At 43.4% G+C, this 274292-nt stretch overlaps 9 protein-coding genes, 1 long non-coding RNA gene and 4 pseudogenes across 17 annotated transcripts; 5 read left to right on the forward strand and 9 right to left on the reverse strand.

Annotated features, from left to right (window-relative positions):
• Positions 1-984: 984 nt before the first annotated feature.
• Positions 985-34642, reverse strand: DUOX1 (dual oxidase 1). Its single transcript, XM_053889101.1, has 35 exons — positions 34553-34642; positions 32952-33108; positions 32579-32687; positions 30626-30709; positions 30286-30450; positions 28803-28990; positions 28418-28619; positions 28121-28287; positions 27668-27728; positions 27452-27548; positions 26510-26600; positions 25443-25545; positions 25017-25189; positions 22660-22835; positions 22351-22469; positions 21604-21741; positions 20846-20959; positions 19917-20116; positions 19107-19292; positions 16796-17021; positions 16441-16534; positions 15979-16154; positions 13719-13788; positions 13181-13306; positions 12414-12592; positions 12038-12268; positions 11374-11473; positions 11057-11106; positions 9526-9653; positions 5256-5409; positions 4588-4820; positions 4202-4360; positions 2789-2944; positions 2417-2545; positions 985-1762 (listed from the first exon to the last, which is right to left on the reverse strand). Exons 3-35 carry the CDS (start codon positions 32634-32636, stop codon positions 1640-1642), a joined length of 4656 nt encoding a protein of 1551 aa, XP_053745076.1. The 5' UTR covers positions 32637-32687; positions 32952-33108; positions 34553-34642; the 3' UTR covers positions 985-1639.
• A 314-nt stretch (positions 34643-34956) lies between these two features.
• On the forward strand, positions 34957-43674 carry DUOXA1 (dual oxidase maturation factor 1). Its single transcript, XM_019442255.2, has 8 exons — positions 34957-35171; positions 35501-35579; positions 40586-40762; positions 41090-41147; positions 41482-41616; positions 41823-42036; positions 42280-42497; positions 43194-43674. Exons 3-8 carry the CDS (start codon positions 40616-40618, stop codon positions 43448-43450), a joined length of 1029 nt encoding a protein of 342 aa, XP_019297800.2. The 5' UTR covers positions 34957-35171; positions 35501-35579; positions 40586-40615; the 3' UTR covers positions 43451-43674.
• Positions 43675-44145: 471 nt separating this feature from the next.
• DUOXA2 (dual oxidase maturation factor 2) lies at positions 44146-48234 on the reverse strand. 2 transcript variants are annotated; one of them, XM_019442257.2, is made up of 6 exons: positions 47798-48232; positions 46622-46679; positions 46207-46341; positions 45740-45953; positions 45220-45434; positions 44146-44862 (listed from the first exon to the last, which is right to left on the reverse strand). In XM_019442257.2, the coding sequence occupies exons 1-6, from the start codon at positions 47942-47944 to the stop codon at positions 44669-44671; spliced, it is 963 nt and encodes a 320-aa protein (XP_019297802.1). In that variant the 5' UTR covers positions 47945-48232; the 3' UTR covers positions 44146-44668. The 2 variants fall into 2 exon arrangements, with proteins under 2 accessions (XP_019297802.1, XP_019297803.1); XM_019442258.2 differs by lacking the exon at positions 46207-46341 and having other exon boundaries at positions 47798-48234.
• A 159-nt stretch (positions 48235-48393) lies between these two features.
• On the forward strand, positions 48394-68886 carry DUOX2 (dual oxidase 2). The gene is made up of 34 exons (XM_053889102.1): positions 48394-48478; positions 49103-49186; positions 49440-49529; positions 49786-49950; positions 50488-50675; positions 50858-51059; positions 51190-51356; positions 51749-51809; positions 51960-52056; positions 52485-52575; positions 53102-53204; positions 53761-53924; positions 54523-54698; positions 54916-55034; positions 55376-55513; positions 55732-55845; positions 56038-56240; positions 56551-56736; positions 57641-57866; positions 57946-58039; positions 59692-59879; positions 60657-60726; positions 61144-61227; positions 61776-61954; positions 62097-62327; positions 62506-62605; positions 63297-63346; positions 63613-63740; positions 63973-64126; positions 65523-65755; positions 65979-66137; positions 66458-66613; positions 66722-66850; positions 67165-68886. Exons 2-34 carry the CDS (start codon positions 49117-49119, stop codon positions 67285-67287), a joined length of 4638 nt encoding a protein of 1545 aa, XP_053745077.1. The 5' UTR covers positions 48394-48478; positions 49103-49116; the 3' UTR covers positions 67288-68886.
• On the reverse strand, positions 60205-78406 carry LOC128772960 (uncharacterized). The gene is made up of 4 exons (XR_008417096.1): positions 78293-78406; positions 62268-62377; positions 60996-61100; positions 60205-60771 (listed from the first exon to the last, which is right to left on the reverse strand). It is a non-coding gene; the product is annotated as an uncharacterized LOC128772960 (long non-coding RNA).
• An 11031-nt stretch (positions 78407-89437) lies between these two features.
• On the reverse strand, positions 89438-124633 carry SORD (sorbitol dehydrogenase). Its single transcript, XM_019442259.2, has 9 exons — positions 124418-124633; positions 110702-110735; positions 107968-108132; positions 103661-103820; positions 99571-99689; positions 96197-96262; positions 95005-95180; positions 91755-91876; positions 89438-90855 (listed from the first exon to the last, which is right to left on the reverse strand). The coding sequence occupies exons 1-9, from the start codon at positions 124478-124480 to the stop codon at positions 90690-90692; spliced, it is 1071 nt and encodes a 356-aa protein (XP_019297804.1). The 5' UTR covers positions 124481-124633; the 3' UTR covers positions 89438-90689.
• A 1279-nt stretch (positions 124634-125912) lies between these two features.
• Positions 125913-127085, forward strand: LOC109263052 (heterogeneous nuclear ribonucleoprotein A3-like; annotated as a pseudogene).
• A 20848-nt stretch (positions 127086-147933) lies between these two features.
• TERB2 (telomere repeat binding bouquet formation protein 2) lies at positions 147934-183109 on the reverse strand. Of its 2 annotated transcripts, none has more exons than XM_019442261.2 (7): positions 182854-183109; positions 182658-182739; positions 181766-181905; positions 179365-179426; positions 175498-175583; positions 167834-167922; positions 147934-148366 (listed from the first exon to the last, which is right to left on the reverse strand). In XM_019442261.2, exons 1-7 carry the CDS (start codon positions 182915-182917, stop codon positions 148311-148313), a joined length of 579 nt encoding a protein of 192 aa, XP_019297806.2. In that variant the 5' UTR covers positions 182918-183109; the 3' UTR covers positions 147934-148310. The 2 variants fall into 2 exon arrangements, with proteins under 2 accessions (XP_019297806.2, XP_019297805.2); XM_019442260.2 differs by lacking the exon at positions 147934-148366 and adding an exon at positions 158577-159201.
• A 7824-nt stretch (positions 183110-190933) lies between these two features.
• Positions 190934-228578, reverse strand: TRIM69 (tripartite motif containing 69). 6 transcript variants are annotated; one of them, XM_019442267.2, is made up of 7 exons: positions 228351-228578; positions 203308-203677; positions 202270-202365; positions 198945-199186; positions 198166-198188; positions 197959-198083; positions 190934-191530 (listed from the first exon to the last, which is right to left on the reverse strand). In XM_019442267.2, exons 1-7 carry the CDS (start codon positions 228354-228356, stop codon positions 190989-190991), a joined length of 1404 nt encoding a protein of 467 aa, XP_019297812.2. In that variant the 5' UTR covers positions 228357-228578; the 3' UTR covers positions 190934-190988. The 6 variants fall into 6 exon arrangements, with proteins under 6 accessions (XP_019297812.2, XP_019297808.2, XP_019297807.2 ...); XM_019442263.2 differs by having other exon boundaries at positions 198945-199121; positions 202270-202431; positions 203201-203677; XM_019442262.2 differs by having other exon boundaries at positions 198945-199178; positions 202270-202431; positions 203201-203677; positions 228351-228577.
• On the reverse strand, positions 213863-215154 carry LOC109262560 (cell division control protein 42 homolog; annotated as a pseudogene).
• LOC109262561 (G2/mitotic-specific cyclin-B1-like) lies at positions 218696-221365 on the forward strand (annotated as a pseudogene).
• A 7059-nt stretch (positions 228579-235637) lies between the features above and the next one.
• LOC109263056 (E3 ubiquitin-protein ligase RNF4-like) lies at positions 235638-239797 on the reverse strand. Its single transcript, XM_053889103.1, has 2 exons — positions 239549-239797; positions 235638-237117 (listed from the first exon to the last, which is right to left on the reverse strand). The coding sequence occupies exon 2, from the start codon at positions 236857-236859 to the stop codon at positions 236290-236292; it is 570 nt and encodes a 189-aa protein (XP_053745078.1). The 5' UTR covers positions 236860-237117; positions 239549-239797; the 3' UTR covers positions 235638-236289.
• Positions 239798-244234: 4437 nt separating this feature from the next.
• LOC109262625 (dihydrofolate reductase-like) lies at positions 244235-244956 on the forward strand (annotated as a pseudogene).
• A 7408-nt stretch (positions 244957-252364) lies between these two features.
• B2M (beta-2-microglobulin) lies at positions 252365-258046 on the reverse strand. Its single transcript, XM_019442269.2, has 4 exons — positions 257919-258046; positions 254687-254962; positions 254122-254149; positions 252365-252887 (listed from the first exon to the last, which is right to left on the reverse strand). The coding sequence occupies exons 1-3, from the start codon at positions 257983-257985 to the stop codon at positions 254136-254138; spliced, it is 357 nt and encodes a 118-aa protein (XP_019297814.1). The 5' UTR covers positions 257986-258046; the 3' UTR covers positions 252365-252887; positions 254122-254135.
• Between the last annotated feature and the right edge of the window lie 16246 nt (positions 258047-274292).

Genomic DNA, 274292 nt, shown 5'->3' on the forward strand with positions numbered 1-274292 from the left:
GCCCCCTGCTGGCTGTGCCGCGTGCCGTGGGCGCCAGGCCACACCCGCCCACGCCCTGGCGACGCCCCAGCCCCTGCCCGTAGCTAGAATGGCCAAGGCCCGTGGGCCCAGACCCCCGAGAATACCCACTGGGCCGCGGGTCGAAGCTGAGGTCAGCCCACCCCAGGCCCGCCCTCCTGCTTCCAAGGTCGAGATGAACAGAAGCTGCCCTATGGGGCTTAACAAACATCCGCTGCTGTGGGAGCGCACTATGAGAGCCTCTCCTTTCAGAACCTAAACCTTCCAAATGAAGTAAGAGTCATGGGATTTCGGCTTTCCTAATCCCATGGCCATTTTATCGAAATCGAGGGTATGTGACCTGACAAATGTTAAGAATTCTGGGGAGACAATTGAAAGGCTTACTTGAAGTTGGGCACTGCTTTAGAAATTCCATCATAGAGGGCTGCCCTATCTTTACACTTGGAGGGTATTCAGTCACTTTGCAGATGAGAAAACAGGCTCAGAGACTTCGGGTGATGTACTCAGCATCCATCTTGCTTTCATCTCTTTACCTGGAAGACCCACGTAGGCACAGGTGCTCAACTCCTGTTGTTCAGAGAAGGGCTGGGAGTAGCAGAGGTCCTGGAGCAAGCCAGGCAAACTCTGGCTCCCTGTAGGTTCCTGCTCTGTCCTGCCACACATATCCCTACTTCGTGCCCCACACACCTTCTCCAGAACTCCTACCCCTTCTCTCTCTGCCCTTCCTGATCAGGCTTCAGAAATCTCACACTAGCCACCCTAAGAGGCCCTTTGTCAGGAAGGGTGCCCCTGAGCTGGGAAAGGAATCTCCATCTAGAGCACTTGGCCTTGGGCCGGTTCCTTTATTCAGCAGATACTGGCAAGTTCAGAGGACTGTCTGCACCAGCCTAGGTTACCTGGCTGGTTGAGTAGCTGCTTCTGCCAGTGCCTACCCCAATCTGGGGCAGAATACTGAAACCCAGAGGACAGAAATGTTGTTTATTTGTAAAGGAGACTACTTCAGTAGGAAGAAGACAGAAGGACTGAGGAGCACTACAAAGATAGTGGACTGGGTTCTGACTACAATACATGTTTAAAAACTGGGGAGAGCAGCTCAATTGTGCTGTTAGACTAGGATGCTAAAGGGGTTCCTGTAAATTTCTCTTTGCAGCTCCAGACTCTATACCCTCCAAGGCATTTGCCAGCCCTTATGACAGTGGGAAGCCCCAGAGGAGGAGGAGGTTTTGGGGAAGGAGTTCCAAGATGCCAGCATCTGTGCTCTTACTTCATCCTTAGGCTCACAGCCCCCTTATACGCATATACACTGCTTGTCAGCTCCAGTCTTTTGATGTTTTTTCTTAGTTTGGAAGAAGAGGGGTCACTTTGCCCCAAAGCAATAATAGCTCTCCTACCTCCCAACCTCCGTTTCCCAGACAGTGCCTCCTACTTCTCCAGGCTGAGACATTCTGGACTCATATGGTCTGAATCCATATGGTGTGATTGACCATGACCACCTGGACTGAGGTGGAAGGCAGGAATGGGGGGAGAAGGCTGGGCAAGCCAGAAACAGGAAGTATAGAGTGAGGTGCGGGCCCAAATCTCTGCTCAGCTGTGCAGTGGGCAGAGCTCCTGGGCAGGAGACCTAAAAGTTCTCATAATGATGGGAGAAATGAGTCCGGTCCTGCCTGTTGATGAGCTGACAGGCCTTTTCCACATTCTTGGTCATGCCAGGGGGGCCACAGCTAAACACCCCAATCTTCCGGACCTGTTGGGGGAGGAAAACATGAAGGCTAACTCAGTGTCCAGAGGGAGGGCTGGCTCAGTGTTCATGTTGAAGACCAGCAAGAGTCCTTGGTGATGGCTCCTTCCATGTTTCTCATAAAGGTTTGCTTTGTACCATGTGTGGTGAGGGCTGGCTCAGTGTTTTTAAGTCTAGCTCAGTTTTGGTAGACTTGCTTCCTGTGGGTCCAACCTCTACCCCCTCCAAGGCATTTGTCAGCTTCAGGTGCAAGATAAGGGGCTGGGTTAATCAATGTTCAAATTAAAGGAGAGCTTAGTGTCTCACTGAGTGCTAATCCAATGTTCACGGTAAAGGTTAGCTCAGTGTCCAGGGTGAGGGTTGGCTCAGTATTAGTGGTAAGAGTAGCTCTGAGTTTATGGTAAGGACCAGCTCAGTCACTGAGCTGTTCCTTGTGGATAGGCATCATGGCTTCAGAAGTGGTAAGTCCCTGTCACCTGCCTCCTCCCTTAGCCCCCCAAGTAACCCCTACTTTTTTTCTGTTCAATTACCCCCACTTATCTCCCAGGTGATCACTTCTCACCAGAAGTCAATTCCTTCCCTCATGGAGCTGGTTTGGAAGGTTTGCTCAGACCTCAGATGATAAAGGCCAGGAGAACCTTGATATGGGGTGGGACTGACCTGTGGGTGGACCTCCTGCAGGGACTTGAAGAAGGGCTCGAAGGGGGGGCGGCCAAAGTGGGTGATGGAGCGCAGGCCCGTGAACAGACTCCGGTTCAGCACCTTCTGGAAGTGCCGCTCACAGATGTACTGGGGGCACAGGGGCAGATCAGGCCAAGGAAAATCAGGGTCACTGCCTAGCTCAAGTCAGCCTGCAGCCCAGGAGACAGGGAGTGGGTTGGGGAGGGATCTGGAGTCTGAGGATCAGGACCAGCATCTCTGTGCTTCCTGCCATCTGAGCCTGAGCTGTCCACCCACCTGCTTTGGCCATGTGCCTCACCCTGCCAACCCACATACCCACCTAGCTGCCCTGCCTGGCCGGCCCTGACATACCAGCATGGTGGTCCTGAGGTCAAACTTCTCAGCCAGCTGGGTGATGTAGATGTGCACGGACACCAGGTCCTGGCAGTCATTCTCCTCCACCTCCCGGATGATGTCAGCCAGCCACTCAAACTGCCGCTGGGTCCGTGTCACCCAGATGAAGTAGATCTGGGGATACATGGCTAGAGCTTAGGACTTGGCTCATCTCAGGCTCCCTATTTCCCGGGGATCCCCATAGCAATAGAACCCTCTGGTCTCAGTCAGCTTGTGCCTTTCACCAGACAGCCTGGGGAGATGGAGTGTTGTGGGGCCAAATGATCAGGCTCTGGAGTGGGAGATGGAGTTACCCCAGGTCATGGAGAGGTAGAAGGGAATAATAATCTGGGGTGATGGAAAAGGACACTTGTCAAGTGAGCTGAAGGTCTAATGGGGTGGGAAGCCGCTTTTTCACACTGAGCTGGACCTGCCACTCCCTCCAATGGGCCCTCTTCAGGCTGCTGGGCTCCCAACCAAACCTAGCCCAGAGGGATATGGTCCCACTGAGGGGCATGTCACAGAAGAGCCTTACAGAAGACGCTGCTGCCTGGAGCAGATGGGAGTGGGCTCAAAGAGAGACTAGGGGGATGGAAGCTGTCATGGAGGGACCCATCTCCAACTTCTGAAGAGGATGAAGTGAGACTGCGTTGGGCTAAGAAGCAGAGGCAGAGGGATGCCTGGGTGGCTCAGTCAGTTAAGCGTCTTGACTTCAGCTTGGGTCATGATCTCACGGTTTGTGAGTTCAAGCCCTGCACCGGGCTCTTTGCTGTCTGGATCTCTCTGCCCGCCCCCCACCCCTCTCTCAAAAATGAATAAACATTAAACAAACAAACAAAAAAAGAGCCAGAGCTGGCACAATAGAGGAGCAGAGAAGCTGCGTATCACCCTCTAAATGCTGACAGCATATGGGCTAGGCCCCTGCCCGCTGCGTTCCTGTGCCCCTGACTCACCTGCCAGGCCCAGAGAAACAAGCAGGAGCCTGCTACCAGGTCCAGGCTGGGGTGAAGGGACCCGGTATAGAGGGGGCCTAAGGGCCTGGGCTGTGTTCCTGGAGCCAACCCAGCCCATCAGCCCAGCCTTGCCACCTCCCCTCCTTTTCCTCTTGAAAGCAGAGCCAGTTTCACTTTTGCCCCACCCTAAGTGTGCCCTTCCTTTTCCTCACCCAACAATGCTTCCTTCAAGTGCTGGCTTCCTCTGTAAGAGGGAATGGGTTTCTTTAACCCTCTCCAACTCTGTTCTTTAGGGTCTGGGGATATTCTGATCCCTGTGAAGCGAGTCAACTTGGCCTTGCCCAGATCAGGCCAAAAACAGAGGCATGAGAGACAGGCAGAGATGGATCCAGTGATTGGGATCAGGGGCCATGGGTTGGCAGGAGGAGGGGGCACTCACCTTCTTACAGAACACTTGGCAGCTGACTGATGACTTGAAGACCAGGTCTTTGAGGATGGAGGCAAAGGGGGTGACCCCAATGCCCCCTCCCACCAGCACGGACACCTCAAACTTATGCCACTCCTGGTGGCCCTCTCCAAATGGTCCATCGAGGTACAGCTGCAAGAGGAGGAGTGGGTTTGAGTTAAGCTCCACCACCACCATAGCTCTGAAGCTGGAAATGGGAGGCAGGAGTGAAGGGAAAGCGGCTACTGTGGCATTACCTGGAACAACCAGTCTCTGGATTGGGGGAGGGGAGGAACACAGTGGGGAGCCTGGGGTTGCAGGGCCATGGCCTGCTAAGGGGATGTGGGGGCATGTAGCACATCTGGCCTGGGCCTGGTCACCTTCGGGTATTTGGCACAGCCATCTCCCGTTGGAGGTGAATAGATCTCCCTGAGGCGAGTGGTCCAGGGCCCTGCTGCCCGGATGTGCAGGCTGAGCGTGTCCTCATGGGGTGCAGAAGTCAGTGTGAAGGGGTGGTATTCTGTGGTCCCCAGAGCCAAGCAGGCAATCCGCACCCACTGTCCTGACTTGTATTCAAAGCCTTGGGGCCGCTGGAACTGCAGGTGGGTCACTCCTGAGGAAAAGAAGTGGCTAGGAGGCTGCTGTCCAGGGCCCAGCAACACTGTGGCCTCCAGAGAGTTCCCCACCTGAAGCCTCACCTCTGCTTCTGGAATATGACAAGGAAGGCCTCCCCCACACCGGAAGGCATTACTCCCCTTGAGCCATGTCCACCCTGAGGAGGAGCTATGCAGCACTGGTGCTGGTGGTCAGCAGGGAAAGGAGCCACCTGGCCTGGGCTCCTCTACTCTCTGCTGCGAGAGAGGCTCAGGTCCTCTGGCAAAGAGCTTCTCTTGCCAGCTCCCTCATCACTTCTGGCTCAAGGGCCCTGCCAACTCCACTGGCCAGGTCAGGAGATTGCAAGGTCCGGGCTCTGCCACCCCCACCCCCACCCCCCACTGGCTTCCTCAGTACCACCCAGCTGGCCCCTTGACAGCCTAAAGGCTGGTACCTGAAGGCAGCAGCTCTGCCTTCACCACGCTGATCTCCACCTTCTTCCGGCTCAGGCTCACCAGTTTGTCCCCCATATAGATTAGTGCCGGGACCAGGAAGAAGATGTGGAAACGGGGCAGCTGGATCAGGCCAAAGCTGCCATGGATGATGAGCTGGAGAGAGTGAAGAATACAGCTCAGACCAAGCCATACCCACAACAGTGTCTCTGGCTAGCTTGGCCCTTAGCCCCTTGCATTCTCCACCCAACCCACACTCCCCAGGGCTCATTCCATCCCCACCTCTCCAAGTACTAGGCTCCCTTCAGGTTCCCAAATCTAACCACTCCCAACCCCAGCCCCATCCTGCAGAGCGTCCATGATGAATGAGACTACTTGCACCTTCCTGGAACTTTGTTTTTTTGTTTTTTTTTTTAAACATTTACTTATTTTTGAGACAGAGAGAGACAGAGCATGAACGGGGGAGGGTCAGAGAGAGAGGGAGACACAGAATCGGAAGCAGGCTCCAGGCTCTGAGCCATCAGCCCAGAGCCCGATGCAGGGCTCGAACTCACGGACCGTGAGATCGTGACCTGAGCCGAAGTCGGCCGCTCAACCGACTGACCCACCCAGGTGCCCCTGGAACTTTGACTCTCACCCGCTCTCCTGCAGTAGCCTCTTAACTGGTCTTCTACTAGGGTGCCCTACCATGACGCAGTCCTTTCAAGGCAGCCAGTGTGACATTTTAAAGTTCATTTTATCATTCCATCCCAGCTTAAAAAGCCTTAGTGGACTTCCCATTACACCACAGAACCTCGAGACACTCCGGGCCTCTGCCTGCCAACATTTCCTCCTCCCTGTTCTTTAAACATGGCAAATCCTTTTGGCTTCAGGACCTTTGCACCTGCTGTTCCCTCTCCCATGGCTCCTATGATTCTTCTCATGGCTGCCTCCATTTCATTCAGGCCTCAGCAGAAACGCTACCTCCTTGGGCCTTCCCTCAGTCCTCTCTATCTTATCTCCCAGTCAACTCCCTTCAGGGCACTCATCATCATCCACACTAATTTTCTTCCCCCCGCCCCACACCTCCTGCCCGTTCACTCCCTGGACTGTAGAGGAAGGAGGTGTCCTTTTTTTTTTTTTTTTCCCATCATACTCTCAGCTGTTGGCAGTTTCTGGCACAGAGTAGACACTTAATAACTGCTGATTCAGTAAAAGGAGTTCCTCTAAATTATCCTCTCCCTTTAACAATAATTTTTTTTAATGTTTGCTTTTGAGAGAGAGAGAGAAAGCATGACAGGGGAGGGGCAGAAAGAGAGGGAGACACAGAACTCAAAGCGGGCTCCAGGCTCCACACTGTCAGCACAGAGCCTGACACAGGGCTCGAACTCACGAACTGTGAGATCATGACCTAAGCTGAAGTCAGACGCTTAACCAACTGAGCCACCCAGGCACCCCTGTCCTCTCCCTTTAGAGACTAAGAACATCTAACCAGTCCTCCCTTTTCCATGAAATAACTGACAGGTATTGTCCAGCTCTGGTCCTTTCCCCAACAAGCTAGTCTGACAAGGTCAGACACTACTTGCCCCCATTCTTCCCATCTGCTTGCTCCTAAGTCTGGTCAGTTTGGCTCCTGCCTCCACCTCTTCTCAGGCCCTGCTCAATGAGGGCTCACCGGCCCCATGAATGGCCAGACCCCAAGGTCTCCTTTCATCTGCTCCCACCACTGGCAGTCTGTGGCACTAGCCACTACCCCTTCCGTTCCACTTCTGCAACAACGCTGTGCTAGCCCTCTCAGGCCACTCACTTTCCATCTCCTCCACCGGCCCTCTGTTCCTTCTCCCACCCCTGATCCTGCATGCTGCCCAAACCTGGCTTTCTCACTCTGCTCTCCTCTGTGCTCTCCCATGAGGCATGGCCAGTCAGCTGAGCCACAGCCCCTCAGCGGTAAGTGCAGCCCGCAAAGGTCCACCATGTCCTGCTACTGCCTAATTCCCTGGGGCCATCCACAGCCAGTGCTGTCCTCTCTATGCCCTGAATATTCCATCATCATTTCCACCTCTGCACCAGCGCTTGTGCCCTTTCTTCTACTTGGAATGCTTTTCGGATTCCGCTCTGCCCTGTCAAATCTCAGCTTACCTCTCCTCAAGGCTTGGCCCAAGACCCATCTTCTCCCCAAAGTCTTCACTAACCAATTTGGTCCAAATGAAACTCCCTTCAGTGAGCTACTGTAACTCACTGAAACACTCAGCTCAGCAATTAATCCTATATTGTCTGCTCATTTTGATCATTTCAAGCGCATGGCACTTATCTCTGCAGCAAATCCTAAGTTCCCAAGGGGTCCACTGGGCCTAGCACCAAACTAGCGCATACTAGACCTCCGACAGACAGATAACTGTTAAACTGAACTCTGGTCCCTCATCCAGCTCTCTCTCTTTCCCCAGCTCAGCATTCCTGAATTCCTGGGCCTTCTCCCACAGGACTAACTTAAACCTCTGTGGGCTCTTCTCTGAACTGGCTCTGGTTTCCCCAAGTTCTTCTTTCATTATGGAGACCATGCCCACCCTCAAGGCTTTCTAAGCATCCAGCCAGGCTGAGAACAATGTGAGGGTGACCTCATACTCCTCTGTTTATACACCCCATTTGGTGTTGGCTCTACTTTTAAACCACAAAGCTGCTGCAGACTCATGGTTGGCTGATGAACCAGGAGAGCTGCCGCCAGCTCAGCTTCTGCTGTGCTAGCCGTGCCCTCTTTAGCCTGGAGCAGGAGCCTGGGCATCCTTCTGCAGGGTCTACTCCACACTGGGGCCCTTTACTTGTGACTTCTCTTTCTGCCTGAAGTCAAAATGGTAACATAAGGGATAAATGGGAAGGAAGAAGTTTTGGCCCAGATATCCCCCCAGGTGAGATTCTCCTTAGAGGCCAGGGCTAGGATTGCCCAGCAGAGGGTCCTGCACGTTTCTGAGCTGCTGACTTCCCTGCTGGCAGGAAGGGTGGCTCTAAACCCCAGTGAGCCCCCAAACCCAGGAGTAAGTCAGAAAGGGGTCTTGGTCTCAGGGAGCCCCATCTGGCCTGGCCACTCCTCTGGGTCTCCCATCTAGTTCAAAGAAGCTCCTGCTTCACCAGAAACAAGAACGTCATCTCCATCCCTCATAGAAACAATAACCCCAGATGCTAGGGCTCCACCCTAGCAAAGGTGGGGAAGAAGGGATAAATTAGCCTCAGCTTCCAAAGAGGGCAGAGATTTCTTTGGAAATAAACATCATCAGTTCTAGGAAACAACCTAAGCCAAGACTGGGTAGTCATCTTCACAACCATGAAGTGTTGAGCCTTAGGCAACATGGAAACAGACCTTTCCAATCAGTGAGGACAGGAGGAGGGAGGGCAGCCCACAGACGCCAGCCTGATCCAGGCAATAATGGACTCTCCCTGTGTCTCAGGACAAGGGAGACCCCTGTGTGAAGTTCTGCCTTGAGCCAGGTGACAGATGGCAGCCAGGTGGGCTCTGTGCTTCTTGAATGCTGGCAGCCAAGCTATCATTAGTGGGGACACTGGGGCCTTGGACCTTAGTTTAGCTTCTCAGAGAGACCCTCAGGGTGCCCTTTAGGGAACTGCCCGTGTCCATGAGAAAGGCAGACCAAGCAGAGCTATGACACAGTCACAGATCACAGTCAGCTCTGGAACTAACCAGCTGACGCAATTGATGACAAACCAGGGAAGGTAAAGAGAACAGGACAAGAGAAGAGAGGGAATGTGGAGGAAGGGAGGCAAGAGCCCATGTTAAGGAGAAGGAAAGGGAACAGACAGACTCTTTAAAACCCATTGTATCAACAGCCCAAGTGAAGACATTTGGAGCAAGCTCATTAACTTTACAGGTGGCACTTAGCTGGGTGGGGTGCTAATACTCTGGAAAACAAGATCAGAACAAAAGTGGCAAAACTAAATTCAGATAAGTTTCTCTTAAAAAGGGTGATGCTCCCTCGAGAGTAGGAAGTCCTCCCAGGAGCCCAAACCAGCCACTGGAACTGGGGAATGAGTGGCTGGGCAGAAATGACGTCTGCAAGAAATGTCGACCAGCCTAGTAGGGCTGCTACTGCAAAACCCATGTCAGGGCACCCATCTTCCAAGTGCTGTATATTGGGGTCAGTCTGCTTGACAGCCCCATACTATAACCTCCAGCTTTGAAGTGAGAAGCCAAGAGGAGTCTTGAAATAACTAAGGGGATAGAAAACTGATGTCTCGGTCCTCACTGCCTCCCTGGGATCCTCCTGTCAAAACCCTGCTAGCCCTCACCAGCACATAGAGCAGGATGTAGAGGTGGTGGGTCAGCCAGAAGCCCCGGAAGCTGTGGCGGCGGAAGTGGTGGGAGGCAAAGACGTACATGATGGCCAGGACCAGGAGCAGCACGACCCCCGTGAAGCCTGCAAAATGAACATGGGGTGAAGGGCAGAGGAGCAGGGCCATTCTGAGGCTGCCATGGATCAGGGTCCCCTTTCCACTCCACTGCTCTGGGTAAGGGCACAGAAGCCCAGGCTTCTCTGTTCTTCTCTCCCCACACTGCTGATCACAGGTGCCTTCTACTTCAACAGACTCTACCCTTCCCTCATAGACCTTGTCACGACTGTTATTTTTCAAGTAACTGTGCCATTTATGTCTGTCACCTCCCTGACTTTCAGGCCTACAAGAACAGGGACCAGACTGCTAGTTCACCACTGAATCCTAGTGCCTACTGTAGGGCTTGGCACCCTGTGGGGCTTTTATAAATGTGTGCTGAATGAATGAATGAATCCATGGGGCATCTACTTTGGCCTCTAGGTCAGACTTTGGACATTGCAGGCCCTGCCCCCATGGAGTCAAGGCTTGGCCTACGTCCCTGTAGCATCACACTTGGCTGACACAGCATAAGCAATGGCACCATTGGTGAGTAAGTGTGACCACCAGAGTCCCCTGGGTTCATCCCAGAGTTGGTGGGAGGCACCCCCTTTACAGGGGATCCCTTTACAGGGGATCCCCTTTACACGAGAGGGCAATACAAGATTCAGGATGGAAGTGTGGGGCCAGAGAATGGACCCTCAAGTGATTAAGGAGGAGAGAGGCAGAAATTAGGAAGATTAGAGCCCTGCAGTATGGAAAAGCAGAGGTTAAGAAGAGATCTAACCAAAGCCTGTAAAGACCTGAACGTAGAGAAGAGCATAAACACAGCCTTATCCACTAAATCCCACTGTGCAGGAATTAGCAAGCACTCTGAAGTTCAAAGCAGATCGTTTTAGGATTAAAAAAAAAAAATGCTGTGTTTCACAGAGGGGAGTGAATATAGAAAATGTGTTACCCCAAAGAGGAAATAGACTGAAAATATAAACAGGTTCAAGAAGCTTTTGAATAGATTCACAGATAATAGTTCTAAAATGGGTGATTATGAAGAGTTAGGAATATTCCCCTAAACAGCCCTTGTCAAGAAGACTACAAGGGATGGGGGGTTCTGCCTAGTTTGACAATGAGCCCGGTCTCTCTGCCATACAGCTGGGCACAGCACTCGAAGTTACTGTCATGGTAGGTTGTGTATGCTGGGGTGGGAGGTGAGGGAGTCCACTCCCATTCTACAGAGGGAGGAACTGCAGAGTGGGGCAGTAGCCCAGCCAAGCTCCCAAGAGAAGGACTGGATAGCAGAGGCTCCTACTGCCCAGGAGAGTCCTTAGGACCAGAGGGCAGAGCCTGGCTCACCGTGAGAGCCAAGTGAGTGCTACTAGGCTGCCTCATGGCAGACAGAACCCAGAGCCCGCACCTCAGAGCCAGACCAGAAATTCAGAACAGGAAGGGCTCTCACCTGGCACAGTCTGGAAGAACCACCAGTAATACTTCTGGGGAAACTCAGACCTGTCAAGAACGGAAAGCAAGGAAGGATGCTGAGAGGAGATGTCTGGGACTTCCAGAAAGAATCCTCCAGAGGAAACACCCCAACCCAGCCACTAGTGTCCCTTTCTGCCCATTTGGGACCAAGGCTCAGGTTGGTCATTGTCTGTCTCTATAATCTGGAAGGTGACACTCTGCTCTCAGCCAAGAGAATTTGCTTCTTTCCATCCATAAAGAATACCCCTACCTTGAGACACACACACACGCACACACACGCACATACTCACTCACCTGTCATCATGGAAGAGGCCAGGGAAGAGGCAGGAGAGGACACTGAGTGGGCTGATGGAGAACAGGTACACATTCACCACATGGCCCGCACTGTGTAAGACTAAGGAAGACCAGGAAGCGGGGGAGTGAGCCTGGGGGCAGCCCGGTGGGGGTGTTCAACCCATTCAGCCCAAGATGAAGGACTCCAGCCACCCAGAATTGGGAGCCTGAAGAAGGACCCTAGGGATCTGTACCTCTGATCTCTAATCAACCTCCTGTTCCTCCCCCCAACCCCTGCTCCATATATACCATCCATGAACACAGCCACAAGAATCTGAAATGATACCATTAGAAATTCTATCTTTTGGTTTCTCTCATAGTGTGTTTTACAACATAAAAACTGGAAGAGATCACACACATGTGCACTTGTTCTGGGGTGTTGGTAACTTGTCAGCTGGAGGCTGATGAGGTGGCTCTGGAAGCATGGGAAGGGGCAGTGAGTGGCCCCTGGGCTTATTTCACACCACTGTGGGGCCAGCTCCACCCTCCTGAGGACTTCCAAGATTTATACTCAAGTCAAGCCCAGAGAGAGAGGAGGTGCTCTCAGAGGAGGGGAAGCCAGCAGGGGGGGGCGGAGGGGGGCGGGAGGACAGAGACAAGAATCCCTGGGACCCCCAGGTCCTGCCTGTGAGGATGATGGCAGTGGAGGCAATGAGACGATGGAAGTCCACGGCGGCGTCGAAGGGTATGTAGCGGTTGAGGAAGGTCTCGCGCAGGAAGGTGATGAGGTTGCGGCACATGGTCAGCAGGATGTAGGAGAACATGAAGGAGATGCTGGCGGCCGTGCCCCGGGACAGGATGATGCCCACGCGGGTGGTGTCTGTGATGCCCATGTGGTGAGCCCTGAAGGCGTAGTCTGTGGAGGGGCCCGGGTGAATAAGGGGGTCGCAGTGCAGAGGAAAGAGTGCCGCCTGCAGGTGGAGCCTCCCCCACAGCAGCCTTCCTTCAAGCAGGCCGGGCACACTGGCAGGAGCCACACCCCTGGGGCTGCCCGCACTCACAGTAGGCCCGCTCCAGGAAAAGGCCCCCGGTGATGGCATAGAACACGGCCACACAGCCGATGTGGCGCCGATAGTTCTCCACAAAACGCTTGAACTGCTGCAAGGTCTGGTGGCGACGGCTGCGCTGAAACTTCTCCCGGTGAGCCTCCGTGAACAGCAGGGGCTGGAAAGACGTTACCCTGGGAGACACGAAGACTTGGCTCTGGCTGTGGACCTGCCATTAGTGCAGCCTGCCTCCCCAGCAGAGAAAGGGCATCGAGTTGCTCAAACCAAGCAGGGTTCAGACCCCACAGGCTATATACCACACTCTTCAAGCCAACTGTCAGAGTAGGGGCAGCCTTGCAAGAGATCACTTGGTCAGTTCACCCCAGGAGATACACTCCCTCTACCCCAGTTCCCACTCACTCAGTCCTCTCCCCTCCCAGTCTGTAGCTCCTCACTCTTACCTGCTCTGTTCTCATTTTTTACTGGAAGCTTAGAAGATACACCCTCCAGGAAGCCTTCCTTGACTTCCCAGGTAGAGGTGAGCACTTCCTTGAGCTCTGAAGCCCCTTGCTCTTACCACTCTTACAACATTCTTCAGTGGGACCTTGTAACTGTCAGTGTACCAGACCATCTTGTCAGACTGGGATCTTCTTGGGCATGGACTGTTCATCCTGCCAGCACCCCTGGGCTCAGGACCATGCCTGGCACCCAGTAATCACTGTATCCATGCTGAAGGGATGGATGAACTGCCTGGGCTTAATTAACAGGAGGAGCAGGCGTACTTCTTGCCAAACCTCCGTCGAATCTCCTGGGGAGGGTCTGTGTCCATGGGGCACTGCAGTCTCTGTGGTGTCCACTCCACCTCAGCGTTGCTGCGAGGACAGCGAGCATTCACTCTGGGGGAGGGACTAGGACAGAAATGAGAGAGATAGGACCTTGGCCGCCTGAGCCACTTGGTCCTCTGCTGCCCCTGTCTGCCTTCAGACCAACTCTGTTGGGGAAGCGTCAGAACTGTCAGACAGGGGACAGCAAGATTCCCACAGAGACCTAGAGAGAGAATGAGTCAGATCCTGGGGGTCCCAGCCAAGGGTACACATACAAGGGCATCTGACCCTGGCAGCAGGTGAGTGCTGAAATCCACCAGGCTCTCTGCTCTTCCTGGTGCAGGGCTGCGTCCGCCTAGAGTAAGGAGTGTTTTTTTCTAATATGCATGAATACACTACATAGGCTAGTGGGGCCCCTGATACCAGGCATTCTGGGGAGAGAAAAGGCAACTCCCCAACCCCAGCCTCCCTCCAACATTCCCAGATGAGGGCTCACCAGATCTTTTCCTGGCTGACGTAGGAGGCTCGCCGGCACAGGTCCTTGATGACCTCAGGCACCTCTACCCCTGCAACACAAAGATGGACTAGGCGACGGTTCAGGGCCCAGAGCCCAGGAAGACCTGGTAGCTACCCCACATCCATACTGTAGAGGGCCTCTGGCCAGTACCCTTGCCTTTGGGTGCCGTAGTCTCAGCCTGTGTTCTCTGTGGAAACTAGACCCAGCCATGAGTGGGCAGACAGAAGGCCTGAAACAAAGTTGGCCAGGCAGTGTCCCCTGGACATGTGTCCACCTTTGGCCCCACTCCTAGGACCGTTATCAGGCTGATGGGGTAGAGTTCAGGAACTGTATGCAACTTGCCTGCTAGACCATTCTGCCACTAAAACCCTGCTCAACCCTCCAGCCTAAAATCTCCTGAGAGTTAAGTGTAGATCTAGGTGGTGCACATATGGAGATCACCATAAAATTCTTTCCACTTTTCTGTGTTTAAAAATGCTCATAGGGGCACCTGGGTGGCTCAGTCAGTTAAGCATCCAATTCTTGATTTTGACTCAGGTCATGATCTCACAGGTGATGAGTTTGAGCCCCATGTCGGACTCTGCACTGACAGCACAGAGCCTGCTTGGGATTCTCTCTCTCCCTCTCTCTGTGCGTCCCCTCCTCAAATTCTCTCTCTCAAAATAAATAAATAAATTTTAAAAATGTTCATAATAAAATGTTGGGAGAAAAACACTCTCCCACAAGCCACGCATTCCTCTCTGAGCTGCACAGGAGGGGCAGGACAGGAGTGAGCTGCAAATCCAAATCCTGGGAATATCCAAGTCACTTCTAAATGCTAAACCAATCTTGAAGATTACCCTGGTCCTACAGCCCAGAGGGCAAACGTGATTAATCTGAATTTAATGAAATCAGAGTGTTTAAAACAAAGTATAGATGTTTATCCCTCAAATTTCAGCAAATGGCAAATATGGCAAAGTGATAACTAAAGGCAAATCTAGGTGAATGGTAAAGGGATGCTCCTTGTGCTATTCTTGTACCTTTTCTGTAGGTACATTTAAAATGTTTCAAAGTAAAATTTGAAGGAAACAGCAAGGCACAACAACAATTAAAAGCAAAACAAAACAGTACTCAGCATTACTCTTCTACATAACCCTCACTCTCCCAGCCAGGTCGTCTCCTCCACCCCAGGGGCTGGATGTTCCTGGGACTCTGGCCTGGGCTCACTTCCAGACACCTGCCCCTGCTCTGCCCTCAGGCCTACATGCCTACTTCCCTGGCTGCCTGGGAAAGGTGAAAAGATGATGAATCAGGGGAGCTGGGTGTGCACTCCACCAACTCTCCTCCCACCTCAGGCAGGTGAAGCCTTGACCAGAGTCCCAGCTGTGCCCTGCCTAATTCGCCCCCCTCCCACATGGATCTAGAATTGGGCTGCTCAGCTCCCCCAAGTTCTCATAATCCTGGGAGGGACTGGGTTTGGTCTCAATATGACCCAGTGAGAAACTGTGAAGGTACCATAAGGTCAGAGTAGACCAGAGAGTCCTGCTACCTGCCCCCTGCTCTCTCTGGCTGTAGCCCCCACCCACCTGAGTCAGACACAGGTGGGACAGGAAGTAGGGGAAGGACAACAGAGGTGGGTCTCCATGCACTCAAGCAAACATTTCCTGAGCACGCAGACAAGGCATATAAAGGCAAACAAAACCAGAGCGCCCCCCCTGCCACCATGAATATGGCCAGGGTAGGGCTTTTACAAGGAGATTCTACAGTTCCCTGTCCTGGGCACCAAGAACAGGGGCGTTTGACAGACAGCTGGGAGAATCAGAATTCTATCTGCTGTCCCTCGCCCCATCCTGACCCTGCCCACCCCAGAAGCAAAGCTGCATTATGACTCTTGTGGGCTGTAGGCACTATTGCGTTCCTAGGCCCCTTCCTCCATTAAACAAAGAAAAAAATATATTTATATACATGTATATATACATATGTGTATATATGTATATATATATGTATATATATGTGTGTATATATATGTATATACACATATACTTATAAAATATAAATATTTTTTATATTCATGTTGATACAAAGAAGAATATAATCCAGGCTGGATGTATTATCACATACTTATTATTATTATTATATTCATTCTTCTGATTTTAAAAGAAATTAAAACATTTCTGTGGGCTCCTAAAAGTATGTGGGCCCTGGGCACTGTGCTTGCTGTGTCTAATGGATAGGTCAGCCCTAAGGCAGGCCGCCCCACCTTTGACACAGAGCTGTGTGAAACGGAGCTCGCTATCATGGTCCCGCAGCATGAAGTGGAAATCCTCCCACGTCAGCTCCTCCTTATCCTGGAAGCCCGACTCCCGGAACATGGACTCCACCACCTCAGTCAGCTGGGCCTTGGACAGGCAGTTGTTGGAGATCTCGATGAAGGACCTGGGGTTGGGGGAGGGAAGCCATCAGGGCCTGAAAAGAGGCCTAAGGCCTAGACATGAGGGCCCAATGGTCAACCCACCAGGCCTTCAGAGCCCACATGGAAGGGCCCCAACTGACCACATTCCAAGACCCTTCCTAGTTATAACAGTCTTTGGCTCTACGGAGGAGGAGGAAGAGGGGGAGGAAGCCCCTGTTCTTGACCCTTTGGCTCCCACCTTTATATCCCACTTTTCCCCCCAGCAGTCCTTGCCCTAGCCCACTCTTCTGGCTATCCCACATGACCAACCTCAGCATCCTGATGAACTCGTCCTTGGAAATGAGACCATTCCCATCAAAGTCATACATGCGGAACATAAGACGAGACTTCTCCTCAGGAGAGCCTGGGAGAAGGAGGACCCTGTGAGAGCCCCAACCTACCTGCCTAAGCCCCAGGCATCCCAGAAGGGGACTCACATGAGTGTGACCCACTGCTGGGCACAACAAGGTGTTATTCTGCTTCCTGACATCTACCCAGATGTCTGCCATGGCTGGAGACCTGGTCCCAGCACTTCCCCATCTCTAACAGGTAAGCTACCTTCCAGCCTCAGTTTCCAGCCCCTTCCATCTTCTCCTACCTGGACAATCACTCCCTTTTCCTTTACCTTTCATGAAGACCACCAGGATGTCCAGAAACTCCCGGAAGGACAGGTAGCCATTGCCATCTTTATCAGCAAGAGAGAACATGGACTCTACAAACATGTCCTGGGGCTTGAGGCCCAGGGACTCGGCAAATTCAGCTCTGCTCAGCTCACAAGTCAGGGCCTCCTGTACCTTCTGTGAGGAATCCAGGGGCAGGGTCCCTGCATCTGCCTGGTCGATGTCCAGCACCTGCACTCAGGCAGTAGCAGAGGGAGAGAGAAGGAGACAAGACTTCCTTGATTTGTAGTTGAGGCTTATAGGAGCCACCTTTTCCAGGCATCTGCCCAGCACCCTGTCCCCTCAGCACTACCCCATGCCCTGCAGGTGGTTCCTGGGGCCATTTGTCCTATGGAACCCTGACTCTTTATGTTAGCTGACTAGACCAGGGATGCAACTTGATCCAAGCAGACAATCTAGGATTGGGACTGAGATGTCTCAGGTCTGTCTTGACCTGAGCACAGGAAAACTTGGAAGTTGTAGACCACCCTGTTCTTCCAAGTGCTCAGAGACACAGACAGAGGGAAGTAAACACACAGAGAAAATGGAGCAGCCTAAGAGAGAGGAGTGACCTTGTTTGCTGGCAGCTTTCCCTTTCCTAGCCCCTTCCAGGCCAGGTCATAGTCCTCCCTTTAGAATTCCTGAGACATCATCATATCCTCAGAGTCAACGGACCCATTGTCAGTCCTAGCTTACACTGAGTTTTCACTGAGAAAAAGCCTCAGCTAAGTTGAGAAAAAGCTGGGCTTGGGAAAGGAGAATTCCCACCACGGGCTACCTGCAGCCCACCCAGGGGCTGCCCCAGCATCAGAAGAGACGGTGAGGGTAGTAAGCAGGCCACGGGCCACAGCACCTATTTTTCCTGACATCAACTGGGGTCCCCTGGCCCAAGCCTGGCTATGGTTTCATGAGGCAAACCTTGTTGCTTCAAACAACGAGCTTTAGTGAAAAGAGACTGGGGCTGGTGACAAAAGACCTGGGTTCCTGTCCCAGCTCTACCACCCACTTACTGTGTGACCTCAGGCAAGTCTCTTCACTTGTCTGGCATTCATTTTCCTACTTATCTCACAGGGCTATTGTGAGAATCAACACCAGCCATTGTATGGAAAGTGTTTTGAAACCTGAGAACACTGTGCAGGTAGAAAGGGGTGGCAGCTGCCCCCAGGACACAGTAGCACTCTCTGTCACCCCCCCACATAGGAGGTCCTGTGGCCCTGATGGGTCCTGACCTGAGTGGAGGTGCCCAGGTCCTGCCTGGGCCCTGGCAATGTATCACTCCACCTAGAGGTTCTTCCAATCTAGTGCATACTCAAGTTCAACTAGTTTGAGGGGTAAATGACAAACGTCATGTGCCTGGCACATAGTAAACGACCATTAAATGCTAATTTCCCTCATGAATCCTCTCCCCAGCCAGCCAACCCTGCTCCTTCTCCTCAAATATTAATTTTTTTGCCATTTTTCTGGGCACCTCTGCACAGTCCTTCTTGCTCCTTTCCTCTGAGCCCAAAATTTTCCGCCTCTTTTTAAGTCCTCACCAAATTTGACCTGAACCATGACCCTCCACTGGCCTGAAGACTTTATACCTTTTCGGACCTCCTAGACTGCTTATCTCCTGGATCAGTTTTGTATCCAGGATTCTTTACCACTTAACCTTCCTTTCTGGGCATGTCCCATCTTCCCAGAGGGATGACAAACTCCTTTAGTGGGAGGGGGATGGGCATGCTCTATAAGCTCTATTTATCTTATCTCTACCAAGCTTCTCTCTCCACCATTCTCCACCCAGGCTGCTTTATTTCTGTGCCCGATACGGATGCCAAGTCTTTGCATTTCTCTTCCTGACTTGTTTCCCCACAGCCTCTCAGTAGTTCTTGGAAATCTGCAAGGGAAGCACTCGCGCCCTATGGTGGCCTCTGGCAGCTGCACTCTTCCAAAGAGGGGGGACCAAGGGCTTTCAGTGTCCCCACACTGCCTGTCTAGCCCTAGATTTCTGCAGCCTTTTGGTCAGGATGAGTCAAGTAAGGGCAGAAAGCTTGGATAGCCCTGAGGAGAGAGCTGAGTGACACATGCAGAAAAGCTCCTGACATGGCCTCCCTAGAATGGCACGGGTGGACACGGGAGCCTCTCCTTACAGAAAGGCTAGGTGATTGGGCCAAAAACGCAGTAGAACTGATTGTTAGTGTCAGGGCTCCTGACTTTCCCTGGAATCACCCCATGGCCTGGGCAGGTAAGGGAACTACAGGCAGACATGCAAGGAGAGATCTGACCCTACATACACACCTGGGAGAAAAGGTGCCTGAAAAAGGTCTCCAGGAGGTGGCTCCTTTGTTCTCGTGTCACAGCTGCCCTCATGAGCTCCTGCTCCCGCAGTTCCCACTCCTGGAACCTCAGCCCGCTCTCCTTCAGGGCCCCCCGAAGGTTTTCCACCAGCACCTGCCGCTCTTCCTCCACATTAAACAGCAGCACCTACAGAAGCAGCAACAGGCGGAGCAAGCATTTGTCAGGGCCTTTTGAGGCCAGGACCTGTACATAAGCTCTGTCAGGGGCCACTGGAAAGAGTGGCCTCAGAAAAGAGATATACTGTTATCTCCTAGACTCCATATGCTCTGTGGGCTCCATGGCTTGCTTATAGGCACAAAGCTAGCATTCAAAGATGCATGTCTGAAGCCACTCTTCCTTCTCTATTCAGCCCTGAAGAGAGGGGAAGGCAGGGGGACAGATGATGGAGGGGACAGAGGACAGACAGAGCTGAAAATCAGCCTGTGACTGAGTTCCCCTCCAAAATTTCTAACAAGTCACTAGATCCTAAAAACCAGGCAACAGGGAAGAGGGCCTGGATTCTTCTAAGGACTCCCAGCTAAGACCTATTGGGGTACCCTTAGAAAGGGAGGGGGAAGACTGTGCAAGAAGAAGGGACTGTGGAGATCATGTCATCCAGCAGGCCCAGAGCAGGATGAATGTGTTCAAGTTTATCTCTCTATCAGGTACTACAGCCAGGGACTAGAAACCCAGCCTGATTCTGTGCTCCTTCCCCTCCCCTGGCTGCCTCCCTGGATGTGGACAAGGAACCAGGGACCAGCTGGGCCATACCAGGTCATATTCCTTGGGGATCTTAAGCAGCAGGGTGCGGCGTCCTCGGTTGTTGGACACGATGAGGTTGACTTGCTGGGAAGGGCGCAGCTGGATGGTGCGGAGCACAGAGAGCCTGCCATCCACCACACAGATCTGCCCAGGCTGCAGGTGCACCAGCACAGGCCGGCAGGGCTCCTTGTGGCCCTGCCATTCCAAAGCTGGGGAGAGACAGGGCTAGGTCAGCTGGGGCCAGGAGGAAGGAGGCCAGCTTAGGGCTGGAGTTAGGTCCAGGCCTCCACAGCTCCTTGCTCCTTCTTAGGTACTGAGAGTCAGCCCCTCCCAACAACCCCTTGTACCTCTAGCATATGTAAAGAATAATAAGTACCATTTCCTATGTGTTTACTATGTGTGCAATGCTGTACCAAGTGCTTTGCGTGAACTAGTTAATTTAATCTTCATATATCTGTGAGGTAAGTGCTATTATTGGTTCTGTTTTACACGTAACAAAAAATAAGTTTAGAGAGATTAAAAAATCTGCCTAAGACCCAAAAGCTCAAAGTTGTGGACCAAGATTCCAATCCTCAACGTGATTCTAGACCTTCATTAATTACTTCTCTATTGCCGGAAATTCCAGTGTAAGATGCCACAAAGCATCACTTCCCCAGGACTCTAGAGAATCATAGTATGCCTATGAAATGTATGAATGTGACTTCTTCCCATGAGTCTATTACATCTCCTTTATTTGGGACCATTAGGAGAATCTATGGAGGGTGGAGGACTCCAGGTCCAATGTCCACCTAATGCCTCCATGGCTCTTCCCACCTGGCCTGGCTTGCTTAGAGGCCTAGAAAAGGGAGGCCTTTTCCTTAGGCTGCTGAGGTGGGGGAGGGGACTGCAGCCCTGAATCATATCTTCTCCACCACCACCCTGGCCAGCTCCAGGCCTACCTTCCATGCCCCCCACGAGCTTCTCAGACATGACGCTCTGGCGGTCCTGGCCCTGGAGCCTCTTGAAATTTCTCCTCCGGAGCCGGGCAACAATCCAGGCACTGAGCAGGCTCACTGAGAGGGCAGAAGCAGTAGGATGCTCAAAGGAAGGTGGGGGTCTGGGAGAACAACTGCCCTTTCCTTGGCAAGACCCCCTGCTTTCCCCACCTCCTAGGTCAGCCCATTCAATTGTCTCAAATTGAATTGATGAGGGGTGGGTGGGGAGGGAGCTTTGGGTATCACTTAAGATGCCTGCACAGCTTCTCCTGCTTCCACTGCACAGGTCCCTTCCCAGGCAGAGACTAGGTCCAGAGTCCTTGTGCCAAAACCTGGACCCACTCTGCCACTCTGCCAGTGGACCCACACACAGCCATGCCAAAGACTACCTGTCAAGCCTTTGTCCCAGCTAGTTCTCAACTGGTTCTCATGCAGGGGTTGCCTCTGACAATTTCCCAGTCCCAAGCTCCTAGAAATAACTGTAAATTGTGGCTCCTAACCAATCTGGGCCCTGAAGGGACCCCAGGAGAACAGGAAGGCAATTTTTCCTGGAGCTGACTTATCTGTGGGTCAGATACTTCTCATGTTCCTTCCTGTTGTGATGTTGTCCTCATGTGCCCAGAGGAATAGTACTCTGCATGATCTGTTGTAGATGAAACCACCCCACTCCCACCTCTCAACTTACAAATTTCCCCCAACCCCACCCTGCCCATCACTTTTACCCAGAGGGAAGCAGCAGAGAGCTCCAATGGTGACCCCAAAGCCAAATCCACTGCCTTCAAAATAGTCCCGCATGATGGAGGGAACACAGGCTGGCAGGCCCTCAGTGCTGAGCTGTCTTGGCTGTGGGCAGGGGTCTCCTGGGGAGACAGAGGAAGCTAGAGTATTGGGGGGGGTTAGTGCTGGGCCAGAGGCTCTGGCACAGAATTACTGAGGAGTTAGGGTGACAGAAAGGGTAGGGTGGGGGACTTTTGAGTCTCAGAGGGCTGGGAGCTGCTTACCCCTGTCATTATACCAGGAATGTGGTGTTTGCCTACTTGGGTAACAAATGGGGTCAAAAATGCACCTCAGCCTCTGTCTCTCACACGTACACATATGTATACACACACATACACACATACACAGAGTTCACTTGTCACTGCTGTGGGATTAGGATATCCTCATGGCACTGGGCCCTTCTGATGCCACACCCACCCCAGGCTCAGCCCAGCCAGATGGAAGTCTCCTCTCTAGGTCTCTCTGAGTCTCAGTCTTGCACTCACTTGTGTACCTCCTGGGGTTGTGCAGAAGGGGATCTACACAGCCACATGTGGCCATGTTTTTGCCCAGAGCCAAAGTTCCCAAGGGCAGAAACATTGCTCACTGCCTCCTTGGGGTCTACTGCTCAGCCACATCTGAACCAGGCCCACAGCTGTGGAGAGATGAGGCACCAGACCCCAAATCCCTCCAATCACCTCCTGGTCTCTCACCTGCATGCCAGAAGAAGACATTGGGCTGCAGGGCGCTGGGGCTCGTGTTGGTGACAGCCACTAGAACATCCCGCAGGGAAGTGTTTCTGATCTCCGCAATCTCTTCCTCAGAGAACAGCCTGGGGGTGGGAGAGGTGAGGAGCTACTGCAGTGGTAGAGGGAGAGGCCTGAGGAAAGAGGCCTAGAGGGGCTGAGGACTCGGTGGGGTCAGTTGAGAATCCAGGGCCCATGGGGTTGCTTACTTTACACACTGAGGGCCTGGGGCCCAGGCCAATGGGGGGTTGGAGGAAGGGTCCAGGAAGGCCTTACCCATTCCTAGTGTTCTCAAACCAGTAGCGGTCACCATCCCGCAACCGCACAAACTGGTTGAGGACGATGGCACTGAAGAGAGGCCCAGGGTCCCCATGGCTCTCCAGAAGCCCCCCAGGGAGCAGCTCCAGTCGGGACAGGTCCTGGTTATACAGGGCAGCTGTGGCCTCCAGCACCTGAGGCCAAGAAAGGACAGGAGTGAGTGCAAAGACCTGGCACCCACCCTGGGGCAAAGAGGTAGTTCCCAGGTATCAGCCTCAAGGATGATAATAATAAATGACAGTGACATTCACTCACTTATTATGCCCCAGGCACTGCTCTGAGTGCTTTACATAAGTTAACTCATTTATGGGAACTCACAGATTCAGCTGCCTATTTTATAAAGTTGGAATAAAACAGGCAGCCAGTTCCCTATGTAGCTTGCTCTTAAAAAGGTATAAAAGTTGCAATCCCTATCAAAATAACACCAGCATTCTTCACAGAGCTATAACAAACAATCCTCAAATTTGTATGGAACCAGAAAAGACCCCAAATAGCCTAAGCAATCTTGAAAAAGAAAACCAAAGCTGGAGGCATCACAATTCCAGACTTCAAGATGTATTACAAAGCTGTAATCATCAAGACAGTATGGTACTAACACAAAAACAAACACTCAGATCAGTGGAATAGAATACAGAACCCAGGGGGCACCTGGGTGGTTCAGTTGGTTAGATGTCTGACCTCAGCTCAGGTCATGATGTCACAGTTTTCTCTCTGCCCCTCCTCCACTTGCACTCTGTCTCTATCTTAAAAAAATAAATAAATACATTAAAAATTTTTAAAAAAGAATAGAGAACCCAGGGGGGAAAAAAAAAGAATAGAGAACCCAGAAATGGACCCACAAACGTATGGCCAACTAATCTTTGACAAAGCAGGAAAGAATATCCCATGGAATAAAGACAGTCTCTTCAGCAGATGGTGTTGGGAAAACTGGACAGCGACATGCAGAAGACTGGACCTGGACCACTTTCTTACACCATACACAAAAATAAACTCAAAATGGATGAAAGACCTAAATGTAAGACAGGAAGTCATCAAAATCCTCAAGGAGAAAGTAGGCTAAACCCTCTTTGACCTTGGCCATGGCAATTTACTCAACACGTCTCCAGAAGGGAAACAAAAGCAAAAATGAACTATTTGGGCCTCATCAAAATAAAAGCTTTCTCCACAGTGAAGGAAACAATCAGCAAAATTAAAAGACAAATGATGGAATGGGAGAAGAAATTTGCAAATGGCATATCAGGTAAAGGGTTAGTATCCAAAATCTATAAAGATCTTATCAAACTCAATACCCAAAAAAACAAATCATCCAGTGAAGAAATGGGCAGAAGACACGAATAGATACTTTTCCAAAGAAGACATCCAGATGGCCAACTGACACATGAAAAAATGCTCAACATCACTCATCATCAGAGAAATACAAATCAAAATCACAACAAAATACCACCTTACACCTGTCAGAATGGCTAACATTAACAACTCAGGCAACAACAGATGTTGGTAAGGATGCAGAGAAAGAGGATCTCTTTTACACTGCTGATGGGAACGCAAGCTGGTGCAGCCACTCTGGAAAACAGTATGGAGGTTCCTCAAAAAATTAAAAATAAACTACCCTACCACCCAGCAATTGCACTACTAGGTATCTATCCAAGGGATACAGGTGTGCTGTTTTGAAGGGGCACACTCACTCCGATGTTTATAGCAGCGCTATTGACAACAAAGTATGGACAGAGCCCAAATGTCCATCAATGGATGAACGGATAAAGAAAATGTGGTATATATATACAGTGGAGTATTATTCAGCAATCAAAAAGAATGAAATCTTGCCATTTGCAACTACTTGGATGAAACTATAGGATCTTATGCTAAGCAAAATTAGTCAGAGAAAGACAAATTATCCTATGACTTCACTCATATGAGGAATTTAGATACAAAACAGATGAACATAACGGAAGGGAAGCAAAAATAATACAAAAACAGGGAGGGGGACAAAACATAGGAGACTTTTAAATATGGAGAACAAACAGAAGATTACTGGAGGGGTTGTGGGAGGGGGTATGGGCTAAATGGGTAAGAGGCATTAAGGAATCTACTCCTGAAATCATTGTTGCACCATGTGCTAACTAACTTGGATATAAATTAAAAAAATAAATTATGTAAAAAAAAAAAAGGTATGAAAGTTGAGGGTCAAAATCAGTCCTGTCCCTCTCATCAGAGACTTGTCTCTAGTGTTGGTGTCTCATTGCCTGCTTTCTGTGTCTTGGGCCAATGTGCCCTGGCCCTCCCACCCTGTCCCCTGGGTCCCCACCCCTCCTTACAGCGTGGTTGGTCTGGGAGAGTGCAGGGTTGATGTCCTGCCATCTGGTAATGGGAGGCAGACCCAGTGCTGTCCTGGCCTTTGTATAAGAGGGCAGGCCCAGATCACGGCCCCTCTGCAGACAGCTGGCCAGGTAGTCTGTGCGGGAAAACTTCAGAGACCCGGGCCAGAAATCTGGGGATGAAATACCAGAGAGTCTGAGAGAGCTCAGGGCCACCACAGCTCCACTAGCCCAGGACTCAGGCTCCAACCAGCCCCAAGGGGACCAGAATCACACAGAGGGAACGATGGTCAACAGGTCTCTCAGCAGTGAAAGAGTGCAGGATCCCAGCCCCAGGCACTCCTCCCAGCCTGGCTCTGGAGCTCCAGCAGAATCCCCACCCAGGGGCCAGGGGTGTACCACCTTCAGGGACAGCCTCAGGCTCACCTAGCACATCCTCAACCACCACATGGTCCTCTTGCTCAGCGATCTGGGAGGCCATGCCCAGCAGCAGTGCATCCACATCTTCAGCTTTTTGTAGGTTTGGATGCTTTGGGAACGAGGAGAGAATATGGGGCTGAAGGTTGAACACCAAGGCTCTCTCCACCCCATAGTCCAAGTCCTGGGCCCAGTGAGTGCTGACATTTGCTCTAAAACCAGCAGGCCATTCCCCCTCCATAGGTTGATTCCCCACTCAAGGTGAGTGACGTCCCCATCCAAAGCTCATGCTGCTGGAAGACAGGCCTCCACAAACGCAAAGGATCTAAAACTTTACTTCTATTTTAGGAGACTTGACAGTATGGTTGACAAAGGCACTAGAACATCTACGTCTTGGTCCTTGCTCTTGTTAGTGAGTAGCTGTGGGCAAGTCACAGGACCTCTCTGAACTCAGTGTCCTTCCCTTAATAAAAAGAGCATTAGGGATACAATACAATACAATACAATAAAAGCAATTAGGAGGACACAGGTCTCTTTCAACTCAGCTCCATGATTCTGAATTCTGTGCTTTTCTCTCTTTTCCTCTTACCTCTTTTCTCCTCTTATGAACACTCTACACAGAATATCAGATTTTGCTTTAAATTATTCATCAATGATCTTCACCCACTCAGGCCTGGTTTGGATGGACAGATTATCCCTGATATCTCTCAGAACCCTTCCTCCTCTTTGCTCTCCTCTCAACATGCCCTGGGTGTGTCTAATTGGGACATTTCCTTGGAGGGTGGGATGGCTGGGGTACTCCATGGCCTACAAGGGACCAGAGCTGTCAAGACAGAAGAAAAACCTATGGGGAAGCAATGAATGTAGAGCCACACCTGCACAGGCCTCACTGTCCCTCACACAGCCCTGAGGTGGGGGTGGAGGACTGACTTTTGACCATGTACAGCTGACTGCTGTGGCTCTACTGTCCACTTTCACCACACACCCCCAGACACAAATACACCCACACACCCACACACACACCCTACACACACTACACACATACACCCACCCACATATGTGCCCCCAGTCCTGACCTCTCGGCTCCAGTAGCTGTTGCAGACCCGAAGAGCTCTGGAGATGCTTGAGTTCCTATTGATGACCTCTTGGAAATGACAACTGGCATTTCTGAAATGCAAGGAGCAGGGGAGTGATGACTGAGGCTATGGGGTCCTAAAGTCAGGCATCAGCTCTGGTCTCCAAGGCTATATACAGCCAGGGGCCCAGGTCATTGTAAACCCCCAGAAATGTACCCAAAGCATGTGCATGCCTCCCCTTTCCCCCATCTCTTCCTTTCTCCATCCCTCTCTGTCTATATATATATTACTAAACAGCATGGGGCTCTATTTAGAGTACCTTTCTCTCCCAATTCCCAAAGAAAGAGTTTACATATTATCATGTAATATGTAAACATGGCTATTGTCACACATGTCCAAAAATTGTTCCAGAGTAGGAAAATGTAACCTATGAATTATTTAAATTATAATCAACTGTAAAAAATAAACTGCCATGCTTTGTTCCATATACATTAAATATATATATATTTAGTTTAAAGTTTCCTTTTTATTATTTTGGAATCAAAGTTTTTCTTCAGCTCTCACAAATTTTTTTATAATTCCCTCAAAAGGCTTGCACAACCCAGGTCCTGTGCTTATAGCTAAAAATGCCCCCAATGTGGTGTCAAGACCTAAGGTTTAGACCAGCAGGCTTTGTGACTCACCCTCTGAACCTCAATTAGCCCGTGTTTAATTGGGGAGGTTAATATACACACCAGCTGTAGGAAAACGGATAAAGTGCTTAAAAACCACAATGACGTGTTTTTAAACGATTGTTCATCTTCCCTCTCCAAATTCACTGTTCCCTTGGGGAAATGAGCACACTTCAGACTGATAATCCTGTCCTGAGGGCTCCTGAGAGCAGATTTTTCTGAAATGACACCACCACCCCTTCCAACACAGACATTTATGCTGGGCCCTCACCTCATGTAGACGCCAGGAGGCACCATGGTGGAGAAGAACTGCTCAGAGGCCGCCAGGAACTCTGGGGAGATGTTGGGGTCCAGGAAAGGGCTGTATCCTGGGGAAAGAGGATACCAAAATTTAACCCTTAAACCACCCAGCCTCCCTCCCCATGGCTCCTGTCCCCCTCGAAAAAACTCCTGCCGGCTCTCCCATTCTTCCTCCCCATCCGTTCACCTGCATACTTCGGGGGTGTTGTCTGCAGGAAGCTGGGCAGCCACTCATACAGAGCGATGTTCTGAGAGACAAGAGAAGGCAAAAGGGAGGCAAGCGCTGGAGCAGCCGCCCTGGGAGGGATCCGAGCCCAAGGAAGGCTTCGGTGGGAGATGAGGGTCAGGCAGGGGCAGTCACGAGGGAGGCAACTCAAACAGGACAGGTGCGGAGGCCCGGCCCCCACAAGGAACCTGGGATGGCAGAGGAGGGCGGCTACATAAGAACCACAGCAAAGGCTCGAGGATCACAGCGCTTTGCCTCCTCATCGTCTCCACGTCCACTCCGAGACGAGACGCTAGCCCCAGTTCTGGGGAGCAGCGTCCTCCTGCAAAAGGGCGTTTCCGGGGGCTGCCCGTCGGAGGATGGAGGGCCCTGCGCAGCAGGCAGGGGCGGGGCGGGGAGGGGGTGCGGACTGACCTGGTAGGTGGCGATGACCCTCTTGCGCGCGTGCTGAAACAGCTCCTCGTCCCCCCACCGCGGGTGCTCGCGGGCCAGCCGCTGCGCCCACACGTTGTGGTAGCGGAACCACAGCAGGCCCAGCGCCTGCAGGAAGGGGTCGCGGTTCCCTCGCTCCGCCCCGAAGGCTGCACGCGACGCCGTGGGGCCGCAGGGGAAGAGACGCGCGGCGGTGTGACCACGGGGAGCGCAACCTCGGCGCCCCCCAGCCCGCCCCGCCGCGCGCCCCGGCCGCCGCAGCCCACCCCGCGGCCTCACCATACAGCCCCCGGGGCCCGCGCTGTCCGGTGGCGGGGTCGGGCGGCGTCCACATGAGCAGGGGGCTTTGCGCGTTGCGGGGGAAGGCGGGGTCGGGCCCCGACGCCAGCTGCCCCCCGGAGAAGCTCCGCAGCGCGTCGCTCCAGGAGTGCGAGGAGCCATAGATGGCGCTGCCGTCCAGCCAGCCCGTCACCTCGTTGGTCTGCGGGGGCACCGGGAGGGTGAGCCCAGGGTGAGCCGCGGGCGGAGTAGCTGAGACGGGTAAGGGGGCGCCAGGGCCAGCCCAGCGTCGGTGGGGTGGGGGTGGGGGGTGGGGGGGGGCGGAGCCTCTCCCGGCCCGGCCCTGCCAGGCCCCGCCCCCGCGACCCCGCCTGCCCCCTCTCACCAGGTCCCGGGGGTTACTGGGGCTCTGTCCGGTCTCGGGGTCCCAGCGGCTCCTCTGGAAGGGTAGGACCACGTCCCCGCGCTGGTCGGGGTCGAACACCGGGTCCCCGGGCGGGATGTGGATGTTGAGGAACTCGGCTGGGCAGCCAGGTGTCTCCACGCTCACCAGGTCGGACAGCACGTGGTAGCCTGTCCGCAATGGGGGCGTGCTAGGGCCAGCTGAGGGCCTGGCACTCTCGTTTCTGTATCAGGTATCCAGCCCTCCCCTACTCCCCTTGAAGCATCAAAAGACTCCTCAGATTTTTGGGGCAAGTCCAAGTCTTGACCTCCTCCACCCTTCCCAATCCTTTGTTACACCTTGGTCCAGACTGTTTTCATTGCCAGTTTGGTCTTCTCCTTGGTAACTGGGAGGTGCCCGGTGAGTGTGCCTAGGCAATTGGGCTGGGAACACCTGCTGCAACATGCGGCTGGGAGCAGCCTGCCCAGAGGGCCTGCCAGTCTCACTGTGAGGCTAGATACGGGGAATCAAATGTAGCGCCCCCCTTCCCACCCCCTGGAGGGCTAGCAGGAGCCAGGCATTCCTGCTTGGTACCAACAACCCACAGACACGGGTCAGGCCACCTATCCTAGCGCCCCATTTTGACATCCACCCCCCCCCCCCCCACCAGACCTTTGGCCAAAGGCAAAAGACTGAGACTGCCCTGACACTGTCCTAGGAGTCACAGGGGCAAAGAGTGAGAACAGGGTCCCACCACGAGTCCCTACCAGATTATTTTCGTGCTCCTGCCTCCATCTGTACTCCCAACAACAGCTCAACGTGGGGCAAATTTATACCTCCACCAACCAGACTTTCTCCCTCTAGTTTTTCTTCCCCAGAAAAAGAAATACAAGACATAGCTTTCTCCACTTAAGAAAAATCATTTTAGGCCCTAGACATCTTGTGATTTACAACTACTTGCCCAAAGCATATTCTTGACTTATCTTTGCAGGATTTAAACCCCTTGGAGCACTCAGATACCAGAACAATTTAAAGGCAGAGAACTGATGTCAACCTTTGCGGCCCTTTTGTTTTTCATCAATTAAGACCTGAACTCTGTCTCCCTGAGATGACTTTTGCCTAAATTCTAGGCTGAATTCCCCACTGTACAAGTGCCTTTGTGAATCTGTATGTACCTTTAGCTTAAAACTTCCCAGTTTTGTTGTTTGGGAAGACATTGCTTTGGGAAATAACCCCTACGTTCTCCTTTACTTTTTCCAAGTAAAACTCTTCCCTTTCCTATTGTTGGCTTGGTTGTGTCTTTTGGCTCAAAACCCACCAAAGGCCAAATTCAGTTTCACATAACGTCACCTCCCCCCTCCATCTCTCACCCCCATCTCTGAGACCCTCCATCACTTCTCTCTCTCACTCCCTGACTCCCCGCTCAGACATAGACGTGTCCAGCTGACCCTATTGGCCTCCCTCCCCCAGAAGTTGAGGCCCTCACCAAAGAAGACTCCCAGCACTGTTCGGTTTCGCAGGGAGGCCTGCCCTGCAGGGCCCCTCATGGTAGTGTTGCTAAGGTCTCTGGGGTTGGGCAGGTGGGGTTCTCTCAAGGGCTGGTACACACCATCTGCATAGCTGGCTGGGACTAGGCGCTGCAGCCGAGAGCCTGCAGTAGGAGAGGTAGAGACAAGGATAAATCCTCACTGCGGCTTGCTTACCTCCTCTCTCCCAGGATTCCCTCCATACCACAGGGAACCCATGAGCCTTTGCTGGTACCTGCCATCCCTTGCCCCTTAGTACCACCCTGACCCTAGGGCTGTCTCCACTTGGCCCTCACCTACCTTTGCTGCCCCATCTGTGCTCCATGAGGTTGTTGTACCACCCATCAAATCGCTGCACCTCCCAGGAAATGGGGTTCTGGGCTCCTGTGTGAGAACAGAGGGAAGGGGCAGCTGGGTAAGTCTGTGCATGGGAGGACAGGCAGGCATGCAGGACATGGGTCTTGGGAGGCTGGCAAGGGGAGCAGCAGAAGTTGGACCCCCAGCACAGTGTAGAAGGTAGGGTGCAGAGGAAAGAACCCAGGACAGAGTGCTATCCAAACTCAAGTTCAGTCTTTAAGCTGCTCCGTGGGGGAAACATGGCAGGGAGCACCTAAGGCAGTATAGCCGGGGGCAGTGTGTGCTGACAACCTCAGAGAGCAAGATGAAGCTGGAGAACAGTGGCAATGTGGAAGGGGATGCAGGAGCTTTCTACTGCTCTCACACCTCAGCTCCCAGAGGGACACTGCAGGACAGAAACCATTCCCAGCCCTAAGATATCATATGGAGCAAGAGCCAGTCACACCCTAAAAGCCAACCACTCTTCCATCCAGGGAAGGAGAAGTCATTCTATGACCAAGCCCTGGGTAGGGGCAATGTGGAGAGGGGCTTGGCCCTCTCCTGCTGAGCAGAGCCCAGGGCAAGGGTGCGGGCCCTGGGGCTGTGGCTCTGGGACCTGTTGCTACTCTGGTCTCTTTCCCAGTTTCTGGGTGGGATCAGGAACTGCCTGGTCATGGGATAACCTTGCCTCTTCTGAGGCAACATGTTCCTCATATAATTCCTCTTATTGACCCTATTGTACTTTCCAAAAACTAGGATCTGGGACGGGGCACTCAGTTGTTGAGGGAAGAGTTCAAACAGTGGGGACAGAGGGAAGGGTCTAGAATTAGAGGTGGACCTAGAGGTCCTTCTGGTCAGTGGATCAGATAACCAGATTCCTTTCCCCAAACTAGGAGGCTACAGGGCTAAGTTTCCCTCTCTGCTCACTTCAGAGAACAGAACAGAGAAAGAGAACAAAGAGAAAGAGAAACAGAAGAAAAGGACCCTCATCAGCCATCAAGGGACCCATTCCTCTGACTGTCCTTCCACTCACACCAAGGATAAGATCTCAGAGCTATGCCTCACACTCCTGTGTGCATGTGCATGCCCACGCATGCACACTCAGTCACCAGGAGGTCAGAGAGGCAAAATGACTCAGACCCTGATGTTTGAGCAAAGAATCCAAGTAAGGATCCAGGACTTGGGGCAGGAACTAGGGGAGCCACATACACATGATCTCTAAAATAAGATGAACTGGTAGCAGAACAAGAAGAGGGTCTTTGGGGGAAGGGTGTAAAGGAGAATGCCTCCCGGGAATAAGTGGCAATAGCTGGGTAGAAAAGGAAAATCCAAGGTCAAGGCAAAGAGAGGCCAGGAAGGAATGGGAATGTGAGCAGCTCCTTCATGGGAGAAGCTGCAGGGGTCTACCACCTCCAGTCAGAGTAGATCATTCCACAGATTTTCTGTGCTTCCTTTTCTTGTCCCTTTTCTTATCCTGCCACACCTGATAGGGCTGATAAGGGGCTTGCTCTTTTTAACTTAACTGGTAGCACCTTCAGCCCGCTTCCCTTCTCAGAGACCCAGACTTCACAAAATGGCCTCAGAGTCTAGCAAGAGACTGTCCAAAACTGATGGTAACAAGATGAAATCTAATGGACCACACAGAGGCAATAGTTGTTTGTTGTTGTTTTCATATTGTTTTAAAACACTGGTGACTCTCCTTCAGCTTTGGGTCCAATCTGACCACAAAATCCTTTATTGTCTTATGTGCCTAATCAGTCTTTTCCCATTTGGGATCAGGGGTCCTTACTTTATGAAGAAAGAGAGAAGAGAGAGGAGAGAGAAAGGGCCATCAGACTGTAAGGAATGAAATAGGAAATGCTGACACAGCAGGGTTCCTCTGTTCCTAGCTACACTTCTCCTCCAATCTATACTCACCCACGGATGTCCATGACCCAATCAGGAGTGTCCATGCCAGAGCCAGGCAGAGGCCCATGACGAAAGTGATAATAGCGCTTAGGTGTTAGGACACCCTAAAATGGAGACCCTAGGAAAAGAGAACAGGGAGAATGGGTCCCAGAAATTCAGGAGAGTCAGGCCAGGGCCTCTGCAGGCCTCTGTGAATCTAAGTGTGAACTGGGCCAACACCACAGTGGGGACAAAGAGCAAGAGACTCACTCGCCCCCAAGAGTCTTTCATTCATTCAACAAACACTTGACACGCATCCACTATTTTTTAGGCATTTAGATCTAGGAACTGGAAATTAAGTGATGAACAAAGCAGACAGAAATCTCTGCCTCCTTGGACTTACCTTCTAAGATTAACTGAAAACCTGGTTTTGGCCCAGCTTCCCAGTGTGTGTGTTCCTTGGACAGAGCCTTGCTTGAGGGCCAGGACACTGAGCTGCTGCTACAGTGTGGTTTTACGCAGGTCACTTCTCTGGTCTGGACCTTGGTTTCCTCTTCCAGCTATGGGAATAAACATGCCTGAACTGTCTACCTCCTAGCATGGTTGCCAGAATCAGACATGAGATTGAGGTTGAATTCAAAGCAAGAAAAGCGACAGGTGTTATGTAAATGTGATATAGAGAGAGGGTGGGCTGGAGCTTGGCTCTTCTAGGCAGACTCAAAGAATGCAGCACCAGGTGCTCCTGTGTTTGGTGCCAGCTTTCCTCTCTCTCTCCCTCTCTCCAGGCTAACAACTCAATCACCCAGGGACAATAGGGAAATGGAGGCAGCAGGAGATTCAGACTGGGACTCCTGAGTGGCACAGGGAGTGCCTAAGGTGAGTGCAGACCTTCTAAGGCAGCATATAGACACTGGGGGTGGGTTGGGGCTGGGGAACTATCTAATGGAAGAAAGTGAGAGTTCAGAGAAAGCCTTATCTCAGACTAAACTCTCAGGACTCCTGAACATGTTGTCTAGTCAAATAGGAGGAGCCCTGGAGGGTGATCTCATCCCAACTTGCTAACTCCCATGAAACAAATGAAAAACCCTAGGCCCTGTCATAACTCAAAAGCTCAGCATTCCACCCACTCCATCTGAGACTTCCCAGATGGTGGTCTTTGAGAGTTTGTGAAGAGCAGGGCCCTGAATGGTTGAAGCCGTAAGGATGTTGGAGTGGCCACAGTGGTCCTTCCCTGATCTAGGATGCCCTGCCCCTTCACCCCTACCACTTTGTCTTGTCTTTAGGATCCGGGGCCCCAGACACCAATGTACCACTCAACCCATAAAAGCATGCAGTGAGCTTTCAGGCCAGGCTGTGGGGATAACCTGAAGAGGAATGTGGGCATGCTTAACAATCACTCCTTGTGGGTGGGTAGCCCGTGATTTATATAGCAATATTGGTTCAGTAACTTCCTAACAACCTTGAGTGGAAGGCATAACCTTATGGCAGAGCAGTGAAGCCCCAGGCAGTGGCAGAACCAGGGAGAGAACACAGGCCTACCTTGTTCTTAACCCACATGGCTACTTTTCCAGTCTGAAATCCTAGAATGGGGACCCTGGGGTGGGGGAAATAGGAGCCAAGGCCATAGGGATTCCAATCTGGTCCCAAGGGAGGGCTGAAGGGGAAGCCTGGACTCTAAAAGCCCAAAGCTCCCTCCCTGGCGTAATGTGCTGGTGCCGGGAGAGTTCCAGAGAGATCCCCTAGGCCCAAGCAAATTAGGCCACCCAACATTCAAGGTTCTCTAAGAATCAAAAACTTGGGGTGGGGTGTGTGAGGATAGGCCCGAACGGGTTCCCTTTCAGCCTCAGGCTAATAACGCAGGCGCAGGGGGGCCAGGGCTAGAATTCCCCTTCCCTCCAAAAGCGTAGCGGAGCTGGGGCACACTCCGCTGCAGCCACGCCGGTGGCTCTCCCTCCCTCCCGAGCGTCTGGGCCCGCGGGCCTGAGAAACCCTCCTCGGTCTGACCTGTGGCCGCGGCGTCCCTCGACCCCAAAGTGAGGACTGGCTCGCTCCTGGCTCGCCGCGAGGCCCGCGACGCCCGCTCCCGGCCGGCTCCCTCCGCAGCTCTGCGCGGGGAGGGCGGGCGGGGCCGGGGGTGAGGGGCAGGCGCGGCCCAGTTCTAAGGCGGGGCGGGGCGAAGTGGGGCGGGAGGCCAGCCAGCGCGCCCGCGACCCGCAGAAGTGCTCCGAGAGGCCCGAAGCGCGCCAGGTGAGACGGCGCGGGCTCGCGGGGCTCAGGTGGGGGAGCTGTCCCGTCCGTGGCGAGAGCTCGGCTAGTGCGGCTACGGGGACAGAGAAAGGGGCAAGTCTGCTGGGGCTGGGGGGTGGGGAGAAGACCTTGGGGGGGGGGGGGGGGAGGCAGTGGAGGCGCTCCCCGAAACTCTCCATATCGTCGGATCTGGGCTCCAAGACCAAGAGGATCGGCGAACGCCCGCAGAGCAGGCCAGGCGTCCGAGCAAGGCATTCGTCCTAAGACCCTGAGAGTGTCTGTGGCAACCATCCCCTGGGGTTCCTCGTGAGCTCTCGGGGTCTCAGGCCCTCCAGCCTCGCCCGCGCCCCCACCGGTCTCCAGACTGCATCTCTAGGTTTGTGCCGGAGCTGCCCGGGAGTTCTGGGCAGGGGGCAGGAGGAGGAAGGGCCGGAGGGGTGGCTGCGCAGGGGACGGCTCTTGTGCACGGTCCCTCCTCTGTCCCAGACCGAGGGCGGGGGGCAGCGCCTCTGATCCTCGGGTGCGGTCTGAGAAGGTTGAGAGCGACTTGGAGTGGCGGGCGGGGAAGCACCCCAAACCCGGTTTGTCCGGTCATAGCCTGGTCCTTAAGTGAATTAGGAGAAGAGGAAGGTTGGAAGCGAGCCCCGCCAAGAGAAAGGGAGCGCATTCGGTGATAGAACGTCTGGACCTCGTTCCCGCCCCCAGGAGCGCTGCTTGTGAGGTTCCACAGGGAGAAAGCGAGCGGCGCGGGCTGCCACGCACGCACTGTGTGGAAGGGGCGAAGGTAGGAAGACAGTGGTCCGGGTGTGAATGGCGGGGATGATGAAGCTGCTGGGGTCGGTGTGGTCGGGATGGGTTTTGAAGGGGGCCTTGGAGTGCTGCCCCCATCCAGGCCCCTAGGGGCGCACTTCCAGTGCCCCCCTCCCCCCGCAAGTTCAGATCAAGTGGGAGTTACTCAAAGAGAAAGCTTGGTAAGAAGTTAAGAGGAGAAAAGAAAAACCTCGGAAGACCACATATGCCACAAGGTTTACAGACATGGAATCCTTATTTCGGCCTGCCTGGAGCCTAGATAGTTTATTTGCATGATTCAGCATCCCTGGGCTCCCTACTTACTTCAGCCCTCAACCCACTTCTCAGATCTTCTGTTTCTCCACTTAATTCTTTCCTTAGTGCAACAACATACACATGCCCACACACCTTCCTGAAGAGAAGAGGCTGGGACAGGAGTTTCTGACAGTTCTCACCAGCCAGAGCTGTCAACTTTAACGGGATCAACCCCAACCAAAGAAACAAAATAATCACATTCTAATAGCTGTGTATCACCAGTCAGCGCTCTTGGCAACTCCAGCCATGTCACCCATTCCTTCCTGGAGAATTATAGTATTTCTGAGTTCCAGAAGATGTGGGATGTGGGGAGAGGGAGACTCTAAGAGAGGCCACAGAGCACTAAGAAAGTATGTAAGAACTTTGAATGCTGAAGACCAGCTGTATCAGGCTGGATTTTCTTAAAGATTTGTAACTTTATTTCTTATCCACCCCTTTTAACACACACAGGAACCCCACTTCAACCTGGGATTGGTAAAGATTGGGTAACGTCTGAAATACAACTGAGCATTAGAAATGCTTCAGTAATTTAAGGGAGTTCAGAAAGGGGGAAAAAGTGTCCCTCACTTCTCTAGGCTGGGTGAGAAAGGAGGACCCCAGAGTGTGGGGATTGGCCCACCCCATTGAGAAAGCACCTGTTTTGTCACAGGGGCCTCTGACTGAGGGTTTATGTACCTAGTTCTCTATGTTACTAAGCAGTACTTTCTTCTTGTGTCTATATTTCTGTTTACATGAAATTGTAGGTGTATGTCTGACTGTATCTTGCACTTATTTGTATTAAGGTACATTGTGTATATATACGAGTCATGGTAGTGAGCTAGGGGAAAGGGAGTGAAGACTGAAAAGAGATTTTTCTCAGATTGGAAGAAATTCTACTGTCAGACCCTTCTTGGCTTGCCAAGGAGGAAGATGTTCCAGAGGCAAATTATAAGCTTTGTAGGAAAAGCAGGATTGCTGGGTATAGGGACATTTCATTTAGTCCCACCACTTCATGCAGGAGGCTTGTTAGCTTAATTATTAAAACCAATTTTGGATCAGGGTCATCCAAAATTAGCTTTAGATTAGGCAATGGAGATTAAGGAAAACCTAATTCCTTAAATTAAACAAAAAGAATTTTATTCACTGTCTTTTTGCTTTAGTCATCTTTGATAAATATTTTGGTGAATTGGAAATAAGTTAACATTGTCCTTCTGTACTTAAGATACAGAGAGACTTTTGTTAGTGTTTCTTTGAAGCATCACGTTAATGGAGGTGAGCCATTCTTGTAAAGTATTTTATAAACTCCCACTAAAATATATGCAGGAATAATGCTGATATGTAACGCTAACCAAAGTACATTACACTATTATTATTTGCTTATATTGCAGCTCTTTCTTTTTGAAATTTCAGCATATAACATGTATTCATAGTATTAGCAAACTTGCTTTATCTTCCCACCTTACTAACCAAGATATTCTACATTTTACAGCCTTTTTAAAAACATAAAGCCTTCCATCACAATTGTAATGGCTTTAGTCTAGGTGTCATAAAGAATAAATTCTTAGACCAATAAGTAAAATAAATATCACTATCACATATTCACAATTCGTAGTTACTTAGCTTTAGCTAGAGTTGAAACATATGTTTCAGATTCAGTTAAACATGAACATTCATGCTTTGGACTCCAACTACTAGAAGAGGCTTTCTGAAAATTTTGTGAAAGCACTACAGATTGACAGGGTTGGTCAAATCCCTTCCTGCCCAATCCTTAGGCCTATATTGGTGACACTCAATTAACATTGAATGAGAATAGAATACTCTATAGGGCACAGAGGGATCATAGCTCCCTCTTGTGTGTGAAATAGAGGATGCCACCTACAGAGAGGAAGTCACTCATTCACATATATTCATTCATTCAACCCACAAGCTGATTAGTATATGCTACATGCAGGGGATGCAAAGATGGAGATTAGAAGCTAATAGGGAGACTGATGTTCAAACAATTACAATCCAATGTGATTATTGTGATCGTGGAGGTATATTCAAAATGCAGTCAGAACATCAGAGGTAGGAACATCTACACTGGCCCAATGGTGTCAAAAAAAACTTCACAGAGGAGGTAACATGAGCTGAGACTTGAAGGGTGAAAAGGAGTTTGCTAAGGGGTAAGAGCATTCCAGGCAGAGGAAATAGCATATACAAAGGCATGAAGAGTTAAAAGAGTATGTCAGATTCAGGGAGAGGCCAATAGTTCAGTATGGCTAGAGGTTAGGCTGGGCCAAAGATGGAGGTGCAACGGTAGATGAGATCCGATCATAAAGGACTTTGTATGTGATTGTGAGATTAGGTTTTACCTAGAGCAAAGAAATAAAATGATTATATTTCCTTGTTAGAAAACAATGTTCTGGCACCAGGCAAGATAGAATGAGACTGAACCAGGGCAGTAGGGAAGGAAATTCATGGATGGTTTCAAGAAATGTTTAGGAGATAAGATGGTCCATCTTTCCGGCTTATTTTATTGATACACTGGTGATGTCACCAAAGAGACAAAGAAAACAGAATAAAAAGCAGAGCAGAGACAGTGAATTCAGTTTGGGACCTGTTAAATCTGAGGTATCCATGGGGAAGCCAAGTGAAAATGTCAATGGGACAATTGGCCCAGATAAGAGGTCTGTCTAGAGACATAGATTTGAGAAGCATCAGCCATGGGAATAGATGAGTTTGCCTACGGAATCATGAAGAGTACTAGAAGAAAAGAGCCAAGGCAGAATCCTGGGAAGCAGAAACATTTCAGAGAGAGGAAGTACTAGCAAAGGAGCCACAAAAGTCATGGCCAAAGGCAGGAGACCCAGGAGAACATGCCATCATGGAGATTCAAGGAGGACACGTTTGAAGAAAGGGGAAAGAGTCCACAATGCCAAATACCACAGAGAGGTTAAGAAGGATGAGACGTGAAAACTTCCCTTTGGATTTAGCATGTGATAACCTAATGGAGAAGATGGGAATGGAGAGAAGCCAGATTGCAATGGGTTGAGGAAATAAAGCAGTGGAGACACCAGCATAGACTATTCTTCCCAAAAGCCTGGCTATGAAAGGGGGAGAGTGAGATAAGACAGTAGCTGGAGGGGACTGAGAAGTTCAAGGGAGAGGGTCCTTTCTCTTTGTGTTCTTAAGATGGGAGAAATTTAAGCATATCTTTGAGAGAAGGAGCCAGCAGAGAAAGAGAAGCTGACAAGTTGTGTAGAAAATGGGGGATGACTAGGGAAAGGTGGTTGTGAAGGCAGGCAAGGATTGGAGTGAGAGCCCAGGAGAAAAGGAGATACCCATTCCCCTGCAATGGAAGAATTGAAGAGTTAAGAAAAAAGCAAAACTTCATGGGAAAACCGAGGCTCAGAGCTTACGTGACTTGTCCAAAAGACAGGATTAAAACTGTCTCTCTGTCTTTTTGCCTGACACTATGCTACCCCCCCCCCCCCCCCCAGAGATAGCATAGGAGGTGGCCAGCCTAGAAAGAGAGTGAAAGGTTGGGAGCCACAGGGTATTATAGAAGAATCACAGAATTTAGAACTAGAGGGGACATGAAGATCATCATATCCAATTGCAGATGAGGAAACCAAGGACCAACGAGGTTGTCATTTGCCTGCCTAATGTTTTAAAATAAGTGAAGAACTGGTTCCAGCCCAGGGTTCTCTCCAACAAGGATTGGATAAGGAGATAAATGGAGTAGTCAGATGTCCTCTCTTGCCCAATCTTGTAGCTTCTATCTATTCATGTCACTCTGTTTCAGGTATTATTCTTAGCACTTTACACATGCAATCTTGTCTCACACTCACAATGACCCTGTGAAGTAAACACTGTCATCCTTACTTTTAATAAAACCAAGTATCTGTAGGGGTCAAGTAACTTGCAAGAGGCAGATACAGAATTCAAACACAGAGCTGCTTAACTTCAAACTTATTCTTTCACTATATCACTTAATAAGACACTACCTAGCCAGACTATAAACGATGGAGCCTCCTGGGCAAACCAAGGCCCCAGTACAGATCACACACAGGGAAATGAGCAGAGGTGGGATCATTGATTGTAAAATAAGGTGAGCTAAGTTGATTTCAATTATTTTAGAGTTTCCAGAGGAGGAGTCAGGGTGCTTGAGAAAGCTAGACAGACCAGTGTGGGCAGTGCCAGGACCAGGAATTAGCCCTCTGATGATATCGTTGGATTATATATTTAGCAAAGCTGTCTGGCCTTTGTTCCTTTGGATACTGAGAAGGAAAGCCAATCTTTTTGTAATCTGTACCAACTTTCACCCTTATGCCTTCGCTTGATAGCTATATAGTAAATATAGTTCTTTTTATGTCCTGTGATCTGTCTGATTAGGCTGGAGGCCTGAGAGAGATAAAAAAGAATTATATTTCTTAAGACAGTCCCAGCGGAAGCAGAGAAGCCTCGAGGGTGGTTGTGGCACTGATTTAGGGGACCTAAGGGTTAGGAAAGAAGCATGGGGCAACAGAGATGGATTGCCAAGACCCTCATTCCCTCACAGCCAAAACACAGGGAGATGGATGGCAGAGGAGCAATGGAAAGACAGTAGCAGTAGAATCTGGTGAGCTCCAGAGATGAGGGAACTGGTCTGGTTTATTCTTAGCTGTATCTTCAGCACCAAGAATAGTACCTAGCTCATAGACATAAACATCTATTGTCCTACAGCATACGCCTCCCTGTCACAGCCCCATCAAAATGGCTGCTTTTGGACACACATTCCCCTTCTATACTGGCCTCAAGCCAATCTTCCCAATGGACACCACCTTGGCCGTCATCATTGCCATCTTTCTGACTGCACTGGTCACCTTCATCATCATCCTACCTGGCATTCGGGGCAAGATGGTGAGAAACAAACCCAGCCCTGGAGACCCCAGCCCCAGAGAGACCTTGGCCTCAAGGTGAGGGGGCCAGACTCTCTGACTACAACCAGACTCAGGAAAGAGACTCCAGTCCTGAAAAAGTGTCACCCCTCCCCCAGGAAGGAGCTCCCTACTCATTGATTCAACACATAATTTATTGAGAACCTATTATGTGGCAGACACTCTGATCTCAATTGACCAAATGACCTCAGTTTTAGAACCCCTGCCCCACACACCCAAGTCTGGAAAGAGGAAGGGTGGATTTGGAAGGAGGGTGTTCCTTCCTAAACCCACCCACCCTGTGACTCAGAGGGTGTTCTGGCTGCTGCGGGTGGTGACCAGCTTATTCATCGGGGCCGTGATCCTAGGTGAGTATAATTCTGGGCAACTGCCTCTGTGCCATCTAGTTTGCCCCACAGTCAACCTCCCCTCTCCTTGTTGCCTTACAGCAACTTCTGATTCCGGGGGGGTGGGAGGGGCATAAGCAGAGTGTGATCAAGGAAGTCTTGGATTCTGACCCCTTTATTCATCTTGGGCAAACATATTATTGTCAAGCTAACCATGAGCTAGACCCTGAGCTAGTTAATAGATAAACAATTATGCGCAAAAGAGACCTAGACCCCTTGGAGCTCTCCTTCTGACTCTAACCCAGTAATGCCCAGATTTTCCTGAGTTCCTGTATGTCCAACTCCCCAACTCCAGCTGTGAATTTCAGTTCTGAGTGGTTCGTGGGCCAGGTGAGCACCAACACATCATACAAGGCCTTCAGTTCCAAATGGATCAGTGCTGACGTTGGGCTGCAGGTTGGGCTGGGAGGAGTCAACATTACACTTACAGGTAAGTGATGGTTCTTACCTGTGAGGGAGAAGATTCTGCTGTGTTTTTGGAATCTAATTTGGTGTGGTCTAAAGTTCTACGGGATGGAGGGATGGTAGGAAGGGAAATTTCCAGAGATTAATAGCAGCTTCTGTACACCTGCCCAATGTGATGAGCCCCTACCCAGGCTTGAGTTCCTCCTAAGCACACCTGCCCCGCTCCCCCAGGGATCCCAGTGCAGCAGTTGAATGAGACCATCAATTACAATGAGGAGTTCACATGGCGCCTGGGTGAAAACTATGCTGAGGAATATGCAAAGGCACTGGAGAAGGGGCTGCCGGACCCTGTGCTCTACCTGGCTGAGAAGTTCACCCCGAACAGCCCATGTGGACTGCATGGCCAGTACCGCCTGGCAGGACACTACACCTCAGCCACGCTCTGGTGAGTGTGGGATAGAGGCCAGCCTAGACCCAGGGATGGTGTTTCTATCCATCTTTCCTCCACTTATGTGGAAATCCCTAGTGGGACAGGCTGGCACCAACCCCACAGTGCTTGGTTGGGAAACCTATAGGCAGAAAACTGTGTCTCACATCTCTGGGGTATTCTTGGCTGCCTGAGCCTCCATGTGGGCCCTTCCAAATAGAAGTGTCTAGGCCAACCTTCACTAGGTCCTTGGCTCTCCAGGGTGGCATTCCTCTGCTGGCTGCTGGCCAATGTGATGCTGTCCATGCCCGTGCTGGTCTACGGTGGCCACATGCTGCTAGCCACAGGCATCTTCCAGCTGTTGGGACTGCTCTTCTTCTCCACGGCCACATCACTCACACCACCCTGTCCCCTGCGCCTGGGCACTGCTACGCTGCACACTCACCACGGGCCTGCCTTCTGGATCACATTGACCACAGGTGAAGTCCAGCCCTGAAGACAGACACAGGGCTTAGGGCCAGGGAGGGAGGGCCAGGGACCACAATATTGGTGGGGGTTGAGGGTCTGCCTCTGGGGGCCAAGATGCCTTTCCTCCCTTTAAAGCCCCATCCCTCTTACATCACTCATCAGGGCTTTTTCTCCCCAGTTCCACTACCCACCCCCATAGATGCCTACTCCCTGTGTCTTCTGTCTCTGTCATGTTCCTCATCTCCTAACTCTCCCTTCACCCAACTCTTTCCCAAATCTTCCAATCTTCTGTCCATGCCTGCTTCCCCCAAACACTCTTCTCTATGTCCCCCATTCCTAGAACCCTTCTCTTTCCTGCTTCACATGGCTTTAAATTGTCTTACAGGTCTTTCTCCTCTCCTGTTCTCTCATGCCCCTTCTCATGCCTTCTCCTCTGTGCCCTGCCCTTCCCCCAGAGTTCTCTATTTTCAGAGTTCTCTCTCTCTTTCTTCTGACATGTAATTCAAAGAGCACTGGACTTAGAGTCAAAGCTCAGAAAAATAGAGCCACACCAGCCGTATGACCCTAAGCTAGTCACTTCTCTGAATCCCAGTTGCTCTGAAACAGGGATGCCAGCATTCTCTGAGAGTTGTTCTGATGCTCTTGCAAGAGTTCCTTGGGAGGGTATTACTATCACCAAGGCAGGACACCTATTGTCTCATCCCCAGGACTGCTTTGTGTGCTGCTGGGCCTGGCCATGGCAGTGGCCCACAGGATGCATCCCCAAAGGCTGAAGGCTTTCTTCACCCAGAGTTCAGGAGAGGATCCTGCGCTGGAACGGAATCCTGAAGAAGGGGGACTCCTGAGCCCTCGCTACCGGTCCACAGCCGAGAGTCCCAAGCCCCAGGACATTCCCCTGTCAGAGGCTTCCTCTGAGGCATGCTGTAAGAAAGAGCATCCCAGAGAGCCTGACTGTACCCTATAAGGCTCTTCTCCCTGGTGGCCACCCGGACTTCCAGTCTGGCTCCAGATCTCATTGGAGCCTCATAAACCACCAGAAATGACTGCAGGTTGGGTTGTTTCAGCCCCCCAGCCCCAATCTATAGGTGGAGAAGGAAAAAGAGGCTTTTCCTTTTAAAAAACAAAACAAAAAGCCCTAATATGCTAAACAGAAATTGGAGCCACCCATAAACCCTGTCTCCATGGTAAGACCAAGCAAGTGCTGCCTGTCTGTGCACAGCAACCCTGCCTTCCCTTGATGCCTTGCCTCTTTGAGGTGCCATTTATTGAAACTCAGCTTCATTTACATAATGTGTGTGTGTGTGTGTGTGTGTGTGTTGGGGAGGTTATAGTGTGATACCTGTATGGCCCCTCTTATCCCTCTTGTTTCCCTTTTTCTGGGTCCCTTTTGTTCTTCTTTTACTTCCCCAACTTGTGTGATCTCTTGGTACAATGAAAGTCCTGGGCCAGAGAAGAAACCAAACTTCTTGTCCCAGGATATCAACCACATGTGCTACATTATCTTTAAGCTTCACTTCTCAAATCTGCCAAATAAGATTGTAGGTCTTGCCAAGGACCTGAAAAATAATCCCAGGATTTATTTTTATGCCTTGCCAACATCTACTTTAGTTAGCCCTCAGATACCACCTCTTAGTGAATAAACTGGAGTTAGTAAATTACCTCAAAAATGCCATTCCCTCCAGGTCCACTCACCTGGGCCAGTGAAGGGGAAACCCACTGGGCCAATGGGATAGTGACCTGCCTGGTCACTCCTACCGACCATCCACCTGGGGCAGTTCAGGAAGATACTGGTTCTGGTGAGTTCCCCTTTGGGCTCACTAGAGGGCGCCTCTCTCCCAGAGCCTCGTGGCAAGGCAGAGAGAATGGACTTGGCTGCTTCCAGCCCAAGAAGTCCGCTGAGGACTCATATTCCCTAAGTCTGGGAAAGCCATGAAATGTAATGGAAACAATTTAAAAAAAAAAAAAGGAAAAATATTTATTTACAGGTCACTCTGGGAGACTTTTCCCTGAGTGCAGGAGTTGCAGCCTGTCTGAGGCCGCCTGCTTTTCCCCAGTGGCTCCCCCACCCCACCCCTTCCCGCGCAGTGACTTTCTTTGGGCTATCCCGGCCCAGCCCCAGCCGGCATTGCTACCTGGCTTGCTGGGGACCGAGGTGGGGTAACAGTCTGAGGATGAGTCCCCCTCAGAGGTTAGTATTGGTCGTTAAGTCCAGGGCTCCAAACTGCTTATGCAGTGGGTTGTTCAGGATGAGAGGCGAGCTCCCTTTCGCCTGGCTACCATAGTCCTTGCCGCTTCGGTCCAGGAAGGTGCGAAGCGCGCTGGGCCAAGAGTAGTGGAGACTCACCACCGCCACTCCCAGCAGGAGGCACAGGATGCCTGCGGCAGCGCAGAAGGAAGGAAACAGGGTAGTCAGGGCTCCAGGCCAGAGTCTGGCCTGCCCCCTCCATCTCCTGGGGGCTACCTCTTGCATTTCCTCCCCAACACACAGGGCAGGAACACCTCTGATATGGATTACACTATACACAGTTTCATGTGCTAACTGGAGCAAGATACTGAACCCCTCAGAACCCTCTCCCCTCATGTGCAAAACGGGCATAACCACACCTGCCTCTAGGAACTCTTAAGAGGAGATTAGATAATATGTGTGAACTCGTTTTGTCCATTGTAAAGCACACAGCAGTATAAATCCAGTCCCCACCCCAGCCTCCCGGAATCCGCCTCCTCAGTCCTCACCGGTGGCCAGGGTGACCCAAAAGGCGGCGCCATAGTGAGTGGTGAGAGTGGCGGAGCCGAGACGGAGCGGGCAGAGCTGCACGCTGGAGATGGAGGCGAAGGCGAAGATAGAGAAGAGCGTGAAGGCACCGGTGGTCAGGAGCGCCAGGCCCCCGTAGAGCGGAACCGGCATGGAGAGCAGCCCGTTGGAGAGGAGCCAGAAGCAGAAAGCCACCCTGCGGAGGGGACCCACTGCGCTGTGAGCGGGGTTACCCCAGCCTCGCTCCCCCTCCGTCCCCACCCCAGAAGGAAAGCCGGGACTGTGATGGCGTAGGCACAGGGGAACCATACAGGGGAGGGGCCGGCTCGCAGCCTCTGCCTGGTCTCTCTGGGTTCCCAGGTCTGTGCGGAGGACCCCGTGACTTTCTTTCTGACCCGAGAGGTGGAAACTCGCACCTCCAGCAGCTATGTGGGGCTGGCTCACACGCCCCCACCGCGACAGTCCCTCCCTCAGTCACGCGTGCTTCCCTCCAGCGCTCACCACAGCGTGGCCGAAGCATAGTGCCCCGCCAGGCGGTACTGGCGGTAGAGCCCGCAGGGGCTGCTCGGGGTGAACTTCTCGGCCAAGTAGAGAACTGGATCTGGCAGCCCCTTCTCAAGCGCCTCCGAGTACTCCTCGGCATAGTTCTCGCCCAGACGCCAGTTGAAGCGCTCGTTGTAGTCTATAGTTTCGTTCAGCTGCTGCACTGGGGTCCCTGCAGAGGGCGGGCGGGCGGTGGAGTCACGGAGCCGCACGCTGCAGGGGACCCCGCAACTAAGCAAACACGGAGAGGAAAGTGGAGGTGTGAGAAAAAGCGGTTTGGCAGCGGTTGGGGAAAGCACGGCTCCAAAAGGAATAAACACTATTTGAGCCTGTGGGGTCCGAGATTTCCTCCAGCTGTCCCTGCCACACTCCCCCAACCATGGAGTCCGACAACCCAGGAATTCACTTTGCCCCAGCCCCCTCACCTGTGAGTGTAATATTAATTCCCTCCAGGCCGACGTGCAGACCAACATGGGCTCTGACTCGTGCTGCGCTGAAGGCCTTGTAGGATGTGTTGGTGTTCACCCCACCCACTGACCACTGTGCGCTGAAGTGCACGGCTGTGGGGAGAGGCACAGTGTGTGGGGAGGGGTACAGAGAGAATTGGGGAGATGGCATGGGGAGGGTGATGATGGCAGGTAGGGTGCAGTGCAGAGAGATGGGGGGGTCTAGGGGTCCAATGTGGTATACATGGTAAAGGTGTAAGAGTGGGCACTAGAAAGCTGAAGAATGGGAAGAGGGAGCAGGACACGACCCCAAATCTCGATTTTCCCAGGTGCCCTCTGCCCACCTCCATCCTCACCCCAGGTCCTCTTCCCACCTGCTGCACCACACACTCACCCACAATTTCTGCGCCTATGAAGAGACTGAGAAGAACTCTCACCAGCCAAAACCAGCGCTGCAGGAATAGGTACCTGGGTCAGGCTTGGTAACTGCCCGGCTAGAGTCCCCAAGACCTCCCTTGACCCCATGCCACCTAGATCTTTAGTGCCTCTGAAACTGTCCCCTCTTGCACCACACCCTTTTCCCAGTTCCATTCCTGATGCTTTGAAGCTGAAGTCAGTCTTGTTTTTTTGTACAGTTTCCTCTGAAGTTTTCTAGCCATGCACTTCTGCTGCCCCAGTCCCATTTCCCAGTGCACCCTGCAACATGGCTTTCTGTCTGGTGCAGGCCCACCACCTTCACCCACCAGCTATCTGGCTTCTGGCTACTTGAATCACTACTATGGTGAGGCTCAGTGAGTCCAGAAGTGGTAGGCAGGCAGGGATCATCTACTCTAGGAGAGGGTGGCCCCAGGGTCCTGTCACCAAGTAGACGAGGTGGGAATGCAGCCTCTCAGATATTCCTAGGTGCACCAGTTTCCCAAGGAAACCAACACAGATCAAGACTCAGGGAAGCTAGGAACCCATAGACTTGAAAAACAACTTAGATTCTAGGAGAAGTGAGGGGGGAGGAGTCCAAGGAAAAGTACCCAGTCTGTTATAACTTCGAATCCTGGGTGGGAGTGTCTGAGCCCTTAGGATGGGAGCACTCATATGTATGCAACTCTACGCAGCAGAAACACAGCAGTCTCAGCTGCTGAGACTTTCACACCAGTGAAACACAGCAGTCTCAGCTGCTGGTTTCTGTCCTCTTGGTCTGCCAGTCATTAAGTCATCACCTTAAGGCTGAGACTGGAGTGCAGCCACAGTCTGAGGGAAGGAGACTCCAGCAGCATGTGAATACTAGAATCAGCCCCAGGATTACTGGACTGGGCACTCACTGTCTGCATCAGCTTCCTGAATGATCTAAGTGGGGTCGGTTTCCAGGTTGTTTTGTACAGGGCCTCAACCTCCCCCGGTTCTTGGAAAGGCGTGCCTGCTGCCCCAGACTTCTGTCTGCTCCACCTATGCTCCTCTGGTTCAGTGTTTCAGTCTGACTATCCATGGAGGCACTTGGAACCACATTACCTGTCCTAGGTCTTCCAGAGACCAGCTGCCCAAGGCCCCCAGGCCCTAGCATCTAGCACCCCCTTACCGAGTGGCCACGAATCCCAGGCAAGATGAGCAGGAAGCTGGCAGCCAAGGCCAGGAACACCAGAATGACGATGAGCAGTGGGACGCTGATGCCAGGGGCATGCCGGGGCTGGGGGTAGAAAGGCAGCTCACCATTCCACAGAGTCATGCTGCAACCCGGCCAAGCTGGGTCTGCTGGAGTGGGAATAGCAGGTACCTGGCAGCCGAGCCTGGGTCCCACTTATCTTTATCCGGTCCCCTGCGTTCTTGGACAGGACTCAATGGGATGGTCAAGCCTGAGCTCCTGACTTTCCCTAAGGAAGTGCAGTGGCCGCCGGTTGCCTTCAAGTGCTCAGGATTGGCTGGGGCAGGGTTGGGTAGGTGGGAGAGAGGAATTATTTCTCACTGGTTGTAACCAGTTACGTTCAAGGCTCTGCGGGTTTGCTCTGTGTTTGGAAGTGGTGTGGAATCTGGACCCCTTTTATAGCAGCCTGAGCAGCTTGCTGGGCGGATGTCAGGGCTTGGCAGCTTGGTGTGATTGGGAAGAGAACTTGCAAATAAGGGGCGGAGGTTGCTATGCAAATCAGAAGAGCCCTGACTCCACAGCAAGAAGGCCAGCCTCCCGCCCAGATGCACACTCTTGGCTCTAGTCTGACCTGAGTGGACACCAGGGCAGCTGGCCTTCAAGGATCCAGAGAAGAGGGTGAGAGTGCCATCCAGAGAAGAGGGTGAGAGTGCCATCGGGGAGGCTGGGATCTTCAGAACTGGGAGGGGAGGGGTGCTGTGTTGGGAAGGTGGAGACAGGGAGGAGAGCAAAGAAGCAAAGATTCCAAGGGAAAAGACTTCTGCCCCAAATGGGGGCCCTAAACCAGAAGTTGGACTGGGGTTTAGGGCATGATCTTCCTATCCCTCCTGTCCTTGCACAGGCACTCACTGCAGAGTATCAACGGCTGCAGGTCAGGGATTCCCAGCAGTTACTGAGCAGTTGGGGATGAGGATTTGAAGCTGGGCGCTGGGCTGGGGGGTAGGGGGGGAGCCCTGGAAGGCTGGAGGTGAAGTTCTGCCTGGGACTGACAAACCCCAGAGGACTAGTGCCCTGTGTGTTCCTTTGGTTGGGGTTAGTTCTTCCACCAGGTGGAAAGTGGGGACTGGCATCAGTGCCTACTAGATGTCCTGAAAAGAGAGAGGTGGGATGTGGGTCCTTGGTGATGCTCCTTAAAACTTTGCTCCAGAAGTGAAAATAGCTGGCACCTCCTCACACTGTGTGGGCTGTAGACATGAGGGACACTAACTCCTTGTCCCTCACATATCACCTCCCACTTCCCAGGCGGCAGGGTCAGCATGCTCTGGGCAAAGCCAAAGGCGGTGGTGCTCCTGGGAGCTCTACTGACTGCATCCCTGGATCCAGCGGGTAAGTATCCGGTGCCCCTAGCTTAGCGAAGTCACCCAGTACCTCTTGCGGGTGGAGTACCTCTGCAAGATCGGTCAAATCGCAGCGCAGGTCAGCAGGATGGGAAACTTCCTGGCGCAGCTTCAACGCCGTGCAGTGTCGCCTCTTGGGTAGGATTGGGGGCACTCAGGGAGCGGGAGAAGCAGGGACAGAGGCCCTGGGTCCTCGAGTGGTCGCAGGAAGGCTAGCGCTGAGGAACCACTCTGCCTCACAGGCGGCCAGGACTCACCTGCACTGTCCTGGGAAGTGCAGCGCTATGACGGCTGGTTCAACAACCTGAGGCATCACGAGCTCGGCGCAGCTGGTACGTCCTGTGGTCCGGGTAGGGATGAGGGGGAGGATGGCTAGTGGAGGGCCGGCCCCGGGAGATGAGACCCGGACAAGAGGAGAGAGCGCGCCGCCAGCCACCCGGCTGTCTGCCCAGAGAACTCCTATGCACTCCTGGGCCCAGGAAACCCTGGCGGAAAGGGGTCTAGTCAGTGAGGTAGGCGTAGGGAGAGGTTTATGTCCTTGTTGGGGACGGAGTGCCCTGACAAAGCCCCGCTCCCTGCTTCCCACAGGCTTCAGACTGCAGCGTCTGGTACCAGCCAATTACGCGGATGGTGTTTATCAGGCTCTGGGGGAGCCGCTGCTGCCCAACCCGCGCCGACTCAGCGACGCCGCCATGCGGGGCACAGCCGGGCAGGCCTCCCGCCGCAACCGCACGGTGCTGGGGGTCTTCTTTGGTGAGAGCAAAGTGGGCGAACACCGGGGTTGACCAGTCACTTGGAGGCTGACCCAACTCCCACCCATCTCCTCCTCCTCACTAAGCAACAGTTCCAGGCGTTCTTTATCTTGGGGGCTTTGGGAGTGTCGATTTAGGGATATCTGCTTCCCTCATCATTCTCTTACCCCTTACTCCAAATCCAGGAGGATCACTGGACCTCCATTAAAGCCCTTAGGAGCTAGTCCCCTGCCACCGCTCTCCTACTCATATGATTGTATCCTCTTTCCTCCAAAAGAGAAAGGGGAAAGCAGGATCTGGTGGGAGATGGGAGTTGGTTTGGGGGAGCCCTTATCTTAATTATTATTTGGATTCTCACGCCAATGTTATGAGGTGCGTGGAGAGTGTATTATGTCCCCGCTTGAAAATTAGAAGAAAGACCCGGAGCTGGTGGCAGAGCTTAAACTACAACATGTCTTTTGACTCTTGAGAAACCAAGAGAAACTCCCTGCCCATGGGGAGTGGCGATTCTCAACAGTTTGGCCCCCATTGCGGACAGGCTACCACGTGCTGTCCGACCTGGTGAGCGTGGAGACACCTGGCTGCCCAGCCGAGTTCCTCAACATCCACATCCCGCCCGGGGACCCGGTGTTCGACCCCGACCAGCGCGGGGACGTGGTCCTACCCTTCCAGAGGAGCCGCTGGGACCCCGAGACCGGACAGAGCCCCAGTAACCCCCGGGACCTGGTGAGAGGGGGCAGGCGGGGTCGCGGGGGCGGGGCCTGGCAGGGCCGGGCCGGGAGAGGCTCCGCCCCCCCCACCCCCCACCCCCACCCCACCGACGCTGGGCTGGCCCTGGCGCCCCCTTACCCGTCTCAGCTACTCCGCCCGCGGCTCACCCTGGGCTCACCCTCCCGGTGCCCCCGCAGACCAACGAGGTGACGGGCTGGCTGGACGGCAGCGCCATCTATGGCTCCTCGCACTCCTGGAGCGACGCGCTGCGGAGCTTCTCCGGGGGGCAGCTGGCGTCGGGGCCCGACCCCGCCTTCCCCCGCAACGCGCAAAGCCCCCTGCTCATGTGGACGCCGCCCGACCCCGCCACCGGACAGCGCGGGCCCCGGGGGCTGTATGGTGAGGCCGCGGGGTGGGCTGCGGCGGCCGGGGCGCGCGGCGGGGCGGGCTGGGGGGCGCCGAGGTTGCGCTCCCCGTGGTCACACCGCCGCGCGTCTCTTCCCCTGCGGCCCCACGGCGTCGCGTGCAGCCTTCGGGGCGGAGCGAGGGAACCGCGACCCCTTCCTGCAGGCGCTGGGCCTGCTGTGGTTCCGCTACCACAACGTGTGGGCGCAGCGGCTGGCCCGCGAGCACCCGCGGTGGGGGGACGAGGAGCTGTTTCAGCACGCGCGCAAGAGGGTCATCGCCACCTACCAGGTCAGTCCGCACCCCCTCCCCGCCCCGCCCCTGCCTGCTGCGCAGGGCCCTCCATCCTCCGACGGGCAGCCCCCGGAAACGCCCTTTTGCAGGAGGACGCTGCTCCCCAGAACTGGGGCTAGCGTCTCGTCTCGGAGTGGACGTGGAGACGATGAGGAGGCAAAGCGCTGTGATCCTCGAGCCTTTGCTGTGGTTCTTATGTAGCCGCCCTCCTCTGCCATCCCAGGTTCCTTGTGGGGGCCGGGCCTCCGCACCTGTCCTGTTTGAGTTGCCTCCCTCGTGACTGCCCCTGCCTGACCCTCATCTCCCACCGAAGCCTTCCTTGGGCTCGGATCCCTCCCAGGGCGGCTGCTCCAGCGCTTGCCTCCCTTTTGCCTTCTCTTGTCTCTCAGAACATCGCTCTGTATGAGTGGCTGCCCAGCTTCCTGCAGACAACACCCCCAGAATATACAGGTACAGGAGTTGGGGGGGGGGACACTTGGACTGCGGGGGTGGGGGTGGAGAAGGGAGGGTCAGGATCCGTGGGAGAAAGAAGACAGGTAGGGGCATGTGATGGAAGGATGTGATAAGGAGCCTGTTTCTCTTATTACCCCTGTTGGGCAGGGTACCGTTCTTTCTTGGACCCCAGCATCTCCCCAGAGTTCCTGGCAGCCTCTGAGCAGTTCTTCTCCACCATGGTGCCTCCTGGCGTCTACATGAGGTGAGGGAGGGGCTGGCAGTGGAGGAGGCATAGCACACTGGTAGAGATGAAGAATCAACAGCCTTGGGGGCCTGGGGCCTTTTATACAACTCCACAGTAATGGGGGAAGAGAAGCAGAGTTTGGAACCCTGAAATAGGACCCTGGGATAGGAGTTTCAAACTTAACAACTCCTCCTAATGGCTGAACTTTAGCTGCTGAGAGCAGGACTTGTCCAGCAGTCGGGTTATTCTCTTCACTCCTTTCCTTACCACTCTATGTGGACAAAGAGCAACTGATACCTTCAATCCACACACATTGCCAAATCTCTGCTGTGTTCAAAGAAGTTCAGCCCTCCGTCCTGGCCAGACCCCTCTGAGTCCCTCAGCCCACTCAACCCCATGTCAGCTTTTCCCTGAGCTCTCATCCCATCCTTGATGCCCCATTTCAGAAATGCCAGCTGTCATTTCCAGATGGTCCTGAACCAGGGTCTTGGCAGCTCCCCAGCTCTCAGAGTCTGCAACAGCTACTGGATTCGGGAGGTCAGCCTGGGGTCTGGGTCAGGGGAAGGTGGGTCAGCGTCAGTCGTGACACACAGGCTGGGAAAAGCAACCGTTCCAGTTGCTTTTTTAGGTGTTGCCTCTACAGGTAGTAGGAGATGAAGGGGAGAATGATCAGAAAATTATCTGGTGGGGCACCTGGGGGGCTCAGTTGATTAAGTGTCCTACTGTTGATTTCAGCTCAGTTCATGATCTCAGGATTCGTGAGTTGAGGCCATTAGGCTCTGTGCTGACAGTGTGGAGCCTGCTTGGGATTCTCTTTCTCCTCCATCCCTCCTTCTCTCTCTGCCCTTCTCTCTCTCTTTCTCTAAGTAAATAACTTTGAAAAAAATACTTATAGCTTTGAAAAAAAACACTTAAGAAAATTATCTGGAGACAATAGCTCAGGAGTCTAGGACTGGCCAAGGGCCCTTAGTCCTGAGGTGCTGCAGTGGTTCAGGGTGACAGGGACCAGGCTTTGGGGAGAGGCCCAAGAGCCTACTTTAAATGTGTTGTTGTCTATTTCCAGAACACCAATCTGAACAGTGCCCAGGCGGTGAATCACCTGCTGCTGGGAATGGCCTCCCAGATTTCAGAGATGGAAGACAGGATAGTGGTTGAAGATCTGAGGGGTAAGCTTGGGAGCTAGATGGGATAAGGGTCCAGAAGCCTGAGAGCCTGGGGACCCCTCTGGGTTAATCAACAGTTAGACCTTAGGGTACCTACAATGCAGGAACACAGATACACATGCTGTAAATAGCCACTAGAAGAAAAAAGCTTTTAACTTTTTTTTTTTTTTTTTTGCTTCATTTAGGTTTAATGTTGCATTTACTCTAAATTACCTATGTCTGAGTATGTAGGGGGAGAGGTGACACCACAATCTCTTGGTATTTAGGTTTCCAAAAGTTTTCTCCAGTCCTGTCTTGAGGCCAAGGAGGTAAAGGACAGGGACTTTACTATTTGGTGACTAGAACAGTCTTGAGTCTCAGGGGAAGATTCTTGCCAGAAAAATTTCCCCTGATCGTACATGGTCACATTGACCCTACGTGGAAGCAAGGTTGATATAGACACATGGTCGCAATGTTGGGAGTTCTGGGGGTGAGTAGTGCCAACAACCTAATTCAAGACTACTGAGCAAAGAAGCGTCAGGAGGATTCAGCCTATAGCCTGGTTCTCTCTCCTTCTCAGATTATTGGCCTGGCCCTGGCAAGTTCTCCCGCACAGACTACGTGGCCAGCAGCATCCAACGTGGCCGAGATATGGGGTTGCCCAGCTATACCCAAGCCCTGAAGGCTTTGGGGTTGGAAACCCCAAAGAACTGGAGTGACATCAATCCCAATGTGGACCCCCAGGTGAGAAACAGTAATGATGGCAATAGCAGCTAAAACTTTCGTGTTTTAAGATCTGTGCACATGTAACTCATTTAATCTACATCAAGAATGTTATAGGGTAGATACTATCATTGTCCTTATTTTACCAATGACATGGTTGGTAAGTCAGTCATAGAGATGGGATTTAAACTCAGTCATCTGATTCCAGAGTATGTTTCTCACCACTACATTGTACCATTCCTACAGGGTGGCCTCAGGGTGATCTCTGTATTGGGTGCCATTGTCCTATTCCTGCAGGATCCTTCCTTATGAAATGGGTGACCTTAAAACTGCTAATTATTAGGGCCAGATAGCCTGGGTGGTGGTGGTCACAGGATATGGCCCACAGGCACCTAGCAGTGGTTTCACCATCGGCAGGGACACGTGGGTCCTCCCACCTGTCTTGCCACCACCTGAGGGGGATGGCCTAGGAAAAGTAGGCTCCTTCAGGCCTGAGCAGCAAGCCAGGCAGCTGATGGAGTCCTGTGTTTAAGAATGGAGCCACAGTGGCTGCCCTCCCCAACACACATGTGCACACACACGTGCACACACATATTCCTCACCTCCTGTGGTGCCCCAGGTGCTGGAGGCCACAGCTGCCCTGTACAACCAGGACCTTTCCCTGCTGGAGCTGCTCCCTGGGGGGTTCTTGGAGAGCCACGGGGACCCAGGGACCCTCTTCAATGCCATCGTCCTCGACCAGTTTGTGCGGCTGCGGGATGGTGACCGCTACTGGTTTGAGAACACCAGGAATGGGTAAGGCCTGCATGAACTTCCGCCTCAGATGCCACTTTGGCTTGGAGCCCCAGGGCCTCTGCCTGTAAGCAGCCCCATGGGCCCTGGATTCCCAGCTGGCCTCACCTCCTCTTTAACCCCTCTGTGTCTCTTTCCTCATCTGACTTCCTGGGCCCAATATTGCTGGAGGCTGGCAGCCCTTTCTCATCCCAACCATTCGTGGCTTTCTCCAACTTAGGCTGTTCTCCAGAGAGGAAATTGCAGAAATCAGAAACACCACTCTTTGGGACGTCCTAGTGGCTGTTACCAATGTGGACGCCAGTGCCCTGCAGCCCAATGTCTTTATCTGGCATGACGGTGAGTGGCAATCAGAGAAAGGACCAAGGATGGGGCGAGTCACTTGGTGCTGTCCAGGGAACCAGGTGCCAGGCAGCATTTTCTGTGTGCTGCTGGGAAGCCTGCTTTAGGCTGCCTCCCCCAGTAGGTACTGGACTGGTTTGCAGGCTGCACTCTGTGATCAAACTGGGGTAGGTACTGAGAACAGGATATGGAAAGGGACTTTTTGAGGGGAACCAACTCCAGAGAGGTAGGCCTAGTAAGGAGAAGGGTACCTTGTCCTTTACAGGAGAGAGGGGAAGGGTGCCTGGCCAACTAGTGAGATCCTCAGACTTTAAGGTCTTTTGTGTCCTCTCCCTCAGGTGCACCCTGCCCTCAGCCTCGGCAGCTCACAACTGAAGGCTTGCCCCGCTGTGTGCCCCTGACGGTGATTGACTACTTCGAGGGCAGTGGTCCTGGTTTTGGCATCACCATTGTGGCTCTCTGCTGTCTTCCGTTAGGTGAACTCTTCACACCCTCACCCACTGCTTTCCTCCTGGCTGCCCCCCTGCCCACAGACTGTCCTTGCCCCTCATGACCTGCTGGTCTGTGGGACTAGCTCTTTGCTACAGTCAAAGCCAGGCTCAGGGGACCTTGTGAAGGGAGGAACAACAGGACCCTCAGTGAAGCTGCAGACAAGAGGCTCCCCTCCCCACTGGCTCTTTCTGATCCTTTTCAGTGAGTCTGCTTATCTCTGGGGTCGTGGCCCATTTCCGGGGCCGAGAGCGCAAGAGACTACAGAAGAAAGGCAAAGAGAGTGTGAAGAGAGAAGCAGCCAAAGATGGGGTGTCAGGTGAGATGGGGCTGAAGGGAGAGAGGGAAATGGGGCCCAGATAGGGGTCCCTGGGAGAAAAAGCAGGTTGCAGATGTGGGGAGAAAGCCAGGCTTTGGGTGTGTCTGCTCAGACTGGTAGAGTGGAATTGGTTTGAGGTCAGGGGCCTGGGTACCTGTGCTGAACGTCTCTGACCAATTGTCCCTTCCCCAGCAAATGAGTGGCCAGGCCCCAGGGAGAAGAGCTATCCCATCACCATCCAGCTGCTCCCAGACCGACGTCTACAGGTCCTAGACAGGCGGCTGTCTGTGCTCCGCACTGTCCAGCTGCAGCCCACACAGAAGGTCAACCTCATCCTGTCCAGCAACCGCGGGCGCCACACCCTTCTGCTCAAGATCCCCAAGGAGTATGACCTGGTATGGCCAGCCTGCCTCCCCTACCTGGAATGCTCCTATATCTCCCTTCTCAGAGAGAGGCCTATTAGTTCACACTCTCCTCAGCTACAGAGCTCCCCTGTGAAGATGATGCTGGGGAGAGGCTCTCCTTTCAGCTCTTCTCCACACTCCATGTGACCCTCCCTTTGACCTGCTCGAGCCATTCACTTGGTTCCAGCCTGGATGCATTGGGAGGCAGCTTTTCTCATCTTCCCTCAACTCAAGGTCCTATGAGTGGGGGCTGAATCAGACCTGGAGCTCCAAGCACTGACATGGGCTTCCTCCCACCCAGGTGCTGCTGTTTAACTCTGAGGAGGACCGGGGCACCTTTGTTCAGCATCTGCAGGGCTTCTGTGTGCAGTGGACTCTGGGCCTTGACGTGACTGAGTTGGAAGAGAATGAGCTGTTCAGAAGGGCTGTGACCAAGCAGCAGCGGGCCCGTATCCTGGAGATCTTCTTCAGGAACCTCTTTGCCCAGGTGCCATAAGTGTGTCTTTTGGAGACAGGACCTGGCCCAGGGTTGGAGGGAAGCTGGGCTGGACAGGATCCTGCATGGGGTAAACTAAGTTTCTGGTCTGTATGCTGGAGAGAGACAGCGTTGATTGAATCCTAGCATTGCCACTCACTAGCTGTGTGACTTTAGGCCAGTCACATCATCTCTGCTCTGTATCTCCACTTCCTCATCTATAAAACAGTGATTAAAATAGGATCCACTGGCATTCCCAGGTATCCCCCATATGGAATATAGAATAAAATAAAATAAAAGTAATAGGATCCATCACCTTGGGTTGTTGTGAGGATTCAGTGAGATAGTCTACATCAGTGGTTCTCAAAGTGTGGCCTCTGGACCAGCAGCCGCCACCTAACCTGGGAATTTGTTAAAAATATAAATCCCCAGCAGTCTCCACCAAATCCAGCTAATCATAAGATTGTTTATCTGGCCAGGCCCCTGCCTCCAGGAGACCAAATCAGGCACATGGTAGCCCTGTCTAAATTGACAAGAGAATAAATATATCCCTAGCCTTTTCCTGCCTGTCCACCACTGTCTACTTCATTTCTGTCCCCAGTATAGGGCCTCTCATTTCGCATTTTGAATCCCAAACTTTGTTCCCTCCCATTTCCACCCCCCACCTATAGACCTAGCACTATTCCTAACATATAAAGCTCCTGGATCTTGAGTCCAGGGAAAAAATGGGCTGGCTGCTAGAGATCTGAGTCACTGCCTCAGAGGCCCAGGTCAGAAGTATATCTAAGGATCAAGAGAGCTACAAGGGCTCACTATTTCTGAATTGGACTTTTGGGAGATGTGAAGGGTCACTGAACTGCATTCAGCCCAGGCCTCACCTTTTTCTCTCCTTCCCTCTGCTACTGCCCGAGTGCAGGTGCTGGACATCGACAAGGCAGATGCAGGCACCCTGCCCCTGGACTCATCACAGAAGGTGCGGGAGGCCCTGACTTGTGAGCTGAGCAGAGCTGAGTTTGCCGAGTCCCTGGGCCTCAAACCCCAGGACATGTTTGTAGAGTACATGTTCTCTCTTGCTGACAAAGATGGCAATGGCTACCTGTCCTTCCGGGAGTTTCTGGACATCCTGGTGGTCTTCATGAAAGGTAGGGGCAGAGTGGACCACTTCAGGAACCAGCAGTCTTTCAGCACAGAGGTGACCTGAATCCCTCTTTTTCTTCTCAGGCTCCCCAGAGGACAAGTCCCACCTGATGTTCACCATGTATGACCTTGATGCAAATGGCTTCCTCTCCAAGGATGAATTCTTCACCATGATGCGGTATGGAGTGGGCCCTTCCAGTTCTGAGACTCCCTGATGTTTGAAACAAAGTCAAATCAGCGGAGGGTAGGTGAGGAGGTTATGTGGCCATCTATCTTGAAAGCCTGGATACTGCATTCTAGATTCTCAGAGCATCCAGCTTCATAAGTTTATCTGGCTAGGCCCCTGCCTCCAGGAGGGTCTATTATCTGCACTGTCTACACGAGCTAGAAAATTCTCCCTCTCTAGTTAAAAACAAACAAACAAACAAACAAACAAACAAACAAACAACCACCAAGCCAGTATGACCAATAGCAAAAGTCTAGTATCCCTTTTGGATGCCTTTGGATCTTTGTAAACTCTTCTACACCATACCTAACACTGGTGCTTTGCGCCGTGCATTAATGGATGAAAGATTAATGACCTTGGTCACTTTTCCTGTATTAATCACTAGGAAATGCAGGAGAAGAAACATGGAAAGTTCCTCTGTATTCCAACCCTTCTTTCTTCTTGCTTCTCAAGTTATTTTTGGTTGTGGTGTGCTGACAAAGACCAGCTTTGAGTGCATAGACTTCTTATTCCTAAAGACACTGTTCTGGTAACAGTGAAAGTCCCCTTCAGCTCCATAAGGACAGGGTTCTTACTTCTCTTTTGTTTCTCACTGAATCCACCTCTTCTGCACTGTGATTGGCACATAGCAGGTATTCAATACATACTTAACTGAATCAGATGGAATAAATGAGCAAATGAATAAACCAAATGCATAAAAGAGTGCAGAGTCTTTTACCTTTTCTACCTTAAGCCTTTCCATTTCTTTCTGCATTCCCTCTAACTTCCACATCCCTCTTCCATCCCAGACACCACAACTGGACATGGGCTTCTAAAAGGCTGTGGTGAAGCTGATTGCAGTCCATCACTCACTGGGTGTGCTATTGCAGGCCCAGACCTGGGTGAGGCTCTAGGGATCTCGGAGAGGGTCCCTGTCCACCAGGGCCAAGTATCCACTTTCTCTTCCTATGTTCAGTTGTAGATCTTGCCCAGTCTCACTTGGATGATGTGTTTTTTAATGGGCTTGCTGTGCCAGGCACACACAGGTCTTTTTTTCTGTTGGATTCACACAAACATGCATGGTTGGCTTGTTTTTGTCCCAAAGGACAACCTAAGAAGAGTATGGCCACTCTGGGTGCTATGAGATCGGGTGTGAAGACAATCCTGCCTGTGCCCTGGGGTGTTGGCACAAGGAAGCAGCAGCCATTGTAGCTACATCTCCTCCCCCGGCATCCAGGCTTCTGTGCCCCCACTGGACTGTGAAAGGGGGAGGCCAGTGGCAGCATGGGATGCATTAACACAAGAGAGTGGCCAGAGACCCTGCCACACAAGAAGCCCATGGTCATCTGGACATGTCCCTACACTAAATGGACATTGATCCCACCTTTCAATGCCCCCTTGTTTGAGGGCTGCTTTCTCTAATTGGTCAAGGTCACTTTCAATTTCAAACCTGTGGCCACCCCACCCAGCTTAATGTCAACTACAGGCTGGATGAACACCTTCTCAATGCCATTTCCCGGGTCACTGGTAACCACATTAGATAATCTGGGGCCCGCCCCACCGTGCACCTGCCTGAACCTGACCTTGCCAGATGACAGACTGGTGTATCTCTCCTCCTCCCCCAGGTCCTTCATCGAGATCTCCAACAACTGCCTGTCCAAGGCCCAGCTGACTGAGGTGGTAGAGTCCATGTACCGGGAGTCGGGCTTCCAGGATAAGGAGGAGCTGACGTGGGAGGATTTCCACTTCATGCTGCGGGACCATGACAGCGAGCTCCAACGCACTCAGCTCTGTGTCAGAGGTGGAGGTGAAAGTACGTGAGTATGTAAGAAATGGTAGGGGGCACCTGGGTGGCTCAGTCAGTTGACTTTCACTCAGGTTATGATCTCACAGTTCATGAGTTCAAGCCCCACGTCTGGCTCTGTGCTGACAGCTCAGAGCCTGGAGCCTGCTTTGGATTCTGTGTCTCCCTCTCTCTCTACTCCTCCCCATTCATTCTCTCTCTCTCTCTCTCTCTCTCTCTCTCTCTCTCTCTCTCTTTCTCTCTCTCAATAATAAATAAACATTAAAAAATTAAAAAAAAAAAAAGAAATGGTAGGAGTCAGGGAGGGACGTGTCTTCAAAATGAGAGCTACCGGTGGATAGGAGTCAGGTTTTATTTCTCTTCAAGTCTTTTGTGCCTAGTATAGAGCCAGGCACGTGTAGTCAAGGGTGTCACATACATGTGCACTGGACAAACGTGCCTACTGAGATGTCAAGGGTGGTCTGAAATCCAGCCTACATGCCACTTACTAAGCTCATGCACATTGGTCTGGGGTGTAGCTAGTCAGAGGAAGAGGCGTTATTTTCTTTATACAAAGGATGCAGGATTGCATCTGCCTGCAGTTTTCTAATTATACCAAGTTACCCCCTTGTTTGCAATGGGTGCCCATTGTGGGCAGTGAGGGGAACAAGGCTGGAACAAGAGATGAGAACATGGCAAAGTCCCTGGCAAGTGCTGTGGCAGCCTTCCTGGAGAAGAGAGGGGGGCAGTCTACCATTCTTCTACCCTTGTGGGGAAGCCTGTCCAGACTCTTGTTCTTCTCTCCAGGTGTTGGAGACATCTTTAAACCAAACATCAGCTGTCGAGTCTCATTCATCACTCGGACTCCTGGGGAACGGTGAGCAGGAATGGGGGCATTGGCAGGTCCCCTTGTCCAGGTCCCCTGAAGAGAAATGAAGGAAGTAGGGCTGGCTGAATCAGTTCCTGGGACCAGATATTTTTCCTCTGAAAGTAGCTCTTAGTGCATAATTGATCCTGGCCCAAATTCCATCTGCTTCCCTCATGCCATGTGGCTCAGGATCCTAGCTCTCTCCCTGACACTTCAAGACAGAATCCTTCTGTAAGACAGATGACCGCATCATATTCATTCTGCCTTGCCTCTCCTACCTGGCTTCTCTCTGACCAGTTTTATGGGCAGGTTCTGTGGGCAGGGGTGGGTTCCAGGATTCATCCCCATCCTCTGAAGTTCTGACCTGGTGATTCTTCTCCTGGCTGCAAAGACAAGGGGAGAATGAGCCCATTTTTCCTTTCTCAGATCCTGCTCTCAGGAACTAGGACTCCCTGCCTCAGAAGCCCCAGAGCTGGGAGGTCCGGTGCTGAAGAAGAGGTTTGGCAAAAAGTAAGTACTTTCTAGACCCCTGGGCCCAAGGAAACATGGGGAGAAGTCTTGGAGTCTCTGGGCCCTGCCCACCCTTCCTGGACACACAAGGGACCATCCTGTGTCTCGTTCTATGTGTCTCTAACCTGATTGGTGGGCCATAAGGTCAAATAATTCTTCAACATCTTCCAACCTCTGCACCCTAACCTTCAGGCAAGGGGCCTAGCACTCAGATGCAATACCAAGATGGCAGTAAGGGCTCTCCTGGCTCCTGCCTGCTTTGGCACATCAGTGAGGCCCGTTCAGGGAGCACCAAGAGGGAAGGACAGAACACACAGGAGGAAGATGAGGTGGAGTAGGGGGAAGACAGAAGAGCGGGTGGATGGAGCAAATAAAGATGAGTGCTGAAAGTTGGGGGCGGGTAGGAGTCTACTCCCCAAATGCTGTTTCCTTCATCTGTTCTGGCCCATCCTGACCCCTGCCAGGTTATCAGGTCTCCTTCATGGGGTGGCATTTAGGGGAGGTCAGGGTGCCCTGGTCTCACGGCCAGCTGCCTCCCGTTGCTGCAGGACAGTGGTGCCCTCTCCCCGGCTGTACACGGAGGCACTGAAGGAGAAGATGCAGCGGGGCCCCCTGGCCCAGAAGCTGCGACAGTACAAGCGCTTTGTGGAGAACTACCTGCGGCACATCATGTGCGTGGCGGTCTTCTCTGCCATCTGTGCTGGCCTGTTTGCAGAGCGTGCCTACTGTAAGAGTTCCAGCTTGTGGGCGGTGGGAAGGGGCATGTAGAGAGCCTTCTGGCTGCTCTTCCCACTGGAGCCCAGGCGTTCTGACCCAGGCCAGGACCCCAGCCTCTGTGCCATGCTGATCCACCCACACCCCCTCTCCAGATTATGCCTTTGCCTCACCACCCTCGGGCATCGCACAGACCACCTTTGTGGGCATCATCCTGTCCCGGGGCACGGCCGCCAGCATCTCCTTCATGTTCTCCTACATCCTGCTCACCATGTGCCGCAACCTCATCACCTTCCTGCGCGAGACCTTCCTCAACCGCTACATACCCTTTGACGCCGCCGTGGACTTCCATCGCTGGATCGCCATGGCTGCCGTTGTCCTAGCCAGTCAGTGCCTCCTGGGCATCCTCCCCATTGTTGCATTCCCCTGGCTCTAGCTGTGGGGGGAAGAGTGAGGAGATTGGAGCTACGTAGACTCCCGTCTCTCCTCCCTGTGCCTCCTCTGTTCCTCAGGGTGGGAGGTAGAGTCGGCCCTGGGTGGCATCTCTAACAGAGTCTCTTTCAGTTTTGCACAGTGCTGGCCATGCAGTCAATGTCTTCATCTTCTCAGTCAGCCCCCTCAGCCTGCTGGCCTGTGTCTTTCCCAACGTCTTTGTGAATGATGGGTCAGTTCTGGGGAGGGTTCCCCCATGGGACATTTGGAGCAGGCCAAAGGGTATAATGGAAAAGACATAGATGGCCCTCAATACTCCACTCTCACTGAATGAGAGTGAAGAGCCTGCTGGGGATGCTGAGAGGTGTCTTCCTTGCCCTGGAAGGAAGTGGCCATGATTAGCCAGGCAAGATGTTTGGGAGATGAATTAGAGACTGTTTCCCACATGTACCTAACACAGAACTTGGAATCTTAGCCTACCATTCATTCACTGGGCAAACATTCATGGAGTACATCATACATGACCATCCAGGTGCCAGAGAATAGGCATACTAGATTCATGCAGTCATTCAGCAAATACTTGTTGAGTATTTACTACAAGCCTAGCATTGTTTGAGCATAGGGATTAGAGCAATGAGCAGAACCACACCCTTGCCCACATGGAGCTTACAGAATGTGAACCGAGCACCCAAGGAAGCAAATAGCAGTAAGAGAGTTCAAGATAATGCAGAAGGAAGAATTGCCAAGAAAGCAGAGGGTGGAACTGTGGGTGGCTGGGTGCCATGTTCCTTGGATGATCCCTGGGCATCTGAGTGGAGGCCCAGTAACCTCAGCAGTCAGGGCCAGCAGAAGCAGAATCACATTGTGACAGTGGGGAAGCCAATCCTGCCCCAGCTAGAAGCTCATATACCTTTGCCCTACAGGTCCCAGCTTCCCCAAAAGTTCTACTGGTGGTTCTTCGAGACAGTCCCAGGTAGGGAGTAGGGGTGTATGTGGGGCCTGGGGTTCCTATCTGAGGACCTCTGTTTGTCTTCATCCTCCCATGAATACATACTTGTCTAGTGGTCGTGGTTCCCTTTCTAGTCTCCAGGACAAGCCTCAGCTGCAGCCCCGGCAGACAAGCTGTTCTGGGGGCCAGGGAGATCAGAGAAGGAGGGTAGACTGGGGGATCACTGTCATATTCTCAGCCCATGCTGAGGTCCCAAAAGTATTCTCTGACCCTGTCCCCGCTGCCCCCAGGCATGACAGGGGTGCTCCTGCTCGTGGTCCTGGCCATCATGTATGTGTTCGCCTCCCACCACTTCCGGCGCCGTAGCTTCCGGGGCTTCTGGCTGACCCACCACCTCTACATCCTGCTCTATGTGTTGGTGAGGGATTCTCTGGGCAGGGCCAGTCCACGGGGGCAGGGATGAGCACTCATAATGGGGGTAGGGAGCAGGCTTAATTGGACCTGAGAGCAGAGACCCCAGCCTCTGAAGTCTATGGTGGCTTTATCTACCCAGCCCAGGCCCAGGGTCCGGGCAAGAAGTGTCTGGGCAAGGGAGGGTGCAGGGAGGGGCCCGGCTGGGCCTGAGCTGTACTAACTGGCCACGTCTCCAGCTCATCATCCACGGCAGCTTCGGCCTGATCCAGCTGCCCCGTTTCCACATCTACTTCCTGGTCCCAGCACTAATCTATGGGGGGGACAAGCTGGTGAGCCTGAGCCGGAAGAAGGTGGAGATCAGCGTGGTGAAGGCGGAGCTGCTGCCTTCAGGTACCAGGCCCAACATGACCCCAGGTGGGGGGCATTGGAAGTCGGCTCATGGGACATGTGGAGATAGCTCCACAGGCCTCCAGACCCCCATCAGGCCTTTTAATAATCTGTCAGGGACCCCTGCAGCTTTCCTGATACAAATGGAGCCCCAGAAAGGGCTGTGTTGCCCCCAGGAGGACTTGCAAACAATGAGAAGTGACCATGAGAAGAGGCAGCTGAAAGGCATTTAAGGACAACACAGACCCCCTTGTGTGTGGTCTGGGTGCTCCCCAGGGAACCATCTATACCCCTCCCACCCCCTCCTCCTAGAATAACCCCCCTTCAGAGATGGGCAATTGGCCCAGATTTCAAGAGTCTATTATTTTTTAGTTGTTTTTTGTTTTTTGTGTTTTTTTTAGAGTTTATTTATTTAGAGAGAGAGAAAGCATGAGCAGGGGAGGGGCAGAGAGAAAGGGAGAGAGAGAGAATCCCAAGCAGGCTCCTCACTGACAGTGCAGGGCTTGAACCCACGAACCACGAGATCATGACATAAACTGAAATCAAGAGTCAGACACCTAACCAACTGAGCTATCCAGTTGCCCCTGAGAGTCAATTTTTGAGAGTTTATGTTGGCTAAAGTGAGGATTCACACCACTGTAGAGGCTGGCAGAAGATGGTTTTAGGTGTTGTGGGACCATCTAATCTTCAGGATTAACATAGTAAGAAAATTAATCTCATTTCAACTTTATGTCCATTGAGATTACTTAAGGACAAAAACCTCAGCATGTTATTAGTATGCTTTTTGCACTTTCCAGTACTTGCAAATCAACTTTTTTTTTTTTTTTAACGAAGAAAGAACAGGCCTGAGGCTCAGCTGTGGTCTGGCACACCACACAGTATCCAGCTAAAATTTGATAAAATACGGTGCCTTCTATTTACAATACATGACACTGGTTTTCCACCTGTCTGAGTGATCTGAAGTTTGTCAAGGTAAATCATATTGAAAAATTAAGTCAATATGAAGAAAAACATTAGATAAACAGTAGTGCAGAGATGCGCAGAAATGGCCCATCCAAAGGTAATTCTCAAATGGTGGAGGTTTGGTAAACTGTGAGATGGTCCCTGGGGAAATAGGTCCTCTGACCTGTAGGCTGATATTCAGGATAGTAGCATAGGGGCCTGGATGTTTCACGGGAATAAGGAGTGGAGAGGAGAGTAGCTGGAACAAGGAGCAGAGAAATCTAATTCTTGGGTTACCCAGGAAAGAGAGAAGGGGACCCTCTGACTCCTACTTCCAGGAGCTCCACTTGTTCAGACCATATGTGTGGAGTAGACAAGGTATCTGGGGTATCTGCCAGTCCTCGGGTACTGGAAGCAAGCCTTCTGATCCCTGCCCTTGCCTGCCCATGACTCCCAGGAGTGACTCACCTGCAATTCCAACGGCCCCAAGGCTTTGAGTACAAGTCAGGACAGTGGGTGCGGATTGCCTGTCTGACTCTGGGGACCAACGAGTACCACCCATTTACACTGACTTCTGCGCCCCATGAGGACACGCTCAGCCTTCACATCCGGGCAGCAGGGCCCTGGACCACTCGCCTCAGGGAGATCTACTCACCTCCAATGGGCGACGGCTGTTCCAGATACCCAAAGGTGCCTGCCACCAGGAACCACTTTTTGGTCTCCAGCATTGGCAAAGGGTCCCCACTCTCCCCTACCCTGAGACTAGAAGCTCCAGCCAGCACAAGGCCAGGCTGGGGTGCCTGAGAAGAGGCTCTGTTGTTCCTGTGGCCCTCTTCTCCCTGTCCTATACCCATTTCTAACCTCAGATCTGGGGCCAGACCAAGCTCATCTCTTCTCCCTCTTTGGTTGGCAGCTGTACCTCGATGGGCCATTTGGAGAGGGCCACCAGGAGTGGCATAAATTTGAGGTGTCCGTGCTGGTGGGAGGGGGCATTGGGGTCACCCCCTTTGCCTCAATCCTCAAAGATCTGGTCTTCAAGTCATCGTTGGGCAGCCAAATGCTCTGTAAAAAGGTGAGTGGACTGCCTGATTGTGTCCCCACATCACAGCAGAGCAATATGAGTAAAAGCCCCTGGCCCCTAGGCACTGAGTCTGCAGGGGCTATTCATACACAGCTGTCCACATGCCCAACATTTGAGGGAGGGTAGGATGTATAGACAGAAGGACCTCTGCTGGGGTCTGCTGGTTAAAAGACTTAGATCAGGCTTGTGGGGCTGCCAGAGATTCGGAGTCTGTGGGTGGTCTGAGGCTTTCCAGCCTCTCAGGTGAAGGCATCTGGGGTGGATGAAACTTGAGCTGAGCTGAGTCTTGAGCTCCAGCAATGTGTCCCCAGATCTACTTCATCTGGGTGACACGGACCCAGCGGCAGTTTGAGTGGCTGGCTGACATCATCCGGGAGGTGGAGGAGAATGACTGCCAGGACCTGGTGTCCGTGCACATCTACATCACCCAGCTGGCTGAGAAGTTTGACCTCAGGACCACCATGCTGGTATGTCAGGGCCGGTCAGGCAGGGTAGGTATCTGGGCCACCATCTAGACTAAGAGCTGACCCTGGCCCTGTCTGACTGTGACATTCCTCTTCTACTCCCTCTCCCAGTACATCTGTGAGCGACACTTCCAGAAGGTGCTGAACCGGAGTCTGTTCACAGGCCTGCGTTCCATCACACACTTTGGCCGCCCCCCCTTCGAGCTCTTCTTCAAATCCCTGCAGGAGGTCCACCCACAGGTCAGCCCCACCCCCACCTGTCCTGAAACCCTGGCCTTCCCCTGCCAGGATATCCTGGACTTTAAGCACCCTACAGCTATAATCTGAGTGGAGAACCATCCCATGCTAGCTCCAGGATGGGGTCAGGTGTTGGAGGAAGGCCTCAAACCCTCCCTACCCCCGACTGCCCCTAGCTCAAGCCTCCTCCTCAGAGCCAGAGGTCAATGCTTTAGTCATTCCAGCAGGCTTGAGAAGCAGCTTCCTCCCAAGGGGTGATAATCTTAAGCCTGCAGGCCTCTCCTCTATGCAATCACTCCCTGCAACACACTTGACAGGTACGGAAGATTGGAGTGTTCAGCTGTGGCCCTCCAGGAATGACCAAGAATGTAGAGAAGGCCTGTCAGCTCATCAACAGGCAGGACCAGGCCCACTTCATGCATCACTATGAGAACTTCTGAGGACCTCTTAGAACTTCCTGGTTCCTGTTTCCCCCTCTGTGGACCAGCCCTGCCAGCAGTTTCTCTGTTAGAATCCACTTCGGGCCTCAGCTAGAAAGCTGGAAGAGTTCCTCCTCCATGTCCCCATCTGTCCTATTCTCTGACAAGGTAGAGAAGACCCCTCCAGCTCAAGCAACAGCAGGTTATGGCAAACAAAGGAGAGTGGGGACAGCCTCTGCCCTGTGACATCTGTAGAGGTGAAGAGATACAATAGCATTTGCCTCTGATAGGTCCCATGTCCCTATTTTCCTTGCACAAAATCAATGTACTGCTTTGGTATTTTCTTGGCGTAGGCATTTGAGGGATGATGGAGTGGGGATAACTAAGGTGAAGAGAGGGCTAAGTGAAAATCTCCTCAGAGCCCAGTTCATAGAAGCCACGATGCTTAGAATCTGGATAATCAAACTGTCTCTATTCAGTCTCTGGGGTCTTGCTCCTCCAGTTCCACCCCCGACCCCTTCTTGCTCCTAAAGGGTCAGGAACACTGAATAATAACCAGGGAACAAAGATGCCTCCCTAGTCCTGATGTTCCTGCTGTCAACCAGCAATGCCTGCTGCTATGACTTTTCCATGGCCCTTCTCTGAGCCTGTGGAGCAGCACCTGGGCTCTGAGACCAAGGGAATCCAACCTGTCTGCCAGACATCCAGAGCTCCCACCCAGTTCCCCACTTCCACAAGAGTGGGGTGACCAGCTGTCATGGTTTGCCCAGGACTCTCCCAGTTTTACCAGTGATAGCCTCTTGTCACAGGAAAGCCCTCAATCCCAGGTAAATCAGACAAAGCTGGTCACCTTACATAGGAGGCAACCTGGGATGTCACCTCCATACTAGGCTCTATAAGACACTTCCTTTTCCTCCTGCAACTGACTGTTTCCTAAAAAGCTGAGCTTAAATTATTTTTTAAAATTTAAGTATAATTTTCAGGGGTGCCTGGGTGGCTCAGTCGGTTAAGCGTCTGACTTCAGCTCAGGTTATGATCTCACAGTCCGTGAGTTCGAGCCCTGCATGGGGCTCTGTGCTGACAGCTCAGAGCCTGGAGCCTGTTTTGGATTCTGTGTCTCCCTCTCTCCCTGCCCCTCCCCTGCTCATGCTCTGTCTCTCTCTGTCTCAAAAATAAATAAAAACATTTTAAAAATTAAAATAAAATAAAATAAAATTTAAGTATAATTTTCATATGGCAAGGTGTATAAATCTTCAAGTTATACATACATGTGTTAACACTAACCAAGTCAAGATAGAGAACATTTCAACCACCTCAGAAACTTCCTTTGTACCCCTTCCAGTCAGTCTCCCCCAACCAGTAGAAGCAATCACTGGTGTGATTTCTGTTACTCCAGATTAGTTTTGGTCATACTGAAGGTACCCTTTGGAAACTGGCTTCTTTCAGCACAATGTCATTGTGATTCGTCCATGTTGTTGTATGTATCAGTAGTTTATTCATTTTTATTGCTGAGTTGTATTTCACTGTAGAGATGTCCCAAATGTTTATCCATTCTCCTATTGATGCACATTGGGTTGTTTCTAGTTTTTGATAATTCTGAATAAATCTTCAATGAACATTCTTGCACTTGTCTTTGTTCATGCACTTTGTAATGCCCTCATTCCTTTTGGGTATATATCTGGACATAATGTACTCATTCCTCTTGGGTATATATTTAGGGTGGAATTGCTGAATCACAGAGTTCTCTAGCCAATAAGACCTGTGGCAGGGAGAGTTTCTGCCCATCTCCACATCCCTGCCCCAGGCTCATCTTCTCATTGGTCCTACCCAACCTCTTCTGACAAGCCAAATGCCTTTGGCTCCCAACCCTCTATATTGAAGGAATCTCTGACAGAACTGGAAGAATGCTGGATCAGAGACCCAGATTCTGGTGCCAACTTTACTCCTAAGTAGTTACAGAGGAAAATCCCTTAACTTCTCTGAGCCTACTTCCTCATGTATACCACCCTCTATATGGGTATTAGGAAGTCAGATAGCAATAATAGCCCAGAAAGTGATACAGATGAGAAAATGTATGTGTTGTGTGCCAGTCTCAGCCTACTGATAATCAGTGCTGTAGCTGGACCAGCCCTTGTGGGTTTTTCTTATGATTGTAAGACACCCTCAGCAATCCATCAGGAGACTTTGAAAGATATGAGGTTTATTACTTATAAGTGGTGGAAATTATATGGTGTACCTGGGGCCACACAATGAGGTCATGGCTCAGGCTTAGGCTTCTGCTTCTATTGAGGTAGAGGATGGGTGCTTAGGGTTTTGCAGGCTCACTCTTTATTGGTGAGTTTAAAATATAAGAGTGGAGAGGGTGCCTGCCTGGGTGGGTTGGTGGGTGGAGTATGTGACCCTTGATCTCAGGGTTGTGAGTTTGAGACCCATGTTAGGTATAGAGATTACTTACAAATAAAATATTTAAAAAAAACCATAAGAGTGGGAATTGAGAATACAGGAAGACAGGAAACAAGCAGCTCAAATGGTTAGTTACCAAACAAAATCAACCAAGATTTCTAAAACCATGGAGCCTAGAGTGGTGAGGGGATGGGGTGCAGTGCAGCCCTAGATAAAGACTGACTCTTTATCTAGTCATGTGTCTGGCAACGTGTTTATTCCAGATAGCCATTTTTAAGTAAGTGCCTCTTTTTTCCCCCTTATTTATTGAGAAATAATTAGCACATATTACTGTATAAGTTTAAGGAGTATAGCATAATGGTTTGATTTACATATATTGTGAAGCAATTACCACAATAGCTTCAGCCTAACATTCAGCACCTCGTATGACTATGATAAAAAGAAAAGAAGAAAAGAAAAAATAATTTTTTTTCTTCTGGTGATGCAAACTGTTAGGATTTACTCTCTTCACATCTTTCCTATAGATCATTCATCAGTGTTAGCTACAGTCATGTTGTACCTTATATCCCTAGTACTGACTCATCTTATAACTGGAAGTTTGTACCTTTTGACCACCTTCCTCCAATTCTCCCTCCCCACCCCCACCTCTTTTAATCACATGTCTGATCTCTTTTTCTATGAGTTTGCTTTTTTTGGTATTCCATATGTAGGTGAAATCATACAGTACTTTTCTTTCTCTGTGCGACTTACTTCACTTGGCATAATGCCTTCAAGATCCATTCATGTTATTATCACAAATGGTAGGATTTCCTCATTTTTTATGACTGCATAATATTATATATATATATATATATATATATATATACATATATATATATATATATATATATATATATACACACACACATAGCACAACTTCTTTATCCACTTATCCATTGATAGACACTTGTGTTGTTTTTATGTCTTGGCTAATGTAAATAATGCTTCTATGAACATGAAAGTGCAGATGCTATATATATATATATATATTTAATTTTTTTTAACATTTTTTTTTTTTGAGATAGAGCACAAGCCAGGGAGGGGCAGAGAGAGACACAGAATCCCAAGCAGGCTCCAGGCTTGGAGCTGCCAGTACAGAGTCTAACATGGGGCTCGAACCCACAAACTATGAGATCATGACCTGAGCCGAAGTCGGATGCTTAACCCACTGAGCCACCCAGGCACCCAACAGATACGTTTTCATGTTAGTGTTTTTGTTTCCTTTAGATATATTCCCAGAAGTGGAATAGCTGGATCATATGGTAGTTCTGTGTTTAATTTTTTGAGGATCTTCCATACTGTTTTCCACAGTAGCTGCACCAAATTACAATCCCACCAACGGTGCACAAGGGCTCCCTTTCTCCACAGTCATGCCAGCATTTACTATCTCTTATCTTTTTGATGATGGTCATTCTAACAGGCGTGAGGTTTTAGTTTGCTTTTCCTTAATGACTAGTGATATTGAGCAGCTTTTCATGTACCTATTGATCTTCTATAGGTCTTCTTTGGTCCTTTGACCATTTTTTAATGCCTGAGCAATCAAAAGTTAAGTCAGGAACCTGTATTAAAAAGAAAAAAAAGAAAAGGAAGAAAGGAGGAAGGAAGGAAGGAAGGTGGGAGGGAAGGAAGGAAAGTAGATCAGGGATTGCACTATAATATGAGAAAATATATTTGCAATAGGTGGTGATTATTAATCTACCTATTTATTTATTATTTATTTTTTTAATGTTTATTTATTTTTGAGACAGAGAGAGACAGAGCATGAGCAGGGAAGGGGCAGAGAGAGAGGAAGACACAGAATGTGAAGCAGGCTCCAGGCTCTGAGCTGTCAGCACAGAGCCCGCCGCAGGGCTCGAACTCATGAACTGTGAGATCATGACCTGAGCTGAAGTCAGACGCTTAACCGACTGAGCCACCCAGGTGCCCCTAATCTACCTATTTATTAACAGCATCATGCTAATTGGGCCTCCAGCCCTCCTGCTCCTCACCAGGTGCACAACCAGTTATTAATCCTAAACTCTAGTCCCTTAAGTCTCGACCTTAGCTTATTCCCAAATTTGGCCCATCAGTGCCTGACTTATTCCTTTTTAAAGACTGCTCAAAGTATTTATCTGCCTCATCTTAACTCATCTCTCCTTTCCAAACTAGAGAATGTTGTTGATATGGCTGTCATGATTATCCATAACACTCTCTATTCAGTCCTACCCTACCTGCAATGCTAGGGTCTGAGGATCTCCTGAAGACTCCATGATCACTCTTGCCCAGACACCAGACCATGCCAAATACATGTCCAGCTGGACAGAGGGATGTGCCTTCATGATCTTGAATAGCCTCAGGTGACACAGCCTGACTCCGGGCTCCAGCCAGGTTCTAGATATTAACCCTATGCATAGATTCATGTGATTTGGCTACTCACCTTGCCCAGATTCCCAGAAAGCCATTTGTTGCTGGGATAAGCGTAGGGGCTCCTGGGATAGATAAGCCAGGAACAGGCAGCCACCAGGCAATGTGCCTTTGGGTTGAGAAAAATGAGGTCACTGACTACATAAGTGGGTGTAGGGGAGAGGATAGACTCTGGAAAGTTGTGTAAATGAGAGAGGCCACAAAAATGTCTCAGAAAAAGAGGACTGAGGAAAGGTTACTTAGACGAAATTTGTGGAAACATTAGCACTAACAGTGTGAAAGAGAACAAACCTTCTCTATGTCAGGTCACAGATGATGATCTCAGGCTGTGGGACAAAGCCCAACCCAGATTCTGCCTTGAAGGGAGAGAGGTGAGGATGAAAATGGAACAGGGATAGAGAAGGAATCAGGTAGGTTGGATGGCAATGGGATTGGGGATGGAGAAGATGAGGGTGAGGATGAGATTGGATGGAAGAGATTTGGGGTCAGGTGGGAAGGGAGTGGACAAGATGAGGAGGCGCTGAGGCTGAGCTCTGTAGGAAAGGAATGAAGGCTAGCTCTTTGCCTCTTTTGCCAACTTTCCAGACTGAGCTTCTGCTCCAATTGAGAGAGGAGAAAGTTGACAAGATGTGGAAAACTTCCTACTCATTTGCTAAGGATTTTCAAGTAAGTGGAGCCAACCTAGCAAAGTAGTTAAAAGTAAGGGCTCTTGAGTCAAATTGGGTTTAAGACCCAGCTGGGTGACCTTGAGGGGTGCCTGAATGGCTTGGTCATTTAAATGTCTGATTTTTGGTTTCAGCTCAGGTCATGATCTCACGGTTTGTGGGTTTGAGCCCTGCATTGGGTTCTGCACTGACAGCATGGAGCTGCTTGGGATTCTCTCTCTCCTATTCTCTTTGCTTGTCCCCTGCTAGTGCACACACATGCATTCATTCTCTCTCTCTCTGTCTGTCTCTCTGTCTCTCTCTCTCTCTCAAAATAAAAACTTAAAAAAAAAAAAAGACCCAGCTGGGTGACCTTAAACAAACAAAGGAAACTTTCAGTGCCTCATTTTGTAGGTTACACGTGTTCAGGCAAAAATAATGTGTGGAAAGCCCTTAACTGTGCCTGACACCTAGTAATATTGCTCCAATTATTACTTTAATTAAGAGAAGTTGAGGATCCAGAAGGCAGAGCTCCATATTTGAGGAGTTTGAGTGTTTAGGTCTTGAGTGATGTCAAGTGCCTTGTTTGTAGTCCAAGCCTTTCCTGTGTGACTGCTCCCCCAACTTTGCATCTCCCCAAGAACAAAGAGGAGGAGGCTTGCCCTACCCTCTAGGGATACCAAGCCCCCAGATCGTCTGGAAGTCACCCCATCCTGGCCTTGTCTGAAATGGAACGTGACAAAGTGAGCTGACTACTTCCTTGCTGCCCAGTCTTCAGAATTCTATAAAGGGTGTGAGAATCTGCAACAAGTTTCACGGGAATTCTCCGCCCTGGAAAATGACCTCAGATAAACTGTAACATGAAGGCACTCCCTTTTCTGAGAGTGAGAGATTGGCAGTGAGAGTCTAGGAGAGACTGCCCAAAACATTAGATGCTGGAATCAGACCTGGGTTCTATTTCCAGCTGTCCTACTAAAACCACTGTGTGTCCTTAGGGAAGTTACTGAGTTCTCTGGGCCTCAGTTTCTTCACCAAGTAAATAAAGGGGTTAGGCTAAGACCCCTTCCAGACCTAAAATTTCACTATTCCCTTCTACACTCCTCATCCCAAGTGAATGGAAGCCCCTTATTAGGAAAAAGACTTCCTTGGCTTGTCATCCAAAGTTCAATTGGCTAGGGAAAGGGAACTGACTTTTAAGGGTTTATATGTGTTAGATCCTATGTCACATTTACATAAATTTCTTCATTTAATCCTTATAATAGCTTTTTGGATGAGATATTATTGCCCCCATTGTACAGAGGAGGTACCTGAGGCCAGAGAACAAAATTGTCCACAGGTATTCAGTAACAGGCAATAACAGGATTTGAACCCAGGTCCCACGAAATCTTGGAATCTTTGCTCTGGCCACCCTGGTGCCTCTAAATGTCTAAAACCAGAAGGCAATCAAGAAGCGATCAAACTATAGCATGGTGCTGTCTATAGTTAATGATACCATATTACATATTTGAAACTTGCTGAGAGTGGATCTTAAAAGTAGCCATCACAAGAAAAAAAATTGTATGAACTATGTATGGTGATGGATGTTAACTACACTAGCTGTGGTGATCATTTCAGAATATACACCATATCAAATCATTAGATTGCACACCTGAATCTAACATACTACTATATGTTATATGTCAATTGTAACTCAATAAAAAAGGGGCAATCAACATTTTTATAATTTGTGTCTCATCATTAATTGTTCAAAAGGTATTCATTGAGCAACTGCTGTGAGCACAGAGCATATTAGATCACACAGGGACTAAAAGGAATTCAAGACACACTCCTAGCCCCCCAGGAGTGGAAAATCAGCCCAGCTCTTGGGAGGAAAAGCAATACCTCTTGCAAGCACAGTACTTGTGCAATGTCCCTCTTTTCTGTTATGCCGTAAGCAACCAGAGGGTAAGACCTGTGCCTTTGCTGTTCACTGTCATTTCCTCACTGCCTAGCACAGTGCTGGGCACAGAGCAGATTCTCAGAGGGTATTTATTTGGTGAATAAATAACATTGCACAATAAGTGACTGATTAAATGCCCAGATGAGTGGGAGAGCTGTGAGGGCTGGGGGAGTTCAGAAAAGGTCTCTGGAGGAGGCAGACTGTGAGCTGAACTTTGAAGGATAGAAAAGGTCAATTGTACTCATCTCTGGGCCGGAGTCCACTTCTACTGGTCCAGTCTTGAGCTGTTTCCCCTCCACAGCCAGACCTTCCTCAGAAGAAGAGAACATCTCTGAATTTCTATTCCCTTTGGATCTGCTGACACCAGTGTGGTATGGCCACTTTGTCAGTGTCAGTGACTTCTGAAAAAGGGTTGTCATCTTATGGGAAACAAGAGTCTCACCTGGTCTGGGTTCAGGAGAGGCTGACATCTTTGGAAGGCACAGACTTTGGGGGATAAGCTGGAGAGGCCCCCAGATGGGACGGAAGGCAGTTAGGGCTGAGTTTTCTGGGAGACAGGAATGCCAATACCTGGAGTGGTGGAAGTAACAGATAGGCAAAGTAAAGGGGTTGCCCTCCAAGTCAAGCCCAGGGCTGGGTTCCCTATGCTCTCTTCATTTAATTTTCTCTGCCACCCTGTGAGGCAGCCATAGCACCCAACTGCAAGAGAATAGTTAATTAAGTAAGCTACAGAACCAAACAGAATATTACGTAACCATTTACAATGAAATTTTTTAGATGAATAATCTCATACTCAGGATATTTGGAAAATTATCTCCAGAGTCCTTAGTCTTTTGTCTAATTGTTCAAAAATACAAAATATTTCTAATAAGATGAAAAGAGAAACATTAAAAATGGATTCCAGGGGCGCCTGGGTGGCTCAGTCGGTTAAGCGTCCGACTTCAGCTCAGGTCACGATCTCACGGTCCATGAGTTCGAGCCCCGCGTCAGGCTCTGGGCTGATGGCTCAGAGCCTGGAGCCTGCTTCCGATTTGGTGTCTCCCTCTCTCTCTGCCCCTCCCCAGTTCATGCTCTGTCTCTCTCTGTCCCAAAAATAAATAAACATTAAAAAAAAAATTTTTTTTAAAAATGGATTCCAGTACAAACAAAAGTATTTTTGGAAAACTGTAATTACAAAGATTTTTGTAAGCATATAAAAATGGTTAAGGTTTATTACTATGTGAAAATAAATCATATCTGTGTTTTGATGGTGACTATGAAAATATTTATTTATAAATCGTTATCAGTGCTGTTCTCTGGGGGTGGAGTACGACTGAGAATGACTTTCATTTTCTATTTACATATTTCTGTGTTTTTTAAAATACAAAATATGTATTATTTTCATAATCACAAAAATAGAGGTATTTTCAAATTTTAACTACATATAAGCAAGAACTGGCAGCACAGAAAAATTCAAAGCTGATGTGTTACAGTGACGACTGTTGTCAAGTCAAAATTTGTATTAGAGCTGATTGTGCCAAAAGAAAAATTTTTTCAAAATCAGGGTTTCTGTTTTAACCCATTAAGTGTGTGTTAGTCTTTTTGTGCCGCAATAGAAAACTATAACATCCTCTAACACATCATCCTGTTTATTTCACTTTCTATAACGTCTCAATCTGCAAGGGTCATACTTATCATCTCTTTCCTTCCAGTCACCACCTTCAATTAAACGTCAACTCCATATCTGTCTTAGCCACTTCTATGAAAGGACTGACATAGACTAAATGCTTGGAAAATTGAAGAAAAAAAAAATCAGTGTTTCACCACCAAAAAAGAAAAGGTGGTTAAAAGGAAACTAAGAAGGAAAAAACAGTGGGATAAACGCTGAAGAATTACAAATATCCAATTGATTAGCATTTATTCTGAAAGAAAGAAAAGAGGAAAATATTTTTGCCTCCCAAAGGGAGCATATGGGTGATCCTTGAAAATTGCTTTAATATCCTTCAGCATAGAAATCCTACTTCTAAAAATCCTACAGAAATATTTTATGTATTTATACAGAAGGATATATGTACCATAAAATTCACTGTATTTATAAGGGCAACATATTGTAGAAACTTACACACCCACCTACAGGATAATGATAAAAGATACATGATGATATATGGTACATCCATACAATGGAATAATATTAGCATTAAAAAGAATGAATATGGTCTACACGTACTGTCATAGAAATACATGTAACCAGGATATGATCCCATTTTTGTACAATTACATCTATGTAGATATAAATACTTAGATAGAATGTATGTCCAGTGTTTGGGGTATATCTGTGAGGACACACGCCAAATTATTAACAATATAGGGTTCTATGAAAATGGGGATTGAGGTAAGGTAGGGACATTTTGTTTTTCAGCTGAGTTAAATCTCCATTATAGAGGAGAGCAAATAATCAGCAATGCCAAGAATACTAGCATAGAAAGCCTAAATAGAGCCAAATTAAACAATGAGTTGATCATAATGCAAACAACCCCTGCCCCCCCCCCCCCACTACTAGCTAAACAGAGACAATAACAAGGTACAAGGGCAACTCTGTGATCAAAAATATCACAAAGAAAATGCAGCATCACTGTGGTTGAGGGAATGGTCACTGGAGCTCAAAGCCCCATGTGCCAATTATCTCCATTCATGTTCCATCACTACACTGAGCCTCAATTTCCTGCTGAATGAGGAAGATGAGCAAGATGAGACAATGTGTGTAAAGCTCAGAGAGCCACTCAATCCTCCATAACATTTCCCTGCATGACTACTTGCCAACTCTGTAAATTCTACGATGAGATCAGGTAGAATCTCTGTACTTGGTGCAGTACTTGGTGAATGGTTAGGGGGGTTCTGGGAAGAGGTGTTTTAAGATGCTGGAGTAAGATTTTTTTGAGCCTTACTTTTCAAGCCTGGGAAGAAAAGCCTGGAAGACTGAAAGAAAAGCCCCACAACATGAAGGAAAAGGAACTAGCAACGTAAGATAAAGATCCCAGGAGATTTTGTCACTTGAGGAGCATATTTCAAGGAATGGAAACCCTGAAAGAATTCACCAACACAGGCCACGGGCTATAGAAGTAATTGATAATGACTGTGGGGACATGAACACAGAAGTGATTTAAAACACCAAGGTCTAATTAAATGGTGCATCAGCTTTGATATCCTGAGAACGAGTAGGCAAGGGAATAGTGAGGTTCACAGGGTTTTCTAGACAACCATATGATATCAAAGGGTTAGTAAAGCTGGGGAGGAAACTTAAACTCACATTTCTCTAAAGCAAGATTAAAATATGAAATTGGTAGTAGAAAGGATAAAAATATTCCACTAAAGCTTCTTATGCTAAAAACCAGTTTAAAAAAACTAGAAAGATGAGATGATGTTCTCCTCTGACCTAATTTTCAAGGACCTAGAAAACACAAAGTCCTCCACAGAAATAGCATACAGGGAAAAGGAAGCAAATGAAGAAAGCAACCAAAGCGGGCTGGAACACACCATAATCACAGCCATAATGAGTACCCGCTGAGTTCCTTTGATAGAGGAAGGGAAGGGTTATTGACGATTCAAAAACAAAACTCACAGGGAGCCTGGGTGGCTCAGTTGGTTAAGCGTCGGCCTTTGGCTCAGGGCATGATCTCACGGTTCTGGGGGTTCGAGCCCCATCGAGCTCTGTGCTGACAGCTCAGAACCTGGAGCCTGCTTCATTCTGAGCCTGCTTCAGATGCTATGTCGCCCTCTCTCTCTGCCCCTCCCCCAGTCCCTCCTCCACTTGCGCGCACGCGCGCTCTCTCGAAACGCATTAAAAAAATGTATAAAATAAAAAAACATAAAATTCAGTGCAGTCAAGTCCCAAAACACGTGGCTAAGACCAAAAGTTGCGAGATGCAGATAGGCACCAAGGACTGGCCCGCTGTTGATAGGCACTCAGCTGGTCATCAGACAAAGAAAACGACTGATTAAAAAGACCAAAAAGTAGCACAAGAGTGCAGCCTCATGGCTGAAACACGCAAACAGCTGACTGCTCAGACCTAGTGGATCCACCCTACAGTCCTTGAGGCCCCTTGAATGACCCTGGGGTGTATGATGTAACAGACCACCTTGCCTAGGCCAGCCCAGGGGTCTTCTGGGGGTCAGGGGTCTTCTGGGGGTCAGGGGTGGGGTTGTAACTGTTTGAGATGGGTGGCCCCCTCCTTCTCCCTGCTTCTGGCAACTGGCATAATCAAAGGCCTTCTGGGAGCAGAGAGTGTCTCCTGACTCAGGAGCACATGCCACACTGCTTATGCTCTTCTGCAGTTAAACCTGAAAGCCAGTGAGTAGTGATTCCCTTATTCATTCTCTTAAATCCCAAAAGTGGTACATGATCCTACTTTAAAAAAAAAAAAAAAAAAAATCAATCAATAAAGAAATGTATATGGTTTTATTTATTTATTTATTTTTGAAATGTATATGGTTTTAAAAAAGAAATTCCTCATGTTATCTTCCCTTCAAATAATACAAAAAAACCTCAAGAGTTAGGTGCCATTAACAGTTTGGTATCCATCTTTATAGATATTTTTCCCACACATATTCAAACATACGTATGCATGTGGTGGGGGTGAATGGTGCAAATTATTTAACTTCTGTACCTCAGTTTTCTCAGCTTTAAAATGGGTAGAACTGTGCCTGTGTGGCTCAGTCCTTTGGGCGTCAGTGCAGGTCATGATCTCAGTTTGAGGGTTTGAGCCCCACATCAGACTCTGTGCTGACAGCTCGGAGCCTGGAGCCTGCTTCGGATTCTGTGTCTCCCTCTGTCTCTGTCCCTTCCCCGTTCACACTGTCTCTCTCTCTCAAAAATAAATAAACATTAAAAAAATATTTTAATGGGGGGAATGATACTAATCCATAGGATTATTTGAGGGTGATATGAGTTAAGACATCTGGCATTCTCAGAAGTGTCTGACCCATAGTAAACCCTTGGGCATTAGCTGTTAGAATGTTCCCTCATTCTTTTTCACAGCAGCTTAGTGTTCTACTGTACAATGATAATGCTCCTGAGAGGGGTTTTACTGACCCTGCTACAGATGCCCAAGAACACATGCAAATTAAATAGCTCTCCTAAAATTAGTTGGGGTGGAGGGGATGTGCTGGTCCCAGAACCAAGGACTCTGCCTTGGATTCAGTGTTGTTCTTTTTTTTTTTTTTTTTAATGTTTATCTCTTTATTTTTGAGAGAGAGACAGAGCACAAACAGGGGAGGGGCAGAGAGAGCAGGAAACCCAGAATCCGAAGCAGGCTCCAGGTTCTGAGCTGTTAGCACAGAGCCAACCCAGGGCTTAAACTCATAAACAGTGAGATCATGGCCTGAGCCACATTAGACGCTTAACTGACTGAGCTACCTGAGCCCCCCGGATTCAGTGTTGTTCTTACCACACCACAGGGATGCCCACAATCCCTCTTAAAGTCAAAAAGTCTGGCCTGAGCAGCTGGTCCCCATCTTAATTTGGACTCCAGTCTATCTCATGGGTCTTCAGGGCTGGGAGCTCAAGGCTCGGGTGAGCCTTCCTCTTGCTGCAGTCTCCAGACATGCCCCTCCTGGGTCCTTGGGGCTTGATTTCCCCTTCTATGCAGTGAGCCATGCTGAGGACTCCTGGCCACTCTGGTGTCAGCTCAGGCTGATGGGCACGATGTCAGTGGCTGGGACCAGAGAGTGAGAGGTCTAGCTGCTTATCAGGCTACGGACATTTCCAGAGCTCCTTCTGAGTGTGCCAGATGCTAGCCAGTGAGGGATACCTCCATGCCTCCTGGAGTCCCTGTCCCACTGGATGGATTGCTCAGGGCTTCTGGGCTCAGGGCCCCCTCTGGGTGGTCTCAGGAGCAGAGCAGGGCAGGCAGGTAAGAGGCAGCTCCTGAGTGTAGTTACCTGGTTCCCGATCCTGCACTCTGTTGAGCCTCCAGGTCTACTTCTAGTGCCCTTGCCCTGGCAGGTTTATGGAAGAGCTGAGGGTGCTGGGTCACGCCAGGCTGAGGCCTTTTCTGCCACCCTGGGAACTTCTCACAATACTTCCAAGCACCTTTGCAGACTCTAGGCTCAGACCTGGAAAAGTCTTGGGGTCAGCCACCCTGCTCATTTACCACATGAAGAGATAAGGTTTGGTGAGGGAGGAGCAGGGGCACAAGCACTTATTAAGCACAATCATGGTGTCATTCACCAAGTTAAAGATTTCAAAATCGAAGCTCTGTCCGGCGGTTTAGATCCACTTTCATCAGTCCTTACGGTTGCTTATCAGACCCCAGCCACCAAAATGGTGAAGCAGATTGAGAGGAGGTATGCTTTTCAGGAAGCCTCGAACAGTGCAGGAGATAAACTTGTAGTAATTGACTTCTCAGCCACATGGTGTGGACCTTGCAAAATGATCAAGCGTTTCTTTCATTACCGTTATGAGAAATATTCCAACGTGGTTTCCTTAATGTTAACATGTATGACAGAATGTTGCTTCAGAGCATGAAGCCAAATGTATGACAGCCTTCCAGTTTATTTTTAATGCTTATTTATTTTGAGAGAGAGAGAGCTCAAGCGCGAGTAGGGGAGGGTCAGAGAGATGGAGAGAGAGAGAGAGAGAGAGAGGGAGAGAATCACAAGCAGGCTCCACACTGCCAGTGCAGAGCCCAACTAGGGGCTTGAACTCAAACCATGAGATAATGACCTGAGCTGAAATCAAAAGTTGGTCCCTTAACCCACTGAGCCATCCAGGCACCCCTTCTAGTTTTTTTTAAGAAGGGACAAAAGGTGAGTAAATCATCTGGAGCTGATAAAGAAAAACTTGAAGGCACCATTAGTGAATTAATCTAATTATGTTTTCTGAAAACATAACCAGTCATTGGCTGTTTAAAACTTGTAATTTTTTTATGTACAAAAAGACTATATATCCCAACTATCATCTGATTATAAGTGACAATAAAATATTAATTCTACCCTTAAAAAAAGACTTAGAAATCACTTCATTCTGTTTCTATGACAACCTTGAGCTAGATATTATTTTTCTTGCTTAAAGGATGAAGAACCCGAGGCTTGAAGAATTTTAAGTGAGTTGCTCAAGGTCATAAGGAAATGGAGTAGCCTAACATGTACCTACCTACATCTGTCTTACTGTAGGGAGGTCACGACATCTAAACACCCCACTACCTTTACCACACTTCCTTTAACACCTCTTCCAAATGCTTGAGAGATTTTCTCCAGGCAGGCCCATAACCAGACATATACTGGATGACAGAAACACCTCCCCAGCCAACCACCCCAACAATGTCTATCTTTCCCTTGGAAACATCATTCCCTTTGGAACCCTATTCTGAGAGAAGGCAGCATGGCTTCAGGGAACCAATGAACAGGGCAACAGTGTTCCTTGGGTTCTAGTTCTGCTGGGTGTGTAGTGAGATGTGGGAATTTCATACGTGGCACCAGGAGAAGCCAAGTCGGTTTGACTCCGGGAAGCTCTGGTTGGAGCCTGTCTGTCTCCGTGCTGTGCCAAAACCCCAGCTGTTCCTCAGAATCAGCAGCCCCGACCTCCAAAAGCCATAGCTGAGTCACTGTCTTCACCCTGCCCTGGATTACTAAATCCTTTGCCTCTTAGCTTTTTCCTCATCCACTCTTTCATAGGTCATGTGTTGTCCTCTTTCTGTTTATTGCTAGCAATTTTTTCAGAAATTCCTTAGAATCTTAATCCTTGATAATATCAATGATGTCAGTCCCTTATCATCCCACCCCACAAAGTGGGTGACTCATTTCAGTGTTCTTGAAAGCACACAGCACAAATATATAAGCACCCTTGAAAATCTGTATTGTTAAGGTGTATAAGCACAACATTATATACATATTTGATAAGAGATTAAAATAGTAATATGATGATTTTTAAATCCCTCACTCAGCAGACAAGAGTCCTTAAGAGTCCTACAAATTGTCAATTTCTTGGGGGGGTCTGAGAATCCAAAATTTGCATGTTAATAACTATTCCAGTTTATTCTACACCATGTGGACTTGCATCGACTTAAGAGAGGCCAGAGCCAAAAAGGAACATTCTACACATACCACATATCACTTTCTCTTGGTGACTTAGTAAAGTTTGGTGACTAATACCCAGAGTCCTCTGGCATTGAGGTTTGGCATGGTGGGAACAGAGTCTTCCACTGTTCCATAGTGACCCAGCCACAGTTCCCTATGAATTCCATGCCAGCCCTTTACAAGAGCTGTTTGTTGTCATCCTTGCAGTAGTCCCAGAGCTAGAAGGGACCACTGACTATTCTTAAAAAAGAAAGTGAGCCATTTGCAACTACGTGGATGGAACTAGAGGGTGTTACACTAAGTGAAATTAGACAATCAGAGAAGACAAATATCGTATGACTTCACTCATATGAGGACTTTAAGACACAGAACAGATGAACATAAGGGACAGGAAGCAAAAATAATATAAAAACAGGGAAGGGGATAAAACATAAGAGACTCTTAAATATGGAGAACAAGCAGAGGGTTACTGAAGGGGGTGTAGGAGGGGGGATGAGCTAAATGGGTAAGGGGAACTAAGGAATCTATTCCTGAAATCATTGTTGCACTATATGCTAACTAATTTGGATGTAAGTTAAAAATATTTAAAAATTAAAAAAAAAAAAAAGGAAACTGAGGCACAAAGAGGTGGAGACTCATCCAAATTTACAGATGGTGAGGTCCAAGCCTCCTCCCAAGACTGGCCTAAAGCCAGAGAGCCAGTGGCTTCATGGCCCCATCCTCAACAGTTCCTGAAAGCTTCCCTAGACTCCAGAGTTCTCCCACATTGTACATGGCCTGGGGCACCCCAATCTCAGATTCTGTTAGGTAGTTTCAACAGTATTTTGTTTTCCAGTCTAACCATGTCATCTTTAAAATGTGTATGCCCTTGGGGCGCCTGGGTGGCTCAGTTGGTTAAGCGTCCAACTTCAGCTCAGGTCATGATCTCATGGTTCGTGAGTCTGAGCCCCACATCAGGCTCTATGTGGACAGCTCAGAGCCTGGAGCCTGCTTCGGATTCTGTGTCTCCTTCTCTCTCTGCCCCTCCCCTGCTCATGCTCTCTCTGTCCGTCTCTCTTAAAAATAAACACTAGGGGCGCCTGGGTGGCTCAGTCAGTTGAGCGTCCGACTTCAGCTCAGGTCATGATCTAACGGCTCGGGAGTTTGAGCCCCGCCTCGGGCTTTGTGCTGACAGCCTGGAGCCTGCTTCTGCTTCTGTGTCTCCCTCTCTGCCCCTAACCCACTCACATTCTGTCTCTGTCTCTCTCAAAAATAAATAAACATTTAAAATAAATAAATAAATAAATAAATAAATAAATAAACAAACAAACAAACACTAAAAAAAAAAAAAATGTGTAGACCCTTTAACCCAGCTATTTTCATTTTAAAACATAACTCTAGAAAGCAACGTATGCACAACATAATCATTGCAACTTTATTGTAAGCCCCAAGCCCTGTAGACTATACAAGTACCCAAAATACTGTGATTTGCTTTGAGTTACAGTACATCCATGCAATGGAATATGGTGATTAAAAATAATGATGTGTTTAATTATTGACATAAAAAGGAATTTAACAATCTGTCAAATGAACATACTTTATTAAATGAAAACAAATGTTCAAACAGTATGTAGAGGACAAATGACCCAGTTTCTTGAACATAATAGTGACATTTAGGGGCACCTGGGTGGCTCAGTTGGTTAAGTGTCTGACTCTTGATTTTTGTTCAGGTAATGATCTCATGAACCATGAGATGGAGCCCTGCATGGGGCTCTGCGCTGACAGTATGGAGCCTCCTTGGGATTCTCTCTCTCCCTCTTTCTCTACCCCTCCTCTGCTTGTGTGCACATGCATACACACACATACACACACACTCTCTCTCTCTCTCTCTCTGTCTCTCTCTGTCTCTCTCTCAAAATAAATAAATAAACATTTAAAAAGTGACATTTAAACAAAATGGAGGGGACCTATAATAGATTAAAAGAAACTTAAGGGGGCACTTGGGTGGCTCAGTCAGTTGGGTAACCAACTTTGGCTCAGGTCATGATCTTACAGTGGGTTTGTGAGTTCAAGTGCCACTTTGGGCTCACTGCTGTCAGCCTGATCCACTTCGGATCCTCTGTCCCTCCCTCTCTACCCCTCCCCCACTTGCACGCTCCGAAAAATACATAAATACTTAAAAAAAATTAAGAGACATTAGCCACATGCGTTTGGATCCTAGTTCAAGAAAATGACGTGAAAAAAAGTCATTTTTCTTTTAGATAATTAGGGAAAGTTGCTCTTGGATTGATGGAGTGTTGGATGGTATAAAGCAATTACTGTTAATTCATGAATTACTGTTACTCATCAATGAGAATTGTGGTTGTTTTTGTTTTGTTGTTTTTCCATTTCATTAGATTTATTTGTTCATTTTGTATTTATTTTTTTCAAATTTTTTTAATATTCTAGTTAGCATACAGTGCAATATTGGTTTCAGGAGTAAAATTCAGTGATTCATCACTTACATGTAACACCCAGTGCTCATCCTAAGTGCCCTCCTTAGTACCTATCACCCATATAGTCCATGCCCTGCCCACCTCCCTCCATTAACCCTGTTTTTTTGTTGTTGTTAAGAGGGAGTTATGGGCGTGCCTGGGTGGCTCAGTCGGTTAAGCGCCCGACTTCGGCTCAGGGCATGATGTTGTGGTTCGTGGGTTTGAGCCCCACGTCGGGTTCTGTGCTGACAGCTCAGAGCCTGGAGCCTGCTTAGGATTCTGTGTCTCCCTCTCTCTCTGTCCTTACCCTGCTTACACTCTCTCTGTCTCTCAAAAATGAATAAATGTTAAAAAAAAAAAAAAAAAGAGGGAATTGTGATTGTTAAATAAAGTGCTAATCTGTTATGGGGGAAAATGGGGGAGGAAAGTAGGTAAAGAACATTCCCATTTCTGATTATAAATGCATGTGCATGCTTTATATGTATAGAGCCACACAGAGGAAAGCTGAAAGGAAGTTCTCCAACTTATTAGTATCCTTGGAGAACAGATTATGCTGATTTTCTCTTCTTTTTACTTATTTGCTTTTACTTTCTTAACAGTGCAAACCTGTGTGATAAGGAAAAGTACAGATACCATTATCTCCTGGTGACAAGGGCCATGCCAAGCAACTGAACAGTTGAGCCACTTGGGATGCCTGCAGGGAGGAGGTGCTGAGGCAGGTCTGTGGGAGAGGCCTCCAGGACCAGGGAGCTGGTGGCCGGTACACAGAGAGCCTGTGAGGTCTGGGCAGGGCACATGCGGCTTTAGCACCACCCTCCTGAAGGCTGGAGCTGGTCCCAAGAGAGCTGCATCCTGACTGTGCCTCCGTGGTGCTGTGCCCAGAATAGGCCCACTTTTGGCCCAGGCCCACCTTCTTCCCACAGCTCCCTCCTTACTCTGGGTGGATTCCTGGGGTCCCCCATCCATCTATCCCCCACTGCTAGGCTGTGTTTCTGCCTCCAGTCCTATGCAGAGCACAGAAAGGCCAATCATTGACCACCAGCAGGGAAGTCGGTGATGGAGCCAGACCTCCCAGGGCCCAACTCTGCTACACAGTCCCCTTCAGGACTATACATGGGAGCCTGAGGCCAAGCAACAGAACAAAGTGATGGCCAGGATGTAGGTGTTTCCACAGGCAGCTTCCTCACCCCCAGCTTCCTCTCACCTCCCTCCCTCAGGTGACTTCTTCACATGCACAGATGCATACACAGGACTGGCACTGAAACCCAAGAAGGCCCCTCACACCTCCACCTCAAGGACCAACCCCCTAGGGGTCCTCTTTCCTCAGGGCCTTGGGATGATGGGAACCCTGTATAATATCATAACTAAACTGATAGGAGTTCACTCCTTGATAAGTCGTAGATAGAAATGCCAGGTGAATTGTTGCACAATGTAATATTTATTTGCAGCAAATAAGGAACTTAAGGGGAATAACTTCCAAAGCCGTAACTGCCCAAGCAAGGGTGGATGAATTCCTTTTATTTATGGTTAGGATGAATATTTAAAAAGGGGTCTTTGTCCATCATACGTAGAGACAGGCATAAGGTTGTACATGTGCCTTAAGAAACATGCCTATACACATATTGTATGTTATGTAAAGGAGAAGTGAGGTAAAGGTGATTGCTAGTCATTCCAGAGGTCACTTCATGGTTCATTTGTGCAGGCTCGAGTGGGGGCTTTAGCTGAAACTGGTCTATGTGGTCTGGGCTGGCTGGGTCTTATCAGGGCAGTCTTTATTGCTTGAGTAGTTTTGGCTTCCGTTATAGGATGCTACGGTCTTTTGGCTAAGTTGAGAGATAAACTGGAAAGAAGAGCTTAAGGGAAAATGTAGGACAAAGGTCAGTGAGTACAAGCAGATGGGCCGTAAAGATTAGGTCTATGGTGACAATATCAGTGATGATAGAGGCCTTGAGGTCGTCTGGCCACTCCTCTATTAAAAAGGGAGGAAACCAAGACTTGGATTAGGGAACTGACTGGGAAAATTGCAGTGAGTTTGTGATGGGCTCAGGATTAGAAAGTGTTGTAGTGTTCCCACACCTAGTGTTGCATGGGAAGTGTTGAATCACGATATTGTACACCTGAAGTTACTATTACACTGTATGCTAAGTAACTGTAATTTAAATAAAAACTAAAAATTAAAAAAAAAAAAAGAAAAGAGAAAGAACCCAGGAATCCTGGCATCAAACCCTTTATGAAGTGCTGTCTCTTGTAGGCTTGATGGGTCCAAGACCCTGAAGACAGAGGCTACTCCCCAATCCCACCACCCCCACTGACGATTAAGATCCACCAAGCAATCTCTTGGGAGGAACACCATCAGGCACCTGGAGAAGGAGCTCAGTGCCTGACTCCACCAGGGTTTTACAAGAGGGGTGCTGAGAGTGGGGGTCAGAGACAGTTGGAGCACAGCTTGCAGCTGCGACAAGGCAGCCACTGCACCAGAGAACACATGCTGCTGTCTTGAAGGTACTTCCTGCAGATGAGCTCCAAGCCAAGCCACTTCCCTGCCACCCTTTCCTCATGCTGCTCCTCTCTGAACTCTCTGGGATTTGGCTATGTGAGTTGGGGTAGGGGCGGTAGAGATTTGCCTGCTACCCGGGGATGTGAGTCCCTTAGTGGGCCTTCTGTATTCCAAGCCTAGGCTGAGATCATGGACAGAGGACAGTTCTGGGAAAACAAATACCCAATAAATCCTATTTGCCTCCAACACTTTGAATTTCTGGTCCAAGCAATTTCCCCACATGCCCCCACTGCTCTCCTAAAGGGAGAAAAATAGGAGCCAAGAAGGAAGAGGCAGGACTGTGTACAGAGAAGTGAGCCTGGGGTGGCTTGAGAACCAGGGATTGGCGGTCCAGAAGTGACTCCACATCAACATACAGTGACTTCACTGTAGCCAAAGGTGGATGTCAAGAGAAGTTGCTGGAGCTGTGTCCACTTTTCTCCTTTAGGGCCCATGGGCTAGCCTCCCCCTTCCACCCTCCAGCCTGCCTTCAGGGTCCTTCTTCACAGCTCTCCACCCACACACCCCACCCTAGTGTTGGGAGTGCCAGCTGGGTGGGGTCCTCTGTTGATTGAAAGCCAACAAGGTGCCAGGCACTAGTGAGCACAGAGGCCGACAGGGCCATATTCCTGGTTCCGGGACTGATTCACTGAGTTAATCAATATTTATTGAGCACTAAGTGGAGACGGCTGAAGAATCAATGCCTGGGCTTCCTGCAATTCCTTCCAAATGGCAGTGGGGAACATTTCAACAAGGCCGCAGAGGTGAGGGAGCCAGGCACAGCTCAGTAATACCAGCTTGGGCCCTCTCACCACCCAGAGGACTCACTGAGTGGGCAGCCCACCCACAGCCCCTCCTCTCCTATCACCCTCGCTGCCCCTGCTTGGGAGCTGTGAAACTGTCTAGTGGCTTAAGAGCAGTGAGGGGATTTGGCAATGGGAAGTATTGTCTGAACGGCCACTTTCCATCAGGTCATTCACTTCATCACTGCCCTGGTGGCAGCAGCACGAAGTCCAGGCAACACACCAAGCAACGTTGGACTTAGAAGATCCAGCCCAATCACAATTGTGAGATAGGTCACCCATGCCTTTGTCCTTGGTAGCCCCACCTTCCCAGGGTCCCCTCTGTAGCTCCTAAGTCCTTCTCAGGTTCAGGGGTCTTTTCCCTCCAATAAACCACAATCAAAGGAAAAGTGGCTACTTGTGAATTTAGCAGTGAATCCACCTCCCTCAGGAACATTTCTGTTGGAAGCCTTCCATCTAGAAGGGGAAGGCCTTCTCATTCCTCATTCAAGGAACTCTGGGCACCAGAGCTAGAAGGAGTTAAGAGGAGGCAGCTGGCAAGTCTGCCCCTGGAGCTAAGCGGAACACCGAGAAGAAAGTACAAGTGGGTTCTGTGGCTGCTGAGTGTGCACAGAAGTCTCAAGACTCGCCCCCTTCCTCCAGAGAGAACATGAGAGAGGAAAAGCAGTGGGTGACCTTGAGCAAATTCCTTGATGTCTCTATTTCCTTAGCTGTAAAATAATCTGACGTATCTGGCTTGCTGTGAGGATTAGAGATCATGAAGATAAATTTCTAAGTTAATGAAATTATATTTGATGCAGAAAATGTGTCGCTTTCAAAAATCCTGGGTCCTTCCCTTTGTTAAATGGGTAGCCAGAGTCCATTCCTCCCTACAAAGGGGCACAAACGGGTGGGAGCAGTCAGGTACCACGAGCACAATTTATTACCCAAAGCAGTTTGAGGAATTCCAAGCAGCGATCATGGCCTGCCCCAGTCACAAGAAAGCCAGCACCTCTTCAAACTCACCCTCCACTCCCAGCTAAAGTGAAGGATTAAAAGGCTGCAACCCAAGTTAGGTCACAGCTACAATATCCTCATTCCTGACCAATAATCTCAAAGTCACAAATGGGCAAAAAGTGATTTGGACCCAAATCTTACCCAAGAAAACCCCATGATCAAAACAAGATCGGAGAGATCATTCAAACAGAAAGATACCAAGAGCTTTATTTAACAGGCTGTGAGGAGGAAGGCTTTCTGTTTATAACTACCAGAATTAAATGGAATTGTCTATCATCAGTGAATGTGAAAGGAATGCTAACCCTGTGGGGTGGGAAGACGGGTGCACTGGCCAGACACTTCGGGGGCAAATCCTGTGAGGACGCCTCCCCCGTTGTCTAGTGACAAAGGAGCCCTCAGGGACTGCCCCTGAAAGTAGACAGGTGGGGGTGGGGAGCGCTGGGAAGGTAGTTTAAGTCACAGAGAACTCTTAGGAATTCAAGAAAAGGTGATCTTTAAGCAATATTGAGAACTTGCCTGACTCTTTTTACATTTGGAGAATGCAAGCTGGTTGGACCTTATGAGGGATTTCAGCATTGTTTTGTTTTCTTGATAGATTTAAAAATTATCCTAGATGCAGGAAGGTCAGTCCCTTTAAAGTCTTTTATCATCAAACCAAATAGCACTTATGTCTAGAAACACTGTGCTCTAAACTATAAAACTGCTGAGAACGCTTCATCCCAGACCCTGAGCTGAGATTTTCATGAAAATCAATTTCTGGGCCAGTTAAGTCTTGATAAAGTTATCTCTTCATAACTCAGCTCCCATCCCCACCTGGCCAGTCGTAGTGGAACCAGGAACCCAATGGGCAGATTTCTTTCCTTACTCAACTCAGGCGCTCCAGGAAGAAGGGGAGTTCCCAGTACCTACACCAAACTCTGCTCTACTTGCTGAACTTTGCTCTGCATGAACAGGTCATTCTGGCTGCAAATTCCCCCAAACTGCCCCTACTTGTGTTTTTAAGGCACACCAATTCCTCCATGTAAGGCTTTCTGCTTATAATGAATTGTTTTCATTACTCAAAAGAAACTTCTGTATTCAAAGCCCATCCCTGCCTGGAGATACTGGGGGGTGGGGGGGTGGGGCGGAAATGGTGAGGGCAGAGCCCAATTAATATTAGGGATTCTGGTCATTGGGGTCACACTTAAGCATGACTTTCAACCCCAATCCCTTTCTGGATGTTTCAAAGGCTTCCAGAGCTTTCTCCAGAGGAAACCTATGGGTGACTAAGGGCTTTACATTCACAGACTTGGATGCAAGCATTGAAATCGCCATCGGCCACCTGTAAAAAGATCACAAGTGTTACATTCAACCTGCAGGAGGAAAGAACTACGTCCCCAAACTACCAAGCACAAGATCAGCTTGGCCATTTTTATTTATAGCACTGTGGTCCTGGCGAGTCTATTCTACAGCCCAACGATGGTGGAAATGATCTTATGACTTGCAACTTGGGAATCCAGAGTCTGTTCCCAAATGCTTCCACCCCTCTGCAATGTCTGTCACAAAGCTTAGAATTCCTTTGGCATGAAGGCATAAGGCATATGGAGGCCACTGTGAAAAGGCAGATTAGCCTCAGAGAAGGAGCTCATGATAACCCAGCCACACCCCTTTGCAGCTTGGCTTGGCAGAGTTCATCAGAAAAGAGCACTCTGCTGAAGGAATGGTCATAGACGGTCATAGATGGACGCTGGTAGGGAAGGTGGTCCTGGGAAAGTTCCCCAGATGGGGAGAGGGCAGAACCACAGAACATGAGGTGGGGTGAACTAAGACCCTCTCACTTCCCAGGGTGGGGCCCTGGGGCTCTGGGGTGGAAACCAAGGGGCTTGAGTTCTTGCTGTTCTGTTGTCCCCTTTCTCTCCTTCTTCCCTTTAAAAGAGGACAATGAAGACGTGGCCACTTGAGGAAATGGAAAAGAGAGGGCCTGGGTGATAAGGGGCAGACATCCAAGAAGAGCATGCTTCAAGATCCATCCCCCTCCTTGCCTCCTGCTGTCCATCCTTCCCTCCGCCATCTCTGCCCTCTTGTTTGATGCTCTGTCTTTGGATCCCTACCATGTTGCATGGCTGTCAGTGTGGTAAGGAAAAGCCCCTCATGACTAAACAAGAGAGGATCCTGTTTCCAGAGGCCACGCTCAGGTCTTGCTGGCCCTTCACTACCCTGGCTCACCCACAACATACTCACGTGTTGCAATATCGAAACACGCCCTTGATATCCACCTCCCGGGTGGCTGCGTGCACGAGGGGCACAGTGGTCATCTCAGAGCCCAGTCCTACGAGCACCAGGGTCCCACCAGAACGAGTGGCCTGAAGAGGAGATAAGACCAAGAAAACTCAGAAGATCAGAAAATGCAGACTTCTCGCACAAATAAATATCTGTTTGCATCAGGTGAGTACCCAAATGTTCCAGAGAATATGATGCTTTCTATACTGGTGAACTCTTCCATATGTTGACCATACTTAACAGAGCAGCAGAGTTATCTTCTGTGAAGATCCAGAGGAGGACCAGGTACACTGGGAGCACCCTCGGCTGTTTACAGCCTCCTAGGAAATAGCCAAGTTCTCCAGACCCCAGTGAGAAATCTCCCCTACCAACAGTTAACCTTCAGGCCCTGAGCATCTTTCAAAGCTTTACTAATTCAGTACCAGATGTTGGTTCAGGTACATCCTCATCTCAGCACCTGCCCCTCCTCCAGAATGTCAACCCCATAAAAGACAGCACTTTGCTCAAACCTCTAAGGAAGCACCCTCTTGGTGATAAAACTACCCACCACATACAAACGGTGAGGGCCATTAGAATTCTCTGGCTTAAAGACTGCCTTACACACACAGGTTGGCTGGCATTTAGAAATATTTTTGTTCCAGAGACATTCATCCCAACAGTATCAGCCACAATAGGTTTTGTCTTCCTTAAACACCTATCTGCCTTATCAGTTTCCCTCCTTAGAATGGGCCAGAGAATGAAATTTCTCCTGACAATCTCCACTCATTCCACTGATTCCACATGAGTGTTGTGCCTCCACCAGAGATTTCTGGGGATCACTGTGGTCAGTATTGTGAGAGATGGAAAAATAGTTCATTTTCATTATAGTTGGGAGCAGCTAGCACTTACTGGGACCAGTCTAACCAGTGGAGCTGCAAAAAGCCACACATCACAGCCTATGGGGGGAAGGAAATGCCATGAAGAGAAGCCTGCAGAATGGAGGTGACTTTGGACTTTGCACTTTTGAGCTATGGGACCCTCTCAAGCAGCTTCCTCGTGTATACGATCAGGATGATGCCTCCCCGGTGGGGCTGTTAGGATAAAAATCACAGTTCTCGGCACTAGGATGGGCTCATCGTTCAGCATGTTTTCTGTTTTTATTGAAGCACAGGGTCACTTACAAACCACTGTGACTTATGAACACTGTCAGGAAAGGCGCTCTCACAACTGGAAAATGTTGCTGTTCCCACTGGAAAAGGTGGGGTGGGGTGGGAGGTGAGGTCAAAGTTGTGAGTGAGCCACAGAAAACTTTTTTGAGTGATAAATTGTTTAGAAAAACTGCTTCCCCATCAGTATTTCCTCTCTACCTAGTGAGAGGGAGGAATACTATCAAGCTGGCCATCCCAAGCTGCCAGGAGGCCAGCTATTTGCAGACCACAGGCAAAGGAATGCTTGGACTACCTGACTATTGTTTTGTGGGTGGGACCTCTGCACCAAGATGACATGAACTCTACCCTAAGCATTTGCCATGTTTCTTCCCAGACATTTTCTAGTCACAAACCTGCCAGGAAAGTGACTCTCAGGTGTGTCCATATAAGATGCCTCCACCTAACCTGCCTGTTGGTGGGGTGGCCTGCAGCACCCTATAGCATCTGTCATGCATAATGGCTCTATTCCCCACTCAGGAGAGGTACTGGCTTCAGGCCCAGCTGCCTCAGGTAGCCTAGCAACCGGGCCCCCACCGTCAACAGCTGGAGATAGATGCCAACTGTTCCCAATGTTCTCCAGGCAGGGGAGAAGAAGAGAGTCTTGCATTATGAAGCCATGGCTTTTACTGCCTTCCTCTGGAGTGAGGGTCACTGACTGCCAACAACTTGAAGAGGGACACACCTTATTCATCAGAGCCCTCAAAGTGCCCAGCACAAAGCCGGAACGCAGCAGGAGCCCAAGACAAGTCACTGGTTGACTAATCACACACAGACCGAAAGGTTTCTCTTTGCCCCTTCCCACATGGCAACTGTCATCTCTGACAGTGGAGCAGAGGGTGGGCCGGCTCCAGCTGGAACTTAGGACAAAGAAAAAGTGGCACCTGTTCCTCCCCGCCCTCCCAACACTTCCTCAGCCCCTGATGCCATGGGTATTCAGGTAGGAAAATAGGTAGGCAGCTCTGCCATCCCCAGAATGTCTTGCAGGTGCAAAGTGCCCTTACGCATGACCCAGCTGTGACTCAGAAGGAAGGAGGAAGCCTGTACTGCCGCGAGGAAGCAATGTGGGACTCAGGGGTTTGTGTGCTCAGTGCTGGAGGCTGCTGCCACCACCCTCCTCAGCCCAGTCCCTCCCATGCCAGCATGGTTACCCACTGTCTCCTGGTCCCCTTCTTCCCTTTTCTCCTAAGCAGTGGACAGAGTAAGAAAAACTCAGGCACTGGGGCAGTGTGTTCAAGGCAAGTCACCAGGCCTCTTGTGGTAAAATGCAGGAAGTGGTAACTAATCTTCACGGCTACTGGGCAGATCTGGCATCACATTTATAAAGTACCCAGCAGAAGACGCAGCACATGGTGAGGCTGAAGCCTAGAAGGTATTCTTTCTCCCCTCTTTTCCTCATACTTGGTATCAATGCCATTCCCCATCCCCATTCCGCCAACTTCCCATAAACTACTGGGGGGTTGCCGAGGTGCAAATCAGGTGTTGGCAGCTACCTGTTGCCAGGTCTGGGACAGAAGAGTAGTGGCCAACTGTGACCCTAAAAATCACCACACCTTTGTGACTAACTAAATGAATGCCTCTCACTTTGTATCAATGACTCAAAGACTGCAGTTTTCCTCAATTAAAGAAGATAGGGATTTCCCACACACAACTAAGGCATGGTTCCCTCTTCCTTCTGTTATCTTTTTACCAATAGCACTGCTTTTATGACCATAGATATGATCATGATAGCAACCCCATTTTAAAGGGGTGTGTCTCTTAACATTTTTCAAGGCCCATATATGCCTGTTACCTTGTTTAGACTTTACACCTACCTAATAAGGGTACTAGACAAGTGAGATTAAAAAAAAGAAATAAGAAAAACCACCAGGGATACCTAGATTACCTAATTTTGCTTGTGTGTGTGTGTGTGGGGGGGTCACATAACAAGGGTGGAGACACCTGTTCCTAGCACTCCTTACTGCTACCTACCCTGCACTGATTTCCCAGAGCTGCCCACCAGCTTCAGCGACCCACATCCTACTCACATAGATGCCCGCCTGGATGGACAGCTCCACCCCCGAGCACTCGATGGTAACTTCTGGCTTGCACCCCAGCAGATCTTCCACTTTACTGGCAATTTCTTTAGGGCTCTCCTTGGATATCTGGAGGACGAAATCAGCCCCAACTTCCTTGGCTTTAGACAACCGAGTGGCAGACAGATCTAAAGTTGAACAAAAGTTTCTTTCAAACTGAGAACTGGATGGCAGATTGGAGAGAAAATGAAGATGGAGGTGTATGTTTTAGTGGTAATAAAACTCTGGTGTAGTGGGTGGTGTCACTGAGCCCAAACACTTACTCTCTACACCTTCACACTCTCCCATACACACCACACAGCTGCACACACACACACACACACACACACACACACACACACACACACTCCCTTTCCCTTCCCCCATCCCTCTCACTCAGATCACTTCTCAAATATCCACTGTTTTACATCCCCACACACCCCTATACACACCACACAGCTCTACATAGCTTCCCTCTCTCTCTCTCTGAAGGGTACCCGGTCCTCACATATACATTCAGATACCTTCTATACACTGATACCTTCTCCACACACAAAGCACTCACTCTCCTACATCCCTACTCCCCTTATATCCACATACTCCACACAATTCTATACACTCACCCACACCCACACTCTCATATACCTTACACACACACACAAATATTCTCTCACTGATGCCTTCTCCACACACACACACACACACACACACACGCCCTTCTATACCCTACATGCTTCCACACATACTGTCACAGATAAGCTCTCCTCACACATACACACATCTCTCACCCATACCACACACTGCACACACAAACACCCTCCTATAAACATATCATAGATCCCACTAACTCCACCTCACACACACACAAGCACACCTTCTTTACCTCCTGGGTTTGGTCAAATGGACCAGGGGCTAAGCCTCTTCTTAGAACTGAGTGAGCAGTAGGGGCATCTGGGGTCCACACATAAAGAACCAGACCTTCTCCACAGCAGCCACCCTCTGCCCCTGGGTGGGCTTTTCAACCATTGAACCCCGGGGGGAGAAAAGAGGAAGAGCCCCTTTAGAAACCCAGCACTCCAGGAAAGGAATAGTTCTCAAGCCCCTGGCCTAAACGGTAGGCCAGCTGTTTCCTCTTCAAGGAGATTGAAAAAGAAAACCTTCTTACCAGTCACCACCACTTGGGCTGCACCCATTGCCTTGGCCACGATCAAAGTGACCAGTCCAATTGGCCCTAAATAAAGCAGGAAATGAGAGATGTTTGTGAAATATTAAACATCAGCTCTCCCCCTTGTCCAGGCCATGGACAGGAACCATAGCTTGTGTGCACCGCTAACATCTACCCTGGTGCCTACCACATAGTGAGGCCTTAACAACTATCTGTTGAATGCATAAGTACATGAATATATGAAGAACTGTTCTGGACATGAAATTTGCTCCTACTGCTGAGTTCCATTTAATTCTCTCAATCTCAAAGCTAGAACTTTTCCGTTTACTCTGCTTGGGGAAAATGGCAAATTAGAAGAGGGCTCGAGAAAATATATTTGTTAAGAGAATAAAATGTCTCAGAAGGCCTGGATACACTGTCCTGTTCTCTCTCTGGCTCCTACCCTCTTAGAACCCATCACATCCCCCCAAGGAGAGACACATCCTTTACAGGTGTCCTCTGAGGACCACCTTGGCTTAAGTGACCTGGCTCCATGGGCTGACCCAGCTGCTCAGGCAGCTCTAGGATCAGGGACTTAAAAATCAGTCCAGAGACCACTTGCTTCCCACAGCATCTGCATGCTGGATGACACGGTTTTAGTACAAAACCAGACCCACAAAATGAGACTGCAGATTCTTTGAGGATTTGCTGTTTGACACTGCCTTTGAAAATAATTTTGTGAGTTTCCTCCCAAAGTCAAAACACTGGAAGATACTTGAAATTACCAACAAAGAGGTGATTAGCTAAACAAACTACAATGGGGTATTACACAACTATTAAAAATTATGTCATAACTCGTTCATCCAGTGTGATGGAAAGATGTTCATAATATATCAATTTTTTTTTTAAAAGAGTGGGTAAAATAAGGCATGTTTACCATGATCTCATTTTTAAAAACTGAAAGATTCAGGGCACCTGGGTGGCTCAGTCAGTTAGACATCCAACTTCGGCTTAGGTTTGTGAGTTTGAGCCCCACATCGGGCTCTGTGCTGACAGCTCAAAGCCTGGAGCCCGCTTCAGATTCTATGTCTCCCTTTCTCTCTGCCCCTCTCCCACTCACACTGTCTCTCTCTCAAAAATAAATAAACATTAAAAAAAATTAAAAACCTGAAAAATCCTACATCAAAATATTCACAGTGGTTCTCTTTCAGAATGATAGGTGATGGGGCTATGGGTGAATTTCTGTGTGTATACACATGTGGTATGCATGACTTCTTTTTCTATGTCAAAAAGGAATTACTTATGCAAATTAAATATATATATATAAACACACACACACACACACACACATGTATGTCACTTGTGGGGCTCCTGGGTGGCTTAGTCAGTTAAGCATTCAACTCTTGATTTCAGCTCAGGTAGTGACCTCACAGTTGTGAGACTGAGCCCCTGCATTGAGCTCTGTACTGACAGCATGGAGCCTACTTGGGATTCTCTTCCTCCCCCCTCTCTCTTTCTCGCTCATAAAAATAAATTTAAAAAAAATAAAAAGCTTCTCCACAGCAAAGAAAACCATCAACAAAATGAAAAAGGCAACCTATCAAGTAAGGGAAAACATTTGCAAATCATATATCTGATAAGGGGTTAATATCCAAAATATATAAAGAACTCATACAATCAATAGCAAAAAGCCAAGCGATCTGATTTTAAAATGGGCAGAGGATCTAAAGACATTTTCTTCATATATATACACCCAAAGTGGGCCTTGAACTTAGAACCCTGAGATCAAGAGTTGCATGTTCTACTGAGTGAGCCAGCCAGGCACCCCTAAACAGACATTTTCCCAAAGAAGACATACAGGTGGCCAACAGGTACATGGAAAGGTGCATAGCATCACTCATCATTAGGGAAATGCAAATCAAGACCACAATGAGATATCACCTCACACCTGTCAGAATGGCTACTATTAAAGACATGAAAAAAAATAAAAATAAAAAGACATGAAATAACAAGTGTTGGCAAGGATATGGAGAAAAGGGAACTCTCGTGCACTGTTAGTGGGAATGTAAATTGATATGGGCACTGTGGAAAACAGTATGGAGTTTCCTCACAAAATTAAAAATAGAACTACCAGATGATCCAGTAAGTCCACTTCTCGGTATTTAATGAAAAACACTAACTCAAAAAGATATCTGTACCCCATGTTCATTGCACCATTATTTACAACAGCCAAGATATGGAAACAACCTAAGTGTCCATCAACAGATGCATATACAAAGAAAATGTGGTTTATATGTACACACTGGAATATTATTCAGCTGTAAAAAAGAAATCTTGCCATTTGTGACAACATGGATGGACTTTGAGGGCATTATGCTGAGTGAAATAAATCAGACAAAGACAAATACTGTATGATCTCACTTATATGTGGAATCCAAACAAAAACAAAATGAAACAACAAAACTCACAAGTAACAGTACAAAATGGTTTCCAGAGGGGGCGTGGTGAGAGGTGAGTGAAATGAGTGAAGAGGGTCAAAAGGTACAAACCTCCAGTTGTAAAGTAAGTAAGTCATGGGGATATAACATACAGCATGATGATTATAGTCAATAATACTATATTGCATATTTGACAGTTGCTAAAAGAGTAGATCTTAAAAGTTCTCATCACAAAAAAATTTTGTAACTATGTATAGTGACAGGTGTTAACTGGACTTATGGTGCTGATCATTTGGTAATACGTGCAAATATCAAATCATCACGTTGTGTACCTGAAACTAAGGTAATGTTATATGTCAATTATACCTAAAAGGGTGTGTGAGGAACACCAAATCACACCCACAAGGAGTATGAGCATGTTGTCTGTGTCACTAGCATTAGACACCTAGAATGGTTCAGTCTGAGGCTGCTAGGGTTTTGTTCGGGTGGCTGGAAGCAGGGGAGGAGAGAACGCAGCCAGCTGCAACCCCAATGCAAGCCGAGTGCTGGCTCATGGTGGACTGGACTCCATTCCTTCCACTGGCCATGAGCAGGACCCACCTCATTCCTGGATGGACCAGGAGACCACTTCTCTGGCATGACTTAAGTTCAGAAAGTCACCTTTCCCTTAACTACCAAAAATATTCCCTGTCAAGTTAAAAAAATCATCCCAAATTACATTCTTTAAATGAACAAAAACAGATATATTGCCTAGGAAATAACATGAAATACTATTATGTCTGCAGATAGTTTATTTAGCAAAGTGCTGGTCACTGAGGGAATAGGACACCGTAATCCTCTTCCACCCAGAAAGATTCTAGGACCAATTCCAGCCATTGGTGGGGGAATGAGACGGGCAGAGGGATCTCCACATTACCCTTTAAGGAACTCATAATCACGGTATCATCTGTTTCTTACCAGCTCCACACACAAAGACCTTGTTCCCCAGGGTGATTCCAGCTCGCCGGCAGGCATGGATCCCCACAGACAGTGGCTCAATCAGGGCCCCTTCCTCGAAGGTGACATTGTCAGGAAGCCTAGGGTGTCATTCAACACACTCAGTTAGTCCCTCTCTGGGTAACAACAATAGCTAATATTTATTGAGCATTTGCTTATGTGCCTAGCAACATGCTGAGCAATTTACATATATTCATTCACACAAACTTTGGAAGAGTTCTAGTGTAGGCACTAATATTCTCATTTTACAGACAAAGAAACAGAGCCTTGGAGAATTAAATGACTTGTGCCAAAGGTTCAAAACTAGTGAGAGGCTCAAAGGGTTTGAAATGGAAACCAGATAGGTCTGATTCCAGAATCCATGCCACGCTGCCCTGCTCTGAAAATGGTTTTTTTTGGACAAATCACTTCAGTGAATGTGCACACATTATGTTTTCTTCAACACGTTACCCAAGACGAGATATGTTGTGATTACCATTAATAAATGAGAAGTTCATTTAATAAGAGGTTAACATGACCACACTCCAGCATCTCATCTGCTTCTCAAACCTATGTATATAGCCTTTCTGGTTTCACTTCAGCAAACAATCCCAACTATCAGCAGCTTTGCCAAACAGTGATTTAGAAGCTGATGTCACTCTTGTTTGCTGCCCTCCCCCCGAATTGTATGTTCCAGAAGAACCACATCTGATGGCAGCAGCTGCCTGGCTGCCCCTGGACTGGTTGTAAAGGGAAAAGGGCCTCTCTTCCAGGCAGTTGATTAAATGCTGTGTCACCTTCACCACGGGGTTCTTGGTTTTCACTTCCCAGTCCACTGGCATCCTGACCCTATTAACAACCCCGATGATGATGACAGCAAACATTTGCATAAGGCTTTACAGATTAGAGGGCTTTTTCATCCATTATCTCATTTGATCCTCACCATGACCTTGTCAGGCAGGAAGGACAGGCTTTATTTTTACCTTCATTCTACAGAAGAGGAAACTGAAGCTCAATGACACTCAGAGACTTGCCCAAGGTTACAAGGCTAATGAGTGGAAAAGCAAGACCTGAACTCAGGTCTCTGGTTCCACATCCTGCCTGCCCCATATCAGCCGCCTGCTAGTACCAGCAGCAATGTGGTTCACATCTCATTTCTGCTAATTCCTCACTGTCCAGTATTTTTATTCAGGGCCCCCAAACCTCCACATGCTAGAACATGAAAATCCTCAAGTTCCAAAAAGGAAGGTGTCAGCCAAACCATGTGCTTGTTCCCATGACCTGTCACACTACTCCACAGAATAAGTAATGAGGCTTACAGTCGGCCTCTGCCTGCTGCCCCCCACCATTTCCTCCTCCCTCCCCTCTGCGTCTCTCACATTGTCAACCCTACTTCAATCTTCTCTCCTGCTCGGATTGCCACCATCACCCCTTCCCACCCAATGTGACCCATCAATTCTATAAAAGAGATAAAGGTTTGAAGTGAAATAATGAAGACTCCCAAACTCTCCCAAGGAATCACCAACCATACTGCCTCAGACATGCCTGCCCCTTGACATCTGGGACTTCCCCCAAAGCTTGTGTGGGCTCTGAGCTGAGGGTGGTCTTTGGTCAGGAATGGTGTGCTGCTCTTAACCTTCACTCTGATTTCCCCTTAGCAGAACACCCAGGAAAATGGGATTGAGGATGGTGATGATAGAGGATTATTATGGTGAGATTGTTCTACTCATTAGGCAGGTGCTGCCTTAATCACCTAGACAGCCACACTAGCCACACGGGGAGGGCAGCCTGGCATGTAGGCAGAAGCACCAGGAAGAGTCCTGGGCCCAGCGCCTTTGCCACTGACCTTTGGAGAGTCTCTGGGTCCTCCTCTATGCTCCCACTAACCTGACCTTGTTCAGTGGGAGGGAAGGGGGATGGGAACACTCTAAGTTTCTTCCCAGCTCTGATCTTTCCTGGCTTTATAAACATCAGAGAATAATGCAACTTGGTGGTTTTCACAATAGGGTTGAGGGAACAGCAAAAGGATAATCAAGAAGTCAAGGGGGAAGCAGGAAGATAAAAAGAAAATAAGGTGGGTAGGAAAATAAAGAGGCCGTGGCAGTATAGGAATCCTCACAAACAGAAACCAGAGAAGAGGGTGTGGGTCCAGGGCTGGTGTGGGGACGTGAGCAGAAAGCACCCTGGGAGAAAAGGAGAGGTGGGGGGTTGCACGTCCCCTAGGGGCCCTCCTCAGCCCTCCCATTAACACTGCCAAAAGAATACTACCTCCCCCACCATTGTCTACAAAGGCCCACCCACCCCCATCCCCAGTGCAAGACTTCCTTTCATACCTAACCTGTACTATCCCCCAGACACAAGGCCATATCTATGACATATCATGGCACCATTCATTGAGCACCTACTATGTGCCAGGCCTCATGCTGAGTACTTGATAAACTTTTCTCATTGAATTCTGTCAATAAGCTATGCATTTCACCATATTGGTGCTATTATCATTTCCACTTTACGAGCAAAGATATTGAGGTTACAAAGTTTAAGTAACTCGCTGAACGTCACACAGTTGGTCGATGGCAGAGACCAGCGGTTAGTCTTGAAATTTATCATTTTGCTTTTCTGCCTTTCATGAAAACCTCGTTTGGTGCCTTGACTTGGAAAGGGCCCAGAAAAGGGAGGATGGTCGGAAACCACTTGCTGAAAGGTAGACTCTACGCACATAACTTGCTTTCTTCTAGAGCAGTTAGATGTTGACTTAAACGCATCACGAGGTCTGGCCTCTGACTCCTCTCAAGGCTTCCAGTAGGCACTAGAAAACTCAGATCTATCAGACTGCCCCTGTAATGGGCACCTGGCCCCTTTCAGACAAGCCCCATCCTGACCAACAGAGCCATAGCTGGGGCCAGGTCGGAATGGGAGGAAAACACACCTGTCAGACAGTCAGAAGGAAAGAGGCACATCAGCACCCCAGAGCTCCATGGGTGCAACACTGTGCTTCTGCAGATACCAATTCTCACCCCAAAACCATTTTGAGAGTTGGGGTAGGGCAGTGAGCACAGGACAGGAATTTAAGACTCTCAGCTGCCCCAGCTTGAGTCCTTGCTCTGCTCTGCAATCTCTTCCTGGGTCTGCACCCTTGCACAAAACTGCAGTCCTGGGGCGCCTGGGTGGCGCAGTCGGTTAAGCGTCCGACTTTAGCCAGGTCACGATCTCGCAGTCCGTGAGTTCGAGCCCCGCGTCAGGCTCTGGGCTGATGGCTCAGAGCCTGGAGCCTGTTTCCGATTCTGTGTCTCCCTCTCTCTCTGCCCCTCCCCCGTTCATGCTCTGTCTCTCTCTGTCCCAAAAATAAATAAAAAACGCTGAAAAAAAAAAAATTTATAAAAAAAACAAAAAAAAACAAAAAAAAACAAAAAAAAAACTGCAGTCCTGGTGCCCACCTCACCATTATTCTTATGCAGGTTCAATAAGATGAGGCATGCAAAGCACTTATTAGTAAAAGGCCAGGCATGTGGGAATAATAATTGTGATTTCACATGCATTGCCTCATTTAAACTTTGGGTGATTAAATGAGACTGAAGCAGAGGAAGGTTAAGTCATTTCCTCAAAGTCACTCACTAGGAGAGAGTAGATCCAGGGTCCCAAAGCTCATGCCCTGGCTCCATGCCATGCCTCGTCTGTAAGCCCCAATTGTTGCTGTTACTGGGGGTCACTGCTGTAATAAGTTCTCTTTCCTGTGAGCTGCCTTGGAAACCAGTAATGGAGGACGAACCTCAGCAAGTTATCTACAGGATGGCTGGAGAGGAGTGAGTGATTTTGGCAACAATTTTCTATTGTTGCTCTAGGAAAGGGAAACTTCAGCCCAAAGACTAAAACCAAGTACTGTGAGTCAGTCTTAGCCCTAGTCAAGCTGCCTTCCCTCAATGCCCCCAGAAGGGCCTGTGGAGGGGATGCTTCGTGTCTGAAATTATAAGCTGAAAAGAACAAAGAAATCACCGCAGGAAACTAGGAGAAAGAACCCCAACCAAAAAGGAGCGGGGGAGGTCCCAGGCGGCCAGGCGAGGCCTTGGGCACTAACTTGTAGCAGAAGTCAGCGTTGTGCTTATAGAACCGGCAGAGGTTCCCGTCATCAGGGGGCGTGGCACAGAAGAAGATGGATGGCGACAGATTGTATCGGCCAATCTTGCAGAATTCATCCATTTCTCGCAGAGCACCTGGCTCGATGGCAACACGATCCCCTGGAGAGGAAAACGTGAGCAGGGGCAGAGCTGCTGTGAAGGGGCACATGCTCCTGGGGAGATGCCAGCAGGGGGAGACACCCACCTCCCCGGATCCAGGGCCCCCTAGACAAGCTCAACCCATTAGTGCTTCCACAGAAAACTCAGGATGCTACACAGAACATGACCAGCACACTTCTCCAGACTGGTTTGGCCTGCCCTTTTACCAACCATGGAACAAGCCAATCCACCCCTCAGCTCCACAACCACTTCTCAGCTTGGAAAACACAGAACCAGTCCCATCTCTAAGGCAAGCCAGGTCCAGGATTCATCTCAAACCACTGCATGGAGTTTGCAGACATTTTTTTTTCTTCACCTGCTTTGAAAATATGGGCCAAGGCCTTGACAAACACAGGAGCCACAATTATGGCATGCCTTATGTTCAGTCTGGTTGCATTTTGACAATAACTAGGAGTTAGGTGATCCCCGGTTTGCAGACCTGCTCAGGCAAATGACCCACAGAGGTCTCGGGCTCTGGCAGAGCAGAGAGTAACTTCCAGGCTTGTGAACTAGTGTACGTCTCCTCTGTCTCACTATGCTTGCTTGGAAACCCAGCCCTAGAATTGGTCTTCTATCTTTTCATTAGGAAAATTGTCAAACTGGGGTGCCTGGGTGGCTTGGTCAGTTAAGCATCCGACTTGGGCTCAGGTCATGATCTCACGGTCCGTGAGTTCGAGCCCCACCTTGGGCTCTGTGCTGACAGCTCAGAGCCTGGAGCCTGTTTCAGATTTTGTGTCTCCCTTGCTCTCTGCCCTTCCCCTCCTCATGCTCTGTCTCTGTCTCTGTCTCTCTCAAAAATAAATAAACATTAAAAAAAATTAAAAGGGGTGCCTGGGTGCCTTAGTCAGTTAAACTTCTGACTTAGGCTCAGGTCATAATTTCATGGTTCGTGAGTTCAAGCCCCACATCGGGCTCTGTGCTGACAGCTCAGAGCCTGGAGCCTGCTTTGGATTCTGTGTCTCCCTCTCTCTCTGCCCCTCCCCTGTTCATGTCTGTCTCTCTCTGTCTCAAAAATAAATAAACGTTAAAAAAAATTTTTTTTTCAAACATACACTGAAGTTGGAAGAACTGTACAGTGAACACCCAGATGTCCTGCACCTCGATTCTTCAATTAACATGTAGCTAATTCTCTTTATCACATAGCTGCCCATCCATCCCATCTATCTCTCCTCTATCCATTGAGCCATCTTCTTTCCTGATGCATTTCAACGTAGCTTGTAGCCATTAGTACACTCCATGCTTAAATACTTCAGCCTGCCTATCGTTAACTAGAGTTCAAAACTTGTTTAAGGTTCTTTTTTAAGGTAAAATTTAAATATAGATAAAATGAACAATCTTACATGGATCACTAGATGAATTTTGAAAAAAATGCATTCACCTGTGTCATATAAGCCCCTATCAAGATACAGAACGTTACCACTACCTTGGAAACTTCCTTCCTTTGTGTCCCTTCCCAGTCAGTCCCCAGCCCCACCAGCACAGGGGTGGAACAATGGAACTAGGGCCCTCCTTAGCCTGAGGAGTGTCACCCGTGGGAGCTTTTCCCTTTACTAAATAGACACACCTTAAGTTATTTTTATGCCTTTGCATTAAAACTACCTACAGACGGGGTGCCTGGGTGGCTCAGTCGGTTGAGCGTCCGACTTCAGCTCAGGTCACGATCTCGCGGTTTGTGAGTTCGAGCCCCGCGTCAGGCTCTGGGCTGATGGCTCAGAGCGTGGAGCCTGCTTCCGATTCTGTGTCTCCCTCTCTCTCTGCCCCTCCCCCATTCATGCTCTGTCTCTCTCTGTCTCAAAAATAAATAAACATTAAAAAAAAATTTTTTTTAACTACCTACAGAATAACAGAGTCCTGGGATGTAGTTAGCGCTCATTAAAAGTAGTGGCGGCAATGATAATAGTAGTAATATAAGTAGTATTAACTATTTGCATTGTATTTATCATTATTATAATTATCTGAGCTGGTGTTATTGTACAGGAAATTCAAACTATAAGATAGACAGCCAGATTGTATTTAAATTAAGAATTTTTCCATGCCTTAGATTTATTGACTCTAAGATTTGTGTGAAAACTTTATCAACAAATGTTAAGAACTACTCTATGAGTGTGTTCCTTCTTTCTAGACTAGTTGATTAGAATTTTCAGTCCAAATTAGCATATGAAACACTTTGTCTTCTAAAAGAAAAAAAAAAAGGATCCACAGAAATTCAACCATATTTATGCAACCATAAAATATATTCCCCTAACCTGTGTGTGTCTCTTCCTTCTATCCCTCTCTACTTTCCCCTTGGCCCACTGAACTTTCTCCAAATTGTGGTCTACCATTGATGATAACTTCTGCAATCTAGCATTCAAGAGTCTCCATAATCAGGTGGAGTTCTATATTACTCAGTTTTGCCTTCCAATTATTACATTGTAATAATATAATAATAACTCACAGCTGTACAGTTTTTTAAAGAGGGACTTGTATATAGATTATGCATTTTTATCGTCTCCACTAACTCCCCAACACAGAACCTCTACTCTGAGCACCATAGAATTATTAGCGACCCAGATATATTATGCTCATCTCTGTGATTTTATTACTCTGTTCCTTTAACTAGAATATTAGCTTCGGACCCCTTCACTAACTCAAATACAAAACCGTTTTCAAGTCTCCAGATGCTGGGCAGGCCAATGGTTCTGAGCACTTGCTTTAGAGTCAGAAAGACCAAGACAGGCTTCCCAGCTTGAGACTCACTAGTGTATGACTCTGCCTAATCACCGTGCTTTACTTTCTTCATCTGTTAAGGAAGAAAATAATGCCTACCTTATACAGTTGTTTCAGTAATGACATACATAATTATACATGTAAATATTTAACATGGAGGCTAACAGTAAAGCAATGAATAGTAGCTACCTTCTTCCTACAATTATTATTGTTAAATATCTAGCCCCAACACGTATCTCCTCCATGAACCTTCATTTAAGACCTCTGCCCACCACAAATGCCCTTTCTTTGAACTGCACGAGCCAATTCTTTTTCATACCTTATAGTACCCAATAGTCTTATTCTCTAATTATTGGTATTTATGTCCTGATGTCTGGTCTTCCCAACTAGATGAAAGTATCCAGGTATCATATCTTCTCAATTCTCTGTATCCCTCAAAGCACAAGGTTGGACTCATTGTGGATTGCACTCAGCACTCATTTAACTGAAATTTAAAGAACCCCCACACTCTTTATTATGACTAGTATTTAGAGATCTGGTCCCACAGGTAAGAACCACTCAGGGGCTGTTGGAAACTATGAATCTTCCCCTTTGGGATAGCCCCACAAAATTCTCAGGGGCTTTCTCAACTTCCACTCATGATGAATGGAGAGCCTGACAACATTCCTAAGTGAGACACAAGTCTAGCTTCTTCAGGGCCAGAAAGTTCCTCTTCATGTAGCTGTGCTCAGAGAGCCTTCTAACTAACAGAGAAATGGTACCTCCTGCCAACCTTCTCCTTCCTTCAAATAATCTGATGTCGTTTCCAGGCTGTACAGTGGCCTCATCAGCAAAGGAAGAATAAAGCCAACAGTTGGCTGTGTCACACAGCTCGAATTTAATTCACTTACTGGGGAACATCACAGGCTGCCAATAGCTGAGAATTCCTCCCTTCAAGAGAATGAATTAAGAAAATCTAGAAAAATATTGACAGTTTTCCAGTCGTCCAATAAGATCAGCGACTGTACCAAAGACCCTGGTTCTCAGCATGTGGAGACAGTTTGTGGTTCCTATGCCTGGAATGTTTCCCCCACTCCTTTAACTGGTTTATTCCTTGGTTGCCTTCAGGTGTTGGATTAACTGTTCCTCCCTTCAAGGAGCCAGGGATCTGGTTAGAACACCCTGGTCACCTTTTCTTCTCTGTTGGCCTCAACACAACTGTATTTAAGGAACTGTATGTGTGTCCCAGGCCCGTCTTCCTCTGTGGAAGGTAAGATCCATGTGTGTAGAAATTGAAGACTGTCTTATTCACTGCTGTAACCCCAGGGTTTAACAGAGGGCCTGGCCCCAAGAAAGTGCACACAAATATTTATTTATGTTGAGGGATAAATAAAACAGTGAGTTGAAGGGTTTTGCTGACCTGGCTTTAGGTGCTTTACCAATGATCCCACTTTTACAACTGTTCCTGAAGCTTCATGCCCCAGCACCATTGGCTTCTTCACAATAAAATCCCCAATTCGACCATGCTGCCAGTAGTGGACATCTGAGCCGCAGATTCCAACGGAATGCATCCTCAGCAGCACTTCTGATAAAAGGAAGGAGAAAACAAGTGAGGGAATGAACCATCCTCCCTGCAGCCTGAGGCACCACCATACTTCCCCTCTGGACAGGAAGAGGGTTTGGTTTCAAAGGCCAGATACAACCACAGAGGGAAACAAGCTAAACAGCAACACTAATGAAGGCTTACAAGCCAGGAAAAGCTTCCACAGAGCAAAATAACTGCTTTTGAGGGTTAATGCTATGTGTCAGCTCAGCTAGGCTGTGGTGCCCAGCTGTTTGGTCAAACAGAAGATGTTGCCATGAGGCTATTTTTTAGATGTAATTAACATTGGAGTCTACTGACTCAATAAGTAAATTATAAAAAGTAAAGCAGATTACTCCACCTAATGTGGGTGGTCCTCATCCAATCAGTTGAGGGCCCTAGGAGAAGATTGAGATTTCCCGAAGAAGGAATTCCCCAAGACTGAAACATCAACTTTGACCTGAATTTCCAGCATGCTGGTCAGCCCTACAAATTTCAGATTTGCCAGTCCTCACAATCACATGAGCCAATGAAGATAAATCTCTTCCAGCCCTCTCTCCACATACATATATAATAAACCTATATATAAACAAATCTATATGCTCAATCTCTCTTTCTCCTCTCTCTTTCTTGGTTCTGCTTCTCTGGAGAACTCTAATCCACTGCACAAATAAGATATTATTAATGGGAAGAAATGTATCAACCATGTAAGGGAAAAAACTGTTTTCAAGGAGAAAACTGTTTCTAGACAATATGCTACGCCTGAATCTTAACAATTCCTGAGAGGAAGGCTGGCAAAATCTAGGCTTGGCAACACTTTGTGAGCTATCTGGCTGCGTTCTGCATGCCTGTTGTTCTGTTTAAAAGTGCAGATTTAATTTAAACCACCCAGAGATTTCAACTGGTATTTCCCCTTCGCAGGTTTGAATAAAGTGAGATGTGTTGGTATTGTTGTTGTCAGTTTTCCAAATTGGAAATAATGATGCTACTGAGCCCCTCTGCAAAACAAACACGAAAGGATTACTGGCCCAGTCTGACTAAGGTGAGCACGTTGCAAGTATCTCCCTCAGAAAAATCTCTGCCTTAGAAAGACAAAGAGACCTAAAGCTCTGCTATGCATGCAGGTGTTGCACACCCTGCCCTTGCCACACATCACGGGTGATCCACAGGTGTGATTCTGTAGAATCTTCTCTGTCCTTGGCCTTGGTGACAGAGTAAGAAATGGCAGGGTGAATACTGAGATCAAAGGTAGAGAAAATGATCTCAGAGTTTCCTCTCTACCAATTTATAATAAGAGATTAAATTTCACTTGCTAGAAATGCTAGCTGAAATTTGCTATTATTTCCCCATCCAATCAAGGGCAGCAAGAGATGAGAAAGAAAAAGCAGAATGTTGTATCAGAGAAACAGTACCAGGGTCCTTTGGGTCCAAGACAGCCCTTGTTTGGGTGCTTCTAGAATCCATACTAACTTTTCAGGACACAGTGAGGTGCTCTTTCATGTCTCTGAAACACCGTATCTTGGTGAAAACACTTAAGCCCTAAATATACATTACGTGTTAAACACTGATAGAAACAGCTATTATCTGTATTCTTATCACTATAAATCAACAATGCAGCTGACCTTTGAGTAGCAAAGCTCTTGAGATTCCAGGAAAGTTGCCTTCAATCTGATGTTCACACGGAAGCTACAGCTCTGGGGAAAGGTGGGAAAGCACATCCCCAACTCAAGGACAGAAAGGACACCTGAGTGGCTGGGTGCTGGGATGAGCTATCTATAGACACTCTCCCCCTTGCTCTCAGCCTCACCACAGAGTCCTGCACATTATGAAGTGGGACTCAGGGGACGAGAGGGATTGAAAAACTGTCAGCAGGTATCTTGCCCAAGCCAACAGGGCGGCATGACTTCCCCAGGTACAGACACCACTCAAGGAAATGTGCATATCAGCTGGGCCTCACAGGCTCACCTGGTGAGAGGCCGGAAGACTGGAACAAAGGTGGCAGGAACCCTGCCCCAGAGTACTCACCCGGTGTCTGTGCTTAGTTGATTATGACCGTGGGGTGTTGCTCCATACACCCCCCCCACCCCCACTGGACAGAAAGTCCTAGTCTTCTTCCAATGACGCTCTCTTTTCTAACTAAGAGATTAAGTTCTGTGGACTTCCTCATTTTCCAAACTTGGGTAAGGGTTAGGGTTAGGACAGGATTTGGCCACCCAAATGGCAGCTTATATAGAGAGAGTAACTAACCTACCTCTGTTGTTAGGTCAAACAAGGAACAACTCTGCCTTTTTGTCCAGAAATTGAAGACATTTAATGTCAAAAACTCTGGGACAAGTCAGCAGTCTGATGTGGTAACTCTTCTGGTTCTATCACTGTTTTTATTTCATGTAGGAGTCAAGTTGAACCTATCCAGTCATGCTGTGAATAACAGACTGGGTTTACAGCCTAACAAAAACACAGTTTTCAATTGGAGGTAAAGTAATAAACAGAAGGAAAAGGGGGGTAAGGGAACAATGCACAGGTGTCTCCAGTGTAAATAATAAGAAGTAAGTCAAGTGTCCCAAGGACCTACCATTTGGTCCTGGTTCAGGGATCGGATAGTTCTCCTAAAGGAAATAAAATAGAAAAACCATTTAGTATGCACAATAACTTTCCCTTATGAACATTTTCAACTTTTTTTTAAAGTAGGCTTCACACTCACTGCAGAGCCCAACATGAGGCTTGAACTCATGACCCTGAGATCAAGACCTGAACCGAAATCAAGAGTTGGACACTTAACTGGCTGAGCCACCCAGGTGCCCCTCAACTATTTAATTAATGTGGAGTTTCATTCAAATGCTTCTTCTTAGAATTAACACAGGTTCAGACCACACTGCTACCGGGTGAATGCCTGAGGGGACACACTAGATAGTGCTGACTCTAACTGCTGACCTCACCCCACCCACGGATGCAATTTACCCTGGACTAATAAAAAGTATATATGCTCCCCTAGGCAGAAAGGATGTTTGGGCTGTCTTCCTATCAGATCCTGCCCTCCTCAAAAACCACATTCTTAAGATACAGATTTGTTTGGTCTGGGAAACTCATAGGGAAAGGATAGGGTATGTGGTAATTCTATGTGAGGGTTTTGATCTCTACTCATACCTTTACATCAGCACACGGACGATTGCTTGGTCCTCTCTTCTGAAACCTCCCATGTGGACTTTCAGATGCCCTTTGGGAACACACAGGACCTGCATTTTGACTACTCTCCAGGTTCAACAAGCAATCTAGGGCATCTGGGTGGCTCAGTTGCTTGAGCATTTGATTTCGGCTCAGGTCACGGTCTCATGGTTTGTGAGTTGGAGCCCTGAATTAGGTGAGCTTGTGCCCAGCCTCTGGTGAGCCTAGCTTCTCTCTCCGTCTCCCTCTCTGCGCCTTACTCATCTGCACTCTCTCTCTCTCTCAAAAACAAAAACAAACAAACAAAAAAAACCCAATCTGAGCTATTCTGGCATTCACAGCTATTATTATTATTATTATTATTATTATTATTATTATTATTAACATTAGCCAACATTTCTTCCCATTGCTAACTAGCTAGGAAATTCCTGGTGACAAGAAGGAAGGACAGTGAGTGGCTAAATCCAAGTGTTCATTTTATGAATTCTTTGAAGGCAGCCAAGAAGAGGAAGGAATGTAAAATGTTCACTGTACCAACTATGTGCCAGACAACATTCTGGCTTCACACACATCATGGCACATGGCCCACAGTTTGTAGATGAGAAACCTGAGGCTGAGAAGTTAAATAACTTGGCCAAAGCCATACCACCACAGAGTGGATAAACCAGGACTAAACCTGATTCCCCAACTGCCTCACTGCATCCCACACTGCACTCCAGGGGTAGAAGATGCCTTTTCTCCTTCCAGGGTGATGCAAGAAGCAGCCAGACAGGTGATGACAATGTTGGGGCTGGGCCCCATGCACAGTGCTCTGTCTGGGAGGGGCACTGCTCAAAGCTTGCCCCCTTCAGAAAGCCTCCCCCAGATGCTTTAATAGGGTAGCAATAAATGACACCCGAGCTATTTTGCTAACAAAATAACCTCGATGCCAAAGACCATGCCTTCAATCTCTTCAGTCACCAGGTACAGTGTACTGCCTCAAACATGGAGGGGAGGGAGAGAGGTTTGTTCTTGTTATGTAACCACTGTCCATGACGGACACCAAGGAAGGTCTGTGGTTCTCACTCAACTCAGATTACCAACCTTTCTGTTGAAATAGCTTGATGCTAATTTGAATTCCTTGCCCCCAGTGGAACCAAGTCCAAAGAGACAATTGTTAATGCTGATTAGCTAACATTGACCAACTTTTTTCTACCAGGTCCTGTGCTAAGTGCTGCACATGCATCACCTCGGTTCATCCTCACAGTGATGTGCCCATGGCAGCACTATGATAAAATTGGTGGAACGATATCCAAAGCAGCTTGATGTGGGGAAAACACTTCTCAAGGCAGTTTTTCATCTCTTGATAACTTAAACTGGCTACCTGTGAAAGGAAGGAAGGAAGGAGGGTGGGAAGAGGGAGTCCATCTAAAAATGGGCAACTCAGGATAGCTGGCTGTCACCAAAACCGCTCAGAGCTGCAAGTCCCATCTCTGACATTATACATCAGGGATTGCCACATAAAGTTCTGTTTCTCTCATACTGGGTGAGATTTTAAACTTCAGGTTAATTGAAACTAAAGAGTAAGGTCTTTATTTCAAACATGGAACAGCACCTCATCCTTCCCGGTAAAGGCACTGTTAGGCAACTTCTCAAGAAACAAGAGATAAATCCACAGCATATTCTTCATATCCTTACCTCCAACCAGGCCAGCCCTGAATACCCATTTAGGGGTGGAGAGGGGTAAGAATCAAGCTCAAAGCCAACAGTTGGCCCTGAGTCACTAGAGATTACCACTGTAAACATATGCTGGAGGTTAACAGAGCTGACTAACTTTGGCCATCCCACCCCCGCAGAGCTGCAGTGACTTTCAGAGACACTAGAGGGCGCTGTGCTGACAGCACGGTTTTTCCTTGGTAGCAGATCACACATGGTGGAGAACTTAACTCTCCTTGCAAAACAACTTTTTTTTTCCATTCTCATTCTTGCTGACTCTAACCACTCTTACAATTCAGCTTGACTCCTGACTCCCCTCTCTGCAGGAGACATGCCACAGAAGCACAAGACCATGTTAAGATCAGTCCCTAAGTCTGTAAATGTTATCCTAAGCATGGCTGCTGAGCTCGTGTTGTAGAAAGTTATCACAACGGGGTCACTGAAAAAACTTTGCTTTTCGTTTGTGGTTCCTTGGTATGACGCTGGCCACAGTCCTCTGTTTACTTAATCTCCTTTTTCTGTCTCAGATTTCGGTGAGGATATTCTTTTGTTCACCCATTTCTTAGCCCGTCTGAGATCCCTCAACTTCCCCTTTTATCCTCATTGCCCTTCCATCCTCCCAAAGTTTTGTTATCATGCATATTCAAGCTTTCCTAAACAGTATTTCTTACCTTTCTGGGAGTAACAGTAAACAAAGGGATAAGGAGGAGTTAACTGTTTTTTCCAGCATTTTTCACAAGTCAGAAATGCATCACAGACATCCTTCCATCCCCTCCAGGTCTCCTCCCACCTCCTGGAATAAGTCATGGAAGTACTTCATGAAGAACTCTGTGGGGGAGCGCCGGGGTGGCTCAGTTGCTTCAGCCTCCTTTGGCTCAGGTCATGATCTCACCGTTCATGAGTTCAAGCCCCATGTGGGGCTCTGTGCTGACAGCTCAGACCCTGGAGCCTGCCTCTCTCTCTCTCTCTCTGTCCCTCCCCCCGCCCCCACTCACACTCTGTGTCTCTCTCTCTCTCTCAAAATTAAATATTTAAAAATAGAAAAAAAAAAAAAAAGAACTCTGTGGGAACATGGAATCCTCCCAGGTGTTTCTTGTATCCTAAATGGTATCTTGTATTTCCTAAATATACTTTCTCAAGTTAGCCTAAATATTTCTCTCCCAAATATATCCTCATAGCCCCTTATCTTCTACTTCCACCTGCACATCTGAGTTCATATACCCTCAGTACATCTTGCTTGGGTTCCAGAAACAGCCTCAACATGAGGAGAAATCAAGGGAAGGTGCCTTCTCCCTCCGGCAGCTGACCTGTGTGGAGCAGGGGTGAAGCACTCAGACTCTGGAACAACATGTCTGTGTGCAAACTGAGGCTCCCCTCCACCAGCTGCATGACCTCAGGGCAGTTACATAACCTCTTTGTGCCTTCAATTTCCTCCTCTGTATAATGAGGATATTCAGAAAATAGAGTGCCCGGCTCATAGTAAATAAGTTAGGTCTTATTACAAAAGAAATAGAATCAAAGTTATTTTTCTATAATTAATTCACAGTATGGTTGAACCAGCTCTGGACAGCCTTGTCCTTTTCCTTCTGAAAAGGGTTACTTCTTAAATTTGTTTTGGGGAGAAGTTATTTCCCTTGTTTGTCACATCAGTATTAAGAGACTTGAACTGCTTTTCTTAAAAGGCTGGAATTTGGGAGAAAGTGATATAGGATTCCAGCCTAGTGTTTTAAGCCTGATTCTACCAGTTGTGGGAAGGTGTTAGGCCAACCTCCCTGCCTTAGACTGAGGGCTTAGAGGCTGGCCTCACCCCAGGTCCTCAAAGCCCACGTTCGCCTCCCACCCCCATCTGTACCCAGACAACCTGTTGTCTGGCTGCCCTGCACAGACAGAGCAGGAGAGAGCAGAAGACCTTATTTTGGCTTCCCTCCCTCCTCAATTTTCCTCTTCCCTTGAGCATGTTTTGAGCGTGGGAGGAAAATCCAAAGATTTCCTAATTAGCCATTTTGTCATAAACGGCTTTGTTCTAGGGGCGCCTGGGTGGCTCAGTCAGTTAAGCAGCCAACTTCAGATCAGGTTATGAATTCACGGTTCATGAGTTCGAGCCCTGCGCTCGGCTCTGTGCTGCCAGCTCAGGGCCTGGAGCCTGCTTCAAATTCTGTTATCTCCCTCTTTCTCTGCCCCTCCCCTGTTTGCGCTCTGCCTCTCAAAAATAAATAAACATTAAAAAAAAAAAAAAAAAAAAAGACTTTGTTCTAGCTGCATTAGGCCTGGCAAACTTGGGGTCAAAGTAGAAGGGTTGAACACTCTCCCAAAGTCCACTGAGCCACTCTCCGGCCCAAGCCCTCAGGGCTCCAACCAGCCTTCTTCTGCTAACAATCTTTATAAAATGTAAATCAATTTAAAGTGCCCAGTGGCCCTGTAAAATCCTAAACTCTCTATGTTCTGGCCACCGTGTTCTCAGCAAGCCTCTGCAATTAGCAGCACACCCTTGCAGCAGAGCCTGCTTTGGATCCTGTCTCCCTCTCTCTCTGCCCCTCCCCAACTCTTGTACACATGGTCTCTCCAAAAATAAGCATTGCAAAAATAATAAAAAAACACTGAAAAAAATAACATTAAGCTGAATATCACTTCACAAAATCTGAACATTTTTCCTCCAGTAATTAGTGTTCTTAATGTCAATCTGATTGAGAAAATTGCCAGCTTTAACAGCCACACTAAAAGATCAAGTGGATGCCAATACTGTGAGTACATATTTCTCCTCCTTCTTAATTTTTGTCATGCAATTTTGAAAGATAAATTTCCCCCCATACCCATAATTCTAACTTTTCCCTTCAGAATAGGGCTTTTACTACCTCTCTTAGTAGTACTAGGACTTATTACATAAAATGTTCTGATCCTATTTGTGGTATTGTTGACTGCCCCTGCTGCTTTTAGGGGAATGTGTTAGCTTTGTGCCTCTGGACCTCCTGCAGACAAAGGCACTGTCCTTCCCTATCGGTTGGCAGAGATGGCCAGATTTGCTGGATTTAATTTCCTGTTGTTTATTGGTTTGGGTCTTGTTTTATTGTTAAAATAAATATTAAAATATTAATAATATTTAATATTAAATTATGATATCATTTAATTTAAATAATATTGTTTAATAATAATATTAAAATAAATATTAATTAAAATATTAAAATAAGGGAAGGGGTATTTCTTTGGGCTATTTGCTACTACCTGATTTTCCCTTTTTCAGAAGGAGTTTTAGACTATTTTCAGTGCCTCTGACTAATAAATCTAGCTCAGGTGTTAAAGGGTTAAGTAGCCAGCATTTCCCCACTCAGAGTAAACTCCCAGTGTAATCCAGCTGATACTTGAAGCCTATCAGGCCCTTTAAAGTGATCTTATAGATACTAGCTCTGTCAGCTGATGGCAAAAATAACCAGGGAAAAAGACATTGTGCTCAGGACCACTGGAGGTGCCAGTGTTGATGCCCCCGCATTAAATAATCCCCTTGTCCTTACCCACAAATCTTAACAGTAAAGTACATATGCAAGGATGGGATATTTTCAATGTGTTATATTACAGACATAGAATTATTTTACTTTAAAAATAATTATTACAGGGGTGCCGGGGTCAGTTAAGCAGTAGACTCTCAATTTTGGCTCATAATTTCACAGTGTGAGATTGAGCCCCCTATTGGGATCCCCACTGGGCATGCAGTCAGTTTAAGAGTCTCTCTCAAAAAAAAAAAAAAAGTCTCTCTCTCCCTCTCCTCCTGTCCCACCTCATAAATAAATAAATAAATAAAATTTGTACAGATTCAAACCAAATCTTTTGATCTAGGGTATAACACATTTCCTCAAAGTGCAAAAACTCATCTTCATGGGGCCTGATTAATGTTTAATTAAGCTCCATACTGGTACATTTCCTCTGCCCTTTATAATTAAACATCAACCCATCATTCTAAAATGACTATTTTCCCTTTAACTTGTTCTTTCCTCCAGAGGAAAATTTATCATCCCAAAATTTATCTCTTTGGCATAAGAATTATTTTAGGCTGATTATTTTTAACAAACAGCTGAATAGGAAAATATCTGAAAACTATGTAAATTTTGTAAGAGATTTATGCTGACAAGGAAAATCTCCATTTGTAAGGGTGTCTCCCTCTCTGTTCCAGGAAAAGGATAACTATCTCTCTAGATAGTTTTCTAGGAAGAAGGCACAGATTTAAATTTGCATAACAACCTTACCCTTGTTTACTGTGCTTTTTCCTGAAACCTGCCATAACTGGTTTCCCTCACTCTAGGACCTTTTGTCTTTAGCTGGAAATGGTATTTAAGATGGTGGCTTAGGCCATTTCTGGAAATTATTCAGTTTTCCTGATATCTCCCATGCATATAGGAAGTACAGTTATAAAATTTGTTTACTGGGGCTCAGTCGGTTGAGCGTCTGACTTTGGCTCAGGTCATGATCTCACAGCTCACAGGTTCTAGCCCCTGGTCGGGCTCTGTGCTGACAGCCTGGAGCCTGCTTCGGATTGTGTTTGTCTCTCTCTCTCTGCCTCTCTCAAAAATAAATAAACATTAAAAAAATTTTTTTAAAAACAACTTGTTTAGTTTTCTCTTGTTAGTCTGTCTTTTAGGGGCGCCTGGGTGACTTAGTTGGTTAGCATCTTGGCTTACGGACTTTGGCTCTGGTCATGATCCGTGAGCTCGAGTCCTGCATCAGATGCTCTGTAGTCAGCCCAGAGCCTGCTTTGGATCCGGCCTAACCTCTCTGCCCCTCCGCCACTCTCGTGTGCGTGTGTGTGTGTGTGTGTGTGTGTGTGCGCGCGCGTGCGCGCGCCCGCCCTAAAAATGAATAAACTTAAAAATAATACATCTTTAAAAATCTGTCTTTTATTACAAGGGGTCTCAGCCAATAACCTAGAAGCACAGGAAGAAAATTACTTTTCCTCCCCTACATGGTAAAACAAAAATCTGACTATCCCCTATCCCAAACCCACTGTTCAGCTTCCTGGATGTGGGGGCTGGGTTGTTCCATTCTCCCTGGCCAGATGCTGGTGCCTGAAATCTGGCAGAGCTGTCAGGGGTAAGGCAGATAAAGTGGACGCGCAGTGGACTACTCCTGATGCAACACGGACCTAGTACTACGTCTACTATTGATGCAACACCTACAGAAACTGATGGGAGAATTTACAAATATTTACAACATTTGACATTGCCGCAACATCAAAATGTAGCAATACAAGCATATCAGTTCATGGCTAAAAATATAAAATTGGTGCTTCATTCGGGATAGTTTGTGAAGCAATGCATGAAAGCACCCAGCGTATGCCTGGGATATAGTAGGCACTCAACATGCTCTCTCTTTGTTTCCCTTACCTTTCAAGTGAAACCTAGAGCATGAAAAAAAAAAAAAAAAAAAGCCTCCCTCCTCCCCCCACCAAAAACAGCTTCTGTGGAAAAAACTAATCTGTTTTATATCTCAACTTCATGAACTAGTAACTCAAAGAGAGTTCATTTCCCAATCACAAGCAACTTCTGGATTTCTCAAGACTGACCAGAGAGACACAAAGTAATTTGGTAAACACAGATGGATATAAGATTATCTCCTGGGCCCACATGTATTATAATTTGGCTAAAAATTGTCCACATAGCACAAAAAGAAAAAAAGATTGTCCGTGCATTTGTAGGTCTTGGTCTCATCTCTTTTTATGCTGAGATGTGTAGAGCATCTGATGCAGGACTTGAGCTCCATAAGGCTGGGTCTTTTACAGCACCATCCCACTGTAATGGTCCTGCCCCAAGGTGGGCCATTTTGGCATATGTGGGATTATTTTGAGCTGAAGGGAATCGAGATCCTGTGGGCTCAGGAGAAACGTTTGCCCCTCTTTTAAATACAAAGAACAATCTAAATTGGAGACTCTTGGGTGCCTGGGTGCCTCAGTTAGTTGAGCATCGGACTTTGGCTCAGATCATGATCTCAGGGTTCGTGGATTCGATCCCCACACCGGGCTCTCTGCTGTCAGTGAGAAGCCAGGTTCAGATCCTCTGTCCCCCTCTCTCTGTCCCTCCCCAGCACCGGGCTCTCTGCTGTCAGTGAGAAGCCAGGTTCAGATCCTCTGTCCCCCTCTCTCTGTCCCTCCCCAGCTCGAGCTCTCTCAAAAATAAACATTAAAATAAATAAATAAATAAATAAATAAATAAATAAATAAATAAATTAGAGGGTCTTTACAGAGTAAGGGCTATCTATTACCAGAGATAAACTTTATCTGAGCCATCTATCTATAGGGCAGGGCAAACATTTATTTACCAAACATTTACTTTTTCATTTTTCTGTGAATTACATTCATTCCCTTTGAAGTCCCAAGCCCCTATCCCCTTTCTCCTTGGTTCAGAATGACACATATACCTCATTTTGCCTGACTGTCTTTGGAATTTCCATTGTCTGTATGGATTCTCTGGACACATGCTATTAAATTTTATTTTCTCCTGTTAATCTGTCTTGTGTCAATTTGATTCTTAGTCCAGCTAGGACCTTTAAGGAGACAAGAAGTCTTGCTCCCTGACATCATGTAGTCCCCACACACCCCAGAGATGAGAACTACTGTCATCCCCATTATACAGATGGGAAACTGAAGCAGAAAGTAATTTGGTGAATCACACAACTATAAACAGCAGAGCTGGCACTAAATCCCACTCGGGGCCTCAACCTGGCTCGTGACCTTATTACTGTTTCCTTTTTAAGAGGACCTCAGTGAGCTGACACTTTTTGCTGACAGGCTGTTTGCCTCTTTATGCATCAGCTTGGCTGCCTCTCCCCTTGCTCCCTTCTCTATTTAAAATAGGGAGGGAAAAGTCAGTCTTTTTTTGTTACCTCACATTTTTGTTTTTCTCATTATAAATGAAAACCACCAGTCAGTGTATATGTGTGTGTGCTTGTGTCTATGTGTATGTGTGTGTGTGTGTGTGTGTGTGTGTGTGTGTGTGTGTGTGTTTAGGTGCACATACTCTCTCTCTCTCTCTCTCTGATTTACCATACAACTTACAAAATGCCTGGAGCCCAGGCACCATGGAGGCCTGAATCCCCAGGTCAGGGAGCACTGAAGCTGCCTTGGCCTTTCCCTTGCTGTGGTTGAGGTCATCACTAGCTACATAACAGGCAAGGAATTTAATTTTTCCTTCCCTGCGGCCACAGCATCAAGAAAGAAAAGGGAATCCAGCCTTCTCCATAAGCAGGAAAATGGCTAAGTGTTCTGTTTCCTTCCCAGCAGGTGGAAGATGGCAGGAGTTTCAAGTGGCCCAGGTTAAATTTCCCCCACAGAAGCCCAGCCATGGCTGCTGGCTGGTCTCTGGGCTGTCCTGAAGTGGGATGGCAGCACTGGGAAGGGTCGAGCCCTTGCTTCCTGCTTCAGAACCCTTCCAAATCCTGCTACAGATTTTAGAAATTGGCCTCCCCCCAGACAGCTCCCTTCACATGAGTTCCTGAGGCACAGCCCTTTCTTTCTATCAGTGGACCTTGAGCCTGGTCGGACAAAATGGCCACAGCCTGCTCTGCCCAGGAACTCTTGGATTTCATTTTGGTTCTCCCACAGAAAGAAAAACTGGTGTTCCCTCCCAAGGTGCCCCAGGACTGGTCCTCCTTGTTGCTTTCTGGTTTACTAACAGTACCAATCCCCAGTCCCAATCTACTTACCTATTCACCTTACAGAAGTGGGTGGAAGAGTAAAGATAGTCTATGGAAGTAGGGGAAGGGGGTCCTTCTCTGGAGGGAGTGGTGAGGGGCCAGGAAGGTCTGTGTTGCATTGCAGGTATCTGAGGCAGCATAGGCATCCCTGGTCACTCTTCTCAGCGGACAGCTTTCTGCCTTTTCCCATGAGTGTGAGGCTCTCTCCAGGGTAGTGTCCTCCATTTGCTTTCTCACTCTACATGTCCTACTCAGCCTAGGCAAGTTCATCCAGCTACAATTTCCCACTAGGGTGCTACTTTGGGCAAGGCAATAATATTTTGTTGAGCAGGACAGTGCTATATTTGAGAATGAGGGAACTTCGGGTCCCCCTACTTCTCCACCATGTTGACTCCTCCAACAGGGCAGTGCTGTTAACTCTATGAAGTCTGTCCCTCAGTTACTGTGACAAACCCTCTCCCCATTCCCAAATGCCTTGTGGGGAGGAGGTGAAGTACTGCCCAGTAGAGAAGCAAATGACTCCTGAACTTACATTTCCAGCCCCCAAAAATCAACCCTGCACCCCCGATCCCTAAAACCAAGGTAATTTCTCAAAGACACCTTGATGTTGTGTCCTAGAGACATCTTACACTCAAACCTGACCTCAATATTTTACTCTACTCTTTTGTCTAGTAAATGATCCCACCACATCCTACTCTCAAACAAACCTGAGGCTCTCATGAATCCACCCTGAACCATTTTAGTGTAACCACAGGCTACATTCTTTAGCCCATCATGCATTTTCTAGAGCCTTTAGGATATACCCACCCCAACTCATCCCTAATCAAGAGCAGATTCTAAGGCAAAGTTGATTAAAAAAAATTTTAATTAAAAATGATTTTTTAAAAAAAATTTTACAGAGAAAGAGTGCACATGAACAGGGGAGAGGGGTAGAGGGAGAGAAAGAATCTCAAGCAGGCTCCACACTCAGCACATAGTCAGACATGGGGCTCCATCCCAGGACCCTGGGATCCTGACCTGAGCTGAAATCAAAAGTCAGATGCTGGGGCACCTGAATGGCTCAGTCGGTTAAGTGTCCGACTTCAGCTCAGGTCATGATCTCATGGTCACGTGAGTTTGAACCCCATATTAAACTCTGTGCTGACAGCTCAGAGCCTGGAGCCTGCTTCAGATTTTGTGTCTCCCTTTCTCTGTGTCCCTCCCCCACCCACGCCATCTCTTTCTCAAAAATAAATAAACATTAAAAAAAATTAAAGAGGGGCGCCTGGGTGGCTCAGGTCATGATCTCGTGGTTCGTATGTTCAAGCCCCACATTGGGCTCTCTGCTGTAGATGTAGAGCCCGCTTGGGATCCTGTCCCCCTTTCTCTCTGCCCCTCCCCTGCTTGGTCTCTGTCTCTCTCTCTCAAAAATAAATAAAATTTTTTTTTTAATTTTAAAGAAAAAAGTAGGATGCTCAACCGACTGAGCCATCAGTCACCCCTAAGTTTTTAAAAAAATTATTTTTTTTTAATTTTTTTTTTTTTAACGTTTATTTATTTTTGAGACAGAGAGAGACAGAGCATGAACAGGGGAGGGGCAGAGACAGAGGGAGACACAGAATCAGAAACAGGCTCCAGGCTCTGAGCCATCAGCCCAGAGCCTGACGCGGGGCTCGAACTCACGGACCGCGAGATCGTGACCTCAGCCGAAGTCGGACGCTTAACCGACTGAGCCACCCAGGCGCCCCAAAAATTATTATTTTTTTTTTTTATAAAATCAATTTTAAGGTTAGCTTCCCGCTCCCTCCAATCTTCAAGGCTTTGTTCTAGACAGCCATGACAGAAAGAGGTCATCTGGCTGAGCAGTGGGACAGGCTGAGTTTGAGAGTTAAGGCAAAGCAGATCCTGGGGTTGCAATTCTAGTTCTGCTACTTATTAGGTCCAGGACTTAAAGCAGGCCCTGAGCAGATGGAGAATCAGGTCCTGTCCACCTCTCCAGCTTTACCACCCTCCAGTCAGTACATCACACTATTTGCAGGGCCAGTAAATAGAACCTGTAATCATGTACTCCACATATCTTGGCACTTGCTCTTGCATTTATTTGCCTAAATGACTCCTACTCATCCTTCAAGAACCAGGTCAAGTAGCATCCATCTCCTCTGGGACCTCTCCCCTAGGTCCTAGGTTAAGGACCCCTCCCTGTGAGGTCTTTACTCCGTGCAGCCTCCAGCAAAGCCCTCACGTTGTCTTACTATTAATTTCATCTCGTGTTATAGCAATAAACACTAATAGTGTCACTTTAATTCAAGACCTTGTGTGAGACTCCACAGTGAGTGCAGAGAGCACTGGGAGTCAACCTCTGAGCTCTCATCTGGGCAAGTCTGTCATCCTAGGGACAGTCTTTTTTTTTTTTAATGTTTATTTGTTTTTCAGAGAGCACAAGTGGGAAGGGGCAGAGAGAGGGGGAGACACAGAATCCAAAGCAGCTCCCGGCTCTGAGCTGTCAGCAGAGCCCGACAAAGGGCTCTTACTCATGGACAAGAGATCATGACCTGAGCCGAAGTTGGACGCTTAACCAACTGAGCCACCCAGGCACCGCAGGAATCGCACTTTTCTTCAACTGAGAAAATAGGAGAATTGGCTCAGGGCAGGAGTCCTTGGTCTGGGGTCCACAAACCTCTAAAGGTCGATGGAGGGACTTAAAGGAAGTCCATAAAATCTCTGAACTTGCTGCTAAACTCAATCTATTTGCATTCTGTGAGGAGACCACAGATTCATAAGTAGTCAAGAACTGTTAATCTGGATAATCTCCTGAGTCTCTCCCATCTAGATTGGGTGCATAGTCTCTTGAGGAAGGAGGTGCCAGGGAGCAGTAGAGATGGCTGGCATCCGTCCCACACACCCACTGCCATCCCAGGCCCATCTGAGATGGACTTTGTCAAGGGACCCCTGGCATGACCACAGGGCTGATCCTGCAGCTCCCTTAACTTTGGCCCCATGAGCCAGGGAGCAGAGGTAGAAGTATGGTGGACATACACTTAACGCTCTTAAAGAAACATGGGAGCCGGATCAAAGAGGAAAATGGCTGGAAAGTGAACCAAATGGGGACTAAGGGAGGCAAGGAGGAAAGAACCTTTAGAGACATGGACACTATTCAGATACAGAAGTCTAGCACAGGCACAGGCAACACCATGAGTCCTGGTGACGGAGACCTGTGCTGGAAGGAAAAGGGACAGAAACTGGCACTTTCTGAGTCCCTAGTTAGTGCTGGGTACTCTTGTGATCATAATAATCCTGCAAAGGATGTGTAATCAGCCCCAGGCAAGAGAGATTAAATATGAGTTCCACATCTTTTAAATGTGGCCTCCTTTCTGCCCTGCACTGTCTGCTCAGAGAAATTCAGAGCATATCCTACATCAGGCAGCCTCCCGGTACCTCCTTTTAAAAGTGCAATGATTAGAGACTAGACTGCGAATCTGCAGCTAGCAAAAGAGGGAGAAGGCTTCAATCAGTTTGCAACTTTTCTAGGCTCTGGCCACGTGCCGGCCACGGGGCTGGGTTCCGGGAGGCACTGGACAAGAACCTTCCTCTTAGCACCTTACAAACCAGCCATCCCCTCCCCCCAACATGGTAACCAGCTCTGATATGGGCGGCCAGGGCACAGAGGTGCAGGCCCAGCGCAGCGCTGGAACTGGCGAGCTGGGACGGCGGCTTGGCCGAGTTCGGAGGCCAGCAGGGCAGGGTCCGGCTAGGCTTCCCACTCCCCTTCCCGTTTTACCAGGCGCAGGTCTCCGGGTCCGTGCACCACCAGAGAGAGGTTCTCGGGCTTGGCCGCCGCCATGTCGCTGTCTCCCTCCCGGGTCGAGGCTGCAGTCCGCAGGACGCGTGGTGATTCTGGTGACAGCCCCGCGAGGGTTGGGGGTAAGGGTTGGGAGGCCCTGGTTGTCAGAAAAGGCGCACGCCCGGCCGGGGCGGGGCTTCCTCGCCTCTGACAACCTGGGCGGGGCTAGCGTGGGGGGGCGGGGCCTTCCTGCTTCCCTCAGGCGCTACCTGGGGGCGCTGGGGGAGGGGGGCCTAAGGAGGGGCCAGAGGAGGGGGTAGGGGAGAGGCGAAGCCGGTCCTCCACAGTCGTCTGCAGGCGCTGCTGTTTAAGTCGGCGTCATATCCAAGGGAACATTGCTGTCCTGAAAGTAACCTGCAGAGGCGTCAGCCACCAGACTAATGTCCTCAGACTTGAGCTGCAGAAGAAGGGGGTTCTGCAATGTGGAGCAGATTCTGAAGGCTAGCACTGAGATTCTGATAAGGTGTGTCTCCGTCTTACCTAGAGGTGAGGCCTGGGGGTCTGTATTTGTATTAGCATTGGAAATCTTGAGGCTGCAGATAGGGCACGGTCTACACTTTGAGAAACAGGAACTACACTGATGCAACCTTCATGTGGGCCCTGTATCCCCAGCACCCAGCAAAGTGCCCGGTACAAATAAGAATGAACGAATGCGTCAGTCGGTACAAGTAAGAATGAACGAATGGCTCAGTCGGTTAAGCGTCCCACTTCGGCTCAGGTCATGATCTTACGGTTCATGAGTTTGAGCCCTGCCTCGGGCTCTGGGCTGACAGCTCAGAGCCTGGAGCCCGCTTCAGATTCTATGTCTTCCTCTGTCTGCCCCTCCGCTGCTTGCACTCTGTCTCTCGCATTGTCTCAAAAATAAATAAACATTAAAAAAAAAAAAAAAAAGAATGAATGAATGAATTGACATACCATCTCATGGGCTCCATGCATCAGAGTGAAGAAGCTATGAAATGGAATCTGCAAACACTTTTTCTCTTAACTGGCTCTGCTTCTTGTAATAGAAGCCGGACTTCTGCGTGCATTCTTCCTTCAGGCTTCTTTTTCTTCAGAAACAATGAAAGTTTACTCCAAGGGGAGAGCTGCCCTCAGGCCTGGCTTCAGTCCGTAAAGGTCCTTCCCTCCTTTGAGAGTAGTGTTCAGGATTTCATTCCCTACAGCCTCTCCCCACACCCAGACATTCTGCTGGATCATTTTATCCCCCCTGGGAGACTTTCCCCAGCACCCAGCCCTTGGAGATAACCCTGTGGCACTCACTGCACACTCCACAGATGGGTCACAACCTGTACTTTCCTTCCTCAACCTGTAATCATCCCTTCCCCAAATGCTCTGGAAGGTCACTGAGGGCAAGGCTTCATTTCTTAAAAAAAAAAAAAAAAAGTCTAGCCCATATTGAGCTCCAGTTGGAAGAGGCGAGTCCGGTCTCAAAATGGAGGTAAAACCACTGCCTGGTTGCCCCCAGCCGGACTCTGTCTCCGCCGCACGGGGCGGGGGGCATGATCCAAAGGAACCAGAGCAGTTGAGAAAACTGTTTATTGGTGGTTTGAGCTTTGAAACTACAAATGATAGTTTATAAGAACGTTTTGAAAAATGGGACACACTTACAGATTGTGTGGTGATGAGAGACCCCCAAACAAACCATTCCAGGGGTTTTGGTTTTGTGACTTACTCTTGAGTGAAGAGGTGGATGCAGCCATGTGTGCTCGACCACACAAGGGTGATGGACCTGTAGTTCCAAAGAGAGCTGTTTCTGGAGAGGATTCTGCAAAGCCTGGTGCCCATCTAACTATGAAGAAAAATTTCGTTGGTGGTATTAAAGAAGATACAGAAGAATACAATTGGAGAGACTGCTTTGAAAAGTATGGCAAGATGGAAACCATAGAAGTTATGGAGGACAGGCAGAGTGGAAAAAAGAGAGGATTTGCTTTTGTACCTTTTGATGATCATGATACAGTTGATAAAATTGTTCAGAAATACCATCACTATTAATGGGCGTAATTGTGAAGTGGAAAAGGCCCTTTCCAAACAAGAAATGCAGTCTGCTGGATCACAAAGAGGTCGTGGAGGTGGATCTGACAACTTTATGGGTCATGGAGGAAACTTTGGTGGAAGAGGAGGCTACGGTGGAGGTGGTGGCAGCAGAGGTAGATATGGAGGAGGTGATGGTGGATATAATGGATTTGGAGGTGATGGTGGCAACTGTGGTGGTGGTCCTGGTTAAAGTAGCAGAGGAGGCTATGGTGGTGGTGGGCCAGGATATGGAAACCAAGGCGGTGGGTATGGCGGTGATGGTGGAGGATATGATGGTTACGATGAAGGAGGAAATTTTGGAGGTGGTAACTATGGTGGTCGTGGGAACTATAATGATTTTGGAAATTATAGTGGACAACAGCAACCAAGCTGAGCACCCATGAAAGGGGGCAGTTTTGATGGAAGAAGCTCGGGCATTCCCTATGGTGGTTATGGATCTGGTGGTGGAAGTGGTGGATATGGTAGCAGGAGGTTCTAAAAATTTTCGGAAGAAAAGGGCAACAGTTCTTAGCAGGAGAGCGAGCGAGTTGTTGTCAGGAAAGCTGACAGGTTACTTTGAGACAGTCGTCCCCAGTGCATTAGAGGAACTGCAAAAATCTGCCACAGAAGGAATGATGCTCCATAATCAGAAAAGTTCCTGCAGCTTAAACAGGAACCCCTTCTTGTTCAGGACTGTCATAGCCATAGTTGGCGAAAAGTGCAGCTGTTGATGAATGCAATGTAGTGTCAATTAGATGTGCATTCCTGAGGTCTTTTATCTGTTGTAGCTTTTTCTTTTTCTTTTCATTACATCAGGTATATTGTCCTGTAAATTGTGGTAGTGGTACCAGGAATAAAAAATGAAGGATTCTTTAACTTTTCAAAAACAAAAATCTATTAAGTGTCTTACTTTTTTTTTTAATTTTTAAATAGCTTTATTGAAGTATAATTGACATACTGTAAATAGCCAATATTTAAAGTACATACTACAGGGGCGCCTGGGTGGCTCAGTCGGTTAGGCGGCTGACTTCGGCTCAGGTCATGATCTCGCGGTCCGTGGGTTCGAGCCCTGCGTCGGGCTCTGTGCTGACAGCTCAGGGCCCGGAGCCTGTTTCAGATTCTGTGTCTCCCTCTCTCTCTCTGACCCTCCCCCATTCATGCTCTGTCTCTCTCTGTCTCAAAAATAAATAAACGTTAAAAAAAAAAAATAAAGTACATACTACAGTAAGTTTTGATATATGTATACGTCATGAAGCCATCACCATATTCAAGATAATGAGCATAATGTATCCCCCTCAAAAGTCCTCTCCCCATCCTAAGCAACCATTGCTCTTCTTTCTTCACTACAGATTAGTTTGCATTTTCTAGAATTTTATATAAATAGTATAAAAAGTGGGTATTTTTTAGGCTTTTTTTAAATGTTTCTTTATTTTTGAGAGGTGGGGGAGGGGCAGAGACAGCAGGGCCACAGAGGATCCCAAGCGAGCTCTGTGCTGACAGCAGCAAGCCCAACACAGGACTCCATCTCACAAACCATGAGATCATGACCCAAGTTGAAGTCACTCAACTGACTGAGCTACCCAGGCACCCCAAGCTTTTTAGACTTATCACAATTGTTTTGAGATTCATCCAAGTTGTTGGATATATCCAAATTGCATATATCAATAGTTCATTCCTTTTTATTGGTGATGTGCCACAATGTGTTTATCCATTTACATACTGATGGACATTTGGGTTGTTTCTAGTTTTTTATGATTACAAATATGGTTCCTATGAACATTCACGTACAAGTTTTGATACGGACATATGCTTTCATTTCTTCTAAGTTATCAGGTCATTGTTACTCTATGATTAGCCATTTGAGGAACGTCTAAACTGTTTTCCAAAGTGATTGAACCACTTTAATTCCCAGCAGCTGTGCAACTGGAGCTGGGAGTCCCAGTTTTTCCAAATCCTCACCAACAGTTGGTGTAGTCAGTTTCTAAAAAATTTTAGATGTTCTAATAGGTGTGTAGTGCATCTCATTGTTTTTTTTTTTTTAATTGAAGTATAATTAGCATAATTAACATACAGTGTTATATTAGTTTCAAGTGTACAGTATAATAATTCAACGATTCTATACATTTCTCAGTGCTCATCACAATAAATGTACTCTTAATCCCCTTCACCTATTTCACCCATCCCCTCCCCCACCTCCCCTCTGGCAACCACTGGTTTGTTCTCTATATTTAAGAGTGTTTTTTTTTTTTCATCTTTTTTCTTAAAGTCCACCATAAGAGTGAAATCATATGGTACTTGTCTTTCTTTGACTGACTTCTTTCACTTAGCATTATACCCTCTAGGCCCATCCATGTTGTTCCAAATGGCAAGATCTCTTTCTTTTTTATGACCGAGTAATATCCATTGTGTGTATATATTTCATATATATACATATATATATATATATATATATATATATATACACACACATATATATATACCACTTCTTTTTTTTTTTTTAATTTTTTTTTTCAACATTTTTTATTTGTTTTTGGGACAGAGAGAGACAGAGCATGAACGGGGGAGGGGCAGAGAGAGAGGGAGACACAGAATCGGAAACAGGCTCCAGGCTCCGAGCCGTCAGCCCAGAGCCTGACGCGGGGCTCGAACTCACAGACCTCGAGATCGTGACCTGGCTGAAGTCGGACGCTTAACCGACTGCGCCACCCAGGCGCCCCCTATATACCACTTCTTTATCCATTCATCTGTTGATGGACATTTGGGTTGCTTCCATAATTTAATTTAGCTTTTGTAAATAATGCTGCAATAAACATAGGGGTGCCTATATCTTCTCAAATTAATGTTTTTGTTTTCTTTGGATAAGTACCCAGTAGTGGGATTATTGGATCATATGATAATTCTATTTTTAAAATTTTTGAGGAACTTCCATACTGTTTACCACAGTGGCTACACTGACTTGTATTCCCACCAACTGTGCCTGAGGGTTCTTTTTCTGTACATCCTCAGCAATTGTTTTTTCCTCCAGAATACTTGCCAAGGCCTCATTTTAAAAAACAGAATCTGGTAAAATGTTTTGGACAGTGTAGGAGCTCAAAAAAAAAAAAAAAGATTTGATGATAAATGTAGACCAATCTCTGGAAACCCAATAATGATAAAAATGGAAGTATGTGTCAGGGTTGGGGGGGGAGGGATGGGTAAGGTGTGACAAAACAATGGGATGGATTTTTGCAAGGGATTGGTAGAGTCACATTCATTGCTTTGAGACCTATCCCATAAGGCTAGGCTATACTTGACCGGTCCCTCCAGCACTTCCTGCACGCAGCTTCTAAGCAGGCTTTGCTTGGAGAGACAGACTAACCCAGGGTTACCTGACTTCACTTGTGAAGCTGAACTTTAAACTAAGCTTTCTCTTCTTGGCTTGTGGAGTTCCTTCAGTCTCCCAAACATGGCTCTCCAGTGGGTGAAGCTGACAATGGAGAAAGCCCTAATGGTTTAATAGCTGAGAGCCACTTGAAGTAGACTCTTACTGACTTTTAAATTAAGTAAACAGAATACCAGAACCAAGGCAGAGGTCTGACAGTAAAATATGACACAATGACCACACTTTGGAGAGGTATTTGTTTTCTTATGAGCAATAACACTTTGCAACTGTCTTGAAGGTTATTGCCTGGAGGTAAAGAGATTTGGAAAGGCAGGAGACAAATTTAGAAATATATTCTAAGACTAAGCCTCTCTATAGAAAACATAAAACAGTGAGTTGATAAAGATTCTTAAGAAACTGGCATTTTTAAAGTAAAAAAGCAAGTTGTTATTATGGCATTTAAACAATTTGGTGTGACATTTCTACATAATTTCCTAACAGAGACTAGCATTCATGATGGTAAGCAATAGACTTTTCTAGGCATTTTAGTGAATAGGGATAAAGTGCTGGCTTTGCCTTTGCTGGTGGCCTGCTTGGCACAGCTTCTCTGGGTCTCTGCCTAACTTTCCCAAACACTTTGAGGGACTCTCTCCCCTGAATACTACTACAAGTTGTTGATAAATTTCTGCCATGAAAACCTATTTAGAATTCTAAAATGAAATCATAGGTTGCATATCCTCCAGGATTGCATATTTAGAAAAAGGGAGACTTTAGTCCAGGCAGCATCTACTCTATCACAAATACTGGGTTACTTCAGGTGTAGATAATGCAATATACTAACAAGAAAAATCTGTGTGCCATTGGACTTTAGTTTTCGGAAGGTCAGAACAGTTGTAAAATTCTGATTTCCCGATTTCTCCATTTGGTCAACTATTCAGTTACTCAAACCTGGTTATTTACAACAAAAGAAAGAATAACAAAAACAAAACAAAACAAAAGAAAGAGACAAGAAGGAAGGAAGGAAGGAAGGAAGGAAGGAAGGAAGGAAGGAAGGAAGGAAGGGAGAAAAACATGAAATTTCTTACAGACCTTGGAAATAAGGTTACCAATGAGAGTTAAACTAGTAAAATCCATATGCAATGAATAAGATTAATGAGCTTCCCTGAGGAACTAGTAACATACCTGCCATTAACAAATTTCAGGGAAGATTAGGAAAAGAAGGAGAGCAGGAATTTTAGTCTAGAACTATCCAGGGGAGAGAGGTGCTTGGTGATAGTGGTGGCAATGTTGCTGGCACAGAAAAGTGGAAGCAAGGGGACTGCTAAAGGTTACTGCTACATGCCAGCTGAGGATGGTGACTGAGATAAATCTTGGAAGTGGAGATGGAGTGAAGCAGGTAGGTCCAAGATTTATTTTGGAGCTAGGCAAGGGACTTGGTAAGGATTGGTTTATAGGAGTTGAGGAGAAGGTAGCTGGAAGATTTACTCTCAGATTTCTGACATGATTACTGGATGGATGAAGGCTATTATCTGATATGGGCAGTACTGAGGGAGGAGGAACAGATTTGGGGGAAAGATCAGGCAAGTAATTTTGGGTAGGCTAAGTTTGAGATATCTGTGAGACATCTAGGAGAAATAAACCAGGTCTGGGAAAGTCTCGGTTTGAAAAGTCTATACTAAATTTGGAAATCATTGGTAATAGACTGTATTTAAAGGAATAAAAGATAAGGAGGTAATGTAGGGAGAGTATAGAATGAAAAAAGACACACTTCAGGTCCAAACATTCAGCATCCAACAATGAGGGAGCAGGAAAAGGAAAAAGGAACCAGCAAAGAATCCTGAGAATAAGGAGAATCATATTAGGGAAAGGCAGTGTTTTAAGAAGGAAGCAGACAGCTGTTAAATACCAATGAGAGGTCAAGATGGAAATCAAAAAGTATGGAGTTAGTGGAGTTAGCCATAAGGAAATCATGGGTGTTCATGGCAAAGTGTTTTGGTATGAAGATAGGAGCAGGAGCCACACTGGTTTGGGATCATTCATATATTCATTTAGTAAACACATAGTAAGTAATCTGTGACATGTCAGGTATAAAATATTGGGGATACAATAAACAAGACAGAAACAATCCCCATTCAGGGAGAGGAATCCATTAAATAAATGACAACAGAAGTATTGATTCTATCATACTTAAGGTAAGGGCTATGAAGAAAAAGGAAAGGATACCATGAAAATGTATAACAGAAAAACCCAGTCCAGCTTGAAAGCAAGGGAAGATTGCCCCCAAGGAAGTGATGTATTAGCTGTAATTGAAAGACTTAGGTAGTCACAGGAGTGAGGCAAAGGAGAGAGAGGGTGTGTTCCAGGCAACACACACATAGAGTCCTAGAGGGGGAAGAGGTCATTGTTGAAAGTCAGCAGTGTGGCAGGGCCATGGTGAGCAAGGGGACCCAACCCAGGGGTGTACATAGGTCTTCCAGTATTTCATGTTGCTGAAATGCAGGAGTACAAGAAGAAATGTGGCAAGAATAAAGATCTTAGGGGGAAAGCTGGAAAATCACACTGCTTGAAGGTGAGGAGTTCCTTCTGAGGTACAAAGTCCATTTTTGTAACAAGGACAGGGAGTGTAGCTGGGAGCATAGAACCTCCCAGAATTAGTTTGATTCTGAGAATCAGAGATGATAGAATTGAATAGGGAATCCTATTGACAAGTCTTACTTGCAGGAGACAATGGGGAGGAGCTGGCAGACACTGTTATAAACAACCTGAAAGCTGTCTGTCTGCGGCTGGGAGAAGTAGGAGCTAAAAGAGTTCTTATAGGGGTACCTGGGTGGTTCAGTCCATTGAGTATCCAACTCTTGATTTCGGCTCAGGTCATGATCCCAGGGTCGTGGGATCGAGCCCTGTGTAGGGATTTTCTTGGGATTCTCTCTCTCAACCTCTGCCCCTCTCTCCCACTCACACACTCTCTCTCTCTCAAAAAAAAAAAAAGGAAAAGAAAAAGAAAAAGCTCTTACAGACAATCTGGGTTATAGAGGAATTTCCCATTAGCCTTGTCCTCTTCTCTTCATGTCATGTCTATAAATAGCTGGTCCAAAGTGATTCACTTCATTCATTAGTTATCAATAAAGTTCCACAATAGGAACTGTATAAACATGATAAAGGAATAAAGGGAAATGAAAAGAAATAAAGAATATTCACCAGAAAAAAAATATTGCTGAGGAACAAATGAAAGTTTTGATAGAACAGTTTGCCATAAAACTGAAGAGGGCATCCAATGTGGAGACACTCCACATTGGAGGTAAGGTGGGGGAAGGGGGCAAAGTAGGGGTGGGGGAAGGGCAACACAGGTACAGAACCTGAGTGGGATGAGAAGGGCATCTTCACAGGGAAGTGGTATTAACATGGGGTGTCAAAGCCCTAAAAGGGTGAGGAAGAGAACACATGTGTTTAGCACAGCTCAGTGTGAGGTGAGGGAGACTGGGGATGATGAAGAGGATGACTATAGCTAAAGGCTAGTGTTGGGTATAGGAGCCTGAATATGTTGGGGATAGCATTTGCTCAGGTGAGGAGGGAGCCACAGAGATAAGAGATTGGTACACACTGAGGGATTGAAAAAATAAGTACTACATTAAGGATGATGGGAGCAAGGTTTCTCACTATTGGAAAAGAGAGGTATACATATGGAAGGAAAAAAACAGAATGAACCCTGTGTGATGTTAGATAAAATTGGAGGAAGCATTAGAGACTGTTAAAAACTGAGAACAAACTGAGGGTTGATGGGGGGTGGGAGGGAGGGCAGGGTGGGAGGGAGGGCAGGGTGGGTGATGGGTATTGAGGAGGGCACCTTTTGGGATGAGCACTGGGTGTTGTATGGAAACCAATTTGACAGTAAATTTCATATATTAAAAAAAAAAAAAAAAGAAAAAAGAAACACACAAGGAAACCAAATAAAGTGTCTTATGATCAAAAAAAAAAAAAAAAGATAAAATTGGAGGGATCAGTGTGAGCTCATGATTTGCAATAGACAGAAATAAATAGAAGTATAAATATATGTGTGTACACACACACACATAATTCTCCATAGTTCTGTCTACAGAAAGAGCTTGGGTTGGGAACAGTGACACCTGATAGCAAAGAGTATATCTAGCACCCAAATCTTGGTTACCATACTCCACTATAGGAACCAGGGCTTCTTGAAGAAATGACTTAATCTAGGGCTGGAACAAGAAAAGTACAAGATGAACCTGGAACATCTTGTTGTGCCAGAAAGTAAGGAAATATTCCATGAATTATGGGACATATCAAAGGACACAGAAGCCAGCTTGAATTAACTACTACTGAACAAATCACAGGAAATTTGAGCATAAAAATAAATTATAATAATAACATATCATAACCCATTGAGTAAAATAAGAACAGTGAGTCCATACTGACAAAAATCAATTAATAAATTGAAAGTTTGACAAAATATGTGTAGTTACATAACCCAAAGTACCTCCCTACAAAATATCTATTACATAGGGGAAAAGAGTAACTTTACATTGGAGAAGCATGGTTATACCACCTTAATCAAGTGTTCAGAATTACTATCGTTATCAATGAGACATACTGAAATCATGTACCACTTGAAAGGATGTGATGAGAAGAAAACAGTTGAGATATTAATGCAAAAAAAATGCAGAAGCTGAATCTAATCATGAGAAAATATTAGACAAGCTCAATTTGAGGAATATCCTGCAATAATTTGTCTGTAATCTTTAAATGAGTCATTGTCATGGGAGTCAAAGAAAGCCTGAAGAAATGTTTCAGATTGAAGGAAACTAAAAAGACAAGACAACTAAATCCAACACATGATTCTGAATTGTATCCATTTGCATAAAGGACATTATTAGGTCAATTGGTAAAAATTTACCAGGGTCTGAAGATTATCTGATAGTAATACCATGTATCACTGAGTTTGTTAATTTCATGAGTTTGATGGGGCAAATGTTAACAATTGGGTTAGGAAATAAAGTTCTTTGTATTGGATGGGAATGCAAGCTGGTGCAGCCACTCTGGAAAACAGTATGGAGGTTCCTCAAAAAACTAAAAATAGAACTACCCTATGACCCAGCAGTTGCACTACTAGGCATTTATCCAAGGAATACAGGTATGCTGTTTCAAAGGGACACATACACCCCCATGTTTATAGCAGCATTATCAACAATAGCCAAAGTATGGAAAGAGCCCAAATGTCCATTGATGGATGAATGGATAAAGAAGATGTGGTATATGTACGATGGAGTGTTACTCAGCGTTCAAAAAGAATGAAATCTTGCCAGTTGCAACTACGTGGATGGAACTGGAGGGTATTATGCTAAGTGAAATCAGTCAGAGAAAGACAAAAATCGTATGACTTCACTCATATGAGGACTCTAAGAGACAAAACAGATGAACATAAGAGAAAGGAAGCAAAAATAATATAAAAACAGGGAGGGGGACAAAACATAAGGAACTCATAAATATGGAGAAAAAAATGAGGGTTACTGAAAGGGGGGTGGGAGGGGGGATGGGCTAAATGGATATGGGTCACTAAGGAATCTACTCCTGAAATCATTGTTGCACTATATGCTAATTAATTTGGATATAAATTTAAAAAAATAAAAATAAAACAAGTTAAAAAAAAAAACCCAATGAAATAACATAGGATGCTAAATAGCCACATGCTCAGGATTAGAAATAGAGTGTAATACATGGGATGTTCATAAAATTTTAGGGATGAATGAAAATTTAAACATTTTGAGCATGAAGAAATGGCCCAGTATTATTTGCCTAATGTTTATATAGTATGTAAACATACTGGAAGAAACTTACAAAACTAAATGGTGTATATTCGAAACATTATTTTGTGTAATAAAAATTTTCAAAGAAAAAAAGTTCTTTGTAGTGGACTTGCAACTCTTCTATAAATAAAATTTACAAAATTAATATGTATGAAAGAAAATTCAATAATTTTGAATTTGTATTTGTGTTGTATTTGCCTTTGCAAGACAATAGCATAAAGCAGAGATGAAAAGGAGAAGCAATAGTGAAATATTAGAAAGAAATGAGGGGCGCCTGGGTGGCTCAGTCAGTTAAGTGTCCGACTTTGGCTCAGGTCATGATCTCACAGTTCATGGGTTCGAGTCCCATGTCGGGCTCTGTGCTGACACCTCAGAGCCTGGAGCCTGCTTCAGATTCTGTGTCTCTTTCTCTCTCTGTCTCTGTCTCTCAAAAAAATGAATAAATGATAAAAATATTAAAAAAGAAAGAAAGAAATGAAATGTGAGCTGGAAGACCTCAGGAAGGAAAGTGGAATAAAACAAAATCATCCAAAAAAAAAAAAAAATGAAAGCAAAACTGGAAGTATCTCAAAGGAGTAGGCACTGCTAAAACCAGTTAAGAGAAATAGAGGACAAGATTGAGGAAAGTGAGCAAAATGAAATGGAAACAAACAAGTTTAAAAGGATTAGAGAAAAAATGATAGAAGTTTCCAAAAATTAAAGAATAATTGAATCTCCCAACTGAAAGTTCATACCATGTGCAAGGAAATATTAATGTGGAATCTGAGAAAAGGTTACTTGATTACCAAGATAAATAAAGAATCCTTTGGGGAGCTAGGCAAATAATCAAGTCACTTAGAAGGGTGGAAAAAACTCAGGCTTAGCTTAGACTTCTCCATAGCAACATTCACTGCTAGAAACAATACCTAAGAAGTCCTCAAGGAAAATGTCACCCATATATTTTATACACAGTCAAACTGTGGTTTATATAAGAAGGCACAGTGAGACATATTTGAATATGCAAGCACTCAAATATTGTTTCCATGAGCGTTCCTTGAAGTAACTACTAGAAAATGAACTCAAGCCAACCATGTGATGAATGAGAAACCTATGCCAAAAAAGAGAAGAGCTATTGACGGCAGGAGAAGGAGAAGAAAAATATACTAATTTCAATATTTGTTCATATTAGGGGATTGATAAGTAATGCCTAAGTAGTGAGAGTTAGGTGTATGAGTTACACACTGAAACAAAAATATAAGCCTTCTAATTTCTCAGAAAAAAATAAAAACAAATGCATGTCACATTTCGAGAGTTTTCAAAGAATCTGTAAAGAAATAGAAGACATCACATAAAATAATGTGAGAACTAAGATCAAATATACATCAGTTTGATAAGTATAAGTAGGCCAAACTAATTTATTAACATAAAAGAAATTCAGATTGAATCATAAAGCAAAATCCAACTCTGCAGTATACAAGAGACCCAAAACAATAATTCAGAAATCTTTACAATTACAAACAAGAAGAGAACAGGGGTTGTAATTGAAATCAGGCAGAATTAATACCAGGACAAACAAGTGTTAAAGGTGACAAAGAGTAGTCATTTATAATGATAAAGAATGCAATTTACAATGAATTTACAAACTTATGAATATGTACCAAACAACATAGCATCAATATTAATATTAATAAATAAAACCACAGGACATGCAAGGAAAAATAGAAATACAGTAGTAGGAGCCTTATAGGTCTAAATTGCATAAGTGATAACGTAGATAAAAGTTGGCATTCTGAAAAGAGAATAATTTTTTTTTAAATAGCCATGAGTAATTCACAAAAACTGACCATATACTAGGCTAAAAGGAAAATCTCAGTAAAGTGCAAATGGTATAAATAAACAGGTAACATTTTCTAAACATAAGACAATCAAAAGATAGATAAGACTGGAGTGCCTGGGTGGCTCAGTCGGTTAAGTGTCCGACTTCTGCTCAGGTCATGATATCATGGTTTGAGTTCAGGCCCACCGCGGGCTGCGTGCTGACAGCTCAGAGCCTGGAGCCTGCTTCAGATTCGGTGTCACCCTCTCTCTCTGTCCCTCCCCTGCTTGCACCCTGTCTCGCTCTCTCTCAAATATAAATAAATATTAAAAAAAAAAATAGACAAGACTTCTAACTGGTTTTATGATGCAAGCATAACCTAATACCCAAATCAGACAAGGACATTACAAGAAAGGAATGTTGCAAAAGAAAAAAAAAAAGGAATATTGCCAGTAATCTGTCTCATCAATGTAGATGCAAAAATCCTAAACAAGACATTATCATGTCTAATTGCAGTAATACATTAAAAGCATGTATGGTTTTTAAAAGCTCAATAACATGATTAGATATGTAGTCAGGTTCAAACCACTGTTGTGCATAGTATAAGATGTCATCATCCATCACCAGGGAACATAATAGTAGATTCCCAATTGAGATGTCAGTTTGGAAGTGTGATTTTTCATAGTAATTTCAGTATTATGTAAGATGAGGCTGAACTTTGAAATCAGACTGATCTTGGGGCGCCTGGGTGGCTCAGTTGGTTAAGCGGCCGACTTCGACTCAGGTCATGATCTTGCCGTCCATGAGTTCGAGCCCCGCATCGGGCTCTGTGCTGACAGCTCAGAGCCTGGAGCCTATTTCAGATTCTGTGTCTCCCTCTCTCTGACCCTCCCCTGTTCATGCTTTGTCTCTCTCTGTCTCAAAAATAAACGTTAAAAAAAAAAACTGTGAAATCAGACTGATCTTAGATGAAGTCATAATTCTATAATTTATCAACCTATGTGATTTGGACAAGTTTGGGCAAGTCTTAGTGTCAGTTTTTTCAGCTTTAAAATGAAAATGGCACTAGTTACTCCATAATATTAATTTATAGAATTAATGAGACAGTATTTATTTATATGGGCGATGTGTTGGCCTGACACCCCAAAGTATCCTCAAACTTAGAATAAAATCAGTGAGACTCAAATGAAAGGAAGGAGATCAGACACCAGCAGAAATGATATAGCCAAAGGAGTTATTTGTAAACGTGAAATAGATGAATCTCAGGGACATCCAGATCAAATTAAAGTGTCTCCGGAAAATGTAGACTGGATGGGACTAGATTAGGTTAGGCTTAAACCTAACCAATTACATAATAATGTGGGAAGAAAAAAATTCCTAGCAGAAGGGGTTTTTGGTCTCCCAAACCGTCCCGGAGAGACAGTTCTTTGACATGAGGATGTGAGGAGCCAGTCCTCACAACAGCGACTTCCTGATAACATCTGTGGAAGCATGAGGCCACCCAAGCAGGGTGGCATCAGTCACTGCAAACATCTAGCCTTTCTAGTGACATTTTGACTTCCACACAGATTTGTTCACAGGAAAGGAAGATGAACCAATAGCATATCCATTCAATCCTCTTAGAGCTGTATGTGTGGAAATCTAAAAGCCCTAAGACCAGGACGTTGGCCACCTTACTTCTCCTAGTGCCTGGCAGATGCAAGTAAGGATACTCCATTACTTACTGTAGTTTCCATCTTTTTCTCCCATCCCAGCCTAGTCTGGTCACGTGTCCATAAGGAGGGAAAAAGGAGGCTTTGCTGATTCAGGTTTCTAGGGTGGCTGCTACATGATTCACCAAAGACAATGTGGTGATGATAATTTGTCAGATGTCCCAAATATCAGCTAGAACTTACCCCCTCTGAAGAAAAACAGGTCTGTTATGGGATGGCTCAATTTTTATATGGCCGCTGCTGGTTCTTTATCTCATGTTTTAGAGACAATCTTAATCAAATTCCCTCCCCTTCTCCTTGCCTAATTCTAAGCCTTTCTTTTCTTGTTCTCTTTCATCGTGTTGCATTATCTCTCAGAAATGCAGTACTCCTATCACATACTTCTATCGCTTTTCCTTTATACTGTGCTTTTCTCCACTATCAGCCTGCCGGAATGCTTATCGTTTTGACCTCATAAATTACTCTTTCTTCATAGTTTGTTTGCTGATTTGATCTTCTGTTGAATGATGCCCATATTCTACCCTTCCCGTAATAAGCTGAGTTTAACCACAGTCCCATTATGCCAGGATGGGACTAGAACACACTGCTTTAACAAAACACCATTTATTCTTTGTGGAACAAAATGAGATGTTTTCCTGAAGAGAGGTTATCATCTCTGCATGTCCCAGACGAATAGACTGACTGACCTTTAGAAGCTAAAACTAAACTCTGTTTCAAGTTACCCTTCTCACTATGTCAGCCTCTAAGGGTTGGCAAAATAAGGATGTGGATTTTGTTCTGTCCACAGAGCAAAATTGATCAATTTGTCCACATTGATCAATTTGATCTGTATTGTTTGCACTTAATTCTTAATGGTCTCCAGCTGTGACAGTTAAATCAACAACATTAATTTCATTTTCAGTCTGTACAGAACGCCAAGCCACAAGGGAAAGTTCATGACAGACTCCCAGTCTGTGGGGAAGGACCTCTCCTCCCCAAGAAAACATGCATCCACTCAAATGACTGAAATAGAAAAGTAGGATGGAGCTTCACAATTACTCTAAGGAGAGAGTAATAGGGGTGCTCCCCAAAGCCAGGCTGTGATAGTGGCTAAGAACATGGGCTCTGGGTTTAGTGTCTTGACTTGGAATTCCACTTGCCATCTGATTTTAGGCAACTGCTAAAGCTTTCAAGCCTCTTTTCTGTAAGATAGGGATATAGTCTCTACCTCATAGGGTTGTAGTGAGGATCAAATGAGATAATACACATGAAGTACTTAGCACAGGAATAATAATAGCTAATGTTTCTTAAGCATTTTCCTTACACCAATGTGGTAAGCTAAATAATGGCCCCAAAGACATCAGGTGCTAATCCCTGGAACCTACAAATGTTACCTTATGTAGCAAAAGGGACTTTGCAGATGTAATTAAGGATCTTGAAATGAGGAAATTATACTGGTTGAACATGTTGTCCTTATAAGAGGGAGTCAAAGGAATATTTTACTACAGAAGAAGGCCATATGATGCCTGAAAGCAAGACTCTACATGGCTGGCTTTCCAGATGGAGGAAAGTGCCACCAAAGAATGTGGCTCTAGATGCTGGAAAAGACAAGGAAACAGGTTTTTCACTATGCCTTGGGAGGGTGTGTGGCCTTGCAGATATCTTGATTTCAGCCCACTGAAACAAATTTCAGACTTTTGACCTCCAGAACTGTAAATGTATGGTGGTGGGGTTCCTGGGTCGCTCAGTCTGCTGAGAGTCTGATTCTTGATTTCAGCCCAGGTCATGACCCCAAGGTCATGGGATTGAGCCCCGTGTCGGGCTCTCGCTGAGTGTGGACGCTGCTTAAGATTTTCTCTCTCCCTCTGCCCCTGTCTGCCACTCACTCTCTCTCTTTTTTTCTCTCTCTCTCTGTCTATCTCTCTCAAAAAAAATGTGGTGGTGGTGTTTTTCAAGCTTTATGGAGATATCATTGACATAACATTGTATAAGTTTAAGGTGTACAATGTGATGATTTGATATACATATATACTGGGAGATGTTTACTCCAATTGGGTTGGTTACATCCTTCAGCTCACATAATTACTATTTTGTTGCTTTTATGGGGAGAACATTAAAGCTGTGTTTTCATAGAAACTTTCAAATACACAATACAGTATTGTTAACTATAATCACCATGCTGTACACTAGATCCCTAGAACATATTCATTTCATAACTGAAAGTTGTACCCTCGGACTATCCTCCCATTACTCCCAACCCTCAGCCTCTGGCAACCACCATTCTACTCTGTTTCTGTGAGTTCAATGTTTTTAGACTCCACATATAAGCAACGTCATATGGTATTTGTCTTTCTCTGTCTGACTTATTTCACTCAGCAAAATGTCCTTAAGGTCCATGGAACTTGTTCTCACAAATGGAAGAATTTTCTTCTTTCTCATGGCTGAATGACATATGTTCCTTCTATATCCAATTTGTTGAGTGTTTTTATCATGAAAGGATGTTGAATTCTGTCAAAATCTTTTTCTGCAACTATTGAGACAATCATGATTATCGTCTTTCGTTCTATTGATGTGGTATGTCATATTTGTTGATTTGCATGTGTTGAACCATCTTTGCATTCAGGGATAAATCCCGCTTGATCATGGTGTATGATCCTTTTAGTGCTGTTGAATTTGCTTTGCTAGTATTTTGATGAGAAATTTTATGTCTGTACTTATCAGGAATATTGGCCTGTAATTTTCATTTCATGTCATGTTATTTTTTAGGAGTTTTTAAAACCTTATTTTTAAATATTTAAAAATTTTAATTCCAGTGTAGTTAACACACAGCGTTATGTTAGTTTCAGGTGTGCAATATAATGACTTAACAATTCCATATGTTACTCAGTGCTCATAAAGATATGTGTACTCTGGGGGCGCCTGGGTGGCGCAGTCGGTTGAGCGTCCGACTTCAGCCAGGTCACGATCTCGCGGTCAGTGAGTTCGAGCCCCGCGTCAGGCTCTGGGCTGATGGCTCGGAGCCTGGAGCCTGTTTCCGATTCTGTGTCTCCCTCTCTCTCTGCCCCTCCCCCGTTCATGCTCTGTCTCTCTCTGTACCAAAAATAAATAAAAAAAAAAAAAAAAAAAAGATATGTGTACTCTGATGTCGTGTGGTGTTCTCACCTAGCGTTAGAATCAGGGTAATGCAGGCCTCATAAAATGGGTTTGAGAGCGTTTCCTCTTCAAAGTTTGGAAGCATTTGAGACAAATTGGTATCAATTCTTTAAATGTTGGGTAGAATTCACTAGTGAAACCATCCAGTCCTGAACCTTCCTTTGTTGGGAGGTTTTCATTACTGATTCAGTCTTCTCACTTGTTATTGGTCGATTCAGATTTTCTTTTTTTTTTTTTTAATTTTTTAAATGTTTATTTATTTTTGAGAGACAGCAGGGGAGGGGCAGAGATAGAGAGGGAGACACAGAATCCCAATCAGGCTCCAGGCTCCCAGCTGTCGGCACAGAGCCCAATGTGGGGCTCGAACATGCAAAATGTCAGATCATGATCTGAGCTGAAGTCAGACACTTAGCCGACTGAGCCACCCAGGTGCCCCAGGGCTATTCAGATTTTCTATTTCTTCATGATTCAGACTTGGTAGGTTGTATGTTTCTAAAAATTTATCCATTTCTTCTAGGTTGTCCAATTTGTTGGTATACAATTGCTCATAGGAATCTCTTATCATCCTTTGTATTTCTGTGGTATCAGCTGTAATATCTCCTTTTTAATTTATAATTTTATTTATTTGAGTCTACTCTCCTTTTCTTGGTAAATGTAGCTAAAAGTTTGTCAATTTTGCTTATCTTTTCAAAAAACTCGCTCTTATTTTTGGTGATCTTTTCTACTATCTTTCCATTCTCTATTTCATTCATTTCTGCTCTGATATTTATTATCTCTTTCCTTCTGATAAATTTGGGCTTAGTTTGTTCTTCTGTTTCTAGTTCCTTAATGTGTGAAGTTAGCCTTTTTCTTTCTTTCTTTCTTTCTTTCTTTCTTTCTTTCTTTCTTTCTTTCTTTCTGTTGGCATATAGTGCAACAATGATTTCAGGAGTAGATTCCTTAATGCCCTTATCCATTTAGCCCATCCCCCCTTCCACAATCCCTCCAGCAACCCTCTGTTTGTTTGTATATTTAAGAGTCCCATATGTTTTCTCCCCCTCCCTCTTTTTATATTATTGTTGCTTCCCTTCCCTTATGTTCATCTGTTTTGTATCCTAAAGTCCTCATATGAGTGAAATCATATGATATTTGTTTTTCTCTGACTGACTAATTTTGCTTAGCCTAATACCCTCTAGTTCCATCCACATAGTTACAAATGGCAACATTTCATTCTTTTTGATTGCCGAGTAATACTCCATTGTATACATATATACCACATCTTCTTTATCCATTCATCCATCGATGGACATTTGGGCTCTTCCCATACTTTGGCTATTGTTGGTAGTGCTACTATAAACATTGGGGTGTATGAGCCCCTTTCGAAACAGCACACCTGTATCCCTTGGATAAATACGTAGTAGTGCAATTGCTGGGTCACAGGGTACTTCTATTTCTAATTTTTTGAGGAACCTCCATACTGTTTTCCAGAGTGGCTGCACCAGTTTGCATTCCCACCAGCAGTGCAAAAGAAATCCTCTTTCTCTGCATCCTCACCAAAATCTGTTGTTGTCTGACTTGTTAGCCATTCTGACAGGTGTGAGGTGGTATCTCATTGTGGTTTTGAGTTGTATTTCCCTGATGATGAGTGATGTTGAGCATTTTTTCCTGTGTCGGTTGGCCATCTGGATGTGTTCTTTGGAGAAGTGTCTACTCATGTCTTTTGCCCATTTCTTCACTGGATTATTTGTTTTCTGGGTGTTGAGTTTGATAAGTTCTTTATAGATTTTGGATACTAACCCTTTATCTGATATGTCATTTGTAAATATCTTCTCCCATTCCACAGGTTGCCTTTTAGTTTTGCTGATTGTTTCCTTTGCTGTATAGAAGCTTTTTATTTTCATGAGGTCCCAATAGTTTATTTTGCTTTTGTGTCCCTTGCCTCCAGAGACGTGTTGAGTAAGAAGTTGCTGTGGCCAAGGTCAAAGAGGATTTTGTCTGCTTTCTCCTTGAGGATTTTGATGGCTTCCTGTCTTACATTGAGGTCTTTCATCCATTTTGAGTTTATTTTTGTGTATGGCGTAAGAAAGTGGTCCAGGTTCATTCTTCCGCATGTCGCCGTCCGGTTTTCCCAGCACCACTTGCTGAAGAGACTGTCTTTATTCCATTGGATATTCTTTCCTACTTTGTCAAAGATTAGTTGGCTATACATTTGTGGGTCCATTTCTGGGTTCTCTATTCTGTTCCATTGATCTGAGTATCTGTTCTTGTGCCAGTACCATACTGTCTTGATGATTACAGCTTTGTGATACAGCTTGAAGTCCGGGATTGTGATGCCTCCAGCTTTGGTTTTCTTTTTCAAGATTGCTTTGGCAATTCTGGGTCTTTTCTGATTCCATACAAATTTTAGAATTGTTTGTTCTAACTCTGTGAAGAATGCTGGTGTTATTTTGAATAAGAATGCTGGTGTTATTTCTGGCTGTAAACTTCTATCTTAGCATTGCATTTGCTGCATCCTGTAAGTTTTGGTGTGTTGTGTTCCCATTGTAATTGCTTTCAGTATACTTTTTTAATTTCCCTTTTGATTTCATCTTTGTTTGTTCAGGAGTGTGCCACTTCATTTCCACATTATTTGTGAATTTTCCAGTTTTCCTACTGTTATTAATTTTTAATTTCATACTATTGTGATTGGAAAAGATACTTGATTGAGCTTTGGCTCAGGTCATGATATCATAGTTCCTGAAATCAAGCCCTGCAATGGGCTCTCTACTATCAGTACAGATCCAGCTTTGGATCTTCTTTCTCCCATTCTTTCTGCCCCGCCCCCACTCTCTCTCCCTCTCCTAAAAATAAACATTAAAAAAATTATTAAGGGTGCCTGGGTGGCTCAGTCGGTTAAGCACCTGACTTGGGCTCAGGTTATGATCTCATGGTTTGTGGTTTTGAGCCCTTGTGGGGCTCTGTGCTGACAGCTCAGAGCCTGGAGCTTGCTTCAGATTCTGTGTCTCCCTCTCTCTCTCTGCCCCTCCCTTGCTCACGCTGTCTGTCTGTCTCAAAAATAAACATTAAAAAAAAAAATTAAAGGGGATCTGGGTAGCTGAGTTTTAAGCACCTGACTTCAGCTCAGGTCATGATCTCACAGTTTGTGAGTTTAAGCCCTGCTTCAGGTGAGCATGAGCCCCACTTTGGGCAAAACACAAGCCCCAGGTGAGCCCTGCTTTTTCTCTCTCTTTCTTTGCCCCTTGTGGGATTCCTTCTCTCTCTTTGTCTTTCTACCCCTCACTCACTTGTGCCCTCTCTTTCTCTAAATAAATAAATAAATAAATAAATAAATAAATAAATAAATATTTTAAAAAAGGAAAAGATACTTGCTACAGTTTCAATATTTTTTTAATTTGCTGAGACTTGTTTTGTGACTTATGATCTATCTTGGAGAATGTTCTAGGTGTGTTTGAGATGAATCTGTATTCTGCTGCTATTGCTTGAATTGTTCTCTGTATGTTTGTTAGGTCCACTTGGCCTAAAGAATAGCCAAATCCAATGTTTCCTTATTGATTTTCTGTCTGGATGATCTATCCATTATTGAAAATGGGGAATTGAAGTCCCCTATTATTGTTGTATTATCTATTACTCCTTTCAGATTTGATATTTGTTTAATATATTTAGGTAGTCCACTGTTGGGTACATATATATTTACAATTGTTATATCCTCTTGATGAACTGACCCATTCAGCATTATATAATGACATCCTTTGTCTCTTGTTAGTTTTTGACTTAAAATCTATTTTGTCTGATGTAAGTAGAGCTACCTCTGCTGTCTTTTCTTTTCTACTTGCGTGAAATATATATCCTCTTCTACCCTTCACTTTGAGTCTATGCGTGTCCTTGAAGCTGAAGTGAATTTTTTATTGGCAGCATATAGTTGAGTCTTGTTTCTTCATCTATTCAGCCACTCTATGCCTTTTGATTGGAACGTTTAATCCACTTACATTTAAAGTAATTATTGATAGATAAGGGCTTACTGTTGCCATCTTGTCCACTGGTTTCTGGTTGTTTTGTAATACCTTTCTTCCTTCTGTTCTCTCTTGCTTTCTTCTTTTGTGAACTGATGATTTTCCATAGTGGTATACTTCTTTCCCCTTCTTTTTATCTTGTATGTATCTACTATAGGTTTTTGTTTTGTGGTTACCCCGAGGTTCACTTGAAACATCTTATAGATATTATAATCTATTTCAAAGTGATAACAACTTCAACTATATATAAAACTCTCCCCTTTTAGTCCACCCCTGCCACATTTTGTTTCATGCTTTACATCTTTTTATATTGTGTTTATATTGTGTATAATTAAAAATAAATTATTGTAGTTATAGCAGTTTCTAATACTTTTGTTCCTCAAGCTTTATATTAGAGGTAAGTGGTAAACACACCACTATATTACATTAGTAGAGTCTTCTCAGTCTGACTGTATACTTGCCTTACCAGTATGTTGTTTTCACATGTTTTTACATTACTAAGTAGCATCCTCTTGTTTCAGCTTGAAGAACTCTTTTCAGCATTTTTTGTAAAGTAAGTCTAGTGAGGATGAAAAGCCTTTGGTGGCACCAGGTCTGGGGGTCATAGTAACTTGTCAGCTCAGGCTGTTGGGGTCTACTACATCAACAACTACGTGGTCCTCATCAGGTGCTGGTTGCTCACCCGCTCTTCCTTTCCTGGTGAGGGGAGCTCTTTCTAACTTGGGAGTTCCCTCTTGTGCTGAGCAATGCTAGCTGTGGGGAATGGGTTGATGCAGCAGAACAAAGCTATTCTTCCTTCCCTTTTTGTGCGGTTATTCTTAAGGTTTTTAACTGCATTGCTGACATTTATTAAGTGGATTACAGAGCTGTTTTTATTTGTGTATAACTGTCAAATTGTTGATCTTCATGAGGAGACGGAGGGGTGTCCTACTCTGCCATCTTGGTAATGTCACTCCCAAATGTGTATTGTTTTAAGCTACTGAGTTTGTGGTAATTTATTATAGCAACCTTGGTAAATGAGCTAGACATTATTCTAAAGACGTCCCTTATATTACTTCATTCAACTCTCACCTTTTCCCATCTCCTCATTAATCATGGAGAAGTGTGTTAGTAAGCAGATACTTACTAATCTACCATCCTCAGTTGGTGCCACCACACCCACCCTGTGCCCACATGTAAGAATCTTCCTCACCTACTTTATTTTTGAACAGGGAAGACTCTGAAGATCCTAGTGATTTCCCTCAAACCACTCCCACACAAATCCCATAACTCAGGGTCCAGAGTAAGATGGAAAGAAATTGCAACAGGGAAAAAAATAATTACATTTTCATTGGCTTGTTTTGTAAATCTGGCTTTTTGTATTAGGTTAGGATGATGCATCTGATTTACCTTAAGGTGAATTACAGTACAAGATGCATCTGTCTTTGGCTTCATCTATCAGGCTCTGTTCTAAGTATTGTCCTTGGTTTGATTCCACAGGACAGTCACACACACACACACACACACACACACACACACATACACATTCACACTCATAAACCATAGGTGAGTTCTCCTAGGAGAACCTGTCCTTTCTGCAGTTGTAGGAGGAATGGAGAGCAGCAGCAGTGTTGTCCTACTTCTGACACCTCTCTGCCTGGTAGTTTTATTTCAAGAGAATTCACTTAACATGCTCCATTGGGGCGACTGCGTGGTGATTTCTGATGGTAGATTTAGGGCTGTATGCTGGCTTTGCATGGCTTTGCCTTGAGTAACCTCCCCCTTCCCCAGTTTCTTCACCTATAGAAAATAGGATGATATCTATTTGTAGGGTTGTTATAAGGACTAAAATGACACAAGTGTCAGTGTCCTGGACATGGCAGTCATGGTGACTGGCATGCTCACAGCCCTTGCTGAAAGGGAACTTGGGCAGCCACCTTGGTCCACAGTTGATTGCACTGTGTGTGGGTATCTGATACCCCCAAGTCAGGCAGATCCACAGGCTGACCAGATACTAACGATGCAGTTTAATGGAGAAAGTTCTGTCTAAAAAGTAGGATAACAGCAGGTGGCTCTCTAAAACCTGAAATAGAAAATAATAGGGAATCGGGCAATTAGGGACAAGAACTGAAGCTCAAAAAGAAGGAAGAGGTAGGGCCAGAAGCAAGTTGTAATTGTGACAATTAATAAAAGGAACCCTCATGTAGAAGGGATTCGAGAGGCCAGCAGAAGGGGCTCTCACACCCTACTACTTGTGAATTGCAGACCCTACTGGAAGAGAAAGACGTTGCAGACCAGTATTTCTTTACTATCCCAGCAGGAGGGAGAAAGTTTTTCCTCCTCCCCTGGCAACATCCTAGCCAGTGAGACTGTCACAACTTCAACCAAGAAGAAGCTACTTCGAACTTCCAATTTACTGCAATGGACTTTTTGTTTATAACAGCCCTTCCAACTTCCCCCTTTCCTCTATACAAGAGGCTTCTTCCTCTTTGTCTGGTCTTGCCTATGGTTTTGCTGTAGCTTGCTTGTCCCGGATTGCAATTCTCTACTATTCCCAAATAAACCCATTTTTACTGGTAAAATAACTGGAGTTTTATTTTTAAGGTTAATATAGTTTTTGAGGAGGGCTGAGTTACTGAGGAAACAGAAACTAGGAGTATGCAAAAGTAGTGAGGTGAGAAAAGACATAGAATGGATGCTAAGGAAGCCAAAAGTGGAGAACTCTCCCAATAAGCAAAGTCTCAGTAGCTGAGTCGCATAAATGGCAGAACAGTAGAGTGGAGATTCATTAACTTCTGCCACTGAGATTCCTAGTGCCATCTTGGATTCAGAAGAGTTCCTGATGTTGGATTTCCATCATTTGCCTATCTTCCTTATTGCCACATACCATCTTAAAATGAATTCCTATTACTTGAGTTTGTCTATTGATCCTTATTTCTTGCAAAAGAGGTTAATTAAAACAAAAAGAATCCAAGTGGTAGTTCTGTGTCATTTTTTAAAATGGATCTTGAAACAGTGGGGCATGAGGGAAGCAGAACATTCCCGGCAAAGGAAATATTCAGGAGTCAGGTTTGGAGGTGAGAGAATATTAAAGATGTTGGTGGGTAGGCAGAATCTCAGAAAAATAGTCAGGGGATTGTGATCTCTCACAAAGGTAAGGGTAGTAGTGTAGAGTAGGGTAGTTGGGAACCTAGATGCCCAAAATGGACAACTTTACTATGTTGTCAGAAGCTGGAGCTCCTCTGCCAAAGGCTCTATGATTCTCACACCCTCAGGGTTTTATTTTATTAATACGTATCATTTTTAACATCTTAAAGATCAGTCAACAATTTGTTATAAATTCTCTCAGGCAAGAAGTCTGGGAACTTGATTAATGACCAAAAACCTAGTTGTTATTATGGAAGATTCAGCCAGACCTGTCCCTTATCTTTGCTATTCAAAAGCTGTTTGTGTCTTCAAGGAAGCTGCTTGAAAGAAACACAGAAGACAAACCAACTCCCTGTCACATTTATCCCTGTGGGCTGAGTCACAGGGAAATGCAGACAGGATAGAAACAAGTTTCCTATCTATGGACTGACTCTGCCCCAGCCCAGACTTTAGTGATGACTGAAGTCCCTGGGAGTTTAGATACAGGTCAGGACTGGTAAATACCATTGGTCCTGGGTCCTGATACAGTATCAAAATCTGTTTCCCTCAAGTGTTTTCCAAATTTTTTAGGCTCTCTGAAGCTGAGAAACAGACTTTAGAACAGTGTTGCTCAATAGTAGTATAATACAGGCTTATATCTAATTTTATTATTTTAAAAAATTTAATGTTTATCTTATTTTAGAGAGAGAGAGAGAGCGTGGAGGAGGGGCACAGAGAAAGGGAGACACAGAATCCTAAGCAGGCTCCAGGCTCTGAGCCCAATGCAGGGCTCAAACCCATGAACCACGAGATCATGACCTGAGCCAAAGTTGGATGCTTAACCTACTGAGCCACCCAGGTGCTCCTGGTATGGTCTATTTTAATGAATATTCCATGTGCACTTGAAAAGAACTTGTATTCTACAGTTGTTGGCTATAGTGTTCTATAAATGTCAACTGAGTTTTTAATCATGTTACACAAACCATCTCTATATATATATCCTTACTAATTTTAATCTGCATGCTCAATTTGATATGAGAATGGTTATGGAGACGTTAACATGATATGATCATGTACTTGTCTATTTTTTCTTTTGGTTCTAGAAAATTTTGCCTTATATATTTTGGGGCTATATAATTACATGAGTATAATTTTTATTTTCCTGCTGAACCTGAATCCTTTTATAATTATGAAGTGTTACTCTTTTTATCTAATAATACTTCTTGTGTTAAATTCTACTTTATCTGGTATTAGGTAAAGCTACACCAACTTTGATTAGTGTTTTGATGGTGTATTTTTTCCATACCTTTATTTTCAACCTTTCTGTGTCCTTATCTTATAATTGAAGTATTTAATCCATTTACATTTAATGTTATTACTGAGTTATTTGAATTTGAATTTAAATCTGCTATTTTAATATTTGTTTCCTGGGGCACCTGGGTGGCTCAGTGAGTTGAGCGTCTGACTTTTTTTTTTTTAATTTACATCCAAGTTAGTTAACATACAGTGTAATAATGATTTCAAGAATAGAATATAGTGATTCATCACTTATATATAACACCCAGTGCTCGTCCCAAGTGTCCTCCTTAATGCCCCTCACTTGTTTAGCCCATCCCCCATCCAAAACCCTTCCAGCAACCCTTGGTCGTTCTCTGTGTTTAAGAGTCTGTTATAGTTTTTATATTATTTTTTTATATTTTATATTTCTCTGATTTTATATTATTATTGCTTCCCTTCCTTTATGTTCATCTGTTTTGTATCTTAAATTTAACATGTGAGTGAAGTCATATGATATTTGTCTTTCTCTGACTTATTTTGCTTAGCATAATATACTCTAGTTCCATCCACATTGTTGCAAATTACAAGATTTCATTCTTTTTCATCATCAAGTAATATTCCAGTGTGTGTGTGTGTGTGTGTGTGTGTGTGTGTATTATAAATACACACACACATATTCCGTTGTGTATATTTTTATATACATATATATACATACCACATCTTCTTTATCCATTCATCAGTCAGTGGACATTTGGGTTCCTTTTGGCTATTGTTGCTAGCACTATTATAAACATGGGGGTGCATGTGCCCCTTTGAAGCAACACTCCTGTATCCTTTGCATAAATACCTAGTAGTGAAATTCTATTTTTAATTTTTTAGTTCTATTTTTAATTTTTTGAGGAACCTCCATACTGTTTTCTAGAGTGGCTGCACTAGTTTGCATTCCCACCAGCAGTGCAAAAGGGTTCCCCTTTCTCCGCATCTTTTCCAACATCTATTGTTGCCTGAGTTGTTAATTTTAGCCATTTTGACAGGTGTGAGGTGGTATCTCATTGTGGTTTTGAGTTGTATTTCCCTGATGATGAGTGATGTTGAGCATTTCTGTTAGCCATTTAGATGTCTTCTTTGGAAAAGTGTCTATTCCTGTCCTTTGCCCATTTCTTCACTAAATTATTTGTTTTTTAGGTGTTGAGTTTGATAAGTTCTTTATAGATTTTGGACACTAACCCTTTATCTGGCATTTGCAAATATCTTCTCCCATTCTGTTGGTTGACCTTTAGTTTTGCTGATTGTTTCCTTCACTGTGCAGACATTTTTTTATCTTGATGAGGTCCCAATCATTTATTTTTGCTTTTGTTTCCCTTGTCTCTGGAGACATGTCAAGTAAGAAGTTGCTGTGGCCGAGGTCAAAGAGGTTTTTGCCTGCTTTCTCCTTGAGGATTTTGATGGCTCCCTGTCTTACATTGAGGTCTTTCATCCATTTTGAGTTTTTGTGTATGGTGTAATAAAGTGGTCCAGGTTCATTCTTCTGCATGTTGTTGTCCAGTTTTCCCAGCACCCCTTGCTGAAGAGACTGTCTTTTTTTCCATTAGATATTCTTTCCTGCTTTGTCAAAGACTAGTTGGCTGTATGTTTCTGGGTTCTCTATTCTGTTCTATTGATCTATGCGTCTGTTTTTGTGCCAGTGCCATACTGTATTGATGATTACAGCTTTGTAATACATCTTGTAGTCTGGGATTGTGAGGCTTCTAGCTTTGGTTTTCTTTTTCAGGATTGCTTTGGCTACTCAGGGTCGTTTCTAGTTCCACACAAATTTTAGGCTTGTTTGTTCTAGCTCTGTGAAGAATGCTGGTGTTATTTTCATAGGGAGCCCTATATCTAATTTTAACTTGTAAAATAGTCATGTGACAAAAGTAAAAGGACATGGGTGAAACTTGTTTTTATAATGTGTTTTATTTAACCCATTATATCCCTAATTATTTGGTTTGCTTTCTATGAATTTCTGAGAGAGATATATTAACAATCTCTCGGGGCACCTGGGTGGCTCAGTCAGTTAAGCGTCTGACTCTTGATTTCAGCTCAGGTCATGATCCCAGAGCCATGGGATCAAGCCCCATGGTGGGCTCTGCACTGAGCATGGAGCCTGCTTGGGATTCTCTCTCTCTCTTTCCCACTTTGTCCCTCCCTCCCCCCCCGCCGCCCCCCGCTCACTCTCTCTCTCTCTAAAAAAAATTAAAAATTAAAAAAATAATCTCTTGCTATAATTTCTGTATTTGCCTATTTCTCCTCTTATTTGAGGCTAAGTTACTGGGTCGTTGTGTCTTACAGAGCTCCCTAAGTCTACTTAATTCCTCCATATCCACTAAGTTGAGTTTAGAAAGTACTAATTTGGTGGGGTGCCTGGGTGGCTCAGTTGGTTGAGCATCCAACTTCAGCTCAGGTCATGATCTCACAGCTCATGAGTTTGAGCCCAGTGTCAGACTCTGTGCTGATAGCTTGGAGCCTGGAGCCTGCTTCAGATTCTGTGTCTCTCTCTCTCTCAAAAATAAATAAAGACTTTTTTATAAAGTACTAATTTAGTGATCTTTCCTCATCTGTTTTATTACAGGAACTAGAATATGCTAGTAATAATAGTAATGCAATTATATAACTTTTTCACTGAGCACCTACTAAGTAACTGGTGTTGTACTAGGTACTTTACATGTATTACTTCCTTGATCCTCACAATTTCCCTATAATTTTGGCATTATGATCCCCATTTACCACAGACAGATTAAATAACTGGTCTAAGATCACTCAACTAGATATGCACTATATTGGAATTTAAACCAAGACGGTTTGACTCTGTGCTCTTAGCTACTCCTTTCTACTGCTACTGAGATGTGCCGCCCTTTCTAAGGCAGAAGATGTGAGTCCAGGTGTCATTTATGAGCATGTTTGCTTTGACATACTGCAGAATGCAAAGTGAATAGAAAAACACCAGATAAGGTACTCCAGGAAAGGTCTGTATATATTAATAAATTATTAATAGCTTCAAGTGGGTTCTTCTGGTATATAGTAGTAACAGGATGATAGATATGTCACTGGGTCACTAGGCCTTTTATTTGAGTATTTCAGGGAATCATTCATACTAAATAGGAATTTGTGCTAAATAGTATTTCTGGGAATAATTTGTACCTGGTAAAATATTATAGACTCATAGGTCTGGAAGGTCCCTCAGGGATCAATTATTCCAGAACACTTATTTACAGTACTAACAGCCATTATCTCTGAAGGTGGCATTTTAAGGGACTTTTACCTTTTATATTATTTATTTCTATGCTGTTTATTTTTTATAAGAACACACGACACATAATCAGAAAAATAAAATGGTTATTCCTGCTAAGACAATTTAATAGGGAAAAGAATAGTCTTTTCAACAAAAGGTGTTGGATCAACTGGATATCCACATGAAAAAGAATGAAATTGTACCCTTACCTCATACCATACACAAAAATTAACTCAAAATGAATCACAGAACTAAATGTAGGGATTAAAACTATAAAAGTCTTAGAAGAAAACATAGCTTAAATGTTCATGATCTTGGGTTAGGCAAAGATTTCTTAGATACAAAACCAAAAGAAAAATATAAATATTGGACTTCATCAAAATTAAAAACTTCTGTGCTGCAAACAATGCCATCAAGACAGTGAAAGACAACCCATAGAATGGGAGAAAATACTTATAAATCATATATATGATAAGGAACTTATATCCAAAATATATTTTAAAAACTATTATAGCTCAATAATAAAAAGACAACCCAAATTAAAAACGGGCAAAGAACTTGAATAGATGTTGATTTGCGAACTCAGGAGCTTTGCAAGTGAAATCTTTAAATGGCCTCAATTACAGAGGGCAAGGAAAAGAGTAAGGAAAAGGCAAAGAAAGAGTAAGACCACTCCAGATTGGTAGGGGGCAGATTTAATAAGCAAGGGAACTTACATACAAGGCTTGTCTTAGGCAGCTGAAAGATGAGTAGATCCCTGCACCTGCCTGCCAGAATCTTAAACATTTATATAGAGGCTTTAACTGATTTCAGTATATATATTGACCAGGTGATCTTAACACCACATTACTCTCTCAAGTCTGCATCCTTGAAAATGGCTCTCACTGTGGGAACAGTGGGCAGAAAACACATTTCAGGGATGTGGGAAACGATGAGGAGGCTCCAATTGCCCGGGTGAGGTTGTGGGTCAATCAGTGGTCACATCCTTTCCATAACTTCCTCTGACAATTAGACATTCCTCCAAAGAAGATATAAAAATAGCCAATAAGTGTGTGAAAAAAATGTTCGTCATTAGCCACAGGGAAATGCAAATCAAAATCACAAGATACAATTTCACACCAAGATGGCCATATTAAAAAAAAAAAAACAGATAATAACAAGTGTTGGTGAGGATGTGGAGAAATTGGAACCCACATACATTGCTGGTGAATATGTAAATGATGCAGTCACTTTAGAAAGCAGTTTGGCAGTCCTCAAAATGTTAAACATAGCTACCATGCGATCCAGCAATTCCACTCTTCTATACGAAAGAGAAACAGAAGCATACATTCACAGAAAAACTTGTACCTGAAATGTTCATAGCAGCATTATTCATAATAGCCAAAGAGTAGAAACAACCCAAGTGTCTATCAATTGATGAATAAAGTGCAGTATTTTCCATACAATGGAATACTACTTGGCAATAAGAAGGAATGATATAACATGGATGAACTCGGAATACATTATGCTAAGTGAAAGAAGCTTGTCACAAAAGGGCATTTTATATGATTTCATAGATACATTCATTCCATCCATACATTCCAGAATGGGCAAATCTATGGAGACAGAAAGATTAATGGCTACCTAAGGCTGGAAGTGGGGATGGGGAGGTGGGACATGGGCAATGACTACAATGGGTAAAGGATTTTTTTTTGGGGTGGTGACCATGTTCTAAATCAGATTGTGGTGGTAGTTGCCCATCTCTGTCATGATACTGAAAGCCATTGACTTGTACCCATTAAATGTGTGAACTGTACAGCATGTGATTATATCTTAATAAAGCTGTTAGGAATGAAAAATGGCTATTCCATTAAATTGATGCAATATGATTTAAGGGGACATTCTATTCATTCATTATTAAGCAGTGAGATTATTTTCAGTTTTTCACATTGCTAACTAATGGTGTAACCAAATACTCCATTTGAAAGAAATATTTTTTACCAAAACTGCTATAAATCTAAACAATATGTGGGGCACCTGGGTGGCTCAGTCGGTTGAGCGTCCGACTTCAGCTCAGGTCATTATCTCACAGTTCATGAGTTCGAGCCCCGCGTCAGGCTCTGTGCTGACCCCTCAGAGCCTGGAGCCTGCTTGGGATTCTGGGTCTCCCTTTCTCTCTGCCCCTTCCCCGCTCATGCTCTGTCTCTCTCTGTCTCTCAAAGATGAATAGACGTTTAAAAAAAAATCTTTTTAAGTAAAAATTTTTAAAAACTGAAAGATATGTGATATGCCTAAGGTCACCCATATATTTTCAACATCACAAATCTGTCAAGAGTTTACAGGTGTAAAGAATTAGTATCTTCCACACAGTTCTCTCCCATAGGATGAGGTCAGTGGCCTGTCCTTAAGCCTAACTTATGAATAGCTTAGCAGTAAGAGACACAAAATATAGTGCCTTAAACAAAACAGAAGTTTATTTGTCTGTCACATAAAAGCCTAGAGATAGGCAACCCAGAGCTAAGATGGCAGATGTCTCCACAATGCCCTCAGGATCCCAGGATCCAGCTCTAGGCCCCAGGCTCAGTCTCTTGCTCTGTCAACAATGGGGTATAGTTCTTGCTATTATGGTTTAAATGATAGCTATCACATCCCCATTCCAAGCAACAAGATGAAAGAAACCAAATGAGTGGGGGAGGAAGGAAAGGGGACAAAGTGTATATGTCAGAGGACTTTAAGAAAAGCTCCCAGATGCCCTTTCTGCCGTGCATCCATCCATTGACCAAAACACTGTGACATAGCCATACTTTACTTCAAGTGAGACTGACAATATGGTCTTTATTCTAGGTAGCATGTGTCCAGATAGAAATTAGGGGTTCTATCATCATGAAAGAAAAGGACACATACATTCAGAAATAACAAGCAGACTCTGCCAATAACTCATAATTTATCTAATGTCATAAGACCCTACAAAAGCTAGAGAGAAAAATGGTCTGGTTACAAAGGATAAAAGAAATAAGATGAACTAAGAACTACACACTAAATTAAGCAGTATGAGGAAAGACTATGCCTAATAGTGAAAAGCATTAGAGGAGACATGTTTGCAAAAGCATAGAGAAATAACCAAAAGTACTAAAGTGGGGAGAGCATTCTTATAAGATGTGAGCCAAGGCAATATCCATCAGATACACTAGGCACATAAAAAGAAACAGCTTAAATGAGCAATAAGTAAAATCATACTGCCTTTCACTTCCCATTAAGACAGTAGACTTAACAAAACAGTTTATTGTTGCCTACTTTACTTGTTCATATGTTTCTAATTCCTGAAAGGCTTATGTTATCAACTGATTTTATTGCTTCTGGTAGTATGTCAAGCATATACATTGCATCTGGCCTTTTCCATATACTCCTAAAGATATAATTACTTTTGTTTGGAAATCATTTTGGTTGTAGTTTTTTCTCTACTATGTTAACACATGCATACTACATATATCAGAAAAAATACTTGAACACTCCCAAGAAATCCCAATGTACACAACTTAGTGTAAATTTACTTAATCCTTGTAATAAGTAATTTAAGATGCATAGACAGGCTTGGTTTCTATGCAAGAAATATTCAACTGAATGTGACTGAGATAAAATGTTCAAGAGCAATAATATTTAATATACTTCAGGAAAAGGTCATTAACATTTAGTTTAGATTTTTTTTTTTTAATTTACAAGTTCAGAAGAGTTTAACCACAAATACAAATATAAATATAAATAAGGAGAAGTTACCATATGGGAAAAACAGAACTTTCAAATGCTAATGCTGAGATTAATGTTAAAATTTTGTATTATAAAATTTGAGTCATGAAGAAAGACCAGGGCCCACATATACCCAAATGATCCAAACACTTTAAAAAAGCGCATTTTCTTTAGTTAATTGTACGGTTGATATGCACTTCCTAGGTGAAAGTATAGTTTTATTTTATTTTATTTTTTTCAAGTTTGGACTGCTTTATAGAGAGAATCCCAAGCAGGCTCTGTGCTGTCAGTACAGAGCCCAATGTGGGGCTCAATCTCATGAACTATGAGATCATGACCTGAGTTGAGATCAAGAGTCAGATACTCAACTGACTGAGCCACCCAGGTGCCCTGGAGAAAGTACAGTTTTAAAAAGATGATAGCTTCACAAAAAATATATATCATTTACAAATCTTCAAAAAGTACTAAACCCAACAGATTCAACACAGTATGACCATATGAATAAAGATAAGAAGTTGCTATCTTGAAATCATTATATCTCATTACTATTTTAACTTTTTTAGAAAACGAGCCAAGCATGTTGGCTTGTTTCTGGGTTCTCTTTGCAGATCTACTGTCACTTATATCTGTCATAGACTACAGCATATACATTGTGAAACAGTGGGAAAGCCCTGGCTTGGAAAATCAAGACAGTTGTGTTCTAGTCCTGTTTTGGCAACCAACTAGTCACCCTAGACAAGACATCCTCTCAAGGCCTTCACTTCCTCATTGTTCTCCAAGGTCCTTTCCAGCACTGTGATTCTAAGGTGACTTGAGGATTCATTTCAGAGGATACAACACTCATTTACATTAAATTCCTACTGGTACATGTTATCAGGAACTGTTCACACATGAAGTCTGAATCATTAAAGTGCTTTACTCTGTATTTTTCAAGCCAGAAACAGTAATTCAGAACTAAACAGTAACATTCTAATTTTTTAATTAAAATAAGATGATCAGAATCATAAAACTTAACATTGAATCTAGAAAAACATATATAATTAATTGAATGTTAAAGCCAAAAGAGTATCTGGCAGAGAGGGAGAGAGAGAAAGACTGAGACTTCTTATAAAGTGTTTTTATGACATTTACTCTATAACAACTGTGTACTCAGGATTTGTGGACATAACATTACAAACTGGGGAGAAAATCCAGCCCAAATGTCAAAACACAGAGCCAAAATGATTCTGAATTTCCTTAAAAACACATTTTGAGAAAGAAAGAGAAAAATTCTTCCCCATTTCCCCAATCCCCTTGTCCCAAGGGGAGAGTGTAAAATCATGTACATCTTTGCTAATATTTTATAAAAAAACAAATAACTAGATATAAGTACAATTTAACTTATTATTTTCTCTTCAATTTGCTTTTTATAGCTGACATGTTAATTTCATTTTGAACATGGTATGCCAAATATCCTGAGCTTCCAGGAATAAAGTCACGTAGCTCCCCAAGGAATTTCTTCATGGAATCAATTGATATATAACCTACAAAATTAAAAATATATATACATTTGAAATCCTATCGTACTATTACACTATTTGTTTTTCAATGTCTTTGATTTATTAGAATTAAGATTTTTAAATAATGTTTTTAGAAAGAAGTAAAAAGAAGAAATAATACCAGTGAGAAGATTCTCCATGAAACTTGATAATTATTAGGGAACACCTTTCTTCCCGACTCCCCACTCCGTCCAACCTTCTACCTCCTTTTATTTTATTTTAAATGTTTATGTCTTATTGAGAGACAGAGAGACACAGAGCGTGAGCAGGGGAGGGATGGAGAGAGGGGGAGACACAGAATCTGAAGTAGGCTCCAGGCTCCGAGCTGTCAGCACAAGACACGGGGCTCAAACTCACAAACTGCGAGATCATGACCTGAGTCCAAGTCGGTCGCCCAAACAACTGAGCCACTCAGGCGCCTCTACCTCCTTTTAAAACACAAATATTTCGGGGTGCCTGGGTGGTTCAGTAGGTTAAATGTACAACTTTGACTCATGTCATGATCTTGCAGTTCGTGGGCTCAAGCCCTGCATTGGGCTCTGTGCCAACAGCTGAGAGCCTGGAGCCTGCTTTGGATTCTGCATCTCCCTCTCTCTCTGCCCCTCCCCTGCTCACACTCTGTCTCTCTCTGTCTCTCAAAAATGAATAAATGTAAAAATATTTTTTTTAATAATAAATAAAACACAAATTTTGATTACCCACTTTGACTACTGAGAGTGTAATGTCCAGGTTGGGGATAAAACATAAAGTACTTAGACTAAAATAACTGGGAAATGTGTCTGGCTTAGAGTGTAATCACTCACAACTATCTATCCAACTAGCTACTAACAGCATCAACAGCTCATCTTCACCAGCAGAGCTGGGAACACTTTCCTGCATGGCTAACACTGGGATAACATTGTTTAATAAGAAATTAAGGAAAGCCAATATTACTGCTTAGTCAACAAGGGTTTTGGGTGTGAGTAATTTTGATGTCATTAATAATCTGAAATTGATAAGAGTATCAAAAAACACCCACCTAGAATGCAGAGAGCTTAAGGACTCAATAACATTAAGCAATATTACCTTGATAGCAACTGCTTATCTGAGTGATTATATTTTAAGTGTATTGTGTTTGTAGTTTATATTAAAACTGAAACCTAGTTTAAAAGTAAATACTGTATGAGAAAAACTCTGATAGAGCTCAAAGATGATTGAGTTTAAAACACCACCATCAACATGTGGTACATATGCATATAATTTGATTGCTTCTAATAATAGATAATAAATTCACAGCTAATAAATTAACTATGAATTAAATAATATAAAACTGAGTAGTGCCTTTAAAGATATTTTAATCATAATCATTTACTTCAGAAAATCTCTTGAAATACTATTACTACACTCTACGTGGTTCATGATTTTTGCCTAATGACTAGGTTCTGTATAAAATAAACTAGTGCAGAAAAATATTAACATTTAGTTAACTGCACATATACACAGTATGTGAAGTTTCTAAAGATATGTATGAGGATAGGAGTTTTAAAAATAATTATTATATTGATAAAAATATTCCTATAATTATAAGAAGGACATTTATGCATCAGAAATAGATTATTGTAGCAGTTTTGAAGTAATTATGACTTTTGGCTGAAGTCAACTGACGCCCAATTTATACTAGCTTAAACAAAAAGGGAGTGTACTAGAAAGACACTGCCATATCAACCAAGCTTGTGAAGAAGGCAGGCATGTTGCTGGGCCTCAGAAGTAACTAGCTCTCATTGTTGTCTCTTACTGGTATCCAGTTTTTCTCTACATGTTAATTTCATTTTCCTTTCTTGAGGCAAGTTGGCTTTAGTAGAAAACATGGGCCCCCAATGCTCCCAAGTTTTGTATCTTAGAGCTATGGTTACCTGAATGAGAATGATTTGACTGGCTGCATTCCATGTCAAAAAATCTAGAGAAAAGCTGTGACTGGCCCAACTTATATCAGGTAATCGTTCCCAAAGCAACTGTTAGAGGTGAAGAGCAAGCTCATGTTTTAGAAAATGACTGTTTCTGTGTAACCCAGATGAACTGGGGGGCGGGGCGGGGGGGGCGAGAAAAAAGAGTTCCTAGGAAAGGTATTCTTGGTGGAGGATTCCATAAGTGTCTGTGGTAACCAGCCTCCCAAATGGCCCTAAATGATCCCTATCTCTTAGTGTTCACCAGTTTCTGTAGTCTCTGGAAGGAGATTCTGTATTTGGGTGTGTCTTTGTGACCAATAGCACATGGTCGAAGTGATGGTTTGTCACTTCTAAGAGTAGGATAAAAAAAGCATAGTGGCTTCTGTCTTGGGTAGGCTCTTTTCCCTCTTGCAGTTCTCTCTCTGAGGAAAGCAAGCTACCATGATGTGAACAGCCCTTATGGATAGGCCCACATGATGAGGAGTAGGGCCTTGAGCTGAAAATCAGCAAAGACCCAAGCCTGTCAACAACCACATGAGTGAGCTTTGAAATGTATTTCCCAGTTCTAGTTGTGCCTTGGAGTAACTGTAGCCTGGCTAACAACTTGACTGTAACCTTGTGAAAGACTCTAAGACGGAAATATCTAAGATGCTCCTGGATTCTTGGCCCTCAGAAACTATCAAGTAATAAATGTTCATTGTTTTAAACTGCTAACTTTTAGAGCAATTTGTTACACAGTAATAGATAACTAATAAAGTACCTATGATAAGTTCCCAAACTTTTAATTATCAGAACTTTTTGGTTTGAAAATTTTGCCTGCAAGATATTTACTCTTTTTTTTATTAATAATACATGTAGCTATCAATCAGAACTTCTTCTGATAACCAGTGATATCAGACTGAAAGAATTTAATTCCAGTCAAAAGCAAAAACCAAACAAAAAACAGACCAAAAAAAAAAAATCCCTTGATATTTTATAGGACATTTGGCACTATCTGAAGACATTTTTCGTTGTCACAATTTGGGGCCACTGGGTTCTATGGCATAGCTCCAATTTGTATTTTCTGCAACCTAACATCTAATTAGTTCTATTTTAAGAGATTTAACATTCATTGAGCTAAATCTAACCCGTTTTGAGGAAGAGACAATTAAGTTATAGTCACAGAAATTACTACCACTGCCTAAATTAGAACTGTCATTCACTACATTCCAACAAGTTATTCCTTCCTGTACAAGCAGATGGGCATGATTTTAAAAAAGGAAGTACTTGTCATTTTATATCAAAATTAAAGACAAATGAATTATCTCTAAAAATTGAAACTTTCTTCCAAGAAAGTGCTATAAAATTTTAACGTAGGGGTGCCTAGATGGCTCTATTGGAAAAGCATGTGACTCTTGATCTTGGGGTCATGAATTTGAGCCCCACGATGGGTATAAAGATTACTCAAGATAAATAAATAAAATTTTTTGTAATTTTTATTTAATTTATTTTTTTAATTTACATCCAATTTAGTTAGCATATAGTGCAACAATGATTTCAGGAGTAGATTCCTTAATGCCCCTTACCCCTTTAGCCCATCCCCCTCCCACAACCCCTCCAGCAACCCTCTGTTTGTTCTCCATATTTATGAGTCTCTTATGTTTTCATTCCCTTCCTTGTTTTTATATTATTTTTGCTTCACTTCCCTTATGTTCATCTGTTTTGTATCTTAAAGTCCTCGTATGAGTGAAGTCATATGATATTTGTCTTTTTCTGACTGACTACCCTCTAGTTCCATCCACATAGTTGCAAATGGCAACATTTCATTCTTTTTGATTGCCGAGTAATACTCCATTGTATATGTATATACCACATCTTCTTTATCCATTCATCCATCGATGGACATTTGGGCTCTTCCCATACTTTGGCTATTGTTGGTAGTGCTACTATAAACACTGGGGTGTATGAGCCCCTTTCGAAACAGCACACCTGTATCCCTTGGATAAATACGTAGTAGTGCAATTGCTGGGTCACAGGGTACTTCTATTTCTAATTTTTTGAGGAACCTCCATACTGTTTTCCAGAGTGGCTGCACCAGTTTGCATTCCCACCAGCAGTGCAAAAGAAATCCTCTTTCTCTGCATCCTCGCCAAAATCTGTTGTTGCCTGACTTGTTAGCCATTCTGACAGGTGTGAGGTGGTATCTCATTGTGGTTTTGAGTTGTATGTCCCTGATGATGAGTGATGTTGAGCATTTTTTCCTGTGTCGGTTGGCCATCTGGATGTGTTCTTTGATGAAGTGTCTACTCATGTCTTTTGCCCATTTCTTCACTGGATTATTTGTTTTCTGGGTGTTGAGTTTGATAAGTTCTTTATAGATTTTGGATACTAACCCTTTATCTGATATGTCATTTGCAAATATCTTCTCCCATTCCACAGGTTACCTTTTAGTTTCGCTGATTGTTTCCTTTGCTGTTTAGAAGCCTTTTATTTTCATGAGGTCCCAATAGTTTATTTTGCTTTTGTGTCCCTTGCCTCCAGAGACGTGTTGAGTAAGAAGTTGCTATGGCCAAGGTCAAAGAGGTTTTTGTCTGCTTTCTCCTTGAGGATTTTGATGGCTTCCTGTCTTACATTGAGGTCTTTCATCCATTTTGAGTTTATTTTTGTGTATGGTGTAAGAAAGTGGTCCAGGTTCATTCTTCTGCATGTCACCATCCAGTTTTCCCAGCACCACTTGCTGAAGAGACTGTCTTTATTCCATTGGATATTCTTTCCTGCTTTGTCAAAGATAGTTGGCCATACATTTGTGGGTCCATTTCTGGGTTCTCTATTCTGTTCCATTGATCTGAGTGTCTGTTCTTGTGCCAGTACCATACTGTCTTGATGATTACAGCTTTGTGATACAGCTTGAAGTCTGGGATTGTGAAACCAGCTTTGGTTTTCTTTTTCAAGATTGCTTTGACTATTCTGGGTCTTTTCTGATTCCATACAAATTTTAGAATTATTTGTTCTGGCTCTGTGAAGAATGCTGGTATTATTTTGATAGGGATTGCATTGAATATGTAGATTGCTTTGGGTAGTATTGACATTTTAACAATATTTGTTCTTCCTATCCAGGAGCATGGAATCTTTTTCCATTTTTTTGTGTGTGTCTTCTTCAATTTCTTTCATAAGCTTTCTATAGTTTTTGGTGTATAGATTTTTCACCTCTTTGGTTAGATTTATTCCTAGGTATTTTATGGTTTTTGGTGCAATTGTAAATGGGATCGATTCCTTGATTTCTCTTTCTGTTTCTTCATTGTTGGTGTATAGGAATGCAACCAATTTCTGTGCATTGATTTTATATTCTGCCTTTTGCTGAATTCATGGATCAGTTCTAGCAGTTTTTTGGTGGAATCTTTTGGGTTCTCCATATAGAGTACCATGTCATCTGTGAAGAGTGAAAGTTTCACGTCCTCCTGGCCGATTTGGATGCCTTTTATTTCTTTTTATTTCTCAATCATGTCTGATTGCTGAGGCTAAGACTTCCAATACTATGTTGAATAACAGTGGTGAAAGTGGACGTCCCTGTCTTGTCCTTGACCTTGGGGGGAAAGTTCTCAGTTTTTCCCCATTGGGGATGATATTAGGGGTGGGTCTTTCATATATGGCTGTTATGATCTTGAGGTATAATTCTTCTATCCCTACTTTCTTACAAGTTTTTATCAAGACGGGATGCTGTATTTGGTCAAATGCTTTCTCTGCATCTATTGAGAGGGTCATGTGGTTCTTGTCCTTTCTTTTATTAATTTGATGAACCACATTGATTGTTTTGTGGATATTGAACCAGCCCTGCATCCCAGGTATAAATCCCACTTGGTCGTGGTGAATAATTTTTTAAATATATTATTGGATCTGGTTGGCTAATATCTTGAGTATTTTTGCATCCATGTTCATCAAGGTAATTGGTCTATAGTTCTCCTTTTTACTGGGGGCTTTGGTTTTGGAATCAAGGTAATGCTGGCTTCATAGAAAGAGTTTGGAAGTTTTTCTTCCATTTCTATTTTTTGGAACAGCTTCAAGAGAATAGGTGTTAACACCTCCTTAAATGTTTGGTAGAATGCCCCTGGACAGCCATCTGGCTCTGGACTCTTGTTTTTTGGGAGATTTTTGATTACTAATTTGATTTCTTTACTGGTTATGGGTCTGTTCAAATTTTCTATTTCTTCCTGTTTCAGTTTTGATAGTGTATATGTTTCTAGGAATTTGTCCATTTCTTCCAGATTGCCCATTTTATTGGCATATAATTGCTTATAATATTCTCTTATAATTGTTTTTATTTCTGCTGTGTTGGTTGTGATCTCTCCCTTTCATTCTTGATTTTATTTATTTGGGTCCTTTCCTTTTTCTTTTTGATCAAACTGGCTAGTGGTTTATCAATTTTGTTAATTCTGTCAAAGAACCAGCTTCTGGTTTCATTGATCTGTTCTCCTGGGTTTTTTTGTTTCGATAGCATTGATTTCTGCTGTAATCTTTATTTCCTGTCTTCTGCTGGTTTGGGTTTTTGTTTTTGTTTTTGTTTTTGTTTTTTTTTTTCTGTTCTTTTTCTAGCTCTTTAAGGTGCAAGGTTAGGTTGTGTATCTGTGACCTTTCTTCCTTCTTTAGGAAGGCCTGGATTGCTATATACTTCCCTCTTATGACCGCCGTTGCTGCGTCCCAGAGGTTTTGGGCTGTAGTGTTATCATTTTCATTGGCTCCCATGTACTTTTTAATTTCCTCTTTAACTTCTTGGTTAGCCAATTCGTTCTTTAGTAGGATGTTCTTTAGTCTCCAAGTATTTGCTATCTTTCCAAATGTTTAGTGTTTCATAGTGTTGTGGTCTGAAAATACGCATGGCATGATCTTGATCTTTTTGTACTTGTTGAGGGCAATAAATAAATAAATTTTTAAAAATAAAATTTTAAGGTGGAAACTTAAAGAAAGAAAATAATTAGTAAGAAAATTTTTAAAAATCAGAAAATTTTACTATTGTTCTACCTATAAAATGAAAAAAAGACTATCACAAGTTAAAATTTTACTTTAAAAATTCTGGCTAATGATTATTTTTTATATTTTTTTATTATTTTATTTTTATTTTTTATTTTAGAGAGAGAGGTGTGGGGTGGGGAGAGGGACAGAGGGAGGAGAGAGACAGAGAAAGAAAGAGAATCCCGAGCAGGCACTGCACTCAGTGCATAGTCTGACACAGGAGTCAATCCCATGACCCTGGGACCACAGCCTGAGCTGAAGTCAGGAGTCAGATGCTCAACTGACTGAGCCACCCAGGCACCCTGACTAATGATTATTTCTACAGTTCTTTTTCAGTTTGTTTTTAATATAACACTATCATGTCTTTTGAATAGTCAGACAGCAATGAAACATAGAGCAGCATTTTTACGTGTCCAAATCTAAGCATTTGTCTTTATTGTGCTGATTTTAACATTTATCATTGATTTTTTAAAAATGTTATCAAATGTTTGATATGTCCAAATGAACATGGGACATTTAGTAACTGGTGATAGAGTTGCCTGAAAAAAAAATCAATACCAGTAACATGCCACAACCATGGTTTAAGGGGTACTTGCATTTTATCTGAATGTTTAGGTCTAGGGATAAGTCAGGGTAGCAGTCACTATTCCCAATATTAGAACTTAAGTACTTCTACATAGTTCATTGTCCTTTGCAGTCTACATTTACTCCTCAAAGGCCCAGAACTGACTTCTCCGCTATCAAAGCTGGGTAGCAGTTTTCTTTGATGTCCCTAAGATTCAGTCTCAACCTACACATTAAAAGTTCTTTTTCAAAGTGCTTTTCTAAAGGCCAATTTATTACTCAGATGAACAGGAGGAAAAAAAAATGAAACAAATGGCTAGACAAAATGGTAAGAAGGAATAATACTATGAGAGAAGACATCTAGGAATCTGTGGACTACTTGCAAGAGGTAGTTTTGACACTCGTAAAGAAAGTGTGAGAAAAATACAAATGATTTTTAAAATGAAATTTCAAAAACCTGTATTTTTTAAGTTGCTGTATTTTAAAGACAATTTTTTTTTAATCTCTATTTTAAAAAAAAGATCAATGACATTACTGAATACCACCCAGATCAAAGTATCTAACTATCCACCTCATTTAGCACTAAGTCCCAGAGGCCACTTTTCAACTGGTTCCCTAAGTTCCATCCTCTCACATCAGCCTTAGTAAGCCATTTTTTCTTTACATCGGGCACTAGAAAAGCCAAATATGGAGTCCACGGACACCTGAGAACCTCTCTAAATTATATGTGAAGTTTGTGTATTATGTTTGTGTGTGTGTGTATGCTAGGGAAAGGGGTCTATGTTTCATCAGATTCTCAAAGGAAACTATGATTACAGTGGTCCATATAATTTATCTTCCAAATTGGTATGCCTGAGAGTAAAAAACTGATGCCAGGACAACAGGCATAAACTGGGACTGTCTTATGTAAAAACATGGATGTATATTCACACTACCAATAGACCAGTGTTTTAACAGAAAATATGGGGCCTATCTTAGGGTCAATTCTACAGATTTATTTAATGTAAATGATATCTCTTCTATTAGTATCTGTAACAGAAGGGACTCTACTTGCCAGGCTAGTACAACAGCAGCTTTATTGTACAAAATATTCTTTTGTTTCTTCCCTACTTGGGTTTTCTCTAAATTTTATTTTAAATTACCTGTTACCATGTTGTTCACTGGATAATTCTGAAGAGGGAAGTACATCTGCTTTTCCGTAACTGGAGTCCTTATAAAATGCTTTTCTCTGCTATAAAACGAAACATACAGAAAGTCATATTTATATTTGGGTTTTTTTCCTGAAAAATTATTCCAGGCAATATGTAATCTATTTGCTCTTTTTTTTAAAAAATTTTTTAAAGTTTATGCAAGGGAGGGGCAAGGGAGGGGCAAGGGAGGGACAGAAAGAGAGGGAGAGAAAGAGAATCCTAAGCAGGCTCTGCAATGTCAGTGAGGAGCCTGATGCGGGGCTTGAACCCACAAACCATGAGATCATGACCTGAGCCGAAATCAAGAGTCAGATGATCAACTGACTGAACTGCCCTGGCACCCCAATAATCTACTTGCTCTTGATCAGATTTCAGTTTTATTGGGTGAAATGTTAAATGTGAACTTTTGTGCTTCTAAGTAATACAAGGGCCCATTCAGTTTTCCTGGCCACTTGACAAAGCAAATTTTTAATGTAGAAATCTAAGTCTTTTTTTTCAATATTCTGAAAAGCATAATAATTCAATAATACTTTATAATTAGATAAAATACATATATACATATGTAATCTTAAATATGCTAAAAAAAGCAGAGTGGGTTCTATTTTAAGTAATCACAGCATTTTTGTTATTCAGTGTTTAAATAACTGAAACTCTGTCAACTAGTACTTCAATACTGTAATAAATAAAAAATGATATCTGGGAAAATCATGAGGTATACTGATTCTGAAGTAACTTCTGAGTTAAAAAGAAAAAAAGTTAAATTATTCCGAGTGTGGTTGTATAGTATAATTAATTACATTCTAACTTTTAAGAGCTAAGTAGTTTTCAACTAAAAGATCCTATTTTTTAACTATGCCAAATAACAATGTTTGCTATATTTAGCCTGTATATAATTAATAGCTAATATAATTATGAAAACAAAAACCTCAATAATTAAAAATTGGGGTCATCCTTTATTATTTTCCTTTAAAAATCTAAAATTAGGGGCGCCTGGGTGGCTCAGTCGGTTGAGTGGCCGACTTCAGCTCAGGTCATGATCTCGCGGTCCATGAGTTCAAGTCCCGCGTCAGGCTCTGTGCTGACAGCTCAGAGCCTGGAGCCTGTTTCAGATTCTGTGTCTCCCTCTCTCTGACCCTCCCCTGTTCATGCTCTGTCTCTCTCTGTCTCAAAAATAAATAAACGTTAAAAAAAATTTCTAAAAAATAAAAAAATTAAAAAAAAATAAAAATCTAAAATTACAGTTAGTATAGTAAAAACTTTATTTTCAATTTGTTTAAAAATTAGATTTCATCTGAAGTCTTCTTCTTCTTCCTTTTTTTTCATCTGAACTCTTCTAAAAGAAACTATGGCTCACTTAGGATAAGATCCTTCAAATAAAGCAAAATAATATTCCCAAAAGAATCAGAAACTGAAAGGGATAACCTTTATTATTATTATTTATCAAGGCTCTAAAATTTTTGGCTAAGCAATGAGATGGAGGAGGAGAGGGAAAGAAATGGAAGACATATCTAGTTAAAAGGAAGAAGCAATCTTTCATATTAACAAATTACCCTGAAAAGCCAAGAGAATCAACTGAAATATTTCTAGAATCTTAAAGATTCCAAGTGGGTAGTTATAAGACAAATACTGCCAAATCAATCACTTTACTTTATAATAGTAATAACTAATAAAAAATAAAATGAAAAAAAACCTGATCCAATCCACAGCAGCAGCAAAATTCATAAAAATCTATAATAACCAACACAAGAAATATATGATTCTATATGTAGGAAAGTAGGAAACTTTACTCAGATATAGAAAAGAAAAGTAGGGGTGCCTGGGTGGCTCAGTTGGTTAAGCGTCCCACTTCGGCTCAGGTCATGACCTCGCCGCTGGTGAGTTCGAGCCCTGTATTGGACTCTCTGCTGACAGCTGGCAGCATGGAGCCTGCTTCAGATTCTGTGTCTCCTGCTCTGTCTGCCCCTCCCCAGCTCATGCTCTGTTGCTTTCTGTCAAAAGTAAATAAACATTAAAAAAAATTTTCTTAAATAAAAGAAAAATAAAGAAAAACAGAAAACATTCTCCTGGATAGGAATACTGAAAATTATAAAGGCCTAGGGATTCTCAAATTTAAGTTTAACACAATTCTCAATAAAATCCCAAAGGGATTTTAGAGGTTAAGAAAAAATAATTCTAAAATTTACCTGAACAACAACATATTAGAAAATCAAATAGGAGGCAGACTGAATGTATAATAGAATGAAAAAAAAAAAACAAAAAACCTAGCAACAATCTTAAAAGACATACAAGATTTGTATGAAAAAAAATATGAAAATGTTCCTTAAGGGCCAAAAAGAAAATTTAAAAAAGTGGGGGGAAAAAATACCATTTTCTTAGATAGGAAGATTTGGTATCAAAAATAGTCTCCTTAAGTTAATCTATAATTTTTTTTTGTAATGTCACTAAAAATAATAATTTTTGAAAATATTAACAAGGTGGTTCTAAAATTCAAATAGAAAAATAAACCAGAAAGAATAGCTAAGCATTAGGTAAAAACTAAGTAAGTACAAATAAACTATGGATTTAATTAATTATAAAAAATAAAATAAAAATAAAAGTCTTCTGTAAAAACAAAAAGAATAGCTAAGAAAATCTGAAAAAGAGTAAAGAAGAGACACTAGCACTAGATATTAAATCATATTATAACTAACTAAAACAGAGTGGTGCTGTTGTATGACAAATGAATGGAATATAAAAATATAAAATCCAGAAATAGACCCAAATACTTACAGGGAACTAACCTATAATAAAGGTGGCATTTTAAGACAGTGAGGGAAAAGATGAATTATTGAATCAATAGCCACAAGTAGGGTAGCTATCTGCAGGAAAAAAAGAAAAAGAAAGTACATCCCCACCTCATATCTTATGTCAAGATATACTCCAAATGTGTCACAGATTTAAATTGGAAGATAAAGTCATCATTAAGAAGAAACCATAGCAAAAAATATTGATGGTAATAATCTTTTTTAAAATTTTTTTAATGATTATTTATTTTTGAGACAGAGACAGAGCGTGAGCAGGGGAGGGGCAGAGAGAGAAGGAGACGCAGATTCTGAAGCAGGCTCCAGGCTCTGAGCTGTCAGCACAGAACCCAATGCAGGGCTTGAACTCACAAGCTGTGAGATCATGACCTGAGCCGAAGTTGGACACTTAACGGACTGAGCCACCCAGGCACTCCACTGATGATAATAATCTTAAGAGTAGGAAGACTTTCCTAAGTACAATACAAAACCCAGAAAACCATTAAAGAAAATGTTAATAAGTATGAATGTATACAGTAAAACATTTCTGCATGATAAAACCTAACTTTTTTTTAATGTTTATATTTGAGAGAGAGAGAGGGAGCAGGGGAGAGGCAGAGAGAGAGAGAGGAAGACAGAAGATAGGAAGTGGGCTCTGTGCTGACAGCAGAGATCCCAGTGCAGGGCTTGAACCCACAAACCATGAGACCATGTCCTGAGCCGAAGCTGGACGCTTAACCAATTGAGCCACCCAGGCACCCTCAAAACTTAACATTTTTGAAGTCGAAGACGGAGACGCCTGAGTGGCTCAGTCGTTTAAGTGTCCAGCTCTTGGTTTTAGCTCAGGTCATGATCTCACAGCTTTGTGTGTTGACCTCGCAGCTTTGTGGATTCTAGCCCCAAGTTGGGCTCTGTGCTATGTGGAGCCTGCTTGGGATTCTCGCTCTCCCTCTCTCTCTGCCCCTCCCCAACTTGCACTGTCTCTGTCTCTCTCAAATAAATAAATACATAAAAAATAAAGTCAAAAGACAATAGGCTAGGAATTATTAATTGTAATTTATTTCACAAAGAAGTAATTCTCCTAAAAGGTAAAGAGTTCTTATCAAAAAATAAAAATAAAAATAAAACTCAATCGATAGGAAAATGTGCAAAGGATATGAACAAACAGTTCACAGAAAAGGAGATACAAGTGATTCTCAAACATCTGAAGACACTCAGCCTCATTCATAATAATAGCAATTCAAACAAAACTAGAGTGAGATACCATTTTATACCTATTAGATTGGCAAAGACCAAAATATATGATAGCACACTGTATTGGAGAAGGTGCAGGTGAAAGAAGGGTGACTAACTATCCCAGTTTACCCTGGATTTAGGGGTTGCTCAGGAGACAGAGCTTTTCAGTGTTAAAACCAAGACAATCCTTAGCAAACCTGGATGTTTGTTGGTAAACAAACCTGAGAAAGGCACTTTTAAATATAACCAGTAGGAGCATAAATTGGTTTTACCTATATGGAAAGTAATTTGATAAGACCTATCAAGGATACAAATCTGCATACCTTTTGACCTAGCAATTCACCTCCTAAGAATTACTCTACAGATACTTGCACACATACAAAATGACATTACATGATCATCCACTGAAGCACCACTTTTAATAGCAAACTAGAAATGACCTAACAGTCCACTGAAATAAGGGACTAGGTAAATAAATTATGACAAATTCATACCGTGGAATACTATACAGTACAAAAATGAAAAAGCTCTTTATGTAATAATATGGAATAATCTCTAAGGTAAAATGATTGAGTGAAAGAAGGCAAGGGACTGAACAGGGCTTATAGTCTATCACTATTTGTGAGAAAAAGGAGAAATGAAAATATTTATATTAATTTGCTAGTATATGCACATATAAGAAACTAGTAATAATGGTTGCTTCTGAGAGAGCAATTGGCTTGTTAGGGACCAGTATTTTCACAGTGTCCCCTTTTGTATATATTAGATTTTCATAATTAAAATTTGAAAATAGAATAATATGTAGGCATGAAGAACTGAGGAAAAGATTTTTAAAAGGAGAATAATCAGTTTGGGACTTGCCTTGTCAGGTATTAAGATACATAAATAAAGTTATATAATTTAAAAGAATATTATATTGAGAGAGAAATAGATCCACAGATTAATGGAATAAAACCGTCTAAAAATAGATCTCCATATACGTAAAAACAACCTATGACAAAGGGAAATTACCCATCAATTAGAAATAGATTTATTATTCAAAAAACCCCATGGAAATTTCTTATTTGTAAAACAAAATCAATTTTGATCTCCTACTACCATAAACCAAAATAAATATCTGCAGAATTTAAAACTGATTTTACATTTGAATGGGCAAGAACTTTTCCAAGTATAAAAGCAATAGAAGAAATTATAAAGGAAAAGTGATCAGTTTAATGGTACAAAAATTTAAACTTGTATCTCTAAAATAGTATAAGCCAGACAACAAACTGAGGATAAAATGTGACAAACTGGCAAAAGGATAATATAGCTATTATATAAAGTTGTCAGACAAGTTGATAAGAAAAACAATGTGACCCCACACACACACAAAAAGGGAGAAAGAATAAAAACTAACCACAGAAAAGGAAATATAAAATGCTAATAAACAAATTCAAAAAGGCTCAAAGCCATTAGTAATCAAAGAAAAATAAAAATTAAAACAAAATGTATTTGTATAAAATAGCAAGAAATGTACTAATGTTAGTGGTTATCTCCAAGTGGTGCGGTTGTTTATAATTTAAATTTTCTTTATTTTATTTTCTATTTTGACAAATCACACACATTAAGTTTCCAACAGAATAATTAAATTCATGCAATTTTCAGAAGATTTTGGGAACATATTGAGAAGTGAAAATAGCATAGTGATTAAGAGTTTGGATTCTGGATCAGCTAAACTTAGCTTCAAATTCAGTTTCACTATGTAAGTAATGTTGGGTGACAGCTCTCTGAACCTGTTTCCTCAATTGTAAAATGAGGCTAATAGTATTTATCTATCTTATAAGGTTATGAGAATCAAATGAACTGATTAGCTCACAGGTGTCTTGTATTTAGCAAGTGTTTAATAACAGGTTCATCACTTAGTATTCAGTATCACTAGTAGTATGCCAACAAAATATATGCTGAGTAGGTTCAAAGTATTTTATCTATGTTCACACTGCACCCTCTGGTGGTTCCACAAAGAAAAGGCTCTAGGTTAGATACCTACCTAAGGTATCTATTCATATCCTTTGTCTATTGTTATTGTTTTTAGATTGGACATATTTTCCCCAGATTTGTAAGCCTCCTTTGTATTTTTTAAAGAAACTAGTTTTTGTCAGATGTTTTTCCCCAGTGTATATTTTTCTTTTGACTTGATGTATGGTATTTTTATTGCCACATACAAGTTTAAAATATCTGTGGTAGTCAAACTTAATATTTTCCTCTATGGCTTCTGAGTTTTGCAGGACAACCATTTCTTGAAGAATTTATGTATCTGATATCTTTTCTAGTCAAATGAATCACTGGGAGTTACCTTTTATTTTCGATTTCTCAGCCTTCTCTTACAAGGCCCTTAAGAATATCTTCATGGTCTTACCTCCTCTATTTTTATTTTTCTGCCTCTCTTTACCAGTTTCTTGTCTCAAAAAGCATAACAAGTAAATTCAAAGGAGTGCTATACATAGATATCCCAAGCCTTAAAATATTGATTCTCAGACTTAAGCGATAGAATATCTAGAAGTCGACCATGAAACAATGTTTTACTAAACTTCATTAAATACAAAACTTTGGGTAAATTAGATAACAACTAACTTTAAATTATAACAAATCAAATAGTAGGTACAAAAGGTATAAGAAAAAATTATGGAAGAAAAACTTAAAATTGAAAAAACTATATAAAGTAAACCCGTTTTTATATTGAAGAGAGACAGCTACTATTGGATCATTTTTATTTCAGCAATCAAATACCAGACCTTTGAAAAGCCAGTACTCTCTGAGTATTTGAAAGCCATGGAACTGGAAAATACAGAATTAGGACTAGATTACGAATAAGACTGAAACAAAGGGGGCCTCTCATAGATTGGCTCTAACACAATGGCAAGTCCATGATTGTCTTTTTAATTTCTTGAACCAAAGTGACTACATCACAAACAATTTAGAAAGGAAGGGGGAAAATCACTTAGAACTTCCAATCCTAATAAAATTACTGCTAATATATAGTATATTTCCCTATTTAGAAAATATTTAAAAAGTAATATAACAGCACTACTTATACATAAATTCTTGTTTCTTTTCTGCAAGAATAGTCTAGCATAGTGGTTGGCTCTGGAATTAGAACGACCCAGTTTAAATCCAACTTTTCCCCACTTAATAATAAAAGTTTATATGGCTTTGGGCAAATTAATCTATCTAACCATAGATTTATTTTTCTGTAAAATGGCAATGGTAATAATTATAGTATCAATCTTGTAAGAAGATGGTAAAAATTAGAGGCGCTTGGGTGGCTCAGTCAGTTAAGTGTTCCATTTTGTCTCAGGTCATGATCTCCCAGATCGTGGATTCAAGCCCTGAATCGGGCTCTGTGCTGACAGCTCTGAGCCTGGAGCCTGCTGCAGATTCTGTGTCTCCCTCTCTCTCTGCCCCTACCCGACCCATGCTCTGTCTCTCTATCTTTCAAAAATAAACGTTAAAAAAAATTTTTAAAAGAAAAGAAGACAGTGAAAATTAAATGAGATAAACACAGTTAGTGCTCCAAGATGCCTACATTGAATTGAATATCAATGAAGTAGATGAATTCAATACCTTTTGGATAGTTCTTTTTTGTGATATATTGCTAGTTCACTGCTTTCCTTAAGGTCCTCAGTTTCCTTTGGTGTTACTTCATCATGCTGTGGATAGCAAAAGAAATCACATTTTTAAAAATCACATCAATGATCCAATCAAATGTTTTTTCAGAAAGCAAAAAAGTAAATTAGCAATATATACCGAGAGTCTTAAAATTTTTATACACTTAGGTACATTCAATCTAGTTTGGTGTCAAAAACTTACAAAATTTTGTACACACACACAATTATACTATTTGTTTTTAGGTATATGTGATGAGGACCAGAATTGTTAAAATATCAGCTGTGGTTGTAGTAGATAGTAAAATTTGAACTAATTTTATTCTCCTATCAACTTTGGAAATTTTCCCTAATGTGGCCATATTACTTTTTAGTTTAGTGCCTGGGTGGCTCATTCGGTTAAGTGTCGGACTCTTGATTTCAGCTCAGATCATGATATGGTTCATGAGTTTAAGCCTTGCTTTTGCACTGTTAGTACAGAACATGCATGGGATTCTGTTTTCCTCTCTCTCTGCCCACCCACCCCCACACATGTTCTCTCTCTCTCTCAAAAATAAATAAATATTTAAAAGATAAGGAAAAAAAATTATTAATTAAACTTAAAATTCTTGACTTGAAGATTCCTAGGCTTCCTATAAATTATAGATCAAAACTATGAAGTAAGCTGAACAAATTGTATTTCCCCTTCAAAATTAAAATGGAGTATTTAGCATGGAGTTATGAAAGAATCAAACATGCATTAAGCTTTTCAAAAAGATTATGTGAAAGTGACTCAGATACTGGTACCTATCACATAATATATTTACTTAATATGCCTTTGGGAAATATCTGTTTATGTCACAAATGTCCAAACAATAACATAACACTCCTCAAATTACTTACCAGATTTATGCATGTTGTTGCCATTCGATGAAATACCTTCTACTTATATATTCTATGGTTACATTATTATAATTGCCTAATATTCAATATCAATCAATATCTTGAAAGAACAAGTCACTTATCATAAAATCATATAATTTCCAGAGCCAGTCATCAATACAGGCATGTTCTACTAATTTTTTCATAGAAAAAATATTGGATTGGGTTGGAGCAGAGAAAATTTTGTTCCATTTTGCTAATATCTAGTATGTGAACTAAAACAGGTTTTTACCTTCTCTTTACCTCAGGTCTCTCATTTCTAAAACTGAATGATTAAATTAATGAGCTTTAAGGAGCTTTTAGCTCTAAAGTTCTGGCTTACTCAATAATAACTGTCAAATAACAATCATTCTATCACCACTCGTGTCCCTGAAAACAATATGACAAGCCAAGGATTGGATATTTTGATCCTTAGTACAACATAGCCAAAGACACTAAAATAATGGTTATTTTCAGATGATGACAACTTGGGGGAAAAAAAACAATTTAATAAAAGGAATACAAAACATATAAGTTAATTGCTTGGCTCCAGAAATATAAAGATTTCTGAAAAATTCCAAACACTGAAAAGTTAAATAATACAGTAAGTAGTATATACCTTTCACCTAGATTCACAAAGCATTAACATTTTTATCACTCTGCTGGTCCATTTGAAAATACTTGCAGATAATATGACATTTCACTCCTTAATCTTTAACTTGTGTTGTTGGTTTTTTTTAATGTTTATTTATTTTTGAGAGAGAGAGAGAGAGAGAGAGAGAGAGAGTGGAAGCGTGGGAGGGGCAGAGAGAAGGGGACAGGATCCGAAGTGGGCTCTGTGCTGACAGAAGTAAGCCCAATGCATGGCTTGAACTTATGAACTGTGAGATCATGACCTGAGCCAAAGTCTGACAACTGACCCAAAGTCTGACAACTGAACCACTAGGTGCCCCTAGCTTGCCTTGGCTTTAAAAAGCATTCTTTTATTTTTATAATGCCACCATCACAATTAAGACAATTAACATTAATTAAATATTACCTACTAGTCCATCTTTAAATTTTTGATTGTTCTCAAAATGTCTTTTTTACTTTTTATTTTAAAAATATCCAGAATCGGGGTGCCTGGGTGGCTCAGTTGGTTAAGCTTACAACTCTTGATTTCAACTCAGGTCATGATCCTGAGGTTCATCAGTTCGAGCCCTGCATCAGGCTCTGTGCTGATAGTGCAAAGCCTGCTTGGGATTCTCTCTCTCCATCTCTCTCTGCTCCTCCCCTGCTCGTGTTCACTCTCTCTCAAAATAAATAGATATTTATTTTTTAAAATATCCAGAATCCAATCAAGGTGTATACATCACACTTGGATATATATGTCTTGATCTAGAACAGTGTCCCTGCTTTTTTATTTTTTATGGCATTGTTTTAAGGAGTCTAAGCCAGTTAGTTATTTTGTGATGTGTCTCACATTCTGGAATTCTCTGAGTGTTTACTCATAATTGGATTAAGGTTAATTAGGTTAAACATTTTGAATAAAAACACTTTATAGAAAATATTGTATACTTTTATTATATCACCTCAAGCTGAACATAATGAGAGGTTATTCCAATATTGGTGATGCTAAATTTGACCAGTTGTTTAAGGTGGTATCTGCCAGATCTCTCCATTGTGAAGGCGTATCGCTTACCTTTGTAACTACTAAGTAATCTGTGGGGTGATAATTTGAGATCATGGTTTTAACATCCATTAATGACCCTGCCTAAATCAATTATTTTACTGGGGGTGGTAAAATGGGGATTTTATATTCTACCAATGTTTCTATATTTAAATTTTTTTAAGTTTTATTTGTTTTTTTGTTTTTTGGGGTTTTTGTTTTGTTTTGTTTTGTTTTTTTTGAGACAGACAGAGACAGTACAAGCAAGGGAAGGGCAAAGAGAGAGGGAGAGAGAGAATCCCAAACAGGCTCTGTGCTGCCAGCGAGGAGCCAGACATTAGGCTCAAAGCCATGAACCATGAGATCATGATCTGAACCAAAACCAATAGTCAGACACTCAACCAACTGAGTCGCCCAGGCGTCCGTGTATTTATTAGTTGCTATTTTATAAAGAAGTTTCTCTTATTCCATGTTTTCTTTCCTTCCTTCCATCACTCCTTCCTTCCTTCCTTTATTCCTCTTCCCACCTCATTTCCTCTCTTCCTTCTGTTCTTATTTTCCTTTCTTTATTCCTTTGGAGCATCACTACTGAATCATGGATTCTTTTAAATTTAATTCATTCCTGTCATTCTTTTTGATGCTCAAATTACCCCAAATTTGGCTATTGCATAAAAATTTTGAAGTAAGTCAAAAGCATAGGCAAATTTGAAGCAGAATAGCAAAAGCAATAAAACAGTCAATTTTCAGTTTTGTACACATTTATTGACAGGTGTTATTGAAGATATTTAAGAAATGACACAACAGAGGGATTAGTAAATCAGAATCTATGCTGGCAGTAAGGGTGCCTAGATGGTTCAGTCAGTGGAGTGTACCACTCTTGATCTTGGGGTTGTGAGTTCAAGCCGTGTGTTGGGTGTAGAGATTACTTAATAAAATAAAATAAAATCTTAAAAAAAAATTAAAAGGAAGAATTATCTATTCTGGCCATAAAAAAAACTGGGTAAATACTGTGTACCTATTACTCCCTTAATATTAGTGATAAAAGCAAATTTTCAAATTTTTTACGTGAATAATACAATAAAAATATCTCAATTTCATCAATGTGCTAGTGTAAAAACAATGTCAGACTAGATTATATTCAATAAAAGCATGTCCTTTAAATTCTATAATCTGGATCATTGGTTTTAATATGTCACAAGTAAACATTTTTAAGATTACATTGCTTTCAAAAATTTTTGAAACTGTAGATTCTAACCAAATACCTTTATTTACTCTTACCTTTTCTATCTGAAAATGTTGATCTTGTTCCCAAATAAAATTACCAAGTTTTCTTCTTATTTCTGTGGTAAGAAAAACAAATCCAATACTATTTTTTAAAGTAATTTTGTAGAGTTTTCTGAAATTTACCTGAAGTCTGAAATTTCTAAGCCAGCATTATTCCACTTGCATCAAACTCACCTAAGATAGTTGTTTAAAATGCAGATTCCTATTGAATCAGATGAATGAGGAGGAGCTCAGGAATTTGCATTTCTAACAAACTCCCCAGATGGTTCCAAAGCACTATAAGAATCATTATTGTAAACTTTTTCTGCTGGAGTATAGGTCTTCATTAGATGTTTGTATCTTTAGGCCAACCATTAATAAAGAAGACAATCTACAGTCAAAATAAAAGGTATAAAATTCCCAAATTTGTAGAGTAGAGGTCCTCAAGAATTCAATAATTTGGTAAAAGAGGAGTGGAAGAGAAACATGTCTAGTGGGCATAGTAGTGTGTGTGTGTGTGTGTGTGTGTGTGTGTGTGTGTGTGTGTGTGTGTTTTAAAAGTTTATTTATTTTGAGGCGGGAGGGGCAGAGAGAGAGGAAGAGAGAGAGAAGCTCAAGCAGGCTCTGCACTGTCAATGCAGAGCCCAACACGGGGCTCAAACCCACAAACCATGAGATCATGACATGAGTCAAAGCCAAGAGTTGGATGCTTAACTGACTGAGCCACTCAAGTGCCCCTAGGTCACATTCTTAATGATCTCAAAAGTTTCCATAGTAGCCCACTTGCAGACAAAAAGGTAACATCCCTCTAGACCTATGTCATCCAATATAGTTGCCACTGTACTAGCTATTTATCGCTACCATATTGAAATGTATGGCTAGTCCAGATTGAGATGTACTAAAAGTGTAAAATAAAGTCTGGATTTCAAAGATTTAGCATCAAAAAAAGAATGTAAATATCCCAATGATTTTTTTATTTGTTATATATTGAAATAATATTTTAGATACATTAGGTTAAATAAATATATTAAAATTAATTTCACCTAGTAATTTCATCTATTTTTATTCACTGACTTCTTATTTTTACTAGAGAATTTAAAATCAATATGTGGCTCACATTTGCATCTCACACTTCTACTAGACAATACTGGGCTAGGTAGATAATAATGTATACTTTTCAATCTTAAAAAGGAGCATGTTTTCACTGAAAACAGATTTCTTTAATTTAAATACATTTTAATGTAAGATGCTAAACTCAAAGACAGGAGTAATAATTTAAAATCAGGTCAGATAGTCATTCTATAATATAAGCCCCGTGAAGGTGGATATTCACTGATTTGCACAGTTTTTGAGTAAATTAGTTCGCCTATCCAGTCATTAATTTATTTGCATAACATTTTGGAACAATTTATTGTTATAACCAGCTCTCACAAGGACATCAACTGTGGAAGGAATCCAATCTTTGGGGTTTCTAAAGCTCTTCTATAGAAATCTTTTTCAAGTTGTTTTGTTTCGTTTTGTGCTTTGTTTTAAATAGTCTGCTTACTGGGACTTTGTTTTAGCTTCAGTCTGTCTTTCTAAGGACAGACACACATATATCAAGAATTGGGTAATATGCAAGACCTAAAATGGAGTATTTAAGGTTATCCCACAAAAGATAGGGAAATGATGTTCCAAGCAGGGAGTACTAAAAGAACCAATCTCAGAAGCAGTTTATTAACTTGCCCTTTATAGGATTGCTGAAATAATTAACATGAAAGTACTTTTATTTTTTTTATTTTTTTTTAAATGTTTATTTATTTTTGAGACAGAGAAAGACAGAGCATGAATGTGGGAGGGTCAGAGAGAGAGGGAGACACAGAATCTGAAACAGGCTCTGGACTCTGAGCTGTCAGCACAGAGCCCGACATGGGGCTGGAACTCACGGACCGCGAGATCATGACCTGAGCCAAAGTTGGACGCTTAACCGACTGAGCCACCCAGGTGCTCCAGTACTTTTAAAAGTGTAAAGAACGGGGGCACCTAGGTGGCTCAGTCGCTTAAGCATCCGATTCTTGGCTTTAGTGCAGGTCATGATCTCATGGTTCGTGAATTGGAACTTGCTGAAGTTCACAAAACTAGTAAGTATTGGATCCTAGCCAGTAGGCACTGTGAGGGCAAGATCTGCTTTTTGTCATATTCTGCACTGAATCCCCAGTATCTGGGTTGAAACCTGACACACAGTAGGAGTTTAGTGAATGTGTGAATGAACAATAAACAAAGCTAGAATATACACCCAAGGAAATGTGACCCCAAGTCCCTTTCCACTTATATTCAATGATACAAAACACAAAAATCTCTGAGAACAAAGCTCAGTAAAGTTGGGTGACCTGGCTGGATTTGGCTAACAGAGATTGGATGACTCATCTTTGCTAACCTTTTTGCAGGCATGCAGGAGGAAGAATGAAGTGACCTAAAGCCACCGAATTTTTTACTTCAGCATTAGCCACTGCGGAGAGATAGTAGGCATGAAAAACTGTAGCGTTATCTTCTATGTAATCAAGGCTCTGATATATCCTAGGAGAAAGAAAGGGAGATATTTTAAGTTACAAAATAAAGAAGAATGTATTCAACCTTTCCAAAGAAAGAATAAACGAATGAAAGTAGGGATAATTAGGCAATTAGGACACTGGGGAATAAGAGAGTGGGGTGGGCAGCCAGGGTGGTGACCAGACTTCTGCTTTGTAAACATAATGGAACAGCGATGTGAAGGGGGGTCGTAGGTGGGCGGATTGGAGGCAGAGCAACCTGTCTGAAAGCTACTGTTACATTCCGTGCCAGAGGTAATGCGGGCGTGTGCGAAGGTGGTTGCAGTACCAAGAACTTTTACAGGGTACGTGACCACAGGGTACGTGTTTGGCCACTGACCGATTAACGGGGTGGCGTTGTTATTTCCAAAAAACTCCTATGGTTTTCAGTTTGAGAGCACAGGACTTGGTGCAGGTGTGAGGGGACAATCAGGAGATTTGGTTTAAACATATTGAATGTGATGGGCCTTCAAGGCACCACGTAAACTTGTGGGAGAGACAGCTGGAAACGTAACCCTGGAACTTGGGCGGACTCGTGAACCAAGTAGGAGGCCATGTCGCTGTGTCGGAAAGGAGAAGAGAAAGGTCATTTATATCCCTCCCCGCTTCCCATCTAGGGCTGAAAACTTGCTCATTTCCAGTCTATTCCTGTGATCGATACTTATTAGGGGCCTGCAACTTCCAACGCCAGCTGCTGACTCATCGTGACCCAACAGGCACTGCCAGGTGGCCTTCAGGTACCTCAGCGTGTCTGGGTGGGAGGCATCACAGCTGAACAGGAAGTCGGCGGCCCTTGGGTCACTGATGGAGCCCCCTTCGGCCACTGTGGAGGTAAGAGCACAAGGTGAGCCTAGCAACTACCCTGGGACCAAAGCACCAGAGCGAGAAGGGATGCTCAGTTCACCACCTCACCCACCCCTTCCGCCCAGCTGCCTACCCCAGAACTGCCTCAGTTCTCCGCCGACGCTGCGGCAGAACCAACCCCGCTGCCCTTGAAACATGGCGTCCGGCTGCTTTCGGGGATGTGGGGGCGGGGCCTACCGGGGATCGCTGATTGGTCCGAGGTGCAAAGCCACGCTCAATGATTGGTTCTCAGAGTAATGGGCGGGAAAAGCCTGCGGCAAGAAGGTGAGGAGTCTGGCTGGCACTGCTGGAGCGCTGACCGGCTCTGGGGCTGTGGAGAGACCGTTCAGCTTTCCCCTGACATTGCGGAGAGCGCCTAGTCACGTTGGTGAGTTTTAAACCCTCAGTATTCAAGTTATTGTGCTATTGTTACAGGCATGGGCACAGGTTCTGTGGCATCAAGCGTTATTTTGCAGCAAAACTCATTGTATCATTTCATTTATAAGTGTTTCAGTTACAATCTCTAAAGATAAGGAGTTTCAAAAAAGCAAAACCACAATACCATTATCACACTTAAAAATAGTAATTCTTTAATATTGTCAAATTTCACCGGTGCCGAAATTTCCAGTTTTTTCAAAATTATGTTTTTCTTTTACAGTTTCCACCACCACCACACTTCGCTTCCTTGCATCACTTTTGATAAACTCTATTTTCCTGGTGTTGGGTCCATTAAATCTAAACTCTCAAAAATACTGATATAAAGCCTATAAAACATTTTACTATCTTTTTTAATGCCTGCAGGTTCTGTAACAATGGTTCCTTATTCATTTCTGTTATTAGCTATTTGTGCCTTTTTATTTCTTAGTCTCACCAGAAGTTTGTCAATATTATTAGCCTTTTCTTTTTTTTTATTTATTTTTGGGACAGAGAGAGACAGAGCATGAACGGGGGAGGGGCAGAGAGAGAGGGAGACACAGAATCGGAAACAGGCTCCAGGCTCCGAGCCATCAGCCCAGAGCCTGACGCGGGGCTCGAACTCACGGACCTTGAGATCGTGACCTGGCTGAAGTCGGACGCTTAACCGACTGCGCCACCCAGGCGCCCCTTATTAGCCTTTTCAAAGAACAAACTTGTGGCTCTTTGTTGATACTCTTTTATGTGTTTCTTCTCTATGCCATTAATTTCTGTTTTTATAATTTCTTTGGTTTTAAATTGCTGTTCTATTAATTTCTTGAAAGAGGAGTGATTTTCATTCTTTTATTTCCTAATATGTGCAGATAAGGCTATAAATTTCCTTAAAACTGTGTGCCGTGCCACAGTTTTCAAGATGTCATTTTTATTGTTCAATTCAACATATTTTCAGCCTTCTAATATGTTATCTGACCCATGGGTTATTTAAAATACTTTAAAGTTTCCAAACACGTGATTATTTATTTAGTTAGCTATTGTTAATGATTCCTGGTTTAAATGCATTAAGGTAAAAGAATATGGCCAATATGCTTATAATCCTTTGAAATTTGTTGAAATTTCCCTTATGATTGAAGTGTATGGTCAGTGTTATGTTTGTGTTTGCAAAGAATATTCTATCTGAGTGTTGGGTACAGCATTCTGCATATGTTCATTGGGTCAAGTTTATTCATCATATTGTCACATTTTTCTGCCAATGACTAAATGGAGCATATTAAAATCTCCTTTGTGGATTTATGGATTTCTTGTTAATTTTTTCTTTATATATATTGAAATCATTGTGTTAGGCGCATGGTAATGTTTATTTCGTACTTTCTAGTTGACCGAACTATTAAGCATTTAAATAGGAAAGGCAAAACTTTTTAAAACATATGAATAAAATGGGAGAATACCTCTTGGTCCTCTGAGTAGAGAATAATTTTTTTTTTTTTTTGAGAATAATTTTTTAACAGACACAAGTATTAACCATTAGAAGATATTTGCAGTATAATTGGGGTGGCTGGGTGGCCTAGTCGGTTAAGCATCTGGCTTCAGCTCAGGTCACGATCTCGTGGTTTGTGAGTTCGGGCCCCGCGTCAGGCTCTGTGCTGACAGCTCAGAGCCTGGAGCCTGCTTCGGATTCTGTGTCTCCCTCTCTCTCTGCCCCTCCTCCACTCGTGCTCTCTTTCTCTCAAATAAACATTTCAAAAATTACAACAAATAAAAAGAAGATATTTGCAGTATGAATAACCAACAAAGGATGGGTATCTAGAACACAAACATAACCCTATGAATCAATGAGACAAACAGCACAATGGAAAATATGGGCAAACACCTGAATAGACATTTCATAGAAGAAAATTAAGTGGCCAGTAAACTTAGAAAAATATTCTCAACCACGGGGACAATTAGGGAAATGCAAACTAAAACTACAAGATACCATTATGTACCCACTTTACTGATAAAAATTGAGTTAGCAAAGACATATAGTAATGGGAACTCCCACTTGGAGTGGGAATGTAAATTGACAGTCACTTTGACCAACAATTCAGCACTCCTTACTTGAAGATGTGCATACCCTATGTTAGCATTTATTAGATATATACCTTGAGAAACTCTTGTTGCTGTTTACCTTTATACTTTGTATAATAATGTTTATGGTGACATTGTTACTAAAGTAACAGCAACAACCAAAAACAAAACTAGAAACAACCACTTATTTATCAACAGTAGCTAGGGTATTTAAACTGTTGTATTTTCATAAAATGGAATACAACATAATTTTGGATTTTGAAAAAGATAAGGAATACATACAACATGATTCCATTCATTTAAAGTACAAAAAACAGGCATAATGAAACTTCCTTTTTAGGGATACATATATATGTAGTATATAGAAAGAACTAAATAGAACATTTGTTGAAAATATACCTATGAATTATTTTCAAAAAGTAAAAAACCAGATACAAAATGTAGGATAATGATTACCCCAGAGCCAAGAGAGGCACACAGGGGGCCTTAAAAGGTTTTCATGTTATTCTGTTTCCAAAACTAGATGGTCAATTAGTGGGAGTTTTTTTTTTATTATTATTCTCTAAATTACGCATATGTTATATACGCTCTCTTGTGTGTATTTTATAATTTAATTTTTAAAAATAATCAAGAAAGTCAACTTAGGATTTTATCTAAAGTAGTTAAACAGATACTTGGCCTTAAGTAAATCACATTTATTCATCTGAAAAATAAGTTTGTCCAGAGCATCTTTTCCTTGGAAATACTTGGTAATCCAGTATTACTAACTTTTTCTTCTCCTGTATCATAGCTACATTATATAACTGTGCAATGATATCGCCACTGCTATTTTAAAAGTCAATTAGTCACAGAAAAGTGCAAGGTGTTCTCCTTTTAAGGTTCTCACCTCAGTGAATCCTAACATACTGACTTTACCTTCTACTTATTTTTGTTACTAGCAGTCTCATTTGTAGCCTGGGATAAAACAATATAGCCCTAATCACACTTCTCAGTGAATAACATTCAGAATCTCTTTCTAGCAGGGAAGTCTCATATTGGTGTTTTATGATTCATACTCATAGAAGGTTTTAATTATAATCTGAGTTCTACATAGAAGGATTGTTCAAACTATTCAGTACAGAATAACCAATTATCTGGGGAAAATGGGAAAATAAATTTGTGTCATCTATGTTAAGATAAATGCTAGAGAGTTGACGTAGTATGTTAGAAAAAGTATTAAAGTGAATACTTATAGATAGTGGAAAATATGTATACACCTGTGGTCTATCCTTTGAAAAAAAATATTCATTTTTTTCTTTCTCTTTTTTAAAAAACAGCTTTACATTATTGTGGTATAATATACATCCCATAAAATCTGCCCATTATTAGTGTACTGTTCACTAATTTCTAGTATATTTATATAACTATGCCACCATCACCACAAAAAAAACATTTTTAAGAAATATATTTTCCAAATTCAGATTAGAATTTTAATTCATTCCTAGTCATCTTTTATTATCTCCAACATAAGCGTAACTTTTCTTTAGAATTTTCTCCTTCTATTTTGGTAAATATTGACCTTCCCTTTCTCCGAATTCTATAGTACTTGTCTATCCCCAAGGACAGACTTCAGATACCAGTGATCTAGAACTCTATATATGACTTAATGGATAGGAGCTAGGCCCCATTTTATCCCTCAAACTCTTTGTCATACTAATTGAAATTCTCTACCACTGTGTCTAAAACCCTATCATTAGAAAACTTTACTTCTTGGGCACCTGGGTGGCCCAGTCAGTTAAGCATCAGACTCTTGATTTCAGCTCATGTCATGATCTCATGGTTTGTGAGTTGGAACCCTAAGTCAGGCTCTGTTCCGACAGCATGGAGCCTGTTTGGGATTCTCCCTCCCTCCCTTCCTCTCTAAATAAATAAATAAATAAATAAATAAATAAATTTATAAAAAGAATTACTTTTTAAAAAAGGAAATATTGGGTCGCCTGGGTGGCTCAGTCGGTTAAGCGTCCGACTTCGGCTCAGGTCACGATCTCGCGGTCCGCGGGTTCGAGCCCCGCGTCGGGCTCTGGGCTGATGGCTCAGAGCCTGGAGCCTGCTTCCGATTCTGTGTTTCCCTTTCTCTCTGCCCCTCCCCCGTTCATGCTGTGTCTCTCTCTCTGTCTGGAAAATAAATAAACGTTAAAAAAAATTTTTTTTTTAAATAAAAAAGGAAATATTTACTTCTTGAATATGGACTATATATTAGCTAGTAAGTAGTACCAAGTCAATGTTAAATTTTCTGAATATGATAATTTAGTACTGTGTTTATGTAAAAGAGTACCTTGGGGGCACCTGGCTGTCTTAGTTAGAGTATGTGACTCTTGGTCTCGGGATTGTGAGTTCAAGCCCCACATTGGGCAAAGAGCTTACTTTTAAAAAAAAAAGAGAGTGTCTTGGTTTGTAGGAGATACTTGCTGAAATATTTAGGAATAAGAGTCCTAAATGGACTGTTAATGTTAATTAACAGTTAATTAAGTTAATGCCTGTAACTTAATCTGAAGTTGCTCAGCAATAATAACATTAGCCATACTATACACTATACACCCAAAATCATATGGGATGGATGTGAGGGAGAGTGAATAAGAAAATGTGGCAAAATACTAATAATTGATAAATCTGGGTGGAGAATATAGGAGAGTTTATCATACAAATGTGCAGTTTTTCTATAAGTTTGAATTTTTCTTTTTTTAAATTTTTTTAATGTTTATTTTTGAGAGAGAAAGAGAGAGAGAGAGAGTGTGTGTGTGTGTGTGTGTGTGTGTGTGCAAGTGGGGGGGGCAGAAAGAGAGGGGGAAAGAGGATCCAAAGTGGACTCCATACTGACAGCAGGAGCCTAATGTGGGGCTCGAACTCACAAACTGTGAGATCATGATCTGAGCCAAAGTCAGACATTCAACCAACTGAACCACCCAGGTGCCCCCCATGAATTTTTCTTTAAAAATTTTTTTTTAATGTTTATTTATTTTTGACAGAGAGAGAGATTAAGAGACAGAGCATGAATGGGGGAGGGGCAGAGAGAGAGGGAGACACAGAATCCAAAGCAGGCCTCCAGGCTCTGAGCTGTCAGCACGGAGCCTGACGCGGGGCTGGAACCCACAGACCACAAGATCATGACCTGAGCCGAAGTCGGACGCTCAACCGACTGAGCCACCCAGGCACCCCCCACCACTCGCCATGAATTTTTCTAAATAAAGATGAAAAAAAGTTTTGGTAGTTCAACAGTTCTCTGTCCTAGCTGACATTAAAATCACCTGAGAGCTTTTATTTTTATTTACTTTTTTTTAAACTTTCTTTTTTAACATTTATTTATTTTTGAGACAGAGAGAGACAGAGCATGAGCAGGGGAGGGTCAGAGAGAGAGGGAGACACAGAATCCGAAACGGGCTCCAGGCTCTGAGCTGTCAGCCCAGAGCCCGATGTGGGGCCTGAACTCACCGACCGCGAGATCATGACCTGACCCGAAGTCAGACGCCCAACCGACTGAGCCATCCAGGCGCCCCTTTATTTACATTTTTAAAAGATTTTATCTTTAAGTAATCTCTACAGCCAATGTGGGTCTTGAACTTACAACCCTGAAATCAAGAGTCATACACTCCATCAACTGAGCCAGCCAGGTGCTCTTTATCTGAGATCTTTTAGACCTATAAATGCCCAGACTCCACCTGCTAGAGATTTTGATTTAATTGGTCTTGGGTGGGGTCCAAGCTTATGAATTTAAGTCTCCTTAAATGAACCTTTTTTTTTTAATGCTTCCTTTTTTTTTTAAATTTAAATTCAAGTTAGTTAACATACAGTATAGTTTTAGCTTCAGGGATAGAACCCAGCGATGTATCTCTTACATATGACACCCAGTGCTCATCCCCAAAAGTGCCCTCCTTAATGCCCATCACACATTCAACCCATCCCTCCATCCACCTCCCCTCTATCAACCCTCAGTTTGTTCTCTGTATTTGAGAGTCTCTTATGGTTTGCCTCCCTGTTTTTATCTTATTTTTCCTTCCCTTCCCCTATGTTCATCTGTTGATTTCTCAAATTCCACATATGAGTGAAATATATGATATCTGTCTTTCTCTGACTATTTTGCTTAGCATAATACCCTCTGGTCCCATCCATGTTGTTGCAAATGGCAAGATTTCATTCTTTTTCATCGCTGAGTACTATTCCATTGTGTGTGTCTGTGTGTGTATTTATCACATCTGCTTTATCCATTCATCAGTTAAGGGACATTTGGGCTCTTTCCATACTTTGGCTATTGTTGATAGCACTGCTATAAACATTGGGGTTCATGCTTCAAAAAATCTAGTGAGGTTTCAGGCACAAAACAAGTCCTTATTACATTCTGATTGAAATGGACTTATTTTTTTAAGTAATTTCTTAAAAATAACCATCATAATGTCATGACTGTTTACCCAAATCAGCAGCTATAATATGATTATATTGTATATGTATTGCCAACACTGCAGGAATATTACCTATGGCATGTGTGTGTCCTTCCCAATGTGATTGATAAGACAGGGGGCTTTTACCCTGCCAAAGAGCTGTGCTAATTGTAATTTTAAAGGGCCAGTACTGCAGGTCCTAAATAACCTCCCCCCCCCCCAAAAAAAAGCCTTTTAGATATAGAGGATGAAGCCCAGTTAGATGGAACTTCAAAGGAAAAGAAGGGATGGTTCATCAAGAGTACTGCTGAGATAAGTGATGCTAAGAGCTTTAGACTTAGAAGGAACACACTGGAGGATGAATATACTAGAGAGAGTAAGATAAAAAGTATTAATATTTAAATTATAGGCAGGAATGATGAGGGGAGTCTGGCGGGCTCAGTCATTTGAGCGTCCAACTCTTGATTTTGGCTCTGGTCATGATCTCATGGTTTGTGGGATCAGACCCCGCATCGGGATCCATGCTGTTAATGCAGAGCCTGATTAGGATTCATCCTTAGATGAACCTCTTTTTTTTCTCTCTCCTCTCTTTCTGCTCCTTCTCCCACTTGCTCGCTCTCTCTCAAAATAAGTAAATAAACATTAAAAAATAATAATAAATAAATTATAGGCAGGAATGATGAAAAGGACATAGTCAAAAGTACTCTGAAATACTTAAATGTATTTGAGTATGGAACAAGTACTCCCGAAGATAGATTAGAGCAAGAAAAAGAGACCAAGAGAGTCAGGCTCATTGGACCAAAAACTATCTTGAGAGAATTCGAGACAAGATTATAAACTAGCCCAGACCGTTTCCTATTTTTTTCTATAAATTTCTGGAGCAGTTTTTAAAAAACTACGGTAACAAGTTCTAGAAAAGAACTGTATTGCAAATTGTATATTAAAAGATAATTAAATAGGAAGAAGAGTACATTTCTGAAAATTTATCTACTAAGAGTCTTGTGCTGAGAGTAATGACAGCATAATAGAATTTCTGGGCATGTTTGAAAAGGGTTCCCAAGCATCAAAACTCAAGTTGCAATTTGCTCCAGTAACAATAGTGTGATGATCATTCTCGTGAAGAGTGGCTCCTGTCATAGAAGACCCCAGAGAATTAGAATGACGTCTTGAAAAGCTCCAGTGAAATCCACTTAAGACACTGAGAATGGAATTTAGTTTGTGAATCTTTCCTTCATTATTCCAGAGTTCCCCATAAATTGGGAAGAGAAACCAGTGAGACTGGTAAACTATTTCAATACCTCTTTAATAACGCTCTGAATTTACACAATAGTATGAGTAATTACTGTGGATGTAAGATATGCAATGGTTCTTTATTCTCTCCACCATCATTAAGGCAAGGACAGAAGTAGGGATAAAGTTTCTCCATGAAAGTGCTACTGAAGGTGTAAATGTGGGTCATGGTTTTAGCATTGTAGAAGGACACCTGTCCTCCTTCATAATCCAGGTATATTCCCACCTTATTGAGGTTGTTAGTCAGTTTTAGACTGCATGACGGCAAATCTAGAGCCTTTAGATCAGTTTGGTTCCTTAGTCTTAAAAGCCAGAATCCTTGCTCAGGAGTTAGAGGACAGCTGCCCTTCCGAATGATGGATTCTCTGACGACTCCAACTGTCCATTTTGTCTTCTTTGACACATCCACTTCCCAGTACCAGTTCCCAGATGTGAAGCCTTTTGAGCCCAGCACAGCCACACTTGAGTCAAACCTCTCTGGATCATCAGGCATTACCTGCTTAATGTCACCATGCCACACACTGGTTCGGTTTTTGGAGAGCATCAGATTTGGGTGAGCTGTTTTAGGGTCCAGAGTTAATGGAGATAGGCCTAGTAAGAAAATAAAGCAGGGATAGGGAGAAAATGGATGACTATAAATTCCCCAAGTAAAAGACAGTATTTACACAGACACCAGTAATTTATCTTCCCATGTACATATACTCGTAGGCAGGTAATCACTTAAATACTTTTTATTGTTTTATACCCATGTGGCTGTATTCTAGATATCTTTTAATTTGTGGTAAAAATCTGACTTTACTCTGAACCAGTTTATGCTGTAACAAAGAAAACAATACAAATAATATTAATATGTTCTACCAAATGTAAGAAAATACAAATGCTGATGGGATAAAAATTAGGTAAGTTTGTCCTGGGAGAACTTTCTAAGGACAAAAAGCATTTCAGTTATGATATAACATCTGTGAGATGTATTCTGGATGTATTGAGTAAACAAAGGCAAGAAAGGAATAACAACAGTAGCTTATGTGGGAGGGAAGGTAAGGGCTTGCCTGTTACAGGCAGGTAAGTCTGAGCTAACTGGTAAGGGTTTAGAGGACAGTGGTGAGAAGTTTACATTTGGCTTAATAGATAGTGGGACTTTTGAGATGTAGAGTGGTTTATGCCACTGCTATTCAGAGTGTTTGGTTACCAGTCTGGGACAAAATAGTACAGAAATTAAGAGTTAAGCTCTTAGAAATTTTCATAGCAATCTGACAGTAATTTTACGTCAGTTGAATCTAATAATTAAACAACCAGTCTTGTACTTCGTAATTTTCTTAAATTCCACTTTTTCAGGTAATTAATTTATACTCGGTTCCACAAACACATCAGTCTATGACAGGTTGAGATTTTAAAACCTGGTCCTTGGGGCACCTGGGGCACCTGGCTCAATTGATTGGGTTTCCAACTTCGGCTAAGGTTGTGATCTGGCATTTTATGATTTTGAGCCCTGGACTCGTTGCTGTCAGTGCTGAAGCTGTCAGCGCAGAGCCCACTTCAGATCCTCTGTTCCCCATCCTCGTGGTCCCTCCTCCACTTGCTCTCTCTCTCTCTCTCTCTCTCTCTCAAAAATAAATAAACATTAAAAAAAACTGGTCCTCATCACAGGCCATTTGATAAGCATTGGTTTAGACAAGTAAGTGGACAGCAGTATAAAAAGGAATTTCTAAATGAAAAGATGTTGGAAGCATGTCAGCAAGAAAACACAAATTTTAGTTGTAAGATAATCAAACCTTGGCGCAAAATTTGATAAAGGAAACATAAAGACAATATGTTCACATAAGGGACACAGATACATACATGCATACATTTGTTGTTAATGGATTTATTTATCCTTGGAAGTGAGAGCAATCCAGTCCAGCTCTCTCTTCCCAGAAAAGCCAGAGTCTTATTTTTTATCATCCCAAGGATTTCTCTTCCAACAAGAGACTTTGTAGAATCCTGACTTTTTTCATATAGGCTGAATCTTCCCTCCCTCCCATATCCCCATTTACCCTAAGTTGTTGCTCTTTCCAATGCAAGGACTGGATTTCTTTGGAAGTACCATCCAGACTTGTTACCAACCTTTTTAGAACCTAGTCTGGTTTTGTCATCAAGCCTCTGACACCTCCAGCTAACTCAACCTGCCATAGCTCTGAAGATTCCTAGGAGTCAGCTTTGCCTTCACTCTTTTCTTCTCATACCATATTCAACCCAACAGTAAATTCTGTGTCAGCTCCACCTTTAAAATGTAATCTGAGCCTACTCAGAATATAGAGACAGATGATTTCTTAAATACTGCTGGCCTGGAACTATTTGCAATAGCTTTTTAACTGTCCTGTCTCCACTCTTGCCCATCCGCAACCTATTCTGCCAAAATATGAATGAGATCATCCAGTTCTCCTACTCAACTCTTACACTTTCCATCACTCCCAAGATAAAATCCAGAGTCCTTACAGAGCAAACAGGACCTATGTGATTTACCTACCTCTGTGACCTCATCTCCTAATACACATCTCCCTTATTTACTTTGATCCAATCACTTTTGCTTTTGGCTGTTCCTTGAATGTATCAAACTCATTCAGATTTTAGGGCCTTTACACTTTCTTTCCTTGTCCGAAAACACTCTTTCCCCATGTGGTTCACTCCTTCACCTTATTCCAGCCTTTGTTAATGCAAGTTCAGTAAGATGTTAGTGATAGAATCTAGGTAGGTATAGTGATGTTCACTATAAAATTCTTTAAGCTTTTCTGTATGTTTGGAAATATCCACAGTGAAACATAGGGAGGGGGAGTTACCTCTTCAAAGAGGTTTTTTTCTGGCCCTTCTGTCTAAAATAGCATGTTTATCTATTCATCACTGTCTGTACCCTATCCTACTTTTTGCTCATAAATTCTTACTGAATGTACCTTACTTGACTTTCTTGACAATGGTTATCACTGTTATCACTAACAGTAAGTAAGACATTACTTACTGTTATCATTGTCCATTTCTTCCTCCATTAGACTGTAATCTCTGACAGGGTGGGACTTCATCTGTTTTATTTCCTTACATACCTTCAAAATTGGGAACTGTTCCTGGGTATTCAAGTAACTATTTGTTAAATAAATAAACAAACTTCAAAGTTCCATTTGAATCCTTGACATTAACTAATTCCACCATGTTTCATATTCCTGTTATCCTTGGCCAAAACCCATAATGTAGACTCATCCAATGATTTACCCTCCATGTACTCTTATCCCCATTATTCTGTTCTTTGCTTCCTGTACCTTCACCCATCTTCCCATTGCTCCAACCAAACCCTTTCCACTCTGCCCTTCAGAACTCCCTCCCTAAGTAACTCTCCAGTATCCCCACTCTACAGAATTCTCTTATCACCTCCTTACTTTAACAGAAACCTGACTAATTCTTCTCCAAAAAATACAACTTGAAAAGTCCATGAAACTATTAGTTTTCTAAATTCAGAGCCAGAGATCCAGGAGCCACCACCCCCACTTCTAGATCCTTACTCTAATCCTTATCCTCATGTAAAAATCACTCTTCTTTTGAGGCTCTTGTCATTACATCTCATGTTACTCTCTATCTCTATTTGATGTTGTTATGTACAGACTTCCTGATTATATTCTCTGCGCTTTGGATTAACTGTACACCACTATCCCAACTCCAGCTCATCATCTCAAGGGATTTCACTATCCTTTGGATATAGCCATTTTTCCATTCTTGTACATCCGTGGCTTTACTGCTAGTGATTTTTGACTCCATTCTCTAAAATCTTAAACTCAGATATCCCATTCTCTTATATTTTATTTTCTCACTCTCATCTCCCCCTACAACCATTACTTGACTTCATTAACAACTCTAGTGCCTCATTTCTCCTTACTATCCTGATCTGTCTGCCTTCTGGCTTAAAATCCTTCCCTAAACTGCTTAGTATTGGCAGCTTTATTGCCAATAACCTTATCATTTTTAACCTTGTATCTGCAGCATTTGTCATGTAACTCTCCAACTCTGGATCTATCCAGCTGTCAAAATTCAAATGCCAATTCCTGACCACTGCTGGAGGAAAATCACAAAATTGTACATGTGTAGATATTATTACAGATTCATTATTTCCACTTTGTGCTCAACCATCACCATTACTGTATTTCCTAAATCAAACTCTCTCCAGTTTCTCACAGCAATTTCAGACTTTTGGCTCTCTCCTCAAACATCTGTTCCTTCCTCACTGCCAGCAGATGACTTCTTCTCCTGCTTCATAGAGAAATTGTAGTACATCTTATAGGAATCCCTCATTTCGTCCCATGTCTACTGCAAGTTCCATCTGATGAAAATTGTTTGCCTTTACTATTTTATCTCCTCTCCATTTTCAGAGGAAACTGAGGAAAGTCAGTACTTCTCTTTCTAGATCTCACTCACTCTTCCCTACTACCACCAGTTATCCACTGTCTTATACCATTTGTTTCTGCCTTTCTTTAGGCTGTTTTCCCTCAGTCTGTTTTAGAAAGCCCTCTTTTGGGGCACCTGGGTGGCTCAGTCGGTTAAGCGTCCAGCTTTGGCTCAGGTCATGATCTCACAGTTGGTGGGTTCAAGCCCCATGTTGGGCTCTGTGCTGATAGCCCAGTGCCTGGAGCCTGCTTTGGATTCTGTGTCTCCCTCTCTCTCTGCCCCTCCCCTGCTCTCACTCTGTTACTGTGTCTCTCAAAAATAAATAAACATTAAAAAAATTTTTTTATAAATGTCCTCTTTTGGGGTGCCTGGCTGATTCAGTCAGAAGAGCATGCAACTCTTGATCTCAGGGTCATGGGTTCAAGCCTCACGTTGGGTGTAGAGATTACTTAAAATAAATAATTTTTTTTAAGTCCTCTTTTAACTCTGCTGCCATGTTCACATCCTCCCTTCTTAGTGAACCTTCGCAAGTGAGTGATCTATTCCCTTCACTACTGCCTCATTCCAAATCCCTCCTGAACCCTTCACAGTATAACTTCTACCCATTCCACCCTTTTATTTACTTATTTTTTTAAGTTTCAGGTTATTTCTTTTTCTTTCTTCCCTTTTTTTTTGTTTTGTTTTGTTTATTTATTTTTGAGAGAGAGAGAGAGCACGTGCATAAGTTGGGGAGGGGCAGAGAAAGAGGAGACAGAGAATCCCAAGCAGGCTCCCCGCTGTCAGTGCAGAGCCCAATGCAGGGCTCGAATTCATGAACCATGAGATCATGACCTAAGCCAAAGTCAAGAGTCAGAGGCTTAACTGACTGAGCCACCCAGGCACCCCCGCTCCAAATTCCACTCATTTAAAATTGCCCTTATTGGAAGATAACAACACACACCAGTAAACTTACAGTCCCAGCAGCCAAACCTTGTAACTGGCAGTGCAGAGAATGCCCTGTCAATCAGTGTGTCTATAGCCCCAGAAGACATCTAGCCTGACTGCAGGTCCCACCCACCAACAAAAGCCTCTCAGAGGACAAGGCAGGGAGAGCACCCTAAAATTCAGTGCAACCACAGCCTTGGCAAACAGGCTGAAGGCAGGCATCTGATCTGACTGCTGACACTGCCCAACTACAAGCCCATGATGGCCCCAGACTGGCCTCTTAACATCACAGGGGCCAAACCCAGCCCACAATGGGCAAAGTAGGCCTATGAAGACAACTGAACTGAAAGCAAATGAGGCTCAGCCACAATAATGGGGTGCACCCCTATAGAGACACCCCTAAAGCTCCTGCTTCTGGTAAACAGGGGATATTGTGCTACAGGCCACCACAGGACTTCTAAGAAAAAGACCTCTACTTTCAAGATCAGGAGACATAACTAACTTTACTAATACATAGAAACAAATACAGAAAGTTAGACAAAATGAGGAGACAGAGGAATGTGTCCCAAATGAAAGAATAGGACAGGGGTGCCTGGCTGGCTCATTCAGAAGAATGTACAATTCTTCATCTTGGAGTCATGAGCTCAAGCTCTGTGTTGGGTGTGGAGATTACTTAAATAAATAAAACTTAAAAAGAAAAAAAGAAGAAGAAAGAACAGGACAAAATCACCACAAAGGAGCTAAATTAAATGGAGGTAAACAATATGCCTGGCAAAGAATTCAAAGTAATGGTCATAAGATACTCATTGGACTTAAGAGTGGAGAATCTCAGTGAGACTTTCAACAAAGACATAGAAAATATAAAAAATCAGAGATGAAGAACTCAATAACTGAAATTTAAAAATACACCAGTGGGGAGACGCCTGGGTGGCTCAGTCAGTTAAGCATCTGACTTCAGCTCAGGTCATCATCTCATGGTTTGTGGGTTGGGGCCCCACATTGGGCTCTGTGCTGACAGGGAGGAGCCTGCTTGGTCTCTGTCTCCCTTTGGGCTCTGTTTTGCAGTGCAGAGCCTGCTTGGGATTCTTTCTCCCCTCTCTCTATCCCTCCCCCACTCACACTGTCTCTGTCTCTCTGAAAAATAAATAAACTTAAAAAATACAAAACATAAAGACAAATAAACAAATTAACCCGCATTTACCTTTGAAAACCTTCATGGCTGGTGTGAGGGAAACAAGGGGAGGGTTATTGTGTAGGACGACTTTCACTATCACTAACAGAATCACTGCTATCTATTGGCTCAATGGAGTCTTTCTTTTTGTGCAACTTTAACAAGGAACCTATCCAATAACACTTGCTTTTGCCTCCTTTTGAGGATTTCATGGAAATGTGGCATTGCACTGACAATTGCTCACAATCCCAGAGAGAGAGAGACACAGGAGAGAGAGAGAAACCATTGGTTTAGTTATGATCATGTGACATTTGGTGTCACGTACTACTCATATTGCAAGACATCACTTGTTTATCAAGTTAAAATTTATTAGAAATGTTTGCTTGTCTTGAAGAATACTCACTGAACAAGTTACTTGCAATCCAAGGTTTTACTGTACTAATTAGGGCCACAGAAGAGTTCCCACAGAAGAAACAGAGATTAGGAGACCCAGGAACCAATAGCTACGACCCTCTGATACCTGGAGAGAGAGAGGATTGCATTTCCCTCCACATCATGTACTGGATGGGACCTTTGTACAGGCCCGGGTTCAACTTTCTGGAGATAAGCTCTCTGGGTATCAGCACCTTTGTTCCTTGTTCCAAGCTGCAGGGGACATAAATCACTTATTCTTAGACACCCTCCAGGAACTGAAGGAAGGATATTAATACCATATAGAAACACTTACCTATCCAAGAGAGATGTGATATCCTAGAAGAGAAAAGGAGTAATAAAGAAATTAGATGCCTGCTCATCAACTCCAGAAATTTCTTTGGTGATACTGGCCACCACCAGAATTTTATCATCAATACTGAGATTCTGTGCGGATGTTGCCATTCCAATTCATCCCAACCTCCATATATCTTTTCTGATCGGTATCCTTCATCTAACCCGGGATAAACTGGCCTTATCTTATTCTGATTTTCTAGTGTTGCCTTTTACATGAAACAAGGGGAGAAATTAATAGCTAGGCTATTTCTACCTATACTGCCAAATGGTCTCAGGAGAAAAATAGTGTAGGTTTTCCAGACCCAAAGCCACTTTCTCTTACTCTGGCAAAGTAAACTTCTGAGTGCTAAGGTGATAATCAATGACGCTTCGGAGGTGAAGCTTCAGATAGTAAATATTGGCAAACACCTTTCAAACAGGTCAATTGAAAGCCAATCTAAGTTTCAACATTCTTATTTTTGAGAAACAAATCTTCAAAATTCTTTATGAAGAAACATTAAAATATTAATAGATACCATTACTAATGGCATTTATTATCTTTTTTTAGGAGGGTGAAGGCAAAGCTTTCTACTGAGTGTAAGGCAAAAGTAGCCTTCTGCATTTCTCCCAGAAAATCTTAAAGGCACTACAGCAGTTCTTTTTTTTCCCCTCCTGGTGGGGAAAAGCTGCTTCTATGTCTTTTCCAACCCTCTTTCCCCTAACTGGTGTACCCATAATTATGTTAATATGGAGTCTTACTTTGAGAAAGTCGAAGGGATCCTGCTGTTCCATCCGTGCCTGGATGCTCACCAACATCTCCTTGGCTAGGAGACACTGTTCCTGAAGCTGGTTCAGATTCAGCTCCATATCCTCGTTCAAGGCTTTCCCCTCTTCTCGGAGCTCATTTAAAATGTTCTTTTCTTTGCTGTGCAGGAACTGATGTAGCTTTAGAAACTCCAAGGAGATGTGTTGCTGCAGATGTAGCTTGTTTTCCTGGAAACCTCCATGATCATCACCATGGTAATTACTGAGACTAGCTCTTGGGGATGGGGGCCCACACCATCAATACTCACTAATACTCACTAACTAATATACTAATGGGGGAAATACCATAACAGGAAAATGCATAAAAATGACTCTTGAGTATCATCACTTAACCATACTAATAGGAATCCTTTGGGAGATTTACTTTGTTTTTCTGTCAGTTTAATAGTTTAGGAAGGAAATCATCAAAAGTGGTCTTTAGGTTCCTATTACAGTACTGAGGTGGTAACCAATGCCATATAAGGCTGTGGGATTAATTAATTAGTTAAACATCCTGCAATGAATGATAGTACTTTCCTACCCAGAAGTACAAACCAGTGTCTACCAAGTGATGCTGTCAGACTGGGGCCATAACGAGACTGAAAGAACTATTCTTATCTAGAAATCAGAGCTGGGGGGAGGGTGGATGCCACTTCTGCTACCAAGACAACATAGAAGAAGCAGGAGATGGACAATGTCTGAAGCCCTGAAATTGATAACTGCTACACTTAACACCCTTTTTCTCAGGTAACTGCAACATCTTGAGCGGTGAACCATCTGACATCCAGGCTTCTCGGATCCTTATCCTCATCATTTCTAGTGATCTCCCCTGTATCTACTCATTCTTTTAATCACACAGAACTTTATCATCCCCAGCCATTTCACTACCTCCAAAATTAACTTCTTTTAAAAAAAATTTTTTTTAAGTTTATTTATTTATTTTGAGAGAGAAAGCGTGTGCACGATCACGAGCAGGGGAAGGGACAGAGAGAGGAGAGAGAGAATTCCAAGCAGGCTCCACATGTTGGCAGCACAAAGCCTAATGTGGGGCTTCAGCTGACAAACCATGAGGTCATGACCTGAGCCAAAATCAAGAGTCGACGCTTAACCAACTGAAATACCCAGGAACCCCAAAATTAACTTATTATGCTCACTTAGTCAGATACCTCTATAGAAACAATTATTGGGTATCATTGAAACCTCTTATTCATTGACCCCCTCCATTTCTGTTCATCATCTTCTCTGTCTCCATGTCCCCTTTTGTCCAGGTTGGATTCTATGGTCCATCATTATAATGGCACACTTAAAATTCACTCTATCCTCTAGCTCACACATCTCCAGTCTTCCTTTTGCCTATTTCACTACAATTCTCAGTCTTATTTGTTGGTTTTGTATCCTCTAACCAAGCTCTGAATATTAGAGTTATTTGATTTTTTTTTCCTGGGCTCTTTCCCCTTCTCATTCTACATTCTCTTTCTAGGTAATCTCCTCTTCTCACACAGATTTAAATCAGTCTGTATCCTGACTTCTTATTTCCATCCTAGACCAACTTCCAAGGTCTAGATTCCTGTATCCAACTACCTATTTGACATTTCCACTCACCCCTCACATCTAATCAGTCACCACATCCAGGTTTTTGGTTTTTTTTTCAATCTCCAAAGTATATGCCAAAGCTGTTTATTTCTATCTCCACTGCTTCTCTTGTCCAAGCCACTCTCACTATTCTCTGGGATTACTGCAGTAGCCTTCTAACCATTATCCTGTCATTGTCTCTCTTCTCATAGCCACTGGACTGATATTTTCAAAATAAGATGAAATCATGTCCTAGCTAAACCCTTTAATGCGTTCTCATTATTCATAGGATGAAGTTCAAAATTCCTAATTTATCTCCAAGGGCCCACATAATTGGGCCCATATCCACCTCTTCAATCTCATTTTGCTTACCATGATCTAATTTTATTAGCTTCTCTCTATTTAACATAGCAACTAGTTTCCTATCAGGACTTTTCCATATGTTCTTTGCTCTTCATAGAACATTCTTCTCCAGGTCACTTCCTTCATATTCCTCTCAATCAGTTCCCTTGGCTAAGTTACTTATCCTTCAGTTCTCAATTAAAAAAATTTTTTTAATGTTTATTTATTATTGAGAGACAGAGAAAGACAGAGCATGAGCATGGGAGGGGCAGAGAGAGGGGGAGACACAGAATCTGAAGGAGGCTCCAGGCTCTGAGCTGTCAGCACAGAGCCCAATGTGGGGCTCAAACTCACAAATAGTGAGCTCATGACCTGAGCTGAAGTCGGACACTTAACTGACTGAGCCACCCAGGTGCCCCTGGTTCTCAGTTTTTAATAGGTGATTTCTTCAGAGAATACCCTTTCCCTAGCCTAAATTAGTTCTTCATGTATATGCTCTTGTAGCACGCTTTACCTTCATTCATAGTAATTATCACAGTTGTCATTTTATTGCTATTGATGGCATCACTCAATCCCATTAATCTGTTTCCCACCCTAGTGTAATATAGTATCTAGTATAATGCCTTACCCACTCAATAATTTTTTTTTTAATGAATGAATGTTGACTGTAATAGCTGAACTAGGAACTCTTACAACAGAAACAACATTCTCTGGAGACATTATTTCCATCTATCCTTCTTCTTTCTCTCATTGTGCATATTTATGTACAATGCCAAATGCCAGAGAATACCCTCCTCCATAGAATAATTAATGAAGAAACAGAACTCCCAGTTTAGCCCCATAACCCAGGGACTGCTTTGCCAAGTTTCTAACTATTAATTGTCCTAGATCCCCTGTATATATAAAACAGCAATAGTTTATTTATTTAGTTTGAGGGGAGCTAGGAAAGATCAAATCAGATGATAAAAACCAGCAATCCAAGAGACCTTCAATCAGAGGTAGCCTGATTGTAAACTCAAAAGAAAGGTATTTCTTTGGACATAGCAATCCTTAGTGCATTTTTCTGATAAATTCCTTATTTTGCCATATATAAAGGGAAAGACCAGACACATCACAAACCCAGAACAATCACCTAGCAATGGGGACATAAGAAGGATCAGCATATAATGCGAAAGTTCTGTGTGCTCTCTCTGTTGAAGAACCATTGAGAACTTACTTCACTGCTGTATTTCCTTCCATCCTACAGTGTCCATTTTCTAATGCTATAGCCCAGGTGCCATTTAGTGTATCCTTTACACTCACATGGCTGAAGTTACAAGGAAAGTGTTCCAGGTCTATCTCATAGCCCCTCTGCCCTGCTTCTCACCTTGTAAGCAGCAATAGCATCTTTCTGCATATTCTTCAGAGACTGAAGTTCCTTCAGTGTTGTCTCCAGTTGACCCTGGTGGATGGTGAGCTCCTCCTGGGAATACCACACAGACTTAATCCACACTAACTTGGGAGATGAAGGACCATAGGGACATCTCTCCTAAAGCCCCAGAGTGTGAGAAGAAAAAAAAAAAAAAAAAGCAAGCTCTTGCTGCAAAAATCTTTCCTTTACCCTGAACTACAATTCCTGTCTCTTCTAAGAATTGTGAAGAATATAACAAGCAGCAGAAAAATTTAGTTTTATGCTCTTATTAGCTTACTGTAGGGGGTTGAAGAAGGTAGTAGAACTCTACATCTTCTACTCTAGTTATACTGTTCTCACTGTCTCTACTTTTACTTACATTATTATCACTTAGAGCACTCATTTCCCATTTCTGCCCATTAAAATGCAAATGATTTCCCAATTCAAGCTTTCCTTCACCACACATCCCCTATTTCAGTTTTCTCTAATCTTCTCTGAAATTCTGAATATTTATGAATATTACAAATGTGATGAAATTTAGCTCTCAATAGTAGAATATCTTGCTTCTGTTGTTTTATTCATTTTGAACTTGCCTAAATTTCAAGACTTTTATAACAAGAGCAATATCTTGTACATCCACATTCTACCCAGTGTCTAGTAGAGTGCTGTCATTGCAGAGTGTAAGTAAATATTTGATTGGGGGAGGGGGGAGTAGGCTTAGAGCTACTCCACTGTTGTTTCCTATCATCAGCAACTCTAGAGAAAGAACGTTGCAAGATATGTTGTATTTTCTAAGCTTACTAATAATCATCTGAATAGAGGGGTGGGGCTGAAAGAAAGAAGAAACCCTACAAAAGATTTTTCCCAGCTTTCCTAAGGCATTATTCAAGGCCCAGGGCTCACCCACCATGAAGAAAGTGACAGCATCAGAGATCTGCAGGAAATCTTTAGAGTGCCCCACAGACAACCGAGCATCTTTGCATTGAAAGCAGATCAGTTTCCCATCTGGCTTACTGAATAGTTTCAGGTTCTCTCCATGCTCTGGGCACTGTGGATGGCCCTTGAGTAAGGGTAGCTTCTTAATCTTCTCTACCAGCTTCTCTAGCACAAGGTTGAATGTACAGTTGCTATATTGACATAGCATCTTACACTCAGGACAGAATGTTTCCTTTGCTTGCTGCTTCCAAAAGTTTTGGATACAAGCCTGGCAGAAGTTGTGGCCACAGCTTAGCATCAATGGATCACGGAACCAATCATTACACAGTGGGCAGTGTAGCTCCTTAGTAATATCTTGTATCTGCACTTGAGAGGGTATCTGGGTGATCAGATCATGCACTTCACCATAGTTGCCTGGGTCGATGTTGGAGGAGGGGCTGGAAGATACCTTTGGAAAAAAAAAAAAAAACAGCTAAAGTGAATTTATCTTTCTTGCTGCCCATTTCAGCACTCCAGGACAGTGGGCTCCATTCCTTTTTTTTTTTTTTTTTATATTTATTTTTGAGAGATAGAGTGTGAGTGGGGGAGGGGCAGAGAGAGAGAGGGAGACACAATCTGAAACAGGCTCCAGGCTTTGAGCTGTCTGCAGAGCGCAATGCAGGGATGGAACCCACTTGCTGAGCTGTGAGATCATCACCTGAGCCTAAGTCAAACGCTTAACCAACTGAGCCACCCACGTACCCCTAGTGGGCTGTATTCCTAAAGGAGCTGAGAATTGGTGCAGCCAGAATAAAAGCACCAGCCTCCTCTTTGAAAGTGATCTGATAAATTCATTGTTTTCAAACATTATCATTTATTCCTACTCCCAGCTCTATTTAAAATATAATAGAGAACTAAGACAGAAAAATCAAGAGTATTCAACCAAAGAATGTTTCTACTTGTATACCCCTCCACCCACTTTCCCCATGTGTTGTTTAAAAGTTTTACTTTCAATTTCCATTCTACTAGTTACTTCCTTTTTGTTTTGTTTTGTTTTGTTTTTTACAAGTCATGTACAAAGAATTGGAAGGTCAATCAGATTCCTCAGTGACATAATATCATCAACCATAATATCATCCAGGCCTTTCCCCTCCTTTTTAAAGAACACATTATAGAAATAACATATATACAGAAAAATGCAGAATCATGCATAAAACTCAGTGACTTTTCACAAAATGAGCACATCTGTGTAATCATGGCCCTGATCAGGAAACAGAAAACTACCACCATTTCAGAAGTCCCCCAGAGGCCTGCTTCAAGTACTATCCCTCATCAAGGTTGACCCCTGTCTTGACTTCCAACACTATTCATTAGTTTTTCCTGTTTTTGAATTTTATACAAATACAACCATGTACTATGTACTCTTTTGTTGTTGACTTCTTTTGTCAACCTTACATTTGTGAGATTTATACGTATTGTTCTATGTAATTGTAGCCATCCATCCTCATGGCTGTATAGTACTACATTGCACGAATATACCATAATTTATTCCTCCATTCTACTATTGATAGACCTTTGGGTAGTTACCAGTTTGAGGCTATTATAAACAGTGTTGCTGAGAACATTCCTGCTCATATGTAAATATACATATATATATATATATATATATATGTATATTTTTTCTTGTTATATACCTAAGAGTGGGAGTGGGTCATAGGATTGGCATACATTCACCTTAGTAGATACTGACACACTGTTTTCTAAGTGGCAGTATCGATTTACACGGCCACCAGTGCTGTGAAGACTTAGCATATTCACTTTAGCCATTCTGGTGGGTATGTACCTGTATTACACTGTGGCTTTAATCTATATTTGCCTTATGACTATGGATATTGGGCCCATTTTCAAATGTTTATTGTCCATTTTCATCTCCCCTTTTGGTGAAGTGTGTATTTAGTGTCTTTTTTATTTATTCATAAGAGTTCTTCACATATTATAAATATGAGTTCCTCATTAGATACATATATCACACATATCTGTTTCCACTCTGTGGCTTGCCTTTTCACTTTCTTTCTTTCTTCTTAAAGGATTTTTTTTATTGTTTATTTATTTTGAGAGAGAGAGTACAAGTTAGGGAGGGACAGAGAGAGAGAGAGGGAGACAGAGAATCCCATGCAGGCTCCACACTGTCAGTGCAGTGCAAAGCCCAACGTGTGGTTTGATCCCACAAACCATGAGATCATGACCTGAGCCAAAACCAAGAGTTGGATGTTTAATCTACTGAGCCACCCAAGCACCCCACCTTTTCACTTTCTTAATGATATCTTTTAATGAGCAAAATTTCTTAATTTTTTAAAACTTAAGAAGTTTTTAAGCATAACATACAGAAAGCAGCATGAAATAAATGTATAGCATATTGATTTAATAGATGAAGAGCCATGAAAGGAGAACCTTGCCAGCTACCCCAGAAATCATCTATATACATACACTCTACCACCTATATGCCCCTCCCGATATTCCTGAGATGATTACTATGCTGAATTTTGTGTTAATCATTTCCTTTGTGGCCTATTTTGATGTTTATATGAGCAAAATTATATTTTATGTATTTATGACTTGCTTTCTTTGGTCAGCATAATTTTTGAGATTCATCTGTGTTGATACACAGAACTAAAGATCATTTGTTTTAACTTCTGTATAATATTCTATTGATGAAAATTTATTTACCCATTTTACTATTGATAGCCAATTGGACTGTTTTGGTGTTTTGCCATACAACCAATGCTACTATGAACATTCTTTCACATGTTTCCTAGTACACACGTGCAAGGATTTTTCTAGGTTATTTAATGTTAAACCAACCTTCTTTTCCTGCAACTAATCCATCTTGATCATGATATATTAATTATGTACTGCTAGATTTGGTTTGGTAATATTTTATTTAGGATTCAACCTCTATGTTCATGACTGAGATTGCTTTTCTTTTTTTTTTTTCCCTAAAGCTATCCTTGTCTGGTGTTCTTATTTAAGTAATACTAACTGCATAAAATTAATTGGGGAGTGTGCCTTCTTTATCTCTTCTCTGAGACTGTGAAAAAATAATAGAATTATCTGTTCCTTGAGTAATTTGGTCAAACTCACCAGTATACTTTCTAGAATTGATGCTTTATTTTCTGATTTTGTATTATCTGGAAGTACTGATTTACTTCTTGAATAGTTATATGATCATTTAGATTTCCTAAAAGAAATGAGAATCAAACTGGCATTGGATTTCTCTTCTGCAACACTAAATGCAAATAATAGAAAATGTCCATAAAGTACTGAGAGGAAAATGTTTGGAACCTAAAATTTGAAGTCTACACAAACTTTTATTCAAATGTCAGGACAAAATAGGGCCGTTATTCCTGGAAGTGAAATTATTCCAATGGAATATACTCCCTATTCAGCCTTTCTTTTAAAAAAAAAAAATGCTTAAAGATATACTCTTAAGTGGGGCGCCTGGGTGGCGCAGTCGGTTGAGCGTCCGACTTCAGCCAGGTCACGATCTCGCGGTCCGTGAGTTCGAGCCCCGCGTCGGGCTCTGGGCTGATGGCTCGGAGCCTGGAGCCTGTTTCCGATTCTTTGTCTCCCTCTCTCACTGCCCCTCCCCCGTTCATGCTCTGTCTCTCTCTGTCCCAAAAATAAATAAAAAACGTTGAAAAAAAAAAAATAAGATATACTCTTAAGTTCCATTTCTGGCAATACTGTGAACCATTTATCCTGGAAAACCCACCACTATAAAACACACAGAAATGCCAATTAAGATGTAACAGACATCCTTTGAAATGCATACCTGAGTGTACAAGAAAGTAAAGAGAAATTCCTAAGTCAAAAAAAAAGAATATAGAACAGAAAAGCATTGAGGTAGGTTAGAGTTACTAAGACTCAGGAAAACTCAGATTTAACAATCCTTAGACCTGCACCAACATAAGGAGTTGGACCTGAGACTTTTCAATAAAGTTTGGGGTATTTGAAGAACTACAATTTTGGTGAAGGAGTGGCAAAGAAAGACAATAAAGAATGCTAACTACCTTGATCTGGGGCCTGAGTGAAAAATAAACCTGAATTGGTCCATCTTTGCCAATCTCTCAATTGATACTCAACTGACCTTTCTTTAGCTTCATTCTTCTGTGAGTATAAGTGGCTTTAAATTTAGAGTCATTACAGAGTTTTGTCAAGACTGAACACTTCAGCAATCTTCTGTTTTTCTACTGTTGCACTATAGATTTTTCAGCTGTTTGGTTTCTATACCACTAAATCCCATTTTCTTTATTATCATGCAAAAGTCCCTAATGTTTTTGGTCCACTGCTAGCTATTCCCTATGTTATAGCACAGTTATGGATTTATTCTTTGGTATATATACTTTATGAAAATTGTTTTAATGTTTATATATTTCTGAGAGAGAGAAACAGAGAGTGCGAGTGGGGGAGGGGCAGAGAGAGAGGAGGACAGAGGATCCGAAGCAGGCTTTGCACTGACAGTACAGAGCCCGATGCGGGGCTCCAACTCATGAACTGTGAGATCGTGACCTGAGCCAAGGTCAGACACTTAACTGACTGAGCCACCCAGGCACCCCATTTTATAAAATTAGGATTTTGACAAGGTGGACAAGTAGGTGCAGCCTGCCATTTTGAGCTGGTAGCCCAAAGTAATACATTAAAACATGTTTTTTAATTGGAATATAGTTGACATACATATTATATTAGGTTCAGGTATACAACATAGTGATTGAATATTTGTATACATTGTAAAGTGATCACGGTAAATCTGGCTACCATCTGTCACCATACAAAGTTGTTATATACTATTAACTGTATTTCCTGTGCTGTACATTGCATCCCCATATCTTATTTATTTTATAACTGGAAGTTTGTACCTTTTAATCCCTTTCCTCTATTTTACCCATCCCTTCATCTTTCTCCCCTCTGGCAACCACCAGATGATTTTCTGTATCTGTAAGTCTGTTTCTATTTTGTTTTGTTTGTTCGGGTTTGTTTTTTTTTTTCTCTTTTAAATTTTTTAGAGAGAAAGAGTGCACACAAATAGGGGAGAGCAGGGTAGAAGGAGACAGAGAGAACCTTAAGCAGGCTCCACACTTAGTGTGGCCGGAGACAGGGCTCAATCCTAGAACCCTGGGATCATGACCTGAGGTGAAATCAAGAGTTGGACTTTCAACCAACTGAGCCACCCAGGCACCCCTGTTTGTTCATTTAATTTTTTATATTCCACATATAAGTGAAATCATACAGTATTTGTCTTTCTCTGTCTGATTTTTTCATTTAGCATAATATCCTCTAAGTTCATTCATGTTGTCACAATATCTATAGATATAGATATAGATGATATAGATATAGATATAGATATAGATATAGATATAGATATAGATATAGATATAGATAGATATCACATCTTCTTTATCCATTAATCTATTAATGGACTCTTAAGTTGCTTCCATATCTTGGCTTTTGTAAGTAATGCTCCAATGAACATAAGAGTGAACATATCTTTAATAAAATTAATGTTTTTGCGGGGTGCCTGGGTTGCTCAGTCAGTTAAGCATCCGACTCTTGGTTTCAGCTCAGGTCATGATATCTGAGTTCATGGGTTTGGCCCCGCAGCAGGCTCCATGCTAACAGCACAAGGCCTGCTTAAGATTCTCTCTCTCCCTCTCTCTTTGCCCCTCCCCTGCTTGTGCATGCTGTCTCTCTCAAAAACAATAAATGTTTAATGTTTTTGTTTTGTTTGGGTAAATGCTCAAAAGTGGAATTGCTGGATCATGTGGTGTTTCTATTTTCAATATTTTGAAGAACCTCCATACTGGTGTTGCTGCACCAATTCACATTATCACCAGTAGCACATGAGGGTTTCCTTTTATCCACTTCTTCACCAACACTTGTTATTTCTTGTCTTTTTTGTACTAGTCATTCTGACAGGTGTGGAGTGATATCTCATTGAGGTTTTGATTTGGATTCCTCTGGTGATTAATGATATTGAGCATCTTTTTTTAAAATTTAATGTTTATTTATTTTTGAAGAGAGAGAGACAGAGCATGAGCAGGGAAGGGGCAGAGAGAGAGGGAGACACAGAATCCTAAGCAGGCTCCAGGCTCCAAGCTGTCAGCACAGAGCCTTATGCAGGGCTTAAACTCATGAACCGTGAGATCATGACCTGAGCCGAAGTCAGATGCCCAAACAACTGAGCCACCCAGGTGCCCCAGTGATATTGAGCATCTCTTCATGTGTCTGTAGTCCATCTGTATATCTTCTTTGGAAAAACGTCTATTCACCTTCTATGCCCATTTTTTAATTCGATTATTTGTTTTTTCTTTTTTTTCTGTTTGGTGTTGAGTTATATGAGTTCTTCATATATTTTGGATAGTAACCTCGTATCATTTGCAAATATCTTCTCCCATTTAACAGGTTTTTGTTTCATTTTGGTGATGGTTTCCTTCACTGTGAAGCTTTTTAGTTGGATATAGTCCCAATTGTTTATTTTTGCTTTTATTGCCCTTGCCTGAGAAGACAGATAAAAAAAACATATTGCTAAGACTGATGTTCAAGAGTTTACTGCCTATGTTTTGTTTGAGGAGTTTTATGATTTCAGGTATTACATTTAGGTCTTTAATCCATTTTGACTTTATCTGTGTATGGTATAGCCCAGTTTCAGTCTTTTGCATGTTAGCTGTCTAGTTTTCCTAGCACCATTTATTGAAGAGACTATCTTTTCTCCATTGTATATGCTTGCCTTCAATTAATCATCATAGATTAATTGACCATATATGCCAGGATTTATCTCTGGACTCTCTATGCTGTTCCATTGATCTATATGTCTATTTTCTGTGCCAGTATCATACTGTTTTGATTAATGTAGCTTTGTAGTATAGTTTGAAAACTGGGATTGTGATATCTCCAGCTTTGTTCTTTCTCAAGATTTCTTTGGTTATTCAGGATCTTTTGTAGTTCCATACAAATTTTAGGATTATTTGTTCTAGTTCTATAAAAAATGCTATTGGTATTTTGATAGATATTGCATTGAATTTATAGATTGCTTTGGGTAGTATGGATCTTTTAACAATATTAATTCTTTGAATTATGAGCACAATATATCTTTCCATTTGTGTCATCTTCAATTTCTTTCATCAGTGTCTTATAATTTTCAGAGGATAGGTATTTCACCTCCTTGGTTAAACTTATTCCTAGGTATTTTATATTTTATTCTTTTTGGTGCAGTTGTAAATGGGATTGTTTTCTAAATTTATCTTTCTGCTACTTCATTATTAGTATATAGAAACACAATCGATTTCTGTATATAATTTTGTAGCCTGTGACTACTGAATTCATTTATTAGTTCTCATAGTTTTTGGAGGGGTCTTTCGGGTTTTCTATGCATAGTATTATGTCATCTGCAAATAGACAGTTTTAGTTCTTCCTTATCAATTTGGATGCTTTTTCTTTCTTTTTCTTCTCTGATTGCTCTGGCTAGGACTTCTAGTACTATGTTGAATAAAAGTGGTCAGAGTGGGCATCCTTGTCTTTTTCCTGATCTTAGAGGAAAGCTTTCAGCTTTTCACCATTAAGTATGATGTTACCAGTGGGGTTGTCATATGTGGCTTTATTATGTTGAGTTATGTTCCCTCAATACTTGTTTTGTTGAGAGTTTTTATGGGGAATGGATGTTGAATTTTGTCAAATGCTTTTTCTGCACTTGTTGAGATGATCAACAACTATCAGACAACAAAAGGAAATCAAAGGCATCAAAATTGGCAAAGAGAAGTCAAGCTTTCACTTTTTGTAGATGACATGATATTATACATGGAAAACCTGATAGACTCCACCAAAAGTCTGCTAGAACAGATACATGAATTCAGCAAAGTCGCAAGATACAAAATCAATGTACAGAAATCAGTTGCATTCTTATACACTAATAATGAAACAACAGAAAGGAAGCAACAGAAAGACAAATATAGACAAATATAGAAACTGATCCCATTCACAATTGCCCGAGAATCATAAAATACCTAGGAATAAACCTAGCCAAAGATGTAAAAGATCTGTATGCTGAAAACTATAGAAAGCTTATGAAGGAAATTGAAGAAGATACAAAGAAATGGAAAAACATTCCGTGTTCATGGATTGGTAGAATAAATACTGTTAAAATGTCAATACTACCCAAAGCAATCTACACATTCAATGCAATCCCAACCAAAACTGCACCAGCATTCTTCTTGAAGCTAGAACAACCAATCCTAAAATTTGTATGGAACCACAAAAGACCCCAAATAGCCAAAGTAATATTGAAGAAGAAGACCAAAGTGGGAGGCATCACAATCCCAGACTTTAGCCTCTACTACAAAGCTGTAATCATCAAGACAGCATGGTATTGGCACAAAAACAGACACATAGACCAATGGAATAGAATAGAGACTCCAGAATTGGTCCCACAAAAGTATGGCCAACTAATCTTTGACAAAGCAGGAAAGAATATCCATTGGAAAAAAGACAGTCTCTTTAACAAATGGTGCTGGGAGAACTGGACAGCAACATGCAGAAGAATGAAACTAGACCACTTTCTTACACAAAATAGACCACTTTCTTACACCACTTTCATACACAAAAATAAACTCAAAATGGATGAAGGACCTGAATGTGAGACAGGAAACCATCAAAACCCTAGAGGAGAAGCAGGAAAAAACCTCTCTGACCTCAGCCACAGCAATTTCTTACTTGACACATCTCCAAAGGCAAGGGAATTAAAAGCAAGAATGAACTATTGGGACCTCATGAAGATAAAAAGCTTCTGCACTGCAAAGGAAACAATCAACAAAACTAAAAGGCAACCGACGGAATGGGAAAAGATATTTGCAAATGACATACGGGACAAAGGGCTAGTATCCAAAATCTATAAAGAACTCACCAAACTCCACACGTGAAAAACAAAGAATCCAGTGAAGAAATGGGCAGAAGATATGAATAGACACTTCTCTAAAGAAGACATCCATATGGCCAACAGGCACATGAAAAGATGCTCAATGTCACTCCTCATCAGGGAAATACAAATCAAAACCACACTGAGCTATCACCTCACACCAGTCAGAGTGGCCAAAATGAACAAATCAGGAGACTATAGATGCTGGAGAGGATGTGGAGAAATGGGAACTCTCTTTCACTATTGGTAGGAATGCAAACTGGTGCAGCCTCTCTGGAAAATAGTGTGGAGGTTCCTCAAAAAATTAAAAATAGATCTACCCTATGACCCAGCAATAGCACTGCTAGGAATTTACCCAAGGGATACAGGAATGCTGATGCATAGGGGCACTTGTACCCCAATGTTTATAGCAGCACTTTCAACAATAGCCAAATTATGGAAAGAGCCTAAATGTCCATCAACTGATGAATGGATAAAGAAATTGTGGTTTATATACACAATGGAATACTACTTGGCAATGAGAAAGAGTGAAATATGGCCTTTTGTAGCAACGTGGATGGAACTGGAGAGTGTTATACTAAGTGAAATAAGTCATACAGAGAAAGACAGCTACCATGTATTTTCACTCTTGTGTGGATCCTGAGAAACTTAACAGAAGACCATGGGGGAGGAGAAGGGAAAAAAAAAAGTTAGAGAGGGAGAGAGCCAAACCATAAGAGACTCTTAAAAACTGAGAATAAACTGAGGGTTGATGGGGGGTGGGAGAGAGGGGAGGGTGGGTGATGGGTATTGAGGAGGGCACCTGTTGGGATGAGCACAGGGTGTTGTATCGAAACCAATTTGACAATAAATTTCATATTAAAAAAAAGAAGATAAGGGAAAAGAGTAATGAAAAATGTTATAACAAATTCAAGTACTGATAAACAGTATTATAGTCTCCACTTCAATGTTACTAACACATCACAAATTATACTGATACATAGAATAAGAATTTCATCATAAGTTAGTGTCAAATAAGAATCAATGTACAAGTATGTGTCCATATAACATTTAATAAACTAGCTTACCTGCCCTTAAAAAAAAAAGGGTAGAGAGAAAAGGCAACTTTCAAAAAGGAGTATGTTATTAAATGAGTTATTTACTATACTTCTTCCTAAGAGCACCAGGTGGGGGACAAGTGTTCTAAACTAGATCTAGGAAGTGGAATGTGGAGTTATTCTGTCCTCTTCCCCTTAAGGGCTGTAAAATGGTTATTGAATTTAAAAAACATGACTAAATGAAAACAGACCCCACACATACACCCCCCCCAAAACAAAAACAAAAAAACCCCTAAATGTCCCAGATTATTCTGCAGAGTGAATGGAGCCCTGGAAGCAGCTCCCAACAACCAAATTAGTCTTTTACAGAGTCATCACAAGCATGCCTTGCTTTTAAACAAAAAAAAAATTTTTTTTTGAAACAACAAAACAAAAACTAGTACTAACCACTTTTCTAACAATACACAATTACTCAAATTAACTAGTACTGAGAGGGGGAAAGGGACCATACCTATGGGCCTTGTCTCACACGAGTGCATGTGGGTAGGTGCAGGGCATTTGTCATTATTGCAAAAACGAATTTTAATTTTTGATCTTTAGTTTGATTTAACATTGCTTTTAGTACGATGCTTGACACCAGCTGCATGGAAAGGGCTCGGGAGATGTTCATAGCAGCACACACGTGTGGGTCTTCTTCGGTTCTGGAGGGTCCAGTGTAGCCAATATTGCTTCATCAAATACATTCTTTAGGCCTTTCTGTGTGAGTGCAGAACACTGCACATACTTGACTGCCTTCAGGTCACGGGCCAGCTTTTCAGCAGTCTCTGGAGTGGTAGGCTTCTGTTTGCTTTTGACAAGTTTCTCAATCGAAGAGGGGTCATCTCAGAGATCGCTTTGGGTCCCAACAAGCAAGAAAGGAGCCTTCGGACAGTGGTGAGTTATCTTAGGCACCCAATTCTCCTTCACATTTTCAAATGAGGATGGAGAGACCCCTGAAAAACAGACTAGAAATACATCTGTTTGTGGATAACTCATCGGTTGTAATCTGTCATAATCCTCTTGCCCTATAGTATCAAAAAGTCCGAGAGTATATGGCTCTCCACCAGTCATAACTGTGATTGCATAGTTGTCAAAAACAGTCGGTACATACTCTGATGGTAATTTGCTGTGTAGGATATCAGGAGACATGTTTTAGCAAAGGCACCATTGCCCACAACAACACACTTAATTGCATTGCTGAAGCAGTTTTGTATCCACTTTAAATATTTCAAATTCAATTTTGTATCCACTTTAAATATTTCAGATTCAGTAATGACCTCTGCTTCTCCTCCAGGGTGTTGGCAGCACTCTCATTTATTGTATTCTTTAGCTCTGATTGGTTCTATCTATCTTTTATTTTCCATCTCTTTGTTGAAGTTCTAAGTTCATTGAACATCTTTATGACCATTACTTTGAACTCTTTATCACGTAGATTGCTTATCTCCTTTTTGTTTAGTTCTCTTTCTGAGGTTTTATCTTGTTCTTTCATTGGAACATATTTCTTTGTCTTCTCATTTTGTCTGTCTGTTATCAGCTATACTTCCTATTCTTGAAGGTAGTAGTCTTATATAGAAGTCATCTTGTGGGGCCCAGAAATGCAGTCCCTCCTGGTCATCAGAACCAGGCACTGTAGGGGTATTTCCTGTGTAGGCTGCATGTGCCCTCCTGTTGCTTGGGCTGCAACTGCTTTGAGCATGCTGGTGAGTGTGGCTGGTCCTGGGTGTAGCTGGCTGCAAGGCCTGGCTGTGACCATTGCAGGTGTGTTGGTGGGCAGGTCTGGCCCCCCTGCCTCCCAGGACAGGAGTCACTTTTCAAGGCACCAGTCCCAGCTGAGGCTGCCTGCTTGGTGTGATGATTGAGGGTGCAGCCACTTGGGGGGAACACCTGGTGAGGCAGATTGGGCATTGTGGGTCTGCGGGGGAACACAGGGACAGGCAATTTGTACTAGCAAGGTAGATGGAGAGTGTCAGAACTGGCACCTGCCAGCATCAAGTCAACTAGGCTGAAGGAGGGCAAGAAAAATGGTGCCTTCTGTGCTTCTTTTCCTGGACAAGGTTCCTACAGATCCTTGCCCTGTGAGCACACACCTAAAATTAATCAATAAATATCCTTCACTTATACGCTACATGATTTTCAAACAGCTATCTCTGTGCTGGGTCTTGGAGCAAGAGAGATTGTTTGTGGGCCCTTTAAGAGTGGAGTTTCAGTTTCCTATAACCCTCCAATTCTCCCAGAGTTAAGCCCCACTTACTTTCAAAGCCAGATGTTATGGGGACTTCTCTCCCCAGTGCAGATTCACAGGGTGCCCGATATGGGACTTGAACCCCTCACTTCTCTGGAAGGACTTCAGTGCCCGTGTTATCCTTCTTCCTTGCAGGTCACCACACCAACGTTTGGTTTCCAACCAGACTGCATAACTTTCCCTCCTGCCCTTCTCAGTGTGGCTCTTTAATTATATCTTTGGCTGCTAGGCTCCAGGTCATTCTCTGAGAGAGTTGCTCTATATGTGCTTGCAGCCTTGATATGTCCATGGAAGTTGGTGGGCTCAGGATTTTCCTACTCTGTGATCTTCCCCTCCAATCCCAAAGTAATACATTAAATTTTTTTTAACATTCATTCATTTTTGAGAGACAGGGAGAGACAGAGTACAAGCTGAGGAGGGGCAAAGAGAAAGGGAGACACAGAATCCAAAGCAGGCTCCAGGCTCTGAGCTGTCAGCACAGAGCCTGATGCAGGGCTCAAACCCACAAACCACAAGGTCATGACCTGAGCCAAAGTTGGATGCCTAACCAACTGAGCCACCCAGGCAGCCCCAAAGTAATACATCTTAAATCACAGAATTTCAGACTTGTGTATGCAAAATTTCTTTTACATGTTGCTTTCCTGGCTCTGCTCTAATCATATCACCTACGTGACCACCTCTGTCTATGTATGACTATGTACCCAAAAGGAAGTTGTAAAAAACAAACAGAAAAAAAAAAAAAGAAGTGAGAAGGTTAGGAAAGATTATTTTCCAAAAGAGAAGCAATTGTAGAGAAGCAACACATCATTTCTGAATGATTTCCATAATCCATTCTTTTTATAATCAAGCAGACATCTCAAGCCAGCAAATCTACTCTTATTTATTCTAGATAGACTTGGATGTCCAAGTTGGAACTCAATGAACTGAGCAGGTGCTATAATTACCTAGTATTTCCCACCTTTCATTTTGAGAAGAGTACTCAGGAAAAAAATTCTTTTTTTCTCTGTAGTTCTAAACACTTTTGGGATTTTGGTTTTGGGACTCAGTAGAGGCTCTAGATAAGACTTTAAGAACATCAATCAGTATGGGGTACCTGAGTGGCTCAATTGGTTAAGTGTCCAGCTTTAGCTGGGTCATGATCTCACAGTTCATGAGTTCAAGCCCTGCATCGGGCTCTCTGAGGTCAGCGTGGAGCCTGCTTTGGATCCTCTGTCTCCCTCTCTCTCTGCCCCTCCCCTGCACGCTCTCTCTCTCTCTCTCAAAAAATAAGTAAACATTAAAAAAAAATCAGTGAAACAGGAGTAGTCAGGGAAAGGATTAAACTGGAAAAGGAGCCCAACCCTTTCTATTGATTGAAATGGTAACCATCACACACTTTTCTACAGAGTAACGTTGCAATGAGCCCTTAGCAGCTGCTAGATTCATTTTATTTTCTCACCTACACCAAATACGCTTAATCCCCAAATTTTAATTTTAAGTACTAAACTGAGTTTAGTACTTAAAATTGAAAAAATTGAATTCAGGACTGACGTCACTAAGTTCTCCAGGGAGAACTCCACAAACAACTATTGAACTTGCAAAACTGTTCAAGCCCCACATCCGGCTCTGTGCTGACAGCTTGCTCAGAGCCTGGAGCCTGTTTCAGATTCTGTGTCTCCTTCTTTCTCTGCCCCTCCCACACTCATGCTCTGTCTCTGTGTCTCAAAAATAAATAAATGTTAAAAACAATTTTTAAAAATATTTTGGAACTAGATGGAGGCAATAGTTACAGAATATTGTGAATATGCTAAATGTCACTCACTGAATTGTACACTTTCAAATGGTTAATTTTGTCATGTAAATTTTTCCTCAATTTAAAAAAATTGAAGCCATAACTGATTCCAGGGCCAAAATTTTTATACTGAACAGTATCCTATCTTGTTGAATGCTATATTATAACTACTATTTCATGTGTAACCACCAGAAATGCCTTCGATCTCAATTCCTAAGAGTCTGATGAGGTAAGTATTCAATAATGCTAGCTCTGTCCTGATGCCCATACTTGCTAGGGCATTAAAATGCGTAAACTAGAGAGAGGCTCTGCCCATAAGCTGCTCACGTCTGGGTCTCCACTAACATTTATAGGTGAGGATAAAGTACAACTAGAAGCCCCTGGCCCATTCTTCTTTTCACTTCTCAGGGAACCCTTTACCCTGTCCCGTATACCTCATAATCACATGTGTGGAAAGCCCAGTCCACACAACCAAGCTTCATACACACACACACACACACACACACACACACCAACACACAGGTGCCCTTTGGGCACACAGCTGCCTTTGGGAGCTATGGAGGCCCTAGAGGTGGGCTCAGAATCTTTTGGGCAGAGAATTTTGGAGTCCTGGATACACAGTATGTGATTCAAAGTAGGAGAGGGCATAAGCTCCTTAGTCTCATGGGCTCCTTGTCTTGTGAAGAGGAACATTATTGGAGAAGGCTCAGACTAGGAGCCTCAAAGTAAGGCCCAGGAAAGGACCAGTATTGCCCAGGTCTAGGTGGGTACTGTTTTTCTGTTCCATTCCACTCATCTGTATCCTATCTCACCAGCCATGGGTTGGGCCTGTCTGTGCAAGGAGGGGCTATAGTTTCATCTCACAGGCCACATCTTTACCAGAATTGAATTCCTGGGGTCTCAGGTGCCCAGTGGGGCTTGTCTGACTAACTGTGGGAGGACATAGTTATAACTATTGACTGCTCAGATTTCAGAATTCTGGGCTCTGCTTCCTATGAAGTTTTCTACCAGAAGTCCTAAAATGACCTTGCCGACCCCAGACTTTCAAATACAAGCACCCATTGCTCCCAGCATGTACCATGGCCAGCTCTGTGTATTCTTACTCTTTCCTAAATAAATGCTAAAGCTGAAAGTCTATGATTCAGGACAATTAAAATGGGGACTGAGATGAGACCTCCTCAACGTAGGATGATAATGTGCATGATGAAGATAAGAATGTTTTAGGGGAACATAATGGATGGGTCCCTGGCACTTGACTAGGGGGTTGGTCAAGGGAAACATCTAGGATCTCTAAGATGGGACTTGAAAGATTATACCTTAGACAGACAAAAGTGAGGAAGATTATTATGGGAGAAAAAAATGTTAAATGTGTATAAACTATTTTCAACTTGTATATTATGTCCTCTGAAGGATGAAAAACTTAAATATAGACAGAAGATTTTATCTGAGGCAGAATCCCTGAGGATTGGCTCATGGGTTACATCTCATGCTCTTGAAAGGGAAACTAGAATTCAGAACTTGCTGTGATACTCAAGTTAGTGGTAGAATCAAGGGAATCCAAAGAATTCTAGAACCAGAGTTCTCTCCATCTGCTGTACACCCCCTCGAAAATTTGAGTATCCAGAACTCCTTTCTCATTTTTAGCCCCCCCCCCCATTCCCAGTTAGAAGTTTGTATTTACTTTTATCTGTGGATTTAGTTTCACTCATATTCATATCTATTCTTGTCAGGGGAACATGGGTAAAAATTATTTAACTCATCATCAAATTCCATTCATTGATGACTCTTTCTGTTGCTCTCTTCCCATACCTATATTTTCACCTCTTTCGGTCCAAGTGCTTTGGCTTATGTTCCTAGGCCTTTGTTCCCTAGTTTCACACTCCACCTATGTTCCCTATCCCTGACACTTGATCTCTCCAAACTTGGATCTTGCCTGCTTGGATCTAATATAACCATTTTCTCTTTGAATATTAGCTCTCCACCATTCTCTCCAGTCTCTTTTTCTGAAACTTCTATCAGACAAACATTGGAGCTTCTTACTCAGCCTCCATTCCTCTTAATTTCCTTTTCTTACTTTCCAACGACATTTTCTAGCTCTCTGTGCTTTGCTCTGGACATTTTCTCCCATTCTTTTTTATAGGTGCTGTTTATTTTTTGTTTCTTTAAACATCTTTGAATAAGGTGAGTTTTTCCAAAATCAGCTATTATATGAAATTTGCAAGAGGATGGGGACAGGACCATATTTGAGGCTATTTTCTTTATGAAACAATGTGCGTATGAGTTTGTATAGCCCTCACTTTCCCCCACGATCAGCACTGCAGAGTTGCTTACAATGCAGTCTGTCCCCTCCACTCTTCCTCACCAACAGACTGCTTTCCATAAATATGGCTTTTTTGTCCTTGTTCAATTTCACCTTCCTATATTTCCAGTTTTGGTGACAAAAGGGTATTTAAAAGCTCCTGCTTTAGCCTGCTTGCCTGTTCTCATTGTTCCCTACAAGTGCTTGTGGATCTTGGCACTTCCTTTGGAGAGCTGTATCACTCTTGTTTTGTACAAAATCTACATTCCTAAGCATCCATTATCACATGCTTGGTAACAAAGTCAGTGAACAGCCACAAGCCAAATTGCCTCTGAAAAAGGAAGCAAAAACTTTCGCTCCTGGAAAAGTTATTGCTAAAAAAATACCAAAACTTCAAAGCACCTGAGGCTGTGTCTGTACCTGTGCCACAACCAGAGCCAGAACATGAGCCTGTTAAAGAAGAAAAACAGGGGCGCCTGGGTGGCTCAGTCGGTTGAGCGTCCGACTTCGGCTCAGGTCACGATCTCGCGGTCCGCGGGTTCGAGCCCCGCGTCGGGCTCTGGGCTGATGGCTCGGAGCCTGGAGCTTGCTTCCGATTCTGTGTCTCCCTCTCTCTCTCTGCCCCTCCCCTGTTCATACTGTGTCTCTCTCTGTCTCAAAAACAAATAAACGTTAAAAAAAAATTAAAAAAAAAAAAAGAAGAAGAAGAAAAACTTTCTCCGGAGCCTATTTTGGCTGCTACTCCATCTCCAAGCCCAATGGAAACGTCTGGATGTGCTCCTGCAGAAGAATATCTGTGTCAGGCTCTCACTGATGTAATTCTTACAGTGAATGATGTGGATGCAGAAGATGGAGCTGATCCAAACCTTTGTAGTGAATATGTGAAAGATATTTATGCTTATCTGAGACAACTTGAGGAAGAGCAAGCAGTAAGACCAAAATACCTACTGGGTTGTGAAGTCACTGGAAACATGAGAACCATCCTAATTGACTGGCTAGTGCAGGTTCAAATGAAATTCAGGTTACTGCAGGAGACCATGTACATGACTGTTTCCCTTATTGATCGGCTCATGCAGAATAATTGTGTACCCAAGAAGATGATGTAGCTGGTTGGTGTCACTGCCAGGTTTATTGCAAGTAAATAGGAAGAAATGTATTCTCCAGAAATTGGTAACTTTGCCTTTGTGACTGACAACTCTTACACCAAGCACCACCAAATCAGACAGATGGAAATGAAGATTCTAAGATCTTTACATTTTGGTCTGGATTTCTACCCCTGCATTTCCTTCAGAGAGCATCTAAGATTGGAGAGGTTGGTATTGAGCAACATACTTTGGCCAAATACCTGATGGAACTAACTATGCTGGATTACGATATGGTGCACTTTCCTCCTTCTCAGATTGCAGCAGGAACTTTTTGCCTGGCACTAAAAATTCTCGACAATGGTGAATGGACACCAACTTGACAGCATTACCTGTCATGCACTGAAGAATCCCTTCTAAATATTATGCAACACCTGGCTAAGAATATAGTCATGGTGAATCGTGGGCTTACAAAGCACATGACTATCAAGAACAAGTATGCCACATCTAAGCATGCTAAGATCAGCACTCTAGCACAACTAAATTCTGCACTAGTTCAAGATTTAGCCAAGGCTGTGACAAAGGTTTAACTTGTAAACATGAGTTGGAGTACTATAATAACTACAAATAAAATTGGCACCATGTGCCATCTGTACATATTGTATGTTACGTTTATTTACTTTTAATAAAGTTTGTGGTCCTTTTTATTTCTTATACCTTAACTCATTTGAATGTGGCTACTTCCTTCTCAAAGGTAACCAAAAAAGGTGTGTTAAAGATATGATGGGGAATATAAAAAGTGCTTTCAGTTTATTGGGACCCAGCACATATATATAATTGTTACTTGTGTGGTTCTTGTTTTATGTACCTGGCTTTGCATTCTTGTATTTACTGTGGTCATAAAGGCATTTAAAGCTGTTCTCTAAGCATACTGCATGTAAGCCCAATTATCTTGGAGAATATGCTGCCTTATTCTGTCAAAGGTCTGCCACCTTACCCCTAGTCCTCCTGCTTTCTGTTTCTTCTGGAAAAAAAAAAAGGAAGCATCCTTCCTCAAAGGGTTGTGGTCTAGGCTTACAGATGTCTCTAGTTGTATTGCAAATAGAGTTGGTCTAGTTTTCATTCTCCTTGTAGTTTTGAGTTAAAGAAGGATGAGTTTCTGAGCAAAAAAGAAATAAAATCACTATTTTTATTCTACCATTTGAAAACCTAAGCTTAAATTGTTTTTGGCACTTTAACCAACATTTCTATGTATTTGGTTGGGGGAGGGGGGATAGAGATATTTCAGTATGTCCTTCATACACCACCTTGACCAGTGGTAATCAGTGCACATGTCTGTCCCCAAAGATTACAAGTTGAATTTCTCTCCAGCCCACAGGAATGGAGACTCAAAGTCAATATTAAGCAGTGTTATGGAAAGGGTTATGCACTATTCTTTGCATACCTGGATTTTTAAACCAAGATGCATCCCCAATACCTACTAGATGTGTTAATTGTAGTTGCTGACATTCCTATAGTCCATGCTAAAGGTCAAGACTACATTCATCATGTGGCCTTTACTCTCTCTCCCAAGCCACAGATAAATAAAATACAGGTAGGATTCTGACCCATTTCATAGGCTGTTCAACAACCCAAGGTGTGACCTAATGGAAAAGATGATCTGGGCAAAATAGAACCTCTTGCGAATTTAACTTTGAAAATAAAATCAGGAAATTGGCAGTTGAAGCAAATCCTAAAAATTTGAAACATGAAAGGTCATGGCATGAATACTCATAAAGAAAACAGAATCTAGGAGCTAAATTTTATTTATTTAAGTTTACTTATTTTGAGAGAGACAGCGTGAGCAGGGGAGGGGCAGAGAGAAAGAATCCAAGTAGCTGTTGTCAGCATGGGGCCTGACATGGGGCTCAATCTCCCAAACTGTGAGATCATGACCTGAGCCAAAATCAAGAGCCAGACCCTCAACCATCTGAGCCACCCAGGTGCCCCAGGAGCTAAATTTTAAACAGAAGACATGGAGAAATGTAGGGTGGAGTCAGTAAGCTGTTAGAGACAAGAATTATAGAGAGAAACAAATGTGGAGAGTAGGCTGTATTACATTAACCACAGCACTGTTATAGGACTCTTCTTGGATTCGTATGCCTACACAATGCCTTGCCATAGTAGGGGCTCAGCAAAAGAGTTGGAGTCATAGATGTTTATCCTCATGGTCAGTGTGGTTACCTCTTGGTTACCTCTTACTTAAAATAATTTGTCTGAATCTCTGCTCTTGTAACAAACTCTCTACCCCAGCATGCTATAAAAACTGTTTTCTGAAAGCTTGCCATGGAGTTTGCTAAATACTCATTTGATGACCTACTCTCAATCTTCATCCTTCTTAACTTACTGGGTCTTCCCTTTGGCTCTTGTGACATGATTCTAATTCTCCTTTCTCTGACCACTCCTCTGCCTTGGTTGGTTTCTCTTCCTCTTTCCACTTTCTTAAGTGTAAACAATCACTATGGTCTATCTTCAGCTCTCTTCTAGCTCTGTACTCTCTTATTCCCAAGGAAGCCATTCATTCCAAACTTTGTGTACAACTGCTATAAAGGTGAGCTCCCCAAATCTGTATCTCTGAGCCCATATCTTTGAGCTCGCAACAGGGTCCCTGAAACTCAATAAGCCTGAAACATAACTCCTCTTTCTCCCTAATCAGTTCCTGCTCTTGGCTTCCCTATTTCTGTTGCACCACCAATATCCCAGTTTTGAAATATGAGTCATCTTTGGGTGTTCTCTTTTTTCCCCCATCATCTAATCAATTATAAAGTCTAGTTAATAATAATAGAACTAATAATAATTGCTAACCCTTCCCTGCCTCAAATATCTTCTTTTGCTTTTCCATAGCATACCAAAATAAGTTATGTGGTGTTTTTAGTTTTATTAAAAAGGCAGATTTCAGAATTCTCTACATGTTGCAAACTCATATTTCTAGTCTTATCTCCCATGGTCTTATTGTACAGTAAAATTTTTTAATTTACCATCCTTTCATATATTAATGATTCATTTAAGTTCCATTAACCATTAGATAACAAAAAAAGTTTTTATGTTTATTCCCTTTTTTCGTACTAGGCTGAGTGGGCAATTCTATGGAAATAAAGAGGAAAAAATCTGTTATTCTCCACCCTCTCAGTATGTGCTTAGAAGACAAAACTCATAAAAATATGCCCCTCAGGGAATATGCAAGCAAAAACAACATTGCGTTTTAAGCTAATCAGTCTGTCTGGAAAACTTAAAATTAGATGCATTCTGAATATGATAGAACTTGTGGGAGAACCTGGCCAGTTGGCAATTTAAGAGAAAGATTGTCTCTACCAGAGCTAGTTTTTAATCCTAGTGAATGCAGTATGTTTTGGAAATGGATGCCATTTAGGAATTTTTATTCCATGTGTTTTAAAAATACATTTAAAGTAGACTAGTGGTTTCCAGGGCTAGGACAAGGCAGGGGATGAGGAGTGATTGGTAATGGGTATGGAATTTCTTTATGTGGTGACAAAAATATTCTAGAATTAGATAGTGGTGATGGTTGTACAACTTTGTGACTGTGAAAAAACACTGAATCGTAAACTTTAGAAGGGTGAATTTTATGATATGAAAATATATATTTAATGTTATTGTTGACATTATATGATTTTTTGTTATTTTATTATTATTATTTTAATTATTTTAATGTCTTATTTTACTTTTGAGAGACAGAGCATGAGCAGGGGAGGGGTAGAGAGAGAGGGAGACACAGAATCCAAAGCAGGCTCCAGGCTCTGAGCTGTCAACACAGAGCCCTACGTGGGGCTCAAACTCACAGACCATGAGATCATGACCTGAACCGAAATTAGATGCTTAACCAACTGAGCTATCTACACGACCCTGTTATTTTATTATTAATATCTTTCCAATTGATGTTTTGCCAATTACTCTGACTTTCAAGAATATAGCCTCTGCTATAAAATAAGGTTATTTTAATCATATTAACTAATATTTACTGACCGTTTGCTGTGCGAAATGCTTTATGCACATTATTTCATTTAATCCTCATAACAACCATATGAGATCAGTATTATTCTTCCATTTTTAAGGAAATTGAAACTTAGAGAGGTTAAATAACTTGCCAGGATCACACAGTAATTAAGTGGTGGAGCCTGGATTTGAACTGATTATCTGACCCCAAAGCCCATTTTCCTAATCATTGAGTCAGCAGAGGGCAAATCAATGTTTTGTGCAATTTAATTCATAAGTGGATCAAACTTGTGAGGCAAAACAGCTGGAACAATTTCCCACTGCTCTAGAGGGAAAAATAGAATTGAAAAACAAAGGAGATTCTGAAATTTCTCTACCTGGAAACCTTAGGAAATCACACCTACTGCCAGCTCCTTAGAGAAAGCCTAACCTTAAGGCAGAAGGAAAGAAATTCAAGTCCAGGATAAGAATTCATCCTTAGAAAGCTCCTGGATGGCAGCAATCACTTTTAAGAAAGCATATCCACCTCCTTCTACTCACCTTGCATATTCTTATAAGGAGAGAAAAGGCAAGGACGAAGTAGAGCAGTGAAATTACTGGAAACTTGCAGAAAAAAATGCTTAATTTTTCCCAGGGTTTTTTTTTTTTTTCTTCCTGAAAAGTTTTGGATTGTGAACTTTTGAAATCAGGATCAGCAAAATATTTAAAGGGATTTGTTGCCTTTTTTAAAGGGCATTAGTTGCTTTTCAGCTTTCATTTCTTCAAAGTAATTTTTAAAAACTCTGATGGGCAGATTGCTGAAAAATTAGCAGAGCAGAGAATTAAGAGCAGAGAAATATAATTCATCTAAAACAAACTGTGTGGCACAAACAGCTCAAGCACCAGAGCAAAATATATGCATGCTTCGTGTGCCCTGTCACTTTCACATAAGAAAGAAAGATTATGAACTTGTTCATTTAACCAGAGTTTGTCAGGGTTGAAAGAGATCATAAGTCATTTAATTAACTCCTTTCTAGCTACTCCCTGAACATTTGAAATCATGGGAAGCTCACTATTACACAAATTTTTAACTGTTATGAAAAAGTGTCTACTTTTACTAACTTCCCCTTAATAAGAATGTGGTGGGAAGAGACAATAGTAATAAGAGTATAGTAGGAGTAGACAGTATTGTTTACTTTTCCCTCTAGAAATTATAAACAAAATAGGTATAACTCTGTTTCAACAGCTAAGAACAGATAAGACTAAGAGCAAACCTAAAGGTTCCATAACTGAGGAATCTTATCTTAATGCTTAATATATGTTTAATTAAACTTTATAAGAAGTAGAAGCTGATAGATATGATATATCAGAACATGATTCAGGTGTCAAAATTTCTTGTTGATGAATTTTAGTGAGTTTTTTTCAGCTTTCTTTCTGTAAATACACATTTTCTTTTGTCTGTCAGGAAAACATGGTTCAAATGAATATAACGTCCTTAATTTTAGCTCTGAAGAGATCTTAAAGGAATTCAATTAAAAATGTTTAACTCCTCAACAAAATTAAAACACAACCTACTGAATAGGAGAGGATATTTGCAAATGATATATCCAATAAAGGGTTAATATCCAAAATATATAAAGAACTTACACAACTCCACACCAAAACACCAAATAATCCAATTTAAAGTGAGAAGTCATGAATAGACATTTCCCCAAAGAAGATACGCAGATGGCCAATAGACACATGAAAGATGCTCAACATCATTCATCAATAGGGAAATACAAATCAAAACTACAATGAGATATCACCTCACACCTGTCAGAATGACTAAAATAAAAAACACAAGTGTTGGCGAGGATATAGAGAAAAAGGAACCCTGTGCACTGTTGGTGGGAATGCAAACTGGTGCAGCCACTGTGGAAAACAGTATGGAGGCTCCTCAAAAAATTAAAAATAGAACTACCATATATGATCCAGTAATTCTACTGGATATTTACTTAAAGAAAATAAAAACACTGATTGGAAAAGATACATGCACCATTATGTTTATTGCAGTGTTATTTACAATAGCCAAATTATGGAAACAGCCCAAGTGTTCATCGACAGATGAATGGATAAAGAAGATGTAGTATGTATAATATATGCAGTGGGTTATTACTTAGCCATAAAACAGAATGAAATCTTGCCATTTGCAACAACATGGATGGGATCTAGAGGGTACAATGCTGAACGAAATAAGTCAGTCAGAGAAAGACAAATACCATATGATTTCACTCATATGTGGAATTTAAGAAACTAAATAAATTAACAAAGAAAAAGGAGACAAACTAAAAACCAGACTGTTAACTACAGAGAATAAACTGGTGGTTACCAGAGAGGAGGTGGATTGGGGAATGGGGGGGGAAAAGGCAAAGGGGGTTGAGAGTACACTTTTTAAAAAAATTTTTTTTTAACGTTTATTTATTTTTGAGATAGAGACAGAGCATGAATGGGGGAGGGTCAGAGAGAGAAGGAGACACAGAATCTGAAACAGGCTCCAGGCTCTGAGCTGTCAGCACAGAGCCTGATGCAGGGCTCGAACTCACGGACCGCGAGATCATAACCTGAGCCGAAGTCTGATGCTCAACCGACTGAGCCACCTAGGTGCCCCAGAGAGAGTACACTTATTGTGACGAGCACCAAGTAATGTACAGAATTGGCATATCACCATATTGTACACCTGAAACCAATATAACACTGTATGTTAACTATACTGGAATTAAAATTTTTAAAAATGATATTGTAGCTAATGCTAATTCCGTTTATAACTTTTCAGAATTCTAATAGGCATAAATAACTCCAGACCTCGCTGTAGTGAAAAAAAAAAAAAGATTTAATTCATCAATTTTGGAAGATGCAGCTAGAGCTAAAATAAAATAACTGGAAGACAAAAAAGAAAATGTTTAACCCCTGTGAGAATCAGTTTGGTTCTAAATATAAAATACCACATGTAATAGTATAACTAGCAAACCAAGTTATACATAATAAATTTTTTCAATCTAAAATAAAGTGATTAGGGGTGCCTGAGTGGCTCAGTTGGTTAAGCGTCTGACTGTTGATTTCAGCTCGGTTCATTTCAGCTCAGGTCGTGATATCATGGTTTGTGAGTTCGAGACCCACATTGTAGTACAGAGCCTGATTGGGATTCTTACTCCCCTATCTCTCTGCCCCCCCTCAATAAATAAATAAACATAAAATAAAACAAAATAAAATAAAAGTGATTAGTATGAGTGAAATAGGTAAAGGGAATTAACAGTACACATATCTTGATAAGCACTGAGTAACATAGAATTATTGAATCACTATTTTGCACACCTGAAGCTAATATAACACTGTATGTTGACTATACCAGAATTAAAACTTAAAAGGAAAAGGATGGAACAGATCCATGCATACTGAAATAAAACAATCTTTAGACTATAAAAAAAATTAATGAATGAATTAAATTAAGGGATTAGTTAATAAAGAAAGTAAATTTTTGTATAGCATTTATTTTAATTTTTCTCAAAAGTTTATGTAGGTATCATTACTTGCCTACCAAGTAGAGTAAACCTGAAGAGAGTATAGCAGCTATAAGCTGTCATAAATTAAATAGTTCCCTGAATTTCCTTTCATGCTGTAAGATCCATACCCCCTTCTGTGATCTTGTTTTCCACACTATGCCTAGAAAATTAGCTGAGTTAAGGTAGGGTCACTTACCTCCATTAAGCTCTATCATTGGGCCACCAGGGAACAGAGGCAGGCACTTGAATCAAACCACAACAGGACGAGGGTAGCTGCAGACCAGGAATCAGGTGCCTGGTAGTTTGCTAAGAATGGGCTCAGAGCATGACAGAAGGAAGAAAAGTTCAGCAGCTGGGGATAGGGCAAGGCCAGAGTGAGTTCTAGCAGATTCCGTGGCAGTTTGTCAGTTGCTTTGATCATCATTAGCTTAAGAGAGAGAGAAAGCCTGATTGGAATGGCTTACCCACTCACCCCCATTTTTTGTGGGGTGGGGAGAGGGAAGGCAACCCAATTAGATTCAAGGTGGCAGTCTAATCTTAAGGTTCACATATTCCCATTTCTGGACTGGGATTCTCTATGAAAGAGGAAATAATGAAAGAGGAAATAAATAAACATCATCATCTGCCTATAAGCATAATGCATGAGAAATAACCACATCATCTCTTCTCGTGATCCCAGTATTGAGACCCCACCTGAGTGGCTTTAATAGAGACCTATCCCACCTCTCAGAGTTCATATTCCATTGAAACAGCCCCAACTCTATTTCTGAGAAAGTAACAAATGCCTGGAAAACCCTAGGACCTAAGGAACAAGATGAGAAAAGCCTTATTTCAAACAGATTTCTTGGGCAGTTTTAGTTCACAGAGATCTGTACCTAGATTGTGCTCTTGAGTGACCAACATATAAAGAGCCATCACGGAACCAGATTTTCTCTAACTCAATAGATTTCATTGAATGTCTAGCTCCTATGGAATGCCTGCTGTCCAGTCCTAATGCCCACAACAATTCCTCTGGTGTTTGGGATTGCCCAAATATGCCAATATGTGGCTTTGCACATGTCCCTTCTGCTGGGGATCCTCTCTCCCAACCCCAATCATTATCTCTTTAGTAAACTCTTCCATAACCAACCCCCTAAGCTTTACTCTCCTCCCCCATCCCTTGTAGAATATATTTTGCTGGCTCTATACTGGAGTTTCTCAACGTAAGGCCTGTGGACATTTTGAGCTGGCTAAGTTTTTCTTATGGGAGGCTGTTCTGTGAATTTTAGGGCAGTGAGCAGCATTTCTGGCCTCAGCTCACCAAATGCTGGTAGCACCCTCTCCCCTAGTTGTGACAGTCAAAATTGTCTCCAGACATTGCCAAATGTCTGCTAGGTGTATGGGGGTGGAACTAACTCCCAGTTGAGAATCAGTGCTTTACAACTTTCTATAACTCTCTAGATCTTTGTACATACCTGTTCATAGTTATTTTGTTTGATTTCATGTCTGCCCCTTGTTTACTAAATTGTAAACAACTACTGGGTAGTGCTATCTTGTTCACCATGACAGTACATGGCATTTGTTGGATAAAGCACCTTATCAACGAATCAGCTATGAAATTCTGATGTTGAGCTAGGAACTGTGTTCCTAACTTTAAAAAATTAATTTTGTTTCATCTTGAATATTTTTTTAACATTTTTTATTTGTTTTTGAGAGACAGAGAGAGACAGAGCACGAGCAGGGAAGGGGCAGAGAGAGAGAGAGGGAGACACAGAATCTGAAGCAGGCTCCAGGCTCTGAGCTGTCAGCACAGAGCCCTATACAGGGCTCAAATTCACAAGCTGTGAGATCATGTCCTGAGCTGATGTCAGATGCTTAACCGACTGAGCCACCCAGGTGCCTCCATCTTGAATATTTTTGTTGTTGGCTGAAATGTTTAACAGCATTTAGTAAAGATGATTGTACTAAATCCTAGAGTTTGCACATCCTTGAGCCTGTAGCTTTGGGGCAGTAATACTTACTGGCCTAGAAGACAAAAGCCTTTTCTCCCAGTAGAGAACCCAGAGAACTGAATAACGGCTGAAATGTTGAACTCCTCTGGGTATCAGTTCCTCCTATAAAATGTGACTTCCTAAGACTCCCCTTCTGCCTCTAAAGTTTGTGATGCCAAAACCTATATTGCATGAGGTCCCAAATCTCACAAAGGGGCACTTCAAAGAAACTACACATACCAGATTTTACCATGTAGGGGAAAGAGTAAAACAAAAACAAAGTTATAAAGCAAAGTTACTTGTCTTTTTCCAAGCCTCAAATCTTAACATATATAAAAGAGACGATAATCGATAATACTTACCTCATAGGATTGTTGTGAGGATTAAATGAGATGACGTATGTAATGGGCTTAACAGCACCTGGCACATGGGAAGCACCCAATAAATGGCACTAGCTATTATTATTGTCATTGTACTGACACTGGTATAGTAAATTGTTTACAAATGCTCTCCCTCAAATTAACTTTCTGTCTTGAAATGTAACAAGAGATATAAGTAGATATTAATCTTGAGGGACTCCAACAGAGCTGAATACAAATCAAAAATTCAATTTTCTATCTTCTAGACTCCAAGGAAGTTACTGATAAGTCAGAGTTATATCTGTTTTTATGCTTCAGCTAGGACCTGGCAGATATTTCTATCATAGCTTTTATTACACTGTATTATTTCTTTCATTGTATTATAAATATTTTTCATATCTATTCTCCACTAGCTGTGAGCTACTTGGAGGAAAGGACTCTTAAAAAGATGAATATCTTTTTAACCACATAGGCCTACCACGCTATCAAAATTTAATAAATACCAGGTAAATGAGCAGATGAATGAATGAATTAATGAATGGCCCATGCCCAGCAATGCAGTGAACCTTCTCTCTTCTGGTTGGACAATAGAACAACTGTCATCTCTGTAGGTTGGGCTTGTTCAGAGGAAAGGCAGGGAAAAGTTCAATATCTCTGAAGGCACTTTCATCAACAGGGGAGCCAAGTGGTATGAGTAACTACCACCTCTATCCTGTCACACCACACTAGCAGCCCCTCTGTCCTCCCTTTAGAGTGTGGGTGCTCCTGGCGGAGCCACATCTGAGACCATATGCCTTTTCATGCCACACCACAGGAAAAGGGAATATGCCCTGTAGGATCTTTTTGCCTGCTGACCGCTAAGGGGGTAAGGGAACGGCCCATATCAAATGTTACCCTCATTAATGTCTCCCATACAGTGAGAGTGATCATGCTAGAACTGTCAGTGAATAGTCACTGGATAGTGAAACAGAAAAAGATTTTCTCAAAGTCAGAAACCTACCTGCATAATACCGTGAAATTGAACTATGGAATTGGAGATAGAAGAAAACCGTGTGTTTTACTTCTAATACTATGTATTAAAAATGTCCAAAACTATTTTTTAAATATTTTTAAATATATTTTCTTAGTGTTTATTTATTTTTGAGAGAGAGAGCGAAAGAGAGAGAGAGAGCACGCTCAGGGTAAGGGCAGAGAGAGAGGTAGACAAAGGATCTGAAGCAGGCTCTGTGCGGTCAGCACAGAGCCCAGTGTGGGGCTCGAACTCACGAACTGTGAAATCATGACCTGAGCTGAAGTCAGACGCTCAACCAACTGAGCCACCCAGGTGCCCCTAAAACTATTTATATATAAGGCTGGCAGAATAGCCTGCTGTCCCTAACCATGAATTACCCAGTAGGGCCCAACTTTTTCTGTTAGCCTCAGATCTCAACACAGCCAGGGAATACTGGATAGGGCACTAGGATAGCAGGGCCCGCAGACAAAGGCCCGTACCTCCCTGAGACTTTTGTCAGTTCTAAGTACCCATGAGGCTGTCAGGAAAGCCCAAGGAGGCCAGTAGGTAAGAAACCTTAGGAGTTTGTGTGCATTTGTTCAAGTGTTGGCTGCTGTTGCTCCCTGGCTCTTGCTACAGGGAGACTACTATTTTAGAGATAGACACTGAGCTAATGATGTCATTGAAACCTATTTTACTTTATTAATACTCCCTGGGATAGTCATCCTAGTACACAGATTTTAATAGCTTATCAGTGGGATCTAGTTGATGTAACTAAGGAAAGAACCTAAAAGTTTATCCTTTGTAACAATTTTAGGTTCTTGGAGAGTAACTTGTTTCTCTTGGCAGGTGTATTTAATATTTACAATAGGGATGAATTCAGTGTGGACTAGAGAATTGGAAAACACCGGACCTTGCTGAAACTTGAGTCTGACTTCTCTCCTCTGTCTCTCTTAACCCCTTTCTTGAATAGTTCAATTTCAATCTGTGGTTGATGAAATCCAGCTGTATTACAGCTCAAGAAATGTGGTTTTCATTCTCTGCTATAACTTCAGTGAACATCGGGAAATGATAGATGTACATTGCCAGATTATCTCACTGTGGGGCTAACTTGGTCTAAAGCTAGATCAAGCTTCAAGTGAGTAAATTTGAATGTCCATCTCTCCTAATTCCATTTCCACTCTGGCCAAATGAGCTTCTACTTTTCCAAAAAGGTACCTGAAAACTAAATCCAAACTTCCACACCTACCCCCCTGGAGTCCTATCATTGCCACCTTTGAACAAACACCATCTCCTAGGAGTTGCCACAGCTCAAAAGGTTTGCATAGCTCTGCTGGCTGTTCTAAAATAGAACTGCTCGACATCCGAGGGCAGGAGAGTACAGTGGACTACCAAATTCCTCAGACCGAGATTACTTCATCCTTTTCTTATACACTTCATGAAATTCACTTCTATTTTGAGAGGAAAGTCAACAGCAGGATCTTCCCTTCTTAATTCCACTACCATATTTTCCCCTCAACTTTCTTTTTTTTTTTTTTAATTTTTTTTAACGTTTATTTATTTTTGAGACAGAGACAAAGCATGAATGGGGGAGGGTCAGAGAGAGAGGGAGACACAGAATCCGAAACAGGCTCCAGGCTTTGAGCAGTGAGCACAGAGCCCGACGTGGGGCTCGAACTCACGGACCGCGAGATCATGACCTGAACCGAAATCGGAGGCTTAACCGACTGAGCCACCCAGGCGCCCCTCCCCTCAACTTTCAAACAGCATCTTCGGCCTTCACTGAAGATCATGCTGAATCCTTAAGAATCTTTCTCTGGAGGCTTTTTTCCAGGCCTTTTAAGGGCTCCTTAGCACCTGTAAAATAAACTCTAAACTCCATAATACAGCAAACAATGCTCTATGCATAATGTGGCCTTAATTCTTCTTTTATTTCTCACTTCTTTCCACAGCTATGTACAATAGTCAGCCAAATTATTCAAGTTAGTATGCCCTGTGGCAGCTCCATTCAGCTTCTGCTCTTACATCCTATTGGGTTCCTGCTCTTGCCTAGGTTTATGCATTGACTGCCTGTGATGTGTGAAGTGCCTAGTACTATGCCTGGAACACAGCTATTACTTAATGAATGGCAGGTGTCATTATCAATGACACTTTCTTCCTTCTATTTTTTGCATTCAATTAATGCTTATTAATAGTTACTGTACCCTTAACTGTCCACACAAAAGGCTTTTCTTCTTTTTTGTTTTGTTTTGAACTAACATTTTATTTTACTTTATTCAAGTTCTTATTTAAATTCCAGTTAGTTAACATACAGTGTAATATAATTTCAGGCATAGAGTTTAGTGATTCATCACTTACATACAACACCCAGTGTGCATCCCTACAAGTGCCCTCCTTAACCCAGCACCCATCTAGCTCATCCCCAGCCTACCTCCATCCACTAACCCTCAGTTTGTTCTTTATCATTAACAGTCTGTTTCCTGGTTTGCCTCTCTATTTTTGAATAAATATGTTCATCTGTTTTGTTCTTTAAATTCCACATGAGTAAAATCATATGGTATTTGTCTTTCTCTGACTGACTTATTTCTTGCTTCAATTCTTAAAAGAGGTAATATTAGTCATGCTCCCACTAAAACAAATATTTGATCCCTGCCTATTGCTTATACTCCAAATCCCTATCATATTTTCCTTGATGATGAGGTAAGCTAGACAATGAAGTAATAAAAGTCGGTTTTCCCAAGCATGAATTTGGTGACAGTAATCAGAACAGTGGTTGTTGGTGGGGGGGTGGGGGAGTGGGGGTTGGAGGGAGGGGTGGGGGGGATTGACTAGAAGGAGATATAAGGGAACTTTCTGGAATGACAGAATTGTTCTGTATTTTAATTGGGATGTTGGTCATTATGAATGTATATATTTGCCCAAACTCATCTAATTATGCACTTAAGATCAATGCATTTTGTTGTCTATAAAATTTATCTTGATTTTTTTTTTGAAAAATTCAGAATCTCCTCTATTTTTTCCTCTGAAAGCAGAGCCAAAAACTCAAATGTCTACATAAGCTTGGCAGGTAAAGGAAATGTGTAGTGGGCTAGGCAGGATAACGATAGGGAGGGTTGAGGGCTGCTGACAAGCTGGAGAGACTCTGCTCTTTATCCTGATCACATGGACAAGATGTATAAAAGCAGAATCTGCATTTAATAGGCACCTCAGATGTTTCAGTCATTAGCCAGTTTTCTGATACACTGTGTGCTAGGTCACAGAGCAATTAATAGTTTCCAAAGTGGGGTACATAAAATGATCTATTGAAATGTAGGAAGATAATATGTAGAGCTTTTTTCAATTTTTTTTTCATTTTCCTGTTCTTTTTCTTCCTCTTTTCACTTTAGAACATACAAAGGAACACACAGAAGGGAATATACCACATTTATCTTGCATATCCTGTGCCACGTCAAGCAACTGAAGCCTGGGGTATGGAACATTTCAGAGAATGCACTGTGTAGACAGACATGACACAGGCATGGGCACTGTTCCATCAGCACGACCGAGCCTCCATGGAGGAGAGCAGCACTGCTACAGCCATAGTAAGTAAGGAACAAACTTTACTGCCCATTTCATTCTGAGGAAAAAGGAGGGAGCACTGTAGAAATCTCATTCTCTCCAGTTCTAAAGTGCAGTCTGAACTGTGAGTGCTATATGATCCTCTGCAAAAGAAAAAAGAACTAGTCTGTGTTTGGCTGGGAGGTAGAGGGTGGGCAGTGGCCCTGGAGCAGCTGGGATGGTGGTGCAGTGATGTGTTTGTTAACAGAGAAGCGTGCCAACTTGTTGATTAGCTGACCAGTGTGGTGGACACAGCCACACCTGTAAAGCCAGGGTGACGGCATCTCCTCTGTGTTCTGGCAGGTCAGAAAGCACAGAACCACAACTCTAGATTCCCATGTGCCTAGGCAACTCCTCCAACTGGCCTCAAAGGCCAGCAGGAGTCTCAGAGGACATGGTGCCTGCCCATGTGCCCACCTCTGCCCTGCTGGGTGGAGAAGTGGTCAGAAAGGACTGACTTCCTTCCACTCCAATGGAATCAGGAAATCCAGAGAAACCCAGAGACAGCACCCTACCTGGTCCATTAATTAAAATAAAGTTTCCATTGCTCTAAATAAGACCTAGTATATGGTTGCTTAAATAAGAATAAGGTTTATTTGTCTCTCAAGTACAAGTCCAAATTTGTATGGTGGCTCTGACCTGCAAAGTTGTCAGTCTCCCAGTCTCTTTCCATCTACTTGCTCCACCATCTCTAGGATGTTGCCCTTGTTTACATGATCCAAAATGCCCATATGTGGTCAATTAAAAAGTGATTACTATGAGAAAAAAAAGAAAAATTGCTTTGAGGACAACCACTAGTCTTCTGGCATATTATGACAACCAAAGTCCAGCCTTAAAGCATGAAACGGAAGGAATCAAAAAGTAGTCTCATACATAGTGTGTGAGAAATTAAAAAGTTTTTTATATACTCCAGAAAATAATTTTTTACATTTTTATTTATTTATTTTGAGAGAGGCAGAGAGAGAGAGAATTCCAAGCAGGCTGTGCACTGTCAGCACAGAGCCCAATGCAGGGCTTGAACTCACAAACTGTGAGATCATGACCTGAACCAAAACCAAGAGCCAGACGCTTAACTGAGCCACCCAGGCATCCCAGAAAACAATTTTTAAAGCAGCCTTTTTAGGTCCAGTGTATAGGATGTCAACAACCTGCAGTTTCTGCATGAGGACATGGAAAAATCCACCCAAGTTTTGTCTGTCCTGAATGATACGGTATACCTCATATGTAAATACGGTGGTACTGATGACAGCTGATTTTTTTCAAACAAACTGGGCAATTTTTACTATATTTAAGGGAAGTGGAGAGGCAGCAACTACAGAAGATGTGGCCACATTCTGTAGAGTAAACATGTCGCCTACTCAGTTCAATATCCGAGTACCCGTCCATACAAATTCGACACCGGATATAACCAGATAGTGTGCAACTTAAAGCTTCTTCTTCCAGGGCATTATGGGAGGTCCTGTTGGTCACATACACATCTCTGTTTCTCCTCAGCTCCTCCTTATCACTGCTCACCACACAGTTGCCAGTTTGCCTTTGGAGTGACCTTTTGTTTCCCCTTGGCCTCCTCCTTTCTTCAGTAATCACAACAGAGTCGTGGCAAGTTAGGTCAATCACTGCAGGTTCTAGGGATTCACAGGTGAGGTCAACTATTTCATCACTTTCCCTGAGATCTATCAGTTCTGTTTCTAAGACCATCTCAGGAGTAGGGCCTCCTTCCCCAGCTGTACAGAATTCTTGGGTTTGTCTGGAATTCACCATGCTACTGCTGCACATTCTTGTATTCATTGTGCTTGTTGGATCCACTCTTCAGAGAAATAAGTGATCTGTGCCAAAGTTTACAGTGAATGGTAAAGTCCCCAGCTGTTGGTCAGTCACTCTCCGACTTACATAAGAATTTAGAGCCCAGATTTTCTGGTGTATTTGAACTCTGATTCTGGTTCCAGTCCTGTCTCCACCTCCACAAGTGCTGTGTTCCCACGTGGGTGGGTGGGTTTGTGAGGCTTCTGGGAGCCACTTTTAAGACAACTCAATCTTAATTTTTAACTAAAAAAAAAAAAAGAGAAATTAAGTTTTGGTAATATCTAAATAAGATTGATAGTAGTGTAAAATGGATAGATATCTAAAGAAAAAAATGTGTTTTCAAAATACTTTAGTAGTTATGCATTTAAACAAGGTTTCAACTTTGTATCTTTCCTTATTCCATGTCCTAATGGGAAGCAGGAGAAGCCCAAGGGGCACTTACATGAAGAGAAGCACAAAAGTGCTGCATACCAAGAAAGGGTCACTATTTCATCCAAGATGCAGTGTCAGAATCTCAAGGAAACACTTATTTTTTACAAAGTAAAAATGGAGACCAATAAGTTCTTTGCACATTTAGGTCTTTCTTTCTTTCTTTCTTTCTTTCTTTCTTTCTTTCTTTCTTTCTTTCTTTTATTTATTTTTTTTTAATGTTCACTTATTTTTGAGAGAGACAGAATGTGAGCAGGGGAGGGGCAGAAAAAGAGGGAGACACAGAATCCGAAGCAGGCTCCAGGCCCTGAGCTGTCAGCACAGAGACTGACATGGGGCTCAAATCCACAAACTGTAAGATCATGACCTGAGCTGAAGTCAGACGCTCAACCGACTGAGCCACCCAGGCGCCCCCTTTCTTTCGGTTTTTAATGTTCATTTATTTTGAGAGTGAGCGAGAAAGAGCATGGAGGAGGGGCAGAGAGGGAGAGAGGGAATCCCAAGCAGGCGCTGCCCCGTCAGCACAGAGCCTGATGTGGGGTTCCATCTCATGAACTCTGAGATCATGACCTGAGCCCAATCCAAGAGTTGGATGCTTAACTGACTGAGCCACCCAGGTACCCTGCACATTTGGGTTTCTAACAGCAAATAAGAAATGAACCAGTTAGTCCATGCAGAGGTTCATCATGCCCAGTGTTCCCTTTCTAACAGAGACAGCGAGAGGAGTTTTCTTGAAGCATTTCATCCCAGATTCTGTTTTAGGGAAGAAGGGATAGAGTTCAAGCATTTGCATAGGGAGACTTGGTTTGAGTCTAGGCTCTGTGACACTGGCCACACAACGTAGACCGTTAAAGTTCTCAAAACCCCAGCATGTAAATCCTTTCTAAAAATTATTTTGTAATTTAAAAGTAATGCATCCTCAGCCATCATTAGGAAAATGCAAATTAAAGCCATAATGAGATACCATTTCACACTCACAAGGATGACTAAGATTTAAAAATAAATAATAAAAAGTGTTGGTGAGGATGTAGAAAAATTGGGATTCTCATATAGTGCTGGTGGGAATGTAAAATGGTGCAGCAGCTTTAGAAAACAGTCTGTCACTTCCTCAAAAGATTAAAAATAGAGTTGCCATATGGCTCAGCAACTCCACTGCTAGGTATATACTCAAGAGAATTGAAAACTTATGTCCAAATAAAAAATTTATACATGAATGTTGATAATATTATTCATAATAGCCCCAAAGTGGAAACAAGCCAAATGCCCATTAACTGATGAGTGGATAAACAAAATGTGGTATATCCATACAATGGAGTATTTATTATTAAGCAATAAAAAAGAATAAGGTACAGATACTTGCTATAATATGGATAATCTTTGAAAACATATTAAGCAGTAGAGCCAATCACAAAAGACCACAAACTGTATGATTCCATTTATATGAAATGTCAAGAATAGGCAAATCTAAAAAGACAAAGATGAGTGGATCGTTAGGCCTGGGGTGTTGAGGAGAAATAGGAAGTGGCTGCTAATGGGTGCAGGGTGTCTTTTGAGCATAATGTTCTAAAATTGAGGTGATGTTTGCACAACTCTGTGAATATACTAAAACCCACCGAATTGTATACTTTAAATTGATGAATTGTCTGGTTTGTGAATAATTTCTCAATAAAGCTTTTACCAAAACAAACACCTAAGCTGCCATAGGAATGTTACACAAAACAATGTGATACAATCCGGATTTAGACACAAGCCCTAGAACCTGGTGGGAAAGTGTGGAACCCGAAAGGAAAATGGAAAGAGGGCACCTTGAGGAAGGCACAGTGCTCAGGTCTCCACCGGAAGCGCCGACCTGCTTACCCAGGCAGTTGTTCTCTTAGACCCCACAGACACCTGCTTTCTGCCAGAATACCACCCTCAAGTGTTTGCCTTTCACAACGGGCCTGCCCACCACCACTGACCCCACCCACGTATCCCATCAATGATTTAGCTATTTTGTCCTGTCCAGCCCAGTCCTGCTGAGTCAGCTCTCCTGGGAGAATAGAACAGGAAGCGTGAGTTCCAGCCGCGCGCCACTTTCCAGCCTCTCGGCTGCTTCCCTGTGGCGTCTGGACTGAGTCTGGGCGAGCCGAACCCGGGTGCCTGGCTACACTGGGCTGGGAAGAAGCACCCAGAGGCCGCAGGGCCAGGGAGAGCCAGTGGATAAGGAGAAGCAGAGGGAGGGGACATCACGGGACGGGGTGCTCACCGTGAACTTGCACCGGCGGGTGGTGGCATTCGGCGGCGAACACACCCAAGGTCACAAGCAAGGGGTCTCTCTGCGCGAGTTATCCACAGGACGGCGGCGGAAAGCACTGGGGTTTTCCCTCCTTTTAAGCTGCTGTTTTAGTTTCTCAACTGCCCAATCAAAACCCGAGCCCATGGTAGCTTGTCACCAGTCTCTAGGTGGAAAGCTGGTGTTCCAGGTTAGAAAAGGGGACTTTCCTGACCTTATCATCTTTCTCCAGGCTCCTGTTTACTGATAAAAAGGAGGCACCGGATTGTTGTTTCCCTTTTATCTCCTCTTATTGTTAGATCAGCAACTTCCCACCCTCTAGAAAAGTGGTTCTCAGTAGAGGCAGTACGCCTCTCTAAAAGTTTTGGAAATTTACAAGGCTGTTTTTAGTGGTCGCTACAGGCATATAGGGGCAGAGGGCAAGGGGCCCCTGGCACCACCACCCCCCTCCCACACGCACACATTGTCTCTATCTATCTCTCAATATATGAAAAATCTGTTTTATAATCTGGGCTTTACAAGCGCATATAAAAATGTGTTTTATTTTTCAATTATTTCTTGGTATATATTGACTATTTACTATGCCAGAACAGTTACTGAACCAAAGTGGGCCCAGTTCTTGCTGAGTTACAGACAGCAACTACACCAAATGGAGTTGCCTCACAAGGTAAACTTTATTTGTACAAACAAGGAGATCATGGGGAATCATTTCCAAAGCTGTGTCTCTCTGAACCAGGGAAAGCAGGCTCCTTTAATTTAAGTGTGGGATAAATATCCAGAAGGGGATTTTAACATTGTAGTGAGGCTGAGGTAACAGCTAGGCCCTTTCTGAATCATCTGGGTAGGCATCTTCCTCAAATGTTTCTTTTTCAGTACTAGCAGTTTGTTAGTTTGTTTCTAAAAGGTAAGATTGACAGCTAGACAGAAGCTTCTAGGAGTTTAGTTCCTATAAGGTAAAATTGACAACTGAACAGAAGTTTCTAGGAGAGATTTTCTGAGTTCAGGGGATTAGGCCAAGACTATATACACTGAATTTTCCAGGAATGCAAACTACCAGACAACTAGAAGGAAGATGTGTTTCAGGTTTTTTGTTTTGTTTTGTTCTTATACTTGGAATTTTACCTAGATATTCTAACCATTTTAGAGGATCACACCACAGCCAGCAATACCATTGTTGCATCCACACGACTCCTGAAACAGAATGCTATGGGCTCCAGTGACAGTCACAACAAAGTTTATTACAATCAGAGGCAAGGCCGACGGATCGGGACCAACACTCTCCATAAGAGTGCGGCCCTGAACAGCCGGGGCACAGAGTTTTTAAAGGCGATCACATCGTTTTATCATTACCTGGGAACAGAACAGAGAAACAGTTCCCAGATGAGTTAGAAACAGTTCCCAGATGAGTTAGAAACAGTTGCCAGGAGTTAGAAACAGTTGCCAAATGAGGTGATTATTTTAGACTTTCTGCCCCTAAGTTGCAACCAGTGGATCTCCTAGACCTTGCCTCTGATGCTCTTTGAGCTTTTGTTTCCTTCATTGGTAAAGCCTGATTTACAAGAGTATGAAGCGTAATTTACAAGAGTAAAGCAAGGCTGTTATCTCTTGACCTTCAGTGTCAGAACAAAGCTGTTATTTTTCAAGCTACTCCTTAGCCCTACACTACAATTTAACCCTTACACCATATCTGAATCTGAGCCATCAGATTCAGTTATAGTGTAACTCTCAGTCTTCCATGTCACAGTTTACAGAGACCCTAGGCCAAGTTACAAGCATCCGGCACCTCCTACAGCAGCCAGTACAGCCAGGATAGAGTATTCAATTACTAAATTGCTTAACCTTCATAATCAAATTACTAAAGGGTAACAGTAAAGAGTTATGAAAAGGAGGTGTTGGATCTGATTGAAGTTAAAACTTCTCGTCTGCAGTGGAGTCCTGGGCCTGTACTCACCTCAGTCTACCAAGCCTTAGCTTGAGTACTGACTCCCCACCATAGAAATATAGCAAATAAGGTTCCAGTATATTCAAGTGACCTGCTTACTGTGCTAACACGTTAGTGGCAGAACCCTTCATTTTACAGGTAAGAAAATTGAGGCCAGGAAAAATTAAGAGATTTGAAAGAGGGTGAACTGTGACAGAGGCAGGGCTAGAAGCTCCTGAGAATTCAGTTTGTAAATTCTCCAAGCAAGATCATTCCCAGAAATCCTGAGAGTGCCAGAAGAGAGCAAGTTTCCCTTTGTGGGGCACTGTCCAGAATGAGTGAAGACGTTTACCTAAAACCCTTCGTGGAAAGGAGTAGAGGCATACTTTCTTTTTTTCACCAGCTCAGAGCCAAAAAGTTTTCCCTTTTATCTCTTTGCTATGGTTTTAGGTAATTTTACTTGCTCTTGTAAGCTATGAAAATAACCACTGCAAGTAAAAGCAATCGCCTGAAGCTTTACATTTTACAGAGTTCTTACCACTCTTTCCTGAGAACAACCCTTGAACAGTGTCTGGTATGGGGTAAATACTCCATATTTATTGAATGAATGATCGATCTAATAAGTGAATAAACTTTATGATATAAGAATAATTATCTCATTTGTATGGATTTGGTGACAAAGAATCAAGCTGGGGGGCGGGGGGGGGGGGGGCACCTGGGTGACTCACTCGGTTAAGATTCCAAGCCTTGATTTCAGCTCAGGTCATGATCTTATGGTTCCTGAGATCAAATTCCACATTTGACTGACTCCAGGCAGACAGCCAGAGCCTGCTTGGGAATCTCTCTCTCTCCCTCTCTCTTTGTCACTCCCTGCTCACATGTGTGCTCACTTTCTCTCTCCCTCTCTCTCAAACAAACAAACAAACAAACAACTTAAAAAAAGAGTCAAGCCAGTAATAATGATTTCTCCAATTTCTTTTGTGGAATTAGGATTCAAACTCAGGTCTGATTTCAATGGCATTCACACTTTTTTTTTTTTTTTTTTTTTTTTTTTTTTTAGAGAGAGAGCATGAGCCAGGAAGAGGGAGAGAGGGAGGGAGGGAGGGAGAGAGAAAATCTTAAGCAGACTCCTTGCTCACCCTGGAGCCTGATAAAAAGGCTGATCCCAAGACCCCGGGATCATGACCTGAGCTGAAATCAAGAATTGGACGCTCAACCAACTGAGCCACCTAGGCACCCCGAAACTTTGAACTTTGCAAAAAATATTTATTTTCGGGAAAGCACATGGTGGGGAGGGGCAGAGCGATGGGGGCAGAGGATCTGAAGTGGGCTCTGCTGTGACAGGCTGACAGCAGTGAGCCCAAAGGGGGCTCAATGTCATGAACCATGAGATCATGACCTGAGCGAAAGTTGGACACTCAACCAAGCCACCCAGGTGCCCCAAAGCTTTGAACTTTTAATGAAAGTTTCGGACTGCATGCCTTATAGGCCCTGTAGAGAAACCTAACAGGAAACACGCAGTAGCAGACTGATGCCTCACCCAGACTCAATGAGTCCATACCCAGCTTTTTCATATTTTGCTGCTGACAGCTAGCACCTGCACGTTATCCCAGCCCTGCAGATTACCCTCAGGCACTGGAGTGAGCTGGAAGTACCTGGGAGTTTAATGTTTCATCCAACTACACACTCTATAGCTTATAGCCAGAGACAGGCTCCTGTGAGGTACCAAAGCCCAGCTCCTTTGCTTCAAGACAGAACTAACTTTGAGGGGTATTCTTTTGTTCTAGAGCTCCCATGGGACCAGGCTGAGTGTGGGATTTCTGAAATCACCCCTTCACTTGGCTTCTTCCCGTTCCCTATTCTTCATCCTCCCTTCCCCCCTGCCCCACTCCTTTTTTGCTTATTGGTTTCTCCTGGAAGCCCTTTCTTTATAAGTCATAGCATCCAAATTCTGGATTCAGGGCATACTTCTGCAAGAACTCAACCCAACATGCTCACTGACTCTGCAGATGATGAAAATGGCATGCACACTTTCAGACAGTAAGGATACCTAGAAAACCCTTTCAGATAGCACTATAGCATTGTGTAGCAGCAAGAGTCCTCTGTTTTTTTCTACGTGAAAACAATAAAAAGAGGAAGTGGCCCATGGGGGTGGGGAAATCTCACATTACTGCGGCCTTCAGTCAGGCCTGTGCTATAAAGATAGAAATATCTCCTTCCTTTCATAGACTTTTAAATCATCTGTGTTTTAGAGGACCAAAGAGAACAAATAATTCTGAATCCAACTAATGAGAGAAAATGTATGAAATTTAGTGCATAGTAAGTGCTTGATACATGATTAAACATTTTTTTAATTCTATTTACCAGGGTTGTTTTTTTATTTTTTTTATCAGTCCTTCTTATAGCTTTCCAAAGCATCAAGATTGTTTTTAATGCATGAAACTTCCAATCAAAATATTCACAGATACTTTATTTCTCTTAAAATATCTAGGATCCAAATTGGTTACCCTTTGATTTTTTTCCAAAAGCCTAGAGTCCAAGGAGACAATTTTGTGCCAAGCTTGACAAAGGGTGGGGAATCCCAGGATGGTGAGCCAGCTCAGAGGTGTTTACAGTGCTGTCATGGTTCTTCCCCTAAACTGCATTGTCGCGGTGTCCCAGAACATGGGCATCTGCAAGAACGGGGGCGTGCTGTAGCCCCCGCTCAGGAATGAATTCAAGTACACTATTTCCAAAGAATGACCACATCTTCCTCATAGAACGTAAGCAAAATTTAGTGATTATGGGTAGGAAGACATGGTTCTCTATTCCCAAGAAGAATCAGCCTTTAAAGGAAAAGAATTAATTTAGTTCTCAGTTGAGACCTTAAAGAACCTCCCCAAGAAGCTCATTTTTCTTGCCAAAAGTCTGGATGATGCCTTAAAAGTTATTGAGTAATTGGAATTAGCAAATAAAGTGGACATGGTTTGGATAGTGGGAGGCAGTTCTGTTTATAAGGAAACCACGAAGAAACCAGGCCACCTTAGACTATTTGTGACAAGGATTATGCAGGAATTTGAAAGTGACATACTTTTTCCAGACTTTGATTTGGAGAGATATAAACTTCCCCTAGTATACCCAGGTATTCTTTCTGATGTCCAGGAGGAGAAAGGCATTGAGTACAAATTTGAAGTATATGCAAAGAATGATTAATGTGGAGGTGTTTTCTAATGTATTTCAAGTTGTTCCCCCTCCCCTCCAAACAATTACATGTTTTCATATTAGAAAAAAAAGACTTTTGTTGACTTTAGGTCAATGGATAATTATTTCTAAGCAATGAATTTTTATTAATTAATCTTAATTAGACTATAGTTAAGATCAGTCTTAACTAGACCATATCAGATACGATTTGTGAAGCATTTCTTGCTATAACTGTAGGATGCCCATCAAGGTCCAGCACCCTGCCTAAGGTAGCATATCTACCAAGAGCCAAACTGAGAAAGTCTCCTAACAGCATGAGTTTAAAGCAGGACCTAAAGAGAGGACTGGAGAGATTTGTCCAAAGGTCAGAAATGAATTATAAACAGAAGAGCAAGAACTCAGATATTAAAAGACAATTAGATCAAAATAGGGACTATGAATTCTCGATGCATATCACAATTCTGAAAAAAGTTCTGTTCACTCAGAAAGGGAACCAGCAAGTTGAGAACTCCAGTATATTCTATAGGGATAGTAAAGAGGCCAGTAGGACACTACCTTTTTGAAGGTTAAAAGAGAAGGTCTGAGACCTCTAAAATCTGTTTCTGATCTACAGTGAGATTCCATGGGATATTATGATGCTAGAAGACTAGACTGTTCTTTATCAAAAAGTAAACCTAATAACAAGCATTTAGCTAAAATTAGAAAAAAGGTAATGAATTGAAAGTGGATAATGCTAGAAACCAAAATTATGAAGTTGGAAACTAAACTTCAATGAATTAGAAAATGAAAATTAAAAAACAAAAACAAAAAACAAAAAACCTAGAAGCCAAGAGTCCAAGGAGAGATAACGCAAATTTTTGCCCCTAAAACCTTAATGGCTATATCACAGACAAAATATTTATTTTATTAAGGAAAGACCTTGAATTTTTCCTCAAGAGCTTAGGGTATAAGAAATAAAGTAAAAAGCAATAGCCCAAAGATATTGGGAGAGTGACAGAAGACAAAAACTAGCAAAGACAACATTTACCAGTTCCTATATTGTTTCCATTTATGCCATGTTTTCATTAGGGATAGTGAGAAAAAAATGAGATATAACATGTAAATAAAAATGAGATATAACATATAAATTTCTTAAAATAAACATCATAATAATAACAATGACCATTTCCTAATGTTTTATTTCTTTTAACGTTGTCAAAATATAATTTGAAAAACCTGGACATTAAATTAAATAATATTTTTCCAAAGCGATGTTCTTGGGAAGATGTACACCCAGTGCAATGCTGCTTCTCTTTGTCTGTTTGTTTGTTTTTAAATTCCAGTGTAATTAACACACAATGTTATATTAGTTTCAGGTGTACAGTATAGTGATTTGACAATTCTATACATTACTCAGTGCTCATCACAATACATGTAGTCTTAATTCCCTTCACCTATTTTACCCACCTCCCCACCCACCAGTTTGTTCTCTCTAGTTAAGTGTCTTTTTTGTTTGTCTTATTTTTCTTTGTTCATTTGTTTTGTTTCTTAAATTCTACATGAGTGAAATCATATGGTATTCGTCTTTCTCTGACTTCTTTTACTTAGCTTTATACCCTTTAGATCCATCTATGTTGTTGCAGATGGCAAGATTTCATTCTATTTTATGGCTAAGTAATATTATATTATATATATACCACATCTTCTTTATCCATTCATATTATGAATATGTGGTCTGCTTCCATAATTTGGCTATTGTAAATCAACATAGGGACACATGTATCTCTCCAAATTAGTGTTTTTATATTCTTTCGGAAAATACCCAGTACTGGAATTACTGGATTATACAATAATTCTGTTTTTAACTTTTTGAAGAACTTCCATACTGTTTTCCATAGTGGCTGCACCAGCTTGTATTCCCACCAACAGTACACAAATGTCCCTTTTTCTCCACATCCTGGCCAACAACATTTGTTCTTGCATTTTTGATGTTAGCCATTCTGATAGGTGTGAAGTGATATCTCATTGTGGTTTTGATTTGCATTTCCCTGATGATGAGTGATGTTGAGCATCTTTTCATGTCTTTTGGCCATTGTATATCTTCTTTGAAGAAATGTTTGTTCATGTCTCCTGCCCATTTTTAATTGGATTATTTGTTTTTTTGTGTGTGATGAGTTGTATAAATTCTTTATATATTTTGGATATTAACTCTTTATCGGATATGTCATTTGCAAATATCTTCTCCCATTCAGTAGGCTATCTTTTAGTTTTGTTGGTTGTTTCCATTGCTGTGCAGAAGCTTTTTGTTTTGATGTAGTCCCAAAAGTTTATTTTTGTTTTTGTTTCCCTTGCCTCAGGAGACATATGAAGAAAGATGTTATGGCTGATGTCAGACAAATTACTGCTTATGCTCTCTTTTAGGATTTTTATAGTTTCACATTTAGGTCCTTAATCTGTTTTGAGTTTATTTTTGTGTATGGTGTAAGAAAATGATCCAGTCATTTTCTTTTCATGGGGCTGTCCGGTTTTCCCAACACCATTTGTTGAAGACACTGTCTTTTTCCCATTGCATATTCTTGCTTTCCTTGCCATAGATTAATTGACCATGTAAATGTGGGTTTGTTTCTGGGTTCTGTATTCAGTTCCATTGAAATATATGCCTATTTTTGTGCCAGTACCATACAATTTTGATTACTACAGCTTTGCAGTATACCTTGAAATCTGGGATTGTGATACCTCCAATTTTGTTCTTCTTTCTCAAGATTTCTCTGGCTATTTGGGGTCTTTCGTTGCTCCATACAAATTTTAGGACAATGTGTTCTAGTTCTATGGAAAATGCTTTTGGCATTTTGATAGGAATTATAGTAAATCTGTAGATTGCTTTTGATGGTATGGACATTTCAACAATATTGTTTCTCCCAATCCACCATGAACATGGACTATCTTTCTATTTATTTGTGTCATCTTCAGTTTCAACAATGACTTTTTTTCTTTTAATAAAAATCTCCTGAAAAGCTAACCATGCCACATTGAACAGTCATAAGTGATCATCTCTGAGTGGTGAGACTAACAAGATTTTTTTTTCTTTTCTGCCTGTATAAACATTACTTTTTAAAAACAATGAACTATGCTCAAATAATAAAAGCTGTAAAAATTCGAATCATACAGAAGTATGCAGAATGATATATTTTTTAAAAAGTCTACTTTCAATTGTTCTGGACTTTTGGGAAAGATGGCTAAGTAGGAGGACCCTAAATTCACCTTGTCCCATGGACACAACTATTGATAACACTCACATCAGTGTAAATAACCAAGAAAAATACCTGAAGAGTGGCAAAACAAACTCTACAATGAAATGTACAGAAGCCACAATGAAGAGGGTAGGAAGGGCAGAGATGAGCTGGGGAGCTAAACCCCCAATGTCTGGTTGCTGGAGGGAGAGAGTTGTGGGTGTGTAAGGGGAGAAAAATAGACTATCACACTGGGGAGCCTGCATGAGGAAGAGGAATCCTCATAACATTTGGCTTTGAAAAACAGAGGCGCTAAATTTTGTGAGTTCTTACAACCAGCAGGACTTAAAGCCTAGAACTTTAAAAATCAGCAGCCCTTAGGAGAGCAATAGGAAACTGAGTCTGTGTCCTTAAAGAGATAGCACAACAAATAGCCCATAGAGATAAGGCATAGAAGCAGCCTTATCTGAAGAAAGGCTGAAAACCTTTCAGAAAAACCTCCTGGGGCATATGCGAGGGAGAATTATTTACTAAATCTCTAAGTTTGGTGAAGGACTTCTCCAGGAAGTCCCTCCCCCACCCCCCAGCATAAACACAGGGCCACCTGCGGAAACCAGCACAGCTGTTGGTTTTCGCTACCTAACTGCTTATGCCACACCCTGTGCCCTCCAGCTGGGCCTGCCTCAGTCTTAGAGTTGTAGGTCCCCTCCCCTGGAAGACTGGTGCAAACCTTGCCAACACTGTGTATCCAGACTGTGCACTCTGTGGGACCTTATTCCTGGCAGTGACCGTGGCAGGTCACCTCCCACGGAAGACGCGCGCACCTTATTAAAACTGCTTGTCTCAGCTGGCCCCAGTCTTGGTAGCAGCTGTGCATCTCCTGTGGAAAAGGACGAGTGCGAACAATTTGTGGGCACTGTGGCCCCCACCTACTTGTGCTTTGTGGAGCAGCCCCAACCAGCCCTGGTCTCTGTGGCAGCTGCTTATCCCCTGTGGAAGAGGATTGGCATCACCTTGTTGAAAGTAGTGGGCAGGGCACACAGAAACAGACACAGAGAGTTAGACAAAATGAGACAGATGAATATGTCACAAATGAAAGAACAGGACAAAATTACAGCAAAAGACCTAAACGAAATGGAGATAGGTAATATGCTTGATAGAGAATTTAAAATAATGATCATAAAGATACTCACTAGACTTGAAAAAAGACTGGAGGACAGCATGAGACCCTTAACAAACAGATAAAAAAGAACCAATCAGAGATAAATAACACAATAATTGAAATAAAAAATATACTAGGGTCACCTGGGTGGCTCAGTCGATTAAGTATATGACTCTTGATTTCAGCTCAAGTCATGATCTCAGGGTTTGTGAGTTTGAGCCCCACATGGAGTTCTGTGCTGACATCACAGAGCCTGCTTGGGATTCTGTTTCCCTCTCTCTCTGCCTCTCCCCCACTAACTCTCTGTCTCTCAAAATAAAGAAATAAATAAACATTAAAAAAATTTAAATACACTAGATGGAATAAATAACAGGTTAGAAGAAGCAGAAGAATGAATCACCAATCTGGAGGACAGAGTATTGGGAAGTAATTAAGCTGAGCAAGTGAGAGAAGAAAAATTATGCAAAATTAGAATAGACTCGGGGAACTCAGTGACTCCATCAACTGTAATAACATTCACATTAGGGATCCCAGAGAAGAATAAGAGAGAGAAAAGGGAGAAGAAAATTTATTTGAAGAAATAAGGGCTAAAAACTTTGCAAATTTGCGGCAGGAAACAAATGTAGATCCAGTAGGCACAGAGCTCTCCCAACAAAATCAACCAAGGAGGTCCACAGAAGACACATAGTAATTGAAATGTCACAAAGCAGTGATAAAGAAAGAATCTTAAAAGCAGCAAGAGGAAAGAAAACACATACAATGGAAATGCCAGAAGTCTATCAGCAGATTATTCAACAGAAACTTAGCAGGTCAGAAGTAAGTGGGCATAATATATTTAAAGTGCTGAATGGGAAAAACCCACAGTTCAAGTGTCCACTGATAGATGAATGGATAAAGAGGGGTATATGTACATATACAATGGAATATTATTCAGCCAAAAAAAAAAAAAGGATAAAATCTTACCATTTGTAACAACATGGATGGCTCTAGAAGAGTACAATGCTAAGGTAAATAAGCCAACCAGACAAAGACAAATACCATATGATTTCACTCATATGTTGAACTTAGAAACAAAACAAATAAAGAAAAAAGAGACAAACCAAAAACAGACTCTTAACTACAGAGAGCAAACTCTGGTTACCAGAGGGAAGAAGAGGATGGGTGAGATAGGTGAAGGTTATTAAAAGTACAGTTATCAGGGCACCTGGGTGACTCAGTTGGTTGAGCATCTGACTTCAGCTCAGGTCATGATCTCATGGTTCGTGAGTTTGAGCCCCACGTCAGGCTCTGTGCGGTCAGCTCAGAGCCTGGAGCCTGCTTCAGATTCTGTGTCTCCCTCTCTCTCTCTCTGCTCTTCCCTGCTTGTGCTCTGTCTCTGTCTCTCTCAAAACTAAACATTAAAAAAATTTTTTTTAATAAATAAAAGTAGTTATCTTGTTGAGCCCTGACTTAATATATGGAATTGTTGAATCTCTAAATTGTATACCTGAAATGAATATAACACTGTATGTTAACCACACTGAAATTAAAATTTTTAAAAAATAAAAGTAAAAAGTCTACTTTTATCTTACTCCTGACATTTTAGGGCCTGCCTGTTGTTAAGAGGTTATTGAATACATTTCTGGACCTTTTCCTGTGGGTGTATCTGCTTAAAGAGGTTGAGAAAAAAATTTTAAGGCCATTTAAAAATATATAAAATGGGAGCATCTGGGTCTGATAAGCATCTGCCTTTGGCTCAGGTTATGATCTCATGGTTCATGAGTTCGAGCCCTACATCGGGCTCTCTACTTTCCACACAGAGCCTGCTTCAGATCCTCTGTCTCCCCACCTTCTCTGTCCCTTCCCCGCTCACATGTGTGTGCTTGCTCGCTCTCTGGCTCTCTCTCTCAGAAATACATAAATAACTTAAAAAAAAAATATATATATATATATATATATATATATATATATATAGAGAGAGAGAGAGAGAGAGAGAGAGAGAGAGAGAGAGAGATATCAGAAGTACCACCTCAGCTTGGAACACCTGAGATAGGCAAATGCTGGTGCTCTGAACAAGGGGTGAGCAGGATTTCTGCCATAGCTGCCAAGCTCTGATCACCATTCTTAAGGAATATTACACACAAACCACTAAGCTACAGTCACAGCCTTGTCTCGATGTTCCTTGTAGGTCTTTGGGTCAACAGAGTTGTTCCAGGTTAAAATTGCTGAATTCTGATTCAAATTTCTGTATTCCTTTGGATTCTCTCTTCCAGATGTTTTTCCCTACATGACCTTGATGAATTGCCTTAGTCCATGGCTCCCACCTGAGAGCTTTTTCTCACTGTCACTTGCTTTGGTCATTTAAGGTATGGGATCCTCTTGGGCCTGCAGGTCTAGACCCTGCAGGTCTAGACCCTGCATCATATCATATACTGTCTTTTTCTGGTTTCTTGGGCCCTTCTAAATTTTTCTTAAAGGGAGAATTATAAGAAAATGCAAGAGAACTATTTAATAAAAATTAAAAATTTTAAAAAGTCATTACATGAATTGGAGAGTGATGGTTACACACTGAAAGAATCCAGTGGGGTCCAAAATGTAGTAATCTCTGTCATAAGAGATTGCAGCGGGGAGCCTGGGTGGTTGTCGGTTGAGCGTCTGACTTCAGCTCAGGTCATGATCTCACAGTTTGTGGGTTCGAGCCCTGCGTCGGGCTCTGTGCTGACAGCTCAGATCCTGGAGCCTTCTTCAGATTCTGTGTCTCCCTCTCTCTCTGCCCCTCCCCCACTCACACTCTGTCTCTGTCTCTCAAAAATGAATTAACGTTAAAAAAAAATTAAAAAAAAAAAAGGAACAGAACACTGGCTAAAAGACAGAGGCATGTTTTTTATGCCAGCAGAGCACTGTGTCACCCTAAGTCATTTAATTTGCCTGGGATCCCATTCCTCATCTGTACAATGCAGATCACTGAGGCCCTGTCCACTGTGAGTTAAGCCCTATATAACAGTGGTTTACACTCTTCTCCGAGTGACTCTTGAAGACTGTTTTCCTGTTTTATAATTTTTTTTAATGTTTATTTATTTTTGAGAGAGAGAGCAAGAGACAGAGCATGAGCAGTGGAGGGGCAGAGAGAAAGAGAGGGAGACACAGAATCAGAAGCAGGCTCCAGGCTCTGAGCTGTCAGCACAGAGCCCAACGCGGGGCTCAAACTCACAAACTGAGATCGTGACCCGAGCTGAAGTCGAACACTCAACCAACTGAGCCACCCAAGCGCCCCCTGTTTTCCTGTTTTAAAACAAAGGGGTAACAGAGGGAGTAAAATATAAGAAACTGAACACATCAAGTTTTTACCATTGTTTTAATTAGTAAAACAAAATCAACAGAAGTCAAATTATATGCAACAATGGCTCTAACATGCAAGAAGTCAATAGGAATTTTATATAGGAAATGCCTTATGCACTATAACAGATTACCAATAATTTGACAGTTATCTTTCAAAACATTTCACAATTCCCAGCAGAGTATGCAAACTGGAAGTTAATTCTAAACATGCATAGCTATATTCTTATTGAGTTTTGTGTGAAGAGACTGGAGAGTTCAGATCTGGCAAAGAAACTAATGGTGAACATGAGGATTCTTTCCTCCCCACCCCACCTCTAAGCTTCCAGCCCTGAAACGTACATCTATATGCCTAGACAGGTCAAATATGCCAGACAGTGCCCATTAGAGAATTATCAAGTAGATTATACTTGTATTATCATCAATATAACTTTATGATTTGTATCATGGAACATAAAAGGCTAACAGCATTAAAAAGAATGCAGGATTTGGGAATAGTCCAATTTAAATGCACCATCTTCAAACCTGAAAAAAAAAGAAAAAAGGCTTGTTAGCAAATGCATTTATTTTATTTTATTTGGATTACAGATCACATCAACACACTTGTCTAACTTCTGCTGTGTAAATCACTGTTTGTAAAAGAAATAGCTGCAGACAATTATCCAAACCCATTACCAAGAGCATATCCCATGAATTTATCCCATTGGTTTTCCTATAACCTTAGAGGAAAGAATGCTGGTTTTAGAGGTAGGGTCCTGGCTCTCCCATTTAGTAACTGTGTGACTCTGGGCAGGTCACCCAAACTCTCTGATGCTCTCTCAAATCGATTTCCCTGTGCTAGAACATAATGGGAAATTTGAATAGGTTTTCGCTATGATGGTACCCTATGAAGTAGAATTTCACTGAAAAGCTGTATTTTCTATCTCTGTATTCCAACCAACAATGCAGAGAAGTCCAATTCCTCCCTCTCTCACGCTGCTAGAAGTTTCTGTAGATATATTATAGTATCTTTAAATTGCATCATAACAATGTTTCCATTTCTTGTATTTAAAAAAAATTTTTTTTTGAGGGAGAGAGAGCAAGAGACAGAGAGTGAGCAGAGAGGGGCAGAGAGAAAGACAGGGAGACAAAGAATCTGAAGCAGGCTCCAGCCTCTGAGCTGTCAGCACAGAGCCTGATGCAGGGCTCAAACCCATGAACTGTGAGGTCATGACCTGAGCCAAAGTCGGACACTTAACCAACCGAGCCACCCAGGCGCCCCTCCATTTCTCTCCTCTATTGGACTGGAGCCTCTAGAAGGCAAACACAGCGCCCACACACTAAGGCTGAACAAGAGACTGAAGGAACAGGATGTCTGCAGAATCATGTCACTCCTCTCTTCGGGCTGAATAACAAAGCAACTGCTATGCAAAGGAAGAGAACAGTTCATTTCTGAAGGCCCAGAGATACACACTGTAGAAGTGGAAGAAGAAAGATCAGACCTTCGCAGGAAATGTAGGTAAACTGGCTGCCCCTATCCTGTTACACCACTCCAACAGCTCCTCTGACTTTGTTTAGAGGGCTAGGGACGCCAGCAGCATTAGACTAGGGCTACATACCTTTCTCATGCCACTCCACAGGAAAAGAAAATGTATTCCGTGTAGGATTATTTGCCTGCTGAAATGCTATCCTGATTAATATATTCCCTATAATGAGGGTTATCCTATTAGAGTTGTCTTTAGTCCCCAGGACAGTGAAACAAGAAAGTATTTTCACCTACCTCCATGATGCTGGTTACTTATCTCGCTCTACAAAAAAGAAAATGGAGAAAGACAGTAAGTTTTACTTTTAAAATACCATATGCTAACAAATGTCTAAAACTGTTACAAATGAGGCTGTTAGAATAGCCTGCTGTCCCTAACCATGAATACTCAGTAGGGCCAACCTTGCCTACTAGGCTCAGATCCCAACCCATCAAGGGAGTACTGGATAAGGAACTAGGATAGCAGGTCTCACAAAGGCCTGTGCCTCCCTGAGACTTTTGATGGTTCTACATATCCATGAGGCTGTCAGCAAAGCCCAAAGAAGCTAGCAGGTAAGAAACATTAGGAGTTTGTGTGCATTTGTGCAATTGCTGGTTACTGCTGCTCCCTGTTTTTGCTACAGGGAAACTACTGTTTTAGGGATCATGCTGTGCAGAGGTCTCTCAAGGTGCCACTAATCAGAGCTTTACAATGTTCCCTGTCAATTGCAGTATGCAGATTTTTTTATATCAAAGCGTCTTTAAGCTGTGCCTATTCTCAGATACAACTGTCAGTAGCTAAGGAAAGAACTTAAAAACTTACCCCACATAACGACCGTGGGCTCACTGAGAGTAGTATGATTCACCTGGCAGCTATACTCATCTTCAACAGTGGGAGTAAATTCGGTGTGGACCAGAAGATAGAAAGTCCAGTCCCTGTTGAAGGACAGATCTGTCTGTTCCGCTTCCATCTTCTTTCCATTCTTCATCAAGGTGATATCAATTTGTGGTGGGTGGAACCCCGAAACGTAGCAGTTCAGAAAATTTGGCTTTCCATTCTCTGCTGGGTGACGGGAGTAAACCTGAACCTTTGGAGGATCTGAGGGACATCAAGGAAAGACAAATGAAAGTTGCACGGTATTTCACTTGGGGCCACCTTGGTCTAAAGCTAGATTGGGCAACAATGTTTAAATCTGATCACTGATTTCTCCCAATTCCATTTCCACTCTGTCTACTTTTCCAAAAAGCTACCCATTTTGAGGGATAAACCATGATTTAGTATCTTTTTCACATACTTTCTCTACTCGTGGCTTTTTGCTTTTTTTCTACAGATCTCTAGTAGTATTGTCTTCTGTCACTGGAGTTTGTGCCAAATCTTTAAGACCTTTATGTGGAGACTCTCAAGAACTTTTGATGGCTTCTCAGCACCCATATAATTCCTCAACACATGTCTCAAGAGTCCTCATGATTTGGCCCCAACCTCCTTTTCAAACTTCATTTCTCATTTCATACACTATCCATAATAGCCACATCAAAAAACTCATGTTACTGTACTTTGTTTCAGCCTATCTTTTTTTTTTTTTTTTTTTTTTTTTTTTACTGTTTATTACTTTCTTTTTTGGTTCATGCTCCTGCCTAGACCCACACCCATCTGACTTCTCAATATGTATTAAGTGTCTAGAATAGTGCCTGGCACATACCAATTGCTCTGTAAGTGGCACATGTTGTTATTAGTATTACCTCAAACAAAACTTAAATGCCTACAGAAGTCAGAAGATACCATAAATGAGTGATATGGGCTCGGTAAGAACATTATGGAAGGGTGAAGACCGTGGCAAATGGGAAAGAACATATTCTCCATTTTGACTAAGTGGAGTAATGTGTATAAAAGTGGGATTTGCATTTTTAATTAGCACCCTCAAGTGATTGCTACAACTAGCCATGTTGGAAATACATTGCTGCTATAGAATATGCTTTTCCAAAATGGGATGCATAACTAGATCTACCCTGGGGATATGGAAAGAAACTATCAAAAACTCTACTTCCATATTTTTCATCCAATGAAGAGAAGTATTACTGCTACTAAGCACACAGACTGACACTAATTCATGTGTATAATTCACTTTTAAATACACACACATGCAGGGTACAAGATCACTAAAAGGCAACTCCTCCATGTCCAGGATGTGATAGGGAGGAGTGCCAGGATATTCTGACCAAATATATCTGTCTACAAACACCCCATCATCAAAGGAAAGATCACCAGCCCCAATAGGAGCTACACTGGGGATCCCAATGAAGCTTTGATTTTTTTTCATTAAGTTAAAGTGAGGACAAATCAGAAAGCATTTTATATTGGAGCTTCTAATAATTAGAACATAATAAATACCACAAGAATCAGAGCACAAGTTCATCAGGCCTAGAATTCTCTCTATGAGGGAGCCAGGCAGGGTTCTGCAAGAACATCACAATAATCTCTTCTGAGAGGAAGAGGAGTATCAGATAAGCCTTGGTTTGTTTCTGGGCTCAGCCACTTACTGGCTCTGTGACTTTGGACAGTTCTTCTGAAGCTTAATTGAAAAATCAACTTATGTGCACACTGAAACAAAACCCACACGGGGACAGAGCAAAAAATAGACCTCCCCCACAACAGCAATCATCATTACCCATTTCTTATGTATCTTCTAGAAGTGATCTATTCATGGCATGTATTACCCTAGAAATTTTCAAAGTAAGATTTTTCTTTTAATGTGAGCTTATTTTTTTAAAGATTTCTATAGTTGCCAGCAAATATCAATAATAGTAACTGTGCTTTACTTTGTAAACAGATTATAAATACCTTTATCTCATGATCAAAAGATCCAGCTTCACAGAGGCTTTTGTGAGGGGAAAATGTGAGAGGGTCTGGTATATTGAAAGGTATATAGACCGTGCTCAGGATCTAGAGTGTCCATGACAGACAACCTGGCCAACCAGGTTGATTATCCTTATCACTGGTTTTACAATCTCCCTGACTTGTAAACCTTTGCTTTTTAAAAACAGAAAGTAGAGGCTTAGTTCTTATTGGAAAGAACCAGGCAAAGAGCCGAAGAGGAAGCCCTCTGTGAAGAAAAGGAAACAAGGCCCGAATGCTCTCCAGCTTGCTAGCAAGAATCTCACACCCGAAGGTGACAAGGAGGTACTGGAAAACCACAGGCAGGAGAGCCAAAGTTGAGCCATTTTCCCCCCAAAAATGTTCTAGTCCCCCTCGACTGTCTGCCATTTCTCCCACGTTGTGTGTTTAAGTTAAACGCTCGGTATCTCCCTTTATCTGTGAGATGCTGATGATAACCATTATATTTACATTCGTAAGCTCATCTCAAAATCAAGTGACATAAAGCACAAAAGGTCCCCGGCACGCTCCTTACCAATAACTAGTAGCTCTTATGATTATTAAAAGCGACATGTAATGGCAACAAGTGAATTAAATGATGTGAAAGCGCTTTGTAACACCTCAAAGCAGTCTACAAATGCCACGTGCGGATCCCTCCCCTGTTTGTTGGGCGGGTGAACCCGCCGGGCGTGCCGGAGAAATCCGCGATCCGAGTGGAGTAGAGTTGCAGGGGACCGAAGTACCTGCGCGGTGCCTCCCGCAAGCCCAGTCGGACGTCTCCACCCATTTACAGCCTGGGATCCCGAGTCCTTAGGACCCGCCTTCCAGCCCTCCCAGGCAGCTGCGCTCGGGAAACTTGAGGTTACGCGGAAGAGAAACCCTCCCCCACCTCGGTCGTTCCGAAGTCTGTCATCACCCCGAAACTTTGTCCTGACCCACCTGGCACGGGCACGCCGAAGGCGTCCCCCGTCCCTCTCTCCCGAAGAAGTAAAAGGATACTTGTGTCCTGGGCTCACACCCCTCCCCACTGCCCGGCCACCCCACCGCTACCCGGCCCGGAGACCAAGCCCGCGGCTAGTCCCCAGGGAGGAGAAGGAGTGGGTGACTTACAGAGTTAAAGCTGAGAGAGCCAAACAGATCGGGGTACAGAAGAGGAAGGGCTAGAACAAGAGGGGACACTCACGCTGGACGGCATCCAGGTGGGACAGATAGAGCAGTCCGAGCAGGACCAAGACCACAAAACGCGCCATTGCTAACAGAGCAGCGCCAGAAGTAGGACTGGCCAGCCCGCCCTGCGCCTCTACTTATATGCCACGCGCGCACAGCCAATCAGAACGCTTACGGCAGGGGCCGTCACTTGTCTCCTAGCGCGCGGTGCCGAGCCAGGTTAGAGAGGGGGACTTCCCCGTTTTCAGTTTCATTTTCCTATAACGTCCCTTGATGCTTAGAAAGGCTTGGGCTGGCCCGAGTAGTTTCGCTGTCTATAAACCCGCGCCCTTCGATTTGGGGTGCACGCCAGAGCTTGTGCGGAGGGCCTCCTATCCTAGAACTTCGGGCTGGAAGTACTCTGGTCCAGCCCCTCTCTGAGAACCAGCCAGCCTCAGAGTGACTTGCTTACCATGTCCCTAGCAGGACCTGAGGACATGTGGTTTTCATTCAAGAAAACTGAAGCCCAGAAAGATTAAGAGCGCGGACAAAGGATGAATGGTGTGGGGCAGAATAAGAACTTCGATTAAGAACTATGGCCCCGGAAATATAATGTAGGGTTACGGGTTCTCTGAGTAAGAAAAACAGTCCCCAAGCCTCGAGGTCTCTTGAGGACAGCTCAGAGAACTGTCCAGAATGGACAAGGACCTTATTGCTTCCTCAATTCCTTCAGGCCAAAGTTTGCTTTTGTAAAGCCCTGTGCCAAGAAAATTTTCCCTGTATCTTCCTGCTGTTGTTTAGGTAATTTTCTTAGTTTTGTTGATTTGTGAGAAAAACAACCACTGCCAAAGCAGTAACTGCCTAGAGCTTTAGAGTTTACAGACCCCTTTAGGTACGTCATTCCTTTGGAATTACCACACTGGAATGGCGCCTGATACATAGCAGGTATTCCGTAAATGGAATGAATGAATGAATGAACGAACGGACGAATGATTGAATGAACAAACCGGTAAATATGTGAATAAACGGTAGGAAATAGGAATCACCCCATTAATTTTTATGAATAAGGGATAACAAAAGCTGAGACTAGGATTCAAACTTGCCTGATGCTATTGCCATTCATGCGTTAGACTCTTGGAAAATAAGGGCTCTGAAATTTTAGTGAGAATTTGGATTGCATGGGCCATAGGTCCAGCCAAAGAAGTCAAACCTACTGACTGTAAGAGCTTAACAATGTTGGACAGACCCACTAAGAAAACTTACTCTCCAGACATACCATAAAAAAGATGCTGACATCACATGACAACTCAGTCCAGCAGTCTTTTCTCAACCATGGGGGCGGGAGAGACGGAGATCTTGGAAATCACCATGGTTTTCAGTTAAAGGGAGTTGGGTTGTGATTCCCCAAAAAGCCAACAAATATGTTATGTTATAGATTTCTTTTATGTATTTTTAGACCTCGTAATAACCCCTAATGTGGAAGCCACGTCTGAACTAGAAAAACAATACTCTCCACAGATCTAATGAAATGAGATAATGCACAGAGAGCCTCACACAGTTCCTAGCAGAGTGTTTTATAATGTTTAACAAATGTACTATGATTATTGTTGTTACATACCTAGTTTTCCTACCAGCTCAATCTAGAACTCTCTTGTGGTACAAGAATAATTGTCATGCATAAAGTTACAAGTAAGCCAATTCTTGCTTCTCCCATTTGTGTGTGTGTGTGTGTGTGTGTGTGTGTTTAACTCATTTAAGGCTCTTAAGGCCTGAAATGTTAGTGTTGAAGTGTTTTCTAGTGCCCTGAGAGTATAGGAAGACTCATGGCTATATTTTACCTCTAAATTCCCTGTTTACTACATCGTAGAGAAATACTATACTTAAAATTCATTATAGATAGATTCTGACGTATTCACTTAGAAAACCAATTTAAAAAGCAATTTTAAAATGCAGCAAAGACAAAAAGATAACAATTAAAAAAAATAAAATGCAGTAAAGACAGAAAAGTATATCTTCCAGTTTTCTGTGTTTGGGGAACTCCTGTATTTTCCTTGAATTTCCATTTATGACATGCTTTGAGTAGTGAGAATGAAAATGAGATATAAAGTTTGTTTGTTTTATTGAGACCATTTGTCTAGGAGGGTAAGCTTGTAGAAATCACAAACATGGCAATTTAATAGTGTTATTTCCCAGTCGTGGGTATAGCAGCTGTACTTTTTTTTTTTTTTTTTTTTTTTTTTGCCTATAGGACTCTCCTAAAAATTTTTTTACAATGAATATTAATTCAAAATAGTAAATATTTTGGGGCACCTGGGTAGCTCACTTCATTAAGTGTCCAACCTTGGTTCAGGTCATGATCTCATGGTTTGTGAGTTCAAGCCTCGCATTAGACTGTATGCTGTCAGCACTGAGCCTGCTTCGGATCTTCTGTCACCCCCTCTTTTTCTCTCTGCCCCTCCCCCACTCACACTTTCTCTCAAAAATAAACAACATTAAAAAAAATTCAAAATAGTAAATATTTTCAAGAATGTGCAAGAACTGGAACTCTCATGTCCTCATGGTGGGAATGTTAAATGATATAATTATTTTGGAAAACAATTTGGGTGCCTGGGTGGGCTCAGTCAGTTTAGAGTCAGACTTCGGCATGGGTCATGATCTCATGGTTCGTGAGTTCAAGCCCCACATCGGGCTCTGTGCTAACAGCTCAGAGCCTGGAGCCTGCTTCAGATTCTGTGTCTCCTTCTATCTCTGCCTTTCCCCCATTCGTGCTCTGTCCTGTTCTCTCAAAAATAAATAAACATTAAAATATTTTTTTAAAAAAGAAAAACAATTTGACAATTTTTTTAAAAAGTTAAACATGTACTGTCCAGGCACTCTAAGTATCTACCCAAGAGAAAACAAAAGCATTTGTCTATACAAAGACCTGTACACAAACATTCATAGCAGCTTTATTTGTAATAGCCAAAAGCTAAAAGCAATTCGAATGTCAACAGGTGATTGGATAAACAAATTGTGGAATATATCCATAGAGTGGAATACCATCAGCATTAAGCAAGGAATGAAGGACCGGTGCACACAACAACATAGATGAAATAATTATGCTGAGTGAAAGAAGCCAGACAAGAAAAAGTATATACTGTACAATTCTGTTTATATAAAACTCTAGAAAGGGCAAACTAATCTATGCAACAGAAAGTAGATGAGTGGTTTGGGGTGGGGGGGGTTGGTTTGAGAGGAGAGAGTCAGGAACATAAGGAAACTTTGGGGTTGATGGATATGAGTTTATTTTGAATTTGACAATGATTTCATGGATATATACATATATTACAATTTATTAAATTGTACACTTTAAATGTAATTTATTGTATGTCAATTATACCTCAATAAAGCTGTTAGAAAAAAAAAAAAAACACCTGTATTTTTGTTAGACAAAAGAAGAATGGAGTGCTTGAACAGAAAGAAAAAGAATGATAACTGAAGTGGGGAGAAAATAGGAATAGCTTAAAATGCAAATAGGTTGGGTTGCACATGAGTGGATCTCAGTCAGCAGTTTTCTGAGATGGACCCATCCAAACAGCTCGAAAAGCCAGGCCCACTCAAGCAGAGAGGAATAAGCATAGGACCTTTGTGCCTGGGCTTTTTCAAATGTTCTGTCATTAATCCCTCCGTTGTAATTGGAAGTGTGGTCTATACATCACTGGCATCAGCAACACCTAGGAATTCTTAGAAATGCAGACTTTGGGGGACACCTGGGTGGCTCAGTCGGTTAAGCTCAGGTCATGATCTCATGGTCTGTGAGTTCGAGCACCTTGTTCAGCTCTGTGCTGACAGCTCAGAACCTGGAGCCTGCTTCGGATTCAGTGCCTCCCTCTCCCTCTGCCCCTCCCCCATTTATGCTCTGGCTCTCTGTGTCTCAAAAATAAATAAACATTAAAAAAAAAGAAAGAAAGAAATGCAGATTCTTGGGCCCAACCCATACCTACTAAACCAGAGTCTGCATTTTAACAACACCCCAGGTGATCCATATACAAATTAAAGTTTATGAAGCTGTTGACCCAAACTACACAACAATCTAGAACGGAGGTGTTACTTTCATTTACAGATAAGGAGATAGAGAGGTAAGATACTTGCCCACATTCATACTGAGCTGAAATTCAGACAGTGGACCATCTGATTCCAAAGGCCTCATAATTTCCACTAGAAAATCACTTTCTGAGAAAGGGTTCATGGGAACAATTCATTGCCTGGCTTAGAGATCAGGGCAAGGATTAAAAGCATATGAGAAGATAAGGGGAAGTAGATAAACAGGAACCAGCACCAACATGTGTAGGATTATTTTTTTAACTGACACTTTTTTTCTGCCCGCAAAAGTAATATATGCACATGACAGAAAATTGGAACATACTAAAAACTATAAAGAATATTAAAACAGACAATCCTCCAACCCAAAGATGCGTATTGTTAAATGGTTTAATTTGAGGAGGCTGAAGACTGTTGCCTGCTCAAAAGTACAGCCTGGTTAGTCTGTCTGGGAACTGGAAATCCTCAATCTTTTGTGTTAAATTCCACTAAATTGAGCAAATGTCAGTTGACTGCAGGCTTTGTGGAAAATGTAAGTACTGTAACAATAAAGCAGAAGGGGATAACAGACACTGCCAACCAGGAGATTCCAATCTGGAGTTAAAATCAGTACAATGATTAATTTATTAGCACCCTCCTAAGGTGTCTGGGCTGATTGAATCCTCAGATTTGAAAGCTATTACACAATGGGCAACAGGCCCAAAGCAAATGGAGCACAGACTGAGGTCTTTTTCTTATTGATAGTTACCAAGTCAGACACCATTCATGGGAGGAGGGAAAAACCTGACAAAATCCATACATCGTAAGTACTATGATATCTGTTTGAGGGAGACTACATGAGAAAATTCAAGATGAGAGAGTGGAGATATCTGGTTGGTGGGGAATCGGCCTCAGGTTTGTGTGTAACCACCATGCTCTCTCAATTGCCAATTTGTTTTTACTGGGAAAGCCATACAAATTTGGTATTGAAAACATCAAGCAGGGGCACCTGGGTGGCTTAGTCTGTTAAGTGTCGCACTTTGGCTCAGGCCATGATCCCGTGGTTTGTGAGTTCTAGCTCTGCATCGGGCTTTGTGCTAACAGCTCAGAGCCTGGAGCCTGCTTCGGATTCTCTGTTTCCCACTCTCTCTGCCACTCCCCTGACCAGACTCTGTCTTTCTATCCCTCTCAAAGATAAACATTAAAAATTAAAAAAAAAAACCCATAGTACAGACCTATGAAATTCCAATTTCTCTCAAATCCTCTTCCCAGTAGTAAGCACGGTATTTAAGGGACTTTTTATTTTAAATTACAAGCCCAACACATGAATGTATGCACAATGGAAAAATACAAACAATTAGAGTGAAAGTGAAAGTTCCCTTGTCTGCCTCTCATCTCATTTTCCTCCCCTAAGAAACCATGGTTAAAGTTTAGCATTTCTCCTTTCATGGCTATATACTGTACGCAGTTTGGAAAGTGAGGAATTTTAAAATAATGACTACAAAGTCTATTATTATAGTTTGGAACACAGCACCCACTATAAAAGGGATTAGAGGCATCATTAGTTGTCAACTTGGATGGAGAGAAGGGTTAAGTAAATGCAGAAGTCAAAACCCCCTAACAGTGTGGGGGCAACAGGACAACCTCAGGAGCCAAAAATTGGGCACCATCCCTAGGGATATTACACCCAGAAACTAACTTACGGGCATAGTGTCTTTTCATCAGTGATTTCCCCTCATAGATCCTTGGGTCTGCATCTCAGTTTCTGGTTTAAAACTATAGAATTCTAACTTGGATTTTCCATCCTGCCTTAGATTCCATGCAGCACTATTAAAAATCAAGACTCTCGGGGCACATGGGTGGCTCAGTTCATTAAATGTCCAACTCTTGATCTCAGCTTGGGTTTTGATCTCAGGGTCATGAGTTCAGGCTCCGCACTGGGCGTGAAGCCCCCTTAAAAAAGTCAGGACTCTCCTTCAAATGCCCTTTTTCCCTTTTGGCAAGTTTTTCTAAACCCCAGCTTCCCACTTTCCAGCTTGCTTAGCTGATACTTGCCTCTGGCCAGTTGGTGTATGTGGTCCCTTCTGGCTGTCCCCTGCTATGTGGGACCTGCATTTGACTATATGCTCTCTACACTCTGGTTCCTTAGACTTTTCTAAACTCTTCTCCTAAAAGAGAACTGCAAAGAAACCAGGAAGAAATTTTTAGTAAAGAATCAGTAATTCAAAACAAAAAGAATATAAAAAGGTGAAGGAGCCACCATACGCATACACACCATAGAAGCAGTCAAGGTACAAAGGAGGAAGTCAGAAAATTAAAGATTTGTATTTGTGATATTTTTCTTTATTTCATTACTTTCGTTATCCTTGTTACTATTATTGTTTTAACTGTAGATCACCTTGCCACAAATGGTTTGCCAAAAGACAGTTTACCATTTGTAAAGCTAGCCAAAAATCTATTTATTCAATGACTGATGACATCAAAACCTGAGGTGGGACTAGCCTATCTGGCCACTCGATGCCCTGAGGGTGTGAGTGGATGAGATGGGCTCCACCATCTACCCCAAAAAACCAGGCCATGACAGGTGGAAGGAGGTTCATTGAGCTTACACCCAGAGTTTAGTGAGAGGAAGTAGGGGAGGTTCCACAAAATTTGGATCATTCTATACATATTAACTGGGCTTGATTATTTTCATTTAATAATATAGCTATTTTCTATGTCATTATATACAGAACTGGTTTCTTATTACTAACAATTTTATACTTTTCTCCATATCACACCTTGTGGTAGGGAGAATAACCCCCTACTCTTCCATCCACTCAGATGTTCACATCCTAATCAATGTGAATGGTATAAGGGACTTTGCAGGTGTGGTAATGATTAAAAACCTTTCCATGGGGAGATTATCAGGGAACACAGATTCTCCTCTAGAGCCTCTAGAAAGGAAAGTAGCCTTGCCTTAATGTTAACCCCCTGAAACTCGGGTTAGATTTCTGACTTACAGAACTGTTAGAAGATAAACTGTATTGTTTTAAGCCACCAAGTGAGTGGTAATTTGTCACAGCAGCAAGAAAAAACCAATCTATGCCCCTTTTTCAGAATCATGGATATTTGGGTCTTGGTTGCCAGGAGCCTAGTTCAGTAAAAATATTTGCCTTTCAAAGTCAAGTTTACTTGTTAGTTAACCAGATTCTGGTCAAATAGAGCATTTTTGGTATACTCATGTTTGAGGGAGGGCTATTGTCAGTTCAACAGCTGATGGGGTAGAAGTTGTACTGAAACTTGCATTGGTCAGGAGCTTTGGCTCTTCTTCCCCTTCCCATCATCACCCTCACCGACTTGGCTCAGCCCCAGCTGTCACTTTTCTGGACTATTTCGCAGACACCACACACCAAATGGGCCAAACCACTTCTGCCCTACCTGCTGTTGCCGGTGTTAAACAGAAAATGAGAGGAACAGGAAGAGCCTTCTAGTCCCCAGGACAAAGGTCTCCCAAAGCTTTGCCTTCTTTTTTCTCAGCCTGGCCCCAATCTATCCATCAGGTCTCAGTGTGCATCGCCATCCTTCAGTCATTCAACTAACCTTTACTGAGCACCTTGCTAGGTGCTAGGCACTGGATTGGCACTGGGGGAACATCTTTCCTCAAAGGCTCAGAGACTCTGGTTTATAGGTGTATGAATAAATTATAATCCAAGAAAGCAGTTTAACTCCACCTGGAGGGGTTAAAGAGCCTGCAGAGGACTTTGGTGCCAAGGAAAGAATGTGGACTTTATCCCTTAGATCATGACACAGGTGCTGTGAAGCTGTTTTTTGTTTTTGTTTTTTTAACTTGTCTGTGAGGCTTTTTTTTTCTTTGATATTTTAAAAAGCTTTTCCACATAGCTTCATGTTTTTTCTACTTATAAAATTCATATTCATTATGAAACGTTCAGCCATGGGGTGCCTGGGTAGCCCAGTCAATTGAGGTTCCGACTTCGGCTCAGGTCACAATCTTGCCGTTCAGTTTGTGAGTTGGAACCTCGTGCAGGGCTCGCTGCTGTCAGCCTATTAGCATAAAGCCCGGCTCAGATCCTCTGTCCCCCTCTGTCTGCCCCTCCCCCACTTGTGCTTTCCCGAAAATAAATAAATGTTTAAAAAAAAATAAAAAGAAAAGTTCAGACAATATAGGTAAGAATAAAGAAAAACATTTAAATTCTCTGTTACCCTACCACCCAAAGATAACTATTGCTAATGAATTGATGTTTGTTCCCAGACTTTGTCTATTCATATACAGATATACATATGGATATACATGTTTACAAAGATGTAATTATTCTGCATATATTTCTTTGCAAATAGCTTTTTTAAATTTAACTATATATCATGGATAATATATCCATTTCTATCATAATAGAGATCTATGTAGGTTTTTCATGCTTTCATAGTACAATTGACCCTTACACAGCCCCACCCTGTCTGCAGCTGAAAATCTGCATGTAACTTTTGATTCTTTAAAAGGTTAACCACTAATAGCCTTTTGCTGACTGGTAGCCTTACCAATACTATAAACAGATGATTAACACATATTTTGTATGTTATATGTATTATATACTGTATTCTTACAATAAAGTTAAGAGAAAAGAAAATGTTAAAAACATCATAAGGAAAACACACTTACAGTACTGTACTATATTTATGGGGGAAAAAAATCCACCTATACCTGGACCCACACAGTTCAAACCCATATTGTTCAAGGGTTAACTGTATTTCATTATATGAATATACCATACTTTTTTACCCAACCCTGGACTGGGGACATTTCCAGTTTTTCCCTATTCTAACACATGCTATACACTGTGAAATTGCCCTCTAGAGACTTTGTATGAGGTTACCCTCCACTGCCCAATAAAAAGAGTGCTCATCTTCCCACATCCTTCCCTAAGCAGGTTATTATCATTGAAAAATTGCATCTCCTTGTTTGACCTAATTTTTTAAAAAAGTTTTTAATGTTTATTTATTTTTTGAGAGAGAGAGATTGAGAGTATGAGTGGAGGAGGAGCAGAGACACAGAATCTGAAACAGGCTCCAGGCTCTGAGAAAGCAGTCAGCATAGAGCCCGATATGGGACTCGAACCTACAAACTGTGAGATCATGACCTGAGCCAAAATCGGATGCTTAATTGACTGAGCCACCCAGGTGCCCCGACTTCATATTTTTAAAAGGCAGTTAGGTTGAACGGTTTTTCACATGTTTACTTACTATTTGTGTTCCTTGTTCTATGAGTTTCCTATTCATGATTCTGTCAGCCAAAATCCCCAGTCACTGGGAACAAACACTGCCTGATGGAACAGAGGAGTTTGTTTAAAGAATATTTATTAGGCAAATGTTACCAACTGCTAGGTGAAGGATACACCGAAGATAATTTATCATCATCTGGACTTTGTGTGTGGGATTGAAGTTTTCTCAAAATAAAATGTTAGAAGGAAGAGAGCCCTGAGGGGGAAAAGGCAGAGGGTTTGAGAAGTAACCACAGTCTGTCCTAGATCCCTCTCTTTCTCAGACTCTGCTCCCTACTCTGAGGACAGTTGCCACTGCCACCTGGAGATTCTCAGCCATCTTGAATGAGTGAGTCTATCTCTTTCTGCCCCACGTCATAGGTGACAAGAGCCAGGCAGCTCCTTGGCCAGCCTCAGCCCTCCAGGACAGCGACTTCCACCAGACCATATCCCTGATGGCCTTACTAGAAATCAACTAACAAGTTTCAGACAAAGTAGGATATTGACTTTCATCTTGCCTCTACAGGAAGTAAAACCTCAGTTCTTGAACAGAAAAAAACCAGGTGAAGTACACACGATGGAGACTCTATATTCAGTACCCTAACAGATGACTTTTTTGGAATTAATCCTGGAGAACAGGGCCAAGAATAAGAGGATATATATTTTAGGCACAGATGTGTTGGATCTGAAACCAGAAGATCTAGATCCTGGAGCACAATGGAACTATTATCATCATCAAATCAGGGTTAAGCAAATGTAGTGATATCCAAATTCTGCTTAGAGCATTTGAAGCTCATAGTAGAAGGAAATATACAAGGAAGCAACAAGGTAGAGTTGATTTCTGGTCCACAAACAATTTGGTGGTCAATGGCGTCAGCTATTCAAGTTTTGCACTAAGCCACCTGTTTAAAGATTAATAGAAAAATAGAACTTGAGGGGCACCTGGGTGGCTCAGTCGGTTGAGCGTCCAACTTCGGCTCAGGTCATGATCTCACAGCTTGTGAGTTTGAGCCCCACGTCAGGCTCTGTGCTGACAGCTCAGAGCCTGGAGCCTGCTTCAGATTCTGTGTCTCCCTCTCTCTCTCTGCTCCTAACCCACTCGCATCCTGTCTCTATCTCTCTCAAAAATAAATAAACATTAAAAAAAATTAAAAGATAAAGAAAAGAAGAACTTGAAACTCAGACTATTTAACATTAAAAAGAGAGGCCAAACTATGTAACAATTTGTCATAGTCAAGATGAGTAATAGTCTCTTCCAACTTGTTTTCAGGCAGTAATGTGTGAAACAAATATAATTTCAAAATTTTTTTTTAATGTTTATTTATTTTTGAGAGGAGGGGAGGGGAAGAGAGAGATGGAGACACAGAATCTGAAGTAGGCTCCAGGCTCTGAGCTGTCAGCATAGCTCGAACCGGGCTTGAACCCACAAGCAGTGAGATCATAACCTGAGCTGAAGTGTGAGCTTAACCCACTGAGCCACCCAGACACCCCAAACAAATATAATTTAAATGTGAAAGGAAAGTCTTTACTTTTGCCTGATCGCATTTATTCAATTGTACTTAGTTGTGTAACAAAAATATTTTGCAGCCTTTATGTATAATTCAGTGAAGCCCTGCATTTTCCTAAGTTTGAAAAAATTTTTCCAAATGTCATAGGTGAATTAAATAAATGAACATTGAGCCGAAATGCAACACCAAACAATCTGTTTTGAAAGGTTTCTTTTAACCAGGAGTTTCTATGTAAATGTGGCAATTACAGATTAATCCCAGAAAGTTGATTTACCTGATTATGGATTGAATATAGATTTTGGAAGACAAAGTCTCAGCTTTTTTTTTGTCTGCACCTGCACCTCTCCTATAATGTAAATGGAAGCATAGTTTTGAGAAAAAATAACCATTTTGAGACTTTAATAACCAAATATTATATTTCAATGTAAAATTCCGGTAAAAACATAGTAGTTTTATATACTTAACTTATATCCCCCAAGGTCATGGCTATGTACTGAATATTTGTGTCCACCCCCAAATTCAGATATTGAAATCCTATCCCCAAGGTGATGGTATTAGGAGGAGGAAACTTTGGGAAATGATTCGGTCATGAGGGTAGAGCCCTTATGAATGGGAATCATGAATTTATAAAAGAGATTCTGAGGAGCTCCCTCACCCCTCCCTTCTACCATTGTGGACACAGTGAAAGGCATCATCTGTGAGCTCTCACATAGAAAAGAAAAGAAAGTGGGCTCTCATCAGACACTGTGTCTGCCAGCACTTTGATCTTGGACTTGCAGCACTAGAACTGTGAAAAAAAATTTTTTCTGTTGTTTATAAGCTACCCAGTCTCTGTTATTTTGTTACAGCAGCTCAAATGGACTAGGACAAAGTCATACTTTTCTTATTTAAATTAGGACTTTTATTTTTTTAGAAGAAGTGAATAGTATGGTCCAAGATTTCTTAGTCTCCATAAGGATTAGATGTTCTGTGTTAACAGACATCCAGCACTTACCTAAAGTTATAGGATTTTAAAAGTAAATATGAGAGAAAATAGCAATCTTATGTTTATATTACCCATCAACAGTGTTACATTAATTTTGATATGGTTGCAGACTGGATAATATTATCAGGAGTTGTAAAGGAAGTATTTCTAAAAGGATCTGGACTTAGCATAAATTCTCCTTTCCTGAGCCCTCAAAATCTTCAGACACAATAAAAAGAACTTCATCTAAAAGTTATTTTAAATAATTTTTAAAGGCAGGGGCACCTGGGTGGCTCAGTTGATTGAGCATTCAACTTCGGCTCAGGTCATGATCTCACAGTTTGTGAATTCGAGCCCCAAGTCGGGCTCTGTGCTGACAGCTCAGAGCCTGGAGCCTACTTCAGATTCTGTGTCTCCCTTTCTCTCTGCCCCTCCCCTGCTCACACTCTGTCTCTCTCTGTCTCTCTCTCCTCAAAAATAAACATTAAAAAAATAATAATAAATAATTTTTAAAGATAAATTTAAGATTACCGGATAAAAATAAATTTATTTTGTTTGCCATTCAGAAGCCTTACATTTTTACATAGACAAATTTACCAGTCACCTTTCATGGTTTATGGATTTGAGGTCATGGTTACAAGGACCTTCTCTACTTCACTTTTTTTTTTAATTTTTTATTTTAATGTTTAGTTATTTTTGAGACAGAGAGAGACAGAGCATGAGCAGGGGAGGGGCAGAGAGAGAGGGAGATACAGAATCTGAAACAGGCTCCAGGCTCTGAGCCATCAGCACAGAGCCCGATGCGGGGCTCGAACTCATGGACCGCGAGATCATGACCTGAGGCGGAGTCAGATGCTTAACCGACTGAGCCACCCAGGCACCCCTCACATTTTTAAAGAAACTCACACTTTGAGTATTCTTGAGGTTTAATTTTTTTTTACTATTTAAATCTTTGTTCTATAAGAATTTATGCTGGCATAAATATGTCTTCAGTATAGAAGTTATACTTTTTTTAGTCAAATCTTTGTCTTTTTTGACTTTTGGCTTAGATATTATAAAGTTTGTTTTCTTAGAATGACATTTCTTGGAAGCAACGTGGAAAGTGGGCTGGAATAGACAGACCCAGGTGGCAGGCTAGAAACCGCATCTGAAAAAGTCTCCAAGGGGAAGGAGACTGAGGACCTATCCTGTTGTAGATACTGTGTTAAGTGCTGGAAGCACAAAGATGAAGACACAGCTCTTTTCTCAAATGGGGGTGACAAATACAGAAACAGAATTACAACTCAGTGTGGTAGGTGCTATGAGAAAATAGTGTAAGAACCAATGAGTGCACAAAAGATGGGCATCTCATCCAGCCTGGAAGGGAGGTGGGTGTCCGAGAAGTCTTCCTGGAGGAAGTGAAGCCAGAGCTAAGTTTTTCAACCCCATTTGAATATTTAGAAAATTAGAATAAGAACGTTTAATGAAACATCTGAAATCACCCTCCAGTTAAAATAACTTCCTTTGCAAATTCATTTTGCTTGTGTGACACAATGAAGAGCATATTGCCTGTTAAGATACATGTTTAATATCATTGAAAAGAAAGACAGAAAGAATTGGGACAGGAAGCTGCTTTGATCAACAACTGAATACAACTCCCAGACAAAAGGAGAGAGGCCCCCAGGCCAGGGAGAGAGATCCTGGTGTACACTGATTATGAGAGAGGGCTCCATCAGAATTCCACTCTCCCCACACAGCCAAATATAGTTTATAATTTCTGAAACCCAAACTAGAAGGCAGAGAACTTGAAGACTGGAGGCTGGAGAGGCAGATTTTAAGGATCTTATGCCTTCTGTAATGGACAGAAGATAAAAATCACTGAGATGCTTAATTGGAAAGTGTCAGATCTGATGAAAGGATTTGGAAGTCACTAGCATGTAGTGGGTAGGAAGACATGAGTGGATGAGATTGCCCAGGAATACCAAGTTGCAGAGGACTCAATTCAGGGCATGGGGGTATTCTTGATCCCTTTGAGAATGTGAGGAAAGCTTTGGACTCTCTGTCTAGAAAAACGTACATGTTAAAAATCACACAAACCTACACAGTTTCAGGCAACTATCAAATTAAGAATATGTGACATAGAAGGGAAAGAGGAGAGGCATGAAGAAGAGGATATTTGGATGGTGATGAGGAGAGCAGGAAAAAGGCACACAAGCAGCAGAAAGGAAAGATAACCCAAGGCATACAAGAAGAACCAGGAGACTGAAGTGTTAGGAAGCTGTGGGAGAATAGAGATATAAGGAGGACATGGTCAATAGTGTCAAATGCTGTCAAGACTTGAGCTAAGGTAAGAGCTGAAACCCGTCATTTGCGCTTAGAGTTAAGAAATCATTGGTAACTGTGGATAGTTTCTGAGGGGTGATGGGCAATGGTAGTTCCAGACTTTGTGTCATTCAAGTAGTGTTTAGGGGTGGTGACTGGGTAGAAGTGAGGGTAGGGGATTTGTCTTGATAGTGTGTTTGCAGAGTACTAACATAGGGTTGAAAAACTGTCAACTGGCCATAGGAAGGGTTGGGAAGCTTGTGGAATTGTTCATCTGTCCCTTGGTGCCCTCATTATGATGGAGTCAAAAGCCAGAGAGCAATGGTTGAAGGAATGATGTGAGTTGAGGAAATGCAGAAATTTGGTTCATCGGTAGGAGAGAGATAAGTGGCAGTTAAAATGAGAAACAAAAACAAGAAAGGGATTTTTATTTCTAAAAATGAACACATCCTGTTATTTTTACACTATGCATGCAGCAGGTGGCTCTTCATAAGACCTGGTCTCTACAACAACCTAATAAATCACTTCTGGAACACTGACATTCACCACTGGCCCTTTTATTTTTAATACCAAAGTGAGCTATTAGGAAATTCTTGACAGAAACAGCTGAATGACATTACCAAAAAGGCCTGATCCCAATTTGGATATTTGAAAAGTTTCAGTAACTTAAACTTAACTAAGCTACTTAATCACCCCCCCACACACACACACACTTATATCATTCTAACATACAGCAAAACTTCTGCAACAAAATTTTTCTTTAGAGGAGCCAAGAATCACGGTCCTATAAACCATGATAACAGGACTTATCTAGCGGTTTTGATGTAGAGAAGTTAGTTTCATTTTCATTTTTATTCAGAAATTCTACAAAGTCACATGCGGTTCATTTAAACACAGGCTGTGGATATATGAATTCAGCAAAGTTCCGGGATATAAAATTAATGTGCAGAAATCTGTCGCATTTCTATATACCAATAATGAAGCAGCAGAAAAAGAAATCAAGCAATCAATCCCATTTGCAATTGCACCAAAAACAATAAGATACCTACGAATAAACCTAACTAAAGAGGTAAAAGATCTCTACTCTGAAAACTGTAGAACCCTTAGAAAGAAATTGAAGAGGATACAAAGAAATGGAAAAGCATCCTATGCTCATGGATTGGAACCCCAAACACTGTTAAAATGTCTGTACCACCCAAAGCAATCTACACAGTTAATGCAATCCCTATCAAAATACCACCAGCATTGGGATGCCTGGGTGGCTCAGTCAGTTAAGGGTCCAACTCTAAATTACACCTCAGGTCATGATATCATGGTTCATGACTTTAAGCCCCACATCAGGCTCTACACTGACAGTGCGGAACCTGCTTAGGATTCTCCCTCTCTCTGTCGCTCCCCTGCTCGTGCTCTCTCTCTCTCAAAATAAATAAATAAACTTTAAAAAATACCACCAGCATTTTTCACAGAGCTAGAACAAACAATCCTAAAATTTGCATGGAATCGCAAAAGACCTGAATAGTCAAAGAAATCCTGAAAAAGAAAACCAAAGCTGGAGGCATCACAATTCCAGACTTCAAGCTGTATTACAAAACTGTTATCATCAACACAGTACAGTAATGACACAAAAACAGACACATAGATCAATGGAACAGAATAGAGGACCCAGAAATAGACCCACAAACATATGGCCAACTAATCTTTGACAAATAAGGAAAGAGTATCCAGTGGAAAAAAGACAGTCTCTTTAGCAGTGGTGCCAGGAAAACTGTACAGCAACTTGCAGAAGAATGAAACTGGACCACCTGCTTACACCATATACAGAAATAAATTCAAAATGGATGAAAGACCTCAATGTAAGACAGGAAGCCATCAAAATCCTTGAGGAGAAAGCAGGCAAAAACCTCTTTGCCCTTGGCTGCAGCAACTTCTTAACACATCTCCAGAGGCAAAGGACACAAAAGCAAAATGAACTATTGGGACCTCATCAAAATAAAAGGCTTCTAAACAGCAAAGGAAACAATCAGCAAAACTAAAAGGCAACCGACAGAATGGGAGAAGATACTTGCAAACGACATATCAGATAAACGGTTAGTATCCAAAATCTATAAAGAACATCAAGCTCAACATCCAAAAAACAAATAACCCAGTTATGAAATGGGCAGAAGAGGGGTGCCCGGGTGTCTCAGTTGGTTAAGCATCCAACTTCAGCCTAGGTCATGATCTCGCTGTTCCTGAGTTCAAGTCCTGAAATGGGCTCTGTGCTGACAGTTCAGAGCCTAGAGCCTGTTTCAGATTCTGTGTCTCCCTCTCTCTCTCTGCCCCTC

This window comes from Panthera pardus, unplaced genomic scaffold, assembly GCF_024362965.1.
Source record: "Panthera pardus isolate Hobbes unplaced genomic scaffold, ASM2436296v1 HiC_scaffold_24, whole genome shotgun sequence".
Classification (NCBI taxonomy): domain Eukaryota; kingdom Metazoa; phylum Chordata; class Mammalia; order Carnivora; family Felidae; genus Panthera; species Panthera pardus.

What these genes read in the sequence shown, in the direction of transcription:
- DUOX2 (XM_053889102.1), top strand. Translation starts at nt 49,117, where the DNA reads ATGCTCTGGGCAAAGCCAAAGGCGGTGGTGCTCCTGGGAGCTCTACTG. An exon ending in TCCCCAAGGAGTATGACCTG is followed by an intron (nt 56,241 to 56,550) that starts GTATGGCCAGCC and finishes CCTCCCACCCAG; the next exon opens with GTGCTGCTGTTTAACTCTGA. An exon ending in GGCTGCCGTTGTCCTAGCCA is followed by an intron (nt 62,328 to 62,505) that starts GTCAGTGCCTCC and finishes AGTCTCTTTCAG; the next exon opens with TTTTGCACAGTGCTGGCCAT.
- LOC109263056 (XM_053889103.1), bottom strand. Translation starts at nt 236,859, where the DNA reads ATGAATACAAGAATGTGCAGCAGTAGCATGGTGAATTCCAGACAAACC.
- DUOXA1 (XM_019442255.2), top strand. Translation starts at nt 40,616, where the DNA reads ATGGCTGCTTTTGGACACACATTCCCCTTCTATACTGGCCTCAAGCCA. An exon ending in AGTCAACATTACACTTACAG is followed by an intron (nt 41,617 to 41,822) that starts GTAAGTGATGGT and finishes CCGCTCCCCCAG; the next exon opens with GGATCCCAGTGCAGCAGTTG. An exon ending in TACACCTCAGCCACGCTCTG is followed by an intron (nt 42,037 to 42,279) that starts GTGAGTGTGGGA and finishes TTGGCTCTCCAG; the next exon opens with GGTGGCATTCCTCTGCTGGC.
- TRIM69 (XM_019442262.2), bottom strand. An exon ending in ATGCTATTGCTGCTTACAAG is followed by an intron (nt 199,179 to 202,269) that starts GTGAGAAGCAGG and finishes GGAGGTTTCCAG; the next exon opens with GAAAACAAGCTACATCTGCA. An exon ending in ATCACATCTCTCTTGGATAG is followed by an intron (nt 198,084 to 198,165) that starts GTAAGTGTTTCT and finishes TGTCCCCTGCAG; the next exon opens with CTTGGAACAAGGAACAAAGG.
- DUOX1 (XM_053889101.1), bottom strand. Translation starts at nt 32,636, where the DNA reads ATGGGCCTCTGCCTGGCTCTGGCATGGACACTCCTGATTGGGTCATGG. An exon ending in CCTCCTGGCGTCTACATGAG is followed by an intron (nt 26,601 to 27,451) that starts GTGAGGGCCCAG and finishes CTTGCATTTCAG; the next exon opens with AAATGCCAGTTGTCATTTCC. An exon ending in GTTCTTCCAGACTGTGCCAG is followed by an intron (nt 9,654 to 11,056) that starts GTGAGAGCCCTT and finishes TTCATTTTGCAG; the next exon opens with GCTTCACGGGGGTCGTGCTG.
- DUOXA2 (XM_019442257.2), bottom strand. Translation starts at nt 47,944, where the DNA reads ATGACTCTGTGGAATGGTGAGCTGCCTTTCTACCCCCAGCCCCGGCAT. An exon ending in AATTAATATTACACTCACAG is followed by an intron (nt 45,954 to 46,206) that starts GTGAGGGGGCTG and finishes CGCCCTCTGCAG; the next exon opens with GGACCCCAGTGCAGCAGCTG. An exon ending in TTGGGTCACCCTGGCCACCG is followed by an intron (nt 44,863 to 45,219) that starts GTGAGGACTGAG and finishes GCGCTGCCGCAG; the next exon opens with GCATCCTGTGCCTCCTGCTG.
- B2M (XM_019442269.2), bottom strand. Translation starts at nt 257,985, where the DNA reads ATGGCGCGTTTTGTGGTCTTGGTCCTGCTCGGACTGCTCTATCTGTCC. An exon ending in CCACCTGGATGCCGTCCAGC is followed by an intron (nt 254,963 to 257,918) that starts GTGAGTGTCCCC and finishes GATGTCCCTCAG; the next exon opens with ATCCTCCAAAGGTTCAGGTT.
- SORD (XM_019442259.2), bottom strand. Translation starts at nt 124,480, where the DNA reads ATGGCGGCGGCCAAGCCCGAGAACCTCTCTCTGGTGGTGCACGGACCC. An exon ending in GACCCGGAGACCTGCGCCTG is followed by an intron (nt 110,736 to 124,417) that starts GTAAAACGGGAA and finishes TATTTCCTTTAG; the next exon opens with GAGAACTATCCGATCCCTGA. An exon ending in GGTCTTTGTGTGTGGAGCTG is followed by an intron (nt 96,263 to 99,570) that starts GTAAGAAACAGA and finishes TGCTTTATTTAG; the next exon opens with GGCCAATTGGACTGGTCACT.
- TERB2 (XM_019442260.2), bottom strand. Translation starts at nt 182,917, where the DNA reads ATGTTTCAAGGGCAGCGGGGTTGGTTCTGCCGCAGCGTCGGCGGAGAA. An exon ending in TCCTGCATGCCTGCAAAAAG is followed by an intron (nt 179,427 to 181,765) that starts GTTAGCAAAGAT and finishes TTCTTACCACAG; the next exon opens with AAATAAGAAGAAAACTTGGT. An exon ending in AGTGAACAACATGGTAACAG is followed by an intron (nt 159,202 to 167,833) that starts GTAATTTAAAAT and finishes TTAATTTTGTAG; the next exon opens with GTTATATATCAATTGATTCC.